Genomic DNA, 288,358 nt, shown 5'->3' with positions numbered 1-288,358 from the left:
GAAATAGTCAGGGGAGATGAAATGCCCAGGGGGGATGAAGGATGAAGTTTTAAGGAGGGATAAAGGGTTAATTTTCCAAGGGAGGATGAAATGCTCAGGGAGGATGAAATGTCCAGAGAGAGTTGAAATGCCCAGAGAGAGTTGAAATGCCCAGGTTGGATGCAGTGCCCGGAGGGGGTTGAAATGCAAAGGTTGGATGCAATGGCAAGGGGTAATGAAATGCGAAGAAGGAAGGAGAGATAAAGGATGAATTTTCCAGGGGGAATTAAATGCCCAGGGAGGATGAAATGCAATGGCCGGAGGGGGTTGAGATGCATGGGTTGGATGCAATGCTCGGAGGGGGTTGAAATGCAAAGGTTGGATGCAATGCCCAGAGGGGGTTGAAATGCATAGGTTGAACGAAATAGCCAGGGGGGATGAAATGCCCAGGGAGGATGAAATACAATGCCCGGAGGGGGTTGAAATGCATAGGTTGGATGCAATGCCCAGATGGAGTTGAAATGGTTGGTTGCAATGGCCAGGGGGGATGAAATGCCCAGGAGGGATGAAGGATTAAATTTCCAGGAGGGATAAAGGATGAACTCTCTAAGGGGGATGAAATGCCCAGGGAGGATGAAATGCCCGGAGGGAGTCTAAATGCCCAGAAAAAGTTGAAATGCCAGTTTGGATGCAATTCCTGGAGGGTGTTGAAATGCACAGGTTGGATGGAATTCCTAGGGGGGTTGAAATGCATAGGTTGGATGCAATGCCCAGGGAAGGTTGAAATGGTTGGATGCAATGCCCAGGGGAGATGAAATGCCCAGGAGGGATGAAGGATGAAATTTCCAGGAGGGATAAAGGATGAATTTTCCAAGGGGGATGAAATGCCCAGGGAGGATGAAATGCAATGGCCGGAGGGGGTTGAAATGCATAGGTCGGATAAAATGACAAGGGGGAATGAAATGCAAAGGGGGAAGGAAATGCATAGTTTGGATGGAATGCCCAGGGGGGTTGAAATGCATAGTTTGGATAAAATGACAAGGGGGAATGAAATGCAAAGGGAGAAGGAAATGCATAGTTTGGATACAATGCCCAGAGGGGGTTGAAATGGTTGGATGCAAAGCCCAGGGGGGATGAAATGCCCAGGAGGGATGAAGGATGAAATTTCCAGGAGGGATAAAGGATGAATTCTCTAAGGGGGAATAAATGCCCAGGGAGGATGAAATGCAATGCCCAGGGGGGTTGAAATGCATAGGTTGGATGCAATGCCCAGAGGGAGTTGAAATCGTTGAATGCAATGCCCAGGGGGGATGAATAGCCCAGGGGGGATGAATAATGAAATTTCCAGGAGGGATAAAGCATGAATTTTCCAGGGGGGATGAAATGCCCAGGGAGGATGAAATGCAATGCCCGGAGGGGGTTGAAATGCATAGGTTGGATGCAATGCCCGGAGGGGGTTGAAATGCATGTTGGATGCAATGCCCAGAGAGGGTTGAAATGCATAGGTTGGATGAAATAGCCAGGGGGTATGAAATGCTCAGTAAGGATGAAATGCCCAGAGAAAGTTGAAATGCCCAGTTTGGATGTAATGCCTGGAGGGTGTTGAAATGCAAAAGTTGGATGCAATGCCAAAGGGGAATGAAATGCCAAGGGGGAAGGAAATGCACAGGTTGGATGGAATAGCACGGGGGGTTGAAATGCCCAGAGAGGGTTGAAATGCACAGAGAGAGTTGAAATGCCCAGGTTTGATGAAATAGCACGGGGGGATGAAATGCCCAGGGGTTGATTGATTGATGAAGGATGAAGTTTCCAGGAGGGATAAAGGGTTGATTTTTCAGGGGGGATGAAATCCTCAGGGAGGATGAACTGCCCAGAGAGAGTTGAAATGCCCAAAGAGAGTTGAAATGCCCAGGTTGGATGCAATTCCCGGAGGGGGTTGAAATGCAAAGGTTGAATATAATGCCAAGGGGTAATGAATTGCAAAAAGGAGGAAGGAAATGCATAGGTTGGATGGAATGCCCAGGGGGATTAAAATACATAGGTTGGATGCAATAACCAGAAAGGGTTGAAATGCCAGGTTGGATGCAATTCCCAGAGGGGGTTGAAATACATAGGTTGGATAAAATGACAAGGGGGAATGAAATGCAAAGGGGGAAGGAAATGCATAGTTTGGATGGAATGCCCAGGGGGGTTGAAATACATAGGTTGGATAAAATGACAAGGGGGAATGAAATGCAAAGGGGGAAGGAAATGCATAGTTTGGATCGAATGCCCAGGGGGGTTGAAATGCATAGGTTGGAAGCAATGTCCGGAGGGGGTTGAGATGGTTTAATGCAATGCCCAGGGGGGATGAATAGCCCAGGGGGGATGAAGGATTAAATTTCCAGGAGGGATAAAGGATGAATATTCCAAAGGGGATTAAATGCCCAGGGAGGATGAAATGCAATGGCCGGAGGGGGTTGAGATGCAAAGGTTGGATGCAATACCCGGAGGGGGTTGAAATGAAAGGTTGGATGCAATGCCAAGGGGGAATGAAATGCCAAGGAGGAAGGAAATGCATAGATTGGATGGAATGCCCAGGGGGAGTTGAAATGGTTGAATGCAATGCCCAGCGGGGATGAATAGCCCAGGGGGGATTAAGGATGAAATTTCTAGAAGGGATAAAGGATGAATTTTCCAGGGGGGATTAAATGCCGGGGGAGGATGAAATGCAATGGCCAGAGGGGGTTGAGATGCAAAGGTTGGATGCAATGCCCGGAGGGGGTTGAAATGCAAAGGTTAGATGCAATGCCAAGGGGGAATGAAATGCCAAGGAGGAAGGAAATGTATAGGTTGGATGGAATGCCCAGGGGGAGTTGAAAATGTTGAATGCAATGCCCAGGGGGGATGAATAGCCCAGGGGGGATGAATAGCCCAGGGGGGGTGAAGGATAAAATTTCTAGAAGGGATAAAGGATGAATTTTCCAGGGGGGATTAAATGCCGGGGGAGGATGAAATGCAATGGCCGAGGGGGTTGAGATGCATAGGTTTGATGTAATGCCCGGAGGGGAATGAAATGCAAAGGTTGGATGAAATGCCTATAGAAGGTTGAAATGCCCAGGAGGGATGAAGGATGAAATTTCCAAGAGAGATAAAGGATGAATTTTCCAAGGGGATGAAATGCCCAGGGGGGATGAAATGCCCAGGGACGATAAATGCAATGCCCGGAGGGGGTTGAAATGCATATGTTGGATGTAATGCCCGGAGGAGGTTGAAATGCATGTTGGCTGCATTGCCCAGAGAGGTTTGAAATATCTAGGTTGGATGCAATTCCAAGAGGGGGTTTAAATGCCCACGCTGGAGGGTGTTGAAATTCAAAGGTTGGATGCAATGCCAAGGGGGAATGAAATGTATAGGTTGGATGAAATGCCAAGGGGGAATGAAATGCATAGGTTGGATGCAATGCCCAGAGGGGGTTGAAATGCCCAGGGAGGATGAAATGCAATGCCCAGGGGGGTTGAAATGCATAAGTTGGATGCAATGCCCAAAGGAAGTTGAAATTGTTGAATGCAATGCCCATGGGGGATGATTAGCCCAGGGGGGATGAAGGATGAAATTTCCAGGAGGGATAAAGGATGAATTTTCCAGGGGGGATTAAATGCCCAGGGAGGATGAAATGCAATGCCCGGAGGGGGTTGAAATATATTGGTTTGGTTACAATGCCCGCAGGGGGTTGAAATGCATGTTGGATGCAATGCCCAGAGAGGGTTAAAATGCCCAGGTTGTATGCAATGCCCAAGAGGGTTGAAATGTCCAGGTTGGATGCAATAACAAGGGTGAATGAAATGCAGAGGGGGAAGGAAATGCATAGGTTGGATGGAATAACCAGAGGGAGTTGAAATGGTTGAATGTAATGCCCAGGGGGGATGAATAGCCCAGGGGGGATGAAGGATGAAATTTCCAGGAGGGATAAAGGATGAAAATTCCAAAGGGGATTAAATGCCCAGGGAGGATGAAATGCAATGGCCGGAGGGGGTTGAGATGCAAAGGTTGGATGGAATGCCCGGAGGGGGTTGAAATGCAAAGGTTGGATGCAATGCCAAGGGGGAATGAAATGCCAAGGAGGAAGGCAATGTATAGATTGGATGGAATGCCCAGGGGGAGTTGAAATGGTTGAATGCAATGCCCAGGGGGGATGAATAGCCCAGGGGGGATGAAGGATGAAAATTCTAGAAGGGATAAAGGATGAATTTTCCAGGGGGGATTAAATGCCGGGGGAGGATGAAATGCAATGGCCGGAGGGGGTTGAGATGCAAAGGTTGGATGCAATTCCCGGAGGGGGTTGAAATGCAAAGGTTAGATGCAATGCCAAGGGGGAATGAAATGCCAAGGAGGAAGGAAATGTATAGGTTGGATGGAATGCCCAGGGGCAGTTGAATGCAATGCCCAGGGGGGATGAATAGCCCAGGGGGGATGAATAGCCCAGGGGGGATGAAGGATGAAATTTCTAGAAGGGATAAGGGATGAATTTTCCAGGGGGGATTAAATGCCGGGGGAGGATGAAATGCAATGGCCGGAGGGGGTTGAGATGCAAAGGTTGGATGCAATTCCCGGAGGGGGTTGAAATGCAAAGGTTAGATGCAATGCCAAGGGGGAATGAAATGCCAAGGAGGAAGGAAATGAATAGGTTGGATGGAATGCCCAGGGGCAGTTGAATGCAATGCCCAGGGGGGATGAATAGCCCAGGGGGGATGAATAGCCCAGGGGGGATGAAGGATGAAATTTCTAGAAGGGATTAGGGATGAATTTTCCAGGGGGGATTAAATGCCGGGGGAGGATGAAATGCAATGGCCGGAGGGGGTTGAGATGCAAAGGTTGGATGCAATTCCCGGAGGGGGTTGAAATGCAAAGGTTAGATGCAATGCCAAGGGGGAATGAAATGCCAAGGAGGAAGGAAATGTATAGGTTGGATGGAATGCCCAGGGGGAGTTGAAATGGTTGAATGCAATGCCCAGGGGGGATGAATAGCCCAGGGGGGATGAATAGCCCAGGGGGGGTGAAGGATGAAAATTCTAGAAGGGATAAAGGATGAATTTTCCAGGGGGGATTAAATGCCGGGGGAGGATGAAATGCAATGGCCGAGGGGGTTGAGATGCATAGGTTTGATGTAATGCCCGGAGGGGGATGAAATGCAAAGGTTGGATGAAATGCCTATGGGGGTTGAAATGCCCAGGAGGGATGAAGGATGAAATTTCCAGGAGAGATAAAGGATGAATTTTCCAAGGGGAATGAAATGCCCAGGGACGATGAAATGCAATGCCCGGAGGGGGTTGAAATGCATAGGTTGGATGTAATGCCCAGAGGGGGTTGAAACGCATGTTGGCTGCATTGCCCAGAGAGGTTTGAAATATCTAGGTTGGATGCAATGCCAAGAGGGGGTTTAAATGCCCAGGTTGGATGCAATGCCTGTAGGGGGTTGAAATGCATGGGTTGGATGAAATAGCCAGGGGTTATGAAATGCTCAGGGAGGATGAAATGCCCAGAGAGAGTTGAAATTCCCAGGGAAGTTGAAATGCCCGTGTTGGATGCAATGCCTTGAGGGTGTTCAAATGCAAAGATTGGATGCAATGCCAAGGGGGAAGGCAATGCATAAGTTGGATGGAATGCCTAGGGGGGTTGAAATGCATAGGTTGGATGAAATAGCCAGGGGGTATGAAATACCCAGGTTGGATGCAATGGCCGGAGGGGGTTAAATGTAAAAGTCTGATGCAATGCCAAGGGAGAATTAAATACCAAGGAGGAAGGAAATGCATCGGTTGGATGGAATGCCCAGGGGGGTTGAAATGGTTAGATGCAATGCCCAGGGGGGATGAAATGCCCAGGGAGGATGAAATGCAATGCCCGGAGGAGGTGGAAATGCCAGGTTGGATGCAATGCCCAGACAGGGTTGAAATGCCCAGGTGGGATGAATGATGAAATTTCCAGGAGGGATAAAGGATGAATATTCCAAGGGGGGATTAAATGCCCCTCCCGTGGGCCCACCACCCGCAGGAGGATCCATAAGGGGCCGGTGCAGAGAGATCTGGGCGGCAGTCGACGGCAGGGGCCTCGGCGACCAGATCTCCAGACACAGAGACTAACTCTGGGGACATGGAATGTCACCTCGCTGGGGGGGAAAGAGCCTGAGCTTGTGCGGGAGGTTGAGCGATACCGACTAGATATAGTCGGCCTCACCTCCACGCACAGTTTGGGCTCTGGAACCCATCTCCTCGAGAGGGGTTGGACGCTCCACTTCTCTGGTGTTGCCCGCGGGGAGAGGCGGCGGGCTGGTGTGGGCTTGCTTATAGCCCCTCAGCTCAGCCGCCACGTGTTGGAGTTTACCCCGGTGAACGAGAGGGTCGCGTCCCTCCGCCTTCGGGTGGGGGACAGGTCTCTCACTGTTGTGGCGGCCTACGGGCCGAACAGCAGTGCAGAGTACCCGGCCTTCTTGGAGTCCTTGGGAGGGGTACTGGACAGTGCACCGACCGGGGACTCCGTTGTTCTACTGGGGGACTTCAACGCCCACGTGGGCAATGACAGTGACACCTGGAGAGGGGTGATCGGGAAGAACGGCTTCCCCGATCTGAGCCCGAGTGGTGTTCAGTTATTGGACTTCTGTGCTAGCCACGGATTGTCCATAACGAACACCATGTTCAAGCACAAGGGTGTCCATCAGTGCACATGGCACGAGGACACCCTAGGCCGGAGGTCAATGATCGACTTTGTTGTCGTGTCATCAGACCTCCGGCCGCGTGTCTTGGACACTCGGGTGAAGAGAGGGGCAGAGTTGTCAACCGATCACCACCTGGTGGTGAGTTGGATCCGCTGGCGGAGGAGGAAGCCGGACAGACTTGGCAGACCCAAGAGCATTGTGAGGGTCTGTTGGGAACGTCTAGTGGAGCCCTCTGTCAGTAGGGTATTCAACTCGTACCTCCGGGAGAGCTTCTCCCATGTACCGGGGGAGGCTGGAGACATTGAGTCCGAGTGGACCATGTTCTCCGCCTCCATTGTTGATGCGGCTGCTCGGAGCTGTGGTCGCAAGGTCTCCGGTGCCTGTCGTGGCGGCAACCCCCGAACCCGGTGGTGGACACCGGAAGTAAGGGATGCCGTCAGACTGAAGAAGGAGGCCTATCAGGCCACTCTGGCTTGTAGGTCTCCGGAGGTCATCGACGGGTATCGGCAGGCCAAGCGAGCCGCGGCTCGTGCTGTCGCAGAGGCAAAAACCCGGGCCTGGGAGGAGTTCGGGGAGGCCATGGAGGAGGACTATCGGTCGGCACCAAAGAAATTCTGGCAAACCGTCCGGCGCCTCAGGAGGGGGAAGCAGTGTCTCATCAACACCGTTTACGGTGCGGGTGGAGGCCTGCTGACCTCGACTGGGGATGTCGTCGGACGGTGGAAGGAATACTTTGAGGATCTCCTTAATCCCTCAGTCACGTCTTCCGAAGAGGAAGTAGAGACCGGGGACTCGGAGGCTGGCTCATCCATCACCCAAGCTGAAGTCACTGAGGTTGTTCGCAAACTCCTCGGTGGCAGGGCTCCGGGGGTGGATGAGATCCGCCCTGAGTACCTAAAGTATCTGGATGTTGTAGGACTGTCTTGGTTGACACGTCTCTGCAACATCGCGTGGCGTTCGGGGACCGTGCCTCTGGACTGGCAGACCGGGGTGGTGGTCCCTCTGTTCAAGAAGGGGGACCGGAGGGTGTGTTCCAACTACAGAGGGATCACACTCCTCAGCCTCCCAGGTAAGGTCTATTCCAAGGTACTGGAGAGGAGAATCCGACCGATAGTCGAACCTCGGATTCAGGAGGAGCAGAGTGGTTATCGTCCCGGTCGTGGAACACTGGACCAGCTCTATACCCTCCATCGGGTGCTCGAGGTTTCATGGGAGTTTGCCCAACCGGTCCACATGTGCTTTGTGGATCTGGAGAAGGCTTTCGACCATGTCCCTCGGGGTGTCCTTTGGGGGGTGCTCCGGGAGTACGGGGTCCGGGGCCCTTTGCTCAGGGCTGTATGACCGGAGCAGGAGCTGTGTTCGCATTGCCGGCAGTAAGTCAGACCTGTTCCCAGTGCATGTTGGACTCCGCCAGGGCTGCCCTTTGTCACCGGTTCTGTTCATAATTTTTATGGACAGAATTTCTAGGCGCAGTCGGGGGTCGGAGGGTGTCCGGTTTGGGGACCACAGGATCTCATCTCTGCTGTTTGCAGACGATGTTGTCCTGATGGCTCCATCAAACCCGGACCTGCAACATGCACTGGGACGGTTTGCAGCCGAGTGTGAAGCGGCTGGGATGAGAATCAGCACCTCCAAATCCGAGGCCATGGTTCTCGACCGGAAAAAGGTGGCTTGCCCTCTCCAGGTGGGTGGGGTGTCCTTGCCCCAAGTGGAGGAGTTCAAGTATCTCGGGGTCTTGTTCACGAGTGAGGGAAGGATGGAACGTGAGATTGACAGGCGGATCGGTACAGCGGCTGCAGTGATGCAGTCGCCGCATCGGACCGTTGTGGTGAAGAGGGAGCTGAGCCGAAAGGCAAAGCTCTCTATTTACCGGTCGGTCTACGTTCCTACCCTCACCTATGGTCATGAGCTTTGGGTAGTGACCGAAAGAACAAGATCGCGGATACAAGCGGTCGAAATGAGTTTCCTCCGCCGTGTGGCTGGGCGCTCCCTTAGAGATAGGGTGAGGAGCTCGGCCACACGGGGGGAGCTCGGAGTAGAGCCGCTGCTCCTCCACGTCGAGAGGAGCCAGCTGAGGTGGCTCGGGCATCTGTTCCGGATGCCTCCTGGGCGCCTCCCTCGGGAGGTGTTTCAGGCATGTCCCACCGGGAAGAGGCCCCGGGGAAGACCCAAGACACGCTGGAGAGACTATGTCTCTCGGCTGGCCTGGGAACGCTGCGGGATCCCCCCGGAGGAGTTAGAGGAAGTGTCTGGGGAGAAGGAAGTCTGGGAGTCCCTGCTCAGACTGCTGCCCCCGCGACCCGGCCCCGGATAAAGCGGCAGAAGATGAATGGATGGATGGATGGGATTAAATGCCCAGGGAGGATGAAATGCAATGCCCAGAGACGGTTGAAATGTCCAAGTTGGATGCAATGCCCAGAGGCAGTTGAAATGCCTAGGTTGGATGCAATGCCAAGAGGGGGTTGAAATGGTTAGATGCAATGCCCAAGGGGTATGAAATGCCCAGGGAGGATGAAATGCAATGCCCGGAGGAGGTTGAAATTCCAGGTTGGATGCAATGCCCAGACAGGGCTGAAATGCCCAGGGGGGTTGAAGGATGAAATTTCCAGGAGGGATGAAGGATAAATTTCCCAAGGAGGATGAAATGCCGAGGGAGGATGAAATGCAATGCTCGGAGGGGGTTGAAATGCAAAGGTTGGATGCAATACCCGGAGGGGGTTTAAATGCCAGGTTGGATGCAATGCCAAGAGGTGGTTGAAATGCATAGGTTGAAAAAAATGACAAGGGGGAAGGAAATGCATAGTCTGGATGGAATTCCCGGAAGGTGTTGAAATGCATGTTGGATGCAATGCCCAGAGAGGGTTGAAATACCCAGGTTTGATGCAATGCCCAGAGAAAGTTGAAGTGCCCAGTTTGGATGCAATGCGTGGAGGGTGTTGAAATGCAAAGGTTGGATGCAATGCCAAAGGGGAATGAAATGCCAAGGGGGAAGGAAATGATGAGGTTGGGTGGAATGCCTAGGGGGGTTGAAATGCATAGGTTGGATGAAATAGCCAGGGGGTATGAAATGCTCAGGGAGGATGAAATGCCCAAAGAAGGTTGAAATTCCCAGAGAAAGTTGAAATGCCCAGAGACAGTTGAAATGCCCAGGTTGGATGCAATGCAAGGAGCGGGTTGAAATGCAAAGGTTGTATGCAATGCCAAGGGGGAATGAAATGCCAAGGAGGAAGGAAATGCATAGGTTGGATGGAATGCCCAGGGGGGTTGAAATGCATGTTGGCAGCAATGCCCAGAGGGGGTTTAAATACCCAGGGTGCATGCAATGCCCAGAGGGGGTTGAAATGTCCAGGTTGGATGCAATGCCCGTCGGGTTTTTAAATGCATAGGTTTGATGAAATAGCCAGGGGGGATGAAATGCCCAGGGAGGATGAAGGATGAAATTTCCAGGAGGGATAAAGGGTTAATTTTCTAGGAGGAATGAATGGCTCAGGGAGGATGAAATGTCCAGAGAGAAATGAAATGCCCAGAGAGAGTTGAAATGCCCCGGTTGGATGCAATGCCCGTAGGGGGTTGAAATGCCCAGTTTGTATGCAATGCCCACAGGGGGTTTAAATGCCCAGGTTGGATGCAATGCCCGTAGTGGGTTGAAATGCATAGGTTGGATGAAATAGCCAGGGGGTATGAAATTCTCAGGGAGGATGAAATGGCCAGAGAGAGTTGAAATGCCCAGAGAAAGTTGAAATGCCCAGGTTGGATGCAATGCCAAGGGGGAATGAAATGCCAAGGAAGAAGGAAATGCATAGGTTGGATGCAATGCCCAGGGGGGTTGAAATGCATAGGTTTGATGAAATAGCCAGCGGGTATGAAATGCTCAGAGAGGATGAAATGCCCAGAGAGAGTTGAAATGCCTAGAGACAGTTGAAATGCCATGGTTGGATGCAATGCCCAGGTTAGATGCAATGCCAAGGGGAAATGAAATGCATAGGTTGGATTTCCTAATTATATCAAAGTACAGTTTTAATACAATTAAGTAAAGTTAATATTTGGTATTTCCTTCAATCCCCCTTTTGATCTCTTTTAAGAGATCACCACTTAATGCGTAAACTCAATGGGCTGATAACTGAGATGTTCTGTTGTCTGCTGGGTTATATTTGTTTGATGTCTAATGTTTTCAGATGCTTTCCATAGAAGAGTGCCTATTACTACCATCATCTTATTAAATAATTACTCTCATTCTCTTGGACAGGGAATACCCAGTACTCCTGAAAAAAGTCACGTGTGTGTGTGTGTGTGTGTGTGTGTGTCTGTCTCTGTCTCTGTCTCTGTCTCTGTCTCTGTCTCTGTCTCTGTCTCTGTCTCTGTCTCTGTCTCTGTCTGTGTCTCCAATCCGGACCCAGGAGTTGTAACAGTTGTAAGCAGACCACAGCTAGGTGTCTCAGAGAACTATTGAGTTTTTAAGACCAGCACTCAAACAAGGTCTACAACGCAGAAATGATTAGCAAAAGCACAGAAAAATAATGAAATGTAAAATGTTATTTAGAAGAAATGTTCTTTAGAGAGTCTCTTGTGGCCGGGGTAATCAGAGATAGACCATTCTCCACTTATTTCAAGGGGGGTGAAATGCATAGGTTGGATGCAATGCCTGTAGGGGGTTGAAATGCCCAGGTTGGATGCAATGCCCGTGGGGGGTTGAAATGCATAGGTTGGATGAAATAGCCAGGGAGGATGCAAAGCCCAGGGGGGTTAAAATGCCCAGGGGGGATGAAGGATGAAATGCCCAGGGAGGATGAAGGATGAAATGCCCAGGGAGGATGAAATGCCCAGGGAGAATGAAATGCCCAGGGAGAATGAAATGCCCGGGGAGGGAGAAATGCCCAGGGAGGATGAAATGCATATGTTGGAAAGTGTTTCTATTACCAATATGACTAACAGCTCAAGAGGTAGTTCTGCTTCTAATTATTACTTTGTTTGGTGAGAGAGTCCTTGTGGTAAATATTAATCTGAGTTTTACATCAGTCAAGCTGCAGTTTGCGAACATTAATTCAACTAAATAAAGATGGGCTCCAAAATTGGCGAGCTGGGGAAAATTAGACAACATTCGAATAAAATATTGTTCACTTTGTTTTATTGAGTGAATGCCAAACAAGACCCAAAAACAGATATAAATGTGTTTTGGTTTTAGCATGTGTATTGCATTAAAAACACCACTGTGGCTTATCATTTTGCCCTTGCTCTCTTCCTCTTCAGCCTCTGGTAAAACTTTGCTCGAGGTGGATTTAATTCTGGCCTCGCTCGTCTAAGTGTATTGCCACGACACAGCAGCACAGACTCTAATGGGCCGATCCGACAGTTCGTCTGGGAGTTTGACGGATTTTCCTAGCTGTTTATGACCCAAAGTGACAATGTGGGAATAACTGGATGCAAACCTCAGCTTCCCGGTGCACACAGCAGCTCGGAGCAGCTGTAAATGTCAACTAGAAACATTCTGGGACAGTGGCTTTGATAAGGACAGCGTTGAGACACGGTTTTATTTATTGCTTACTGTTCTAAGGTATTCTGCAATATTATGCAAGTCAAAAAGGTTCCTTTCAATTTAATTTTCGGAAAGCCCAAAATCCTAAACAGCAGTTGCCTCGTCGAGCTTTGCCAAATGGTTAATTTTATTGGAAGAAAGTTAGAAAATCAAACAACGAAACAGTCATTGGCCAATAATAGACAAACTGATTAACAATGTTTAGCAGGAATTAAGCAAATGGATAACAGTCCCAGAGCGTCCCCTGTCCTTCTCAACAAAGAAGATCGACAAAACAAACAAGTGGGGAAAAATGGAAACCTTGAGGAAATATTTTGTTATATTTTAGGTTTAAAATTAAAACTATTTAATTAGAAAATACAACCTTGTAAATGGATAAATGCGTCAAATTATGAGAAGATAATTTGAAACACTGGCTACGGTTCCTTAGTAAACTATATATTAGACCGTTATTATGCACTTATAAGGCATTTACTCACAATTGCTGGCTTACAATAGCTTATGAACAATTGATATAGTACCACTTTATAGATAGTTTACTAAGGCACATTTTGATCATACTACTAACTACTACTGCAAAAAACATGACCAGGTTATGTACTGTTTGCCCCAAATGCAATTAATGACATGACTAAAAATGCAGAAAATAATTTAGTAAAAATGTATTTCCTATAAACAGCGTATTTGCCATAAACAAGTGATAAATGCTTGTAAATGCCTTATAATTAGAAACGAACAACTAGTGCTTATTACCACTTTATAAATAGTTTACTAAGGCACGTTTTGCACATACTATTTACTATAACTGCAAAAAATAATGAAACTTTATTGATCTTGATTGTTTCACAGTGACCAGGTTATGTACTGTTTGCCCCAAATGCAATTAATATTAATATTGATAAGACTAAAAATGCAGAAAACTGTTTATAAATGGTTAGTGTACACAGGGACATTCACGCAGACGCTAAATATAACCGTCTTCATTTCCTGTCAGCTTACAACCCTCCCACTCGTTAATGACTCACTATAATTTCAACAACGATCCTGCAGCGCGAGTTTCACTGGCCATTTTACGACTCTCGTTTGCCCGGCCTCTGTCTTAAATGTTAATACGGTGTGAATCCTCTAATGAGCAAATGGTCGAGCTCGATGTGCAGCTGACACGTTTTGCTTCATCCTTCATTCTTTATTTATATTTATAATTATACTTTGTTGACATAAATGTGAACCGGGATTATTATAAAACAAAACTTTCAGATGAGTCACGTTTTGCACAGCACAAACGCAGACTTACTGTAATGTCGCTATAAAACGCTCATGTCATTTTGCTTTATTTGTTCTTTTAAATGGGAACGTACAACAAATAATGCGCTCCACATTAAGAACAAAAACACAGATAGCCACTTGTGATTAACTGAAGAAATACTGTGAATGGCTAAAGTGTAGTGTTTGCAAAAAGGTAATTTAAAGTCACATTTCTTTCAGCTACTTTCACAAACCACATTGTAACAAACAATATTTTGCTTTATGTATGATTAACCAGTGAAAAAAACCTGAGTTAAACATTTATACTTTCTCAAATAAGCCTTTTTCTCTATAACTTTGAGGGTAAAAAGTTCAGAAATCAGGAGTATTTGCACAGAAGTAGAGAGAAAAGAATGAGCATGGCTGACCACACTTTAGGCCATTGTTTGAGGTGACAGCCCATGCATAATGTTGATTCAGCACAATCCATTACTGAGAACATCTATTTGCATTTTCCATTCATTTTAACTGTCCATAAATGCAGCACATTCAAGACAATTAACGGGTGAATGTAAGGGTGGCATTTTGACATTCTATTGCTATTCTTTTTCTGTATTTGTGAGAGCGTATCAATTTCAAATTGAGAGACAGAGGGAGTCAGGGGGGAGACAGAGGGAGCCAGGGGGAGCCAGATGGAGTCAGGGGGAGTCAGGTGGAGCCAGGGGGAGTCAGGTGGAGCCAGGGGGAGTCAGGTGGAGCCAGGGGGAGTCAGGTGGAGCCAGGGGGAGACAGGGGGAGTCAGGGGGAGCCAGGGAGGAGACAGGGGGAGGCAGCGGGAGCCAGGGGGTGCCAGGGGGGAGAGAGAGAGAGACAGGGAGAGACAAGGGGAGACAGGGGGAGACAGCGGGAGACAGGGGGGAGACAGAGGGGAGTCAGGGGGAGCCAGAAGGAGGTAGGGGGGAGCCAGGGGGAGCAGAGGGGAGCCAGGGGGGAGACAGAGGGAGACAGAGGCGATCCAAAGTTGAACTCTCCTCAGATCTGACTAAAAAGGTTACGCAGTGCACCTTTAAGTCTGGTTACAGATGTTGATGACAATCGTAAGACTTTTACAAACAACTATTAAACATAATTTGCATTTATCATTAACTAAATGGCTTTCTTGACACACACAGTAAAAGAACACAAACAAGTCCATTTATTACTCACATAAATTAAGAGAGAATGGATTTTATACATTTTTCATCGTGACAATTTGTTGTTTTTGTTGCCTTTATTTATCAAAGATAATGCTATACCTTTTGTAAATGTACTTATATTTGAGTAGACAGTACATTTTGAGAGGAAACTTGCGACAGTTTTTGTTGTTGTTTGTTAGTTTTTTTCCCCATTCGAATATATTGCACACACTTCTCACACTTTTCGCCCTGAACCAATAAGGTCTGGGCAAAGTTGGGACAATCTGAATCTTTCGCCTTGTCATTTGGAAAGCCCTGAATTACAAACCAAACAGCGCAGCAAGAAATGCAACAACAAGAAACGCCAACCCCGCGGATGGAGCAGAGATGAGCGACAGCCAGCCAGATCCCGGACGCAGGAGCGGGAGATGACGCTGGAGTCGAGGAGGAAGAAGAGGAGGAGAGAGAGAGAGAGAGGATGGAGAAAGGGTTCGGTGGAGGAGGAGGGGGTGTTAAAGGGGAGGCGGCTGGAGGCGCATTTGAATTCAGCCAGTGTGTCTAGTGCGCTAGCCTCCGTTACCTGCTCTGGCATGGCAACAGAGAGACAGTAGACGGCAACAACGAGCCTCGAATGCTGCGCTTTTCCCCCCATTCATCAAAATCAGCGAAAGGGGCGCGAAGTCCCCTGTCCCCACCCCCGTCCCCCCCTTTTCCCCTGGCAGCTCCAGGGTGGGGAGAGAGCCAATCCAAGGGGGGAGAGCAGAGCACCCCTTTGGGATTTGCCAGATTTGAAGCGGATACAAGCTGAAGCATAGAAAGGCAACACTACGATAAATGAAAGGATGCGCGCGAGATGTCAAATATGTTTCCAAACAGAGTCGCAGTGGGAGCTCGGCACGCTGTCGTGAGATCAGGCGGGTGTTTAATCAACTAGTCCTGCTCGGGAAACTTGTGCAAACTAAACGGCAGCTTCGGGAATAGTCTTGACATGGGACCACCGCTGTTGCCGCCGCCACGGAGACAAGCGGACCACCGGAGAGGGGCGGCGATGGGGAAGCTGGCCTGATCTGACCCCCACACCAGAGGCTCCCGGCGGCCGAACCCTCCCCGAACACCTGTGCTGGATGTCTTGATGTATTGCTGTGGGCTGGGACACTGGCGGAGAGTGCAGTCCACCTATGTGAGTAAAAAGGTAAGCGACGTGCTCTTATCTCGTGTCAAAGTGTGTGTGTGTGGGGGGGGTTCTAAAGCTGTGGTGCAAGTGGTCCGAACAATCAAGACCAAACAAGACCACATGGAAATATGAATAAAGTGCTATTATTTTGTGTTGAAAATGACATGTAGAGGTTTTCTTTCGTTGTGGTGTTGAAACCAGTATTGTATCGAGCCAGTATCGTGACAAGACTGTAGTTTATAGTCCTCATCCTGCTGTATTTTCTAAATGTTGAAAAGTGGTGATTCTAAAACTGTGGTGCAAGTTCCACCGGGTGGTTTTGGTCTTGGATTAGTCCTAAATTAGTCCAAATGGTCCCGTTTTAGACACTGATTGGATCTATTTAGTCGACATCTACTTCTAGATCAGTTTATCATCCTGGTTCAAAATTGTGATAATAAAACATGCAGAACCGAAACCTATAACTAGAAAAAACAGGACTAAAATGGGCTCAATTTAGGACCAAAATAACGACAAGGTTGAACGCACCCTTAAGCTTTTGTTATGTACCTGGCAATCTTGATTTTTCTCTTGTGGTTTAGTTCTAGTTTAATCCCAATTTTGGCGTGATATGTGTAATTATGTATAATTATGATGTTAATGTGGTTTAGCCATGTTGTTTGACAAGACTTGACATTTTTGTATTCTCTATATTTTAATCTATTTAGCCTTTTGCTGTCAATTTTGTCGTGCTGTTTTGTTTGAAAAGTTTGAACATCAGTCTCTACACGGCATTCCTGATCACATTTAGACACAATTCTCACGATGTGCTGCCTGCTTTGCGCTGTGCTGCAGTTTATCAGGACAGACGGTCGTGCTGTAAAACAACCTCCTGGTATCGATCTGATTAGGGGATGTGAGCGATGGGGACGTTACAGATAAACTCAGCCCAATGGCTTCACCTGTGGCTTAAGTAAAGCAGCACTTGACATTGTGAAAAGGATAAACTGCTTATGTCTACAAATGGATCCTAAAATACAACTATAAAACGACGAGCAGTGACACAGGCGGGATTTGGCCACACACACCCTTTGTCAAAGTCTGTGGCAGCCAAGGTCATTTTCTGATGGAGTGAGATAGATTATAGAGTATAGAAAAAGGGAGTTGGATACAGTGTGATTTAAAGACTAAACATAGAATATGCAGCTTTGATTACGTAGCAGTTGTACTAAAACAATGATACCGACTGTTGTTACATGTCAAAATCATGATCAGAGAAGGTTATTGGAGTTACAAGATCAATAACATTATATGTAAACAGCAACATCATGGGATTATGGTCTTTCTGATTTCTAATGTCAGATTTTGAAGTTTGCATGTCATTTAAATAATCTTCCAAGGTCCAGAAATCAGATACTTAGTACATTTTGGTGTGCGTGTAAACTAAAGGTAGCCACTGTTTGGATATAGGATGTCACCTTTTTCTATTTCATTATTTTACATTAATCCAAAGTTAGTAATATCAATTTTAAGATTAGCTATTTAAAATACAAAATAATACATTTCAATAGGGTCAACATTTTATTCTTCCATTGTACTTAACTATATATTCTCATTGTTTTTCTGCTTATAGACCATTAAATGTATTTGAATGGGAGGAAGAGAAAAGAAGCAACAGAACAAGAAAAGTACTGTATGTAAAATAGCGTTTTCACAATTGTAACATTTCAAAGTAGATTTCGACAAGGAATTTATTCGATTCACGATACCAATTTGGATACCGCAACAATAAATAAAGACGCTGTATGCTCAACATTGTACTCGTTCTGATAAGACTCCAAATCATTTAAAAACTGCTCACAACAAGGTAGCATGTTGTGCCTTTAATGTAATTTTTCTTTTTTGCATCAATACTTGGTGCGCGTCTAGTTTTGACACTAGTTTTAGTATCGATTAGTATCTGCTTTTTGACACATTTGACATCCCTAATCTAAAATATACATATCAATTTCATGATGGAATGTCTTCAGCAGAGAGGACAACAGTCCAGGCATGTGTCATTCCCACACAAAACATTAAGAATTCATATTAAAGTGGACCGAGAACCAATAGACAACAAAAATTAATGTATTTTATTGCTCAATTGAACTTCTGTGACCTACGTGTTCGTCTTAACTATAATAATCTAACTCTCATTGCTGTGGATGACTAAGCATTGATATATTCTCGACTTGTGACTTGCAACTTAACTTCATCCCCGAGACTTAAAGCTTAACGACTTTGGCCTAGTTTCAACACAGTGACACCAGCAAAGAACTACCAAGGAGGAACTGGGACCCTTTATGCCCTTTTATTCATATCAAAAATGTGGTTTGTTCAACTGTGACCGCAACCGAATCTGTATTGATCCGCTGCTGAATTACACCAGCGACGATTTGTGTTTGCGCGTGCCACGTTTTTCAGTAAATGAAGTGAAAATAACAGATGACTAATGCTCTCTGGGCATCGGCGACCGAGACGACAACAGTCATTTATCAGCCAGATTTTAGGCCTGAGCGCGTCCGAGATTTTACGCATGGGGGATGAAATACTGACGGCTTTATCTGTTCTTTGTGCGTCGTGTTGCTTCTGCCGTTGCGTTTTTAAACCTTCACAAATATGCTCAGTGGGTTTAAAGTCACACGAGTGCATTGTTAGTTTTGTGCGCCACCTGCTGGTCTTTTTGGAGGTGTTAGTGCCTTCCCCATATGTTCCACAGTATGGCTTTCAAGGCATCTATCTCCATGGAGACCGCTCTAGGCTGAGTGACGGGTCAAATCTGTGGCGAGAATGCATGTTTTTCACTGTATTTCTAAGCAATGTGTTAAATAAATACAAGATGGATCACATTTAATGCTTTATTGTGTAACATTCCAGGCAAATCTAGAGGTGGTTGATCAGGTCCTGCAAAGTGACAAAGTGCAGCTTTAACCTTCCGCTGTGTACAAATGTTTAAGAGATTTCTGCCTGAACACTGGTCATTATTTATCAATTATTCACGATTACCATACTCAGAAAGTGACCAAAGACATGTTTTAAATTTTCTTTCCCTCCTTTTGTCTGGTGCGTTACTATTTCTCAATTTTGTGACCAGCTTGACAAAATAAAACTTTATGAATGACAAAAGTAAGTGAATGTGACTTAAACCGCCAGATAAAAAAAGTACAATAAGTCTTTTTTTTTTTTGTGGACTACTGTTATGACCCCGAAGAGAGGTTTAACATATTTAAACGGACACGGAGACGAAGACAATTTTAAACAAGTTTATTAGGTTTTCACCAAAATAAATGCTAAATTCCGAACCCCCGTGCCCTAAAAATCACCCCAAAGTTATAAAAAGAAAGATGGACCTGGTGGGCCAGCCAAACAGAAACAAGGACACACCAAACCCCCTATCTAGCCCCAAACAAAAGCGAAAGTGGGACTACCGGTCCCACCAGGCCAAACAAAACAGGCTAGTGCTATTGCTACTGAGAGCCAGCTGGGAGCAGGCGAGCCGAGTGCGTCTACGAAGAGAGAGCGAGATGAGCCCATCCGGTCTCCATTTAAAGGCTCCAGGGCGCGCACCCGCGGCCGGGAGCCAATCTAATAAAAAAAACTAAACAGATCATTAGACAAAACTGAACAGACAAAATATTATTATAACCAATAGGGAGGAAAAGTGCCCAAACCTAACAACTACTACATTGATTTAAAAATATTTATCACAATTATTACTTTTTATCATTTAATTACTTGACACCCCTACTTGTACACACTAAAAACTTACAAACGTGGCTTATTGTAAATCACCCAAGAAGTGCGCAAGACTCCTGGGAGTCACAACACTATCATATTTAAAAATAAACGGGGACAGGTCAAATGTAGTTGCGTTTCATTGTAATGCAAGTCCACGGATCCGTCACTAAAACCAGCTCCAACGTTTGTGGAGTTTGCTTCCCCTTGATATTCCTTCAATCAATAGGGACGTGTCAAGATTCATTCTGTATTTCCTTCAGTATAAAACCTGTTGTTCCCGCGGCTCATAGACAAACGTGCTGTGATCTATACGAGGCGGCGGTGACGGCCTGTCGGAGCGGCTGACATTAAGACTCTTCCACGTGGTACAGAAGGGCTCCTCTGCAGTCGGCGCCGCAGCAGCCCATAATGCACACTCTGCACACTGTAAAGGCGCCGCGCAGGTACAGAGCAGAGAGGGGAGCACAGCGGGACGGTGGAACCAATCCTCACTGAAGAGACTGTAAACCGGGACCGTCTGTTTGAGTGGCAGTAAATAGAGAGGGTCTGTGAGCGTGTGATTGATTGAGCAAAGCTGTCTGAGGACGTATAATGTGTGGTGGGTAATGTAATCTCACTTTAAAATGGTATTACTCAAGTAGAAATACAAAGTTTTTTGGACTGACGAAACATTAATTAGAATAGGACAGATTCTGATGTTTCCAAAAGAATGGGCACAAAAAATGGCAATATTTGGAGGCAAGGTGTAAGTGAAACTGTTTTATATTGTCAATGTAAAGCTTTTTTCACTTGTGGACATCTTCAAAATGATCCTCGAGTAAATGTGACTGAGTACTACCCACCTTTGATTATAAATGACCAGACGCAGAGGAGCAACTTTTGTTCTGAGGGTTGTTACTCTCCTGTTGAGTTTTGTTTGAGTTATTCTATTATCACTATGCATTCTAATAGCTCAAAGTGCTCTATCTCCTCTGGGGTACATGATTAAATAATATAACTATATATAATGATTGATCGAAAATATTATTATACCAGTACAAACTGACACCAACCAGATTATGATGAATTTACTTTTAAAACATGTCACTTTTCTTGATGGTCTAGCACCCGCTTTTCTCCATGAATGTTTCACAGTATGACATTTAACCTGGCTATCTCCATGGAGACAAGCAACACCAGGCTGAGTGACAGGTCAGATCAGCGGAGAGGTGAACCCATTCACGAAGAATTCAGTTTTTTCAAGTTTGTTCTACACCTGTAATTGAAAAACTGCTAATTATTTCATTTTATTTGATAGCCAAACTATGGACAATTATAGCCAGAGCACAGCAATAACATCACCACGCTGACACAAATAATGCACCTTTAACTCACTACATAAAATACAAATGTTCTAATTAGTTTTGAAGCGATTGCCTGGTTGGTGCTGTGAAACGTAGCATGCCACAGTTGCGTTTGTCGATCCGTGATATGTGAACGATTGTTGGCTCGGCGCTGTGCTGTTTCTGTCAGGATAAATGTATACAGTGCAGATCTATACGGCTTTAGGGGCCTCATTGATCCAACAGTGAATCCAAACCCTGGGCTACAGTACAAACAGGCTGAGATTGACTGCCCTGTACCAACATCACTGACATTTCCTGCCGCACTCAGGGCCGCTACATGACAGCGGTTATCAGAGGTACGTGGAACTCAGGTGCATGTCATAGTACTTTTGTAGCAGCATGGTTTTGTGGCAGTAACAGTACTCTTACTTGAGTTAACAGTTTAAGTTCCTCTTCACACTGTGAGTAAATCTGCAAGTGACAAAAGCTATTCATTGTTCATTGTTTTATGTGTTTTGTGTTGCATCGAATCACCAAGACAAGTTCCTGTGCTTGTGAATTTTGTTCATTGACAATGGCAATAAACCTTTTCTGATTCTGAAGTTGAGAATATTTGATTTGAACATTTGTGGAGTTTTTTCACTGCTTCAAATGAAGTTTTTTCAGTTATTTGTGGTCCATCCTTTTAAAAATGTACATTATTTTATGTTTTCTCCTTCTAATGTCTTAACCTTCTATTTATACATCAGATTTACGTTTATTAGAGTAATTTCTTGGAGTAATACGTGGAGTACTATTTTTGAGAGCAGTGTCTACAATGTGTACACAACAGATCCACGGGGGCTTGTCTGTTTATGGTCCCAGAGAGGAGGAGCCTGAGCCAGATGTTGCATTATTACATATTCATATGGATCCAAATGCATAACTCCTTTTATAGCAAGGAGAGTTTATGGTCTATTTCTGCAACGCGGCTTCACTTTCACGTCTAGTTTTTTTTCTCGGTATCTTCGTACCTCCCACACATCCTACAGGAGTTACTTTTGTGCTTTGGTTCTGGATTTTTCAGTTGGGTTTTTGTGCACACGAGGACCACAGAGTCAGCATTTAGTATTGATGCGACGGACCAATGAGGACTAAACAGGACCCGGGATGGACACAGCAAAACTGTCCAGGAAGACGGTCTTGTGGGTAAGACTGTCTGAAAACTGGAGAAACGAATTCACTTTAAAGGCGCACGATGTAACTTTTCTGGAGGAGGGCACGCCACCATTTTGTCTCCATGGAGTTGTCTTTTGCTTGTTTGTTTGTTTGTTTCTTTATATGTATGCATCCTATAATAAGCTATAATATTCTTTCTGGAGTCCACATTTTAAAAACTCTGCATTATGGCTCCAAGATGTTGCTTTTCTACCCACTGGATTTGGCAAGAATTTAATTGATCAACTTTCTCCCCTCGTCGTTAAAGAATTTCAGCGGCTGCAGAATCCTATCTTTATCGTTGTTTCTCCGTTGATGGCTCTTATGGATGACCAAGTAAATGAGGCCGTAAACCTGGGGATTTCTGCTGCGAAGCTCAGCGATAACGATAGCCACGTCCTTCATGGAAAATGCCGTTAGTCTTCGGTCGCTCAGAGTCTTGGTTACGGAATACAGAGTGGAGGAACATGTTTGCATCTAAAGAGTATCAGGAAAAACAACTTGGAGTCGTCGTGGATGAAGTACATTTGACATACAAGTGGTAAGTAATCAATTTGGTTAAAAAAACAGGGCTGTATTATTCAAGACGCGATTCACCCGCAAATGACTGTTACCAAAACAGCAGCGGTCATTCGCCGACACGTTAACGTCTCTGTACATCCCATACATTCTCCCATACATTCCATTGTGAGCAGTAGTGACGCTTGTTGTTATATCCAACACGCACTTTGCATATGTCATTATGAGTCATTGCTGTGATTGGTGAAACCCAAATTACAATATTCTGGCTCTAAATTACATTTTGCCCAATCAGCGCCCACATTTTCCCAACGGCTTTCAGTGAGAGACTTTCTAGATTGATACAAGTGTAGAACTCATCTCTCAGTGCCACATATATCAAGTCGGCATGAGTTTAATGACATACTTTCCGACAAACCAACAGCAGCTCCATGGAGGCGAGCAGATGGTCCACCAGAAAAGTTACATAGTGCACTTTTAAGGTCATAAATCCTTTTTGAAACTCTGTTTGAAAACCTTAAATTACTTCTGCACATAAAATCCAATTTGCTCCTTAATTCCAAATCATGCCGATCGTTCTGTTTAGTAGTCGCACATGTTATTGTGAAATAAAATAGTTTTATATTGGAGGTTGAGCCTGCCAATGTACAATTAGGTTAAGGTTTCCATGTCCTCACTGTGCTATATCATTATTATCATCATTAAAATTACAGTCTACAGTTGGCAATCACACGTGTGACAAATGATGTTGGTTTGCTCTGGTGCCACTCACACACATTTAAACACAGAGGTTTGTGTAAGAGGCTTAGAGACAGCTGTTTGTTGATGTTTGTACTGAGCACATGTGCTGCTCTGAACACGTGAGAGGGGCAGGGCCTATGGCTAGGGGCGGGGCATTGAATTATCAAGTGGGATTTCATGAAGTGAGAGTGGAATGTGAGGAGGATGTTTACTTGAGATAGAGATCCAAGAAGTGCAATAAGACATTAAGTCAATTTAACTGTTTGGCTGTTTGATAAATGTCATTTTGTAATAGGCATATTTGGCTTATTTATAACTGACTTAACTGTCCAGCAACAGCAGAATATCAAGGTGCAGCAAGTGTGAATATGCATCATGACACATGCAAACGCACCAGACTGTTCACTGATGAAGAGATGAAGTCAGGACTGCAAAATCAGAGGCTTTTTTATTCTAGGAATGTTAAAGCCAAGATTGACTGTTTGTTGAAAGAGATTAATTTATGCAGCTCTGTTGGTCTAGGCAGGATTCATTTATGGGCCAACATTTAGTGTGTACTGCGACGAGTTGGCCACTGTCCAGGGTGTACCCCGCCCAAGGCCCAAAGTCACTGGGATAGGCTCCAGTCACCCGCGACCCCAAAAAGGAACAAGCGGTAGAAAATGGATGGATGGATGGATGGCATTTAGTGTGTACAAATAAGTGTAACAGCTCTTTTTGAGTAAAAAAAAAAAATCGCGGGAAAGCTTCATGTTGACTAAATTATTTGAACATTTTCTTTCAGTTTCCTCCAGTTCAGATTGTGTGCATTCTTTGAAGTTTTTTTTATTATTTTATTTTCTATTTCTTAGCCTCAATTTATAAATCAAAATTGAGTACACTTACCTTTCTTACCTAATACTTGCTTTACTCTTACTTGACTATTGTAGCCAATTGGACTTTGTACTTCTATATTATTTTAACCTTAGTCCGTTAAATGTACTACGTTCACAAAGACAACATAATGCGTGAATCTGGCTGAAATAAGATGTAGAAGATGTGGAGTCTCGTGATGCTTCCTCTGTGAGGTCACTGGAGGCGCGTGCCGACGCAACAGATGCCGCTGAGAGAAATAAGCCGTTAATACCTAACGGCCTCGCGGAGGGAGACTCCACTCAGCGGGACTCATCACCGTGGCTCCTCCGTGCGTCTGTGGCGCTGTCCTGCGAGGCTCCGCGGGACAAACACACCTTCCATCGCTGGCAGGACACTCCACGTGCACCGGTTCGGAGGCTTTATTGCAGCCGCGGGACTCGAGCGCGCGCCCTGGATGTGTCCCATGGCGGAACGGCCCGAGCTGGACTTACCGGAGTCAGGTGAATGAGGCTCGTGCCTGAGCCACGACGGGACACGGCTGAAGGAGCGCCCACACCGCCATGCCGCCCAAGAAAAAGGTAAAACATCTTGAGCAATTCACTTTAGAGCAGCACTTGACCCAGTTGGACCGAGGGCTGCGTGTGCGCGTAAAAGGAGAAGGAGAAACGCCACCATCTGTTGCACTGTGGGTAATCCTGGTGAGGAGGCCTTTTCCCTCACAGCGGTGCGTCCTGGACACACTCTCTTCTGCCGGTGTTACTGTCCAGTCTGGGGTATGGACTGTCCTGTCTGAGGGTCATCTGTCAAACACTGCTCACTGTGTAAGAGTCAAATACATTTTTTCAAACAAATCTGATTATCAGTCAATTTAAATCACTCTCATTATTAAGGACCTACTTCCTTTAAAATGAGAAGTTATAGGCAAAGGAATGCACATTTATTTGGAGACAAAACATTTCAAAGTGCCTAATAGGACAATAAAAGGGTTACATAAGAGTAGTAGCAACAGAATGTTATCATTGTTAATTATTAGATAATTGGCAGCTTATACCTAAATTATGAAGTATACTTCAAGTACTTCACAAGAAGTATTCATGTTATTGTACATTAGAACAAAGTAGAATTGTCATTTTCCAAAATGCCACTTTATTGTCAGTCTTGTTTTACAGACCTTTTACAGAAATAACTGTACATAAAGTATTCAAACTACTGTAACTACCATAAACGTGTATACTTTTCAATGAGCACACCAGCTCCTTCCTGTGACACAGCGTACTATTTCCAGACTCTTCTCCAATGATCCAATGTACTTTTGTAGTGCGTCCGCTCATATTTATTTTAGCGTTTGAGCGTAGGCTGCAGCATCATGAGTAAGACTTGTTGATAAAGTGGGAGTGAGGAAGCAGTCCGGCGACCTACTGTGTCTTGTGCTGTTTCTCGGAATAGGAAAAAGCCTCTTAGTCTCAGTTAGTAATACCTCCACCAGACCTGCTCTTTCCGGGGATGTGGGGCAATTAGCAATCAGAGCTGTCGGGATATGTTGCCAAACTAATGAATAAACCTGGGCATGATCCCACAATGATTCCTCTTCTGAATAAACATGTACAAATAACCACCTAAAATGAACAGAACAAATATAAATAACCACATTTTAAAGCAGTAAATTCTAACTTTCATGTGCAGTGCAACTCCTTTTATGTGAGAATGACCAGTTAGAGCAATTAGGAGCCATTTTGTGAGACTCAATTCTGCGTTCAGACTTTATTTGGTTCTAAATTGATTTCATTTTTACTTTGATCTTGATGTGGACTTGATTTGATCCTAGTCCAGGTTTAGTCCTGATCCTAGTCCAGGTTTAGTCCTGATCCTAGTCCAGGTTTGGTGTCGGGTTTAGTCCTAGTCTAGTCCCAATGTCTCTTTCTTAAACTTAGGGCTATAGACACTGTTAAAAGATCCAACTACTGGAAACAAGTTAAGGTACTACTCTCTGGTACAGAAATAAATATTTTTCTTTTCAGATATTAGTTTTATTGCCTTCTGAGCGTGAAGTAAAGAAAGGTATAGGTTATAGGTTATAGGTTTCACTTCACACAAACTATATAACTGTAAAAAACATATAATTTGAAACCGTATTTAATTGACTTAATGAACACTGTAGCTTTGCTTTGTCGTTTTATATATTTACTTACACAGGAACTGGTATGACAGAAAGTACTGTTCAGGTACCGAAGACCAGGTTCATTCAAGTACCTGAAAACTGAAGGGTACCGAGCCCTAACTGGACCCTTATGTCGCACTGCTGATTACTCAAACTCAGACTTGTGAAAAATATTCAGAAGTATTACCTTTTCATGTCATTCATTGTTTTTATTATATCGCTATGGCAACAATATTGCATAATCATTTTTCCTCACTTGAAACCCATGGGAGATGATTACTAAGCGGTTGTCTGCTTCACTTTGTAAACGTAGAGACCAGACTGAACAAAACTAGTCTCATTAATTGTTGTATTGTAAAACAGGGTTGAAGATAAGACAGTGATTCAACTCAGAACTCAAACTGGACGTTGCCCCAAAAAACATCCCTTGTGTCCTTCTGAAGCTCTTCTGTCCCAAGACTCTCATAATATTACTACACACGATTTATCTTGAATTCCAGGCCTAAATTTGAGACCTTTTACATGTTTGTCCTGCCAACAGATCAGATTTACCATATTTTATAATGGACTAAAAAAAGATTCCCAGGTAAAAGTTAAAGAAGCACCTTTTACTACTTAAAATGTACTTTCACAGTTTATAAATAATGTTTTTTTTTCTTTTTTTACACATATTTTTATCAAAGCCTCAATAGTGATTTGAATTAACAATTGTGTTGATTTCTGTTCAAACAGAAACACATTCATTGATTTTCTTGTTGTTTTTAGAGCTTATTTTCCCCAAAGTTAGGATGTTAATTCAAACTATAAACGTGCTGAAAATACCCGTCAGGAAAAAATACTCTGTCATTTTGAGTTCTGTTAAAAAATGCAGTTGTAGTAGTTGTATACATGTACTGTACCCACTGTAACAAAGTATCTATCTGTTTAGTTTCCTGTTATAACAAAGTAATAACGGATAACTGAAAACTGTACCAAACACAGTACTTTTACCGTTACATGTTTGTGACTTTCCACTGCTAAAGGCCCGCCGCATGTGTATTATATAACCCACTCTGTGTTTATTGTCGGTAGCGCGTGCCTTTATCCAGAGCAGGAGGAGCTGAGGACTTAAGACGCACTGATACGCTGAACGCAGTGAGTGTGATACCGTCGCCGAGAGGAGGGGGCAGCGTTTGTGTCTCTGCCGCTAAACCCTGGATTGACGCATGCCATCTTAATCTGCTTATGCTCACAGACAATCATGACCCATAGAACGAGGGAGATACACATTTGGCCTCTGCGGCGGATGATATTTTCCAATTTTAGATTCGTCCGCTTTGATACCGTCTTTATTTTGAGGCTTTCACGCGAGCGACAGATGCGGCACTTGACATGGGATTGTGTAATGTGTTCGTCATGTCTGACAAATAATCACAGTAAATATGAGAACTTAAACCCAGGAAGAGATTTGATACCTCTGGTCAAAGGTCAAACGCATTTATGCATGATGTCTTTTGGGCGTTATGTAATTTATTATATATATTGGCGAATCGAATACATTGGCCTGGGCTTGTATTCATTAGTTTTGTACTATACCAAATGTTTCTCTCTAAATGGCATCCGTTGACCACAATTTTATTTGCACTGTGTAACTTTTGTGGTGGAGAATTAACCAGCTTTTAGCCTGCTTTTCACCAGAAAGACAGACAAGTTTAATGCCATACTGTGGAACACCGTGGTACTTGTTACAGTTGTGGTACACAAGCTTCTTCAGGCGGTACACAGATTATTTTGCAGTTCAAATATTTGAACTTGAAGAATTTCAAGTCAAGTCAACCCGCTTTTGTCCTCTTCTGGGTTAGTCCTTGTTTAGTCCTGGTTTAGTCCTATTTTAGACCTGGTTTGAATTCAGATGGTACTCGTAAGGCCAAATACTCTATGTACATGGGATGAAAAGGTTGAGAACCACTGTAACATTTGCTTTTAGAGACAGAGCAGCTGTTTCGATATTTTATTCTCTCGGCAGTTCATAATTGGTCATCGTATTCACACTGGGCCAGTATTGTTGGCTTAATTATATTTTTCTGATTTGGACAAGCAAAATTGTTCGCGAAGTAAAAAGTGGCAGCAGATTTGTTGAACCGTCACCAAATTCTTTTCATAGACCCGCCATGTGCCGAGTGCACCTGTTCAGGCCGCGCTCTGAATGATGCATATGTCATGTTGAGCTCACACATGGCTGGTACAGACACTGCCAAACTTTAGAAAATACTCATTTTTTTGTTAGTAAAATCGATTTTATTTCACCAAAACACTGACGAGTAACTTCAAATGGCCACATGTCGTATTTCCCCGCACCGTAAAAATCGATTTAATCCCATAGTTTGCGCGTGAAGCTTAAAAACTGAGACGTTACCGACAGCTGGTGGCGCTCCAACATGGCCGCTGTGGAAGAGGGAACACACATTTGATCTCGCCATGAAAACAGTCCCAAAAAACCAATTGGACTCCCGATCCTCCAGACTGCAGGGCAACTCAGTGTCAGCCACCCACTCTGTACCAGCCCAGACGCTCGCTCGCTCGCGCTCAGGCTGTGGACTTCAGAGCGGAGACGCTGCGAACATGATCAGCTCGGACTCCAGGACAGGAATTGATGAAAGCCACGCACATACGACGCAGGGTAAGACGCAAGCGCGATACGTACATTGCAATTGTAGCTTCGGGTCTTAAAGATCGTGGAGTTGTTAAGTGTTTGGATTGTTTGACAGATCTGCCGTATTATTTTGATGAATCCGATTGTGGTTTGAGTAAGTCGAGCAGTTTGATGAGGTAAACTTGAGTTGTGAGGTTCTCCAGGGAAAAAACAGGACATATCTAGCCTGGTTCGGCCTGACAGAAGGTTGTGTTTGAATGAGTTTTATCTTGGTTGTGTGGCTGTATGTTGTCTATATTTAAAACGATTAAAAATGACCTCAAAAAGAGACAGAGGCATCTTCCAAACAAGAGTATAAAGTGATATTTCTGCTCTTTTATGCTTAGTTTATGTTCCATTCATGGTTTGTGCGATAATTGAACCTCAACCAGGACCTTTACTGGCACATTTAACACTTGTCTGAATATTGTTATCAAGAAAATTCAACCAAAAAAATCCATCTTGTCCAGTGAATTCTTAATTAACTTGTATATACTGTATTTTCCGGACTATAAGACTTTAAGTTTTTTCATAGTTCTGGCTATACTCCGGAGCAACTTATATGTGATATTATTTGTTATTTTCACACTTGCAACCGCATTTCATACTCCAGTGCAACTTATATATGTTTTTTTCTTCTCTATTATGCATTTTTTGGCTGGTGCGACTTATAGTCTGGAAAATACGGTACTGTGTTGACTGTGTTCTCCTCAATTTCTTTATAAATCTCATTGGAATGAACTATATTTCTCTCAAGCGTTTACATTTTTTGGTTTGTTTTACTTCAGACTTACAATTTAAAAACCCGGCAGTGGCTCAGTGGCTCAGTGGTCTAGCATATGCCAGAGATTTCCAAAGATTGGCAGCTTGATTCCCGCTCTGACCAGCTCACACTGTCCTGCACTGGTCCTTAAGTAAATCACTTCACCCGCCTCAGACTTTGGCATTGTGTCATCTCATCTCAAACAATTTCCACTTAGGCTAATGAGATTTTAAAATGCTAAATACTAAAGTTCATTCAAAAGTATTCCAACACCAGTGAGATCAATGTGTTTTTTCCCAGTGGTGATCCAGCAGTTTATTGGGTTGTTTCACTTTTATATATTGTTTTGGCCAATGCATCTCTATGTACTTTTTGCATGCTGGTACACAAGCTAATAACGGACGTTTTTTTGACATTGCCTTCAATCCAAAGCTCTTTAATGAATGTGGCGGTCAGAGAGTGAGTGAGGGATTGAATAAGTAGCATTTGAAGAGTCTCAGCCTGCAAAGCACATCATTATTAAACCTTCAACAATCCTGCAAAGTAGAACAGAGCTATATATCATATCACTGGTGTTGTATTGTGATATATTTGGGGATGATAAATGTGGAATATCGTGATACATTTGCACTGCAGCTGTCGTGAGGAGCAGCAGACAGAGATCGTGGCTAATTGCTTCTGCTAAAGCCCAGAGCAACTTAAATTTAAACGCTGACAATGAAGACTCTGCAGAAGCTCAAAAACTCTTATAACTAAAGAAATAAGACGTCAGGGGTGAAAACAGTACCTATAATTTATAAATGCCACCTTTAAGCAGCCTACTTTATATATTGACCATCGTGTACCATTATAACATCCAACTGTCCACCAACTTCTGTGCTGATTCGAATGTCTGTTATCTTCGCCTCGGGCACCTGTTTATTCCTCAAAACAGTTGCAGGAGTTGATGAGTCGAGGATATTTTGCTTTTTGCCGACTCTGCATTTCAGGTTTGGGAGTTGCCATGGAAACGTCTTGATGAGAAAGTGGGGAAATGACACGGCGGGAAAGCGCGCGGGCAACGGTGCAACGGACGAGCGCTCCGAGCTTTGAGTGAATTAGACTTTGTACAGGGCGAGCGATATGTCACCAAGCTCTTAAAGCCAGAGGGATAATAATGGTAAAACTGTTCTACAAAAGTGCCAAGAGAGTCAAAAGGTCAGATTATGGCTGAACAAAGGAAAGAAAAGCATATTTTTTTTAGTAGTAAATGGGATTTCAATGATTTAAGTGGAGGGTCTGAACCTCTTCTTCACGGAGTTGTGGTTTTTGCCAAGAATATCCCACAAAATGGCACAAAACTTGCAGCAATTTCCATGGATACGAGCAAATATCCAGTAAATTTCAGTCACAATCAGCTTTCGGTTCATAGTGCGCATTGTAAACACATCCACGAGCGTTCATTATTTCAATCAGATTTAATGATCTCACGTGTTTGTAGTGGAATAAACTTTGGTGCTGACACGTTGTACTGCATTTTATCTCCTAAAAACTAAGACTATGAAGTTTTGCTGTTTGCTAAGGACATTCTAACTGAAGAAATCCACAACAACAGTTTAAATTGTAATTAATTGTGCCGTCCCAAGTGTCATTCCGATTGTTCTTCCTATAAGTTATCTGTCCTTTTCCTCTGTATCTACTGCGTTGCAACAATGAAATTTCCCCATGTGTGGACCATAAAGGAATATCTTATCTTATCTTAATTCAAATTTTTATCGCCACATTTCCCGGCCAAATACTGCTTTTTGTGTCTCTCGGCAGCAGCATTTTGAGTTCAATTCTGACTCAGACAATTTGCTGAATGTCCTTCCCTCTCTCATCTCCATTTAACACTACACAGAGACTATTAACTTTAGTTCATTTGTTTAAACTCTCTCCATAAAAGGAATCAGTAAAAACTATGAACTTACATTTTGTCCATAAAGTTTTAATGGTTTAGGGTCAACATTAAGTTCACGGTTTGAGTCTGGATTTAAGTACTTGTTTTATTGGGGTTTTACATCTACTTAAATGTTTACTACGCGCTTTTATTCTGCTTAACAAATAACCATTAAGAAACACAAGGCCGTTGCCAAATATGTTATGAGGCTGCACTCTTTCAGGAAGTTTAACGCTCTCCGCTGCGGACAATTGGCCGCTCTGCTCCATTAGCTGTTGCAATGACTGTACTTTCCAAAAGAAAACCTCTGCGTAAAGTTAAAACGCAAAATGGGCAAATACAATGCTTTTAAGACCTGGACAAGAGTGGTCTGAACGTTTATCTGGAGATGTGAGACAAAAAAACGGGATAAAGAGTGATTCTCTGAGTAATCTGTGCATGTAAACGTGGTTGTTTTCTCCTGCTTCTGCTGCTTCTGCTGCTGCTGCTTCTGCTGCTTCTGCTGCTGCTGCTTCTGCTGCTTCTGCTGCTGCTGCTGCTGCTGCTTTTGCTGCTGCTGCTGCTGCTTCTGCTGCTGCTGCTGCTGCTTCTGCTGCTTCTGCTGCTGCTGCTGCTGCTTCTGCTGCTGCTTCTGCTGCTGCTGCTGCTGCTGCTTTTGCTGCTGCTGCTGCTGCTTCTGCTGCTGCTGCTGCTGCTGCTTCTGCTGCTGCTGCTGCTGCTGCTGCTACTGCTGCTTGCTGCTGCTGCTGCTGCTGCTGCTGCTTCTGCTGCTGCTGCTGCTGCTGCTGCTGCTGCTTCTGCTTCTGCTTCTGCTGCTGCTGCTGCTGCTGCTTCTGCTGCTTCTGCTGCTGCTGCTGCTGCTGCTGCTGCTTCTGCTTCTGCTGCTTCTGCTGCTGCTGCTTCTGCTGCTTCTGCTGCTGCTGCTGCTGCTGCTGCTTCTGCTGCTTCTGCTGCTTCTGCTGCTGCTTCTGCTGCTGCTGCTTCTGCTGCTGCTTTTGCTGCTGCTGCTGCTGCTGCTGCTGCTGCTTCTGCTGCTTCTGCTGCTGCTGCTTCTGCTGCTGCTTCTGCTGCTGCTTCTGCTGCTGCTGCTTCTGCTGCTGCTGCTGCTGCTGCTGCTGCTGCTGCTGCTACTGCTGCTTGCTGCTGCTGCTGCTGCTGCTTCTGCTGCTGCTGCTGCTGCTGCTTCTGCTGCTGCTTCTGCTGCTTCTGCTGCTGCTGCTGCTGCTTCTGCTGCTTCTGCTGCTGCTGCTGCTGCTGCTGCTTCTGCTGCTTCTGCTGCTGCTGCTGCTGCTGCTGCTTCTGCTGCTGCTGCTTCTGCTGCTGCTGCTGCTGCTGCTGCTTTTGCTGCTGCTGCTGCTGCTTCTGCTGCTGCTGCTGCTGCTTCTGCTGCTTCTGCTGCTGCTGCTTCTGCTGCTGCTTCTGCTGCTTCTGCTGCTGCTGCTGCTGCTGCTTCTGCTGCTGCTGCTGCTGCTGCTGCTACTGCTGCTTGCTGCTGCTGCTGCTGCTTCTGCTTCTGCTTCTGCTGCTGCTGCTGCTGCTGCTTCTGCTGCTGCTGCTGCTGCTTCTGCTTCTGCTGCTTCTGCTGCTGCTGCTTCTGCTGCTTCTGCTGCTGCTGCTGCTGCTGCTGCTGCTTCTGCTGCTGCTGCTTCTGCTGCTGCTGCTTCTGCTGCTGCTGCTGCTGCTTCTGCTGCTGCTGCTGCTGCTTCTGCTGCTGCTGCTGCTGCTGCTTCTGCTGCTGCTGCTTCTGCTGCTGCTGCTGCTGCTGCTGCTGCTTCTGCTGCTGCTGCTTCTGCTGCTGCTGCTGCTGCTGCTGGTGCTTCTGCTGCTGCTGCTGCTGCTGCGTGGACGCTTTTGAGGCAGAAGTCACCTTGAAGAAGCACAAGAGATAAGCACACGCCTCCCCACGCCCAACACGCCCTCGCATACAGTCATGATAATGGACTCTGGTTGATATTGAAGATGGAAGTGTCTAAAACTTATATTTCCTTCTTTTTTTTAGATTTACCGGGCTTTACAACAAATACACATATCGTTTTTTTCTTCACAGTGTCACCTGTTGTGTTAATGGATATATTAAGTGAAAAAGTGATTGTGATACAGTGTCAGAAGTGTATGTTTTGTGGGTGTTTTGGTCGTTTCCGGTCCAAAAAACACGTGGAAAACCTCAAACTCAGCTCAAAACAACTTAGCGCTTTAAAAGTTCAGCAACAGATTTTTAGATGCAATTACAGGTCTTATGCTCATTGCTTATACCTCAGAGCTGATTAGCCCCGAGCAGGCTTTTGAACATTTAAATTGTCTGAATTCTTATTGAAAAATTGAATGGAAAATCGACTTGCGTAACGAAGTATTGGGCGGTCACTGTTGAGATCCTTATGGTCCAAGAAATAAACCGACCCGTATATATGTTATTACTTTGCCTGGAATTTCCCTCAGCAATGTAATACAGATTTCTAGTGTTTTTATTGCTCAAAAATTCTTTATTCTTTTCACTGTGAGCGGGGTCGCCTCACCACAGACCTAACCTGTAACTTCACCTGCTTGACTTCACGGAGAAAGCCATGTTCAAAGCCATCCTGCGGGACGGACAAGTGGAGGATTATCCACCAGAAATGCAGTTTAAAAAGAAAATTGTGTTTTCGTGAGGGTGGTCTAGAGTATCAAAAATCGGATACGAAAGAAAATCACATAAACAGGACGAAATGTGACGTTTTAGAACAGGGGTGTCCAGCCGTTTTTTACAGAGGGCCGCATTTTGCAACTTGTATGGAGCAGAGGGCCACAAACCACCCGACAATGTCAAATTTGAAAATGAATCCTTCAAAATTTTGCATTTCACATATTTTTGATGAGCCTCCACACCTTTAATAATACTAGTAACATTAATAACAGGTTGCTATGACATCAAAATGCTTGAATTTGTCAAATTTTACATTACAAATTTTTCTACTTTTAGTTGTTTGGACCGACTTAGACGGTAGCTGAAGGGCCAACAAAAATTGGTCTGAGGACCGCATTTGGCTCCCGGGCCGTAGTTTGGACATGCCTGTTTTAGAATGATCTTGAGCTTTATCAGAACTTATATGAGAGAAATGATTGGCTTTTAGAAGAGCTCAAGAAGAAAATACTATTGTTTTCTGTTTTAAAATTACAGCCTTTTGATTCAAATAGAAGGTTTTCTAATATCAGTGGTATCGAACTCAGTATCGGAGTACCAAGCCTGTTTCCTCAGTATCGAAATCGAGTGCGAAAAGTTAGCATCGGCAGTGACAGCGACAGGAATGATATACACGAAGCATGATCAATAACAGCCTTCATATTTACATTGTTGAATGGTGAAACAATCAGGATTAGAATCGTGTAAAGAGCCTGATGTATTTGCAGGTTTTAGTTTCATTCTCTGACTTTGAGTGCATTTGTATGAGAACATTAATAATTCACATCTCAGCCGCCAGCCGTGCTTTTTATTACTGCGTGAGCCTTAAATTCATTCAGAACCGGAGGACACATTCTGCTTTGTTCTTGGACATCTCCTTCTTCTTCTTCTTCTTCTTTAAAGTCTCCATAGTGTGAGGTGATGAGGTGTTTTTTGGCTCTGTGACTTTGGGCTCGCGGTGAACAGATGTCTGGTGCGGTCAGTGTAAACACAAAGTCTTGCCTGAGCATAATTCACCCACAGGAGGTCCACTTCCTCCTCCCCCGACTGGAGATAACTCAATTTAATGATTAACAACAATTCACTGCACAATACTAACACGGCGTAAAGAATGGTTGATTTTTCTTGCCTCGTTTTGAAAGCAACGCAAGTTTGTGAATCGGATTTGTGTGGAGAAAGATCATAATGACAAAGTAGCATACAATTTTGGCATTTTGCACATTTATATTAGACATCAGGGGGTTTCAAGTGTCTTAAATGCCCCATTGAACCTTAAATGTATTACGGTACTAAGACTGTCACAATAACACATTTTGAATTAAGATAAACCAGACTTTTTCTTGATTTATTGCATTTTGTTCTCAAGCTGAAAAAAGGAAACTATTGAGCTGTTAAACATAAAAAGAAAGCTGTAACGCTCTTATTTCTGGTCAAATCAACCGCTTTGGGAAGAAAAAAAACTAAAATAATGTCATAATAAGCTCAGTCTCAGCTAAATAAATTATGGTGAAGAATAATTAAGTTAAATTCAACATATATACAGCAGGGGATATACTGTATTGCTGCAGAAAACGTCACAATAAACAATAAGATTGAAACTATTCTGTCTAGATAAGCATAAACTGCAATAGAAAATAGCTAGACCTTTTAGCTCTCACGTTTGCATGCACCGCTTATTCTATGTCACTTCTCAGTCTTGTCGCTTTGATGTATTTCGCGGCGCTGCCCAGATTAAGAGGCTCTTAATCCATCATTATCAGAGGAGGAGCGTCTGAGCCGGGCACTCGTTTTAAATAATGTCAAATAAAAGAGAGCAAAGAGCTGCTGAGGAGGGACTGGTCTATAAACATGATGGATCGTAATATTGGAGAGAGGGTTGTAGTTCTGTAGAAACAGGGGGGAATGCGTGTTTTTCTATGAAGGAGAAATAGTTCAAACAGCCTGATTTTAGATGTTCTGAAAGCAAAATGAACCAGGAGCTTGTGATTGAACATTCATGGTCCCGTTTGGGTGAGTGTGACTTACTGAAACGCAGTGGGTTAATGCTCGCGTTTGACATATTGATATTATTTGAGACTGAGCGACGTGTTTAACGGTACAAATTGCTGCGCCTAAGTCACTTCTTTGTGGTTAAACTGTGTTAAAACAAACAGAGCTCAGATTAGTGCTTCCTCAAACAAGTTTAATGCCATACTGTGGAACATTCCAGATAAAGCAGTAACATCTCCTTGGGGATAAGCAGGTGGTGGACCCTCCATCATCAGAAAAGTTACATGGTCTGGACTTTATCCCCCGCTGACCCTTTTAGCTGCTCAAGTTCTATTCTCAAACGTTCTGATTCTTGAGCACTTTTCAGCTTAATTACTAATATTTACAACTATTTTCTGATTCTACAGGAATTAATTTCATTGTACAATAATCAATACAGTTAATTTTGTATCTCAATATTGTCTGTCCATGATCGTCCCTTTTGCTAAGAAATGTCACTGGTGGAAAGCAACATAGTACAAAAGTAAAAGTACTTTATTTAACTAAAAAGGTAGGGAGGAGTTGCATTTAATACATTGAGACACTTTAATAGTTCTCAAAATCTGTGTGAATTACTTTTTTACACAGCACAATTTTAAAGATGTACTTTAATACTTTTACTTTATAACGTATATTTTTTATAGGATTATTTAGATTATTTACTCTTTTTTTCTTGTAACAGTATTTTTACTTCCATTATTATTAGTATTACAGTATTATTAGTATGACAGTATTATTACAACAAAATGCAGTGCTGCTGTAAACATGTTTGTCACATCTTACTCTGCATCCAGGACGTATAAAGTGTTATTATTCACGGCAGCGTGTGCGCGTGAAGCTGCTGGATACGTGCGCTTGTATCTCCAGAGCCAGGTTGACTCCTGGCTCTTACACAGAGGGCATTAATTAGCATGTCTTTGAGGGGACCGTCTAATCTCTGGGATAAAAGCCATATCAATCTTAAGAGGCGCAGGAGGGGACAAACTTCCTCCCAATTAAATAAACACTGTATTTATCAGCGTTTATGAGGAATCATCAGGGAGGTGTGAGTATATTAAAGGGATGGAGAAATGGAAGGTTTCTTACTGTAGAAGAAACGATTCTTTGCATTTTCAATAGTTGTCGTGTGTATTTTAAGAACTATTTACAGTGCGTAAATAGCTATGTTTATTAAGTGTTTATTATTGGGTCACAATGTCCTGCTTATTTTTCCCTTGAAGATGAATGTGGGTAAAATACTGCCAATAATTTGCAAGGAGATTGTGGCTTTCTTCGAGTGTCAGATTTGTTGGGCTTCAGTCGATGAGTCGATTAATCGGTTGATGGACTTTTTGCATTAGTTGACTCGTTTTATTGGGATTAGAAGGTCTTATTTGGGCCACCGCAGAAAGGACACGGCTTGTAGTGAATTAGTTTGAGATTTGGAAGTGAATTGTGTGATTTTCTGACCTTTTTTTTTACAGATAAATACAGCGTTTAATAGTTTTCTGTAGATAATTTGTCATTTATCTGCAACTTTGGGTCCGATACACTCTCCAATCAAAGGAGTACTAAAAGGTTTTTGCTCTCAACTCACTTTTAGTCGATTCATCAGTGCACAGAGCATGGTTTAGTCGAGCAAGTATTTCATTAGTCGCCCTACAAATGAGTATTGTGAGTGAATGCATTTTTGTTTGTAAACTCTGCGACTTGTCATTGTCGACTGTTTCTCCCAGAGAAGGCTGTTGTTGGGATATTCTTTTGTTATTGCATATATTATTACATTTTTTCTTAAAGTTTGACTAAATCGTTGCCATGATGAGTTACTTTATCAGTGAGAAACGGGCCTTTTCTTCTTTGTGTCCCACAGGGAGAGCGTCAGGACACGGACGGCGCTGAAGAAAGAAACGCTCAGGTGCAGCTCGAGAAGGCCAAGGTACTGTACTTCCTGTCTAACTCCTTGTTTCACTGTTGCATCATGGGAGCGCTCTGCGGGGATTACATCACACCGACACGGATTTGGATTAACGCCACACTATTCTGCTGCACTGAAACGAATGTAATCTTATCTTCTATTCGCTCGGCGCTTGGATTTAGTTCTAAAAAGTGTGTGTAAAGAGTCTAATGCAAAAATAAAAACAATATGCAGATGGTGTCAAAATATACAGTGAAGGTAAAAGGATTTATGCTAAATGTGGAGTATAATGTGCACCTGATGTAATATTAATAACCAAAATCAGTCATTCGGTCATTGCCTGTTCTGTATTAAACAATTTCCCGTTTTCTCGCATTGTTTTAGAGTATTTCTGTGTACTGTTTTAGAGTATTTCTGTGTACTGTTTTAGAGTATTTCTGTGTACTGTTTTAGAGTATTTCTGTGTAGAGTATTTCTGTGTACTGTTTTAGATTATTTCTGTGTACTGTTTTAGAGTATTTCTGTGTACTGTTTTAGAGTATTTCTGTGTAGAGTATTTCTGTGTACTGTTTTAGATTATTTCTGTGTACTGTTTTAGAGTATTTCTGTGGACTGTTTTAGAGTATTTCTGTGTAGAGTATTTCTGTGTACTGTTTTAGAGTATTTCTGTGTACTGTTTTAGAGTATTTCTGTGTACTGTTTTAGAGTATTTCTGTGTAGAGTATTTCTGTGTACTGTTTTAGATTATTTCTGTGTACTGTTTTAGAGTATTTCTGTGTACTGTTTTAGAGTATTTCTGTGTAGAGTATTTCTGTGTACTGTTTTAGATTATTTCTGTGTACTGTTTTAGAGTATTTCTGTGGACTGTTTTAGAGTATTTCTGTGTAGATTATTTCTGTGTACTGTTTTAGAGTATTTCTGTGTAGAGTATTTCTGTGTACTGTTTTAGAGTATTTCTGTGTAGAGTATTTCTGTGTACTGTTTTAGATTATTTCTGTGTACTGTTTTAGAGTATTTCTGTGTACTGTTTTAGAGTATTTCTGTATAGAGTATTTCTGTGTACTGTTTTAGATTATTTCTGTGTACTGTGTTAGAGTATTTCTGTGTACTGTTTTAGAGTATTTCTGTGTAGAGTATTTCTGTGTACTGTTTTAGATTATTTCTGTGTACTGTTTTATAGTATTTCTGTGTAGAGTATTTCTGTGTACTGTTTTAGATTATTTCTGTGTACTGTTTTAGAGTATTTCTGTGTAGAGTATTTCTGTGTACTGTTTTAGAGTATTTCTGTGTACTGGTTTAGAGTATTTCTGTGTAGAGTATTTCTGTGTACTGTTTTAGAGTATTTCTGTGGACTGTTTTAGAGTATTTCTGTGTACTGTTTTAGAGTATTTCTGTGTACTGTTTTAGAGTATTTCTGTGTAGAGTATTTCTGTGTACTGTTTTAGAGTATTTCTGTGTAGAGTATTTCTGTGTACTGTTTTAGAGTATTTCTGTGGACTGTTTTAGAGTATTTCTGTGTAGAGTATTTCTGTGTACTGTTTTAGAGTATTTCTGTGGACTGTTTTAGAGTATTTCTGTGTACTGTTTTAGAGTATTTCTGTGGACTGTTTTAGAGTATTTCTGTGTAGATTATTTCTGTGTACTGTTTTAGAGTATTTCTGTGTAGAGTATTTCTGTGTACTGTTTTAGATTATTTCTGTGTACTGTTTTAGAGTATTTCTGTGTAGAGTATTTCTGTGTACTGTTTTAGAGTATTTCTGTGTAGAGTATTTCTGTGTACTGTTTTAGATTATTTCTGTGTACTGTTTTAGAGTATTTCTGTGTAGAGTATTTCTGTGTACTGTTTTAGAGTATTTCTGTGTACTGTTTTAGAGTATTTCTGTGTAGAGTATTTCTGTGTACTGTTTTAGAGTATTTCTGTGGACTGTTTTAGAGTATTTCTGTGTAGAGTATTTCTGTGTACTGTTTTAGAGTATTTCTGTGTACTGTTTTAGAGTATTTCTGTGTAGAGTATTTCTGTGTACTGTTTTAGAGTATTTCTGTGTACTGTTTTAGAGTATTTCTGTGTAGAGTATTTCTGTGTACTGTTTTAGAGTATTTCTGTGGACTGTTTTAGAGTATTTCTGTGGACTGTTTTAGAGTATTTCTGTGTACTGTTTTAGAGTATTTCTGTGGACTGTTTTAGAGTATTTCTGTGTAGATTATTTCTGTGTACTGTTTTAGAGTATTTCTGTGTAGAGTATTTCTGTGTACTGTTTTAGAGTATTTCTGTGTACTGTTTTAGAGTATTTCTGTGTAGAGTATTTCTGTGTACTGTTTTAGATTATTTCTGTGTACTGTTTTAGAGTATTTCTGTGTACTGTTTTAGAGTATTTCTGTATAGAGTATTTCTGTGTACTGTTTTAGAGTATTTCTGTGTACTGTTTTAGAGTATTTCTGTGTAGATTATTTCTGTGTACTGTTTTAGAGTATTTCTGTGTAGAGTATTTCTGTGTACTGTTTTAGAGTATTTCTGTGTACTGTTTTAGAGTATTTCTGTGTAGAGTATTTCTGTGTACTGTTTTAGAGTATTTCTGTGTACTGTTTTAGATTATTTCTGTGTACTGTTTTAGAGTATTTCTGTGTAGAGTATTTCTGTGTACTGTTTTAGATTATTTCTGTGTACTGTTTTAGAGTATTTCTATGTAGATTATTTCTGTGTACTGTTTTAGAGTATTTCTGTGTAGAGTATTTCTGTGTACTGTTTTAGAGTATTTCTGTGTACTGTTTTAGAGTATTTCTGTGTAGAGTATTTCTGTGTACTGTTTTAGAGTATTTCTGTGTAGAGTATTTCTGTGTAGAGTATTTCTGTGTACTGTTTTAGAGTATTTCTGTGTAGAGTATTTCTGTGTACTGTTTTAGAGTATTTCTGTGGACTGTTTTAGAGTATTTCTGTGTAGAGTATTTCTGTGTACTGTTTTAGAGTATTTCTGTGGACTGTTTTAGAGTATTTCTGTGTAGAGTATTTCTGTGTACTGTTTTAGAGTATTTCTGTGGACTGTTTTAGAGTATTTCTGTGTAGAGTATTTCTGTGTACTGTTTTAGAGTATTTCTGTGGACTGTTTTAGAGTATTTCTGTGTAGAGTATTTCTGTGTACTGTTTTAGAGTATTTCTGTGTGCTTCTGTGTTTGCAGTACAAGCCTGTTGCGTTCGCCGTCCGTTGCAACTTCTCGTACACTCCGGCGGACGACGACAATGTCCCCGTCCCAGGACAAGCCGTCACGTTTGAGGCCAAAGACTTCCTCCACGTCAAAGAGGTTCAGAGACCGACTGTGTTGAAATTATCCCACATCCAGAGCCACAACATTCTAGATCTAATGTCTAAATGCTACAAATAAGATGATCAAAAATAAAATGATTATGTTGTAAACAAGGTGAAGAAGGTGATATTTCTCACAGACGTTTCCATTTGTCTGATAGTTAAACCTCAACTAATACTATTTTCAGTGAATATGTATACGTAAATTATTCAATCACTTATTGCATTGAACAAAATATAACCTGTAATCTTTTTTATTTATTTTTTTCGAGGTAGAAGTTTAGCAATGAGTGGTGGCTCGGGCGGCCGGTGAAGGAGGATGGCGTGGTGGGTTTTATTCCCAGTCCGGTGAATCTGGAGACCATCCTGATCCGACGAGAGGTGCAGGCCAGGAAGGCTGCCAAGGCCTTAGCCTCGTACGTATTTACTCTCACTTCGTGACTCTTTACTATGATTAGTATTATTAGTATTATCATTGTTTGTTTATTGGGTGGGACCATGTGCTGATGAGCCTTCTCAAGGGCGCAGTTTGTGGTTGAACGCAAAACTAAACTATGTAATTTGTATTATTATATTTATTATATTATTATCATTATTATTTCATTTATTTTTATTATTATTTATTATACAGAACTTAATTTAGTTTTGGTGAATTTTTTTTTTTGTATTAATCTTCTTGACTGTATTAACTGTTATTTACTCTGGTATAGTTGTTTGTCTATGAGAGTGGGACCAGCACTCTCAAAACCACAAAACACCATCATAACGAATAATAATGAATAATGCAACTGAATCTTTTTGCTACAAACTCCAAACATTCGGCGTCTAAGGTGCGTTCACAAACCAGAGGAAAATTGGAACAAAATTGGGACAAACAAACATCGCAAGTGAACCTCGACCGAACTGGAACAAACCAACACTACATTGGGACTAATCTAGGCTCAAATTTGAACAAAGCAAGTGTTATTATTTTTGTTATAAGTTTATTTGGTGGGGACATGGCGTGCAGATGAACATGCCGGATTGTTGCCATGGGCTAACGTGACGCACCCTAAGATTACTCAGTAGAAATCAGATGAGATTGCAGATTGACCCCAAACAAAACGCCTAGAAATTAGTATTTAATTAATAAACGGTAATAGTAAAATTGTTTATCATTTTAGTATTGTTGGTATGATCATTTTCAGATCGTATTCAAGTCAGGAATTTCTTCAATAATATATATACGGCTAAATAAAAATGCATTTGAATAATTCCCATTTCAGTAAAGCTGCATCTAAAGCAGATCAAGATTTGAATTCAAAGAAGTACACTCCTCCTTCACAAGGTCAGTGTAGCTTCTGATCATTTATACCTTTACATATTTGAAGGCCATCGAGGTCTAAAATGTGCTGATATTTTCTCTTTTCGTCAACAGCACAACAGCAAGTGAAAAAGAAACCCGTAAGTCTTTATCAAATACATATTATGACACTGTTGATGGGATGGTAACTAAGTGGTGATTAAAAAGAGACGTTTATACCTTTCTACAATGTGATTTTATATTGATCCTAACTTTCCAGCTATAAATGACCTCCTGTTACCCTGCGTTTTCCTTTCCTTCATGCCAGTGGTTCTAAAACAGTTTGCACGTCAATCCTTTGTTTAATTTTGGGTCAGTTCCATGAATGATTTGTCCTGCTTTGGGCTAAAAACAACGGTGTAGTCCTAATTTAGACCCACTTTCACCTTTGCTCGGACGTAGAACAGTCCTGTTACGCACTTGGTTTATTTCTGATGGTATTTGCTTGATGTGAACAGTTTCAAACCCACTGTATTATTGCTATTACTGTGCTGTAAAGTCTGACTCATTCTAAATATGAACTTCCTTCAATGTCCACAGGGGGAGCACGTGTCCATGTACGATGTAGTGCCTACAATGCGCCCCGTTATTCTTATGGGGCCCTCGCTGAAAGGCTTAGAGGTGGGTGTCTGTGAAGGAAATACACAAAGTCACACATTAAGACCGCCGAGAGATGCAGTGAATGGTATTAATTACTTCATCGTTATGGAACTATTGGAACGATCAATCCAGTTGTGTTATAAACTAGAAAACGGGCACATGTTTTCGCTTCACAGCTGGGTCAGAACGTCGCCAAAACTGCAGCTTTTGCGGGACGGTTTTAAGTCTGCTGTGGGAATTCTGATTAACAATAAGGCAGAGATTATTATTCAATTCATTCCCACGAGATTGGGGCCACGAAACTGAGACGGCACAAGATTTCAGCCTCACAATTTTGTATTTTCGTTCATATTTTTGCTGTCGTTGTAGCACAGCTTTGTGGAACTACGCTTTCTCTGGATCTTAGCCCATTCCTACACTTCCTATGAGATTGTTAGAACTAGAATTTGGATATTTTATGAGTACAAATACATACATACATTATTTGTGTGTCATTTTGGTTTGATAACAGCTGTCGTGCATGAACCATACCGTATTTTCCGCACTATAAGGCGCAACTGGATTATAAGGCTCACTATCTATGAATGGTCTATTTTCAATAATTTTTCATACATATGGTGCACCGGATTATAAGTGTCTAACTGTCATTTTTGTAGAAAATTAAAAACTTTTAAGTGTAACCTTGAAAGATACGGTTATAAAAGTGACCATAATTATTATTGCAGCAGATGTTGTTTGACGAGCTATTTGAGGTTTTGTCTCTTTGACCTTTGACCTCTGCATAGGTGACAGACATGATGCAAAAAGCACTGTTTGACTATCTAAAGCACCGGTTTGAAGGCAGGTACGTTCAGCGCCGCTCCTGTACGTTTACGTGTCACTAACTGCTCGCTGCGCATTAACGCTCTCTACCTTTTTTTCAGGATAACAATCACGCGAGTCACAGCGGACATTTCCCTGGCGAAAAGATCCATCCTCAACAATCCTGGGAAAAAGGCCTTAATGGACCGATCCAATACGCGCTCCAATTTAGGTACAGCGCCTCAAAGCCTGCCAGCTATTTGTAATCACTGCACTGCAAGTCTGACCTTGGTCTAAACGTCTCCTCCCAAAGTTTACTTTCAGGCAGAGTTGTAAAAGTAATAGCTTAGTAATAGCTTATTTCAACACAAGAATTCTTATGTATAGTTATTTGACTGTATTTGCTCTTATTTACTGCTATATTTGTAGTGATTTAATGGCAGCTATTGTCATATAAATACTAATATATATATATATATATATATATATATAATAGGAAATTGTTCTGATTTAGTCTTAATTTCCTTTTGTGATACATTTATTTTGTATCTCTGCCTTATTGTGGATGTGGCTTGAATATAAAGTGTAGATTGTCTCTTTTCTTCTGGTTTACACCTGTTTTTACTCCTTTTTGAGACTCAGTTTAGCCCCTTATTTAGTTTGATCATTTGTGCATTATTAAAGAAGCGCAGCTTGCATTTTACTTTGTGGAAATAAGATTAAATGTGTGAGAATTGACGTTTTCTCTGTCTTTTTCTTCTTTCTTTTTCTCGTGCCCTGTTAAGATGCTGCTGGTACGTACAAAATTTCTCTATGAACTGCACGTTTGGACTACTTTTAAGTGTTTATATCACGTTGTCTCCTCTGCAGCTCAGATCCAGGGCGAGGTGGAGCGGATCTTCGAGTTGGCCCGCAGTATGCAGCTTGTCGTCCTGGACGCAGATACTATCAACAACCCGCTTCAAGTGAACAAAACATCACTGGCCCCAATCCTCGTTTACGTTAAGATCTCATCTGCAAAGGTACTGCAGCCTGCACCAATAACACATCATTTTACATCACGACAATATGACTTCATTCTGTTTGGTTTGTGTCTGTTGTAGGTGTTAACCAGGCTGATCAAAACCAGGGGAAAGTCTCAAACCAAACACCTCAATGTACAGTTAGTGGCAGCAGACAAACTCGCCCAGTGCCCGTCTGTGAGTGCCCTCTAGTGGACACAGTTCACACTACACCCTAGCACGTTTTATAAAAAATAGTGGCTGTGAATTTAACTGTGTATTTAGGATCATGATGTAAAATTGAAGAGGTAATTTTCAAAAAGACAGATAAGTACCATGTCAAAAAGTAACTTGGGCATTGTAGTTTACTCTCTCTGTAATGTTGTCTGCACTTGACTTCATTTCCCTTTTATCTGTAGAAGATGGTAACAAAAAGAAAATATTTTGCAAATTAACTCTTCAATTGTGCTTGAATGTTTGTAGATTACTTATGCATCATAAATGGTTTGGTGTTTGGATCGGTTGGACTTTAAATCCACCTTCTTGGAGGAAGAAGTTCTCCTAATTGTACCTGAAATTATTTAGAAAGTCCTAAAATATTACAAAATTAGGTTCAAAAGTATATTTTTAATCAAGGTTTTTGGCAACCTTTGTAAATAGTTGTTATGGTTATAGACAGTATACGTGATAGTTTTCTATATATCTCCAATACAACAACTGTGGTATTGTCAACCAGTCTACTTTTACCTCCTCTTTTCTTTTCGTTTTTTAATTTTATAATAGATGTTCATTTTACTTTATATCCAATCCACTTTATTTGACTAACAAAAGCCATTTCCAGAGTGCCACACACAGTGAAATAAATATCTTTGTGGTAGGAATGGTTTGACGTGATCCTGGACGAGAACCAGCTGACAGACGCCTGTGAGCACATGGCAGAGTTCCTGGAGTCGTACTGGAGGGCCGCGCACCCGCCGGAGATGGAGCCGGCCAACGCTCTGGTGGCCACGCTGGCCGAGAACACGCTGCCCACCTGCCCCACGGCCGTGCCGGTACCAGCGCGCCTCTTGAGTGTGTTTGCATGCGCTGCAGTGTCCCGGTTATGAGCCTTACCCCGGTTATTGTGGACATGGCGTTTACATGCTGTTTACAGAGTATCCTGGATATTTGGAGTGGTAACTATGGCAACTATGTCAGAGATGATGGCAAAGAGCTAAACATGTCAGCAGCTTTCCTAAGTCATGGCTTTTTGGCACGTGTTTACACTGTCTAACAACAAAGGGACAAAATATATTCAAGTGTAAAGAGAAGAATGTAAAGCGTTTCTCAGAGTCCCACAGGAATCAGTTTGTTGTTAAAAGGCTGTCTTGTACAGTAGATGGCGTTATTGTTTTATAATGATACAATATTATGCATGCAAAATCCTCTGTAGAGGTTTGAGTCATTTGGGGTAATTAGCTGCTGCTCCCAAATGTCTTGAGTTGGCACGTGCTCAGTACAGCAACAGTGCGGGACATCAGGATACTGCGTGTACATGCCACAGTATTCTGGATACTAGCTGAACATAAGTATCCCACTTTCTCAGATTCAGGATACCATCATAACCGGGTTATTGAAATCAGGATATTGCGTTTACATGGACATGCCATTTTACTTTTCTTTTCTTTTTTTAAATCATAACCGGGATATTTGAGCACTTATAAATGCACTGTAGCTTTCGGGATGAGATGAGAGACAAAGTCCATGAGAAGATATGAAACACAAGTTAATTATTTTCAGTAAAAACTGTGGTTGCACCAAAACATTTTTATGATTATTACACTCTTCAGCAGTCGGATGGAAACCACAGTGGGGCAAACACCGCACGGACACTTCCTGTGGCATTTTGAGCTTGCAAGATCTCGTCTCATCCCTTTTTAACAACATTTATCATCTCATCTGTGTTTATGAAAATTTTTGAAAACTTTCATTGTGATTGTTCTACCCATTTTCATGTCATCTTTCCTCATATCACCTCCTAATGGACAGATGAAGAAGTGATGGAGTGGTGAGTGAGAGATAAATCCCTGTGACTAGAACAAAGTCAGCCCCTTTAGTTGTAGTAACCTGAGATGTAATAGTTTACCGTACTTTAGGGGTTGTAACACTAGATGTGAATTATCTGTTTATTCTACACATGAGTAAAGAGTCAGACTGTGCCAAGCTAAAGATGATGCTAAACACATCGGCCTACAGAGCATTAATTAACCACTTTAACGGAATTTGGAAAAAAAATATATATTTAAAAAATTAAAGAAATGTCAGTTAGTTTGGTAAGAACGGGGGGAAAAAATCTTGCCTAAATGTCTCACATAAGTTTAATTTGTTAGAGATAAGTTAGAGATATATCAGTAGATAAAATGAAAAACAATTGTGTGGTCAACATTTATGTAAGTATTTGTTAAGTAAAACAAAAATTAGGGTTTTGCCGCCATCTATAATGCTATTACTAAATCCAAAAGTCTTTAAACCAGGCTCTGATATCACTCGGATGTGTCAGAGGGATTTTCATTTGCCACACCCACCTTGATTATTCATAATTTGTAATATTCTGTGATTAATCCCAGTTTCTCCATTTAAATCACATTATGTTGCACTTCACTTTCACCTCCATTCAGGAATTTAGAACTTGTTTTATTCTCAAACTTTTAAAGGCCTATTTATGCCTTTTGAAACGTTGTCATTGACCACTTTCTGTCTTCCAGGACGAGCATAAGAACAAGAAACCGGTGGCCTCCAAGAGGAAAGGGTCCCGGGACCAGCACGTGGACCAGGACGCTGCTCCCTCAGCCTCCGCCGCTCCTCACCACAACCCGAAGCACGAGCCGGCCCGTCGCCCCAGCAACGACGAGGAGGTGCAGGAGGAGGAGCGACTACTGCGGTCCGAACCAAAGAGACCCTCGCACATGCACCACCACCACCACCACCACCACAAACGGACCGAACACGGCAACGGCCAACAAACGCAGCCGGGACGCTCTTCTCCCCCGCACGCTCCGGACCCCGCGCGGGAGCACACGCAAAGACTTCCGAGGAGGCAACTACCCGAAACTGGAGGCCCGGCGACGGAGGAAAGATCAGCCGAGGAGTCGCACCATCACCACCACCACCAGAGGAATCACACGCGGCATCAGCAAGCTCGAAACGCCCACGCCGCGCTGCAGCATCACGCCGCGCCGCAGCATCACGCCGCGCCGCAGCATCACGCCGCGCCGCAGCATCACGCCGCGCCGCAGCATCACGCCGCGCAGCATCACCCGGCGCAGCATCACCCGCATCACCCGGCGCCGCAGCATCACCCGCATCACGCCGCGCACCGAGGCGAGGAGTACGAGCACAACGAGCGCAACCGGAACCACAGGCACCACCACCAGCATCACTCAGGCCCGCCACGCAAGCAGCACGGCGCGGAAACGACGCACTACAGCGGCCACAACCACCACGGCTCTCACCACGGCTACCACAACCGCGAGCGGGACCACCAGCCGGACCGGGACAGAGACAGAGAGAGGGAGAGGTTTAAGGACAGAGAGAGGGAGGCGAGAGTGAGGGAGAGGGAGGCGCGGCAATGGCACAACTGACCATAACTTTGTCTTCTAAACAAACCAGGGATTTTTATATTCTGTTGCGTTCTGTGGCTGCGATCGTCTAAAAATATACTATAAAGTGGGAGAAGTTGTGCAATTTGGCGTTGAAAAGTTTAAAGTGCACTATGTCACTTATTTAGATACGGCTTGTTTCCATGGAGATGTCGTCGTCTTGCGTGTAATGTTCCACTGTACAGCATTAAACCAATAGCCAGAAAACATTATTAACATGATTTTTTTGTTGGTTCTCATATTGAACAATCTCAATCATATTTTTATTTGAATTTGTATTTATAATATTAAAACTGATGAAAACAACTTTTAATATTTATTTCCTGAACATAAACAAAACAAAAATTTAATCATGTTAATTTAACACAAAAAATAGTCACATTTCTTCCCCCAAAGTCAGAAGTCTGCTCCGAGTTTTGCTTTTACTGACTGTGGAACACTCGACTAAAAACACCCAATCTGATCATTGACCTTTTGGAAATGTCTCAATTCAAATAAAATTAACTGCACAACCCTAATTACAGTTTTATTTGCTAAAAAAAAGTGCACGCTGTGGAGCATTCAAGGCACGGCAATTAGGCCTCTCACGATAATAATAATAATCAACTTACTGTATACACCTTTTACATGATAAATGAAGGAAAATCTTTATCATGGTTTTCTTTCTTTGCAATTCTTTGGTTTTCTTTTGGTGGAGGTTATGTAAGTTACTTCTATGACTCATTATTGACACGGACCAACATTTTAGTGTTTAATTTTGCTCTATTTTTTATCAAAGTTCGAGTTATTTTTACCATATCGTACACATTTCAATAGCATTTACTGGGATTCTCGTGCTTTAAGGTTATTGCGTCAGTGGCATAAAGTGGTTTAAATTTGACTGTTTGTCCTGATACTTTCTGTAGCTACATATGGCACTTCAAAATGTGCTCTCCATGGAGACAAGCAGGTGTACTGTCCACCCGAAAAGTTACAACTAAAATGTACTGACTTACCGCGTTATAGGATTTTTTTTTCTCATTCTAGTTTCAGGCTTACGTTGAATGAGGACCAATAAGAAAGTGGTACATTCTCTACATTTATTAAGCGAGAACTAAACCATATGTTCACGACAACCATGAGAGGAAAGTAACCATAAAATGAACAATGGCATTTAAAAGCTCTGGTTTGTTTTTAAGAACGAATTGAGTAATAATATACGTGTGCTGCTGATTGTGTTCTCATGCACTGACAAAGCTTAACTTTCATTTGAATCTTTTTATCCCATTACATTATCCTTGTCCCTAATATTCATCCTAATAATGAAATATGCCACTGTTTTTTGGTTGCGTGAAATATTTGCACAAATTCTGTCACAGAAAATTCAGTATTTGTATTTTGTCTGCTTCTCGTTCATCAAAATAAGGAAAGAAACATTTACTTAAGATAGTAAATATATTATACAATTGTAACTTCCCTTAAGTTATAACTGACATCCAAACCAAGTCAATATTTTAGTAATATTTTAATGTTACTTTGTCTAATTTATACCAAAGCTACTTCTTACCGGTAATAATAAAAATTGGTTGTTAATTTTGGCAACTGTCAAAAAAGTGAAGGCATTTAATATTATATTTGGTCCTATTTCATCTTGTATAACATATTTTTCCTCAAATCACATAACACTGTTAATTTGATTTCTTTTACACATTGATGAAAGTATTTTTCTAGAGGGAGGTTCAAAGGTGCTTCCTATTTTTTATAATTGGTGTAACAGTATTTATTCTGAAGCATGAATACTTTTGATGACTCTTTTGGCTAAATGCTGGATATGCATTTTCTTGGTGGTAAAAATGTATTGCTTTATTACAATCTCTGCATCTGTACATACGTCATAAATGCCTTGTTAGTCAACACTGTATGCTCAAGTCGGACTTTATGTGTGACAGCATTGAAACATTGAAATGTTCTTTTAACATGTTCTTTTCAGTTTTTGTTTTGTATGGGGTTTAACTGAGAATGACAATTAAACTTTTGGCAATGCACGGTGTCTAAGAATGTTATGGGGACATATATTTAAAATGTACAGAGGTCCCCCGGCGACAGGGGGGGAAGTACTTCTAATTTGTGGCCTGTATTTTTTCCCACAATTTAGCCAAAACATTCCCACAAATACAAAAATTGGTGGTTAGATTGCATATGTTGTTTATACCGACATGTTAAAGTTGTAAATCTGCAGCAGGTAAACAATTGTTGGAGTAGCAATATTCAAAGTAATAGTGTGTTCTATGTAGTATTTGTAAAATCGCAACAATACATTTACTTACAACATTTGAAGTGCATGCGAACAAAAAGTACACAATGCACATTTAATAAAAGGGAGTGTCTACAGAGCCGCGGCGCGCATCCGAAACTGCTAGGCTATTTGGGTTAGGGTTAGGGTTAGGGTCAGGGTCAGGGTTAGGGTCTGGGTCAGGGTCAGGGTTAGGGTCTGGGTCAGGGTTAGGGCTCTTCACTGCAGTGTGTACTGCTGAGGGAGAAGTGCTGAGAGAGGTAAGACGCGCGTTTGCGCACTTTACAGCACTTACGCACCTCAGAGCAGAGGTCTGAGCGAGGACAGAGAAGTGTGTTTTGGGAAACGCGTGGAAGAAAGAAAGGAGACGGTTCTTTGGATGTTGGGTAATTTGTTGAGCTAATCTGGAGCTAACAAGAAAACAAACTTCTGTGATGATGCTCTGTGAGGAAAACATCCTCTACAAACATGGACAGATCAGCCGCAGGTAAAAACACAGGTCAGAGTGTGATAAAGTAAGAATATGACTGTGTCCACACTAATGTGACTGTGACCACACTAATGTGACTGTGTCCACACTAATGTGATTGTGAACACAAAAACGATGACCTCATTTGAGTCACTACATTAATCATTTTGTCGCTGAGATCAGCTTAAACTATGAAAATAGCGGGCTCAAATTGAGTTTGAGCAGAAACACGTCTGTGATATGAACATTTCACATCAGAAATCACATCAAAAGTCCATGTTCCTGTTCCTGCTGCTGCATGAATATGAACTCAGTCTTTCACCTGCTGCACATTTGTGCAACAGTCTCCACAACTAATACTAGGCTGTAAAAAAGCAATTTATTTCTTATAATTTTTATTGTTTATTTTGTACATATTTGGCCCACGATTTGACAAAAGAGTTTGGTTTGATGGAACACTGTGGCTCATGCACTTCTATATTCAATTCTATATTTTCAATGCCAGAGGCGTAACTTAACCTCCTTACTTAAACACTCCACGTGTTTGTTTTTTGGACTACAGATGACTACAGAGAACTACAGAGAACTACAGAGGACTACAGAGAACTACAGAGAACTACAGATGACTACAGAGGACTACAGAGAACTACAGATGACTACAGAAAACTACAGATGACTACAGAGAACTACAGAGAACTACAGAGGACTACAGAGAACTACAGAGAACTACAGATGACTACAGAGGACTACAGAGAACTACAGATGACTACAGAGAACTACAGATGACTACAGAGAACTACAGAGAACTACAGATGACTACAGAGAACTACAGAGGACTACAGATGACTAGAAATGACAACAGAGAACTACAGAGAACTACAGATGACTACAGATGACTACAGAGGACTACAGATGACTACAGAGAACTACAGAGGACTACGGAGAACTACAGAGGACTACAGAGAACTACAGATGACTACAGAGAACTACAGATGACTACAGAGAACTACAGATGACTACAGAGAACTACAGATGACTACAGAGAACTACAGATGACTACAGATTTAAATGAAAAAAGGAAAGATGACGTGGCCAAAATACAGAGCCAAGGTCATGCAGATTGTTTTGGTTGGAGACGGCACGATAAGTCACGTGACGCATGAAAAGATAAACACACATTCTTTTCCAAGCGCCACTGTTTCTGAGATAACGTCACTCTTTCCAAATATTATGGCTAAGCATGGAGGAGCTAAACAGCTGATTGTGCACGTGGGTGCAGTGGACATGCGGCGGGAACAGACTGAAGTTTTGAAAAAAGACTTCTTGAAGTTATTCGACGTGCTTGATAAAGTGGACCTCTTCCAAACATCGACAGGAGGATAAACAAGTTTAGCCGGCTTCTTCAGCTGAACACATGGCTGTCCAAAGAGTGTGCCCCGAGAGGACTACACTACATTGAGAACTTCTATCTATTCTGGAAACGAGAGGACCTGTTTAAGAGAAATGGCCCCCACCTATGCAGAGGTGGAGTGAGGGTGCTGACAGAGAACCTGCTCCACACTCTGAGGTATTGAACTGGGCCTGGACAGGGTCCTGAGCAGATAGTTAGAGAAGAGAGGAATGAGAGAAGAATTCCTGCTCCATCAGCCAGAGACCGAGCCAATGTTTCAACATCAAAAGCACCACAACCTCAGCCTCCACCAAAGGATTCATCAGCAGCTGCTCCATCACCACCAGCAAAGGATTCAGCTCCAGCTGCTCCACATTCACCTCCACCGCCTCCAGCAAAGGAACAATCTTCAAAGGCCTTGGACCCATCTGTGACAAGCCCAACAACATCCCTGTCATCGCCCCTGCCTTCACACCAGCCCTAGGTTCCCCCTGCAACATCTACTCCCACTAAAGATTCATCATTCTCCTTCTCATCTCCACTCTCACCCATGGGCCTTCTCAGCCATTTTGAAAGTCTGATCAAATCAGGCATTAAGATGGCTCCACTCACGCCCAATATAGCAAGGGCTATGTCAATACTTATCAACTCTTCCCTGCACAAGCCGACTACACCAACAAAAGCCCCACCACCCATCCCCCCTCGCCTCTCACCTGGTCCCAAACTCTCCTTGGCTACAAAAGCCCCACCACCCATCCAACCTCGCCTTTCACCTGGTATCTCCCATAGCTAGGATGCACTGGGTCTCAGCGTTGCCGGGACTTATTGTCATATTAAAAATCAAACCAACCCGGGGCCCTATGTAAAAAGAGCCCCCCCTAGTGCTATTTCTGTAGTCACATCATCACACAGATGGAAAAACAAAATGCGAGTCAGGCCCAATCTGAGAAATGTGATTCATATTCCCTGTGAAAAGATAAAGCCCAGTCTCACTGAAACTAGTCTGAAACTTGCTGTGCTAAATGTCAGATCCTTATGTAACAAATCTCTCTTAATTAATAATTGGATTTCTTCTTATAATCTTGATTTTATGTTTTTAACTGAAACATGGCTTGACAAAAACACAGGAAATGTAGTTCTGATAGAATCTGCTCCACCCAACTTTAAGTTTGAATCTGAAACACGAGAAAACAAAAAAGGGGATGGAGTCTGTGCTGTCTTTAGAGATGAAATAATTACCCGCAGGTTGTCTTTTGGGGTGTTTTCATCATTTGAGTATGTATCCTTTAAAATGGAGCTAAAACGGTCTCATCCATTCTCTTCATTGTTTCATACAAGCCTCCCCAGCACTGCCAAAGTTTTATTGATGATTTTACTGAGATGCTTTCAGTCGTATGCACAGACTTTGATGGTTTGGTCATTACAGGTGATTTCAATGTGCATGTTGATAATATTTGTGACAGAAACGCTAAAGAGCTTGATGCTGTCCTTGAAACCTTCAGTCTTACTCAGCATGTGAGAGGCCCCACCCACAGCGAAGGACACACTCTAGATCTCATAATTACAAAGGGGGTAAATATTTCAAATGTTAATGTGATCGATGCTGCTCTGTCTGATCATTTCTGTGTCTTCTTTGACCTGTCTGTTTTTCCCAGACCACCAGTTGGTCCTGCAGTTGTTCAGAGGAGACACATAAGTGATGGCACAGGTGCACTGTTTATGGAAATGATAAACTTTGAAAATGTCTCTAATGTAAATGATTTGTTGAACTCTGTTACATCTAGTGTTTTGAATGTTCTGGACACCATCGCCCCTATGAAGGCTAAAATGGTTAAAAATAAGCAGAAGGCGCCATGGAGAAATGATGATTCGGTCAGGGCACAGAAAAGGGAGTGCCGCAGGGCCGAACGGAAATGGCGCAAGTCAAAGCTTCAGGTTCAAAAAGAGATTTACAAAGAGAAGCTGAACATGTACAACCTAATCTTATGTAGAACTAGGGAAAGATATTTTTCTGAAATAATTGGAAGCTGCAGTAACAACTCGCATTTCCTGTTTGCCACAGTAAACAGATTAACAAACCCTCCAGCTCAGCTGCCGTTAGAACTCATTTCCACATCCAAGTGTAATGAGTTTGCATTATTCTTTAATGACAAAGTTCAGGGCATTAAAAATGCTATAAATCCCACAATACAAAAAATTACCCTAAAACCACCAAGACACTTAGAGCTAACTCACTTTGCACCAGTAACTGACAAAACTGTCCATGAGATCATCACCAGTCTGAGTTCATCTACATGCTGCCTCGATGTGTTACCCACCAGATTTCTAAAGTCTGTGCTGAACAGTTTGTTAGCACGACTCACTCACATAATCAACATGTCGCTTCAATCTGGAACATTCCCAATGTCTTTGAAAACTGCGGTCATAAAGCCTCTCCTAAAGAAGAGCAGTCTTGATGCCGCAGTACTGAGTCATTACCGGCCCATCTCTAATCTGCCATTTTGGGGCAAAGTCCTTGAAAAGGTTGTTTACCAACAGCTCACAGATTTCCTCTTAATAAACAACTCATTTGGTGTTTTTCAGTCAGGTTTTAGACCTCATCACAGCACTGAGACTGCTCTTGTCAAGGTGACAAATGACATCCGCCTGAACACTGACACGGGCAAAGCCTCAGTCTTAATTCTGTTAGATCTGAGTGCTGCTTTTGACACTGTCGATCATGGGATCCTCTTACAGAGACTAGAGGACTGGGTGGGCATCACTGGCACTGCCCTAAACTGGTTAAGGTCCTATCTGGAAGACAGGAAGTACTTTGTTGAAATTGGTAGCTGTGTCTCAGACCACATGACCCTGACCTGTGGAGTGCCCCAAGGGTCAGTTCCTGTTCAACCTCTACATGCTGCCGTTAGGTCAGTTGATACGCAGTGAAAATGTGTCCTATCACAATTATGCAGACGACACTCAGATCTATGTTTCACTGTCGGCAGGTGAATATGGACCAGTAGATTCACTCTGTCACTGCATCCAACAGATCAGTTTGTGGATGCAAAACAACTTTTTCCAGCTGAACTCAGACAAGACTGAAATAATCGTTTTTGGCCCACAGAAACAAAGAGAAAGTGTTAGCGGTCACCTCCAGAGTCTCGCTCTAAAACCTACAAACCAAGTTAAAAATCTGAGGGTAATAATGGACTCAGACTTGAACTTTAATAGCCACGTCAAATCAATAACATCAGCAGCTTTTTACCATCTAAAAAACATTGCCAAAATCAAAAATATAGTGTCAAAACCAGATTTAGTGTGACTTATCCATGCGTTTGTCTCCAGTAGATTAGACTACTGTAAAGGCCTGCACACTGGCCTCTCCAAACGAGTTGTAAAACAGCTGCAGTACATCCAGAACGCTGCTGCTCGGGTCCTGACAAGAACCAGGAAGTACCATCACATTAATCCTGTTCTCAGGTCTCTGCACTGCCCCCTGTGGCTCAGAGAAGAGACTTTAAAGCAGCTCTGCTTGTGTACAAGTCTCTGCATGGGCTAGCACCAACGTACATCTTGGATATGTTAGTGCCATATGAACCATCTCGGACTCTGGGACCGGCCTCCTGCTGGTGCCCAGAGTCAGGACAAAACATGGGGAATCTGCGTTTCAGTTTTATGCAGCTAAAATCTGGAACAGTCTTCCTGAAGATGTGAGACAGGCTTCTACTCTGACAATGTTCAAATCTAAGCTTTTTCTTTGCACTCTTCTCTTTTGTTTGTGATTTTATTAGTTTAGACAATCAGTTGGATTGATATTTTTTAATTTAGTTAATTTTATTGTATTTCTGTTTCTGTAATTTCTTTGTGATTTTAATGCATTTTTCCTGCTGTGTGAAGCACTTTGAATTGCCTTGTGTATGAAATGTGCTCTACAAATAAACTTGCCTTGCCTTGCCTTACAGATGACCACAGAGGACTACAGATGACTACAGAGAACTACAGAGGACTACAGAGGACTACAGATGACTACAGAGAACTACAGATGACTACAGAGAACTACAGATGACTACAGATGACTACAGAGAACTACAGATGACTACAGATGACTACAGAGAACTACAGAGGACTACAGTTGACTACAGAGAACTACAGATGACTACAGAGAACTACAGATGACTACAGATGACTACAGAGAACTACAGATGACTACAGAGAACTACAGATGACTACAGAGAACTACAGAGAACTACAGAGGACTACAGATGACTACAGATAACTACAGAGAACTACAGATGACTACAGATAACTACAGATGACGACAGAGAACTACAGAGAACTACAGAGAACTACAGATGACTACAGAGAACTACAGAGAACTACAGATAACTACAGATGACTACAGAGAACTACAGAGAACTACAGAGAACTACAGAGAACTACACAGACGTAGAAATGTTAGTTAGTACATTTAAAAGGTTTTTTTAGATATTGAGAAGTTTATTTTGTTAAGTCAGATACAATATTTTTCAGTTCCAAATACCTATTTAACAATATTTAACAATCTATTTAACAATAGAATGTTTATGTCTGAAGTTGTAATGCACATAAACTGATGCACAGTGTTGGTGAAATGACACTTGTTTTTCTAAATACATTTCAGTTTATGAGAACAAACGTGTTTGTAATTTATTTCAATCAATCCAGTAATTGCTTCAAAAACAGCATAGGCTATATAAAGCTATTTATTTCTTATATTTTTTATTGTTTTATGTTTTACGTTATGTTCGGCCCGTGACCCAGCCTGAGCATCGAAATTCGGCCCGCGGCCCAAAATGAGTTTGACACCCCTGATTTAATATGTATCAAACAAGACAAATTAGCACAGCATAATTCAAGTATAGACGCTACTGCATTACAGAGAAATGTATTTACAGTAAAGATTTAACTATATCAACAATTCTTTTAATTCTCTTGTAAAAATTGTAAATACACTTAATTGAATCAAATATGCAGGAAAACAATAAATCTAATATTTATTTTATTAATCTAATAAAGATAACATTTTGTAATATTTTGCAATTGACACAAATAAGTATTTCAGGAGGGGGAAAGTAAATATATTTGTTTTATATTCTTCAAGTTAAAGGTGTAATGGACGATTTTTTGGCCCAAATCTGAGTCTTATTTCCTCGTGGCGTGGACTGCCGATTAGTCCTGCCACGTATCAATCATAAAACTCACCTACTGCTCACCTGCAGCCGCGTGCGGCTCGTCCCCAGGAGAGCAGCATGTTTGTGTCCAAGCGCATTGATCTATCATAATATAGTTCTCTCAGTGTACAGGACAAAATTAAGACAGAAAGACAGTTCAAGCTGGCTCAGAAGAGACGGAAATCTACGGGAGACAAGAGATGCCATGCGATCCGTCGCGCTAATAAACAATTGCACTTGTAGCAACGAGGCTTTTGTGTGCGTCCACAGGGGGGAGTGCACATGCGCTTGAGTTCTCAAATCTTCGAAAAATCGTCCATTACGCCTTTAAGATTCAGCGTCTAACCCTAACCTCAATGTCAATCTTTTCATAAATTAGTTTATTAAATTTACCCTAACCCTAACCCAGAACATATATTGGATTTTGATTTTTGCAACAGAAATGTTTTTATAGCATTTATTTCACTACAGGTGTTTTTATGGGTCCACTCCAGTCCATTAAGCAAATCAAACATTGCATTCAAATCGACCACAATATAAAGTATGACAGTAACCAAAAGGACTGTATTGCATCTGTGAGCAGTTCTAAATCGTCACGTGTTAAACGTTGGCCTGTGTCCTGATGTGACCACCCAGGGAGGAGCCCCGGGCGCAGAGCAGCAGTGTAAGACCCTCCTCTGCCCCTGAACTCTCACTCGCTCTGTCACAAATGTGTTCAGATTCAAGCCAGATAGAGACTGTGTCTGTCCCTCGTCCAAATAATGCCAAAAAGTCAAATCTCAGGAAAACTAGACAGACGTCAGACCAAATAACTTAAGAAAAATAAAACTCACAAATGGCACAGATAAACAAATAAATAAGCATATAAAATGTGGACTGCTTCCTCCAAATCACTTTTAATGAATTAATTAGTGATTATAATATAGATCTTCTAGCTCTAACTGAAACTTGGCTTCAACAAGATGATTATGTCAGACTAAATGAGTCCACCCCACCCACCCATGTTCACTTTCAGACCTCCAGGAGCACAGGTCGAGTTGGTTGTGTGGCAGTAATCTCACACTCAAGCCGACTCACAAGTCCTGAAATTAACAATGCATTTAGCTCATTTGAAAACCTCATGCTGTCAATCACGAGTCCAAATATGAAAAACCAAAAAGGAGTTTTGTTCATAGTTATCTACCGACCTCCTGGTCCCTATTCAGAGTTTTAAACAGAGTTTTCTGACTTTATATTAAACTTGGTGTAAGCCTGGGATAAAGTAGTCATAGCTGGAGACTTCAATATCCACGTGAACATGAGTGATAACTCTCTCAGTAATGCCTTCAGCACCCTGTTTGACAGAATTAGTTTTGCTCAAAATGTAATTAAAATGGAGTCACACTTATAAGCACATTCTGGATCTTGTCCTTACGTATGGAATAGAGATTAGTGACCTCATATCATATCATATCATATCATATCATGTCTTATTTCCTAATTACCTTTCAGTTTATTCTTAAAGATTATCCAGCCTCACAGAATAAAGTTATAATGAAAAGGACAATATCTGAAAAATCAATCTCAAAGTTCAAAGAAATAATAGAGCCAATTTTCAGTGACATGTCATGTGATCCTGCTGAGAACAGCTTTAGTCTCCGGGTAAGTGACCAATTTGTCGACTTGACCATGAATTCCCTCAAGTCTGCACTTGATGTTGCAGCTCCTTAAAACAGAAGGTCGTTAGGCCAAAACGCCCTTCCCCATGGATTAACGAAGAACTGCGTTCATATTAACAAAGAGTTAGAAAATTAGAAAGACCATTTCGTCGCTCCCACACAGAAGAATCCCTAAAAGCTTGGAAAAGCTAAAAAACGTCACTAGAAAGTGGTTATGTTGCACAGTCCTTCAAACATGCAGTCATTAAACCACTTGTGAAAAAGCCTAACCTAGATCCTGTCCTATTGGTAGACTACAGACCTATTTAAAATCTTCCTTTAGTCTTAAACAGCTCTATTGACATCTAAGTTTTTCAGTCAGGATTCAGAGCCCACCACAGCACTGAAACTGCATTAGTAAAGTCTAAAATGATTTGTTATTAGCTGCTGACTATTGACTGGTCTCAAGCCTGGTTCCTTTGGGCCTCAGCGCAGTGTTTGATACAATTAACTACAACATTCTACTGGAGATTCGGGCTGGTGTAACTATGAGAACAATGACAGTCACTTTGGGCGGTGGAGTCGCACAAACACACGTGCAGGACAGAGCACGGTGAGGCGTCAGCTACTTGGAACTAAGACTGAAGCAAGATTCCAGTAACTGTTTGTCATTCATCGACTCCGCTGAGCACATCCTGTCTGTCCATATGAAATCATCTTTATTCAGAACAGCATTACATTTTACCGTCTCTCGTTTACAATATTTCTTGATTATATTATAATTCCCAAATCACATTTGTGGCTCAGTCCCTGTGTGATACATTGTACTGTGCAACAAAAAACATACAACAATAACCGTAGTATGCTTGCCTGACCAGCCATTCCCAACACGTTTTGGCAAACTACTTATCAAAACTGTGTGTGGGGCTCGACCGCTGCGTTTCAATTTCTAGGGCGGAGTTTAGAGAGCAGAGACAGAACCAATCACATAAACCCAGAAGTGACGCAAAAAACGCGACGCGCTTAACCGGATATTACGTAGCCCATGTCAACAAGGCGTGTTCCGCGTTATCCGTCCCTGAACGCAGAAAATATCTCCTGAATCGCGATGACGCCCTTCTTATAACCGCATCTAACGCACGTTCATCACGGCGAGTAGAGCGGACTTTCCTGATTGTTCAAACCGAAGCCAGAGCAGAAGTAAACACTCGATCACGAGCCGGGTCACGAGCCGGGTCACGAGCCGGGTCACGAGCCGGGTCACGAGCCGGGTTACGAGCCGGGTCCGCCATCTTGAATGTTTTGGAACGGGGGTGGAAAGCGCCACTTCCGTATCTCAGTGTGATGCGTTAAAACCTCCGACTGGGATTGGATAGGTAAATGGATTACCGACGACTTCATTGGCTCTGACTTGGATTCCAGACCCTCACGCATTTGAACAGAATGTGGGCGGAGCTGGCGTGTCAGGCAAGTAATATGCATAGTTCTCTGATTAAAGACAAGGAAGGGATTTTTATCAATTCCATGCAAAAATGTGCATTAAATCTTGGTCTTTACCTTGAAACTACAGAAGCTTATCGCCATGTTTCTTCCTCCAGGGTTTTATGCGAGTGTTCGCGAGCTGCCAGCGGCTGCAGAGATGTGCGCTTCTGGTGAGTCAATTTAAAACACTTAACATTAACTGTGCACATCCAAAGCCCCAGCAAAAAGACACCTGAGGGAATCTAGACTAACATACAACTATACAAACACATAAATACATATAGTATGAAATACCTTGATTATTCCCTAAAGTGTGGTCATACTGAGGCCCGTGCCATGGGGGATCCATGTTAAGTCCATTAATAAGCATCCAATTCACATCTGCACCGACCTCTGGAGCCCAGGTGCACAGTCCTGCATATTCAACACACAAACGTGCACCAAAAGTTAAATTCACTTTCAACACAAAATCAAAATTCAACAAGTGTCATTTCTCTTTTGACTAGTCCACTATAGGACATTAATAGAAAATGTAAAGACATTAGAAATTCAAAATCTATGTGAAATTGTATGCTTTGTAAAAGTGTATGCTTGCTCAAAACACGTCTGTCACGTGTAATGTGCACATATTTCCCCAAACGTCTCGCGCCTCCTTGTGCACCAAATGGGCGCACCCCCCACTTTGAGAAGCTCTGATCTAAGGTGTTTTTATTCATTAAAAATCTTTTTGAAAACAATATCTAATACTGTGCAGCGCCCTCCCTGGCACCAGGACACCCTAGGCTGGAGGTCGATGATCGACTTTGTTGTTGTGTCATCTGACCTCCGGCCGCGTGTCTTGGACACTCGGGTGAAGAGAGGGGCAGAGTTGTCAACCGATCACCACCTGGTGGTGAGTTGGATCCGCTGGCGGAGGAGGAAGCCGGACAGACTTGGCAGACCCAGGCGCATTGTGGGTGTCTGTTGGGAATGTCTTGCGGAGACCGCTGTCGGTAGGGAATTCAACTCACACCTCCGGGAGAGCTTCTCCCATGTCCCGGGGGAGGCTGGGGACATTGAGTCCGAGTGGACCATGTTCTCGGCCTCCATTGTTGATGCGGCTGCTCGGAGCTGTGGTCGCAAGATCTCTCTGAGAATCAGCACCTCCAAATCCGAGGCCATGGTTCTCAATCGGGAAAAGGTGGCTTGCCCTCTTCAGGTGAGTGGGGAGTCTTTGCCCCAAGTGGAGGAGTTCAAGTATCTCCGGGTCTGTTTCACGAGTGAGGGAAGGATGAAACGTGAGATCGACAGGAGGATCGGTGCAGCGGCTGCAGTGATGCAGTCGCCACATCGGACTGTTGTGGTAAAGAAGGAGCTGAGTCGAAAGGCAAAGCTCTCTATTTACCGGTCGGTCTACGTTCCTACCCTCACCTATGGTCATGAGCTTTGGGTAGTGACCGAAAGAACAAGATCGCGGATACAAGCGGTCGAAATGAGTTTCTTCCGCCGGGTGGCTGGGCGCACCCTTAGAGATAGGGTGAGGAGCTCGGCCACACGGGGGGAACTCGGAGTAGAGCCACTGCTCCTCCAAATCGAGAGGAGCCAGCTGAGGTGGCTCGGGCATCTGTTCCGGATGCCTCCTGGGCGCCTCCTTGGGGAGGTGTTCCGAGCATGTCCCACCGGGAAGAGGCCCCGGGGAAGACCCAGGACACGCTGGAAGGACTATGTCTCTCGGCTGGCCTAGGAACGCCTCGGGATCCCCCCAGAGGAGTTGGAGGAAGTGTCTGGGGAAAAGGAAGTCTGGGAGTCCCTGCTTAGACTGCTGCCCCCGCGACCCGGCCCCGGATAAAGCGGCAGAAGATGGATGGATGGATGATTGGAAGGAATATGTGTCATAAACATGAGTCATCTTACTGGAACACAAGTACGTTTCTTTTTCTTTTTTTACGTTAATTTTGCTTTGTCAACAACGCGCCCTGTGACTAAGTGTCTAATGACCAGATGAATGGTAAAATAGTTTGAGGAAGTGGCTTCAAGAACAATCTGCAGAAACCATGAATGTAAAAATTAATAAATGTGAAAATGTGGAATATAATGTGTAGGTATGTGTTTTACTTTGTGTTGTCCTAATGCGCTGTAATCGACTCTGCCATGAATCCAGGAGTTGTTCAGAAACCCATTTGTGCTCCACAGCGGTCGCAGGGAATCATTCTCACTGATCAGCACAGTCAAAATAAAGTCTGAGGGATCTGAAGAGAAAAAAACACCCAAAAACCACAACCTAGTAGAAAGTCACAGAAAATGCTACACAATACTAATACTAAACAACAAGTCATGTTTTTGGATCAGAAGTGTTATAACAGGTTGTTACGCAGTTTTTTACATTGTACCACAGTGTGTAAAAAGGATCCTCCAAAAAATCTCACCAACCTTTTGATACTGAGCAAAATATAACATATTTTCTAATCTAGACAATATTTTACACAAAGAAAACAAAAATGAAAATCCACTCATGGAAGTGTAATGAATCATATGTGGTTTCAATGCTCATTGACGCATGAAGCCAAATGTTTACTTCCTCAATGCGAGCCAGTGCTGCCCACTGTGTGATGACAGAAACATGCTCCATCGTGAATCTTACAAAGCTAACTTTCAGGTGCTTTGAGGGTTTAAAAATTCAAAAGGTTTATGTGAAAATAGATAAGAACCCCTCTAGGCCAGCTGCAGCACCAATCCATATAGTCACTTAACAAACTGGCTTCAGGACCTCAAACGGTACAGAATTCTCTGACAAGGTTCATTTTGTCCTCTTTTGTATGGGATAGTCTGCACGGTCCCAGCTACATAGACCATTTATATCATCTTTTCTACAGGTTTATGCATTTGGATTTGGTTCAAGGCCTCGAAATATTGTCTCCAGCCATAAAATGTACTATCTTTATAATAGAATATCAATCATCAGTACATTTTCCCCTTAGTTACTTAGTTTTTATCACATTCCCATATTTTTTTTGAAAGAGCAAACTACACATCACCATGTTTATTTATTTTAATTATCATTCACTTGTGCTACTCTGTCCGTGTTCTCATGCACTGACAAAGCTTAACTTTCATTTGAATCTTTTTATCCCATTACATTATCCTTGTCCCTAATATTCATTCTAATAATGGAGAAATAATGCCACTGTTTTTTGGTTGCATGAAATATTTGCACAAACTCTGTCACAGAAAATTCAGTATTTTGTATTTTGTCTGCTTCTCTTTCATCAAAATAAGGAAAGAAACATGTATTCATTATATTTGGTCCTATTTCCTCTTGTATAACATATTGTAGCAATATTCAAAGTAATAGTGTGTTCTATGTAGTATTTGTAAAATTGCAACAAAATATTTACTCAAAACGTTTAAAGTGTATGCAAACAAAAAGTACACAATGCACGTTTAATAAAAATATGCTTTAATATGTATCAAACAAGACAAATTAGCACAGCATAATTCAAGTATAGGCAGGGCCGGCCCCAGCACATTTGGTGCCCTAGGCGTGCTACTCCCCTGGCGTTTTTTTTTTTTTTTTTTTATCCAGAGGGGGGCGCCCCCCCCCGCAGTGCCGCCCCAGGCACCCGCCTATACGGCCTAGTGGAAGGGCCGGCCCTGAGTATAGGCACTGCAGCATTACAGAGAAATGTATTTACATTAAAGATTTAACTATATTAACAATTCTTTTAATTCTCTTATCCTACATGTTACTGTAAAAATTGTAAATACAGTTAATTCAATCAAATATGCAGAAAAACAATAAATCTAATATTTTCTTAATAATCTAATTAAAAATGCGATTTAGTAATATTTTGCAATTGACAAAAATAATTCTTTCAGAGGGGGGAAAGTAAATATATTTGTTTTATATTCTTCAAGTTAAGCTTCAGTGTCTAACCCTAACCTCAACGTCAATCTTTTCATAAATTAGTTTATTAAATTTACATTTAACAATTATATCAAGGTAACTACATCATATGATAATCTACTAATAATACCTTTGCAAGAACATCTTTTCATCACAGATTTATAATTGGTTCTGTGTTATTTTCTGCACTGTTTTCAGTTTCCTCTTCAGTCTCCCCTTTCTCTATGAGGGTTTTGGTGTCGACCACGTCCGGCTGCGAGCGCTCGGTGTACAGCGGGTTTACAAACGTGGGTAAGGAGTTTGGAGACCTCTTGTAGTAGAAAATGGCGGCCGCGACTAAACCAGAGACGACCAGGATCACCAGGACGACGGCCAAGGTGCGGTGGGTCCGACTCTTGGACTCCTGAGGGCCCAGTGGTTCTGTGCACAGGGAAAAAAGGCAAGAATTAAACTTCAATAGACCGTGTTGGAGATAGGGATGTATGGACACAAACAAATATCTCAAATTAGAGCTGGTCCATATGACAAAAAAAATGCATCTCCCACCTTTTTATAACTCACTAGCTTTTAACTCTCAGCTAAAATAAATACAATAAAATACAATAAAATAACATTAAAATAATAAAAAAATAAAATAAATGAATGAATGAATGAAAAAATACTAATAATAATAACAAAAAAGGAGGAAAATGTAAATGTGATCCTATTTTGTCAGTTTAGATCATGATTATTACAGTAATATGTCCCTTAGCCTGAAAGGAGTTGCTTCACCCTTCGGAGTTCCAGCTGAGTCCTTGTGCCCTCTAGTGGCCTTTTGTACAATCAACATTAAGGCGGCAGATATAATAACATATACCAAATATTCAACGTGATACAAGACAAAAGAAAATCATTGAAAAAGTCAAAAGTTGAATACAAAATAAATAACGCACCTGCTTTGCCATCAACACTGGGTATTACTGAAAAGAGAAGAAACAATGACATTTTTAGTACAACGTTCTACAGCCATCGACGTATTCATCATTTATCTGCCTTGATTGAACAGTTTAGTCACTGTACCTTTAGCGGCCTTGCAGATGAAGGCTCGGTCGTGCCATCTCCTTCCTGTGTTCCACTTTCCATCGGCCGACTGAATCTCTCCGTAGTCAGAGCGCGGCTGATCATCAGCCCAGTTTGTGTAATCCATCACTTTCTTGTCCAACCACTGCCACGTCCCTGAGACAACACCAGTCATTGTAGAAAAAGCTTCAGTTGTAGTCATCTGGACTCAGTTTGAAAAAATAGACGTTTCGACTCTCATCCAAGAGTCATTGTCAATAACAGAATTTAGGTCGAGAACTCCGATATTAATACTGTTCTGTGGTAAGACCCGCCCATTGGGAGGAGCCTTCCTGAAGTAGAAAGAGTTGTTTGTTTCAACAGAAACTCCCCCTTGTATCTACCGAGCTAGCCTATTCAGAATCTTAATGGGCTATTAGAAACCTCTTTGTCTTTGTGAGACCCTGGCTCAACCACCCTGAGTACCTGATTAGCATCTGAATGTCCTTTACCTTTCCAGGGGTTCAGAATCCCATTATAAATAACAGGAAGATGAAATCTAAGCCCTCCATTTCTGTTTAAAGAAGGTCTTTCTTTTTTAACAAAAATAGCTTCCTTGACTCCTCTTTCAAACCATCTTTTCTCCCTGCTTAAAACCTTCACCTCACCGTCTTCAAACGAGTGATTAGAGGCTTCAAGATGGAGATGCACGGCGCTCTGAGGTCCTGAACTAGTATTTCTTCTGTGCTGATAAAGCCTCTTGTGTAGAGGCTGTTTCGTCTCACCTATGTAACGTTCTTTACAACTTTCTTCACTGCATTGGATCGAATAAACTACATTGCTCTGTTTTTGAGTCGGCAACTTGTCCTTAGGGTGAACCAGTTTTTGTCTTAAAGTGTTTCCTGGTTTAAAATAAACAGGGACTTCGTGTTGTCTAAAAATTCTCTGCAGTTTTTCCGACAGGCCAGACACATAAGGGATAGAGACACCCTTCCTTCTCTGTTCAGTTTCCCTTTTGTCCTGCTTCTTGGTTCTCTTCACTCTGTTGAGAGCCCAAGCGGGGTAACCACAGGCTGAGAGGGCATTTCGGACATGTTTTTCCTCTTTCTTCTTGCCCTCTGAGCTGGTGGGCACACCTTGAGCTCTGTGTTGTAAGGGTCTGTGGTAAGACCCGCCCATTGGGAGGAGCCTTCCTGAAGTAGAAAGAGTTGTTTGTTTCAACAGAAACTCCCCCTTGTATCTACCGAGCTAGCCTATTCAGAATCTTAATAGGCTATTAGTCTCCCCTTTGTCTTTGTGAGACCCTGGCTCACCCACCCTGAGTACCTGATTAGCATCTAAATGTCCTGGTCCTGGTCCTCTACCTCTCCAGGGGTTCAGTATACCATTATAGATACCAGGAAGATTGAATCTTAACCCTCCATTTCTGTTTAAAGAAGGTCTTTCTTTTTTAACAAAAATAGCTTCCTTAACGCCTCTTTCAAACCATCTTTTCTCCCTGCTGCCAGTTTACACTCGTAACACTTTAAGACAAAAACTGGTTCATCCTAAGGACAAGTTGCCGACTCAAAAACAGAGCAATGTAGTTTATTCGATCCAATGCAGTGAAGAAAGTTGTAAAGAACGTTACATAGGTGAGACGAAACAGCCTCTGCACAAGAGGCTTTATCAGCACAGAAGAAACACAAGTTCAGGACCTCAGAGCGCCGTGCATCTCCATCTTGAAGCCTCTAATCACTCGTTTGAAGACGGTGATGTGAAGGTTTTAAGCAGGGAGAAAAGATGGTTTGAAAGAGGAGTTAAGGAAGCTATTTTTGTTAAAAAAGAAAGACCTTCTTTAAACAGAAATGGAGGGTTAAGATTCAATCTTCCTGGTATCTATAATGGTATACTGAACCCCTGGAAAGGTAGAGGACCAGGACCAGGACATTTAGATGCTAATCATGTACTCAGGGTGGGTGAGCCAGGGTCTCACAAAGACAAAGGGGAGACTAATAGCCCATTAAAAGTCTGAATAGGCTCAGTAGATACAAGCGGGGTGAGTTTCTGTTGAAACTCTTTCCACTTCAGGAAGGCTCCGCCCAATGGGCTGGACTTACTACAGAATAGTACAAATATTGGAGTTCTCGACCAAAATTCAATTATTGACAATGACTCTTGGATGAGAGTCGAAACGTCAATTTTTTTTTTCTAACTGAGTCCAGATGACTACAACTGAAGCTTTTTCTACAATGTACACAGGATTGAAAAACCAGATTAACAAATCAGTTATTTATATAATTGTCAACTAATTTAGTAATCAGATAATCTTGAACTGGAGTTTACACAGAAGAAAACATGCACTATGTCGAGATAAAAAGTTGACGAAGACAGACCAGTAACTACATCAAAATGAAACAAAACAAACATGTACGTCAGGGTTTTGGATAGAAACTGCAGAGGGTAAAAACTGAGTTAGCCCCGATGGCACATGTACCACAGTTTGAGAAATACACAAAAATGAATACAAAAATTGTTGTCAAAATGAAAACAGCAAATTACAACCCGATTTTCATTTCAAACTCTATGGAAAGTCAATGTAAATATCTAATAAATATCTTGTACCTTTGTGACTTTTGAAGAGGCCGACCCAGAAGGAGCTGTGCGCGTCCTTAAACACTTTCACATTTGTTTCGATAAATTCCTGCTCAGCCGGATCTTCAATACTCGCCAGCGTCCCACCTGCAGCACGGAAATATGTGGCCATAAATGATGATGAATAACACATGATCTGCACTATATTACATTTGATAGTGATAAGTTGAAACAAATTTAAATTGACTTAAAAGCATTAAATTCAACAGAAAAGTAAGTAATTTGAAATCTAGTCTTAAAGGTGGAATGGACGATTTTTTTCAGCAAATTTTTTTATCATATTTCCTCGTGGCGTGGATAAATCATTAGTCCTGCCAAGTATCAATCATAAAACGCACCTATGCGGTTCGTCCCCACGTTTCCGCGTGCCTAAGCGCATGGATCTATCATAATATAGTTCCCTCAGTGTACGGGGCAAAATAAAGACGGAGAAAGACAGTTCGAGCTGACGCAGAAGTGGACAGAAATCTACGGGAGACGAGAGATGCGATGCGCTCCGTTGCGCTAATAAACAAACGCACGTGTGTTGTATCAGTCCACACGGGGGAGTGCGCATGTGCACTTCCGCCTGCGTTCTCAAATCGCCGAAAAATCGCCCATTGCGCCTTTAAATGCTTGTAGTTTTTGTAGTAATTTACATTTATACATTTGTCAGAATACACATAATTTCAATGTTAGTGATCTTATTCTGCCCCGCCCACTTTTCCCTATTTTTCCCATGTATTGGCACTTTCGCTGTAATCGCACTTACGCTTTGGTTTAAATGGAGAACGAGGGAAAGGTCTTGCAGATAAAATATGCTATAAATTAGATAGATTTGTGTAAAATGTCCAATGTTCACGTGACCAACAAGTCATCAATGCGCCCATTTCCTGTGCGACCCGAAAACGGCTGTGTGTGTAGAATTTATTCCCTCTCTAAGTTGCAGCTTTAACTAATACAACCGGAAGAAGGATTATGTCAGATGGCGGCGCTCAGTCGGACTTCTGGAATAAGGAGAATAGCAACAAAAAACAAAAAAAAGTGTTTTGTTTTATTTTTCTTATGATAGCAGCATTACATTTTACAATAAATTATCTTTAATTTATATTTATCATATGCTGCATCGCTCCAGGTTTGTTAAAGTGAAATTTGAGACCTTTTAAAGACTTTTTTTATGCAGCCTAAAATGCATAAGACAGGTTGGACTATATATTTCATTAAAACAAACATGACAACAATGAGAACATGATTATGTTTAAGATCTAAGAAATGGTGTACATTTCTTTTTATCAGTTTGATAAATCTAAATTGATTAAGTTTATCATGTTGCTTTCTGGCTGGACATGAGCAGCAGATGTGACCTAGTATTTCCACAACTGTTACCCGGCAAGACAAGACACAATAGATTTCACAACTAACTATCTAACATTAAATTGTCAGATAAAGGTGCCAGTTGCGTGTAAACTAGGGCTGGGTATTGCCAAGACCCTCACGATACGATACGTATCCCGATACATTTTTTAAAAAGGGTCTTAAAAATGTACCAAATGGGTAATGTTTTTACTCTGAATAAGAAAATTTATGAAATTTCATGTTTTTCCACAAAACACTTAATTATAAATCCATTATACTCTAATAACTTCATACATCCAACCAACTGATCCAAATAGAAATATAAGGAACACATTCTAGTAAAGTATTGCATGTTTCTTGCCAAACAATTAGCATGGTCTGAACATGCTGCAGCAGCATCTTCTGCACAGATCAGCTTCTGATCAGGTCCACAGCTCCTTCTCCTCAAATCGGCCGAGAGGAGCGCAGCACAAACAGCAGATCAAAAGTACTATTTCACTTCGTTTAAAGCCTAAAGGCCACAAAAATCTAAAAACTCAGTATCGATACGGAGTCCGTGACGATATATTGCCGTATCAATATTTTGAACACAGCCCTAGTGTAAACTGTCCCTTTTCTTCACAGACTTCAACTTGACCGATGTAAAACTATAATAAATATTTAGCACAGGTTCAATCCCACCAAATTAAGTAATAATTAGAAAAAGACGAGAACCTGCCATATGCACTTTAGGCAGCACAGAAAAAAGCCTTTAAAAGGTCTTGAATTTGACTAGACCAAACCTGGAATGATGCATCAAACGATGAATATAATTGAAATATACTGTATTGGACTATAAGTTGTTGTTGTTCTCACCTTGTCTGGCGCAGTTGCTTGCGGCGTCGGCCCACTCTACCTCCGCAGACACAAACAGGTAACAGTGGCCTTTGTATGGGATCCAGGAGTGACTCTGTCTGTAATCCACCTCTGTCTCCTCAGGACAAACACCCGGGTATTCTGAGGAATGGGTCGGAGCCACATCTGGAAATAACAGGATTAAATCTAAATGTTTACTGCAGAGGTATTTGTAAATGCAATGAAAGGAATCTACATGTTCTCATTTACAAACAAGAGGAACATACCGTATTTTCCGGACTATAAGTCGCACCATAGTTTTGGCCGGGGTGCGACTTATACTTATATTTATACTTATATACTTATACTCCGGAGCGAGTTATATGTGATATTATTTGTTATTTTCACACTTGCAACCGCATTTCATACTCCAGTGCGACTTATATATGTTTTCTTCTTCTCTATTATGCATTTTTTGGCTGGTGCGACTTATACCCCGGTGCGACTTATAGTCCGGACAATACGGTACACATAACTGCACACACGTGAACAATCAAATGACAGGAGATAAGAAGGAAGTGTGTGTTCTGAAAATACCATAATGTGTACATGTATTTTGTCTGTCTGATAATATTGATGCTCAAGCACATATATAGTTTTTTCTGCTGGACTCTACCTGTGGTCTGTAGACACACACTCTTCATGGTTGTGTTGCAGAAAGCAGTCTTCCACTTTCCATCCACGTCCATGTAAACACAGGGTTTGTCCTGCTGAGGCTCGCCCTCCGCCCAAGTCGCAAACTTCATGTACCAGCCATCAATGTATCTGTAAAAGCCGTTTGTCTACAAGAAAGGGAAAACATTGTAAAATATGCAGTACTACACTGAATATACGGACCAGAACATGTTAGAAATGTTAGAAAAAATTACCGTATTTTCCGGACTATAAGTTGCACCTTTTTTCATAGTTTTGACTGGGGTGCGACTTATACTTTTATTTATACATATATATTTATACTTATACTACGGAGTGACTTATATGAGATATTATTTGTTATTTTCACACTTGCAACCTTATGTCATACTCCAGTGCAACTTATTTATGTTTTTTTCTTTTCTATTATTCTTCTCTATCAATTTTTACAGGTGCGACTTATACTCCGATGCGACCTATAGTCCGGAATGTACGGTAGAAAGAAATGCTTAAATGAGCCTTTGGAAATCTTGTTGCACGAATCTTTTTCTATCCAGAGTCATCCTAATACTTTGTACCTGTTTATATTGTACCTATCCTAATAAATTCACAGTAATGACATGAACATACTTCATTGTCACCACATTTACTGCCACTATTACTGTTTCTACACAAACAACAACTCTAGGAATAAGTGTTTAAAAAAAAAAGTTATACTGGTTATTATGTATAATTCAGACTTTTTAAATGACTTTGGACACCTTAGTCTAGAATGAAACAAAACACAACTCTAAGTCTGTTAATGATAAGGATGTGTAGTATAATATAACTAGACAATTCTAATTTGATTGAGATGAGGTCTAATGTACCTGTTTTTTGTTGAGTCCGATCCACAGAGGAGCTTTGACTGTCATGGCCATCAGCTCCACAAAGGACTGGGTCCACTCGTTGCGCAGACTGGCCAGATTCGCCTGTTGCTTCTCACAGTTGGCTCTGGCGTCGTCCCAGGTCCGGTTTTGGGTAATCAATTTGATGCTGTCGTTTGCCAAACTTATATAAGTGTCTGGGAGGATCGTGTAGGGCTGCGACGGGTGTTTTTTAACTATAAAAGAAAAAATAATTATGGTTAAACAACAAGTGTTTTAAGTCTCGTCTTTAAGTTCCCTTTTTGCTTTTAACACCATATAAATTATGTGGCCCTGTGTTTTTATTATTTTGACTTATTTATTGCTGTTTTATGGTTTTATTGTTTTAGGAAGAGTGAGATCAAATTGAGCATTTATTATACCGTTTGTTGTTCTTTTATGTTTTGTGTCTGTGCAGCACTTTGTAAACTGTGTTTTCGTGATTGTTGCCTGTGTTTAATTCATAAAATGTCATATTTCACTTTTTTGTTTGTTCTGATTTTGGAATATCTATAGTCTATATGTCTATACGACAGGTTGGACTACACATTTCACTAAAACGTAGTGAACACAATTGTATTTGAGATTTTACTACATTATGCTTATTTGTCCCCAGTTTGACCATTTTTGTAAAGTTTATAATTCTGCTTCCTGGTTGGACATGGGCAACAAATTGGACATAAGTTGAGGTAATTCCACAACTGTTACAATACTGTAAACAAGAGCCAAAATCTATATATATTACACAGTAGTTATGGTTTAACAAACAATAATACCACATAACACCTGTTTTGCCCTGTTCTGTGTAATTGTTTTGCTAAAGATTGGTTTTAGCGCTTTTCTCCGTCTTTTATTTTGAAGGCTCAGTTTGAGACCGGAAGTTTACACCGAAAGTTGGCCATTTTGATTTTGCTCGTAGCAAGCACATGTAACCTAACACAGCTTATCCACAGCCATCTATCATATTGTTCATGCCTTTGACATCACTGTCTTTATACTCTGTTTTGGAAACGACATTAAACCGGAGCTATGGACGCTACATCCTGACTCTGACACTGTTTATTTCAAAAGGGGTTTGGCTACTGCTATAATTGTGTTGGATACACACAACGAGAGCAGGATAACGCCTCTAATTTGTTTGTTTGATCGTTAAACTGTCAGAAAAGTTTGTCATTTAAGAGTAAACTGTCTCTGGCACGTCCCATACTGATGACATCACAGAGGGATTCTATTCAACCACTTTTATTTTTCAAACAGGAGCTATCCTGTGGTAAATATTTAACCACTTGACCAGCCATATTTCCACTATTCATTATTTCATTTAACAATGTAAAATATGTCTGTACAGTTACACAGTTTGTCTCGAAACATATCAAATGTATTAGGTTTGGCCGAGGCTGGAGAGCCGCGGCACGGTCAAATGGCCACGCAGTTTCAGGTACCGCGGCATTTCCCTTATAGCTCGTTATTGCCTCATGGCTAACCCTGACCTTAACCTTAACCTGGCGCGGTCTAAAATGGCGTTAAAACGCGGTCAAATAGCGGCGCAGTTTCAGGAGTCGAGGCGCGCGGCCGACACAAAAATAACATGGCTTTTTCGGCCGCGCGCTGCGGCTCTGCAGACACTCCCATTAGGTTTAGGACCATTGCCATAGAAATTACCACCACCCCACAAGTCCGAAGGTTCACAAGTCTGAACCGTAACCTTAGTCCTAACCCAACCCTAACCCCTGACCTTCGGACTAGTGAACCTTCGGACTAGTGAACCTTCAGACTTGTGGGCAGCCACCCAACTACATTTTATAATCCTTTGAATGGAAAATTGTGCTGAAACTGTTGCGTAAAACAGGAAGCTGAAACCCATATTTACAAATAAAATAAAGCATATTGCTGCATTGCCATTTCTTTTGGAGTATTTATCTTTGTGCACGTCTCTTCACTCACCAAGCCCTCGAAGACAGATATATCCATTGGTGTCGTTGCAGGACTTCATCACCCATTTGCCAAAGGACATCGGGTTGCTGCTCAGAGCGACGCAGTCCTCCTGTTCACCCAGACACACAGTGTAAGATGAGTGCGGCTCAAAGCGAACGATGCCATGAATCAATGGAGAAAAACATCTACCTCATTCCATCTCTGATAGAAGCTTCCGGGTCTGCGTTTATTTTTCTGAAAAGACATATTTATTACTATGGGTTATTTTCTACACTGACTGGGATCGAAAGTTGTAAATTCAACAGATGAATTGACAAACTCCGCCATCTTTGTTTGTATATTCATGCTAAACTTACTGCTGCCACGTTGATTAATATGCACTGTCCTAATTTCAAAACAAAAAAACTCGAGTTGGTGCACCACTACCAGTAAATACATTCATCGCATTTTAGTATCAGAATAGTTTCGAATGCACACAAACTCAATCAGTTTACATTTCCGTTTACGTGGAGTGATGTCATAGTTGAAGTATCTATTTGAAAATTGTAAAAAAAAAAAAAAAAAGAAAATTGTCCCTTGACAGTGAAAAGTGTTGCATTGTTCTATTGTTTGTGTCGATTTTGTTCATGCGCCACATTCTGATTCACAACTAGGACCAAATCAAGACAAGTGTGCACGGGGCCGTACCGGGTAGCCCCAGTTGGTGTATTTCCTTGACTTTCCATCGGTCCAGTAAAACTCATCTTGTTTTATGCTGTTCAAACCGATCCAAAGGTCAGTGGATGTGGCTTCAGTCATTCTGGTGGTTAGGAAAACTGTACAAAAAGATAAACATTAGATCTCCAGAGTTATGTCACACTATTGTTTGTTTATTATTGACACATATTGTAAGGCAGTAGATTAATCATGTGATGAATATAATTATTTATAATTGTGCGAAGAGGAATGTAATGTTAATTTCAATAGAAAAACTGCGATTAACCTCAGAATATCAGAAAGTCTGAAAAATCAGCCCAGTTTGTGGACATTAACAGTTGTGTTTTACATGATGTGTTTATTTACTAGATTAGATCAGGAGATTAGGTCAGACACTTAACATTTTTCATTGACTTCAGGTTTTACTGGACAAATACTGTGCAAAAATGATGACTCCACATTTACAGATACACACTGTACCACAAATTATGCTTTTTGTGATGCTTAAACACAGTCTTATTTTGTTTATCCTTTTGCAAAATTGTTACTTATTTTATGTTATAACGACATAACACTGTTCTAATTTTGATGGGGTGTCAGCTAAACATTGAAATTGTGGTACATTGTGGTTCACTTCATTTTGCCTCCAGTCGTCTCAATTACAGCATTTTGAACATCTTGATGACAGCATTATAAAGGGTTTATACTCTTGTCACACCTTGAATATTTCTTGACGGGATCGAGGCCAGGTTCCCTTCTATAGACATGCAATGTCTTCTCGCATCTTCCCAAGTGGATTTCTTGTTATTTATGATGCTGTAACACTGCACACAAGAGTTACTCATTGTCACTCGTCATTTGTTACATTCTTTATACTTAACTTGACACTAATTCCTGACCTTTGAGTTGAACTGTGTCCATGTGGGTGGACAGCCTCCGGCCGGAGCCATTGTCGGAGCAACAGTTGTGTTGACTGGAGCGGACGAGCTTCGTTTGCAAATGGATTTTAACTCCGCTCCACAGTTGCAGTTACTCCAGAAACCTTGAAGTATATCTTGTTTACACAGTGTATTTGATATCAGTTTAAAATGACAAAAGGTGCTCATCACTTACCCATGAAATAAGTCATAACGACACACCTTTCGTCGATAGCATTTTCATTTGGTTGTTTGTCATCCCAGCTCAGAAACTCCACAGGGGTGTTATCCTTCCACCTGCAAACGGTCAAATACGATGTGAATTTAAAGACAAAATTCCTTATGTTTACATAGAAAATTTAAATTACCAAAATGAGCCGTCATAATCGACCGAAAGCCCAATAAAATAACGTCCGTAGCTTCTGGAAATCTGTTGAAAAAAAATTAGTTTGTACTTTATTCAGGTCAATGACATGACAATATCAGTCTCAACCTTTACCCATTTAAATAACTTAAAATATGATGCATTATTCAAGCTTTGGAACTCATTTAAAATACATTGGCACAGGTATTTCACTTTTTACAGTTATAACAGATACTATATGGAAAATGTAATAAAACTAATCAAGTCCCTGCAAAAAAATCAGGAGCTGTAATAAATAAAGAGCAGAATGAAACACTCAAATAGTTAGCTAGGATAATTTATGAGTTGTATGTGTTAATGTTACAACCCTCCACTGCTGAAATTTGAATATGCTAACAAAAATAACACAAAGTTTCCAGTTGGTTCCATTTTTCATTTACTGATTGTTTTTTTTATTGTGTTCATGTTATTCTTGTGTCACTTTGGTGGTTGTTTTTAAAGCACGTTATAAATCAAGTTGCATTAGCAGCTCAAAATCAGACAGTAACATTTCAAAGTTAGAAGACATGCTGTGCGCTGCGGTGAGCGGATGAGTCTGGTGAAAGTGAATTGAGAGGAGCCATTTAACCATGGCATTGAGAGTAAGGATAAAAAGCAGTGACGATTCAAAACAAAATATTCTATAATTTGAATTGTTGCCAGGGTGTTCCTCTTCTGATCTGAAGGTCGGCGGTTCAAATCCCGCTCCCAACACAAACGTCATCGGTGCGTGAACGGGCGAGCGGTTTCTTGGTGTAAAGCGTTTTGAAGGTGTATGTAAAGTCTATTTACAAAATAAATCACCTGACTGAAACCCATGAATAGAATTACCGTATTTTCCGGACTATAAGTCAAACCTTTTTTCATAGTTTTGGCTGGGGTGAGACATATACTTAAATACTCCAGAGCGACTGATATTATTTGTTATTTTCACACTTATATATATATATATATATATATATATATATATATATATATATATATATATATATATATATATATATATATATATATATATATATATATATATATATATATATATATATATATATATATATATATATATATATATATATATATATGTTTTTTTCTTCTCAGTTATGCATTTTCTGGCTGGTGCGACTTATACTCCGGTGCGACTTGTAGTCCGGAAAATACGGTACCACCAATTGATATAAAAAAATTCAAAATATACTGGAATATTACTGAAACGCAAGCGCAAAAAACAAACAAACAAACACACAGATATAGAAAAGGTTTAGCCTTATTAATCACCTCAAATACCCCTCGTTCTTATGTCTATCGGTGACGTTTGCCTTAGTCGAGTTCTTTCTCACCTGTTTCCATATGAAGACGTTCTCGGCTCGGCTGGTGATCGTGACCAGCTCTCCGTGCCTCTGCTTACAGAAGTTACTCGCCTCCTCCATGGCCATCGTTGCGCTGTTTATGTAATACTGATTCCCTCTCCACTCCAGCCAACCGTCGGCCGTCTTGTTAAACTCTGAGACAGAACGTGCCGCTCAGTATTTCAAAAGCGCATTCACTTTTACTTAAACACATGTATGCACTGATATTTGTTATTGTACTGAAGATATAATGTACAGAACTGGGCTTGAATACATTTATCTTGAATCAAAGTTGCAGTACCTAATTACTTCAGTAGGTCATGCTGTAAAAATCCCTGTCTGAATCTAATTTTATCACTCTCAAACCCGTAATACAGAGCCTGATATGTTGCTGGAATATGTTTCCCTTCACTTTATAAGAATGAGTTAGATACCGAAAAGAGGATACCGATTTCCTCTTTTTACTGCTTGAAAATAAAGTCCCCCAGTTTTCAATGTTGCAGGTAAAGGTGAAGTTAACAGTATAAAACATATATTTTTATCTTTATAACCTCCATGTCCTCCTTCACGACATCTATAAACCCGCTCCTTGAAACTTGAGTAAACCTTTAGGTAAAAATAAACGTGTTCTTACCTGACACGGTATTATTTCGAGGTGGTTTTGGAGTGACGCCTAAAAGAAAAGGAACACATTTGGTCAGAGAAGATGTTGGCTACAGTGTAAAACAGTCCTGTGTGTCATGAGGAACATTGATAAATATAGATTGATAAATGCTTATCCCCCTCATCATCATAATAAACTATTGACATTTTTATATTTGTTCCTAAAAACTGCAATACACAGGGCTTAACCATCTACATAATCTTTTCATAGCTGTGTGCGATGTTGGCCTAATGCAATTTTAACACAAAAAATCTATTTGAGAGGCTTGATAGCGCGGTATAAATTCTAGATCAGTGTCGTGAAGTAATGCACGTATCAAAATACATATTCGCAATGGTCAATGTGAGTAACTGTATTCTGGTCCAGTTATTCTTTTAATTGACATTATCCAAAACACAGTTACTTTCCGGCACATTATTAGTAAGACAAAAAGAGTTTGCTGTTTCTGTCTTTCACTCTAAAATATAATGCAACTATTCAGAATACAGTGTTCTGAACGGACCATGGAATAGAGGATATTTCAAAATACATTTAATTGTAGGCATTCAGTATTCGCTAACCAAAATCCCAACACTGTCCAAGATACAATTATTATTATTATTATTATGGCAAATCAAGACCCTTCTAAAACTATTCGAGAAAGGTCAAAATGTGTCCAAGATTTGTCCTGCTAAAATGAGTTTCCAGAAGCACAGTGCGACTTCGACATTGTTACGTCCCCGTTGTCGTGTACCTGTGCGGATCTGACAGAACCAGTCGTTGTAGCTGTCACAGTGAGCGTCGTTCCAGGAGCCCCTCTCGTCCCAGTGGTAAACCTTATACTCCACGCACGACTCAACGTTATTAAAGTTGTTTGGCTCTCCCTCCTCCCAGTGCAGGAAGTTCACCTACGCACACAACGGAAACAATCATTTTAATCACGGTTTAATTATTCAAAATTCAATTATTTGACTTGTTTCTATGTATTTAAACGATCTGACGAACGAACCGGGCTCCCGTCGCTCCAGACGTATCCGCTGTTCGCGTCAGGGACATGGAGACCGATCCAAGCTTTTCCGTGACTTTGGAAACACAACGCAGTCTCAGTTGAATACGTGATTTGTGAATGAACTAAAGAAGCAAACTGTGATATGCTCTCAATAGTTACCGGGCGATCCGCAGCTCGTCAACGCTGTGAAAGCTGAGCAGGTCTCCTCCGATGTCTCTGCAGTACTCTCGGGCCTCAAACCAGGTCTTTTCAAACGCTCTGGGCCCTGTGAAAAACTATAAGACAGACGCAAAAGTAAGCATCAGTAACAAGACATTATAGCTACGTTAAAACACAAGAATAGCAAGGAATATGCCGAATAATAAATGCATTGGTTTCTACGGAACTACAGTTAATTTTGCTGCATGTTTTGGTTTCATTTGGCTACATATGGGCTCTTTCACACTTGCACATTCACCACATCAAAACAGGACTAAATCAGGACTAAATCAAAACCCCAAAACTAAACCTGGACAGAATCAGGACTAAATAAGGACTAGAACAGGACCACATCAGGACTAACATGGGCTTAATTTAGGACCATATAATGACAAATGTGAACACAACTTTGATACATATAAACCTTTAAACACACCACTGCCTGGCCGCCAATGTTTCTGTCAAATATACATCAAAATGTATGATTCATGTAATTTATTTATGCTATTTATGTTCATGTGAAAGCCTTTAGATAAAGCGTTAAAATGTCTAGAAACTAGATTATTTGACTGGTTTGAATACTTTGTTATTTTAAGATTAATTATTTGCCAGTGATATAAGAAACTTGTATAAAGCTTTACAATAACTACACTTAAATTAGCCCTAATAAGGCATCAAAAGATTTAATTTATGACAAACTAATAGTTTATTAAGAAGGATTCAGGCTTAGTAACTACATAATTAATACCCCAACAATAACTCCTCAGCCTGGAACATTCTTAATAAACCATTTGTTCATTATGAATTCAGTCTTGTTTTATTAAGGTTAATTAACGTGTAGTTGTAATAAATTGGTACCACAACTTGTATAGTGTGAACTTACATCAATGGCAGAAAACCTCTAATCTGATGAAACAATAATCACGATTCACATGTCACAAAACATCCGGATATTGATGACAGTAACAATTTATTGTGATTTTGTCTTTGACTTTGGCAGTTATAAGTCATAAAATAAAACACTATTACTATAGACACTTTCTGGTATCGATACTGAATGATTCTCAGTGAAAATATTAAAATCATTTGTGAAAGTATTGATACTTTAGTAACACAGGGCAAATCCAGTTTCCACAAGGAATAAACCACTTCAGTCACTTCCTACAACTACAATAATTTAAAGTGGCCATTTTTTTTAACACTTGACAGAATGGGTGCATAGAGGTTCAGTGCTGCCCTCTACTGTCTTGGCACAATGCAACCTCATTAATATGAACAACGTCATTAAAATACCAATATCGGAGTATCGACCAGAGTATTGTGATATTTAGGTGAATCGATTTTTCAACACTGTCATATCAACACTATGAATAAAGCAAAAAAAGACAATATAAACAATAGCTGTAGATCAAACCTTAGCGCAGTAGTTTCTGGACGAGATCTTAACCCAGCCATCGGGGCATTTGGGCGGGGGCAGAGTGGGCGACGGCTGGGTGACTATAGCGCCCTCTGCCAGATGTTTACAGATGTATTTCTCTTTGTTGGTGCAGGGCAACAGGTCCCAGAGTCCAGCCATAACTCCTGTGGTCATCGCTACACACCCCTGCTGGTATCCTGGTCAAAACATTAGAATTAAGTGTTTCATTCTTTAAGTTAGTCAATTTTCACATAGAATGGATCACAAACTATAGAAAAAAGCCAACGTTACTGTGATTGTTTTAAGACGGTCTCACTTTAGAGCTCATTTTGTCTTTTTAGGCTTGATCTTTTGAATATGACGAGAAATGTATTGGGTTTATCAAATCAAATCAAATCAATTTATTTTTGTAAGGCCCAAAATCACAACAACAGTTGACTCTGAGGGCCACAGGGAGAAATGAATCAACAATGTCTGTGGTGGCGACACCACAGACATTGGTGGTTTATACATTTATACACGTTTATACAGGTGGTTTATACATCATTTTAAATTTTGTTTTCCCTTCCAAAACAGTGGGGGAAAAAAAAGTGGCAAAACCTGATATTTTGTATCTTAAGTATTCAATTTCCCTTTTAGTTTTATTTTAGTGTGTGTTTTTGTGTCGTACCTGGCATGTTCCTGTTCCAGTGAGTGAATTGAACTTGCTCGGTGTTCCGCCAGACGAAGCGATCGACGTCGCCCGTGTTGGAGAGGCCGATCCAGAAGTACTTCTCGGGCCGCATTCCCACCAAACTCACGAGGAACGCGTTGTCCACCCTGTAAAGCGAACAGACGGACGTGAACGCACGTCTGCAAGCGGGACACGGCCGCACTCGAAGGTGTGACGTGCTCTCTCACCCGTTCGACACGTCCGCCAGGTAAGAGCCGGACCCCTTGCAGTCCTCGGTGGCCTCGTCGAACGTTTTGGTGGCTGTTCCCACAAAGTAACAGTACGAGCCGTGCCTCTTCCAGCCCTGAGCCACAGTTTAAAAGCATTAAAAAACATTAAAAAAACATTAAAAAAACAAACAGAGACATCTTTTCTAAAGCTGCAGGACTCGGTTACTCACAGGTTTGCAGCCCACGTCCAAATTGATCTCTTCCCCCGTTTGCTCGGTGCTGCTCTGTTTCGAACAAATAAAACCGTGCTTTTCTTCACAGCTACGATCCGCCCAGTTTCCATTCTGATCGAGAAGGAAAAAAAGGCCATGTTTATATGATTAAATATGCAAAGATTACACCAAAAAACTGTGTTGATACTGTTCTGTATGAACTGTATAGAACATTTGTGTCCAACTGTTTTTGATGTTCTTTTTGTTGTTAAGTAAAGAGCTCATTTCCAGCCGTAAGAGAGGTTTTTGTTGCTGTATCAATGTTTAAATTGAAAACAAAATGTATACATTACATTTTCCAAGTATCAATAAGTTTAAAAATAACATAAATTACCACTAAAATCCCTGTGAACGAATTTTATCCAATAAGTGTATGTACAATATAATACTTTACTTTCCTGGTTAAATAACGGTCATTAAACAACTGCACAATGTAAACAACTGTTCACAAAATAGTGCTGCCAAAATAGGTCAAATATCGAGGCGGAAGCCACCAAATACAGTGTTTTCCGGACTATAAGTCGCACCTTTTTTCATAGTTATGGCCGGGTTGCGACTTATACTTATATTTATACTTATATACTTATACTCCGGAGCGACTTATATGTGACATTATTTGATATTTTCACACTTGCAACCGCATTTCATACTCCAGCAACTTATATATGTTTTTTCTTCTGCGCCTTATGCTCCGGTGCGACTTCCAGAAAATATGGTACATTCTTTATCACGCACTTTGGTCAACTGGAGTTGTTTTAAATGTGCTATGAACAGGTGGAGTTTAACGTGTAAATATATTTTGTGGGGCCCGTATCTTAAAGCAGTGAGTGTCCGGAGCCTGCACCTCTCCGGTCATGAGGGCGCAGTCTTCTGAGTCTTCGAACACAGAAGGTTCTCCGTACGTCCAGCTGCTGAAGGTCACCGCGCTCTGGTCGACCCACTCAAAAAAGCCCTCGGTCCTCCGGTCGTTCAGGCCGATCCACAGCTCGTCCGTCGCAGCTGCACAATCACATTTATACATACAGTAAGTTATATTTGTACGTGATTTTAATGTTCTATCTATCCTGTTCATAGTCCTCTTTTTTACATTTTTATGACACTTTTCATGGATTCCTTAAAAAAGTGAGTAAAGTTATTAAAAAGACTCAAGTGCTAACAGTGTAACATGGCCTAATAATGAGATTGCTCAGCAGTAATTGTTGAAGTGTAATGTAATTTATGTGTTAAAGCTTGGTAGAAAATAAAAAACTCTTTTACAAAAATTCATGTACATTTTATTGACCTGTAGAGTTTATATATTTGGATGCCTCATCACTTACTAATAATAAATATCCAGGTGTGCAACATCTGTGAATTTTAATTGGGATATTACTAATTTAAAATATGATCTAGTCACAGGTTCACTGCCTTATGTTTCACATCTAAAATTCAACTTATTAGTTATTAATTGATATAATAATTGAAAAACGTCTTAGCCCTTAGTTTTTGGACACGTAAAATTGTATTTCTTTAGCCCATGTAACAGTAGTTAATGTTACGTAATGTTATTATTTGTACTGTGACATGACGTGCTCACAGTTTACATGTAAAGTCATACACTCAATCAAGCGTGAATACTTCTATGTGTTGGACTGGTATACTGTGCCCCGCTCACCGTATCCGAGCTGGGAGAGGACAAAGCTTTGGTCCTCCACGTGTCGAATGCTCAGCAGGTCTCCGGTCTCTTTACGACACTCTTTCACAGCGTCGGACCAGGTTTTGGGCTCGCGGTGAAGGTGGAAGCAGTGGCCGCTGTAGGGAATCCAGGGACTCGCACAAAACCCCTGCTCAACTGTGGAGTATAGACAAAGTCACAACTAATACTGCAACTGCATCCACCAGTGCTTTTACTGGTACTACCACTACTACTGCCATTGCTACTGGCCTAAACAAGAATATCAGATAACAACGGTCCGGAAAAAACATGATCGTCACAGTTACATGACACCATTATATACATTTTTGTTCAAATTACTGTGTTTTGTGGTGGAAAAAAAGCTCTTTTCAGTTGCCAGTAAATTTTCCAGACTATAAGTCGCGCCTTTTCATTTTTTTTCCGGGTTGTGACTTATACTTATATTTATACTTATATACTTATACTCCGGAGCGACTTATATGTGATTTGTTATTTTCACACTTGCAACCGCATTTTATACTCTTATGTGACTTATAGTCTGGAAAATACGGTATCTATACCACTCTGCTCCGTGTTCACGTGACTTTTATTATTTGTTCATCCCTTGACTTCCAATCCTTTTCAAACATATATATTTGTAATAAAGTAATAATGTTATTGATTTGGTGCCAAATGCCTGAGGGGGAGACCACCTGACTCAGATAAAATAAAAAATAATTATACCGGTAACTACTACTAGGCTTACAACTACGTCAAATAATACAACCAGATTCTATATATATATATATATATATATATATATATATATATATATATATATATATATATATATATATATATATATATATATATATATATATATATATATATATATATATATATATATATATATATATATATATATATATATATATATACATATATACATACATACATACATACATACATACATACATACATACATACATACATACATACATACATACATACATACATACATACATACATACATACATACATACATACATACATACATACATACATACATACATACATACATATATATATATATATATATATATATCTATCTATCTATCTATCTATCTATCTATCTATCTATCTATCTATATATATATATATATATATATATATATATTTATTTATTTATTTATTTATTTATTTATTTATTTATAGTTAGTTTAAATGTCTGCTGCTACTACTACTGACTAACTACTACTAACAGTGTAATAATATTACGCTACTACTACTTTCACTTCCACATCCTCCTGATTTTATATAATTTTACAGAAATGAAATTGAGCCCGAGACTGAACCAAGTCTAAACCAGGACTAATCCAGGACTTGCACAAAATAACAACAACAACAACACATTGCCTCGCAGTAATCGTTTACCATCGAATGTTGGAGGTGGCGCTCCGTTCTTATAGCAGATGTAACCCAGCTGTTTCTCGCACGTCATGCTCTCCCACTTTTGTTCTTCAGAAGTGTCCAAAACCGCACAGTTGTGTCCAGGGTTTGGCTTTGGATGTCCTGAAGAAGACACAGTAAAAACAGCTCAGTATCTTGCACAAAGGCACTAAAATAACAATGGAACAGAGTTGGTCATTTTATTTTACAAGGTCAATCTATTTCTGAAGATAATTAAGAACAAATAAAAATGTAAGTAAAAAGTAAAAAAATAAGAAAAGTAAAGTAAAAAATAAATAAGGATTTTTCAGTTCTAAAAAATCTGCCTATTTTTTTTTTTTGGGGGGGGGGGTATTTCTTGTTGTGCGGCTGGAACAAGTCAATCGATTAATGGCAACTATTGTAAACTTGTCAATACATGGGATCCAACACATGCCATGAGCTGAGAAAGGGTGTTTTATGACTAAAATTGAGCTGTAATTCCACAAAAAGTATGTGTAAAATGTGTAATTTTAGTGCATTTGATTAAAACACTTTAGTCCATAAATGTCCTTGACCAGGATTCTGAAACAGCTTCCCTTCAACTAACCAATTGATCGAAGGAATAATCACTACACCAATGGATTAGCACAATGCTCATTAATTGCAGCCCTAGAATGCTTTAAATGATGTAGCCTAAATAACTGAAATGTATTAATAATAATAGATCAAGCAGCGTCAGTCAAAGGTTTGTACAATAAAACACGTGAATGACTCATACGTAATTTAAAAAAAAGTAATGTAAAAATGCAATTTAGTAAGTAATGCAGTAAGAAAATTTGATTAGAAAATACTAAATAAGCGTCACTTCTCTAAATGGACAGCAGAGGGCGCTGTTTTTCAACTCCCTCCAGATCAACAGTACTTGCATCGGTTTAACTTCAATATTATGAGTGTACAAACTTTAAATTGACATTGTAAATAAACCCACACGCATTGGTAAGTGTATTTAGCAAGTATTGGTCATCGAAAAGCAGAGGTTTGGCAGTTTCAGTGCAATACACCACAAATCTACCAACAAAACCCTGATAAACTTTGGTTTAGTCGTGGTTGTTCAAACGCTGAACCGTGTCTCACCCGCGGACCACCGGAGGTATCTGAAGGGTTGTCCGTCCGTCCACTGCCACCCGTGTTCAGGATTCTGGACCAGACCGACCCAGACTTTGGCCCTTTTGGAGCCGAGAAGAACTGCGTGGAAGGAGATGAAGGAGAGGAAAGAAAATAGGTAAAATAACAGTTTTACACCTGCTTTTCTCCGACATTCAACACGCAAACCACACTTGACGTGAAAATGTCAACCTTGCCCTACTCTCAATGTCTAAGGCTCAAATGAAAGCTCGAAAGAAGCCGAATTAAATGGTGAAAACCGTTTTCCAATATCTTTAAAGAGTAAAATGGTGGAATAATTTGAAATGTCCTCATTATTCGGTATTTTCTGCCGACTATGTGCCGGTGATATCTGATAGTTCTGTCACGGAAATATATCTCTCCTCCATTTGCCACCGACAATTGGCTTTCCTTACCCTTCTTTAGCTAAAATATGGCTCTTTTTAGAACGATATTGGCTCTATTTTCAGTCATCTGGAGGCTACGTTTTCCCAATTAGCCAATAAAAACAGCACTTACAGCCAGGCTCATTTGAATATTCGCTTAGACCAATCAAAACGAGCGTACTTGTTGGGGTCAAGAAAACTTAAAACGGGATTCCAATATGGCGAAAACCTCATTAAAAGAGCGTGGTAGAGGACAAACATTTTATTCCTGTTAGTTAGTTTTGCCAAAAAACACACATTACATTCTTAAATTGCACTGGATTGTCTCCATGCTTATTTGGTCCAACCATATTGGAGACTTCCGTGAGCCACCTGGTGTCTGATCTAAACCCAACCAAAACCCAAGATGGCGGCGCCCTTGTCACATCGCTACTTTTATCGATGTATACACTGTATCGCAGTTTTTGAGTTATAGGATAATTAAAATTACATGTAAACAACAAAACATGTGATTTATTCCTGCTCATGGTCCCTTTGCTTACTCACATCAGAGTACTCTCATGTAAATCATGAAATCAGATAATGATCAGATTTTAGTGTGCATGTGAACTAGCCACAACAATACTCGCACAATAGTTCTCTCAGTAGGAATTTTCACATGTGGTAATTATTTAAAAAGGTGCATTTTAGTAGATTTCTTTGCTTTGTTCAGAATGTTTCACAGTATGGCATTAAACATAGTATTTCAAGCAGGTCAGATCTGTGGAGAGGTGACCTTATAAGAATTTAATAACTGGGTATTGTGCGCCTGTAATTGAATACATGCGTGTTAGTCGGGGTTAAACCCTAATTGTGTAACATTCCAAACAAAGCTGCTTTGTCTGGAATTTGTCTGGAACTGCTTAGCACTAACAGAATTAGTTCATCTTTAGTGGTTGAACCGCCGTAAATGTACCGGTTGTATTGCTCCAAAACAGATTTTAACAATGGAGAAGCGGAGTCTTTAGTTCCTCAACTGTCTGGATTACACAATCAGATCTGTTGATTTACTTTTTCAGGAAACAGAAGAACAAGAAGACGAGATGTGAAGGTTTTGTTGTTTTTATGTTAATAATAATAATAATAATAATAATAATAATAACTTTTATTTATATAGCGCTTTTCAGTTGTCTCAATTCAGTTCTTTCTTATTAGATATAAAAGCCATATCATACATTCATTATATCTTTAAACTCATGGGCCTGGACCAAATCTCTCATGGTAGAATAGTTTTGTTTTGAATGTGCAAACGGCATTATATACAGTATATAAGTTATTTTTAAAGGGACCAACAACACAAAAAAATATACATTAATTAATTATCAACAACAACAACAACAACAACAACTGCTTTTTAAAGTGATTGTGGCTCAAATGTGCTATAAATGGCAAAAATATGATTCTCGATTTTTTTATTTAATGTTATCTTACAATAAACATGACTTTCAATATTAATTTCTTGAACATTCACAAGATAGACTTTTAATCATTGTCATTTAACACAAAAATAGCACTATTTCTTCCTCCAAAATTTGAACGATTAAAAAGACCCTTCGACGATTAGCCACGACACTGAATCTCAAACTCGTTTAAAAATGTATAAATTGCCACGCCTGAATTGTATATTAGTGTAGTGCAGTGTAGGCCAGACAGTGAAATTGTAAAAATGTAAACACTTGTACATGACTGTCCGGCAGGGGCCTTACCTGACACAAACGCCTGCTCGTTGGGGTCCCTGATGCTGAGCAGAGACGCACTTTGTTGTGCGCAGCTGGTTTGAGCTTGGGCCCAGGTCAACGCAGACTCCAAGTTTATCTGGTAATACGCTCCTGATGCTATGTTCCTGGCCCAGTGCTCATTAGCTACAGCAAAACATCACAGAACAATAAGCCAGAGTTATAGTGACATAATAAGTACTAAATTGTGATACCAGAATAATAGTAAAACTAATCACATATAAAAATCTGCTTCAGTAAATGTATTGAAGTACATACTTTTACATCAACACATGTATAAAGTATTGTGTAAACTGTAAAGTATTGTGTAAAGAATTTCACGCAACTATTAAAGAGTGAATCCTCTGAAATACTGTAAGCGTCACTTCTCTAAATAAACAGAAGAGAGCGCCAATTTTCACCTCCCTGAAGATCAACAACACTTCAGCATCAGTTTAACTTTAATATTATGAGTGTGTAAACTTTAAATCGACTTTATAAATAAATCGACATGTATTGGCAAGTGTATTAAGAAAGTGTAGTCTTGAATCCTGAATGTTTTGTCATTTTCTCAACTATATAACTTTTAAAGCCAAAACTGTAACTTAAAAAACCCTCTCTCAAATGTAGTGAAGTAAAAGTATCCACTGTAAAATGTGGTGGCTGCCCACAAGTTCACTAGTCCGGACCTGAACCTTCGGACGTGTGAACCTTCAGACTTGTGGGGTGGAACCTAAAATGTAGCTAAGTCAAGTACAGATAACTAAACATGTACTTTAGCACTTTCCACCACTAGAATTGAATGATGTGAAGCTTAAACTCACACGTGGTTGGACAGAATCCCCACTGTTCGCGTTCATGTCTGGTCCTGATGGCACACCACGGCCTCTTGGTGGGCTGGTCGTACGCGGTGCAGTCTCCAAACCAGCGGTCTTTGTACTGGAAGGGGAACATGCAGGGTTTCCCAAATGCATTCCCCCCGATGGTGTACAGCACTGGAGCAGGGAAACAAAGAGTCTAAGGTCCAAGTGCAGTCACATTTCTAAAAACAGCTTGATGCTCAACTTTAACACCACAATGATGATTTAAAAAAAAACACTCTTAGACAATAGAATGTTATTTGGAATACACAGATTAATTGTCTTTTCTGGCATATTACCATGTTATTTTAAACCAGTTCAAATTTAAAAAAAAATCATTGAAGGCCCAATTTTGTCCTTTTCAATTGTTTTAAGTCACTATTGATACTATGCTCATAAAATAATCTAGTTTTGATAGTAGTTTTGGTATTGATTAGTATTTGGTTATTGATTAGTTTGGCAACCCTAGATTAGGTACATGGATCTTAAAGAAACAAATATTTTAATAATATTGCAAATGATATTTATTGATTAAATATAGGAATTGCAAGCTGGAAAATGCACTTGTTATACTGAATAATGTAGTTGTAATGTGTGCTCTGATATGGAGGTATGATCTTCAAACACTTTCAACTCTAGTGTTTAATTTCCAGTTTTTATTCACTCAATTATTTTTCTATATACAAACCATGTACAAATTAAAATTAGGTATAATTTTATTGTTTGATATTATAAACAAAGTGACAGGTAAGACATTTGAGGGCGTTGGGAGAGAAACAAAAAAGACAGATTTTATATGTATTTATCTATTTAGATTTTATTAAGACATTAAGCCTGCAAAGTATGTTGCAAAAATATAAAAATGCAATACTTGCTAATTCAAGAATATTGCAAGAAACTAAATTTACCCCTCTTATGCTTATTCTTGTGCATTTGAATGAAATGTGTCACAATTTTCCACATTAAGCCTTATTTTGATCTTGTTCAAAGATGTATATTGACACAGTATGACAAGTAAATTGGTGCAAGCACCGTTTGTTTGCATTTAAACAAAGGGAGTGCATAGCCAAAAAGCATATTACTATGCGATCAAACACATTTCCTCCGTGCAGCATCTTTTACTTCATACTATGGGTGTAACTAACAATTATTTCATCACACGACTAGTGAGTAAATAATATTTTTGATTAGTCGACTAGTGAAACAATTCTATTTTTTTAACCGGATAAAGGTAAAATAAGTTATCTGAAGGCTTCAAGACAGTCAATATGAAAAAATAAAGTATGTTATTGCTAAAAATCAGACAGTTTTTTCCACCTCGTTTTGATAATTCCTCTTTTCATGTTCATAATACATCTTTGTGCATGTGTTTCAACATCTGTATGGTCCAGATTAGTCCTAATTATCCCGATTAATGGTTGCAGTCCTCCTCTGTACCTCTTTCAGTCCTGGTGCAGGCTCCACTGCTGGTCCCGACGATGGTGAAGTGGTTGTTGGGCCCCACGTTGCGGGATAGGGCCACGCTTTCGTCCGCCTGCACCTCCACATACAGCCGCTGGCCTTTCAGAGCCAGCAGCGTGTTGTTGTGGCACTCCCACTTCTGCAGCTCGCTCCGATCGTCGCAGTCGTAGAAGTTGACCTCGCTGCCCGCGCTCTTGCCCTGGACCCCGAGGCACTTCTTGGTGGCAACCACGAAGAGCCGGTCCCCTGACGTCCAGCGCACCTCCAAGCACCTCGCGGACTTTTTGACCAGACAGAAACCGGTGGCTTTGTTGGTAAGTGTGAATGGAGAATCTTCAAGAGAACAATAGAAAACCAAAACTTTATTTGAATATCAAAGGTTTTTTATGGTTGATTAGTTCATTGACAGACAGCTATAATGAGCTGGGTTGATAAAACGAGGTGTGTTTATGCCATTAAGAAGATAACAAAAATACATTGCCACCTTAGAGTCTATGGATTTAAGTTCAAATAAACAGACTTAAGTAAATGTGTAGAAAAATATCAATGAATCAGCAAAGCCAATTCTTGTTATCGTTCTTGATTATTACTGGCCATTTAGAAACCTGATTAAAAATGTGTATCTAAAATAAACACACACACAGTATAACTATATCAACCAATAAGAGGAATATTTACATTTAGGGATGGGCGATGATGATGAGCTCAATGACTATATTCAGACCATGCTATTGCAGTCCATCAGAAATGTGTTTAGGGTTGAAGTATTGCATAAAACATGATAAAAAGTGCAGGAATATCACATTATTCTATTTATTTTAAAGCTTTTATGGTAAGTTTGTTATATGTTGTATTCTTAGACAGCTTTTTTGCAGCCTTTTAACCGTTCTTATTAGAGACAATTTGCTCAATATTCAAATGTTGCATATCTCCAAGACAACACTTTTGATATTATACTTTTTTCTATACATTTCCCAGTTTTTCTAACATACAGCCCTTGACAGAGTAGCACAACTGAATAATAATTAAAAAAAATCATGGTGATGTATAGTTTGCTCTGTATGTGAATGTGATAGAAAATGCTATAACTGAGGGAAAAATGTACTGATGATTGATATTCTATTATAAAGATAGAACATTCTATGGCTGGAGACAATATTTCGAGGCCTAGAACCAATCCAAATGCATGAACCTGTAGAAAAGATGATATAAATGGTCTATGTAGCTGGGACCGTGCAGACTATCCCATACAAAAGAGAAGAAAACAAATGTTATCGGAGCATACTGTACCGTTTGTGCACTCAGCGGATGGGATTAAAACCGTTAGAGCAGCCAGAGTTATCCACAGGTCCCGCGCTCTCTGGATAAGCCCCATGGTGGTCAGTGCACGTGGTCAGTGCATTGCAGGCAGAAGACTTATGAGGCCGATCATCTCAGAGGCACACGCTTAAAATGCTTTTCTCCCTTCCCGCCTTCATTGAGAAAGTGTCATGTTCCTGTTTACTTCCCATCCTCCACAGAAATGCTGATGTCTTTGGTAGACATGACGCGGCACATTTGTAAATTAGAGCTTGGCGTTAAAGACATTGAACGGATTAAATGCAGTTTAATTACCCACTGGTTTGCAAGCATTAGAAAACGGTGGAACTAAGGCAAATTAAAACCAAAAAAAGGGTTTGTATTGAATGATTTGTGATGAATTTTGATTGTGTTTAAATTATGCCCTTGAAAACTGGCTGGAGTTCAGAAGATCAAGTGCAAAAATGTTAAAAAATAACTTTACTCCAGAAGGCTTAGACTTAACAGATGTGTCAGGACCCAAAAGTGATGGGTTGTTTTTTTGTTTTATTCATCATCTTGAAGATTAAAAGGATTTATTTGCACAACAGCAGAAAAGAGACAATTTAATCTCACTTATGAATATGTCTTTTAGTACTTTTCCGTGTAGATTAGTTATTTTTGGAGAGATTCTTATCGTTTTGGGAGTTTTTAGTCAATTCCTTGACGCAAATGGCACGTCTTTAGTTGAGCAAGACTTTCAACCCTAATGTGTTGATAGTCACCCTTATGATAGATGTTTGTTGCCATAAAACGCAATGAAGATATATTGGCTTTCAATTTTTATAACAGAATTGTTTTTATGGGTCCACTCCAAGTAAATAAAACATTGCATTCAAATCGACCACCATAAAAGCTCAAGTGTGACAGTAACCAAAAGGACGGTATTGCATCTGTGAGAGTGGCAGTTCTAAATTGTGTTAAACGTCGGCCCGTGTCCTGATGTGGCAGAACATCCTGTGCTCTTAGTTACTCCTTTGAGTCACTTTAATCTGAGCATTTCAACTGTGTTTTCACGTCCTCTCGAGCTTTTCTCCTTTTCAGGATAAACAAACCAGTCTCAGACCCAATAACCTAACAGTGTCGAAACAAAATGGTATCTTTTGAATGGTTATAAGTCCTCAAAATGGTGCCCATAAGCAGGAAACTGAAATCCCTAGAATAATATAGTAATAAACCCCTGTCGGATTCGCTACAGTTTTTGCCTTTGCTTGAAGATTGACCTGGCATTGGAGCACATTACGATGTAGAAGAAGCATTGTAACATTAGTACAAAGTAAGTTACATTACTTAATACGTAAATGATCCAACTGTGGGTCAATAATGTAACAGTCTAAGAGTATGGGCTATCATCACTAGTCAAGTTGCCCCGGTGGCATTGGAGGATTGGTTATTAAGTACAAATGTCTCTATGGTGGAAATAAAATGTATCACTTACACACTTACCACAACTTAAACGGACTAGATTATAAACCACTTTGAACAGTTACTCTTTTTGGAGCTGAATCGAGCACACTCACAGTAAAAATGCATGTTCAGGGTATATTTGAGCAATAAAAACACCTTTAAATAAATGCAGGATGGACACATTTAATGGAAAAAAGCTGCTACAGGAAAGTTACATAGTGTACCTTTAATATAATTAAATTCATACCCAGTTTATTTGTCTTGTGCCCTAGTTTATTGTGTACGTGTATGTGTTATCGACTTGATTTACAGTCAGATAGACTTCTTGGCATTCACCTTACAAGTGAAAATGTCAGATAAGGTCAAGATAAAGTTTGTCTAAGGATATCTAATAGAATGAAAGTCAATTAAGGTGCTCGATCAGCAACATAAACATTAACAACTGTGTGGTTTATCAGGAGAATATGCACAATCTGCGATGCTTTGGAAGGAAAGGATTTAAATTAGGCAATAAAACATCTCATCCGCTGCTCTGTGGACTTTGGGATTCCAGATAAAGTTAGACTTCCTGTGCACTTTCACTGCTCTACAATAAAACGTGTGCAAAGCGACTGAGGAGGTTAGCTTGAGTTGAGCTCAACAGACTCATGCTAAACACTGGGATTTCACACTGGTTTTGGTAGAAATGTGGAGCTTTGTTATTGCACTGTCCGGTAAGAGCGCAATCATTCACTGACTAGTCAAGAATAGTTTGAAATGAATTAACTGAAGCTCCTTTTTGCGAAGGGAAAACATTCATTCTGTTGTGTTTTTTTCTGTTAGTTTTTCTGGTTGCAGCGTCTCCGTGTCCTGAGTTCAAATGTTTGACCGGAGATTGCGTGTCGTCCGGAGCTGCCTGCGATTTCAGGAATGACTGTCAAGACGGATCAGACGAGGAGTTTTGTGGTACTGCTGCTATTTTACCCACAATTCAGTTAATTTGCAGATAAAACAGACAATTGTTTAGAGTGGAGGTTCCCAAACTCACACTGACACGTAATATTATTGATATATTTGTGATATATAGTTTTATTATCGAAATATGTTTTCAATTGCAGAACAAATATGTAAGAATCATATTAATTGTTATTGAAATGTTAAATTATAAATAAGTAAACAGGGGAAATTGTGGGAAATTATTGTTTGTCAAATCAATCGAACTATTGTGTAATTTATATGGATTTTGGCTCTTGTTTACAATCTGGTTGCTAGGTAACAGTTGTGGAATTACCTCTACCTATGTCATACTTGCTGCCCTTGTCCAACCAGGAAGTGACATTTTAAACTTTACAAAAATGGTCAAACCGGGGACAAATTGGCAAAATGTTTATTAAAATCTGAAATATACTTGTGTTCGCTACGTTTTAGTGAAATGTTTAGTCCAACTTGTCATGTGGACTTTTAAGTCAATTGTTAAGTTGCAGTTACTTTACTTTTTTAGTTTATGGAAATATGTCGGTGTAATCCCTCATTCGTCCAGGCGTGTTCCATAGTAGAAAAAGCTTCAGTTGTAGTCATCTGAAAAAAAAAATAGACGTTTCGACTCTCATCCAAGAGTCATTGTCAATAAAAGAATTTAGATCGAGAACTCCGATATTAATAATGTTCTGTGGTAAGACCCGCCCATTGGGCGGAGCCTTCCTGAAGTAGAAGGAGTTGTTTCAGCAGAAACTCCCCCCTTGTATCTACAGAGCTAGCCTATTCAGAATCTTAATAGGCTATTAGTCTCCCCTTTGTCTTTGTGAGACCCTGGCTCAACCACCCTGAGTACCTGATTAGCATCTAAATGTCCTGGTCCTGGTCCTCTACCCTTCCAAGGGTTCAGTATACCATTATAGATACCAGGGTGATTGAATCTTAGCCCTCCATTTCTGTTTAAAGAAGGTCTTTCTTTTTTAACAAACCAGTTAAATAAAACATTGCTGATGAACCAGTTTTTGTCTTAAAGTGTCAACTTAAAGACAACACGAAGTCCCTGTTTATTTAAAACCAGGAAACACTTTAAGACAAAAACTGGTTTATCCTAAGGACAAGTTGCCGACTCAAAAACAGAGCAATGTAGTTTATTCGATCCAATGCAGTGAAGAAAGCTGTAAAGAACGTTACATAGGTGAGACGAAACAGCCTCTACACAAGAGGCTCTATCAGCACAGAAGAAATACAAGTTCAGGACCTCAGAGTGCCGTGCATCTCCATCTTGAAGCCTCTAATCACTCGTTTGAAGACGGTGAGGTGAAGGTTTTAAGCAGGGAGAAAAGATGGTTTGAAAGAGGAGTCAAGGAAGCTATTTTTGTTAAAAAAGAAAGACCTTCTTTAAACAGAAATGGAGGGCTAAGATTCAATCTTCCTGGTATCTATAATGGTATACTGAACCCTTGGAAAGGTAGAGGACCAGGACCAGGACATTTAGATGCTAATCAGGTACTCGGGGTGGTTGAGCCAGGGTCTCACAAAGACAAAGAGGATTCTAATAGCCCATTAAAATTCTGAATAGGCTCGGTAGATACAAGGGGGGAGTTTCTGTTGAAACAAACAACTCTTGCTACTTCAGGAAGGCTCCGCCCAATGGGCGGGTCTTACCACAGAACATTATTAATATCGGAGTTCTCGATCTAAATTCTTTTATTGACAATGACTCTTGGATGAGAGTCGAAACGTCTATTTTTTCTAACTGAGTCCAGATGACTACAACTGAAGCTTTCTCTACTATTTTTTAGTTTATGCATTGGACATTTACTTCACTACATTTAAGAGCAGGTTTCTGTATTTTCTACTCCACTACATTTTTTAATTGGACTGAAAACTAGATAGTACTTTACTTCTGATAACAACTTCAAGTCCCAGCTTTGAGCAAACAAAAATATATAAATAAATCTGTAAATCAGCACCATTTGTTGTCAAGATCACTGCATTTGACTCTTAAAGAAGTTTCAAAATGTATGTGAAAAATGTTTACTTATTCTAAAAGTATCAAACAGGTACATCAATACTTTTACTTAAAGCTCATACGACAGGTTCTCATGTTTTTCTAATTATGAGGTTGTTTGTTGAGATAGTAAATATTCATCATAGTTTTTCATCAGTCAAGTTGCAGTTTTTGAACAAAAGTTGAAAATTACAGGAAGTAGTGTTGAGTTCTACAACAGCATACCTCCACCTGTGTGATGTCATCAAAAAGCGCCGTTCCACTAAAAATGCAGAGAAAATGTGCATGCAACTTACAACTTATGTCAGTTTAAACAATATTTAACAAAATAAAGGTGTTGTCAGGGGTAATTATTTGTCAAACCATAACTATAACTATTATATGATTTAAATGGACTTTGGCCCTTGTTTACAATCTGGTTTCTAGGTAACACTTATGGAATTACCTCTGTCTATGTCATACTTGCTGGCCACGTCAAACCAGGAAGTGACATTATAAACGTCACCCAAATGGGCAAATTGGAGAAAAACAGGCAAAATGTTTGTTAAACTCTTAAATATAATGATATTCCTTTGTTTTTCTGAAAGGTGTAGTCTCATGTTTCATGTGGACTTTACGTTGAGTATTTAAATGTACCGTATGTGGTACTTTTGTTTTGCTTCTGTATCCATACTTTTAACTTAAGTAACAACATTGAGTAAATCCATCACTGAACAGAACAAAAAAACTCTGTTGAACTTTCTCAAAGTTAGTAATACAGAAGACTTTTTTAGATACATAACTGTGGTATCGATATCGGTATTGTGTATCGAGTCTATTCTTTGGTACCAAACTCAGTGTTTATTTTTAGTATCGTGACAACACTGCATCATTTCTCGCCTCTTTGGTTCCTCCAGGGTCATGTGACTTTGAGCGCCACTCGTGCGGCTGGAACGACACCGGAGGCGGGTCGTACAGCTGGACACGGCAAAGCGCCAACAGCAGCGCGGTGCCTGGATACGACCACACCACGGGAAGCTCGGCGGGTACATGTCCTGTCCCACCATAAGCAAAACACGATCACATTCATTTGCTGCATTTTAGATAAGATTCAATGATATAAATATGTTATTGCGTTACTTATTTATTTTTTATTTAGGATTTGTGATGCAGATCAAAGTCAAAGGAAGGCTGGACAGGTCTCAAAAGGCCACTCTAGAGTTCCCCTTGGACAGCGTGTTGGGTCTTGGCTGCTCTCTCATGTACTTATTATTATTATTATTATTATTATTATTATTATTATATATTTCACCAAGCACTCAATTTGTAGAGGATTCAAATCGTAAAATAACTTCGACAATCATGCAACATTTAATGCGCATTTAACCGTGTGGTATTGGTTTCATTAGCTTTACACTGAGCTCTATTATGTTTGATTCATGCTTTTTTGAGTAATCCTGCATTGTTCTAAATTTGAGGCTTTGATGGGTCAGAAAATTTCAGTCTTCCCCTACCCCATATCCCCACCTACAGCTCTGTAATTACCTGTGATTATTATAAAATCTGAAATTATTGGGTGAAAAAATGAATGCAAGTTTACAATGGACAGCGTGTAAAACAATAATCAATGTACGTTTTAGCGTAATATCTCTTCTTTCGTGTCAGGTTTTGGTACCACATATACGATACGCAGACCCATGCTTTATCAGACTTGAAAATAAAAATGGTGCGAGGCTCGAGGGAGAAAGAATTGATGTCCATTGTAAAGAGTAACACAAAAGGATGGGAAAAAGCTACAGTTTTCATCGGGAATCAACCAAAAGGATACAAGGTCAGTGTCGAAACTGTCTAAAAGTACTTGTTTCAAATGTTCCTTTTGTGGGGTTTTTCAGTGGTTTAAAGCTATAATACGGCAATGTAGGGTAAACTGCACTCTTGCCTCATTGCAAAACGGTCCAAGGGTCTGTTTGCTGAACTGGGTGGGCCTAAATGTGTGGGTGTTTGCCTCTTCTCCATGCTTACATTTCCACTTTAATAAAAAACATGGGACTTTACTGGTCGATAAAGAAATAACAATGATTCATTTATTGGAAATTGTGACTTCTTTCGGGCGTGTTCTGTTATTGTATATATATATTTTTACATCTCTCATTTAATTGCATGATCGTTTTTGGAAATCCCCCTTCTTTGATTGTGACGTCTCTCTTTTCCTCTCCTCAGCTGCAGTTTGTTTCCATGCGTTCCTTCATGGGCCACAGCGATATAAAGCTGGACGATATCTCCTTTAATAACTGCGCGGAGGACGACAAGCCGCCGGCGTCCGATCAGCTCTCCTGCGACTTTGAGAAAGACGCTTGTTCCTGGTATCACGACTACACGGCCAGCTTTTTGTGGGTCAGGAGTAAATATGAATTCGGGGAGAACCCTGAAGTCTCCGGTGTGCCTCTTTGCCTTCAAATATTACCATACTTTATTAAATTAGCCCTGCGTGGCGTTTGCTTGACTGTCATGCTTGTCATTTCTCAGGTTACCATATGATATTGATGACTGACAAAAAGGAAAATATCAATTCGACCGCCAGACTTGTCAGCTTTCCCCAGTTGGCACACGAAGCCCTCTGTGTCAGTTTTTGGTACCATATGTTCGGGAACAGCATAGGTATAACTCCAATAGACAATGATGAAAACATGAAATATCACATCGAATCTGAGTTAAATTCATATTCTTATCTCTACTTGTTTTCGTTGCATTTATTTTTTTTATGTTCTCAACTTTAGGTTCGTTGAAGTTTATCACCAAACATCCCGGTGAAGAAGAAACAGTTGTGTGGATGAGAAGTGGGACGCAGGGAAATAAATGGAGATTTGCCGATTTGACTTTTCAAAGTGACAAACCGATACAGGTATTTTTGGAAAGTTTTTTTTTTTTAGTTTCTTTCTGAAGTAGCCATAAAAACAAGTCCTTTACACCAAACTACAACAAACACTGTTAGCCCTGAACATGTGTCATTCAGCTTCATAATCATATACTGTGGCATAATGCAGTATTTTCTATTTATATAACAGCTATAAATAAGAGTGTTATTTTTATTAAGAGCATTAAGAGTAAGAGTTTTTTTATTAATATATTTCTGTACCTAATCTGTGTTGCAACAGTGGAATTTCCCCATGGTGGGACAAATAATGGTTATTTTATCTTATCAATAATGGCAATTACAGCAATATAGTGTCTTAGTGACTTTTATTTTAGGAAACTTAACAATTTCAAAAGTCTAAAAATACTAATAATATAAACACAAACACTTTAAATCAATGATATGTTTTTTATCTAAACGTGGATTCATATATTTTACTTAGCTTAGCGTTCCTTAACTTTATCTAGTGCTGGGATTGCTGCTTTGCAAGTTCTCTTACTACCTTTGGTTTATTTAAAGGTGCACTATGGAACTTTCCAAGATGTTATTGCTTTGCCTGAAATCTTCCACAATATGGTATTAAATGTTCAGGCCAAGTTACAAAACTGCGGCGTGGCAAACACAGGAAGAAATCGTGTTTTTCAAGGTTTTTTTGAGCGATAGATAAGTGAGAAAATGCAAGATGGATTTGTTTAGTGTAATATTCCAGGCAAAGCATTAATATCTCAGTGGAGACAAGAGTGTAGCAGACACTCCACCAGAAAAAGTGACTTTGTGCACCGTTAAATCATGTTTTGTTTCATTTATTTGACATTTTTGAATGCAAATATATGTTAGTCTTAATTGCTAATTATTCTCATCTCTTAATGTTTCAGTTTATAATAGAAGCTGTGGTGGGGGAGACAAGGGGGAGCATATCCATAGATGACATAGTGGTGTCCCGCGGCTCAAATGGCTCTTGTCCCGCGGAGAGAGAGTGCACTTTCCAGGGGTCTATGTGTGGTCTTCAACCGTTTGGAGGTTTAGGCTGGACCAGGACGAAAGGAAGCGCACTACCAGCTAATGCCACGGGACCAGAGGCGGACCACACCCTGGGGACGGGCCAAGGTCAAACCACCGCTCTAACAAGGATAATACTATTATTAAAAGAACAAAACAAGACTAGAGAGTGAAAGGATAACACCAAAAAGAAGACAGTCAGGCACATGTCCCCATAAAGTCATCAATTCCACCTTTCCCAGTGTTAAATCTGACCATGTTTAAGTTAAAAGTCATTTTTTCCAGTTTATAAATGTTGTCTCCGTCCAGTCCTTGACCGTCGGCTTAGATTTTGACTTTATGCAATGATTAATCTGAACAATCATGACAGAAATAGTCATTTGACCAGTCGTTGTCAAAAACACTCATTGCTGTCTATAAAACCCTCTTGTGCAGGTTATTACTTAAGCTCTCGGTTGTGGAGTCTCGCAGCGGCGTCTAAAGTCTCCGTGATCACAGCAGAGATGGGCCCCACTGCAGCAGGCGGAGAGTGTCTGATGTTCTGGTACCACATGGAGGGACTGGGTGGCGGTGAAATAAATGTTTATATTCAGACCCGGCAGAACACGGCAGAACTGGTCCGAGTGTGGCGCCGACGAGGGGATCAGGGAAGCCATTGGAGACATGGGAGAATCACACTGCACCGTCCAAATCACCGGTTTAAGGTAGGATCACATTTAAAGCTTCTAGAACACTCCTAGAACACTCTCATTTTGAACAGCTTTGCAGTTATTTCATGTTCACAATGAGTGGCATTATGTATTATTATTTTATTTGTATTTATTTATCTATTGATCTAGACTTTCACGTCCAGTAATTACACAGATAATTAACAATTAACCAGGAAAAAAACATCTACATCCAACAGCTAAAAGACTAATTGGTTAAAAAAAAAAGATGACTACACTTCTATTGGTATGAATAAAGCTTAGACAAAGTTCCATAATACATATATAGTTTAAGAATAATTCAGGCTAAGGAACTATTTCCCCCCTTTATTTAAGTAATACCAAGTGAAATACAATATTAATGTGTGTGTATTGTGTGTTTTGTGTTAGTGTCAAAGAATACAGTATAACTCAGAAATTATATGTTTAGTTTATTGTCCCTGTCATCTCTGCCATTCACCACTAAACCATAGTGTTGTTTTTATGTAGATTCAGTGATATTTTAGATGTTGATGAACTAAAAATACTACTTAATTAATACCCTAACTCTTAACCTTAAGTAGGTTTGTTAAGTAGTTGCTAATCTTGAATCATTCGTAATAAATTCTTTGTTCAACATGACTATAAACTCTTTGTTCATGCTTTATTAAGGCTAATTAAGGTTTAGTTATTATAAAGTGGTACTGACAAACGATATTCTATTCTACAATGCTGTGCTGTCACGTCAAATCATCCTATTTGCCAAATGTCTCTCTCTCTCCACCCTCATTTCACCTCTTTCAAGCCTGCGAGCCAGAAATTAAACGATTCATTGCCTTTTTCTGAACTGCAGGTGATATTTGAGGCTGTTGCGGGTCCTGAACCAAAAGGAAATATTGCCTTAGACGACCTGATCGTGTTGAATGATGCCTGTCCACCCCAAGGTCAGTAGATAATGTCCATGTTTTTCTATATATGATAAACTAAATGGTAAGTGTACTACATCTTGCAGGTTTTTGTGACTTTGAAATGGACTTCTGTGGATGGGTCAACAGCCCACCAGCCCAGTCTGGACTGCAGTGGGACTGGCTTTCTGGATCCAGTTCGGGAAAGGTCCGTTTCATTCCAGGACGAGATCATAGTCTTGGTTCAAGATTTGGTAAATTCTCACTATATATCATAACAAAATGCTCATCACTAATTTATTTATTTATGAAGACCAGATTTCTTTTACAATGTAGAATGTTATTGTAATAATTTGTAGTAGTTATGTTTACTGTATGTTTATTGCTTTCCTGTTCTGTGCCGTGTGCAATCCTGTGCACCATTCTTTATAGTTTATTATAACTTGTCTAATACATGAATCAAAATCACTATTGTTTTTTGTTGTTGTTGTTTTTTTTTTACATTTTTCTAGGCCATTTTGCCTTCTTCACGAATACTAACCCTAATGAAACGGCCCGGCTCGAGAGTGAAATGATGGATGCTGTGGACAAAGCCTGTTTGGAGCTCTGGCACTTCTCGTCAGCCTGGTCTGTGGGCCGTAAGTTAACCCTACTTTTTCACAACTACTCAAGTCTAACACTCTACAATGTTAAACTGTGTATCTATGGATCTGTAATATGAACTGTCCTGAAGCGAGTTTATTAAGTGACTATATGGATTGGTGCTGCAGCTTTTTAAACCCTCAAAGCACCTGAAAGTTAGCTTTGTAAGATTCACGAGCACATGGAGCAGGTTTCTGTCATCACACAGTGGGCGGCACTGGCTCACATTGAGGAAATAAACATCTTATTTGGCTTTGGCCAATGAGCATTGAAACCACATTTGATTCATTACACTTCCATGAGTGGATTTTCATTTTTGTGTTAAAAAAAAAAAGAGACCTGTTTACACACTGGTACAATATAAAACACTGCTCAACAACCTGTTATAACACTTCTGATCCAAAAACATTACTTGTTGTATTACTGTTTTACACATTGCACTGAATCAAGTCTGGATTAAGTATTGTGTAGCATTTTCTGTAATTTTCTACTGTGGTTTTTGGGTGTTTTTTTCTCTTCAGATCCCTCAGACTTTATTTTGACTGTGCTGATCAGTGAGAATGATTCCCTGCGACCGCTGTGGAGCACAAATGGGTTTCTGAACAACTCCTGGATCCATGGCATAGTCGATTACAGCGCATTAGGACCACACAAAGTAAAACACATACCTACACATTATATTCCACATTTTCACTTTTATTAATTTTTACATTCATGCTTGCTGCAGATTGTTCTTGAAGCCACTTGTCCGAAGTCAGATTGTGGCAGTATTTCTCTTGATGACGTGCATATTATTAGAGACTTAATCCCAACAACGACTGTTGCTCCTCCGACCACCGCTGCTCCTCCCTCTGCCATGGACTGCACTTTTGAACAAGGTCACAATCTTCCCCAAACTATTTTACCAAAAATCAGGTTCATCTGGTCATTAGACACTTAGTCACAGGGCGTATTGTTTACAAAGCAATATGAAGGTAAAAAAGGAAATGTACTTGTGTTCCAGTAAGATGACTCATGTTTATGATACATATTCCTTCCAATCACTGCATAGAATTAGATATTGTTTCCAAAGGATTTTTGAGAAATAAAAACACCTTAGATCAGAGCTTCTCAAAGTGGGGGGTGCGCCCATTTGGTGCACAAGGAGGCGCGAGACGTTTGGGGAAATATGTGCACATTACACGTAACAGACATGTTTTGAGCAAGCATACACTTTTACAAAGCATACAATTTCACATAGATTTTGAATTTCTAATGTCTTTAAATGTTCTCTTAATGTCCTATAGTGGACTGGTCAAAAGAGAAGTGACACTTGTTGATTTTTGATTTTGTGTTGAAAGTGAATTCAACTTTGTTTGTGTGTTGAATATGCAGGACTGTGCACCTGGGCTCCAGAGGTCGGTGCAGATGTGAATTGGATGCTTATTAATGGACTTAACATGGATCCCCCATGGCACGGGCCTCAGTATGACCACACTTTAGGGAATAATCAAGGTATTTCATACTATATGTATTTATGTGTTTGTATAGTTGTATTTTAGTCTAAAAAACCCTGATTTGATTCCCTCAGGTTTCTTTTTGCTGTTAAATGGATCTGGAGCTGCAGATGGCGAGGAGGCCTCTATCTCCGCTCCGGTGCCGGACGTTTTCTCAGAGTTTTGTGTTGAATTTTGGTTTTATATGTCGGGGCCTGGTGTGTCCTCATTGGATCTGCTCCTTCAGACTGTGAGTGTGGCTTTAATCATTCTTGTTCATGTTTTTTCACAGCAAGAAATCATATTACTAAATATCCATGTTTTGGGCTAAGAAAAGCAACATTTATTTTGAAACCATTTAAACTTTTCTCAACAGCAATGTTATTACTTCACTGGAAGCTTTCATGGCATTAAAAGGGACCTATACATTTATGAGCTTTTAAACACAATTATAGTGGTCTCCTCTCATCATTAGTGCGCTTGAATTTGTACTTTATTGATTTCTACATGTTTGAAAAATCATGTATCCCTTAGTTGGGATTATTTGAAAAATAAAGACTTAATTAATTCAGTCATTCATTCAGTATTGTGCTTCACAATTACAGTTGAATAAGTGTATTGATTGTACAGAATACCAAAGCTATGTAGTAACATCTCATGGAAACAAGCAGGCAGTGGACCCACACCAGAAAAGTTATGCACTGCACGTTCTTTTTCTAGAAATCTTCTGAACTGTTGGTTTGGACGCGACATGGAACCCAGGATCGAAAGTGGATCAAGGCCCAAGTCAATATTAGCAAAAATGACTTCAAGAAGGTAACCCATGTCTCTTGTAACCCATGTACATAAGCATTTATCCACAGCAAAAATGCGTAATATACATCATGATTTAATCCCCAGCTCACGTTCAGCGCTCATAGAAACACGGACAGTAAAGGCTTCATTGCTATGGATGACGTTTCAGTGAAGAGCGGCGTTTGTCCAAATCAGAGTAAGTTGTAAACGCGTACATTGTAAGTTGGGTTTTCTTCTCATCTGTTCTTCAATCGTTTTCAGACGTGTGTGGTTTCGATTCGGGCTGGTGTAACTATGAGAACGATGTCAGTTCCGTTGGGCGGTGGAGTCGCACAAAATCTACCAAGATGAGTCCTGACCACACGTACAGGACAGAGCACGGTGAGGCGTCATTTACTTGGAACTAAGACTGACGCAAGAATCCAGTAACTGTTTGCTATCAACTCATGCTGAGTACATCCTGTCTGTCCATATGAATCATCTTTATTCAGAACAGCATTACATTTTACCGTCTCTCGTTTACAATATAGCTTGATTGCATTATAATTCCCCAATCTCATAATTGTGACTCAGTTTCTGTGTGATACATTGTACTGTGCAACAAAAAACATACAGCAATAACCTTAATACGCACATTTCCAGCTCTCTGATTAAAGACAAGGAAGAGATTTTTATCAATTTCATGCAAAAATGTGCATTACATCTTGGTATTTACATTGAAACTACAGAAGCTTATCGCCATGTTTCTTCCTCCAGGGTTTTACGCGAGTGTTCTGTTGTCAAACCCTGATCAAACTGAAGTGGCACAGCTCCTGACGCACGAGCTGCCAGCGGCTGCAGAGATGTGCGTGCGCTTCTGGTGAGTCCATTTAAAACACTTAACATAGAACTGTGCACGTCCAAAGCCTCCGCGAGTGAAGACCACTTTCAGGAACAGCATCTGGCATAACAATGGGTCAATGTGTAACTCATCTTTTATTGCTCTCAGTGTATTTCCAGTTCAAATGTCCATGTTCAAAAGGAAATAAAATACTGTTTGAATCAGATTTGGATACTTGTTAGCTTTGAGTTGCACTGTTTAGATTTAGTCTTGATTTAGACAATGTTTAGTCCTATGTCTGTCCAAGATTATAGTGATTTTAATGCATGTTTCCTGTTCTGTAAAGCGCTTTCAATTACTTTGTGTACAAATTGTGCTCACCAAATTAACTTACTTTGCCATTAGTCCTGGTTAAGTCCCAACATAAACTTGGTGAGGTCCATGTTCATTGCAGTTGTTTTGTTCAGTAAGATCTGAAATGAAAAGATGTCCCCGAATGTTTTACTTTAACACTATAAAATGGCGATGTAACTGTACCCTAAACTCTTTGTAATCGTCTTACAGTAATATTTATTGGAATTATTGTATTTGATAACTGTAATTACTTCGGTTAGCAGTGATGAAATGGTGCATATATTCTTCTTCTTCTTTTGTAGGTACCAGTTGCCTGCAGAGTCCTCCAACACTCTGGCTGTTCATGTGCTCTGGGCTGGAGAAGTGCATGAGAAGCTTTGGGAATCTTCTAGCTCAGCGTCTCTGCACTGGGAGGTGGCCGAAGTCACTGTTTGGGCCCCTGCTAAGTACCATGTAAGACCTGTTTGTCAGAATGGTCCCCAGGCAACATTCTTAGTACCGGCATATCATGTCAAATCTATTATGTAAAAATGTTGTCAGGATGGATAGCGATTTATCCTTAAAGGTGGAATGGACGATTTTTTTCAGCAAATTTTTTATCAGATTTCCTCGTGGCGTGGATAAATCATTTGTCCTGCCACGTATCAATCATAAAACCCACCTACCGCTCATCTGCAGCCGCGTGCGGTTCGTCCCCACGTTTCCGCGTGCCTAAGCGCATGGATCTATCATAATATAGTTCCCTCAGTGTACGGGGCAAAATGAAGACGGAAAAAGACAGTTCGAGCTGACGCAGAAGTGGACAGAAATCTACGGGAGACGAGAGATGCGATGCGCTCCATTGCGCTAATAAACAAACGCACGTGTGTGTTGTATCAGTCCGCACGGGGGAGTGCGCATGCGCACTTCCGCCTGCGTTCTCAAATCGCCGAAAAATCGTCCATTGCGCCTTTAAGATTTAACTTGAATGCAACAGAAAGAGTGCAACAAAAAACACATTGTTACATTTATTTGCTTGTAATAAATCTGCTCATTAGTATTTAAGTTCATAGTCAATCTTTTTTGTACATTGCACTAAAATATTTATAAATTGCAATACTAAATTTGTTATTCAGTGTCGATATCATGGGCTGCTGTATTAAAATATTGTAGTATTTTTGGTCTATAATTTACGCAATTATTTTGTGACAGTGCTTCAATTTTGTTGCTTATTTGGAGAAAGAAAACTTGTTTTATTAAAATGGGTGTATTTCATGTTTTAGTTTGTGCAGGTCGTGGTTAAACAAAGAAATACTATTGTTAAAATGTATTTGGTTCTTCAAAAATAGTGAATTATAGCAGGATCATGTACATGTATCACAAAATCTTGGTATTATTGTATTTTGAAACCCACCGATGTGTTTTTCCTATATTTTTAGGTGGTATTCAAAGCGTTTGTGGGGCCTAAAATGACCTCTACGGTGAAGATAGATGATGTCTCTGTAGAAAAGGGAGCTTGCCGTCCTAGAGGCAGCTGCGATTTTGAGTCGGGACGTTGCACTTGGGTCAACCGTCGAACAGAAGGAGGACACGACTGGGTTTTATCCTCTGGAGGAATCACGGGCCCCGCAACCGACCACACCATTCAAACCTCAGACGGTACGACAATATAGATATGCAAGAACAGCAATATGATTACTGCAATGTGATTAAGCTGATTTTCCACACCTTATATTAATTGTATTTGCTTGTATTGTACCACATTATGGGATTAAACATATCTATTTAACACTCACTCTATTATATGCTAAAAAATACCTTGAAAAGTGTGTTAGTTGTGTCGTCTCTCCACTGATCTGACTCGTAAACTTGGCCTGGTAGCGCCACCTATTTGTCTCCATGGAGTTAGATAAGTTGAATGTCATTTTGTGGCTCATCACACGCAAACCAATAACATCTCCATCGAGACAAACCGTTAAAGGATCAGTATTAAAACATTAACAAACTACTAAAGTATATTTTATAGTTAGTTGTAAAATCTTTATTGTTTACAACATTTTTTGATCCTACAGCAGTCTCTTTCTCCTTGTAGTTGATTTATAACTTGTGGTGTTGATTAGTATATTGTTTGTTGCATTTGAATGAGGATGTAAAAGAAATGCCGCTGTTCAACTTTAAATTTGCAAGTACCAACTACACTGTTGTCGAAGATGTGCCAGTTTTCTTTATCATCCACTTCTGTTTTTCGTTCCACTTTCACTTCCTCTGTGCAATATTATATTCTGTTTTTTTTCTTTTTTTTTCTTGAATTAACAACTAAAATGTCAGTAGCAAATCGATTTTCCCTGATTCTTTTGCTTTGTAGGTGTGTTTTTGTTGAGCTCTGGACGACCCCTGTGCCTGAGCAGAGCACAGGTCGTGTCTGAATGGATTCTTCCACTCGAGACGCCTGCGTGCTTCTCCTTTTGGTCCTACATGCAGAGGTACATTCACTTTTGACATCAATTGGAGAGTATTTTTCACATTTACCGGTACTTGAACAATACATTTTACAGGGTATCAGTTATTTTATTTGAATACAGGTTTTGGTTACCCTTCCCAATGTGACCAAAACTTTATCTATCAACCAATCAACCAATCAAGTCACTTTATTTGTCCATGTGGGGAAATATAAAGGGCTGAAGTAGCTTTAAAAAACACTATTACATTTATAAAAAGCACACACAATACAGAATTAACAATAATAATAATAAGTAGGCTGTATAATATATTTGACCTGTGCAAACTGATAGAGTTTATGTCCACAATATAAAATGATTCCAAAAATGTGTGTTTCTTGCACCACCAATTGTTATTTTTTTCAGTTTTTTAAGGATCACTTTTATTGCCATTGTCAGTGAACAATTCAAACCAGGAACTTGCTTTGGCATGCAATGATAACTGTTATGTCCTTACGTTCAAGTGAGTAGATTCCCCAACTCCTTGTATTTCTAATTTCTTTATATAATTTTTGCCACCCTCTGCCTTTATGACAACCAGGTCAGCACAATCACCCTTAAACGTTTCACAAAACATACAGTAGGCCTATGCAATAACCCAGAGGATGCTGTCTATCCTGCTAGAGAGCCTCCGTTTCCTCATCCACTTCCTTCTGAAACTGTGCACTAAAGTCATTCGGCCGTGAATCACCTCTCTTTGTGCAACAGCGATCCGTGGTAAGGACCAGAGAAAAGCTTCTGAGAAACACTTTGCAACTTGTTTCTAGGCTTTCTAGACAAAGTTTTAGGCATTACTATTAGGCACAGCTAAAGTGTGTGGAAACTGTGCTTCTCTGAGGATTGTGAAATTAGACACTAAAACCTGAACAGTTTTAGCTTGATCTTGATCTTTTTTGTCTAAATTTTTGTCCAAAACAATAATAGTAATAATAGAATTTTTATATCAAGTTTGGGTCTAAATCGAGTTTGAAATTAAAATAAATTTGGTCACTGCACACATTTGTTCCTAAAGTTCTGCCTAATAAAATTCTATAAGTAATATTTTGTCTCTTTGACCATGTTTACTGAAGAGAAGGAAAACAAAAGGAGATTTTTGATTGACCTAAATACAGCACTAAATACTATTTACCCTGTTTAATAATCGTTTATACATTTATTTATTTTTTTGCTATTTCATTTTTATTAGAACATAGAACAAAAAACAACAGAAAAAACACACAGAAAAACAACAACAAAAAACACATTTAAAAAACCTAAAATTCTTTATACCAGTACATATAAACTATTATTATATTAAAGGTTGAATGGATGATTTTTTTGGCCAAAATCTGAGTCTTATTTCCTCGTGGCGTGGACTGCCGATTAGTCCTGCCACGTATCAATCATAAAACTCACCTACCGCTCACCTGCAGCCGCGTGCGGCTCGTCCGACAAGAGCAGCACGTTTCCGCGTGTCTAAGCGCATTGATCTATCATAATATAGTTCCCTCAGTGTATGGGACAAAATGAAAACGGAGAAAGACAGTTCGAGCTGTCTCTGAAGAGACGGAAATCTACGGGAGACGAGAGATGCGATGCGATCCGTCGGGCTAATAAACAAACGCACGTGTGTGTTGTATCAGTCCACACAGGGGAGTGCACATGTGCACTTCCACCTGCGTTCTCAAATCACCGAAAATCGTCTATAACGCCGCAGACTTGGGTTTTTGAATATTTCTTATTTCACAAATATTTTTGGCCACACCACCTTGAGAAGAGAGTGCGTGATCACACAATCATGTTTAGGTTCATTATCTGTCATTATTCACACAAGTACAAATCAATGACCTAGATCATATGGATGCTGCATGTATTTCAAGTACTTTCATTAACATGCACTGTCCAAACATCATGTAGCCAGTGCAATACGAGCGCAAAATAGCATCTCACGGTTTTACTCTTTTGTCCTTTTGTCAGAGATTCTGGGACGTTGCAGTTCCAAATTCATTCAGAACTTGTGCAGGAGAATCTGACGTTCAACATTAACACGAGTGGCGCAGAATGGACCAGGTTTTCTCACAATTTCACAATGACCAGCAAACCTTTTCGGGTAAACCACTAAAACATTCTTCTCTTTGTAAATCTTCTTGGATGTTTGACTCGCGCTTTGTTTTTCTGTAGTTCCTGATAGAAGCAGAAACTAAACCAAGAGGATTCATCGCCGTTGATGACGTCAGCATTAGTCCAGGTTTATGTCAAGGTACGAGCGGGAATGCGTGTGGAGTATATTATAAATAACTTGTATTTTTCTGTGTGAATTGTATTGTCTATTATGTTTGCAGTAAATGAAAGCACTCCAGAGTTTGTGGGCTGCTCCTTTGAAAACGATACATGTGGTTGGCAAGATAAAAGCAGCGGACGGTTAAAATGGGTCCGAGATGGAAATGGGACAATCGGCAATAAAAAAGGTAGAAATGCATGCTTTTTACTCACTTTTTATCAATAGGTTAAGCTTTACCTATTTATATTTTGTACTATATTTAGTGATAGAAGTAGGGGACCTATCTAATAATGTTGTAGGGGCAACACTTTGAAACAAACAATCGACAACAGTGCAGCTGTGATTGAAGGTCATTTTGAAAGTATTTCCACTGGACAAGTTCAGTAATTACCAAGATATTAATCATAAACCAGGTCTAAACATTTGCATTTTGACAGTCATCCTACCACATAAGAAGTCTGGCTTTCCCTCCAGCTCTTTTCCAAACTATAGGCTGGTTAGAACGTTATGATGTTATGTGAATTACAGTTGTCAAGAAAATATACCAATCATTGATACAGCACTAGTCTCAAAACCAGAAAAAGAATTGGATAAATTAATGAAGAATGGATCAATGTTCCTCCAGGCAGATGAGGAGCAGTTAATTTAGTGTAGAGAGTTCATCCAGGCAGATCAAGAGCTGTTCTTCTAGTGTAGAAAGAGTTCATCCAGGCAGATCAGGAACAGTCCTTCTAGTGTAGAGAGAGTTCATCCAGGCAGATCAAGAGCTGTTCTTCTAGTGTAGAAAGAGTTCATCCAGGCAGATCAGGAACAGTCCTTCTAGTGTAGAGAGAGTTCATCCAGGCAGATCAAGAGCTGTTCTTCTAGTGTAGAGAGAGTTCATCCAGGCAGATCAAGAGCTGTTCTTCTAGTGTAGAGAGAGTTCATCCAGGCAGATCAAGAGCTGTTCTTCTAGTGTAGAGAGAGTTCATCCAGGCAGATCAAGAGCTGTTCTTCTAGTGCAGAGAGAGTTCATCCATGGCAGATGTGGAGTAGTTCTTCTAGTGCAGAGAGAGTTCATCCAGGCAGATGTGGAGTAGTTCTTCTAGTGCAGAGAGAGTTCATCCAGGCAGATGTGGAGTAGTTCTTCTAGTGCAGAGAGAGTTCATCCAGGCAGATGTGGAGTAGTTCTTCTAGTGCAGAGAGAGTTCATCCAGGCAGATGTGGAGTAGTTCTTCTAGTGCAGAGAGAGTTCATCCAGGCAGATGTGGAGTAGTTCTTCTAGTGCAGAGAGAGTTCATCCAGGCAGATGTGGAGTAGTTCTTCTAGTGCAGAGAGAGTTCATCCAGGCAGATGTGGAGTAGTTCTTCTAGTGTAGGGAGAGTTCATCCAGGCAGATCACGAGGAGTTCATTCAGTGTATAGAGATTTCATCCAGATCGTTTTTTCAGGTTGGTACATGACAGTGAAGGAGTTGCGAGCAGAAAAGGAGAATCCGGCGGTGCTGCTCAGTCCTATAATGCAACAGGCCTCTGCCCAATGCACTTTACACTTCAGCTACAACATGTTGACACCGGGTAGGTTCATTTCAATGTTTACTTCATTTGACTGTGAGATACTGTAAGCAAGGACAGTAACGAGCTGGTTAGCACCAGCTCGTAAAATACTGGTAGATTTTTATTTTGGCTACATCATTTAAATGATATACATAGTTCTTGAACATCTCTTTTTTTCTAACTTAGGATCATTTTAAACATATTTTTTTATCTTATAGCTTATAGAAGTTTCAATGTTATTACAAATTATTCACGCGCTGTAGTTTTAGACTATGTATGGGTTTTGGAGTGATACAAATTTAGGACTGCAATTTTTATATTTCAAATATAAATATTCTATCTTTTGAAAAGTAAAAATAAGTGATGTTACTTAAATTGATGAGTAGTTTATCTCCTAATTGGGGATGTAACAATATCAAATTTTACTGGTGCTCTTATTGTGAAAGAAATACCACAATTTAACGATTATTAATGATTACTACGGTAACACTATGAAAACCAAATAACCTTTGGTGGTCTTTATGAAATCAAACTTTCAGAATAAGAATGTATGGCATATATCGGACTGAAATAACTTATTTTTTTCTTTTAACGTGGTTGTGATTATTATAATTTTTTGTTCTTCTATGAATTATTACGATTATCGATTAACCTAAAGATCTTGACTTCCTTGGATAGTAACTTTTGAAAAATACTAAAACCACCAGGGCCATTGAGCAAAACAAGTCATCAATCAATCAATCAATCAATCAATCAATCATTATTCATAAGTTATTTTAACATTTCTTTATTTGTAACAGAGATGGATGAGCTGAACATGTTTCTTCAATCCGATCCTGGGACATCAAGCCTTCTGTGGTGGAGCTCTGGTCACCATGGAGGCGAGTGGAGCGGCGCTGAGGTCGCGTTAGGTCGAGTCCCAGGCGACTTTGTGATCCGGTTTGAAGCCGGAACCTCTTCAGGACCTGGACCTGTCGCTATCGACGACGTAGGCTTCAGCATGTGTGCTCTGCCAGGTTCTCTCCAGTTTTACCTATTTGCACAGAACACACAAAACAGTATTTTTAGCATTAGGACAACTTTCTTTTTATAGAATAACTGAACTCATAGTGATGTTTCTTCAGAGCCACAGCCTTCTTGTCCAGAGATGATGTTTACGTGTAAAAACCAGGCGTGTGTCGAGATCAGCAGAGTTTGTGACTTCAGCGATGACTGTGGCGACCGTTCTGATGAGAGTCACTGTGGTGAGATATATTCATATAGTATGAAACCCATATACACATATTAAGGTGAATAGTCCACCATATAGAGATTCACACTAGAGATGTTTCATATTAGTATTTTTATGTCCTTATTTCCTGTCTGATAGAGAAGGAAGGTGTGACTGAGCGCTGCAGTTTTGAAAACGGCAAGTGCTTTTGGGACAACAACGTGGCCGACCTGGCTGTGGCTCAGTGGACTCTGCACACGGGACACGAGGGCTGGCCCGAGCTCGGACCCCCCCGGGACCACACCAAAAACTCTGCAGCAGGTCTGACGCCTACAGAGAGCTTTAACATCCGAGGAGTTGTTCAGTTACAAAGTTTATGTGATTACAGGACACTATTTAACCCCGAGTCAGAGGGAAGTTTCTGAGATTCTCTCCAGAACGCTTCTGCCCAGCACCAGTTGCACTGTAAGTTCAACAAAGACTTACATTGTACATTTGAACTTAAACAATAAACTAAAACACAACAGGCAAATCCCTAGCAATCAAGAAAGAAACAATCTGTGCGATGACGGTCAGGTTTGTGCAGCGGCTTACAATTTACCACTGAACTTCCTCCATCAATCAGGATTTTCAAAACAAAGTAGTAAACTAATCCAGACAGAGTTAAAAAGGCGTTTGAAAATTGATATTGAAACTACTGCATGCTACAATACAAAGGTTCTGCTGAGGTGCTATCATGAAGTAGTATTTGAAGTAGAGCTCAGAGAGTTTAATGAGGAAAAACCATATTGAAGTTGATTGTTTTATTGCTTCTCTTCCAGGTGCGGTTCTTTTACTACAGTCTGTATGATGCTGGAGGGAATCTCACAGTTCGGTCCAGGATTCAGACGAGCGGCGATGGCGACGTTCTGCTGTGGAGGGTAAAAAACAAGCATAGCTACAGTTGGCGACGAGCAGAGGCCACTTTCTCCCCCAAAAGCAAGAGCAAGGTCAGTAATGCTGTTCATCATTATGATCCTAACAAACAACAACAAAGAGCTGCTGTGTGGCTTTGAGGCTGAAGTGAATACGCCTCATTGTCAGTTCCTGCTCCATCTCCAATAGTTTGACAATCATCTTATCTACTCTTTTTATCATATTTTTTATTTTTCAAATCAAGATTCAATTCATAGTGCACTTTGTGATCATTTTCAAGGAGCATTTCTGTTTGGGAGAAGACTGAAATATTCGATTCTAAACTGATTGATTGATTCAAAAATAGCATGCATCTCAAAAAATTGAAATCTTATCTGTGGGTTGTTGTTTTTTTTTGTTTTTTTTACTGTGCGCATTTCATAGTAAAACTGTGTTAATATTAAGAATACAAAGGATAAGAAGAACTGTTTGGGTACAAAATGTATATTAAAAAAATGATTTTAAAATAGTAAGAAAAACAGGTGCTCAATTGGGTAAAACACTGCTTCTTCACAGAGGAAAAGGTTTTTTTTTATTACCACATGTCTTTTGACAAGTATGCACCAACACGTTTCGGCTCATCGTGACATTTTAACATTGTTCTGTCTATTTCATCTTTTAGATTATATTTCATTATGAACATTCTGAAGGACCCCGAGGCCTTGTGGCAGTGGACGATATTTCTTTCTCTGGATCGTGTGTGTTTGATCCAGTGAACTCTGACCTGCCCGACACGTTCACCACTTCAGCTCCTTCCTCCACCTCTCCTCCGCTCCCCTGCCAGGTAAACATCAGCACAGCTATACATTTCACCCCAGTAAACATGTATTCAATGCGTTTCCTTCTGTCGCAGGAGAATGAGTTTTTCTGTTGGCTGTCGGCCGGTGCAATTTGTGTTGAGGCGAGTGCAGTGTGCAACTATCACAATGACTGTCCACAGGGAGAAGATGAGCACGGCTGTGGTGAGAGCACAAATATGAATGACCTTTGTAATTTACCAGTTTAAGGTTCACACAATAAAACACAAAGCGGCCACGGAGCGCACTTAGGTTTAGTCCTATTCACTTAAGGCTCCTCATTCACCCCAAATGCCAAGACCACCTGTTTTAAGTGGGGTTTTTCGAGCAGTTGTTTAATGCGCTCTGATTGAAAGCTCTTTTACGTCGACCTAACTAGTAACAGTGTGAAAATGACCAGGCTCGAGTCAGTAACTTGAAGGTTGGCAGTCGGCAACATTAGCCAGGCTTTGCTCTGGACACCAGTTCTGAGACAATGTATGTGCAACTGTATGTGTTTGTCTTATTAATAGGCCCATGTACATTTGAACGTGACGCTTGCGGGTGGACAGACATTAGTGACGGACAAACGAAATGGAAAAGGCAAAAGTCCAGCAACAACACTGTGCCTTTGACTGATCACACAACTCAAAATGGTAAGAAGAAGGTTTTTTCCACCTCAAACCAAAACCATTTTTTATCAAATTCACTTGTTTGACTTGTATTTCTCCATTTCATCTCATGGAAATCTGCTTTCTCTCTTCTTCTTTGCCCAGGCTACTACATAAAAGTGGATTTCAGCGAGTCTCCATCACAAACAGAAGCCCGTCTACAAAGTCCAATTTTGTCTCCTGCGTCTTTATACTGTCAGCTGCAGTAAGTCAGAAAGTCTGTAACATTAATTGATCACGATTTATTTCCTCATGTTGATCAATCACAGTTTACTTTACTTACAATCTTTCTTAATCTAATAAAAAAAAATCCTGAACAGAAACAAGACAGATTTTTAATAATTGCATTTTTAAAAAAAGAAGGTCAAATTCCTAATTCTAAAGTCGGCACTCCACATGCTTAGGCCGTAGACCTTTCAATTAAAAAGACCCACCACAAATGTTATCCATGGTGTTTATATTATGTGGACGCTTGTATTTCTTGTCTTAAACTGTCAATTGCTCAATGCTCCGTTTTCTAAAACCTGCTTCCCAAACAACACACTCTCCAGCTCTTCCTTCCTCGTTTTTTCCTCGTCAGGTTTCACTTCTACATAAAGACAGAGGCTTCTGGGTCACTCAGAGTGCTTATGCAGCAAGAAGGAGGACGTGAAGCAATCCTGTGGTCACGCAGCCACAGCACCGGTGCACAGTGGACACCGGAGAACCTTATGCTCGGACCACAGCAGAACAACTATAAGGTGAATACGTTTGTGCGCACAGATAAAGACCGAATCGCCAAAAAACATGCAATAAAGTTTGGACTAGGTTCATCGGCAGTGATGACATTTTACAGAATGAAGTGGCAAGATTTTATATTCCTGTGGTGAACAATCAAAAAACATGTATTTGTAGAGCACAATTTGCACAAAAGGCAATTCAAAGTGCTTTAAGATCACAATACAAATGCATAAAAATCACAGTAAAACATTAACAAACATAAAAAAAAACAATCAACAATTTGCAACCAAGATGTGTTTTCCAGTAAAAGAATCAAGATCAATTTAAAAAAATGCACAATATTAGGGAAATGCATGAACAAAATGAGTTAGTTATGTCAAAATATCTTTCTTCTGGACCCAATCTTTGTTTTATTTGTGTTTTGTAAGTCCCAGCCCTAATAAACGTCCAATCAAGTCAGGATAAATGTAAAGGATTCTGTGTAACGTTTTTGTTTGTTTGTGGGAAAGCAGCAACAAAATCAAACAGTCATATTGAATCACACATCATTAGCCAAGATAAACCAGAAAAGTGTGAAGACAAGACATAGCGTACTTCCTCAGAAAAGTGGTGACACAGTTTGACACTCGTATTGTCGTGAAATAGAGCCTTTTTAAAGTCTATAAAGTCTCAGCTTTAGGTGTTTGTATTCTCCTTCCAACAGGACATTCTTAAAGTATCTTAACTTTCTTTTACAGATCTGGTTCAGCAGCATAAATAGTGGAACCACACTTCAACAAGATTTTATTGTGGCTTTGGATGACATTTCCTTCATCAACTGTGAAAAGTCCTCCACACCACCAGGTGCAATTAGTTTTTACAGTGTCCTAACCAAGAGTTATGTGCTGAATTCATTACAGGTATTTATTATTTATAATTTTTTATTCTGTTATTTATTCTTTATTTTTTTGCTTAGCCTTGTCGTCCTTTGGCTGCTCATTTGAAGACGGCCTTTGCAGCTGGTTACAAGGAGCTGAAGACGATCTGGACTGGACTTTTGGATCTGGTCCGACTGAAACTCCTAATACTGGGCCGACAGGGGACCACACCTCTGGAAAAGGTTTGTCATTTAAGAAATGCAGACAAAATACATGGTAACACACTTTTAGCAGCCTTAATAAAGCACGGAAAACAACTTACTCCATAATGAACATCTTTGACAGAACAATACACACAAAAAATGAATGAAAATGAGCAGAAAGAGCAATCTCATCTTATCTGCCCGTTTTTCAATTTATATTTAACACATTTAAAGAATATGCATTATTCATTGCAAACTTATATGAAATACGTTATTAAGACTGATTCAGGCTTATTAGCTGCTTACTTTATACCCTAACCTTATTTTAATTCTCTGAAAACTTTGTTAATTATGAAATGAATGAAGCCTTTGCTTATGCTTTAGTAATACTAATTATTGTTGTTGTTATTATTATATGTTATAGCCGCTAATGGCTTAAATCTTTACTTTTGTAACAGGGAAATACCTTTATTTGAATACATCCTCTGCCGGTGAAAAAGGGAGAAAAGCGCAGCTCAAATCGATGGTGCTGCCCCCTGCGGGTGAAGAAGGACACTGCCTCAGCTTCTGGTACCACATGTTTGGACCGACCGTGGGCTCTTTGAGGATGTTCTCACAAACGACAGATACTTTTGAGAAAGTATTGGTAATTCGATCAATTTATTACATCATCCTTCAAAGTGAGATAGAAATTATTTAGCTTGTTTGTTTGTTTAGAGCTCAGCAGCACATTTCTCTTGATTCATATTTGAGTTAGTGACAAACCTCTCAATTTTCTTACGGTTTGATAATGTTGCTCACTGCAGTTTATATTTCGCAATTTGATCGAAGTCTTGCCAAAAAAACGCACGGACTGGCACTTTTCAATAAGGATCAACTTCCCTTTGAGACTGTACAAAAATAAGATTGGGAAACATGTGGCCCAACTTTTAGCTCTCTCTGTGATTTTATAATTTTATAGTTGTGAAACACGCATTGCTAAAGACCCGTCTGACTCCTCACATCCTCATTGCGAAGAGCAAATTGACTTCCTGTGCTTCCTCTAGGTGTGGCAGAAGTCAGGTAACCATGGCGACCAGTGGCGGCTGATGCAAAACTATGTGACCGGAAAGACGGGGCGGCGGGTGATTTTGGAGGCGACGGTCGGAGGAGTGGCCGGGGACGTGGCCATAGACGATTTGTCAGTTACAGCCGGGCCGTGCGCCGTCTCCGGTAAAAAGGGTTTATAGAATGTTCCACATACGGCATTAAACTGATCTACTGCCGAACCAAGTTACAGATCAGATCCTGTGGCGGCGCTCACAGCAAAAATGCACAACTTTTTAAAGCCATTTGAATAAGTGCACAATATATGTCCTGTAATATGCTGTATGATGTTAATGCCACAGTGCCGCACATTCCAGGCAAAGCAATAGCTCCATAAGGACTGGAAACAGCCTTTTCATGATGTGTCGTGACAAGTTGGACCTGCTGTGGTCATGGAAACAGCCTTAGCAACAGAAGTGCCCAACTGCTCGACTGCTTTGTGCCCACAGACGATGGACCTGATGTTACTTTTGTACAATGTTTTTGAATGAATAAATTTTGAGAAATTTAAATAACCTGTCATGTCGAAGTCATAGAGAGACAGAGGGAGAGTGGTAAACAGAGAGATAGAGAGAGGTAGACAGAGAGATAGAGAGAGGTAAACAGAGAGATAGAGAGAGGTAGACAGAGAGATAGAGAGAGGTAAACAGAGAGATGGAGAGAGGTAGACAGAGAGATAGAGGTAAACAGAGAGATGGAGAGAGGTAGACAGAGAGATAGAGAGAGGTAAACAGAGAGATGGAGAGAGGTAGACAGAGAGATAGAGAGAGGTAGACAGAGAGATAGAGAGACAGATAGAGAGAGGTAGACAGAGAGATAGAGAGAGGTAGACAGACAGATAGAGCGAGGTATACAGACAGATATAGAGATTAATATATAGATAGACAGATAAATAGAAAAAGAGAGAGTGCATAAGATAAATGTCAGAGTTAGGCTTAAAACATTCCATAAGACAAGCTAAATGGACAGACTGATAGGTAGAGAGAGAGAGCTAGCTAGATAGATAGCGAAAGAGAGAGAGAGAGACAAATAGAAAGAGATAGAGATATATGGATAGATAAAGATAGATAACTAGAGCGAGATAAAGAGAGAGAGACAGTTAGAGAGCGATAGAGAGGTAAAAATAGATATAGATCTATAGATGGATACATAGATACATAGATGAGAGAGAGATGGAGAGAGACATATTTCTACACATTTCAGTATTGTGAGTTCAGTGAGACAATGTCAGTGTTTCGTGTCGCAGGCGTGTGTGACTTTGAGGAGGACAGCTGTGGCTGGACTCAGGACGGCACTGAAGACTTGGACTGGGTCAGACAAAACGGATCGTCCCAAAACCCAGGGCCCAGCAGCGACCACACGACCAACACTGCCCTGGGACACTACTACTACCTCCCCTCCACACGGGCCGGTCAGAGCCATCTGACCGCCGCCCTGTCGTCACCGCCATATCAACCTGGTGAGCGCGCCACGTTTCAGAATAATCACTCATGAGGATAGTTGCCATAGCATTTGACAGTATAAAAACAACATATTTTAACAGTAAAATGGTGAAAAGTTGTCGCCCTGTCCGCTTTTACTTCTGATTGACTTTATTTCATTGGAGAAGAGAACATTTCATTGTGTGAGATGGTCAATGTTCATGTGCACCAACAATAATGATTAACTGACCCTCTTACCCTAGGGTCACAACCTTCAGAGGCCAGAGCAGAGTTTTGCCATAATGCTAATCCCAAAAACAACAAGCATGCTCAAATATCCTTCTTTCTCCCTGTTGTCCCTGCAGACGTCGGCTCTTGTGTGCAGCTCTGGTACCACATGTGCGGAAAGGACGTCGGGACTCTTAACATTTACCAGAGGAGCGCGGGCGAGGCCGAAGACGCGCTGCTGTTCTCCCAGACCGGAGACCAAGGCCCGCTCTGGAGACTCGCTCGGGCCCCGCTGGTGCCTCAAGTCCAGCCCTACACGGTGAGGAAATAACCAATCGACTACCCAAAAATATGATGACAACATTGAGCGATTAATCAACTAAACAATTAAAGGACTGTAGTCTTACAAACCGCATGTTTTTAGCTGTGACCCTCTCGATTTTCCACATGAAAAGATGAAGGTTAGTCCAAAATTCGTCCACTCTTTGCTGGATTTTGCTGCTGTGTTTCAGATTGTGGTGGAGGGCGTGGCGGGGGGCGTGGCGTTTGACGACGTGCACTTGACAGAGGGTCACTGTCCTCCGGGTCCAGGACACTGTGATTTCGAGACCGGCCTGTGCAGCTGGACCAACGTGGGGCAGATGGACCAGACTGACTGGCTCAGGGGAAAAGGGGCGGGCCCGGAGTCTAACACCGGACCGCCCGTAGACCACACCACCAACTCCTCTAGTGGTCAGTGAATGTACTACACAGCCAAAATAAACAGAACTAGAAAATGCTTCTTGAAAGACCACAAAAATCACAGCAATCAGCAGTTTGCAATGGTTTGTAATATTTAGGAGATATAGTGACCACAAATGTAATATGATTTATCTATTGGCTCTTCTTGTGTGTTCTTGCAGAGCCTTTAGTTTTGACCACTACAATATTCTTGCAATGTTTATCAAAATTGTTCAGCCTCATTAAGTGCTTACACCACCATCTAAAAAACAAATTTAGAGTGGAGCTGCAATAACGATTATTTTGCTAATTGGTTAATCTAGTGATGAGTCTTTCTCTTAGTTAACCAATTAGTTGAGAACGCAAAATTCCTGTAAATATCAGATTTTTGCTAAATTTTACTGACATGAAGCAAAGGTGATGCCGCTTGAGGACGTCCTGGAGTAATTATTTTTTTTATCTGATCATGAAAACGCTCAGCACATGGCATGTTTTTGAGTCTGTGTATAGTCCAGATAACTAGTATTCAGTTACTATTATCTCAAAAGTAAATTTGTTGCATCAATTAAATCATTAAGTGGAAATAGAAATAAACAGGACATAGAAGCGATGGCATAAACTAGGCTTAAAGAAAGAATATTTGAACAGTTGAAATGATAAAGATCACAAAGGCAGCCGCTATTGCTGTCTAACAATTTTCCTCAAAGAGAGTAAAATCATTAGTCTCCTTTTTATAGAAGTAAATATCCACACACTGGATCTAAACTAAACTTGATCATATCGACAGCCATATCTACACATTGTTTTCTCTCTTTTTATTCACTCGCGTAGTAACTTGTTAACTAATCCCTGCTCCTAAAGGTTATTACGTATACGTGGACAGCTCCGTGGGGCAGTGGGGAGATCAGGCCTTTCTCATCAGTGACGTCCTGCAGCCGTCCACCAGAGGGCACTGCATCACTTTCTGGTACCACATGTACAGGGACCACGTGGGCACGCTCAAGCTTCACGTTAATGACAGGTAACGTTTGTCACATCCAAGCATCAGGCGTTAGTTTGAATAGTCCTTGGAGGAGGATGCACCACCTGCTTATCAACATGTTCTTATTTATTTCTTCATTTATTTTCTGAAATGTCCCACTGTATGGCATTAAACGTATATTTTTTTTCATGGACACAAGCAAGTGACGCACACAGGCCAGGTCACAGGTCAGATCTGTGGACCGGCTCACAGGAAGAATAATTCATGTTTTTCAAGGTATTTCTGAGCAATGAAAAGGTGTAATTGAATAAATAAAAGATAAATAGGTTTAATGCCATATTGTGGAACATTCTAGGCAAGGAACAATATCTCCGCGGAGACTAAGAAGTGGCAAACTCTCCTACAGAAAAGTGAAATAGTAATGCGCCCTCAAAATAATCTTCTTAGTGGTTTGGAAATACCTCGGAGCATTAGTTGTTTGTACGTAAAACAGCAGAAGGAGCTAGAACTGAAGAAGGAAGCAGTTTAGAATCTTTCGTGTTATAAACAATAATAGTTGCTTTTTAGTGGAGATAATTTGGCCACAATGAGAAAGAACCCGTCTGTTAAAGGTGTATGGTAAAGACGTGCTTGAACTGCAGCAAAGGACGGCGTTTATAACTAATTATAACATGGAAGAAATGACACAGATGACAGAAAAAACATCACAGACTGCTGCAGAATTAATCAGAATAATTAATAATCGGAGGTGAGAGAAGTTTAGCTTTAAAATATGACCAGTGAATCTGTCTGCGTCACTGAAATAAACATACCTGACTGCACGGCTCTGATCTGAAATGCGGGGTTACGAGTGGTAATTTTTGACATATTTTATACACTTAAATGATAGAAAACTACTTAAATTTTGATCCACTGCTGGGATAAGGCACTTGTGTAAAAACGCTTGGATTATTCCTTAAAAAAGCCAGTTTCAGGACAAGCCAAAAGCAAATATATACAAAAAGCTTGAGTGTTGCTGACTGACTGCATCGTAACATGCGACATTGACGAGACGTTTAAAATATCAAAATCAAATATGTGCATGATTCTTAATGTATAGAGCTAATGTGTCGTTAGGAGAACACACGATGCCGGGAATGTGGTGGGCTTGTTGAAGTGGGAAGAGAGTGGAGACAAAGGAGAAACATGGAACAAAGCCAGTGTGAACATAAAACACCAGGAGCCATTCTGGGTAAGTCATCTGAGGAGTAAGTCTTTATTTTTAAATGTAAATATAGAAATATACAGCCAAAAAATCAGAAAACGTTGTAAAAAAAAACAAAACAAAAAAAAACAAAATGGTATTAGGAGAGTAAACAGGTCAATGTAGTAGTTGTAGTAGCAATAGTTATTTATATTTATAGATATTTATATTAATTTTTGAGAGGGAGCAAAATACAACCCGCATTATATTTTTGATTGGTTACATTTAAGTTTTGATGAGAGATTAGTAATAACATCAAAAAGGAACATTTTGCGTAAGACACCTTTCAATAAAATGCTTATTAGATTGAATTAATTGTCAAAAAGCCGTGTGTAGTCGTAGGTGTAGCAGCAGCAGCAGCAGTAGTAGTAGTGCCGGTATTTCCATTAGTAGTAATTGTAGTAGTAGTAGTAGTTCAGTGCATTATATTAACTTTGCAGTATAACTTTAATTCATTGGTCTTTTTGCAGTTTGTGTTTGTCTATCAAAAAGGGAAAAGCTCGGAGGGAGACGTTGCCCTTGACGACATCCATATCGCTCCTTCTCCATGTTACTCTGAACCTCCGATTTACCCTCCAGAGGACAAGCATGGTAGTTTATCTGCTTCTATGTTATATCACTACACTTTTTACTAGAGTATTCAGCCTTTTCGGACACTTTTCCCCTTAAAGATGAGAAACAAAACACCCTTTGCCATTGTTGTGTCGACAGATGCGTTAACCGTGGGCCTTGCTGTTGGTTTCACGGTTCTAGCTGGCGTCATCCTCTCTGTTGTTCTTTTTACTTTCATCCGGAAACGATGTCACCAGTAAATCACTCTTTTAATACAATGGCTTAATTAATATTCTGTACATTGAAATGTCATCACCTCTCTCTATCTTCTTTTAAAGGGAAAAGGACTCGAGTAATTCCGAAGCTCTTGATCAATTGTTCACTATTGATCTTTCGGACGGCAACACAGATGTAAGTCAAGATGAAGACTGCAAAAACTATGAAATACTAGTATTTGGTGTTTGAATCGATGTGTCTCTTTTTAGGATACGCAGTCTTTTTCCAACATACTCTACGACCCATCGTCACCAGCTACAACCTCATCTTCAGCTTAGAAAACATTGATACAAGCTGATATTTACATTTGTATAAACAGTCATGGAGAGTAAAAGGAAAGTAAATATATCTTCATTAAGAAAATTTCCATTTATCAATTTTGTTACGTCTTGCCCCACCTTTGTTAGATGAACATAATCAAACCATAGAAATGACAACGTAAATGTGCAAAGTCATTTTGGAAATGTGCTTCATTAAAAAATAAATTAAACTTGGCACAATTGAGATAATTTGGCTAAACAAGGTACTTAGCTATAACTATAAATTGTCTTAACAAGTAATTGTACTTGTACTTGAGTAGTGAACATCAGTTCTTCTGAGTGCAGAATAGGCTTGTCCCAGTTGGTATAAGGTCGCCCATGTTGCAGGTTTGGTTGACCTCATGAATGAACATATGTAACAGTGTTTTGACATTTTAAATTTCGCAATTGAAATTTGAGATCATTATTTTCTTTTTGTAATTGAATCATTTTATATATTTTCTGTGTTTTGGTTGTAAGATTCGATTTACTGAGTATCTGTTTCTTGCAATGTCTTGGTGTATTTATTTTGTATGTTATATATGTTTTCATGTACATGTTCATGCCATTAAATAAGGCTCTGTTATTATTTTTTAATGTATTGTAATTGTTATAGCTATTATTATTATTATTATAATTATCTTCTTCTTCTTGGTTTTGTTTTATGGCGATTGGCACTCAGCGTTTAGGTGCATTCACCCAACTACTGAATTGGAATATGAACCAGAGGTCTTTAATTTCCAACCCAAAAATAAATAAAACAACCAAAATAAAATAAAAATAAATAAAATAAAGAGAAACAAAAAAATAACAATAACTAAATTCTATTGATTAGGCCTGATTCCTATTACTATTACTATTATTATCATTATTATACATTTTATTTCAATAGGTCTATTTCTATATGACAATTTACAAGCAGCTGTGCAAAGTGTGCGTCGGATGTTACGCACGCCCGTTTCCGGTGTGGAGGCGGTAAAGCGGAAGGAGGTGGGAGCAGCAGAGCGAGAAGCAGCAGCAGCAGAAGAAGAAGCAGAAGCGCACGGACGCCTACTGGAAAAATGGGAGTGCATAAAGAAGTGCTGAGACCTGGCGACGGTAAGCGGCGTTCTACGGGTACATTTTCCTCACACGCGGTTATATTTGACGTGTGGTCTTATTGTGTTTGAACCCAGGGAGGTCGTACCCGCAGCGTGGGCAGAAGGTGGCGGTGCACTACACCGGTGAGTACGACGCCGACACACGACGGCCTTCTGCGGCGCGTGGCCCGGTGCGCACACAAAAGAACCACCCAATCCTCCGCGCTCGCCGCTCATCGGGCGTTTAAACGCGTCTACAACTGTTATTTGACTTAATCGCGGTGTATTTTTTTTTGATAAGCCATTCATTTTTTGCGCCGTTTTGGCCCATTGAACCACTTTTGGGGCGTAAGTGAGCAATCAAATCCCGGTCTGTGCGTGTTCGCCCGGATGCGCAAATGTTTCGCTGCGCCATTTAATGCGCGACGCAAGAAGAATGCGGACGAAATGATTCCTCGGGAGTTATGGTGTCATTTAAAAAAACGTGCAATCGGATTTTCTTACATTTTAATCGTTAAGTTCTGTAAAACGCATGCCAAAAAGAGCATAATTTCAGATTTTACACCATAGGTTGAACTTAAATCGTAAGTATTGTCCAACAGTAGCCTTCAGTCAACATATTTGGTTAAAAATGTGTTCGAAAGATGGAATTTATAGTTTGACTAGTCGGCTCGTTGATTACGAAATTGATCTCACTATTCATCGCACTACTGCTTTTTAGATAGAGATGTATGTTTAGTTTATCACTAAGATGAGATGAATGAGTGATTACGTACAAGCACGTGTCGTGGTTAATTAAGACTTAAAGATGAATTAATCTGTCATTATCTAATGAGGAGGGGCTTGTCCAGAACGGGATTAAGATTGTAAAAATAGGACCGTGGGATTCAAGGTAAACCTGGAACTGGGCAGGGCCAGATCTCCATCTGAATTTTTAAAGGGCCTATGACAGGTTACAATTTTATAATTTTTGACTTTATTTGTTGTATTTATATTTGTTGTACTCATTATCACAATCTAGTAGGTGTCGTGGAGAGAACGTACAAATCTGTAGGTGACAGGAAGTGATGTCATACTAGGGACACTAATTCAACAAGTTTAAAACAAAATAAAGGTGACATTAGATGAGGTAGATGAGTTTTTTCTGGGTAATTTCCTAGTGGTGTCATCAATTACGAACAGAAGGTGAAATTAAAAACCTAAACAATTTGCTATTCCGTCAAACTTTAGTGAAATTGAAAATATATTTATCTTGACTGCAATTTTGTTCAATAAGTAGTCTAGCTCGTTGTAGGCACGTTAACAGAGACCAAATACAAGTGTTAAGTGCAGATTAGACTTTAAACGTGTAATGCTTGAACAGTTAAATCACTGAGTCGTCATTTGGTTGTAAATTGCACCCGAGTTACAATCCCGTTAACTGGTATAAATGTGGACCTTTCAGGCACTTTGACAAACGGGGTGAAGTTCGACTCGTCCCGGGACCGCGGCAGGCCTTTCGAGTTCACCATCGGGCAGGGCGATGTGATCAAAGGCTGGGATGAGGGCGTCGCTCAGGTGAGTGACGCACCGTGAACGCGGAGTTTACATCTTTGTCTGGAGCGTAACTAGATTTTAACCATCTGTAATATCTACTGCTTTGATCACATTTGGTATAAAACTTGAAGGTTTTTCAGTCGAGAGTCCAAAGACTTAAAGTAACCTCCAAATCCCATAATAATATTAATCCTATTATTCAGTGAGTTTCTGCAGGATGACCCGTGTATACCTGATGCTCGTTCATCAGAGTGAAACGTCCCAAAATGTTCCTTTTTATCAAAGTATTTTACTTTTTTTGGAATAATTCTTATTAAAGTAGAAACATTTTCCAAGTCAGGCTTTTGGACAGTGTTTTATTTGACATTTTTACATTTTGTTGAACAGTTATGACTGATACAAACTATAAAAACAGTAAATCATAAACCGTACTGAGCTGTAAAAGGGAGAAGCTTTCACTGAAGAAAATGTAGTTTTATTTGCCGACACTGGTTCATTTTGTGTCGTTCCGATGTAATAATTGCACGCTCTAATCGTCGCTCACGCTGTTTGTTCTCCAGATGACGCTGGGGGAGGTGTCCATACTGACCTGCCCACCTGAATACGCCTACGGGCCCCGGGGTTACCCTCCCAAGATCCCGCCCAACGCCACGCTGCTCTTTGAGGTGGAACTCCTCAGGTGCTAAATGCCCTCGTCCGCTCCTCATTCCATCCACCTTCTGCACCGACTTACTTAATATTGTGTTGTTAATTGTGTTATTTCAATCATAATCAAGTATTTCACAATTATAACGAAGTCCGAATCTCTCCCAGACGCTTTAGGAACGTGGTAGAACGTGGTTGAGTCGACTTCCTGAATTTATTAGACGGCTATTAGTGACGTTTTTGGCAACTTCTGTCTTTTTGTCGCCAGTTCATCTGAAATATTGTGGAAAAGACCATTGTTTTTAACTTTTTTTTTCTTTTTCTAAACGTTGCTAGATTCAGTACAATGATTTATATGCCATCCACGTTTGAAATATACTTAAGTACAAACTCAACTTGTCTAAACTGTCGCTGGTAAATGCATTTGTGACTTTGTACGTGCTAAATCTGTTTTGAGGTTGACTACTGAAAATGTCTCTTTTCCACAATAAAAACCTGTGCCTGTAGTAGATTCCTTGCCATCTATGATTTTTGTATGACCTTTTTGCATCCTCTCCCAGCTCCTTTTACTATGTGGGTATTGCACATTGGATACTACCACGCCTTGTTATTGTACAAAGAGTGAATGGCATTAGATTTGAGTGTTTCTGCCTTTTCGAAACCAGACTTGTATTCGTTAGAATCAAACCGATGTGCACGGATTTGTTTTTAGTCAAAGTAAGCTGGCTTTTATGACCTTTCGCCTGCTTTTTCATGTTTTGCGTTTCGTTTTCAGTTTATTGGTCTCAAATGCAGGCACTCTTCATCTGAGTGATTCGTTGTCGCACTTTCATGTTCTACAGCCTCTCAGTTCGCCCACAGAGATGAGTGAGATGGCAGACTCGGCTGTCAATCACGCCCACAGAAGAGGGCGATATAACAATCAATGGCTGTGTGTGTGTGTGTGTGTGTGTGTGTGTGTGGCAGGGCCTTTTCATTACCCTGACTCTTCGTGACAATTGCCGGAAGAGTGAACATTGCAGTGCGTCGCGCGTAGTCTAATAATCCGTGTTTGATTGACAAATGATTAAGTGGTTGCAGTGTTTTGGTTTGTTTTTGAAAAAAATTACGGACTCGACAGCGACATCTCATGGTGAAAAAGTGAGATGTCACGCAGGTAATTCTTTTCCTTTCTTTTCAAGCATTTGGATGAAGATTTGATCACTTAAATAAGTAAACCGATCATTAAAAAAAAAAAAATGCAAAAGCAGCATGTAGAGTTGCATTTCCTCATTTATAATCTGTACATTTTGTGAATTTTAAATAGGCTTTTTTTTTTTGATTACTCAATGTTTTACGTCAAAGCTACCTTTACGCACGCGCTTTATCACGGGCCGGACGCAGAGAACGGGTCACTCTAAACCACGCCTCTGTCTCTCCTGTGTTTTGTGTCCCACAGAAATTACATCCGAGCGCGAGGGATTTTTAATAAATACACTCAAAGAAGACACGGGACTTTTTATGCGCTTTTTTTTACACCAACCGCTGTTATGACGCGTTATAATTTTGTGGGATGTGTCATTTTCACTTTTTTTCAAATAAACTACGCTCAACCTATTTATAGTAAGTACACACTTTATTTATTTAAAACAAAAATAGTGATAAACGAGGTATTGTATGCTTTTGTCGTCAGGTTCGGTTGTGGATGATTTATATATTTTTTTTAAATTGATTTCATCTAAAATGGGAACGTAAAAGTTGCTCTCATTCCATGAAATGACACAGTTTTTGATTGCCTAAACGTCACTTTCAGCAGTGTAAGAAAGTGTATATTGACTAAGGGGACAATCTGATTTGCAGTTTAGTTTATTGCCTGGTAACTTTATCTGCACGTAACTGTACGCACAGACGCGCCAAAACAAAAATCGATCTCTGTTTTCTTTTGCAAACACCAAAAGCACATTTCACTTTCTCATGAAGTCATTGTGATCCGGTTCCTCGCGGTGCGGCTCGTGTCCTGGTGCTACACTTAACACCGCGGCACTGCCCAACGTGTTTGCGCCGTTTTGACGCACACACGGCGAGGAGCGGGGGTCAGCGCAGCCACCCCGGTGTGAGTCATGCCCCTGGCCCCCGGGCGGGCCCCCGGGCGAGCGCTGGGACTGGCCCGCCGCGGAGGTGCTTCCATGAGGAATGTCAAGCGCGCTCTGGCCCCTCGGTGCGAAGAGGAAAAAGGGCCGGTCCCCGTGAGGTCAGCGCGGAGCGGGGGGAGAGACCAGGAGCCGTGGAGCGCGCGCTCTGCCGCTCTGCCCTGCACCAGGGCGACCACCTCACACTGTGGAGAGGGGCACACGCTGTCGCTGTGGCGGGACGTTTAAAGACTCAGGGACTTAAGACCAGAGATGATAAACTATAATATGATATAAAGCACTTTACAGCTGATGAAAGTGCGACACACGAAACATAAAGCGTCATCACAATGCAGAATAAATAATAATAGGCCATTAAAACATAGGAACAATAAGACACAAGTCAGTGTTAAAAGCAATGTAAGATAAAGTACATCTTGTATATATATATATATATATATTTATTATTTTTTGATATATTTTTTAAGATTTACACAGACTCCATGGTATATATATTTTGTGTGGTAATAAAGAATACATTAAAGCGCTTTGAGTACCTTGAAGGTGGAAAAGCGCTATATAAATACACTGTAACAGATAGTTATTTTTAAGTGCCAATTCTTGTATTAAAACAGCTACATGAATAACACTGGTGCATGTCTTTTCTTGTACAGATGTAGCAGTGCCATCCTCTGAGAGCCCTAGACCCTGGACTCACGGTCGGACTGTCGGGAACCACCACAGGGACCAGACCAAGGACCAGACCAGGGACCAGACCAGGGACCAGACCAGGGACCTGCTGCTGGAGGAGAACCACAACACCAGCACACATATTATAGTAAGATACAGTTTGGGGCATTGTAGTAGCGGTCTATATCCCACGGACAATACACATATAAGTTTAATTGATGTATTTGTTCATTATTGGCTCGAGCCATTCCATGGAATGGAATGCGACGAGTCTTTGTTCTTGCCTGCATGGTTTCTAATTATCATTATTATTATTCATGGTCATTTTGCCACAACTCGGGCCTTTTTAACCCTCTGAACATTGATGAATGTCCCACATGGGGACAAAGACACTATCGGCTCGGCCCGAACTCCAATAAAATGGAGCTTGCGAGAACGCCTGTCACAACAGTGCCGACTATTTGACATTGAAATTGAATAAATATTCAATATATATTCAAAAACATGTTGATATTCTTTACGGTCTCTGCGTAACACGCCCTCAAAAAAGGCTTAATTTCCTGTTTTTTCAAGGACAAGTCACATCTAATGGAATTGATCTGCGGAGCTCATATTTCACCCATTGTGTGAAAAACTCCACATTGTTTAATTTGTTTGAAACTCATGGTTTATATTCTCCTCGAGACTCCATGAAAAAAGTGCATTGCAGATATTGTGTATTTTCACAATTGGCCAGCAGGGGCGCAATGAATGCCTTCACTTCCTCTTCCTCTTTTATTTTGATGGGACATTTCCTCTCGTGCCGTGGTCTTAGCTTTAGCATTAGCATCAGCGTTAGCATCAGCATTAGCAGCAGGTCTCTGTTGCTAGGTGACGGAGGAACAGGAAGGAGGGGATACAGTCTAAAGAATAAAGTCTGAAGAATAAAGAATTAAGAGAATGCCGTGTCGGGGCAATTGCGATCAAAACACGGTTGCACGCGGCTTTAATTCATTTTATTATTTTCTTTTAGTATGTTATAACATTAAAAAAACAACAGTAGATACAAAAATAGCTGTAAAAAAGGCTTATATTAAAGCTCATGAATAAAATGAACATATATTTAAAGACGTGAACAGTTAAACGAACAAAATTGACATTCCTGCTCTCCTTTCTGGATTAAATAGACCATTGCTTACTTATTTTATGGGCCAAAATCGTTACATTTCACGTTATTATTCATTCATTTGTTCCCTCAGAATGTTGATCACGTCTACTACACGTCAAAGATCTACGGTCGTGCAGACGCAGCGCGAGCAGAGCTGTGGGTGAACTTCACTGAGCTTCAGGAAACATGGAGGAACCGCGGCTCTTTGCCAAATCTGCACCGACATGCAGAGGTAAGAGACTGTACAAGCTTTTCATGGCATTTTTTAAGTACTGAAATCACAATAAGACATGCAAGTTACATCCCAGACACAGCATTAACGTTACCATAGAGACAGGTGCACAAGAAAAGCTACATAGTGCACTGTCAATGACTTAAGAATAGATGATTGTGTAGAAAACCCTCCAGTTGGGTTAGACTCTGATAGTTAAGTTGATCTGCTGAATTATATATTGCAAATAATGAAGTGTAAACAAGGTGTAAACAAGTATTTCGTTTTATGCAGCCTAATGTTAAGCTGATGGTCTTTTCAGAGAGTGCGTCTTTCCTTTGACTTCCCTTTCTACGGTCACCTCCTGAAGGACGTTACCGTGGCCACCGGCGGTAAGGCTTTTCCTGAAATCGTCGCGCGTTTTGTTTTTTCTTCCATCAAATCAATCGTTTTGCCAGGTTTCATCTACACCGGAGACGTGATGCACCAGCTGCTCACGGCCACACAGTACATCGCTCCTCTGATGGCGAACTTTGACCCCAGCCTCTCCCGAAACTCATCGGTGATTTACGTCGATAACGGTAAATGAGAGGAAGCTATTCAATTCAAAGTGAGGGAAAGAATGTGCCGGTATCTGACGTTTAGGGTCTTTGTGACTTACTATGCTTGCTCTGTAGCTATGACTGTATTGTCCCCGCCAAGTAAACAAACAAACAAACAACCCAGCGTGTGAATAATGGGCGTCTTCTCCCCAAAGGCACGGCTCTGGTGGTGCAGTGGAGCCAGGTTCACCTCCAGGACAACGCCGGACTCGGACCCTTCACGTTCCAGGCCGCTCTGCACAAAGACGGACGCATCGTGTTCGCGTACAAACAGGTATCGTCGCTCGAACTGGAGCGAAAAGAAGGACCAGAACTCATTTCATTACAATGACATCAGATCATAATGGTTTGAAGTGCCAGGGGCCACAGTGGGGCGACTAGAGGAAGGGTCATTGTGCCCTTTGCCATTGTGCAAGACTCTTCACCCACAGTGTTAGTCTCCATTTCTTCATTGAATCTGCATTTTGTTCCACTTGGATTAAAAAGATCTGAATACTGCTCCATAACATCCTCCAGGTTCCTTCAGGGCCTCTTATTGAACATTATTTGTTTTTCAAACTGACTTCACTGACTCTAAATCATGTAACATGGGCAAACGTTTGTTCTACTCATTCCTTTTCCATCGCTCAACCAAAAGCAGCGAGATGAATTCTCACGATTTTTGTGAGTTCATAAACTTTTGAGAATCCAGTGATTCATGTGTCGAACTCAATTCAGAGCGAGAAACAGATCAAGGTTAAAGGCGTGCACCAAAGGCACGTTCTCACAGACGCACATTCTCACATTCTCACATTCTCACGTTCTCACAGTCGCACATTCTCACGTTCTCACAATCGCACATTCTCACGTTCTCACAGACGCACACTCACGTTCTCACAATCGCACATTCTCACGTTCTCACAATCGCACATTCTCACGTTCTCACAGTCGCACATTCTCACATTCACACAGTCGCACATTCTCACAGTCGCACATTCTCACAGTCGCACATTCTCACAGTCGCACATTCACACAGTCGCACATTCTCACAGTCGCACATTCACACAGTCGCACATTCTCACAGTCGCACATTCTCACAGTCGCACATTCTCACAGTCGCACATTCACACAGTCGCACATTCACACAGTCGCACATTCACACAGTCGCACATTCACACACACGTTTACCCTGTGGTCACTAGATTCTGTTGTTGCTTTTAAGGGTCAGCTCCAAACCTTCTTATTCAGTCAGGTCTTTTTACTACACCTGCTTTAGGGACTGATTTAACTGTATATCATTGTATGCGTATTGCTCACTGTAAGTTTTTGTGTTTTACTATTTTATTCTGTGTTTTTGTGAGGCACGTTGTGACTTTTGTCTGTGAAAGGTGCTGTACAAATAACATTTATTCACTTACAATACAAACACACTTTTGCGTGTAGATCCCGGTGGACATCAGCCTCATCAGCACCGAGCAGCATCCTGTCCGAGTGGGTTTGTCCGACGCTTTTGTGGTGCTGCATCAGATTGAACACATTCCAAGTGAGTTACAGTTGTTCAAAAATATTCAAATACAGTTATATTCTTATAGGTCAAAAAATATATTCAGATTTCTGACATTTCTGACTTAAAGTACGGTGTTAACATTACTTGGTAGGATTTGTGTGGATAGTATTATTGAGGCTGAAGTCAGGACCCAGTGAAGTGACAGTATTTGGAGCAAAATCATTTTATTCTCTTTATAAAAGTGTAAAACGTTTCCGTGTGGAGGTTCTGCCATGGGCTCGTCTCCATAGAGATGGGGTTGCATTACCTGAAATGTTCCACAGTGTGAGATGAAGCTTGTCCGTGGAGTCAAGACAATACATGCATTAAATAATAGAACAAATGCAAGCTAAGTTTAATGCCATACTGTGGAACGTTCCAGGCAGTGCAATAACAGTTCCATGGAGAGCAGAAAGGTTTCATAGTGCATCTTTAAGTTCCTGTTGATTCTTCAGACGTTCGAAGGAAAACCATCTATGAATACCATAAAGTGGACATTCTCAAATCCTCCATCTCAAGTTGCTCTGGAGTCGAGATCGTTCCTCTTCCAAGTAAGTCCTAACCTTAAAGTGCTTTAAATAAATGCTCAACTATTATTAAATACATATATACAAATGAAACAAATGATGTTCCTCTAGCTTGCCTCCAGTTCTCCAGCTGTGGCCCGTGTGTCTCTTCTCAGATCGGATTCAACTGCAGCTGGTGCAGTCGACTTCAGAGGTAAACCGATAAAGGAAAATCAAAGTTATATTTTCAAATTCATGCCAGCGCAAAAAACACCCAAACACGAGCACAGACTTCTCATGGTCCTTGTTCACACAGTTTAACTATACGTTTTTCTCTTGCTTTTCCTTCTGGGTGTTTCTATTACAGTGTTATAGTTTTGATTAATTATTTAGCAAACATTTCAGATGTTTTAGTCTAGTTATTTGAGCAATATAATACTTAAATACAGTGAAATACATTGGTGCTCAAAAGGAGAAGGCAGAATATTGATGAACTTATAACAGCCACTTGTTGTGTGGTTGACGCACTTGTCCCTCTCACTAGTACGTTTATTTAGAGTGCTTACGTTCATTACAAATACCCGAGTGCATGCTGTTGTGTATAGAGAGACAAATCTTACCCACAATCCTTTTCACACACGTGTACTTTTCCCCCGTCAGATGTTCCAGTGGTTTTGACCGTAACCGCCAGGACTGGGTGGACCACGGCTGTCTGGACGAGGTTTGCACCTTTCACTGACTCTGCACTAAATCATTCAGCAGCAAACACAGCTCAGAGTTTAGACACCGGGCCAACGATGGGTCAGCACTGGGCCAACACTGGGCCAACACTGAGGCAAAACTGGGCCAGGACTGAACCAACACTGAGGCAAAACTGGGCCAACACTGGACCAACACTGAGGCAAAACTGGGCCAACACTGGACCAACACTGAGGCAAAACTGGGCCAACACTGAGGCAAAACTGGGCCAGGACTGAACCAACACTGAGGGAAAACTGGGCCAACACTGAACCAAAACTGGGCCAACACTGGGCCAGATCTGAAGGAGCACAACTGTGTTCGTATGGACGCAGTTCAAGCACATTTGACTATTCAAAAGGTTGTTTATTTCCATGAATTATGCTCCTAAATTTACATTGAACAGGTAAAATTAATGAAAGGTCCAGTTGTGTTCTATTTGTGATTTTTATTATTTTATTATCGATGCCTGCTTAAATGTGCACCTACCTTTTACAATCCTATTTCCATCCATCCATCTTCTGTCGCTTTATCCGGGGCCGGGTCACGGGGGCAGCAGTCTGAGCAGGGACTCCCAGACTTCCTTTTCCCCAGACACTTCCTCTAACTCCTCCGGGGGGGATCCCGAGGCGTTCCCAGGCCAGCCGAGAGACAGTCTCTCCAGCGTGTCCTGGGTCTTCCCCGGGGTGGGACATGCCTGAAACACCTCCCGAGGGAGGCGCCCAGGAGGCATCCGGAACAGATGCCCGAGCCACCTCAGCTGGAGGAGCAGCGGCTCTACTCCGAGCTCCCCCCGTGTGGCCGAGCTCCTCACCTTATCTCTAAGGGAGCGCCCAGCCACACGGCCGAGGAAACTCATTTCGACCGCTTGTATCCGCGATCTTGTTCTTTCGGTCACTACCCAAAGCTCATGACCATAGGTGAGGGTAGGAACGTAGACCGACCGGTAAATAGAGAGCTTTGCCTTTCGGCTCAGCTCCCTCTTTACCACAACGGTCCGATGCAGCGACTGCATCACTGCAGCCGCTGCACCGATCCACCTGTCGATCTCACGCTCCATCCTTCCCTCACTCGTGAACAAGACCCCGAGATACTTGAACTCCTCCACTTGGGGCCAGGACACCCCACCCACCTGGAGAGGGCAAGCCACCTTTTTCCGGTCGAGAACCATGGCCTCAGATTTGGAGGTGCTGATTCTCATCCCAGCCGCTTCACACTCGGCTGCAAACCGTCCCAGTGCATGTTGCAGGTCCGGGTTTGATGGAGCCATCAGGACAACATCGTCTGCAAACAGCAGAGATGTGATCCTGTGGTCCCCAAACCGGACACCCTCCGACCCCTGACTGCACCTAGAAATTCTGTCCATAAAAATTATGAACAGAACCGGTGACAAAGGGCAGCCCTGGCGGAGTCCAACATGCACTGGGAACAGGTCTGACTTACTGCCGGCAATGCGAACACAGCTCCTGCTCCGGTCATACAGGGACCGGACAGCCCTGAGCAAAGGGCCCCGGACCCCGTACTCCCGGAGCACCCCCCAAAGGACACCCCGAGGGACACGGTCGAAAGCCTTCTCCAGATCCACAAAGCACATGTGGACTGGTTGGGCAAACTCCCATGAACCCTCGAGCACCCGATGGAGGGTATAGAGCTGGTTCAGTGTTCCACGACCGGGACGAAAACCACTCTGCTCCTCCTGAATCCAAGGTTCGACTATCGGTCGGATTCTCCTCTCCAGTACCTTGGAATAGACCTTACCTGGGAGGCTGAGGAGTGTGATCCCTCTGTAGTTGGAACACACCCTCCGGTCCCCCTTCTTGAACAGAGGGACCACCACCCCGGTCTGCCAGTCCAGAGGCACGGTCCCCGAACGCCACGCGATGTTGCAGAGACGTGTCAACCAAGACAGTCCTACAACATCCAGATACTTTAGGTACTCAGGGCGGATCTCATCCACCCCCGGAGCCCTGCCACCGAGGAGTTTGCGAACAACCTCAGTTACTTCAGCTTGGGTGATGGATGAGCCAGCCTCCGAGTCCCCGGTCTCTACTTCCTCTTCGGAAGACGTGACTGAGGGATTAAGGAGATCCTTCCACCGTATTTCTTCCACCGTCCGACGACATCCCCAGTCGAGGTCAGCAGGCCTCCACCCGCACCATAAACGGTGTTGGTGAGACACTGCTTCCCCCTCCTGAGGCGCCGGACGGTTTGCCAGAATTTCTATGGTGCCGACCGATAGTCCTCCTCCTCCCAGGCCCGGGTTTTTGCCTCTGCGACAGCACGAGCCGCGGCTCGCTTGGCCTGCCGATACCCGTCGATGACCTCCGGAGACCTACAAGCCAGAGTGGCCTGATAGGCCTCCTTCTTCAGTCTGACGGCATCCCTTACTTCCGGTGTCCACCACCGGGTTCGGGGGTTGCCGCCACGACAGGCACCGGAGACCTTGCGACCACAGCTCCGAGCAGCCGCATCAACAATGGAGGCGGAGAACATGGTCCACTCGGACTCAATGTCCCCAACCTCCCCCGGGACATGGGAGAAGCTCTCCCGGAGGTGCGAGTTGAATACCCTACTGACAGAGGGCTCCACTAGACGTTCCCAACAGACCCTCACAATGCGCTTGGGTCTGCCAAGTCTGTCCGGCTTCCTCCTCTGCCAGCGGATCCAACTCACCACCAGGTGGTGATCGGTTGACAACTCTGCCCCTCTCTTCACCCGAGTGTCCAAGACACGCGGCCAGAGGTCTGATGACACGACAACAAAGTTGATCATTGACCTCCGGCCTAGGGTTTCCTGGTGCCATGTGCACTGATGGACACCCTTGTGCTTGAACATGGTGTTCGTTATGGACAATCCGTGGCTAGCACAGAAGTCAAATAACTGAACACTGCTCGGGTTCAGATCGGGGAAGCCGTTCTTCCCGATCACCCCTCTCCAGGTGTCACTGTCATTGCCCACGTGGGCGTTGAAGTCCCCCAGTAGAACAATAGAGTCCCCGGTCGGTGCACTGTCCAGTACCCCTCCCAAGGACTCCAAGAAGGCCGGGTACTCTGCACTGCTGTTCGGACCGTAGGCCGCCACAACAGTGAGAGACCTGTCCCCCACCTACTTACTATTGAAAAAAATAAGTAAAAATACAGTCAAATCAGTACAGAAAAATAGCCTCGTGACTCCCATATCCCATATTAGCCTGAACTGTATCACAACTCATAAGATTAGTAAATCATTTTCTGTCACAATGTTTTGTCATTTTACCTTGATAAAACTGTTCCTGTTTTCCTTGATTTGAATCACTTCTTCTGCTATAAACGTGATTATTAGAAAAGCCCCACAGTTTTCCCTCCTTTGTCGTCCAGAGGCGAGGCCCGCGGTGCGTCCAGGCTCCTTCAGACTCCTCCGGCTCGCTCGCCTCCACACAGACCACCACCTCCGCCCCGTCTGCGGCGGGACGGCACCGGGGGGCCACGGCCGACCCCCGAGACAACACACAGGGAACAAACAACGCCTCGCACAGTGACACGGGCCAGAGGATGAGCTCGACCAAACAAACTCCCACTGCAAACGCCCGTACGTACAAATATGTGTCAGATATCAGTATTAGATCAGTGGAGTATTTGTGTTTTATGTATTGTGACATCCCCCTTTATTTCTTTATCTTTCACCTTCTGTTTATTATCCTGTGTATTTTATTCGTGGGTTTCAGACTCTTGGACCGCTGCCTAAAGACCTAAACATTTTGGAAGCTGAAACCCACGAGTAAAGCTAAAAATAAATACCTTAAAAAGCATACATTCATACCATGAGCAGGGTCGCCTCTCCACAGATCTGACCTGTAACTTGGCCTTGTGGCGTCACCTGCTCATCTCCATGGAGAAAGATACATTTGATCCCGTACAGTGAGATATTCGGGGCAAAGCAATGTTGCACATTTAAAAAGGTATAATGTGCGTCATGTTTCAGATGTTTTTACCTGGTTTATGGTTAAAGATGGTGGTAATTACTGGGACGATCTGCACTGAAGAAAAAAAGAAAATGGGCTTGAAGTTCAGTGACTTCTCAAATGAACAAAGACAGTGTACAAACGTGACAGGAATGATTTTTGCCAGTTTAAAGGTGCTCAAGACATCGACACAGCCAGTTTGTGGAGCCAACCTCAGAGAAATAATTATGAGGTTATAATTTCAGATTTGGATGCATTTTGTTTGGGAAGTTGTAAATTGGCCATCATGTAATTTAGATGTAATTGCCAGGCCAATAATTGATATATTGACTCAATTATAGTGTCTTCTTGGTGTAAAACAATGGCTGAACAGCAGGGAGAGGCTGGTCTTGAAGTGTACAGGAGGTTTCATGTTTTACTAATCATTTCTTGGTTTGGGGAAATAGAACCTGTGAGGTTAATATTTAGCATAGTTTTGCATCAGTTAAGTGTCAGCTTGTGGAAGAAAAAATACAAAATTACAGTAAGTTTACAATCCAAATGGGACGTTTTACACACACAGGCATTTTTCTCCTGGCAATTTAGACATACATTTAGCAAAATAAATAACTAATTTGTCTTAGTCTAATCATAATTATTAGGTTTAGGCCCTTGTTAAGCTCATAGTTGCTAGGTAACAGGAATGGATTTACCTCTGTGTGTCACATGTCCAACCTGAAAGTACAATTATAAGCTTAAAAACATGTAAAAATGTGTAACAACGTTTTTAGTCAAAATGATGTTAATTATGCAGAATGAGTGGTCTAACCTGTCATATGCACTGAAAGTTCAAGACCCAGGTTTAACCCTCATTAAACCCCCTCTCTGGTCCAGGTCGTAGTGAGGTCCCGGATCAGGTCCAGGTGGGTCTGGTGGTGGGCGTCGCCATGGGGACCGTCGTCATAACATCAGCAGTTCTTCTGTCTCTGTACGTTTACATCCACCCGACCTCCAGCCTCAGCCTGTTCTTCATAGAGGTAAAACCTTCTGTCCAGCTTCTTTAATACACTTAAATATCACTTTATCTAATATTTATCTGCTAATCATCATTAGACCTCACATTTTAAGATAAACCTTTATTTGTCAATGGTGAAATCCAGTGTTGCAACACAGAAGAGGGACATAAGTATAATAATAAAAACAGAGCTTTGTTATTAAGATTATAAAAGTTATTTACAATCTTAATAACACTCTTATTTACAGCTGTTATATGGACAGAAAATATTGCACCGGGGATGATTGACATGTCACAGTATTGCACATGAATTATAAAAAGCTGAATGACACATGTTCAGGGCTAACAATGCTTGTTGAGGAGAAGCTAGATTTATTTTCTATTTAATTTAAGTTATCAAAAAAAAGTAAATTTAAAACATTTTAAAATGCTTGATTTATCTTTATTTGCCCCTGATTAAGTTTAGATGAGCTGCATCTTTTCTCTGATATGGCCTAATTATTTAGTCATTTTTAGATGACACACATATTTAATCAGTTAACACTCGCCAAAGCCCCAACATGTGAGATTGCAGACGAAAACAGACTGAAATAAAAGTATTTACTTCATTACTTCATGTGTTTTTATTGCACACAAAACCAAAACGTTCACCCTTGCTGTGAGCGGGCTTGCCTCTCCACAGACCCGACTCGTGCCCGCAGTGCTACTTTAGCCTGAAGTTCTTACATGACATTATTTGACCTTAACCCTGTATGCTCGGCCCCCTCAGCGTCGCCCGTCTCGCTGGCCCATCCTGCGTTTTCGCCGTGGCTCCGGTCGCCCGTCGTACGCCGAGGTGGAGCTCACGAGCCGAGACCCGGACAGCGGCGCCATCGACCCCAAACAGGCCTTCATCATTGCAGACCGGCGGGAGAGCGAGCAGAAGGAGGGATTTGTAGTCTCAGACCAACGGGAGCGCTTCCTCCTGTCTGACAGCTCCTGACAAAAAAAGAACTACAAATCCCAGCATGCTTTGAGAGGCTGAAGGATCCTTCTCTACGGAGTGCAGAGGCAGTGTGCACTAGACTGGAGCGTTCATCGAGTTTATAACCTCTGTGAGGGAAACATACATGCAACATAAGCTTTGTACATAAAGACAACAGTCCATCCATTTTCTACCGCTTGTTCCCTTTCGGGGTCACGGGTGACTGGAGCCTATCCCAGTGACTTTGGGCCTTAGCCGGGGTGCACTCTGGACAGTGGCCAACTCGTCGCAGATGCTTTGCTAAACTTGTTAGCACATTTCCCCTGAGACAACAGTGCTCAGGGGAAATGTGTGTGACGCAGTTAAAAAGTACAATATGGAACCTCTCTGGTGCAGGATCCACAAACTGCACAGATGTTATGTTTGCCTGGAATGTTTTACAGTTTAACATTAAACTAATGTCTCATGGATATAACAATCAGAAACCCATGATACCAGTATTTATTATTATTATTTTCAGCCAATTAAAATGTCTGTAATTGAACAAACGCGAGATAAAGTAAAGGGTGGAGTAAAAGTAAAAGTAAAGTAAATTTAAGTAAAAGGTAAAGTAAAAGTAAAGGGTAAAGTAAAGTAAAGGTAAATGGTAATGTAAATGGAAAAGTAAAAGTAAATTAAAGTAAAGTAAATGGTAAAGTGTAAAGTGTAAATGGTCAAGTTAAAGTAAAGTAACTGGTAAAGTAAAGGTAAATGGAAAAGTAAAGTCAATTAAAAGTCAAGTCAAGGTTAAAGGCAATTCAAGTGGTCGACCCACAGTACAACTTTAAATCAATTTAAAGTAAAAGATGCTTGTTAACTGACCCAAAAACTGATTTAATTTGAATGTAAAGTCAGTCATAATAACACTCAAGTAAACATTAGCAACTCAAAATGACGAGGGGAAACTTTAGGTAAATATTTTGTCTATAACCCGATTGAATTACTTCTGCTGCAAACTTAAATGAACCCTCTGTATTCTCATTAAGATACTTCATCTTGATTATTGGAGCAGTAGAAATGGTGGGTTGTTTGTTTAGAGGGCAGACGTCTCAAAGGAGTCTCAAAGGAATCCGTCATTTTCAGACTCAGGAATCAGGAATCTGGTGTTTGGGTGTCATTTCCTCGTCTCAAAAAAACTAGACTGAATTCCTCACTACACGCCCACATCCAGCTCCGGAGCAAAACACACCAACAATACAGGGTTTCACCCTTCAATTATATTACCATGTTGTATTTATGCTTTTCAAATGAACTTAAAGTGAGACAAATACAAACTTTACATCATAAGACAAGAGGACAGTACATTTTTCAGTAAGTATTTTTCAACGAGTGACAACAGTACTTGACCAGCCAAACAAATCATTTTAATTATGGCACAAATCATTCATTGTTGCTTTTTAAAGGATGACTGGCAGAGAGACCACGTGTGCTCTTACAGGATTATTGTCCGTCGTGTGGAGAGCGAAGGCACAGATGACCGAAGGTAAAACACTTCAGGTTTGTTTGGCATCTGAGAGAAAAGAAATGAGATTAGAATAATACAATAACACACACATAATCTGGGTTTTAGTGCTTGGAGCAGTTCGTGTTTGAAGGTTCTTTGTTTAGACTGGTTCTGGAAGCAAAATTCTCATTCATTTTCCAATAGACTGTTAAAGGTGGTATGGACGATTTTTTTTCATCAAATTTTTTATCATATTTCCTCGTGGCGTGGATAAATCATTTGTCCTGCCACGTATCAATCATAAAACCCACCTACCGCTCACCTGCAGCCGCGTGCTGTTCGTCCCCACGTTTCCGCGTGCCTAAGCGCATGGATCCATCATAATATAGTTCCCTCAGTGTACGGGGCAAAATGAAGACGGAGAAAGACAGTTCGAGCTGACGCAGAAGTGGACAGAAATCTACGGGAGATGAGCGATGCGATGCGCTCCGTTGCGCTAATAAACAAATGCACGTGTGTGTTGTATCGGTCCGCACGGAGGAGTGGCATGAGCACTTCCACCTGCGTTCTCAAATTGCCGAAAAATCGTCCATACCGCCTTTAAGGGAAAGACATAATCATTATATATCATTATAGCAGACATGCAAAATTAACCTTTATGAGCTTTTGATCGTGTTATAATGGTTTTGTTTTGATTGTGCGTTTGAGGCTTCAGTGCTGAGAGAATCCCCCCACTTCTCTCTACTTAGACTTGACGTTTGATTTTTCTAAATAATTGCAACCAATTCATATATTCAGGGTTCAAACATGTTGCATAATCATTGCTCAAAAATGAAAACATTTCAATTGCTTCAGTGAAAAGAAACCTTCTGTTCTGCCAGTCAATGGACCCCATCATGATTATGAACTATTATGAAGCCATTTTTGCGGTTTACAATTAACAAAAGGTAAAATGATGATCTACACATGTTAGAAAGTTCCCCAAAAAGCATTATATGTCTTTAAGAGTTTCAAAAAGGCATGATGGGAGTTGATTTCTTTCATAAACAAAAGAGAATCTTGCCCACTGTTCAGCTCCATAGAAAATCGTTTTAAAAGCCAAATTTAGTTTCCATTCGTAAAGTTTGAGCTTAAAAGAGTTTGTCGTCTCTGTACCTTTCGTGGGTGGAGTCGGTAAGAGCCGCCTCTGCTGCCTCGACACGTCCAGAGTGACGGACTGAAACACAAGCGTTTGTCACATGTCTTTCAGCTCCACAGGCCTGACCGAAACTGCAAACGCACAGAGTAATATCCAAAAGTAGTGTCTGTACCTTCGCTGCCGACGTCCTGGTTTTGGGGAAGCTCGACTGAGGGTCCACGTCGAGGCCTGCGCTTCTCAACGCAGCGATTCTGGACGAAATGTCTGAGATCTACGATAAGAAGAACGTTAAAGATGTAGATTTATAGGAGAGATACAGTCCAGTTATACATGTGAGTGCAAAACAATGAGACTGTGTTTAGGAGCAAACAAAGACGTAATGTAAAGAACACCAGGAGTAAATGCAAAAGGAGACACAGCTTCTACAAGTGTTACATAAAATAAAAAGGTGAATGACTTAGACAGGACTGATGATGAATAGGAATAATCAAAACGTAAGATAAACCAGGAAATGAATCAACTGTGACTAATCCAGGACTAAACACGATCATGAAGACCATCAGCCACCTGTAGCAGCTATCGTTCTTGCCTCATTTCCCCGTGCACCAGCAGCTCTGACGGCTTTTTAGACATTGACATAAGAAAACCACAAACTATAACCACAACGTGATGTGGTAAATGTTTTTATATCTTTGGGGTTTATAAAAGTTTCAGAAATATATCACATATTTACGGTAATCGTGTCTTATGGTCGAGATTTCAAACTTGTTTTTTATCATTTGTTTTATGTCTATGGTAACAAAACATAAATAAAATAGATTTTTCCTTCTTGCACAAAGATATTGTTTTCTTTATACATATTGTTCAAAGTGATACAATGTTAAATACCAAGACTAAAATGTCCCTAAAGTCCTATAATAACATAATACTGAAAATCTGATCTGATGAAACTGGTTTAGTTCTTTGTTGATTAAAGCTTTAGACTTCACAGTTTTTCTTTTTTGTTGTTGTAATCATTATGCTTGTATGTATATAAAAAATAATAAATGTATATAAAAGCACTGAATGACCTTCATGTCGGAGTGCTGGACTTGAGCTGCGGCTGTTGCCACTTGTTCCTCTAGGAAGTGGAGCTCTGAGTCGCTGGTGGAGCTGCTCACGGCTCGAACGCACTGCTCCAGATCCTCCAGCTCCACCTCCAGACCAAACACAGAACCAGCGGCTACGTAAACCTGAGACCAGACAATTCAACACTTTGTCATTTATTACTACTAGAGGCGGGAGACACTGACAAAAATGAGTATTCAGATAACGGAGTCAGACAATATTACATCGATCCAACAGAAATATCTCTAAATGTGTTAAAACTCTGTTAAAATATCTGTAAAGTGAATTGCAAATGTGACGCAATATCACTTTATACCCTTATTTTAAAGTTTACAACCAGAACATTGTTTAAATCCAGCTCTTTTTGTAGTATTTTATTTTAGTATAAACGATGAACATTCACAATATTATCTACATTTCAATACATTTCCGATCTCCAATTACACAATATATAGTTATATTTAGGCCACACTTGCTAGCAAAATATGAAACTATTAACTAGATTTCAATATTTGATCCAGTAGCTTATGTTTTATGTGGATGTTTTCCACATAAAACATCACATAAGCAGGAAACATAGAAATGAGGAGTGCAACAGTTAAACAGACAATGTGTGACTAGTCGACTAAAGATAATCATGGTCATTTTGATAATTGTAAGTGTTATCTGGAATATACAGACACTAAAACATACACAAAAAGACATGTTTATAACAAAAACAGTGGCATTATTAAATAAAAATGTGAAAAATAATAAACTACTTCAGATTTTCCTCAATAATACACATCATTTGTCATCATATTTCGACTTCATTTGGTTAAAAATGTATTTGAAAAGCCTAAATTTCCAATAAATATTATAGTTTGACAATCAAAATAAATAGTTGATGTAGACCGGTTGACTACTAAAATAACAGTTTGAAGCCCTAATAAATAAAAGCAACAAAATACCAGTGACAAATCCTTTAAGCATTGTTGAAGAGGTAACTTTTCATCAATAGAAGATCTCTTGTTTATTTGCTTTAAGAATTCACAGGAAGAATGACCACACACACTCGCACCATCAACAGACAGTTGAAAATGTCTTGCTCAAGGACACAGTGGCAGTTGCTTTCAAAATAAAGTAGACGTGTGATCCGATCTTACGTTTTCCTCAATCTGGCAGAGCTGCTGGTCCAGTTGTGTGTGGTTCTGGGATAGAGAGCTGGACAGGGCAGAGGGAGGGTCACGGGTCCCCTCCCCCTCCGTCTCCGTCTCCCGTAGCAACTGCTCTGTGGCGTTGAGCACCTTAAGGATCTCCGTCGTGATGCTGCACAGAGACTGAGCCGAGCGCCTCTGTGTGAGGGAAAAGGACGAGTTACAGGCTCAGTGAGAGTGAGAAGTGTTTTGCCTTTTCTTTTGACAAGAAAACTACTACGACGTAATTAGACATGTCACAATATCAAATTCAAGCAATTATTGTGAGAAAAAACAATTATTCAAAATTTTGACACAACAAAACAAAAGTGAAATTGGAATAGAATTAAACTAAATTAAGATCATTTAGTTTCATTCTATTCCAATAGTATGTGACTAGCTTTATGAAATCAAACTTTGTGAACGCAAAAGTGAAGTTTTTGTGCCACATAAAAAGGAAAACACATCTAGATGTTCCCTTTTGGAATAGAGTGAATTCAAATTATATATTGAATAATTTTCAGTGCCGCTTTTCAACATTTTGGTCAACTGCATATGTTTTTAAATGAACAGACATAAAGTTTGACTTGACTAAATGACTTAAAAGGCGCAATGGACGATTTTTCGGCGATTTGAGAACGCAGGTGGAAGTGCGCAGGCCACTCCCCCGTGTGGACTGATACAACACACACGTGCGTTTGTTTATTAGCGCGACAGATCGCATCGCATCTCTCGTCTCCCGTAGATTTCTGTCCACTTCTGAGTCAGCTTGAACTGTCTTTCTCCGTCTTCATTTTGCCCCGTACACTGAGGGAACTATATTATGATAGATCCATGCGCTTAGGCACGCGGAAACGTGGGGACGAACCGCACGCGGCTGCAGGTGAGCGGTAGGTGGGTTTTATGATTGATACGTGGCAGGACAAATGATTTATCCACGCCACGAGGAAATATGATAAAAAATTTGCTGAAAAAAAATCGTCCATACCACCTTTAACTTTGCTTAAAAAATTGTCACGATTACCGGAATTAGTTTTTTGTTCTTCCGATTATATTGTGAACTAAACAATCACGATTGTAGATTAACCCGAATTATCTTTACATCCTTATATGCAATTCTAGCTTTTGATTAATTAAATATGATTGGTGTAGTTTCATGTCCTGTTAATTCACGTTTTCACAGACTTATTGTCACATCTGCACTGCACTTCATTTAATCAGCTGGTGTTACTTCTTTAGCCACAGCTGCCCCGGGACAGACAGCCAACCATCCCTGAGACGAGCACCGTTCGCACATTCGCCCGAGGACACAACAACAATATGCACTCTGTGACGAGGAGAGAACACAGACGGACATTCAGCACTCACAGAACAGACACGTCCCCCTCCTCACCTGCTTTAGTCGCGTCAACACAAACTCACAGGCCTAAATAGTACGACCCGCAGACAAATGCAGCAGAACAAACCACGAGAGTAGAAAGAAACGTTAGTCAGAGGCGTGTGACAAGGACGAATGTCAAAAACTCAAATCAAATGAAGGTTAAAATTAAAAATTGACCTTTATTAACCAGGAAAGTGCTCCATGAACTTTTCATAGGGATGTGATTGATTTGCCTGAAAGTTCCCACAGCACGGCATTAAACTCTATGTGGGTTTCAATACGATGAGGAATTAAGACCGTTGCCATAGTGATGAACCATTGTAACTAAATATTGTATCTTTTGACTGGGGAAACGTTGCATAAAACATGAAGAAAAAAAAAACATGAATACTTTGAGCAGGCTCCAGTCTCCACAGATCTGACCTGTAACATGGCCTGTGGAGTCACCTGCTGCTCGTCTCCAAGGAGATGAGTAAGTTAAATGCTACGCAGCGGGACATCTCTATTTAGACAAGAAAAGTCACAAAGAGCACCTTTAACTTCATAAAGTTCTTAGTTGCTGAGCAGCTAAACCCACATATACAGACAGACTCAAATTGATGAATGTAATAAAGTTCAGAGTCGGAATCAAAAGGGCGTGAATGACTTTTTGGGTAAAAATGAGGGATATATTAATAAAAAACTCAAATGTTATGCACTGCAGTAGTTAAAACTTTCAGAGTAAATCATTTAGACAAAACATTGGCAGGAAAGGTCAGCGACAAAAGGGAATTTTCAGGTTTATTTTCAAACTAAAGTTGTTCATTGCTGTGTAATCTATAAACTTGATATGAAATCAGCTTTCAGGACAACATCGTTAAGTTCAGTTCAAATTGCGAGCTGTGCCTCTCTCAAGTTACACAAACATCACCAACACCCTTTCGATTCAGAGCCCTTCGTGTCATAGTTGCACGTTTACCTTTAGAATCTCCTCTGGGGACATCGAACCCTCTGGAGACGTGAAGATGTCGCTCTGCTGCAGCTTTGACTCAGGTCCTACATCTCGGTCTGTGTTTGAACTCGTCGTCCTCACATGCATCACTCCTTCCTCTAAAACGTGTGCATTTACGTGCATTTCTCCAAGTTTCTCCTCCGTCTCAACTACTTTGTTCGCTCCCATATGTGCCTTTTCTGTCGAATCTGAATCCATTTGACTCATTTTTCCACTTGAAACATTTCCCTCTCGTCTTTGCATCACATCAATCATTTCTCCCGATTCCTTGTCTGTCCGTCCATCCTCACATTCTCCTACGGCCACTGAATCACCCATCTCTCCTTGTTTTAAGTGCTCATTTGCTCCTCCCAAATGTTGCCCTCCCACCTGCATATCCTCTAACGTAATCATCAACATACCATTAATCATTCTGTCAAATTCAGCCTCATCGTCTTCACTATCCGATTGCCCGTCAACTAAAACCGTCTGCACGTTTGTCGACTCTTCGCTCACAATTTCGCCGTCGACGCCCGTGATCGTTTTGTAAACAGGAAAACCGGCGTCCCGTCTCGCGTCGAGCCCCGTAGGTCTTCCCTCTTCTTTAAGTTCAAACATACTAACATCGAAATCCCCTAAAGACTCCCGCCGGTCAAAACCGACGCTTCCTTCTGCGTCGCTCGCCACGGCCGCTCTCGTTTTGGACATTTCTAAATAGTTCAAGGGCTTAAAATGTTCCCTCAATTCAAGCACGTCGACGTCCAAATCGCCATCCGACTCCCGTCTGTCAAAATCGATACAGGTCGCGTCATTTTGGGCCGTTTCTTCCCGTCCTGCTCCGTCCAACTCGTCCTCGGTCGATGAAAACTGACAAATGCTCACCAAACCGGCTAAGTTTCTGACCCGCTCGCCTCTCTCCGCTTGCAATATCCACAGAGCTGCGTCGTCCGCGGCCTCCTCTGCACTTCCATCCTGATCCAGTTCGTCCTCGGTGGAAGAACACTGCGCGGCGCCGACTTGGCTGACCAGTTTGCAAACTTTAACGGCGAGTTCTTCATCCTTTCCTCCCCGCCCTAAGTCCTCATCTAGGCCTATACTATGAAGCTCGTCCTCCGTGGAAGAAAACCGAGTAGACTTGATTTCCTGCTCGAGACGGCAAAGTTTGAATTTAAGGTCTTCGTTCGGTCGTGCGTCTTCTTCCTCGCCGACGTCCGCTCTGTCCAAGTCATCGTCGGTAGAAGATGAATACCTCGATTGAGCCACTAATTTGTACAGTCGGTCTTTGGCTTCGTTGTCGAGCGCGACGTCTTCAGCTTTTCCATCGCTTTCTCCTTCGCCCAGGTCCATGTAATCTCCGCCGTTACGTTCAAAGACACCGTTTCGCGCCTCGGTCGAAGAGTCGGTTGAAGAGTCGGTCGAAGAGTCGCTGGAAGAGTCGCTGGTGCTCGCTTGTCCCGTGAGCCGTTGCAGTTTAATGGCGAGTTCCTGGTTGATCTGATTGGCACCGGGTCCGGCGATGTCGCTGTTGAGGTCAGGGGTCGTTGCTCCAGAGGTTACATTTTTGGGCGTGGCGGCGTCAGAGGAGCGAGGGGGTGTGTCTGTGTTTCTTTGATCCTGCAAAAAGACAAAACATTATGTCAAATGTCTACGTTATCTGCATGTTTTATGTCAAATTTGTACGTTATCTGTATGTTTTGTCAAATTTATACGTTATCTGTATGTTTTATGTCAAATTTATACGTTATCTGTATGTTTTATGTCAAATTTATACGTTATCTGTATGTTTTATGGCATCTGTCCTCGTTTGTCAGACATAACATAAATGTATGATAGAGGATTAACTGAACAGCACTAATCTTTGACCATATCCTAGTGTAAATAGTGTTTTTTGATTGCGGATGTAACTTGTACATGGTTTAAAAAGTGATAAAGTCATAAACGGGGCTCTATTTGCTTGACGATACTTTGACGATACTTTGACAATACTTTGACAATACTTTGACGATACTTTGATACTTTGACGATACTTTGATGATACTTTGACGATACTTTGAGATTGTTTTTGACACCATTTATGATCTGATTCAAGACCCTTGGCCGGTCAGGGAAGGGCTCTGCAGCGGTCAAGCCCAACCTGGAGGTCACTCAGAGTCCCCATAAAAGAGATGACAAATGAGGTGGTATTTTAAATGCTTCAGTACACTTTTATACAGTAATTACATCTGTATAAAGCCACACTATTTCATCCACTGCTCTGCACTGATGACGTGAAAGTCAAAAATGATTTGAGGAAAACTTTAAATAACTTTGAATAGAATATGCCAGGTTAACGAAACTTTAGTTTAAAAATGTCTCGAACCCACCTGTAAATATGAAGCATTGGCGTCTCTTTTACTCCTCCGTTTCTTCCTCGACCGCCGCACTCTTCTCTCCACCGGCGCCGCTCTCGTTTCCTCTTCCTCTTCCGTTCCTCCCTCCACATTAAAGTTCACGTCGATGATACTGGTCCTCCGGGACGACGACGGCTTCCGGATCTCCACTGGCACTTTGTTCATCAGCGCCTTGTTGTTAGCTTTCCAGTAGTTTCCCTCAGAATCTCGTCTCTCCTCTCCCGCGTAGTCCAGGCCCAGGTCTTCCAGCAGGTCCAAGTGGCCCATCTTCCTGTGGATCTCTTTGAGGACGGCGCCCCAGGAGCTCTCCGGCTCGCAGTCCGAGTCCATGGCCTCGTACGCCGACACGGCCCCGGACTCCCTCTCCAAAGCGCTGTACACCGGACTCTTCCTCTTGGTCAGCAGGTTGGGCCGGGACAGCTGGCCACTCTGAAGGACGAGCCAGTTTCCGTCAGGACTTTTGAGCACTGGGAAGGACACGGCAAGATTTTGAATAATACGACATTGAAACTATTGAATGCACGTTTCAGTCCACAACAAAACATGGACATAGTGTGACATGAAGCAGAAGATGGTGAAGTTTAACATGAAACTTTACATGTTCTCGTTTTAGTTCATTCAAACACATTATTATCATCAGTTGAAAGGACTTAATATTAATATCGCAACTTTGTGGAACCACTTGCAAACAAATGAATGTGGTTCAACATTTTTGGATCATAAGTTTGGATATTTCTTATTCCAAAAACTGTAAATCTCCCATGAAAGTTGTGCAAGCTCCTCCCAGCCATATGAAATCCTCAAATTCAACAACAGAACCGCGAGAAGAGACTTGTTTAACAGCATAAATCAGCTCATATTCTTTCTTCAGACAGAGCAGTGCCTCCAGTTCCATAAAAAATATATTAATATCAAAACTAGGGCTGCACAAAACATATCAATATTGCAATATATTTAGTTTGTTGCGACACACCAATGCTTTGTCTCGGTTAATGCTATATTATTTTCACATAGTTTGCCTGGTAAACTAGGTATTTATATTTGTGTGTTAATACACCTGAAATTATTGTGCCAAAATATGTTAAAAAATTTCAATAACTTTAATGTACCAGGAAACAGATGTTGTGCAGCTCTAATTGACAAAGCATGAGAGAAAGGTCCACACCAGAGTTGTCGAGTCGGTCCACGCTCTTCCAGGCCGACAGCGACGCTTCAGCGCCCTCTTTCTTCAGACTCTGGCGCGGACTCTTCACACTGTGAGAGTCGGTGTTCAACAGGGAGAGAGAGTGGGTCCTCTGTAGACACCATGAACTGTATTAGATTTTTTTGTTGAATTTATTAGAACGAACAGAGAACAGAACAAAAGACGACATACAAATGTCGATCATTGTTAAGAGGGAGATATTTGGCTGTACTAAGAGTTATTTTTTGGTGAGAGGAGTCAGTCTCCTGCTTGTCTCCATGGATATGTTATTAATTTGCCTGGAATGTTCCACAGTAAGTCATTACACTTAACACTTTTTGCATTAATTCAAAGATATTTTTATAACACAAAAATCCATTAAAAACATTGAATTATCACAGTCAGTGGTGTCTCCTCTCCACAGATCCCACCAGTAACTTGGCCTTGTGACATCACCTGCTTGTCTCCATGGAGTTAAAGTTTAAAGCCACACTTCAGAACATTCCAGGAAAATCAATAACCTCGCCTGAGAGACAAGCCTCCAAAACGTTATGAAGTACACCTCTAATTGTGATTGAGAAAGTACTTGAAAAGGTACTCCAGACCAGAGATATACATAACAAAATTTAAAGTAATTATGAATCTGTTGTAACCATCAGTTTACTTTTGACCACAGTAATAAAATAAGCTGTATTATAAAGCCTAGTGTTGTTGTGGGTGCGTTACCCAGAGTCCTTGCTGGTGCGGGGGCACAAAGTGGTCACAGTACGTGTGGGTTAAATCCTTGTCGTATTCCCTCTTGATCAGGTCCAAAGTTTTCCTGCGACTGATGATCTGAGGGCACAAGATTACGTGAGGTCTGAGGTTAATCCTGGACCGAGGCAATGACACAGGCTGCAATCTAGTACAGAGCAAGTGTTCAAGTGAAGCTAAACTGTGATAAACGTATGGCATTTCATTACTGACCAAGCCCAGGATAAAAACTATTACATATATCTATTCTACAGTATATATAGGCTATTTAAATGGCAAAACAATACTTTCCCTTGCTGATTAATAAAGTGTAAAGTTAAAGTGACATGTTATCAAAGTTGTGTTCCATTTTGCATTTCTTATTGATAAATGAGGAAGTACCTTTTCCACTATGGTTGTTGCCAGTTCCTCAATAAGTTCTCCTCGATGATCGCGCAGATAGTGAGCCTCATTCTGCCGTTCCTAAAACACCAAAAAAGAATGAATGCAAGTTATTATTATGTATCCAGTAGAAAAGTCCTAGTTATTTATGCGATTGCTGGTGACCTGGCAGGAAGTGTGGACTTCAGCTTTGGAAATGGCTTCATCGATCGTCTCTTCCGCCACTCGCCGCGCTACAGTCAGCGTCTCCGACATACTGTGCTCTAGACACACAATAAATACAACTTTATCTGACTCTGTAATGAAAAGCTCAACACTTGGGAGGCGCGTGCGTGTTTGCAACAGGCGACCAGGGGCATGTAAAGAGACAGATAAGGGAGGGTACGACACTAGAGATGGGTAATGTACCAACAACAACGTATGTTCTAATACTTTGAGTAAATCCTTTTCTGTTTAATGCAGCAGACACGTGCCAATTAATTATCAGGAATGTAGTAGTTTAATATATTGCAGTGGACATACGTTGAACATTAAATTACGGTTATTAACAAAATAGTTTGGACACGAACAATGCTCAGAAGAGTGCGTAAACCAAATGTGCTGAAAGTGTAAACATTTTAGTCATTTCTAATACAGATAATCAGTTAGTGCTTCAGCCTTTGGAGTAAGTAGTGTGTGTTATATTAAGTTTTTAACAAGTCATGACTTCTTCAACACTGGCGACAAAGTAAATTGGACGGTTGCACGTTGAATGCATTAAATCATCTCGCTGAAGCCGTTTGTGTCATTCACCTTGACTTTGCCTGTAGAAGGTGGAGTCGCTGCCACAGACGCTGCCATCGTTACAGACGCTCTCCTCGTATCCACTGCCATCTGCACAAAACAATGTTCACGTCAAAGCACACAGTATTGAGTGATTCAGAGTGAGGCATGTAAACACTATCAAATACAATCTAATATGAACGAAGGAGAGAGACATTCAGCATTCAGTAAATGATCTGATGACCCTGGGGCCAATGAGCTCTGACATATTGCTACAACATCATTTTGATGACGCATCAGCCGTAAGAACAGTACAGAAAAGTCAGGTCGCCCTGCCCCATCGCCCCGGCAACTGCAGCGGGTGATGGATTGATCAGTGTTTTTCAACCTTGTCACAGCCCAATCTTGATTGACAATATTCTGCAGCAAACACCAGCTACTAAAATACTCTCAAAATATTTAGGGAAAAAAGGGTGAGAATTAATTTAGCTTTTTTGCTGAAGAAATTTATCAGATCACTCCGAAAAGCATTATTTTAAAAATCCATGTCTGAATCCATTCACAGTACTTTTCCCCCCAAAGACACTACTGTTGGCTAGTCATTTTAACATGCAAATAGCGACTGGTTCAATAAATTGAGCAATATTTTTAGGGGCTCGATATTTTGTTGTGGTACTGTGATGTAATATGATAACATTTGAGCTGTGGAGGCATAGTTACAGTTTATAATCATATTTTCTGCTGTAATAATCGCATTGCATAACTAAATTGTGTACATTGTCCCGTCTAAATGACCTATGATGAAATATTTCCCTTTTCTGAAATAACCACGCAACAACAGTTTGTGGTTATGTAAGTGCATTAGTGCGGCCTCGTGTCTGGCATTACCGGCCTGATGTGAAGTACAGTAGGCCACTAGGGTCACTTTTAATCATTTTAGGGCCAAAGACGCGGCTCATGGATCTATTAAAAAGACGGCCCAGCTCCTCTGATTGGACGAGATTACGGAGATGTGCACTTAGTTTATGAGACACTTCAGCGATCGTAATCCCTCCAGGGGCCAGAGCAGAGTCGGACACAGGGCAGTGGAGTGTGGTTTTACCGTGGCTTCGACCCCTGGCAGATGGAGCTGCTAATACGCCGCGACAGTTGTGGCCCAAATTGGACATGTGACGACAGAAATGCTCACGCTACGAGCTAAACGGCTGTAGGTCAGAGCTTCACTGTGGGCGACGCGTGTGTGTGAAGGTGAATCAGCCTGTATCAAACCACTGCCATGATATAAGAGGGACAGACACACTGTATGATAAAAGCATTCATGGTAGAACTGAGACGAGAAACGATTACCTAGAGACAAGATGAAAGACGAGATTAGGTCCAGATCATTTATAATAAAAACCTGGTGATCACAATTTTAGCCTCAATTATTTTTAATTGTTGCACTGCTTTTTGAAACTACAACGTTCTTAAATGTGTTTAACTCACACACACGTAAAACTTTTCTGTCCAAGCCAAATGAAAAAGCATGAAAGAAATCTCAGGTGATAATCATTTTCTTTCTCTTGTGCCAATTTTATTTTGTGTCATTTTTTTGGCTCGAGATCTTGTCCCGTCCTTAAGTCATGGGTTTCAGCAGCAGCTTTTCCTGTTATGGTCTAATTTGGTAGAACTTTTGACCATTGAAAAGACAGATTTGTATTGTTTATTTAAATGGCAACAGTATGAATTTGTTTCATCAGTAAATCCCATGGAAATTCAAGTGATAGCCACAAATTCAATATCCGCCCCCAAATACATTTTGTTGTTAATACAGCGTAACATTGAAATCAAAATTGCAAATCATGATGTAGAGATCCATCCATCCATTTTCTACTGCTTGTTCCCTTTTGGGGTCGCGGGTGACTGGAGCCTATCCCAGTGACTTCGGGCCTTAGGCGGGGTACACCCTGGACAGTGGCCAACTTGTCGCAGGGCCAACACTGATGTAGAGATTTCTGTATTAAAACTATAAATTATTTAACAGTAACCAAGTGTAATATTTGTGTGTAGTTTTGCAGTAAATGGAAAAAGGCAGTAGTTTCTCTGTGTCCTGTAAACACTGTGCCCAGATCACTGCAGTCTGACCCAGATCTGTCACTGAGACGCAATATATTACCTTGACTGCCACTCAATAAACCCGTTACCCCCGTTTCCCTCGTTTGTTTTTTGTTTTTTTATGAACCTCGAGTCCGCAATAAAGACATTTAACAAAACCCAGTACGGCTGTGGAAGCATCTGGAGCCGCTCTGACCTACACAAAAGCAGATACTCCAAAATCCCTCATTTAAATCTAATCCGTCTCAATCATCGGCAGAAATGATCCACGAATATGAGCGAGCCCATGGAGCAGAGATCAGTCCAATACGAGCATTAATGCCATCAAAAAGACTGGAAAGAGTGGGAATTATGAACGAAACAACAACGTAGCAAAGATCTTCTACTGAAAGTGTTTTTCAGACTTCCTATAAGTGATCTGTTCTTTTCTTCTGTATCTACCTCTGTATCTTCCTGCGTTGCACCAATGAAATTTCCCCATGTGGGACAATAAAGGAATATCTTATCTTATCAGTTACAATGCTCTTAATTTGTGTGAACTTCTTGTTATAGTCACTGATGTAGTTTTAGACCACAGGTAACCAGTGAAAATGTTTACTAAACTGGAACTAAACCTGGTATTAAACCTAGATTAGGACTAGAACAGGACCACAACAAGAAGTCTACATCTGGACTACATTGTGCTCAAACAAAGACCAAACCAGACCCAGTTTAGTCTGTGCTCGTCTTAGTCTAGTTGGTATTTTACAAAGTACTACTTAAATTTAGACAACTGGTTCTGGTCATCAAATTGTTGTGAGAGGTTTTATTCCTTACTTGTCTTTGGCCAAACATTGTTCCAGTGTCGCGACTCTCATTTAAACTGAAATAAGTGAGGTTTAGGCTGTGGAGTGGAGTGTGTAGTGTGTTCGGTGCAGCACCTGTGAGCTCAGAGAGGATGCTGTGCTCCGTCAGGTGTTTCTTGTACAAAGTCTTTAAGACCTTAGCGCTGCCGAAACGTTTAAACCTGCTCTTCACATTAGTGTAGAACCACTCCAGGGACTGGGTCTTCAGCAGCCTGTGAAAGAGAGAGACTTCTGCTTATGCACACTTTTTGAAGCAGATCAAACTAATTACATGGCTTTTCCTTTCTTCGTTTTCTCCTGTAAGGCAAGACAATCCTGACAAATATGAGAAAACCATAGGACAGCCTAAAGGAGGTGTCCAAACAAGTCCAGGATGAACTATGACTTAAATTATCATTTAAAGCAAAATTATCAATCAGTTTTTGCTCCACTAGTTGATCAATTGGCTTGAAATAATAAATATTGAACCCAGTCAGAAAAATTAGACCTATCGATTAAACAAATGTAATCTTGTCAAAATAATCTTCAAAACTAGAGGCGTTTGTAACTTTTTTTCATTTTCAATCAGCTTTTTTTAAATAACTTTTTACTGTGAAGAATACAACTGATATTTAAATTGCATTCTGTATCTTCAAAACAACATTTCTAACATAACACGATACATTCAGAATTCAACAGTGTAAGTTTACATGACTAAAAGTGTGGAACGTCCCTCACCGGTGTTTCTGGCAGGAGAAGCAGAGCCAGCTCTTGCTCTTCTTGCTGTACTGTCGGCAGCTCCGGCACACGTTGAATCCACACTCTCCACACGGACGCTTCGGGTTCAGGAGGAACGTGAAAGGAGCGCAGCAGCGGATACAACAGCGCTGGTTAAAGCAGGACTGACGGGACAAGAGGTGACTGCGACTGCCCTCCTCTGCCAACTCCTGCTTCAGCTCACTGCAGAGGGAGGGAGGAGAGAGGAGAGAGAGGGAGGAGAGAGAGGGAGGAGAGAGGAGAGAGGAGAGGGATGGGGAGAGAGATGGGAGGAGAGAGATGGGAGGAGAGAGGAGAGAGATGGGAGGAGAGAGGAGAGAGAGGGAGGAGAGAGGAGAGGGATGGGGAGAGAGGAGAGAGATGGGGAGAGAGAGGGAGGAGAGAGGAGAGAGAGGGAGGAGAGAGGAGAGGGAAGGGGAGAGAGAGGAGAGAGATGGGAGGAGAGAGGAGAGAGGAGGAGAGAGGAGAGAGATGGGAGGAGAGAGGGAGAGAGAGATGGGAGGAGAGAGGAGAGAGAGGGAGGAGAGAGGAGAGGGGAGAGAGATGGGGAGAGAGATGGGGAGAGAGGGAGGAGAGAGGAGAGAGAGGGAGGAGAGAGGAGAGGGATGGGAGGAGAGAGGAGAGAGAGGGAGGAGAGAGGAGAGAGAGGGAGGTGAGAGGAGAGAGATGGGAGGAGAGAGGAGAGAGAGGGAGGAGAGAGGAGAGAGAGGGAGGAGAGAGGAGGAGAGAGGAGAGAGATGGGAGGAGAGAGGGAGAGAGAGATGGGAGGAGAGAGGGAGAGAGAGATGGGAGGAGAGAGGAGAGAGATGGGGAGAGAGGGAGGAAAGAGAGAGATGGGGAGAGGGAGGAGAGAGGAGAGCGATGGAGAGGAAAAAGGGCGAGGGGAGAGAGAGAGGAGGGATGGGGAGAGAGAGGAGAGAGATGAGAGAGAGGAGAGGGAGAGAGAGAGGAGAGGAGAGAGATGGGGAGACGGAGGGGAGAGAGGAGAGAGAGGAGAGGGAGAGAGAGAGGAGAGGAGAGGGATGGGGAGACGGAGGGGAGAGAGGAGAGAGAGGAGAGGAGAGAGAGAGGAGAGAGAGGAGAGGGAGAGAGATGAGAGGGAGAGAGATGAGAGAGAGGAGAGGGAGAGCGATGAGAGAGAGAGGAGAAGGAGGGGAGAGAGGGGAGAGGGAGAGAGAGAGGAGAGGGAGAGAGAGAGGAGAGGGAGAGAGAGAGGAGAGAGGGGGAGAGGAGAGAGAGGGGAGAGAGATGGGGAGAGAGACAGAAAACAGAGATGAGAAACAAACAGAAAGAAGAGAAACAGAAAGAGTAATGACGAGAAATAGAGAAAGACAGAAACCAATATAAAAGAGACAGATAGAGGGGATGGCGAGCAGTGAGAGGAATAGAGCGAGAGAGAAAGGATAGAGAAGGAGAGTTACAGTTACAATAGTTTGAGGCTGAAATTGAGTGGACTTTAAACTGAGCGAGGTGGTTTTTAGTGTTATAAATACTAATAAATACAGTGTCAGTTACTCAAGAATCACAACCATTTTCAGGTTGAGAGTAAAACAGAACAGCCTCGACTTGCACGGGGAAAGACAGTCCTTTAAGAAAGTATGTGAGACGGCCAAACTCCATTTTAAATATATTTTTGCAATTTTTCTGTCATATCATGTATGATTTTCAGACTTCAATGACAAAGATTCAGTTCAGAGTGCATATTTGAAACACTGAAATATCGCGCAAATCACACATTTATTGTTGTTCTTACAATATTAAAAAATACTTGCCCAGAATGTCAGGCTTTCTTTTCTGTTGGAATGCGTACAATATATATCCTTAAGAAGTTGGTAAAAGTGTGTGGGGTCAAATACACGTCCCTCCATCACAGACCATTGTAGTACTGTGTGAGTAAACGCCGCCTGAAGAATCTCCGTGTCTTTAAATACACTCTCTGTGATTCAATATTAACCGGGTGCATGTATGATTTATTTGGATCCTGCTGTGCTGCTCCAAAGGTTAAAAGGAGGAAACGCTGAATAAAACATGCCTCGACTGCAGTGGGACCTGGTCTGTATCCACTCACACACAGTCAAACCGCTTTCTAACCACAAGCTTGTTCTTCCAGGGACATAACATTTGTCATTTCAACCACCGTCTGCACCGTCTGTTTCTATAAACTATTCATTCTTCAGATTTACTCCACAAATATATTTTATAAAATACTCACATATGTATATTGTTTTTCCACTATCACCAAAATAAACTACAAAATGTAAGACAATAATGTAATGATCCTGCTTTTGCTTAAATAAAATAATCACTACTTTACAGTTTACGGTAGTTCATTCTAGGATTATCGTTTGCTTTCTTGTCCCACTTAAATGCTAATGTGGTTTAGTCATGGTTTAGTTCTTGTTTTGTCTCGTTTAGTTTTGTCTTAATTTGTTACCGTTATTTTCAAAATAATTCAGATGATCTACCAATAAAAACAATGACCTAGTTATAATTCATGTTGCCAGATTTTCCAAAAATAGACAGCCCTTGTACATAACTTCCACATGTCATATTATGTATGAAAAGTCGGAAATCACCCAGAGACACGCCAAGAGCAGTTTTCACAGTCCAAACGCACTCATGCACAAACTGAAAATAAACCAGTGATGCATTCTTAAGTATACATAAATTATCTATAAATAACCTGAGCATTTCCACAACTGTCAAATCCAAACAAACTGCCAGTTTGAAAATGTAAGTCCCGTTATTGTCTTATATTGCCCCCTCTTGGGCAATGTGTGTGCTGCGCTGTTAACTTGCATGCCGTTTATTGCCATTTTCAGGGGAAGTGGATACCAACACATAGTATATTCAGCTCGGCAACCATTATTGGATGGATTATGCTCATTAGGCAGCTTGTGTAACATTAATTGGTCTCTTAAAACTGTTAACGTATCCAGCTGGGCCCCCTAATACCTTCTAATGTGATTTAAGTAGATTATTCTTAATGTTACAAGCATTTCCGTGTATTATGTTTCACTGTTGTTTTTGGATGGAAATTAAAAAAAAAACAGTCTGCTCCCAATCAATGTCAGTCTCAGTCTGCGGAAGTTTGATTTCTAAACTAGTTTGGAGGATGTTTACATGACAAGTACCGGAAAGGGTTGTCACTTCCTGTCCAGAGTTTTAGACAATACAGGACTGGAGCACAGGGCATGATGGGAAATCTGTGCTGAAGTCCAAGAACCATTTATATTAGTGCGAACAAACAATGTTACTTTATCTAGTCCAAAAACACGAAAAGAATATTAATCGTCTTCTCACTTCAACAACTGAATTAAGCTTTTCTACATACAATTCAACACGTCTAACATCCAACTTTGAAGCTGACAGTGGAAATAGAGAAACACATTGGATTATACAGTTTATATTCACGCTTATATTCATTAAGCTGTTCAGATGTTCTTTCTGATAGAAGAAACTGGGTAATGATTGGTTCTACTTTATCTAGGTTTTATAAGGCACACTGTGAAAGCTCATCATACAATCCCTAATCTTTCTGAAATTGATAAAAAATAAATCAAAAATAAACTTTTACTACTCAAAAATGAACATGGATTTCTTCTCGTCTTTCATTTGGTCATTTGTGCTGTGTAACGTCTCTATAGAAGTCGCACCTTTTTTCATAGTTTTGGCCAGGGTGCAATCTACTATATTTATACTTATACTACTACTACTTATACTACTCCGGAGCAACTTATATGTGATATTATTTGTTATTTTCACACTTGCAACCACATTTCATACTCCAGTGCAACTTATATATGTTTTTTTTCTTCTCCATTATGCATTTTTGGCTGGTGCGACTTATACTCCGGTGCAACTTATAGTCCAGAAAATACGATATATATATATATATACAAAACTCCTCACAAATGACGACTTGGGAGAGACTTTCACGCGTCACTGACCTGAGTCGCTCCTCCTCTCTCTTCCGCAGCCTCATGTCTCTCTGAACCACCTGCAGAACATGCGCCGCCTCCAGGTCCGACAGTCCGGACAGGTCCAGCTTTCGACCCATGGTTCACACACTGTGCACATCAGGAAATAAACAACCATTTATTAACTTCCAACACAAATCTTTTGTTCCTTTTTCACACTCTTGAGCAGTGAGCAGCTTCATTATACTCACAAAGCTACTTTTCACATCCAGCAATCCACTTACAACAATCAGGCTCTCAGTATTCACCAGATTATCATTCCTCAACACTAAAGCTGTGAGACGAGAAGTACAATGGAAGTATTTTCAACACAAGCTACTGTTACATTTGAGTACAAGGGAGAAAAATGTGTTGTTTTAAAGCATAGAAACTGCAATTAATATGGAAATAACATGGCAATATGGACAAAATCAAAACTCTTACTAATTCGTTTTCTCCCACTTTTAACAATTACATAACACAAGCATACACAATTTTCAGCCACGTATCATTTGTAAAACGTTACCTGCAAAGACAAGTTTAAATCCCAGTGTGTGAGTTGGAGCTGCGTCCTGGAGTGGTTCTGTGCGATGGAGCCGTGTTTCCAGCAGCAGCAGCAGCAGCAGCAGCAGCAGCGCAGCAGCAGCAGCGCAGCAGCAGCAGCAGCAGCAGCAGCAGCAGCAGCAGCAGCAGCAGCAGCAGCAGCAGCAGCAGCAGCAGCAGCAGCAGCAGCAGCAGCAGCAGCAGCAGCAGCGGAGGAAGAGGAGGAAGAGGAGGAAGAGGAGGAAGAAGAAGAGCAGAGCCTGAACAGGTGGGACTCCTGAGCCAGGATTTTACTCAGCGACAGGAACCTGCACAACTTAAAGAGTACCATTTTATTACAAAAAGTTGAAAAGCTAAAAGAACAAAACTACCAATACATTCAGCTGCAGTGATGTTCTGCCACAGGAAAGACATGAGTTTTGGTATAGTTTCTGTTGGTTTACACGCGGCTGGTGAGAGTGTTGTTGGACTTTAGTCAAACAATTTATGTACTATAATAATGCACCTTAAGTTATTTAAGAATGAAGTAATTCTATATATTCTATGCTTTTAAATACAAAGTTATTGTTATAGCATAATGGTTTTTAATGTATGCAGATTATTATTTGAATTATTGTCCATGGTTGTTTGTGTGTACATATAAAGTTGGTGATAAATGAGTTTTGTTTATAAGAGTGTTTTTTAAACTTCCTATAAGTTATCTGTCCTTTTCCTCAGTATCTACCTGCATTGCAACAATGAAATTTCCCCATGTATGGACAATAAAGGAATATCTTATCTTAAAGAGCAGTAAATGTGACAGTTTATTTAATAGGAGAACCACATTCACACAAGTTCTTAAATCACTGCACACACCGTCAGTTTGAGGCAACAGAGCAACTCCCAAATCACAATGTTGGATTTCCTAGTTATAATTCTATCCTCGGACCATAAGATGGCGCCAGTGAGCAAGGATTTTACATTTTGTTTAGCTAAAAAGGACGATACTTTTCAGAAGAGTGCATTTGTTAGATACCATCACTGCTCCTGAGAAAACAGTCAGGGAGGCAATCTCATAATCATGTTGTTTAGACATTGTGTATCTGATCTAACCCCACCCATTTAAAATGTTCATAATGGTCCAAATACATATTAGTACAGGCACGTAGTCCCGAAAGTTGTTCATTTCCAAAACCATCATCAACATGAAGAGCCCTACATTGATTTTGTTTTTTAGTCTACAAGTTGTACTCATCCTCACGGCGCCAACGGACCACAAACTCCAGGTATTTTAACGCTGTTGCTTGCCCTCATTTAAAGTCTTTGTGAGATATTGATTGCATGGAAAATAATATATATATTTTTGTAGGCAGATGAGGTGAAGGAGCAGGACCAGACCGTCTCAAAATGGATGGGGACAAGATCTGATTCCTCAAACTGTATTTGGCTGAACGGAGCATGCAGACGAATCAAATCAGTAAGATTTTAGGACAACTTTATTTTGAAATTGTACCATTAGTAATTACAATAATGTCTTTATTTTTTAGTACACATAAGTAATTCATATTAGCTTTTATGTGTGCAGACTGAAACTTCACTATCATATATACACACACACACCCACAAACAAATGATTCCTTTTTACAACATTAAAAAGCCAAATTACGATTATTAAAAGTTTGTGCTGTTTTAAGTTTAGGATATTTATATTGTTGTTAAGACAAAATAAAATCAATCAACGGCTGACAGCGATTATTGAGGAAAATATAGCAAAACCGTAAACTTTTGTAAGAAAAAAAAAAGCTAAAGATTGAAATTAATTGTATTACTTTATTTTATTTACTTAACTTTGCGATTTCCAAACGTCTCTCTTACTCTAAAAATACAATAATGGACTGACGCATGAAGCAGACTCATGAACTCTCAGATTTGTGATGTAAAAATCAGGCAAAATGATGATTTTTTTCTTGTCTTGTAAAAAATGTGAGCGACTTAAGAGTAAAAGAATGAACATTTTTCTTTTAGTCGCCACAAACTAAGAAGCAGACGACTTCAAAAATGCATCCAAGGTACATATCTTTATTTTTTATTTTTATCCTAAAAAAGCTAATGTGCTAAAATGTGTTTTATTTTATGAAAAGGTACCGCTTAGGAAGCCATGGTCTTATCACAATTTAAAACCAAGTAAGAACCAACATTGTATACAATCCGAGTTTTGTATGACTCCCATGATATGTTTTTATCTATTCACAGACATGGCATATGGAGCCTCCACAAAGATGAATGAAGGATTACAGAAAGCAAAGGATAATGCATTTAGGAGGCACTCTATTGTGTTCATGTAATGTTTATATTATTAACAAGCACACTAAATTCAAATATATCATGTATTGCTTCCAAGTGCTCACTGTCAGTGTCAATGATGTATTGATGATGATTGCTAACTAATAAAAGTACTATTATTTAAACTTGTGTCGTGATTTGTTTGGACTCTCCTGCCTCCTCCCTCTGACTCACTCCTTCCACAGCTCTTGCCCAGGCTTCACTTTAGAAGAGCTCTGGATCTCACACAAGCCACATCTTTCTGCTTTCTGGGCGCTTACCAACGGTAAGACTCAAAACAATTCTCTATCCTACAAACAATTACTGCTGTAAGCTTCTGCTGCATCATTTCCCTCAATTTAGTTTCAAGTGAAGTATGAAGTTTTAAATTCACTTTATTCTCTGCGTTGGGTCCAGAGACAATTGTACCAAACATTCACAACATGTACTATTTTGATAAAGGAAAGATTATAATCTGCACAATATTATAAAAGAATTAAGTACTTTGAGGTTCACACGTGTTCATGGGATTGATACTAAATGAGAACTTTTTACAAGACTAAATTAGACTTTTTGTTTCCAATTTTATTTCAATACAATTTACCATCTAAAAAGCAGTTATTTTTTCAATTAACTATATTTATTCAAAAGACAAGGACCATCTACATAAAAATCATAATTTGTTCTGGTACCACAGAAGACCAAAACACACACATTGATGTAATTAGCCTAAATAGTAAAGACTTTGTGTGGGGATCCTTTTAACTCTATTCCTTAATTTGAAGCAGACAATCTTGCATCAAGGAAATGCTTTTGGGCTAAGACAGTTTATCCACTGTCTGACAATAATATTTAAACAAAGGAAGAGCTGAGTTTAGACAGCTGTTGACATGGATCTAAACTCAAAACAAAACGAGAGACTGAGGAGCCCTTGATGATAGAAGGAAAACTTTTGAGTGAGCCAAACTTCAAGTCAATAGCGGTCTTAATATTGATTCAAGGACAAACTGTTACAAGGAAATAAAAATACTGCTAAGAAATTAAATATGCAATTCAAATGGGTTCACAAAGCTTTCTGAAATGTAAAAAAATTAAAAAAAACCTTCATCCTTGCATTGCATTTCTGAATCAAAGAAAAAAGTAGGCAAGACAAAATCCCCCAACTGTATTAAAAATATATATACTATATTATGTACCTTTACTTAAATACTAATCCTAATTAGCAAAACCCAAAGCTTTAGATTAGCCAAGGTGACACCAGTGAGAAATTAATTGTTTATAGTGTTCCACCAGTTGCCTCTGCGCTACCCACAAAAAACACTTTCTTTACTTACCATTTATTTTCTTTAAAACATAAAACAACAAAAGACAAACATAAAGATAAATGGTTTGATGTTGTGGAGGGAGGGGAGAGACATTCTACTACAGACGCCTGTGGGTCATCAGGACACAAAGATAGCATGGGGGCTAATAGTACGTTCTGAAAATACCTTGCATATAAAATAAATGCATGGGTCTCAAAACTATATGGAACTCAATTCTTGCGCATAATGGGGGGTATTATCAGGGAAGCAAACAACGTTCAATAGATATTACTATACAAGGCTCCATCAAATAGGTAAGAACAGAAATGTATAGAAAAATACGTTGGGAATGTCAAAAATTACTTCGATACGTGTTTTATGAGACTGCCCACTGGTCTCTGAGATTTTGGAGGACCAGACAGGGTTGGTTACCATGTGACCTGCCAAGAATTAAAAAGAAAACAAATGAACATGAATGATTGTTATGGCCGGTGCTTCTGAAATAATGCACGACCTTTTCTAATAAAAGTCTCATCATCAGCTAACCCATCCTTCTCATCCTTCCAGACCCAAGATGGAGGATTTTTACGACGACTACAACTACGAAAACTCCACCTTCAACTTCAGCTACGACGACTACCCTTCAGTATGTGAGAAATCAGACGTGCGCTCGTTCGCGGCCCTCTTCCTCCCCGTGGTCTACTCCTTGTGCCTCGTCATTGGCCTGGCCGGTAACGCCTTGGTGGTGGCGGTCTACATTTACTACAAACGTCTCAAGACTATGACCGATGTCTTTTTGACCCATCTGGCCGTCGCAGACCTATTGCTCCTTTCCACGCTCCCGTTTTGGGCTTTGGACGCGGCCCGAGGATGGATACTAGGAGAGGCGCTGTGCAAGATTGTGTCGTCTTGCTACACGTTTAACTTTGCGTGCTGCATGCTGCTGTTAGCTTGCATTAGCATCGACAGGTATCTGGCGTTGACAAAGATGCGAGGTGGCAACGGCGCCAGATGCTTTCAAAAGATCTTCACTAGGAAAAACTGCTGGAAGGTTTGCATTGTAATCTGGGCAAGCGCTTTTCTCCTTGGACTTCCAGATTTTCTAGTCTCTGAAGTGAGGCATTCTGGGAATCGTAGTTTTTGCCTGGCAGTGTATGCCTCGTCGATGGGGAAAACGGGTAAAGCGACGATAGAGATGCTGGAGGTCGTGCTAGGATTTCTGATTCCACTTTCAATCATGACGGTCTGTTACTGCAAAGTGGGATTCGCGCTGGGGAAACTTCCGACTCAAAGTAAGAGCAAACGGTGGAAGGCCATCCGTGTTCTCTTGATAACAGTAGCAGCGTTCGTCATAACCCAGCTGCCTTACAACGTCCTGAAAGTCTATCAGACGATGGACAGCGTGTACAATATAGTGACTCATTGTGAGACCAGTAAGCTTATGGACCAAGCGTCCCACGTGAGCGAAAGCCTTGCCCTCACGCACTGCTGCATCAACCCGCTCCTCTACACGTTTGCGGGATCGTCGTTCAGAAAATACTTAATGAAAGCGGCGAAACGGGTCGGCGAAAACAACAGGAGGAGACGCCCGAGGACTTACGATGTGGAGATGTCCTTCAACTCCCACAGCGAGTCGCAAAAGACTGATTCATTTTCAATTTGAGGGTAAAAAGGGAGAGTATCTGACAAAGGCCCACGGTGGCAGAGCGTTCAAACTATCGATACATATTTTTAAGTAAAAAAAGTCTGTTCCAAAAATATCACAACTTATTATCAAAACTAAAGTATGACAGGTTTTTCAATTGTGGTAATGTAGATGTTGTGCATGTGCCGCATAAAAGCAAACTGTGAATAAGTACTCAGTTTCAATAGTGGGAGTTGGATTACAAACTGAACGTTATCACTGACAGCACTAACCTTAAGGGAGTGTTGTGGCCCAGCTTCCACTCAACTGGAACAAAGCGCTTTTGTTACACATTTGTACACTTCATAAACATGTTGTGAAGAATGAAAGAAATAAACTTACATTGTAAAACTTGCGGTGAAGAAATGCTGTCCAGAAATGTTTTGTTGGTTAAGCACATTCCGTCAGGGTTGCAGGTGGTACTAATCATTAGACCACAAACACATGGGTCTACTCACACATGAAATCCACACATTGGGTTTATTACGTTCTTAGTTTTGTAGTTTTGTGCCTTGAAGTCTTCAGAGTAGATCAGCTGCATCCTATGATTCTCTGTTTAAATGACAAATGCTGGAGGCTGAGGACTGAAGAGTAACGCGGATAAAATATTAACATTTTATTAGAAAACTCTTCACAGTGTGCAAAACAGAAACATAAAAAAAAAAAGTAATCTTGAACAATCAAAGAAAACATAAACAAACCGTTTATTTGCCGTTTGGCACAAACATCATCAAACTAAAAATTTAAATTAGGCAGTCAACCAGCTTTAGTTTAACATAACTAGAACAAAGATATGATTCCTCTTAATTACAAAATATATTTCAAAATTAGTACAAAAAAGAATGCCTATTTGGCAGTGTAGCAATAATTTAGAAATAATTTAGAAATTAAAGCTTTTGGGCAGTTTCATAACTTCTTTTGTCCCTTTTCTCAAACATAAATGCTGAATATATTACTTATATTTGAAAAAGATTAATGTTATTTGAAAATATTTAGAGTACCCTGGACCTTATTTAACAACTAAAATGCCAATACTGAACATTTATAGATTCTTGCAATCTTAATTCAAGGACAACACTGTTCATAAACTCTAGCAATCAAACAGAAGTCTCCGATTTTCCACAAAACCAAAAGTGGAAAAAAAGATCCAAGATACATGTGAAAGTGCAGCAGGAAGAACACCTCTGTCTGAGCTCATTTTTGAGAAGCAGCTCTCTGGAATGTTGTGAATCAAACAAAAACAACAAGCTTGATCTCCACAAACTTAAGTCTGTAAAATCTGCAAGGGTCAAACTGGGGTCATGGGGCAAAGAGAGCGAGTCCTGAGTACGCAAATTATTTGACGTGTTTGTTCGAGTGGCCAAATTGCTTCCCTAAGGCGACAGTACCGGTGTGTAGGAACAGTACTTCAGTGTAGTGGCAGTCAGTAGTAGTGGTACTTCAGTAGTTGAGGATCTGCACGTCAAACAGGTCACACACTCCCTCGTGTTCGTCCAGGTTAAAGCTGTAGTCGATGCCTTTGTGCAGAAGAGAGCAGGAGGTTTAGGACAGACCTCCATGAGCTACGAGATTTCTTCAGAAACAATGTAGTCACTCCCCAAAAACTCTGTCTGCGCACACACATCTTCACCAACTACAATTTACAATAACAGAATTGAATAATTAGTAATCTTGTGCCTACCACAGCTACATTTTTGACATTTGATTTATAAAAAGGACACATTTGTACCATTATGGGCCTTTTAAACATTCGCTTGAGTAGTTTACTTTGGCAGCGTGTGTTTTAGAACTTAAAATAATGTATGTACTGAAACCCAGACACAACTTTCTATAATCCCTGGTGTTCCTTTGGTGTTAGCTCTCCATCTAACAGAGGTACCGTACATTTGTTTGTGTAATCTCTGCATGTTAAGCTTCAAAATACTGCGTTATTACAATTACAATTACTCATATTCACTAAGAAAATAGTGTAATGAGGAACTGAATATAGATGCGTCAAGATGCAGTGGAGCGCGGACATGTGATATTTTATTCTTCCCGAATGTCTTGTCTCGACCTGCAGGTAAACCGTGAGATCATGTCACTATCATGCACCATCTTTCTTCCAGCTTATCGACAGGATAAGTACATTTCATGTACTTTGTGTGAGACCTTCGGATCTTTACCAATACGTCTTAAATCATGGAAATTAAGTGTTTCTCGGAGAAAGAGCAGGGAAGACAACATGATGAATGAAACAAGTGTGAATGAATGAAACAAGCGTGAATAAATGAAACAAGCGTGAATAAATGAAACAAGCGAGAATAAATGAAACAAGCGTGAATGATTGAAACAAGCGTGAATAAATGAAACAAGCGTGACAAGCATGAATTAATGAAACAAGCGTGAATGATTGAAACAAGCGTGAATGATTGAAACAAGCGTGAATGATTGAACCAAGCGTGAATAAATGAAACAAGCGTGACAAGCGTGAATAAATGAAACAAGGGTGAATAAATGAAACAAGCGTGAATGAATGAAATAAGGGTGAATAATTGAAACAAGCGTGAATGAATGAAACAAGCGTGAATAAATGAAACAAGCGTGAATGAATGAAACAAGCGTGAATGAATGAAACAAGATGACTGAACCACATTTTGCATGGCCCTATATTTCACTTTGCAAACGGGGAACACGGTCTATAAACCCATTAGAATTTCCATTAAGAGGAATTGAAGTAGAATAAGTCTTATCCTTACCATCCGATGACATTAGTTCTTCAATTAGATCCACAGCTTCTACAGAAAAGCGTAAGATTAGACCAAACTGGCCCACACGATGCGATTCAGAATGCTCTTTAGGGTCTTCTCTCGTACCCGAGCGCTCGTCCTTGAGGTGGTCTGTGGCTCCGCTCAGCTTCAGTAAGTTGCTCATGTCCATCACAGGCTGAAACTCGGGTCCCACCAGGTCCATGTGCTGCTGTGCCAGGCTCATGGCGGCATCACTGTGGCACTCTGCACAGGGAGCAGTCCAGAATGGAAGAGGAACTAATAGGGCTGCATGATTATTTCAGTAATGTACTCCGTGAATATTTTTTTATTTGTCAACTAGACATGCAATTATGTCTAGTGCACAGACTTTTAATATGCCATATTTCAAACTTTATTTGGATGATAATGTGACTGAAGGCTTCTAGATTGATCTTTTTGTATGCGTTTTAGAAAAATACAATTACGATATTTTTTTCTAGTCACGATTAGTCGATTAAAGGCTGCAGGAGCTAAACATATATAAGGTTTTTGGCCATTAAAGTCTATACGAAAGGTTCTCGTGTTTATTGCAAGTATGAAAGTACTTAGTTTGGTGGTATAGAACCTGTGGTAATATTCATCAAACTACAACTTCACAGGTGTAAAACAAAACTTTAAAATGACAGGAAGTAGAGTTGAGTTCTAAAACAGAATTCCTCTGTGATGTCATCAGTATGGGACATACCATTGAAGACACAGAGACAATTTATTATTTTTAACCGATATACTTTACTGACTGTAATATTTATTGTCAAATCATAACTATTGTGTAATTTATATGGATTTTGGCTCTTGTTTACAGTATTGTTGCTAGGTAAAAGTTATGGAATTACCTCTACCTATGCCATATTTGCTGCCCATGTCCAACCAGGAAGTGACATTGTAAACGTATTATAAATAAAAATGGTCAAACTGGGGACAAATAAGCAAAATGTTTTAAGAAAATGTGAAATGTAATTGTAGTCTAACCTGTCATATAGACTTAGTTTTTATTTATCACATTATCTACATCATATTTATTCAACATCTCCCAAACATCTAAGTCTAATAGCTTTACCACTAGATATGTTCAAAGTTTTCTTCAAATAATTACAGATATTAAAAATATTTAATGCCAAGCTGTAGACAAGCAAAAAACAAAGCTTAAAATTCTATTCACAATATCAGTGTTTACATTTTTTGTGTTGTCAAAACTCTGGTAACCCTGCAAATTGCCACCGCAAGAATGTGGCAGATACACAGGAGCCTCTAACTGTCTACGGTTGTGTTAATGAGTCATTTTCTGTTACTCATGAGTAAACTAAACTAAAGAAGAAGAAAATCTGTTGGTGTCGCAATTTTGTCTGCTTAAAATCTGAACAAAAACACACTGTAGTCTTTAAAACTCATCTTATTCACTGCAAAAACAGCTAAAAACATTAGGAAACGCTCTCGGGTTTGACTTGGGGCTTGGATTGGGACCATGAGAATATTCAAACAGAAGTTAAAGACTCAGAACAAGTTAAGGCAAGTAAGAAGTTGAGTCAGAAGCATCGAGTCACAAGATACGTATCATTTATGGGAAAAGTTCATTTATTTTTATTTGAGTTCCTGTTTTTCATCACTTGTCATTATGATCCTTTCCTCCAACTGACAGTTCTTTATTTTCCGACACATAAACAGTGCAATAAAGTCAAGTATACAAAATATGACTGCAAGCGACTATTCAATTATTATAGAAGCCGATTAGTCAAAAACGTATTTTTATTTTATAGATTTTTTTTTTTTAACCAACTAAAAGGTTGAATTATGAAGAATTTTTTTATAAATTATGTGTATTATTGATCATATCAGAAGTTGATTTTTTGTTATAAATGGTGTTTTGGCATGTGATTCAGAGTTTGTATAACACACATACAAGTAAAATAAATTGTTGCAGCCCTAAACTAAAATAATACATTACCTCAAAAAATGGCAAAAGAAAAGTGGTTAAGATGACGACATTGACTACCAACTCAGAGAAATACAAACATGTTGTTCATTTACCCGTTTAGAGCGTCTTAAATCATTTTTGGAGCCGTTTCCCTGGGATGTATTATTATTCATGGAATTCAGCTTCCTGTTAGATGCAACATTTCTAGGACTTTTTGCCACATTTGCTTTCACATTTGCATACATATTTTAAAATCATTAATTGTTGTAGCAGTGGCCCCTATTTCTCATTATTCTGAAAGCCTCAGGATAGCCTCAGAGTTACGAGGGACGTTTCTACAAGTGTGCTCCCACTGAACGACAGGAAAGCAGTGTGAGCCCTGCACTCACCCATGTGCAGCTCTGGAGGGGTGGACGAGGGCGTGAGCATCTCTTCATGGTCCGTGAGCGCCATCTGGTGGTCTGAGCAGAGCGAGTCCTGGCTGCAGTAGGTGAAGGAGGCCTGAGAGGAGGAGAGGGGGAAGCGCTGCAGGCTGGCGGGCGTGTGGGGGGGCGTGGGCATGGGGCACAGCTCGTCTGTGGGCGGTACAGAGAAGGCCACCGGAGCCGAGCCGTCGCCGTCTCCGTTGATGAGCATCACTTGGATGGGAGCCGAGTTAGAGCGCAGATTCACCTGGTACTTCTTCTGACCACCCAGGCTCTGGACAACAGGAGCATGTTTATTTACAAATGTACACACACCAGATGTAATGCTATATACACTCTATTACTTATCTAAAATATATTTGTTTAGCCCACCATTTATTCAATGATTAGCAATCAATAACCAGCTTGTCCCATTTTTATTTAAACCACCACAAGTAAAATTATAATGTAGTCAGGCTTAGACTACCTGGGAAGCTCTGAGTTTTATGAAGTAAAACTTAAGAATTTAAGTGAAATTTAATGCCAGGCAAAATAACAAGTTTGTCTTTTTTTTTATTTTTTAAACTCTTAGAATATGAATGCCATATTATTAATCCTAGTCTATAATAAGTGATTATTGCACATCCCAAAGAGACATCTAACATCTAAAAAAATAAGAACATGTAAGACCATTATATTGGAATTTTAATATATTACTATTAAATTAATATTAGAATTTAATACTTATGAAAGACCTTAAATCTGGCACTATAAACTTTAATACTTGCTTAGCGCTTTTAGACCAAATGGTTGCCGTTTGTAGCCAGACATTTCACACACAAACTAGAACTGCATTCTGTAAAAGTGACAAACCATTTCAGGTAGAGGAACCTCGAGCTGAGTTCCTGCAGGCGCCATGACGGCGAGGAGCGTGTCCCCACGGAAGGCGTTACAGATGTCTTCATGTGTCACAAACTTATAAGTGAAGTCGAGTTAAGGTCCTGCTTTAAACAGCTCACAATACTGGAAAAACTGCCTGGGATTAGCCTGGCCGCCATATCCCCGCTTTCATTCAACAATATAATTATAGTGCAATATTACATGTACAAATCACACAAATGTTAAGTGAATGAGGTATTAATTCTCAGTAACGCATTACGAAGGGTAGAATTACAAACTGTAGAAGTGGGCTGATTTGTAGCGAACAAAGGGAGAGTAAACAATAGCAAGAGTTTGAGTTCTAAGAGGAGGAAGAAGATATTTTAAAAAGACATTTATGGTGTGTGTCATGTTGTGTTGTGAGAATGCGTCGTAGAGGATATGTGCTGGTGCTGGGGTCATTGTTGAGCTGGTGGATGCTCTCCTCGATCCAGGCCTTCTGTCGGTCCAGCTCCTGCTCCTGCTCCTCCAGCTCAGACACGTGACACTTCAGCAGCTTCATCTGCTCCACCACCTCTGGAGTCTGAGTGCGGCAGTTCTCTCCCCTGTAACACAACCAGACACACAACATGCACAACCACACCACACGCACACAACCACATGCACAACACGCACAAACACACAACCACATGCACAACACGCACAAACACACAACCACATGCACCACACGCACAAACACACAACCACCACAACCACACGCACAAACACACAACCACCACAACCACACGCACAAACAAACGTGCAGAACCACACACACACACACACACACACACACACACACTATTTTGAGTCATGATTTTATTTTATTTTTTCCTTTTTGACCTTAAAAAGGTTGAATGGACAATTTTTTTGGGCATAAATCTAAGTCTTATTTCCTCGTGGCGTGGACGGCCGATTAGTCCTGCCACGTATCAATCATAAAACGCACCTACCGCTCACCTGCAGCCGCGTGCGGTTTGTCCCCACGTTTCCGCGTGCCTAAGCGCATGGATCTATCATAATATAGTTCCCTCAGTGTACGGGGCAAAATGAAGACGGAGAAAGACAGTTCGAGCTGACTCAGAAGTGGACGGAAATCTACGGGAGATGCGATGCGATCCGTTGCACTAATAAACAAACGCACGTGTGTTGTATCAGTCTGCACGGGGGAGTGCACATGTGCACTTCCACCTGTGTTCTCAAATCGCCGAAAAATCGTCCATTGCGCCTTTAAACATGCCAAGATGTTGTTGACAGAATAATGCAACGTGTTTTCCTTTGTCAGTTTTGATTCAAGCTGAACTGAAAAAAGGAGAAAATAAAAACAGTTGATGCCCAGTAAAAAAGGAATCTTGGGATGGAGTTCAAAGAGTTCTCGTTCAGGTGTAAAACACATCTTGTGATATTCTTATTTTTTAAAATTGCCACCAATGTAAGTTACATTAGGTTGCTGAAGGGTGCGACAAATACTTTTACTGAAAATAATGTTCAATAAAAATGAAACACATTATTGATTGAGATATTACTAAATAAATCTTGTCCCACCCCTTCTCAGTAACATTTGAACATTCTGGTTGTATAGCAAACCATATCTTGTTTGTGCAAGAACAGTGTGTGGATTAGAGATGTTCAGTACAATGTTTCAGGTCTGAGAAAAACGATTTTGTGGCTGACCTCCACTGAATGATGTTCTTGTTTTTCTTCTCGATGAGCCCGACTCCTTCCAGCACATTTGTAATGTCGTAGATCCTCCTCTTCTGCCTCACTGCTAAAAAGTCTGCAGCCTGGTCACACAATCACACATTGATTACACATCAGGAGTAAAAAACATGGAGCGCTTGTGTCGACTTTCAGCTTTCTGTAATTACTGGGCCAATTCACAAGATAGAAAAACAGACACAGTTCAACCTCTTCTCTGATGGCATCAATAATAATAATAAGATAAGATAATCCTTTATTGTCCACACATGGGGAAATTTCATTGTTGCAACACAGGTAGATACAGAGGAAAAGGACAGATAACTTATAGGAAGTTTAAAAAATAGTCTTTAAAAGACAATAATAATATTAATAGCTTCAAAAAATGATGCCATTTATCAGCGCCAAAAAATTGATGTCAATTAAAAGGGATTTCATGAGATTAATACAGAAAGTTTATGGAACAAATCTACAAATTACAAATATTAGTAGCAAAATTCAACACGTGGATCATAAATGCAGATATTTCCTTCAAAGACGTATAATAGACTTCAGTGTTTCCCACAGATTCCTGGGAGACTACAGTGGCATAAATAAGTTTGATTTGAATCATTTAAATCTTATTTGTAGAGCTGAAGTGAAGTAATTCTGTCGACTCAAGACCTGCCCTCATCGACTAAAATGTACAATCGTAGAATATTAGGATCTTGCGCAAAAACAGTATGCAGCAGAGTGCAAAGAGTGAAAGTGAAAAGGCATCTAAACTGTCCAGTCACTCCCAAACCTCCATATATTCTCCATTATGTTGTAATCGACTAAATCGACATCACACTCAAAGCTTATCCAATCACAGTGGACTTTAACTCTCAGTAATATTGACACTTATCTGCACCGTTACATTTATAGTTTTTTTCTGCTTTCGTATTGCCTTGATTTTTTGTATTGTAAAGCACTTAAACTGAACTATTAAGCTTATCTACATTTAATCTTTAGACCGTCCATTTAGCACAGCATAGTCGCTTTCAAAAACGTTCACAAGTGTGATCGTCTGACATAATTAAAGTCTAGCACATGAATGTAACAATGTGTGATCTTTTGTGGTCACTGGAGGCAGGTGTGGAGGGACAGACTTGAGGATTGCAAACAAATGAGGGTTTTGGTGCATTAAGCAGCTCAAACAGCAGATCAGCAGAGCACAGTTGTACAAAGGAGAGGAGGAGGAGGAGGAGGAGGAGGAGGAGGAGACCTGCTGTGTAAACATTAGCCGGCTTTGGCGCCAAACAGGAGAGGGAAAAGCACGGGGTAAAGGCACTCAATTAAAATCAAATAAATGTGTGGCCGTAAAACCCACACTTGAGAGAGGCATTGTTAAAAGAGGCCCAGGGTCAGTCAATAACGTTTAGCCTCGTTTGGTGATAATCTCAGTGTGATCCAGCTGACAAGACTGAGGAACTAGAACCTTAAAATAGGGCTGATGCAAGAAAGAAAAGAGACATACATGCATAAAGCTGAATGTTATTGTATGTTTTATGTTTTATTTATGTTCAGCGTCTTTGGGTCACTGAAAAGCGCTATATAAATAAAAGTTATTATTATTATTATTATGTTGATGCAAAACGACACTGAAGAGGGAAACATAAAGGTGTTGACTTTTCTATTGTGTGCAAATGAATGCTTATCTAAAAAGACTGGCCACATCATCTCAGTAATTAAATACACTGGAGGGTTTGAAAGACAAAGCAGTGGAGGAACGTGTCAGTTTTAGGGAAACGCAGGCGAGTTGTGGTATAAATCTGGTTGTGCACTGCAAAGGCAAACATGAAAATCGTCACAGACTTCATTATAATTTACCGTTATAAATGAGGTTATTTAGAGCAAAGAATACATCTTAATTTAAGTTAAATCAGTTTGGTCTATTCTAATTTATAACAGAATGGCAGTAGAGTAATCAATTAATTTGGTTATTCTTGTTTGAATAATTTACTAGTTGTTTTGTCTACAAGTTGAAGCAAAAGAGTTGCCATTTGAACACATTTTTGCACATTTTCTTGAATATTTTACTGCTCAGTCTCTTCTCTCAGAACATGGCATGATTTGTTCCAGATCAAAATATTAGATTATTGAATATTCTGACGATTACATCAATAATCTACTAGTTGCGATTAAATCGATTAGTTTGTTTCAGCCCCATTTTATACCATTGTTTGGGTGATCAATACACTAGATATTTTTCTGTCCAAGTTTGCAGTAGTTTTAAATCATTTCTACTGATTGCAGACTGACGAAAAAGTTAGAACCGTTGCCATAGAAATGAACAATGAACAGATTTTCAAATTTTACATTCCTCAAAAACTAACTGGAATATTTATTTAAACGCATACACCTTCCACCTCTATCAGAAACATAATTAATCGCATTATGCCCCTCAAAAAGCAACACTTCCACTACATTTGGTCTGATAAACCATACATAAATAGTTTACAGTATTAGCCAACATTAATTAACACATTGAACTTAATTAAAAATCCTGCAAATACGCAAAAAAAGTCATGTCACAGTCAACACTCTTGCTAACATTTCACTTTATTTAGAAAAAGAAAATTAGCATTAGCTTTAGCAGACTATGACTTGTGTTTATCGTGTCAAGATTGGTTCAAGTATTCACAACTTAATGAATTCCTAAACTTGCTGTTAAATTCAGAGCCTCTTTTATTGAACACTTTCACACTTTTTCTGATTTTCTAATGGCTAATGCTAATGGCGGCGGCTAATCCACCTGCCGCTCGCTCTGCCCCGCACCACCTGACGCGCCCCACGGCGGAGTCCCACTGAGTCCCCGCGGCTCTTTGTTCACATCTGCCGCTCACAACAGCGTCCACCTTGACTAAAACTCGGGGACATTCCGCGTCTTTTTGTCTCACTGACCACTTTCAGGTCCAGCACGCCGTCCTTCGCCTCCTGCAGCAGACTCACAAACCGCATCGTGAGAACTCCCAAACTTTTCTCGTGTCGGCTCGGAGTGGCGCGCGCCGCGTCCGTGGGCTCGAGCTCCATCTTTTCCCCCACTACGAAAACAACTCGGTTTGAGATTTCCCGCGCCTTTTTTTTAAACTAGTTTTCGCCGCACATTTTCTCCGTGTTTACCTCGGGCTGAAAGTGTACCTGATTTGTTTAAAAGGACGCACGTTACGTTAGGCTAGTGCGGTTGCCAGGGAAACCGGAGTCCAGAAAAAGGAGCGCGTCCAAGTTAAGCTCACTTGCCTCCTCGAAACCTCACATTCTCGCTTCCTCGACAGTCGGTCACGCCCACTGAGAGGAAAGAGCCAAAGACAAAAGAGGGAAGTCACTTTCTATTGGTTCGCACTCTTCAATGGGCGGGATTAACACCTGAGGACAAGCTGGAGGTTTGAGGAAGCAAGTGCACAGAAATGGGACGAACCAAGCCCCGCGACCCCGCCCCCTCGGGCCCCACACATGAGTGACAGGTCCCTCTTATTTTAATTGGCGCAGTGGGACCATGAGTGGGACAGAATTACAGGCTGCAAAGGATTATGGGGACCAGATATGGCCACTAATGTCAGAACAACTAACTGACAACCAGGAGATGTTTCTGTCAGCGATTGGCACGCTTATATGACACAAACAGAAGTGGCGTTTCCAACATTTATTATTATTATTATCATTATTATACAATTGACAATTATTTTGGCAGTCTAGTTTATAGTTTATTTGTCTGATCAGTTGACCGTTCAAACGATTATTTCTTTTGTACGCTGAGATTTTCCAGCCCTAATATAAGATAAGATAAGATAATCCTTTGTCCACACTTGGGGGAAATTTCATTGTTGCAACGCAGGTAGATACAGAGGTAGATACAGAGGAAAAGAACAGATCACTTATAGGAAGTTTGAAAAACACTCTCAATAGAAGATCTCCTATAAACAAAACCTCCTATAGACAAAACCTCCCATTTCCCAACAAGGGATGGAGGGGAAAAATAATAAAGATAAAATAAATAAATGAATACCATTGCATGTGATCACGACAGTATACCGTACTGTATTTAAAATAACATGGCACACGTACGGTTTAACTAGAGTTTTAGAGTTTTGACTGAACACGCACAGAGCAGCATTACAAGTTCTACAATAATACTGAAGCGTGCATTATAAGCCGGGTTCTGGTTTACAGAGATATTTTGTTCATGTTGTTTTCCTTTGTTCAAACCCTGTTGCAAGAGTAGTACACAGAAGTATTCATTTTAAAAAATCAAGACATGGTGCACCAGTCACATTTTCAGTATTTTTCATTTAATAGATAAATATATATGTACAGTCACAAAATATGAATACATTGTGATAAAAAGGTTAGTTTGTTGCATAGCATCAACTAAACTCTCTCAGCACACTGTTGAGTCGTTTCATTTTCTCCTCCATGACTGTCTTCTGAGCGCTGGTCTCCTCCAGCAGCTGACGCATCTCCTCCTCCACCTCATAAACCTGAAAAACACACACACTCAGGGTCAAAATGTATAATCATTTGTTGTCTTTGCATCAGGTGCCTCTTCTCGTGAACGCATCGTTCTCGCCATTGACCCAAACCTGTAGTACAAATACAGTGACTTGTGCGATCCCCCGTGGAGCTCAGTGACATGGGTGAGCCCCCCGTGGAGCTCAGTGACATGTGTGAGCCCCCTGTGGAGCTCAGTGACTCGTGCGACCCCCCGTGGTGCTGGAGGCATTGTCCATTGTGTACCTTATCATAAACCTAAACCTCTACAGTGCAATGAGAGGCCCAACATTGTCTTAATCAAGGCCAAAGCCACAACTACTACTCTTATTTTCACCAGTTGCTTCAGTAGACAGTAATGGATTTTGTGCGTGTCTAATAATCACCAAAACAATCACATTTTTCGGATCAGTAGCAGCTGAAAATGAGTGTACTCAATCTGCCAGTTTGAACAAATTAATTAATCATTACTGAGGAATAAATCAGTGAGGGCATTCGGCTTTAATCGGCGTGTAAATAATAACTTCAGGCAAGGATGTAGATAATTTAAAACGGCAAAACATAAAGTTAAAAGCAAAAAAAGTGGCTGAACATAGTATGAAATCTAATGTGTAGGGCTGTAGTCAGCTAATGATATACTAATAAAAGACCTGTCCTGTACATTGTTTGTCGACTTAAAAAGGGCCCGGCAAAAGCTCTCAAAACTATCAAGTATCTCTATGATCTGACATGTATCTTAATCCAAAACTGCACTCGCAAACAATGTATAAAGAAAAGCAAGAGGAAACAATGCATTTATTTGTAAAAAGGCAGCCAAACCTCATGATTTACTCCCAAATCTCCGTCTAACGCACATAATACTTTCTCCTTTCTGCCGTTTCTCCAAGTAAATACAATAATGACTTGACTGTTACAACCACACAAGTATCTACCTTGTGATTGGCTCGTTCGATCTGCGTCTGCTTGTCGGAGGCCAGTCGCAGCAGCTCGGTCTGGTGCTCGACCTGAAGCGACTCCAGCTGCCGTCTGAACGCGTCGTCGATGCTCCGCAGCTTCTCCACGGCGGCTCTGCGAAAACGACAAGACGCGTGACTCATTTACAGCGCATCGTCGCTTTGTTTTAGCGAGCACATCTCTAATATACATGAGCGTCAGTCATACTTTTGTGCTTCGGCGGCTTTATCGCGTTCTCCGAGCAGCAGTTTCTCTTTCGCGTCAAAGTTCTCTTTCATTCGTTTCACTTGAGTCTCCAGAAGAGTGAGAAGTTCTGCTTTGTCCCTCCACTTTTTCCTGGATTCACTGGGAAAAGAAAAGGCAATTTAATGAGCTGGAACTCTGATGTGTGCAAAATGAAAGATTGTTTGGACAAAAAATGTCTTCAGCGAATCTAGTTTGTAAAAAAAATTATTCAACACCTTAAATAGTCTCAAAAATCAAGCCATATTGCTCAGGAAGAAAACTAGATGAGTAACTGCACACAAGGCACAAGACAGATTTGTGACACATTTACATTTATGAGGCAGAGAATTATCATTATCTTTTTGCATTGATTTGTTTGTTTGTTTTTTAATTTCGGGATCGATTCAACCAGCGTTTCAGAATAATTAGAACAACGGTAAAGCTGACAAAATTAAACCCTTAAAGCTAAACCACTGCCGTCATGTCTAAGTTTTCTTCTGTCTAAGTTTACGGGAACATTAAATACCTTCCGGACTATAAGTTGCACCTTTTTTCATAGTTTTGGTGCGACTTATACTTATATTTATACTTATATACTTATACTCTGAAGCGACTTATATGTGGCAGAGCGGGCTTATTTCCGGTACCTGTCGGCCTCGGGGTAACTGAGATAAACAGTAAATTATTTGTTATTTTCACACTCGCAACCACATTTCAAACTCCAATGCAACTTAAATATGTTTTTTTCTTCTCTATTATGCATTTTTTGGCTGGTGCGACTTATACTCTTATACTTATACTTACTCTTATAGTCCAAAAAATACGTTAATTACCCTAAAGACCTTTGGTATTTTAACCCAGTGCCTTCCCTCCATCTCCCACCAGCCCTTCATTTGGTTTCTTTCTTGCCTGTAAACCCTCTTGACCTCCTCCAGCTCCGCGTCCTTATCCTCCAGCTGCTGCTTTAGCTCGTCTTTGCGCAGCGCGAGTCGGTCGGCGTGTTCTCTGAGCTCCGTCTCCGTGTGTTTGAAGGAGGTTTGGGCCTGGGCAGCCTCCTCGCTCAGCCTCCGGTTCTGCTCGTCGCACTTCTGCAAAGACTACGCCAAAAGAGAGAATAAAAAACACGTCAGGCCAGTGCAAAGTGAGGCTTGGAACTTTCATAGCTTTTTATCTGAATTGCTCGACTACTTTTGTCATGCATAAGGTCCAGGGTCAAACTGCAATTATGTATGTTTTTAAGGGATTCATATGAATTTGCTTATACTTAAATTAAAAGAAATGGGAGAGATTTTATGCAGTCAGATAAAAATATGAATATCTATTGACAGTGAAGTTCAAAGGATGGTTTAAAGCTCTGATTGCTACCGTATTTTCAAGACTATAAGTTGCACCTTTTTTCTTAGTTTTGGCCGGGGTGCGACTTATACTTACATACTTTTACTTATACTCCGGAGCGACTTATGTGATATTATTTGTTATTTTCACACTTGCAACTGCATTTCATACTCCAGTGCAACTTATGTATGTTTTTTTTCTTCTCTATTATGCATTTTTTGGCTGGTGTGACTTTTATAGTCCAAAAAATACGGTATTATTTTAACTATTTTATATTAACTATTTTCCCGTACGTTTATTTTCCTTTATTTTATCATTTTTGTATTGACTGAATAAGAGTAATATTGATTCTGTGCCGCGTGAATACACACAATAATACCTACTGCACAGGACATTTCGCACAAAGTACCTCCTTAAGTTTGCGTATGCTCTCCGTTTGGTCATCAATGATTTTGGCTTTGATTCTGAGCGCGTCGTTGTCTCGCTCGTTCAGTTTCTTCTGCGTCTCCAGCTCTATCGACAGGACCTCGATCTTGGCCTCTAGGCGCCCGCGGTCCTGGGCCAAAGACGCTCCTGGAGACGTAGAAGAGGTTAGTCATAAGTACAAAAACTATATGTATGAAGAATGAAGAACAGTTAGGAGTGGACTAAAATGCCAAAAATAAATATATACATTTCTTTTTCCGTATCTTGTCGATAACATTCTGAACCGTATCAAAACTGTGGTACGTTGGCACTATCTGCAGTTACCTGGTCTGTATTATTTACCATTTTATTCAGGTTTTCTCCTTGGTTTACCATAGATTAGGGGTGCTTCAGGCCTGGTTTAACCCCGTTTCGAGCAGGTGCAATTCAGGAAGTCAAATTGTTTCAAATTTGTTTTACTGCCTCATTTCCCCCAGGTGCAGTTAGGGCTTTGGCTTAGAGTCTTGTGTTAAATGTGTTAGAATAAAGATTTTGAGACCCATTGCTTTGAGTAGAACAAGGCACAAAAACACAAATAGATTGGTGGAGTTGTCAAAAAGCCTCGTCTTAAGAGAGGAAAAGCTCCTCTCTTGAACTCCTCCTTCCTCCACCGCTCAGTGCTTTAGTGTCGTGTCCTCCTCACCTTGTTGAGCGAGTTCCTGTCCCCAGATCCTCCTCTCAGCCCGGAGCCCGTCGATCACAGACTCCTGCGCCGTGAGCTGAGACAACAGCCTGGACTTGTCCTTCTTCAGTAGCTCCAGCTGCACAGACAGACGCCGGTCCTGCCCCAGCTCCGACTCCAGCGACTGCACGTGGCTCTGGACACGCCAGCAAACACATGACGGAACTCTGAGACACTTTTATGGATGAACACAACCGAAGAGACCTTGTAATATCTTTACGTATTTTTAGATATACCAGAAATGTATGGTTTAAACTAGCCTTTGTCATAGGTGTAATGTGATGGTGTATACTTGTAATTACGGCTGGGCTTTATAACCAAAAAAATAATTATACATGTTTTTCTTGTATTAATAGAGCTCGATTTTTGATATTTACTCTTTTTCCTTTTCAAAAACACACAAAAATGGCCTTCAGTAATGACAGAATTAACGTAAACGAAACAGACTTTTAAAAATGTCCATTTAAAACCAAAAAATAGACTAATTTCCTCACAAAATACATGCTTTTACCGATAGGACTGACAAACCATAAGCATATCATTGACAATTAGATATTGCTAAATCTCGATCTCAATTAAAACTAAATTAATTGTCCAGCCTTAATTATAATGTAGTAACAGCGGTTGTAATCTTAAGACGTTTCAATCACTCCTGGTGGATGAATGAGAAATTACAATGATATATAATTTGTAGTAAGATATGCACTTTGGGTTCTAAGCTCTAAATATCTAAGACAAAAGATGTTAATATACAGAACAATAAGTCAACGTTTGGCGGACTATGCATAAACTTCAAAGCAGCAATATTATTCAAGACAAAAAAGGGGCTAAACTCGTCTGGAAATCTCAATTGCCACGTTTAGATGGAAGCGTACAGACAGTTGTACCTTAAGCTCAGTGACAGTCTCTCGTTTGGTTTTGATGAGGTCGGCGATGCGGCTCTTCTGCTCTTTGACCATTGCCGTGAGCTCCTGGACCAGCGCGGCGGACTTCCTCTCCCTCTGCTGCGACTGGGACAGGGACGACCTCACATCTGTCAACTCTCCACTCATCTGATCACACGCCTCCTTCACCTGCACGTGCATTTTATACATCCCAGTTACCTTTCCACTTTCTGCAGTCATGATACGATTACGCAAACTAAAGCTACAGGAGAAAGTAGACATTTAAATCTTTGGATTACATCTATCCAACTTAATCCTAACAGTTCCTTTTTAGACAGAGAAGTAAAACAGGTGCAGACCGCCAACTGCAAGTAGATGGCGACAGTGCACAATTCTGATTATGTCTCAAAGTGCTGCTTTTATAATTAATCTATTAGTTAAATACAATAAAAATAAATTAAATCAAAGAAATATATAATCTACTAGTTAGATTAAATGAAAGAAATAAATTAAATGAAAGAAATGCAAAGAGAATACTCTTTTATGGTTTGCATAGCAAAATAGCAAATATAATTGATCCTCATAGCTCATCACAGGCGCTCAGAGAGAGAGAGGGGGAACCATTTTTAAGCACATTTTTTATCCATCTATTATTCTATCAAAAACAATATTTATTACGCTTATTCCATGAATCGATATTTGCATTTGTTGATTTGGCTTTATTCTAAAAAATCCATTAAACTTTAGCACGGCACCCCTAAACTTTGAGAAAACCGGATTGAGTGGAAAAAGAAAAAAAAGTATTAGACTGCACACACTTTATTAATTCTTAGAATGAAGTGAGAAGTTCAGAGGCAGCTTTCTGTAACACTTCCGGCAATTTCTTCACCATCTCCTCCTCTAGCGCTGTACACATCTGCTCCAGCAGGTGGCGCTCTTCTGCACACTGTTTCAAAGCATCGGCCTTCTCCGCCTCCAGTTCAGTCTCACTCGTTTGTCCCCGTCTTTAATATCAGAAAACTGTTTCGTCGGGAATCCTTTCTCCTTCTGTGTTTCTTAGGCCCGTTTGAAGGGTCAGGGTTAGGGTTAGTTCAATCTTATGAATGTCTATTATCCGACGATTGTTTTCCTCTTTCTCTTTGTCCAGTTCAGTTTGGACCTCCTGTTTTTCTCTGGCCCGTTGAGCGGCTATTATTTTCCTTTGGTCCGCTGACTTCCACTTCTTCTCTTTGTACCCATTGACGTAGAGCTCATTTTCAAGTTTCAGACGATTGTTTTTGTCTTTCTCTTTGTCCAGTTCAGTTTGGACCTCCTGTTTTTCTCTGGCTCGTTGGTTATAAGCGGCTATTATCTTCCTTTGGTCCGATAACTTCTACTTCTTCTCTTTGTATCCATTGACATAGAGCTCATTTTCAAGTTTCAGACGGTTGTTTTCTTCTTTCGCTTTGTCCAGTTGGGTTTGGACCTCCTGTGTTTCGATGACCCGTTTGTCCAGTTCCGTCTTCTGAGTGTCCATTATCTGCTTAATTTTGTGCAGTAACATCGACTTCTCCTTGTGCTGTTTGGAGAACAGCTCATTTTCATGTTTGAACCAGGTGATCTTCTTTTATTCTTTATTCTTTTATTCTTCTTTAATTTTTGAGGGCTGTAGAAAACTCCTTCCTCTCAGTTTCTCGGAGCTTCTTCACCTCCTCTAGCTCTTTCAAAAGATTTTGTCCTTTGTTTGGGCCTCTGAAGCTTTAGACGCCATTTCCAGTCGTAACATCAGTAGTTTCATGTTCCGCTGGTCCTCTTCCAAAAGCCTTTGTTGGTGTTCAGACTCCTCTGTTTCATCCTCTTTCACGGTAAAGCCCAATAGCTGAAACTGCTCCTTCTCCAGCTGGTCTACAGTCAGACAAGTTTCAGAGGTTTGGTCCACCTCCTTGGGCTTTAAACCAAGCGCCTCCATCAGGTCGAAGTCCCCATTGTAAAGTCCTTCATCGTCTTCATGAGTATATTCGTACCAGCTTTTTGCCATTGTTCAATGCTCTGGTTTGGTCGCTGCTTTTCTGTTCGATCGCTGAATTGTAATGAAGTTGAACTGGCCCTCGCTTGTATTTATAAGAAAAGAGTGGTGATGTCATAAAGCCAAAGAGTGGTGATGTCATAAAGCCAAAGAGTGGTGATGTCATAAAGCCAAAGAGTGCCAATGTTGCTATGGATACACAATACCTACTAAAATTGTAATAGTGATTTACTTAATCCTAAGCAGGGAGAAAAGATGGTTAGACAGAGGAGTCAAGGAAGCTATTTTTGTTAAAAAAGAAAGACCTTCTTTAAACAGAAATGGAGGGTTAAGATTCAACCTGCCAATAGTCTATAATGGAATACTGAACCCCTGGAGAGGTAGAGGACCAGGACATTTGGATGCTAATCAGGTACACAGGGTGGGTGAGCCAGGGTCTCACAAAGACAAAGGGGATACTAATAGCCCATTAAAGGACTGAATAGGCATCTCAGTAGATACAAGGGGGGAAGTTTCGGTTGAAACAAACAACAAACTCGTTCCACTTCAGGAAGGCTCCGCCCAATGGGCTGGACTTATCACAGAATAGTATAAATATCCTATCCTAGACCTAAATTCCCTATTGACAATGACTCTTGGATGAGAGTCGAAACATCTAATTTTTTCTAACCGAGTCCAGATGACTACAACTGAAGCTTTTTCTAAATTAATCCTAAACATAACTAAATGTGAATGAAATGCAGTGTAACCGATTATGTTTTAATCATGAATGAAAAACTTTCAGAATTAACTGTTTGTCGCCGTCATTCCCGAATTTGAGTCAATCATGCTAGTTTTTAGCTTGACTATATTTTCATTCCTTAAAACGCTAGAAACTGGTCAAATGTTACATTACATCTGTTATAGCTTTAGTTCGCCAGTTTAAGATTTAAATTTATTTTTTTGAGAATGTTTCATTCGCCCCGAGCGCCACAAGCTGGCGAGAGGCGTGCGAAGCACGACTGCGAAAGTGCGCACGAACATGAGCGCAAAGCGCTTGCTTCCAAACACTCACTAACGCACTCCTCCACTCACGTCCCGTGCACACTCACTAGTAGTGGGAAAATTCACCATTATCGTTGCAAATGGGCGAAGCGTGTGCAAAAGTGCGCACTAAACGGGCGCTTTACATGGTCGTCATCGCCATACAATATTAATAACTATTCTATTTTATATAATTTTAATGATTTGTGAAAGGAGCCAGACTTATAAAATTGATTTTCTTCCTGTTCCTTTCGTTCATACCAGTAACAAAGATGAATGTTTTCTTTGTTGAGTGTTTTGTTGCTGGCGCTGTTCTCTGTGGAGTGGTGCTGGCATGAACAAAAATAAATAGTACAAATAGTACAAACAAACAAATAGGGGGTGGTTTAATTTTACTAATTTCCAAGAATAAACATGGGCATCCAAGCTTTAATGTGCCTCAAGATTTGAAACTAAGCCGTGGATTCACACATGTTTTGGAGTGTAGTGAAATTACATGTAAACAGCAAATTCTAATGCGAGTAATCTGATTTCTTTCAGATCATGTTCCCTCAGATTACTCGCATCAGATTTTGCAGTTACATGTCATTTAAATAATCTTACAGGTGCAACAATCAGATTTTGCAGTTGCATGCAAACAGCCACTGAGGGACACAAGCAACATAAATATTACTAAATGTAAATATTACTAAATGTAAGTTCATAAGCATTGAACAAAAAAGTACTGTAATAGCAAGTACTTCGTGATCACTCTATAAAAAAGGTGGATACAGGCTTTCTTAAAGATTTGGAACAAGAACTTATTTTCACTTCACTTTAGTTCATTATAAATATGAAAGGAAACTGCTGGATTAAAACTCTAACTTTGACACAGTTTCCAATTACAATATCTGCTCTCAAAGATGTAAAATTGTGAAGTGAGTGAATCAAAGTGAAGCTGGTACATTTTGTATTAGCTAAAAAACAGAACGTACAAAGGTCGATTCAATTACAATTCTCTCCTGCAAGGCTGGACATAAAAATCAAATCAAACCAATTCAAAATCAACTTTCACGGTGAAAAAGAAAGGATCACGTCGGGCGAGCGGAGGGACATCTTTTCTGTTTTAAATTAACTTTACAAAACTCGTTTAAACTGCTGCAGGGTTTTGAGATTTCTATTCATCTTGACACAAACCTCAGAAAACCTTGCGGCTTCGATAGTCAGAGCCATTCGAAACTCGTCCTCCAGCGCGGCGTACAGTCTCCTTCCTTCTGCGATTCTCTCCTGCAGCTCGCGCTCCTTTTGCCCGTGTTTTTGTTCGACCGATGCCACTTCTTTAGCCACCGCCTCGCGAAAATCTGCTCCGCCGGGCTGGAGCCGCAAATCCAGCTGTTTCCTGTGACAGTAAAGCTCGAGTCAAGCACGACAAAGACTGACAAAGACATTCTGCAAAACATCACATAAAGAACTTGCGAGATGAATGGAATCGAAATTGCAATTCACATTTTCTGCACACATTTTGAGGGTATAATATACAACGTATCCTCAATGAACAAAAAAATATCCTGTGCCCACATGTTCTTTATGTATTTGTTCTGGAGTTGAAACCTCAAACTCAATATTTATTTGAAAAAAAGCAAATCTAATCATTTACAGTAAGACACAGCAGTCAAAAAATGCACATGCTTTTTGCTTATTAATAATTCCTAATATTGTAAAGTAGACAAAATTAGCATTCCTAACAAACCCGCTAGAAAAACAAAAATATGATTAACTACTGTGCCATTCTACTGTTCATGATAACAATGGGATAATGGGATGTAGATGAGAGACAGTATTCAAAAACCATAATGATAAATGGGGCAAACGTGCTGATGGAACAAATGTATTGTTTTGCGATTTTAGACCAATTAATTAAAGTGCTTGCGTGTCCCAGAGCGAAGAGTTTTCAGACATTTATGAATCGTTGAAGATAAGCAAACCAAAAGCTTCTATTACGGCAGTTAAAATAAGAAGGGCCCCTGAAATAATTCGGCAAGAGCTAAAAGTTCAATGGTTTGAAATAATCACAACAAAAGCCTTGGATTGTGTTCCTTGTAAAATAAAAAAGTGATTGTTACTTGAGGATGCACTTATAAAGCTACTGGTACTGCACTTTTAAAGATACTGATATGACTCAAATGCAGGGGTGTCCACACTTTGCACTGAGGGCCACATATTGAAATGTGGCCCCGTACTGACGGTCAAAGCAGTGAATCATTCGGATGGCCGTGTTTACCAGAGGTTTGATCGCGCTCACACACCTTTTATCAGGCTGAGAAGCTTAATGCTGGGTCTGATTTACGCCATCATGTTTGGTATTGAGCTCATGGTGACAGTGAATCTTCCAAAATGTGATAAAAAGTACTATACTAAGGCAATCAGAGTCATTTCATCGGGAAGCTTGAGGGCCTCATTAGTGTTTACACCCCTGTGCTAATGTCTAATGAGTCATAGAGGACAAAAACATAACTTCATCTCAGGAAAATGGTCGTGAAAGTTCAGAAACTCCAGAATTCAGGCGTACATTTCTGAACTGTGCAGCTTTCATCACTACCGTAGTTTCCGGACTATAAGGCGCACTTAAAAGCCTCTAATTTTCTCCAAAAATAACAGTATGCTTTATAATCCAGTGCACCTTATATATGGATTAATTAATTAATATCTCGCAGCAACTGCCAAAAGATTATGAAGGAAAACTGGCCACTTTCTGCGCATACTACATTAATAAAGTTCAGCTGATTGACTTATCTGACTGCTTTGTTTTGCTTAATGCGCCTTATGGTCCGGTGCGCTTTATATATGAAAAATTATCGAAAATAGACAATTAATTGACTTATAGTGCAGAAAATATGGTAATATTAACAGTAGAGCGTTAGACTTGTATAGCGATAATCATTGCACTCACAGGCGCTTTACAAATTTGAGTGTATTAGTCATTCACTGCACAAGCATTAACGCTGGCAAACCTTTTTGTGTTTGCATGAATGGATTTCCTGTGATCCTGTACCTGTGCTCTTGTTCCCTTGAAGCCAGTAGTTCGTGGAGCTGCTGCAGTTTGTTTTTGTGCTGATGGACAGAAGCTCTTTGAATGTCCAGCTCTCTCTTCAGCACCGCGACCTTGTTCTCCAACTCCTGCGTGCGTTTCACCTGAACACACCATTTAGAACTTAATGTGTCCCCCAGTACCACAGACACCGTAGGAAACATGAAGGTAGTAGCCACAGTAGCGCAATATTTAGTGTAGTCAAAGCTATGTTTAGTACCATGCAAAACCAAGACAGAAAAAGAGAAGGACACTATATTTTGCGTAGTAAAGAGAACAGAATTCTCAAAAATGTACAAAGACTTTGCAGTTTAGAGTAGTTCCATTTCACAAAACCCACAATATCTAAAGCATCTTTGAAAATCTATGGCCTCACAAACTTTTGATCTAGACAAAAGTGTATGATTATGATTTTAAATATATATAAAATTGAAAAATAGGCCAAAAAATTATGTAAAAAAGAAAAAAATAAGTATTTACAATCACACGTTATAGTTATACTGTATTGCTTCAGACCAATCAAATAAATCAAGTGTTTTTCACCTCCTCCGCCCTCTGCAGAGCTCTGTGACTGTCGGCCTGGGCGATGCTCTCCTCCAGTTTGCTCAGTCCGGTCTTGTGCAGTTGTTCTGTGCTCCGGCTCTGCTCCAGCTGCAGCGTGAGAGACTGACAGCGGCCCTCCAGCTCCTCCACGCGCCGCTGCAGCTCAGAGCGACCCGAGCGCTCCTTCAACAACATCTCCTTCAGCCTGGAGCGGAGGGGAGAAAAGTTTATGTGAGTGAGACAGCGGGGAATAGAGTTTGCGATCATCGAAAAGTGGACTTTAATAGTCAAATCTGGCATGTTGTCTGCACTGTCGGTAAAACGTTGACAGCTACATGATTAAAAACTATGTTAAAAAGTAAACTAAAGAGCTGTGGGCCAATCAAACGGGTCACGACTGGCAAATACATTTATGTTTAGCATTTAACATCTTAAAATCTCCATGGCTTTAATCAGAATCGGAAAAGGTTTTATTGCCATTGTCAATGAACCAAAGTCAGAAACTAGGAACATAGCCTGATCCTGAGTTCTTTTTCTTCTTCTATACATTTTTGCTTTAATTTTTTACCTTTATATACAAGATTAAAGAACACAATACTGATACAATTTGACACATTGTCCTAAAGATGTAGTCCTGCGTAATTGTCCCATTTGGTCAGTCAAGTTTGTCCATTGTCAAATTAAGTCTGAAGGTGAAGTTTTCCATTTTTCGAAGTACGTCTAATAATACATTTAGTTTCTTTACTGACCCCCTGTGGCTGGAATTTGTATCATCAGTCTCATTTAACCCTCTTTTAACCCTAGTCCTTTTTTATGTTTTCTTGCAAACAGAGAAAAAACAACACACATTTCCTGAGAACAATAAAACAAAACATCACTGAGACACAAACGTTTCATAAACAATAAAACGACAAATCTTAGTCATCCCGGGATATTAAAAAACAAACAAAATGCATCCTGAATTCAGTCCAAAACTGTAGTCTCACGCCGTGCCCTGTTTGGATTGTCGACAATAAGACATTTCTAACTAATCTGCCTCCTGATGAGAGAAACCCGACCGTCGCAGCATCATTACGAAGACTGATTCACATAACGCCGCTGACATATGCCTGACAGCGTGGCTCTAATTACAAACATAACACACATTTATCCAAACCGAACATGCAAGCCAGCCGGTGGGAGTCAAACTGCGGCAAAGTGTTGTGTCTTTTCATGCATAAACTCTCTGCAGGCATGAGCTTAACTGCGTGTGATGAGCAGTTCATATTTCCGCCGTCTCGCTCATGTTAACGCTGCTCATTTTGCAGAATGAATCTTGATTGGAGAACATAAATAACAAATATAATCACAATGCTCCATTTTTATGTTAATTTTAACACAGATTTATCTCACGTGTATTTAAATCTACACTTGTTTAGTCTTGGTTTAGTCCTGCTTTAGACCTTGTCCTTGTCCAGCCTTTATTACTATCACTGTAGGTTTAGAGAAGATGTACACCTAAAATAGTCCTGGTTTAGTTTTGATCTTTTTGGTTGTGGTTTCAAACTCGATTTTTGGTCCTGAATTAGTCCTGATGAATAGACCTACCGTATTTTCCGCACTATAAGGCGCACTTAAAAGCCTTATAGAGCGCCTTATATATGGATTAATTATGGTTGTGTTTACTGACCTCGAAGCGATTTTGTGTGGTACACGCTTTGTTTCACTTATATATGAAAAATTATTGAAAATAGATCATTCATTGACAATGCGCCTTATAGTGCGGAAAATACGGTATATGGTACGTTCACACTAAACTAGTTTGGTCCTGTGGTTTGAGTCTAGTTCAGATCGGGTTTAGTCCTGGTCCTGAAACGTTTGAGAGCCACAAACGCAGCAGAGCCCAATTCTTCCAGCCAAAAAGCTCTGTAAAATGCAGTGATGCAGATATGAATATTTAATTAGAGATGATAGTGGACACTGTGCATTTGGATAATACACATAATGAAGGCTCTGGGTTAATGGTCCTTCCACTAAATGACTATTTAATAATTGTAGAATGCTTCAGGCGATTCAATGACACTGGGAACTTTTAATGGCGGGTCAGTAGTTTAACGACACACTAATGTGGGCTGCATTTCTGAGATAGGAGGGTGTTTTTTCCTTTTCTTTTTGTTAAGACACTCTGGTCCGAAGGCTGTGTTTGAGCATGAAATGGGAAGAGAGACGGTAGGGACATTCAGCATACAGTCAGGAAGTCGAGCCCACGACACTAAATGATTAAGCAGTACTATAATTCAGTCAGTGGGTTGTGTAACAAACCTTATTTAGGAAGGATTCGCCCCACAAAATAAATCTGAAACTCCTGGTCATATGTGTCAGTTAGTTTGTGGACTTTTAGAGCAACTGATACATTTATGTCAATATATAACACTTTCGCTTTCATGTATGCTTCCTTTTCAATTAGAAAGAAATCAGATTATAAATGTAAACATAGCTTGCATGTCACTTTTATGTTTAAAGATGTGTCATTAGTCTACATTACACTGTACTTTTAGGCTCTCTACTGAGATTTAATTACTACACACATTTCTGCAAGGCACGTAGGTCTTCTCCGGGTTGTAGTGCCCTATAGATAGTGCCCTTTGATTGACAGTTTGAACGATGCGCAGGACGTGAACATGGCTGAGCTCTCATTACCTGTCGGTGGTGTGCACTGCCAGACTCTGCAGGTCCTGCTCCTCGCTGACTCTGCTCTGGAGACACTTCAGCTCCTCCGTCAGTTTCCTCACAGCTTGCTCGGCCTTCCAGCGCCGCTCCCTCTCCTGGTCGCGCTCCTCCACTATAGTCTGTGCGTATAATACATCATGTCAAAATGAAGAGAAAGAACACGAGAACACATCTAACTGTGGAACACTGGCAATTTTGCTGGAACTGTAGTTTGTGTTATGGTTTTATTATATGATGAGTTACAAACAAATTAACTTGTGTTTTTGGATTCACTTTTTGTGGTATACTTAAACCGCAACCATGACATGTTTTAGCACATTTCTGTAGGATTGTCTTAGTATTGTCTGTCCAGAAGTCTGATCTAGGAAGTACTTACGAAGCTGATCCCTTTATAGTATAACATTTGAAAATCAAGTAGAGGATTGCTGATACATTTCAAATCCTCAAAACATTATTTAAATACAAATATACACTGGCATTTTTACATTAATACAACTAGGGATGTCAAAATGTATAAGTTAATAATAATATAATGGATAATATAGATTATTTGGGTCACAATATATAATGCAAACTCATTTCAATTTAAAGCATACCCTAAAACGGTAAATCTCTTTTAAAGAGTTCTTTATCTGGTTATTTATGTCAAATTTACTATTCAGACCATCCAGAAAGTTTGATTTTATATAGCTGGTCACATACTAGAGCTGTATCCTGATGTGAATGCAAGAAAATGTAAGGATTTCATGGAAATTATCATTGAATAATTATAAAATTGTGACGTTTCTTCTCATATTCTTCGTCCCACTACAGTTCAATCTCGTGACATTGCCTAGGGACAAGCCGTTCTTCTTTACCCTGTAGGTCTCCTCCTCGTTGGTGGACCTGGCCTTCACAAGCCCAGAAGTGTTAGCAGGTTTCAAAAGGTGCCTCCTGGTGGTCCCTGCTGCCTGCACTCCTGATGCACCTCCAGACTTCTTCTCGGGGGCCACAGACGACTTTGAAGATGTAGTTTTACGATTCTCCTGATCACTGCACATAAAACAATGGCACAAGCTGTAAAACCTGATCATTACCAAACCCGGGAGCTAATGCTGCAATGAAGGTCAAAGGCGGTGGATGTAATTCTTGGTTTTATGGGTAAACAAACTCTGAAACAGTGGAGAAAGGAAATATGGAAACTATATTTGGGTCACCTTGTTTTCCAAGAGGACTGTGAGGTACTTAAATATAGGTTATATAATGCTATAATTGGATGAACAAGTCAGACAGTAAAAAGTCTTCTCTATTGTAACCCTGAAGAATAGAATTTTCAAGACACTGTTTAGGAAGATCGGTGCCTCTTGTAATTATTTTCACAAACTATATAATAAACGATAAAAAACAGCTTCCCTTTTCATTCCTTAAATTGTTTTTCAGAAAAATCTCACCATCTCAGGAACAAAAGAGCGGCATTGATAGATTGAGAAACAGTGTAGAGCATTTATAAGTGTTATTTAGTCAACAGAGTAAACCCCCCAAACAATACAACATATTAAAACATTAAAAATGTATATATTTAGCATTCTTCATGAAATGGAACTATTGTAGTAATTGTACCTGTCAGATCTCCTGCCTTTTGTGTCTTTTTTCCTCGTTCCTGAGCTGCTCCTGTGTTTGGGGATCCGTGAGAGCTTCTTGTTTTCTTTCCCGCTGTCACACTCACTCTCTGACGTACGATCAGTGTCCCTCTTGGGCATCCGTACCATCACCACAGGTGGAGTGCTGATGCTCCTGGGTTTGTCTCGTGTGGGACCCTGTCCACAAACATGTGGTTGAAATGTACTGAATGTTGTGATAGCTTCCCGTTTGCCATTTTGACCATTTAAAAGGAATAACCTGTCCATGGCACATTACGCATAGTCCATTTACCAATATTATCTCGATAATCAGCCCTATGTCAATCAAATGAGCATTTTTTAGTATAATAAACTATATTAAAATAAGATAATTCAAGTATCAGTCGTTTGTTTGTTTGTTAGCATTAGATAAAGCTCGCCTTGGCATTCTATGTTTGGGCAAAATGTATGTTAGTATGTTGATAAATATTTCCATGTCCATACTAGTCTTCCTTTCTTCTAAGAGCACAGTCAAATGTAATAACCTTCTGAATGAGCAGAGACACCTGGCGCTCGAGTTTCCGGAGGCGTTCTTCATTATGTTGGTCAGGAGGCTCGACCGCGCTGGAAACGGCAGGAGCCGTGTCATTTTGATCCAACTGTGGGGCGGTGTCTGCTAAAACCTCTGATGCAATCCGCTGACGAAACTGGTCCAACACCTCATCAATGCGGGGAGTGTTAATATTGCTTCCTTTGACCTGAAATAGAACATCTTAAGTACTCTGAATGTATTCTTAAAGGCTTATGAAATAAATAATTAAATTACAGCTTCAGGGTGACTGGTGTCAGATGAGAGAAATAGGTCCACATAGTCATCCAAACCAGGAATGTCCAGTTTATGCACACGAGGTTCTCGTGGGTTTCCCAATTGGTCCAGGCCATCTAGGACATGAATCTGAGGCAATGACTGTAAGACAATCTCCCTGTAACCTGCAATAAAGGGAAATTCACATTTTCTTGTGTTACCAAAAAAATACATACTGTACAACTGATAAGTAAAGACAAGCGGAGAATAATAATCAATACAGCCGTTAGGATACCTTGAAAGTGCAGACAAGAATTTATTTATAACTAGGACTTGTTTTTAGCAAGTCAAAACTAAAATTTGATCAAAAATGTTATTATTATTATATTCTTATTATTATTAGTATTAAGAAGAGATGTGTTGTCATATCATCCAGTCCTAAATATTTAATTAACATTTTCCATATCATTAACTTCCCGACACCTATTTTTCAGCTTTACCTGGGGACCTGCAGAGTGGATTGTCTGTTCCATCTTTGTACAAAACAACTTCTTTTAAACTGTGCAGTCCCAGCAGGCATTGCAAAAGGTGATCGATGCTGTCCAGCCGGTTGCTATGGAGGCTAAGGTGGTTAAGCTTGTGCTGCGGTCCGTGGAGATACAACAAACCTATTACAAAAGGACAATAAGATCCATCAACTTCAGCGTGTTACCAGTGGCAGTATCAGAAATACACAAGTCTTACCTGTGAGGTTATTAATCTGATTATAGGACAGGTTTAATCTTGTTAGGTTCACAAGGCCATTCAGTCCTGAGAGAGGCAGGACAAAAGAGGGATTTTACAGCTCATAAAGCACTCGTAGGACTTTAGACCAAATGAAAGACAGAGATAAATGACTTGAGTAACTCCCCCCGTACAAGAACATCCATCATACGACTGAGAAGGTAATTAAAACACACACCTTCGACCTTGGTGATTAAGTTGCAGGATAAATTCAAAGTTCTCAGAGAAGTGAGAGAGCTCAAGCCCTCGATGTGGGAGATGGAGTTGGAGGAGAGATCCAGATGGCGAAGGTGCCGAGCGTTGGTGAGGCCCTCAATCTTCGGGATGTTGTTACAGTGAAGATTCAGGGAAGTTATAGTAGAGACCAACTGGACTTCTAGTAAACTTTGTGTGAAAGAAAGAAAAATAACAGAATGTCAAATAACAAGAACCTAATTAGGCCAATTCAAATATTAATGTTGATAGGAATACAACTAATGATCAATTAATTTGGAATGTCAGATGACAAATTAGAGATATTAAATTATTAATAATTAGAGACAATATTTTTATTTAACATTGTATCCAGGTAGGTCTATTGAGAACGAATTCTCATTTACGACGACCTGATCACAAAGCACTATTGTACTTTAAGACTTAAAATATATTGTCAAAAAAATTTAGTTTGGAGTCCAAATTGTCCTAGTCACAATTAATCGTTGCAGCCTTAACTGAATGGTCAAGAGGGACTTTTAACAGACACAACAAGTGAATTTTGTCTAAAAGAAATAAGAAGCCAATATTGAGAAGCAACAGAACATAATATAATTATAGACTTGGTAAGTTTTTGTACAACTCAATCAATCAAACGTCAATCAATTACATTAACTTGAGTAACTTTTGAAGAAATTGTACTTTTGTAAACCAAAACTTTATGCGAACACATTTGTGCTTACCTTAGCTTCAGATATTTGTTTTTGTAATTTGTGTGTCCATTCCAGAAAATGCGCATTATTATGTTTTGTCTGTTCAATTATAAACCATATTATCATAAACCATATTTCAGATTTTAATCCACTTTCTGACCAAATTGTTAATCAATATTTGGGTAATTCACTATTTTAATTGTTACTTTACTTTGAATACAAGGTTTGGCCACTTTACTCACCTCTGATTCTAGGGTGTTTTAATAGAATGCTAAAAAAAAGCATAAATAAATGTGTGTGTTTTTCTACTACACTGTACAAGAAGTTAAGAGTAAGACTACATGAAGAAGTGTAAAAACACTACAACGTTTACATATTATAATTATTGGCTTTGCCCTGTTACACGAATGAAAACACAGCGTCACAACATAGTTATAAAATGAGAGCACTTTACCTTTTAATCTTCTTGTCAATGAGGCACAGCTCAGTGTCTCCCATAGTTTGACAACATAGAGATGTCTCCAAGTATCAGTCAAGTTTCAATAAAGTCCCTGACATATTTAGCTATAAGCTGTACTCGCCACAGTGAGACCATCTGCTCTGCTAACTGACAAATAAACGCATTCTATGGAATAGTAACTCGTTACTACAAGAAGCAAAGAGGTTAGCCTTTATCTCGCTTCGACAACGAAACACTGCTCATTCCGAAAACGAAAAACATCAAACTAAGTAAATGCGAGCATATAGTAAAATAGATTATGTATACATCAATCTAGTTTTGAAAAGCCTTATCATACATGGTTTATTTTTAGTTGTATAACTTATTTATCGATTAGCTTCTTGAAAACACCGCTTCGGGAGTTGTACTTCCTGTTTACACTACGTCACAATGCCAACTTCCGCCCAATACTCGACATAGCCCCGCCCACTTCTCTTGGGTTTGGAACTTTTAGAAATAAGTGTGTTCTTCTCTTCTTTTGGTTATATTATACTCATTAATACATTATATACTCGACTGAAAGTTTAGGTGAATGAAAGTTTAAACACCATAAGATAGTTTAGGAAATGTATATCATCTCTTCTTTGTATGGTGCTAATGAAAATGTACTTTTGTATTGAATCCAAGTAAAAAAATGTGAAACGTGCCCATTCAAGTTTAGGCTTGGTTATGAAAGTATTAGTACTAATAGTAAGTGTCAGTAAGTGTCATTAAAGAGATTAATGCAATATAAAACGTTTATTTTTGTGGAAGTTTATTATTATTGTTCATGCTGGTAAAATGTCTTTTTTTTTGCTTAAGATGCTATAATGTGTTGAATTATACATTAATACACCAGTTATTTATTTTTGGTTTGGTACTGGTAATTTCACGATATTTATTGAGATCTTGAGAGACTATCGAGCCACAGGGGGCTTCATACGCCCTCACATGCTCAAGAGGAGAGGCATCTTACAAGGGCTTGCTAACGAGATGCATAAGGTACTTGTACTGTGCATGTGTAAGAACTTTGTGAATGTTTGTTGTGCTAATTACACAGTATGTTGTACACAGCTAGAAAATGCACAAATTGAATGATTCATGCGAAGTGTCAGGCGGCCATGAGGTAGCTGGCCTTAATCTATTTTGCCCTTGTGTATTAGAAAAAACTATACGGCGTGTCTAATTGTGATGTGTTCACAGCGTTTCATGTCATTTGAGAGGGCTAATTAATGCACCCGTACTCGAGAAACCGTGTGCAGAGTTGTCATTGAGTATGTTGAGGTAGGATATTCCCTAGTATTTCCTCTGTAAGGTTTTCTGCAGCATTTGGTGTAAAAAGGCTGTATTTCAGAGCTGTAGTTAACTGTAGGGTCTCATAGTAGTAGTAGGCCTAATGTGCATAAAATGAAGCATGTAATCCCAGGTATTTAACACTACTAATGCTTCCCGTGGTTGCAACAGGCTCTTTGATTGATTCTGCTCTACTCACACTGAACATTGTCCACATTAGAAGTGTCAGTTGACTGATCATAGTACCCATTGGCCACTATCCAGCCGTGATAAACCCAATTATCCCTGTAATCCAGCCAGTGGCCCTCCTTAGCCTAAGAAAATGATGATCTAGTGCAAATGGAGTCAGTGAATTAGTAAGGCCATCTGTTGCTGCAGCGGTGTAACACGTGCATTTTTCATTGCCAGCACTTAGATTTTCAAGGGCACAGTGATGAATATTCTTGTACCAGTAATAACAAAAGGTGTATGTGGTAATTAAATACAAGAGAAAGGGTGTTTCAAAGGGCGGGTTCTCCCCCACCCAACTCCCTTCAGTTGGTAATAAATGTGTAGAAGAAAGTCAAGAAAAAGAAAAGTTCTAGTTTGTTGTACTGTCACTGCTTCTAATGTTATAAAACACTATATACTGCTTTTTCTGCAATACCTAAATTCACCCAAGGATATTCATGTGACAAAATGATCATTTTTAACCATTTTACCATTATGAATAACTTGTTTTCAAATGAAATATATAATATATAACTACAAAGAAATATTACAGTTGACAGGAAACCAGTTTAATTGAAAAACTCTGTACATTAGATGCAGTGAATAGTAATGAAACTACAGGAAAATTCCCACATGCCTGTTTTAAAAATCATTTTCATAAATAAAAAAATTAAAAATGCATTGACGATTTATAAGAGAGATACAATCTAAAGGCACACATCAATTTAATATTCAACAGTGTGGAAATGTAAACTTGCGTTTGATCCAAAGACTGTACTATTGAATACTGTAGCTGAAATATTTAGAGCATTTATAGCAGTCATAATATTTAATATTTGCTATGAACTTTGTATTTGTAGTTCAACAGATTAAGTCACATCAGGATTCTAATTCATTGTTGTGTGCCTTAAACTCAATATATGATAACACACATTTTGAATAAATTACATTTTGCAAAATAAATAAACAAGCAAAAGAAAGGGAAACACCTACTTAAGTTTAAATAAACCTTCCAGTCTTTAACACACGAAAATAATCAAATACATTTACAATGACAAATGTCATGGCTGGCTTACATTTTCATCACAAATGTATACTTTACAGATCATCATAGATTATAATAAGCACACAAAATAAAGTCCTTGTTTTTCTGAGAGGCAATAACTCTGGGGATTATTGATTGCTTTCTGCAGTTACTGTGAATATTCATCGGCCAGTGTTTTCAGACAGTCCACATCAGAACAAGACTTCTCTGCTGCCGGCTCCAAACGGCTGTTTCCGTCACATCCAGAGGCTTTGCTGGTGTCTTTATTTAGACGTCTTCTCTTCTTTCTCTGAAAAGAAAAACATGTCATTCTTGAGAGAATATTCATCATTGTTACCGGCTACATTCACTGCATCTGAGGTTGGCAGGTGGAATCTTGTAGAAAAATAAGCGATACATATGATATTATTGCAAAATTAACTATATATTGGAAATAAGGGGGCTATGCAATTATTAGGATTCAGTCATTTTTAATCGTCAATGATCAGCGTGGATGTTTTCAACCTGTTAAAGAGATTTGCAGGAAATCCATGTCGTTTTTGAGTTTAGACTCTTTAGGAAAAATACATTTTGTACTGATTTTACTGAGGAAATCAATACAAACCATTTGCTTTGCATTTACATTTAAATTAGATATTTTTTTTAGGTGATCTATAAAAAAAAACAAAAAAACTAATACATCACCATTTTACAGAAACAAACACATTATGTTTATGAGAAGAGAAGCTGATTTTTTACGAGTTAAATACAGCTTCAAGCATTGATCCACAGCCCTGTATTATTATTATTTGCGTTATATCAGTATCAGCGAGACAGTGAGGAGATGTCAGCAAAAAGGCAAATGAAATCTCAAAGCTATTTGTTCAAAACGCAGTCGAAGGAGATTTGGAAGTGGTTAGATGAGATGTTCCAATCCGGGCTCAGACAAGCATCACGGAAAACCAACGATAATACGGTAATCATACGCTTTTTAGTCCATCTTCTTACACTTTTACAGTATCACAGTAGAACAAGATGTATTGAAAAGAGTTGGCAGGTACTACCTAGTATACCCAAAAAGACATACATAAAACCAAATGTGATATCTGGACAATTTGGTATAATTTAGTAATTTAATGACTAAGAGGATTTTATCTCTTTTATCTCTGCTGTACAGTTTATAATGAATATTTCCGCATTTGTATGTAGATTTGAATACACATTTTCCTGTTCTGTAAAGCACATTTACACACAATCACTTTGCGTACAAATGATACTCTACAAATAAACTTGCCTGGCCAATTTTCCATAAAATCGAGCGAAGGAAGAACACTGACCTCTCTCAGTTGTCGATGTCTGACGTGTGGTTTTCAATCTGCCGACAAACAAAATGCACAAATAAAACGTTCAATCAACAATCTTGACATCGAGCGGCACCTTTTACACACTCAAGGTTGTATTTAGTGATTCATGATTTGAGTTGTCTTTATTCTCCTACATTCCTCCCAAAACACGCCCGCAGCGCTTTACTTATTTGGTGCACAGTTATATATAGTCGCTTATCGTGAACTGCAGCGCTGGACAGTCAGCATGGTCCAGCAGTAAAGCACTTTGTCAATATTGCAATTTAAAATGTCCAAAACATAAAATGATGATCAAAGGGTGTCGCGTATGTCCAGTGCAGGGAAGAAGCGGAATACATTATTTACTTTTGAGGTGTTTTTTTTTCTAAAGAGGAATATATTATGGTGTTTGAGCACGCAGTGTAGACTGAGAATAATCTCAAATACAACTCTTATAGTGAGAGCTTGTGCCATTTTTCTTTCTCTAATATTGATAAAGGTTATTTTAAAAAGCAAAAGTTGCTGGTGCAGTTTTATCCTTATGCCGTGTTTTTACTCTAATATTAATGCAACTATACATGAAAGTATTCTAGTTACCATAAAATTGGACTATAACCCGCTACTTTTTTCACACGCTGTGAACCCTGCGGCCGATACAACGATGCAGGTAATGTATAGATTTATACAGGCCAGCGGCCTCTAGGGGCGCTCTAGCAGGAAGCTCGCTCGCTCTTGCTCACTCGCCAAGTACAAGAGCAGATGTGGAAGAAGAGAAATTCAGGAGAGATCGATTTTTCCTTATTTTATCTTTTTTTCAACTCAAAATGTTGAAGTGAATAGCATGGTCCCTTTGGGTCACAATGTTCATTAAAGGAGTAAAATATGTCATTTTCCCTTTTACAGTGTTTAATTTGACATGACTGATTTCAAAGCAGTCAGTGCTGGTTCTTCCTTCAGGTTTCTCCGCAGCACAAACACGCAAAGGAGGCGTGTCACTTCTAAAACTCTGGTGCCTGTGACTGCACTGAACAGCCTTTCTTGCTTTTTCAGCGAGTTCTCCCATAATCTTGTCCTTGTCTGAGCTTTTCACACGGAATACTGTTTGTTTTTGCATTAGCCTAACGCTTTAGTAATCCTTTACCGATTCTCCTTCGATCGCCCGACTGACGCGCTGCTGCTGTAAGTTTAGCACGCTCATAAAAGTGTAATACTGTGACTGACATTGCAAATGAAATCCAATTTGTGGAAAGACCCTCTTTGCGCGGCAGCAGTTTAAACCTAATAGATCCATGGTTTACACGCGCACGAGGCTGAGCTACGGAAGCCCAGAGGAGCACGCTGTGGGGAGGTGGATTAAATTGATTTATCGCCCAGCTCTACATGGAGCGTGTACATGTGATATGTGGCGATCAGCATTTTACAACCCGCCCAGCAATAAAAAATAATTTCTTGGCCCGCCCCAACCTGACCCGCGCAGCACTACCATGTACCAGCTTTCTGTGTAAATATCTCATGTTACAATGTGGACACTTGTGGCTTATAGACAGATAGGGCCTATTTATGTAAAAAATAATTTAAAATGTCTTTAAATTTAGTTGCTGCGGCTTATATTCAGGTGCACTCAATAGTCCAACGATTTACGATATTCAGAATACAGTGCACTGATTAGACCATGTAAAAGAATATGTTACAAAATACGTTTTATTCCAAGTATTCAGTATTCTGTAACTCAATATATAATCTAAGTATTCTTTCCCTCGCTGTATATGTCTTTTTAAAAGTAAACTACATTAAGATATGTAAATGTCTGGAGCGGTGACATTAGTTTTGGAGGGTGCAGTGTTTTGGGACCACCAGCATTCACTGTTTTTGCTGAAGGTCCACTATTCCTCTGATCTTAACAAACCCACACAGTCAAATCTGCATAATATTCAGAATACTTAGTCCCCAGTGTCTTGTGCTTCCTCCCACTCTCCCCTCAGGTTTTGTGATGCCTCTCACCATGTCTCTGTTGCCTTCATCATCATCGTAGTCGTCCTCTGCTCCGTCCGTCATGTCCCCCACCTCCCCCTGCCCCTCTCCAACCCCCTCGTCCTCTGCTCCCGAATGGTCTGCTGCGTCGCCATGGAGACACTCGCACACTTCCTTCTGCTTCCTCTGCACCATCTCTGCAAACAACATGATGTGTTGATATATGTACTATTATAATGAACGTGTGATTAGGATTTAGATTTACAGTCAGACTAACTCTAATACAATCACACAAATAATAGTAAATCTATCAAATCATATAATTTAAAAAGTTTCTACACTACACAAACCTAGACATATCAACTTCCATCTGAAAGTCACTTTCAATCTGAGGAGCTGGTCTGAGAAACTCCACTTTATACTACTCTGAGCTGACTGAGCACATCCCTCAGGGAGGGGTTTAGACCCGTAATGGAACATTACAGTCCTATTGTGATCCCTTAACCGCTCATTTAGCATTGGATTGGCTTGTTTTCTCATTTGAACAAGGTGAAAAGACAATGCTGCAAACAGCTGGAAAATTATAGCTTAAGCTACCATTTCTGTTCAAAGAGATTCTCTTTTCTTCTCCAAAATGGCCTCCTTCACTCTTATTTTATACCATAATTCTCCTGACTTATAATTGTCAGCTCACTGTCTTAGAATGGCTGAAAGATGAAGATCTCAGAGTTTGAGTGACTTCTGTGTTGATACAGTCTTTTGTGCAGTGCTTACATATTGTATGGTGTAAAGTCCAGTTTGTCAGACCAGCTCTTCAGATTGAAAATGACTTTAGGATAATAGAAGTCGTGATTTTTACAACATTGTCCATATGACGACCTTTGAAATCAGGTGTTACACAGACATCTGAAAATCTCCACTAACTTGGAATTTGTAGTAAAATGATGTCAAACCTTTGAGCAAAGCAGTAATAAACCAGACGAGAGTTTCCCCACTAAACGTGACACCTCCGCAAATTATTCCAGTTTTGCCAGATATTTTACTAAATGAATAATGTGTATGTGTAGTCCTCACTCATTAGTTTCACAATGTGAGTTAGGTTAGTATTTTCTGCTCTTAAGACAATGTTGCTTCATTTAACAGCAGAAAGCAAACACATTATAACTGGGCAATTACAGTTATACAATTATGTAACTACCGCCAACTGAGCATGATTGACTGGTAAGATGGGCTTTATGCATAGAACTTAGACATGCATTGAAATGTGTGAATGTACATTCAGATAATCATGCACGCAGTAAATCAAATATACTGACCAACTTCAGGTCGCTGCTGCCTCTCGATCTTGTCCAGTCGGCCCAGCAAAGAGTCGATCCTGGTTTTGATTTGAGAGAGCTCCTTCTTTATTGTGACGAGTTGGTTGGACTTCACTGGAGAAAAGGAAAAAAAGACAGAAGTATGTGTGTGATTCTTGTGAGAGAAGATGGGACAATGGTTGTTTGAAGAGAGGTGTTTATGAAAAAGTGCTCAGGGGAAATGTTTGCTTCAAGTGTCTCCAACAAATGTGGCAGTTACAGTAATATTCCACGGTGCACATTTGAACACGTCCAGGGTCATTTCCATTTGAGAGGAAATTGAAATAGGTACTACTTAAATAAAATAAGAACATGTTTGTAAAGAGGTCATTGTACTCCCCAGTAACACATAATGAATGAAGAATAGCATTATGTCAAATTAAAAACCACTCAAGCATTCAAGTGTTTATCTAAAAATTAAGATATTGTTATATTCAAAGATGAAAGTACCATTGAATCCATCCCTAATGCACAAAAATGCTGTAGTTTAATATCATGCAATATTGCTCATACTGATGTTTGAATTACAACATATTATTATCATTTTTGTGTCAATAAAGGTTTTCAATAAATTACTTATGTGTTTTAGAAAATGTGAATTAGGCCTGCATGATAAATCGAAGCTGTCCCTCTTTTAGTTATTAATAATAACGGATTTATATTATATTGCCCTTTACATTTGATAAACACATTTCTATCAGTTAAAATCACGCACAGTATGACACACAACACAGCAACAAAACTCCACAATTTCAGTAACAAAAAAATCTGTCTCGTCCCACTTCTTTAGAGATTGTCTGATTTTTTTTAATTGCTGTCACACCAATTATATAAGAAGTGAGATTTACATAAAAAACATTATATTTTTCATGCAAAGAAATTGGTATTTTTGCGGTTGTGAAATGTCTGTTCTGCTCTCCCTCTGTGCAACACGACTGATAAAAACTAAAAATCACACAGTGTTTTTGCAGTTATTATCTATGAGTCAGTGTCCCTCTTTTTCTATAATTTGGAATGGTCAAATCTCGTCGTGCAATTATGAAACCACAAAGGCTGCAATTAAATAATATAATGTTCTCTGCAGCAGAAAATCCTGTCTTTGGGTCTTAATCTTATAGTACCTCCAGTTCAGACCTTCACAAACACAAGTCTCTCAGAGGAAAACGCTCCTGAAGTTTTCACTCTGAACAGAATCCTACTTTCCAAACATAGATCGTGAATCTAATCATGCAGCGCGGATGTTAATATTCCATAGAGTCCGTGTGGCAGGCTGTGCAGAAAGTTCTCTAAGTAACTGCGAGTGACGTGGCCCGTGTCTCACTCTCATCTCACACATATCTATCTGTGAACTCCACTTTCCACGTGTGAGTTCAGAAGATCTTTCATTTTGAAGGAAATTAAAGATCGTACATACATCTCCAAGCAATGCTCCTTCTTGTGGCTGCTACTGTTTAACACAAATATATTGCCGCTAAAATCAGTATAAGCATATAAAATCTACTGGAAATATAAGATAAAATTAGCTTTATTTGTCCCACAATGGAGAACGTCCAGAGGAGAAATTTAGCCAAAGATGTGGCTGTACGTTTACATAATCATCAAATTGTGTATGCTTTAAATTTGACAAAAGAATGATTATTCTTGTGTATTTTGGGACCGATCCTATAACATAATTTGAAACATTTTTATATAATTACAGCTGAAGCCGAGCTATAGAGTGTAACCTACGCCTGGGTCCGTGGGCAGAGGAGACGTTGTTGAGCTGTCGTGATGAGGAGCAGGAGGAGGAAGAGGAGGAGGAGCAGGCTCTGATGGAGAAAGAGGACTTGGGTCTGCGGGACGGGACGATGACTCGAGAGCGTTTGATTGGGATCACGGCTCTGGAGGGAGGCCCCACTCGACCGTGGTACTCGAACAGTCTGAGGAGAGGAATACACACTTAGGAAACACATTATGTTGTGCATTATACATTCATACTTTAATGGAAACAGCCACAGAATGCACTAGAACCAATGCTTCACCAACAAGGTATGTAACGATATGCTAATCTCACAGAACTATATATCACAGTAATCATTTCATGGTACATACATCTATTGCAATATTGTGGAAAGGCAAACAGAATTGTGCTTAAAGCTGTTATTTCTTCATGTTGTCAATGAATGAACAGAGGAGCTTATAAATTGATATATTGTGACAGCCCATGATATTACTGAGATCATTTTGACAATATGATTTCATGAGATTTCGGTATTCGGAGACGTTGTTACAGCTTGTGGACCAATACAGAAAAATAGTAGGTGTATTCAATTTATTTAATTTGGTCAATTTATTTCATTTATTTAGAAAAGGGACAGTGCATATTAATGAACATATGACACATATGTAAATATGCCCCATTTTAGCCACAGGCTCGTTTCCATCTGTCCCGAGACGAGAAGTTTAATAAAGGTTTATTGCATATCACACTTTGCCCACAGCATTTTATGACTAATTCTGCTATTTCATATTTGCAAAACCAAATCTAGTTTTGAAATAAAGAAATATAGAACTTCATACAATTTAATTCATTGTAAATATTATAAATGGGAAAGACCATATGGTATACATATATTATACATTATTATACATTATATGTTATACATTATATTAAAGCTTCTGTATTTGAGCATAGCAAGTTAGTTTAATTTCTTATTATTTAAAAAAACGATGAGGAAAAAAACCTTCATTTTAGCAAATCTCATTGAATCACATGCATACTATAATTATACATCTCAAAATTCCAAACGACACCCATTGAAAGCTGAGTGATTTATTTAAAAGAGAAAGTAAACAAACCAATGAAACTGTCACGAGGCAGAACATTCACTGTGGATCGTTCCCAAATGACCAACCGCAGAACAATGTGACATTACCACAAAGATAAGAACGTCATTAGAGCGCGCGATGGAGAAGAAGAACGCCTCCCGAATATGACGTTTATTACACCTGTGATAATGTGTTTGAAGATGAGGTCGTTCTGCACGGCTTTATCTAAATGGCTGCTCTCAGAAACAGCAGAAGTCAGGAGATAGGAGGAAATGCATTTTACATGGCGCATAATGTTTTATAATTAGTCCCTAACCTGTAAAATGATGTGATATAGAGGTGAATTATGGAGAATAAATCAGTATCATCTTAAGAAGTGTGAAAATGTGTCTCAATCTGGCTGCTTACTTGACATTAAAATGACTTTATTGTTCAGAAAGTCACAGAGCAACATTCATCTATTAGACAATGTGAGAATGAACGTAAATAGATTCCATTGTAACGACCGGTAATCTTAAAACAGGGATGTAATTATATTTATTGTGGTATTTTGAAAAGTCTTACAGAATTGTTCAAGGCATGTTGTTTCCACTGTTTTTTTTAGCTGTTACTGCCATAAAACAACATATTCAAGTGAAGAAGCTTGTAATTATACTGTGACAGCCACCGATGTTATTCTGAGACTTGATGGAACGATGTCACAATATTTTGGTTATTTTTTTCATTTCTTCTAACAATAATGGTAACACTAACATTTGAAATGTACTATGACTTGTCTAAAGGAGACACAGAGGCTCCACATACAGTACCTGCTGTAGAAGTCATCCCTGTAGTAGTCGTAGTCAAACTCGTAACCACTGGAGGAAAAAAAAGACACATTCAGAGAACACACACATGTACACAAATATACATGATTTTGTGAATAAGAATGCGCTACAAATATCAGTACTTATTCAAATCTGTCTCCATGTAGATTGTATTGCTTTGCCTGGAATATTCCGCAGTATGCTAAGAGTGGGCAATATTGACAAAAATGAATACTTCTATATTTGATTGTGTTAATGAGCAGTCAATCCAACAGTAATGTGTGAAAAACATGTCTTTAAACACATTAGCTGAGGTTTAATTATCAGACAAATGTGAAATGTCTGGAAATTAACAATATATCAGCGTATTCCCTTATTTGAACATTCACAAAAAAACATTTTTCATTTTCCTTTTGCAGCATTGTTCACTATCGACAATTTCTCAATATTTAAACATATTTAAAACAGAAACAAACAACACAACATTTCCATCTATTGCCCACGTCTACAGTGTGGCATTAAACGTATCTATGGAAACAAGCAGTAGATGCCACTGGGTCAAGTTACAGGAGAGGCCGCCCATCTCCCAGTAAAAATGTATGTTTATTCAAGCCATGAAGACAAATACAATTAAATAGATGTCAAATGTAAATGTTTATTGCCACACAGTTTGATCGCGCGCCTTAACATTGCTCCTAACTGTTATTTGACTCATTAACAAGAGTTGTAGGTGATTCCTGTGACTGGTGGTGACTATGTAGTACAGGGGTGTCCAAACCTTTTTCACAAAGGGTGGCATATTGAAACTTATACGGAGCAAAGGGCACAAACAACCCGAAAATGTTGATTTTTTGCATTTGACATAGTTCTGATGCCTCCACACCTTTAATCAGACTTGGAACATTAATATTATGTTGTTATAACATCAAAATGCTTCAATCTCTCCAATTTTACAGTAAAAACTACTACTTTTTGTTGTTTGGACCAACTCAGGAGGAAGCCTGAGGGCCGACAAAAATTGGTCTGAGGGCCGCATTTGGCCCCCGGGCCTTAGATTGGACATGCCTGATGTAGTACAACCTAATTTGGATGGATTTGTTGTTTGCCGAAAGACATTGTGTCGATGTTGTGTTGTTTCTCGAGTGCATTCAGTGGTGAAACTTGTTGTTTTGCCCTATTTCCTGTGTAAGGTTTGTTGTGCAACCTACAAAACCCCAGGCCTGGACAAACAGCTTTCACAACAGTCAATATAATGGGACGACAAATTGGAATCAAGCGGTGGAAAGTTGCTCAAAGTTCACTCCCAACGATGAGGATTTTAAATGAGCAACCGAAACCGCTACGGCGACAAAAGTGGGTCAGAAAACCAATCTCCAGCACTTAAAGTTGAGCACAGACCTGTAGAGGGACGACAGGGGTCTTTTCGAGCCCAGCTTCGGTCGGTACGGCTTGGGCTCCCCCGCCATGTTGATGTCTGCGGAACAAGAAGATCCAGTCACCATCAGGAACTTTTGCACATTTTCTTGTTGTTTGTTTTTTTTGTCTGTTTTATGTTTTGAAGCTGCCCGTTCTCCGCGTGCCCATGCGTTATTCAGTCTGTCCTCAGCATCCAATGTGTCTTTTTAAACTAGACTGCAGGAAACGGAAGTGTAATGAAAACTACAGAAGTGACTGTATGTTTATGGCCTTGGATGAGGGGACGTTTAAATGGCTTTTACACCATTTTATATACATTTCTGAAACAATAGCACAACAGCAAATATTAGTCGGTGACACTAACTTCTGCTCCTAACCAGTGACAATGTTTAGATGACAGTAAATTGTGAGCTTGTTTGCCTTGCAAAGCTTTAAACGTATTGATTTTGGCATTGGCAAATATCAGTTCTTGACCGCAACAGCAAGATTAATAGTAGAAAAAGCTTCAGTTGTAGTCATCTGGACTCAGTTTGAAAAATTAGACGTTTCGACTCTCATCCAAGAGTCATTGTCAATAAAAGAATTTAGATTGAGAACTCCGCTATTAATACTGTTCTGTGGTAAGACCCGCCCATTGGGAGGAGCCTTCCTGAAGTAGCAAGAGTTGTTTGTTTCAACAGAAACTCCCCCCTTGTATTTACCGAGCTAGCCTATTCAGAATCTTAATGGGCTATTAGAATCCTCTTTGTCTTTGTGAGACCCTGGCTCAACCACCCTGAGTACCTGATTAGCATCTAAATGTCCTTGTCCTGGTCCTCTACCTTTCCAGGGGTTCAGTATTCCATTATAGATACCAGGAAGATTGAATCTTAGCCCTCCATTTCTGTTTAAAGAAGGTCTTTATTTTTTAACAAAAATAGCTTCCTTGACTCCTCTTTCAAACCATCTTTTCTCCCTGCTTAAAACCTTCACCTCACCGTCTTCAAACGAGTGATTAGAGGCTTCAAGGTGGAGATGCACGGCGCTCTGAGGTCCTGAACTTGTATTTCTTCTGTGCTGATAGAGCCTCTTGTGTAGAGGCTGTTTCGTCTCACCTATGTAACGTTCTTTACAGCTTTCTTCACTGCATTGGATCGAATAAACTACATTGCTCTGTTTTTGAGTCGGCAACTTGTCCTTAGGGTGAACCAGTTTTTGTCTTAAAGTGTTTCCTGGTTTAAAATAAACAGGGACTTCGTGTTGTCTAAAAATTCTCTGCAGTTTTTCCGACAGGCCAGACACATAAGGGATAGAAACACCCTTCCTTCTCTGTTCAGTTTCCCTTTTGTCCTGCTTCTTGGTTCTCTTCACTCTGTTGAGAGCCCAAGCGGGGTAACCACAGGCTGAGAGGGCATTACGGACATGTTTTTCCTCTTTCTTCTTGCCCTCTGAGCTGGTGGGCACACCTTGAGCTCTGTGTTGTAAGGTTCTGATCACCCCCAGCTTGTGCTGTAGTGGGTGGTTGGAACCAAAGAGCAGATACTGGTCCGTGTGTGTAGGTTTCCTATATACTTCTATTTGGAGTTTCCCGTCCTCTCCTCTGATCGTGGAACAATCAAGAAAGGCCAAGCGATTCTCCTTAGCGTCTTCTCTTGTAAACCTGATATGTGGGTCCACAGCATTGATGTGATCAGAGAAGGTTTCCAGCTCTTGTTTCTTGATTGTTACAAAAGTATCATCGACATAGCGAAGCCACAGTTTTGGGGCAGATGTCCAACAGTTTACATATGTGTTCAGGTGTCATTTTGGTCCTTTCCTGTAGGGTGGTGTCTTCCTGCAGTCTGATCCTCACCGCTGCTACTGCATCAGAGGTCGGGATGCAGGTGAACAGGGACACAACATCATATGAAACCATGAGGTCATCTGGGTCAAGTTGGAGATGTTTCACTTTATCCACAAAGTTGTGCGTGTTTTCCACATGATGTTCCGAATTCCCCACAGGCATAGCCCCAAAACTGTGGCTTCGCTATGTCGATGATACTTTTGTAACAATCAAGAAACAAGAGCTGGAAACCTTCTCTGATCACATCAATGCTGTGGACCCACATATCAGGTTTACAAGAGAAGACGCTAAGGAGAATCGCTTGGCCTTTCTTGATTGTTCCACGATCAGAGGAGAGGACGGGAAACTCCAAATAGAAGTATATAGGAAACCTACACACACGGACCAGTATCTGCTCTTTGGTTCCAACCACCCACTACAGCACAAGCTGGGGGTGATCAGAACCTTACAACACAGAGCTCAAGGTGTGCCCACCAGCTCAGAGGGCAAGAAGAAAGAGGAAAAACATGTCCGTAATGCCCTCTCAGCCTGTGGTTACCCCGCTTGGGCTCTCAACAGAGTGAAGAGAACCAAGAAGCAGGACAAAAGGGAAACTGAACAGAGAAGGAAGGGTGTTTCTATCCCTTATGTGTCTGGCCTGTCGGAAAAACTGCAGAGAATTTTTAGACAACACGAAGTCCCTGTTTATTTTAAACCAGGAAACACTTTAAGACAAAAACTGGTTCACCCTAAGGACAAGTTGCCGACTCAAAAACAGAGCAATGTAGTTTATTCGATCCAATGCAGTGAAGAAAGCTGTAAAGAACGTTACATAGGTGAGACGAAACAGCCTCTACACAAGAGGCTTTATCAGCACAGAAGAAACACAAGTTCAGGACCTCAGAGTGCCGTGCATCTCCATCTTGAAGCCTCTAATCACTCGTTTAAAGACGGTGAGGTGAAGGTTTTAAGCAGGGAGAAAAGATGGTTTGAAAGAGGAGTCAAGGAAGCTATTTTTGTTAAAAAAGAAAGACCTTCTTTAAACAGAAATGGAGGGCTAGGATTCAATCTTCCTGGTATCTATAATGGAATACTGAACCCTTGGAAGGGTAGAGGACCAGGACCAGGACATTTAGATGCTAATCAGGTACTCAGGGTGGTTGAGCCAGGGTCCCACAAAGACAAAGAGGATTCTAATAGCCCATTAAGATTCTGAATAGGCTAGCTCGGTAGATACAAGGGGGGAGTTTCTGTTGAAACAAACAACTCTTGCTACTTCAGGAAGGCTCCTCCCAATGGGCGGGTCTTACCACAGAACAGTATTAATATCGGAGTTCTCGATCTAAATTCTTTTATTGACAATGACTCTTGGATGAGAGTCGAAACGTCTAATTTTTCAAACTGAGTCCAGATGACTACAACTGAAGCTTTTTCTACTATGGAACACTCCTGGACGAATGAGGAATTACACCGACAGCAAGATTAATAGTGGATATCGGTTTTGTCAAGGGGAAAAAATGGGATTAATACTTGTCAAAACAATTCAATTCTAATAATTAAAGCTTTGCACTAAATTTAAACTTAATAAATTATAGTTTTGACTGTTAAATATTCTTTCCCTTATCTGCTTTCATTACATCCTCTCTATTTATTCAGATTAAGAGACAAATAGTGTATGTGCTTTAGACATATTTGCATCAACTAACAATGTATATGACTAGCATTGTAGAACACTATGTATTAAATCAAGTTTGTATTTTTTGCCTCTTTTGTCTCCCAAAATGTGATGATGTTTTTTGTTCTTTTTTTGGCAACACGGGGAACTGAGCAGAACAGAATTTGTCAAAAAAAAAAAAAAAGTACAGCACATTCGCCTCAAGGCTAAACACAGCGTGCGCGAAAATGCCCCGAGTGGATTTTTGAAGAGTCTTTTACGTTCCGCTAAACCTTTTCTCCCCGATCTGCATTAGTGACAGAGTGAGTCATCCCGACGCGCATCTCGACTGCTCTGATTGACAGCTCCATCCACCTGCCAAAAGCCTCTGAGCTAAAGCCCCAAACCACAGCGTTATCTCTGCATTAGGTCTGCCTATCGTCTGCAGCCGGTGAAGTTTGTGCCATCCAAGGTCAAACGGGAAGGTAGCGCAAACTAATGGTAAACAACTCCTGGAGGGGCATCAAAATGAGAGCTATGAGACATAAGCGGGATGTTTCATATTTGAAGCCAAAGTGCATCGGGAAACACAACATATACAAATGTTATAGAAGTTAGAGTGAGTTATAAAACAGTACAGTGAAAAGCAACGTTAATTCCGATCTTTTCATTTTGCTCAGCGATTAGTCTAGCGATTATTCTTAGTTAATTTGAACGAACAAAAGTCACGCGGTGAAAGGGATTTTGACTCAATTTGACCCAGAAGAAGCTGAAATGAAGCCGTTTGAGGATCTTGGTGGAGGTCATTTATGGACAAAAGAGTGTATTTGCATAATTTTCATGCAATTGTGGCTCAATTTGATTTAAAAAAAGTCTCATGACAGGTGTTGAAATCTATGTACAAACCAGTTAACTATTATTTGATTACCAAATTAGTTGATGATTCTTTCAATAATCATTTAGATGCGATTGATCTACATTATTTGGGTTAGATTTGAGAGATCTGAAAACAGTAGAAAGCACTGTAACACTATGACACGAACATTACATCATTATAACACTGTAACACTATAACACAGACATCACATCATTATAACATTGTAACACTATAACACGAACATTACATCATTATAACACTGTAACACTGTAACACACATCACATCATTATAACAATGTAACACTATAACACGAACATTACATCATTGTAACACTGTAACACAGACATCACATGATTATAACACTGTAACACTATAACACGAACATTACATCTTTATAACACTGTAACACTATAACACAGACATCACATCATTATAACATTGTAACACTATAACACGAACATTACATCATTATAACACTGTAACACTGTAACACACATCACATCATTATAACAATGTAACACTATAACACGAACATTACATCATTGTAACACTGTAACACAGACATCACATGATTATAACACTGTAACACTATAACACGAACATTACATCATTATAACACTGTAACACTATAACACAGACATCACATCATTATAACACTGTAACACTATAACAGACATTACATCATTATAGCACTGTAACACTATAACACAGACATTACATCATTATAGCACTGTAACACTATAACACAGACATTACATCATTATAACACTGTAACACTATAAAAACAGACATTACATCATTATAACACTGTAACACTATAACACAGACATCACATCATTATAACACTGTAACACAGACATTACATCATTATAACACTGTAACACTATAACACAGACATTACATCATAACACTGTAAGACTCTAACACAGACATCACATCATTATAACACTGTAACACTATAACACAGACATCACATCATTATAACACTGTAACACTATAACACAGACATCACATCATTATAACACTGTAACACTATAACACAGACATCACATCATTATAACACTGTAACACTATAACACAGACATTACATCATTATAGCACTGTAACACTATAACAGACATCACATCATTATAACACTGTAACACTATAACACAGACATTACATCATTATAGCACTGTAACACTATAACACAGACATTACATCATTATAGCACTGTAACACTATAATACAGACATTACATCATTATAGCACTGTAACACTATAACACACACATTACATCATTATAGCACTGCAACACTATAATACAGACATTAGATTATTATAACACTGTAACACTATAACACTAGTCCAATGCACCTACATGGTCAGTTGCTCACACATCCGTCCATTCTATATGCATTACTTTTTGATATATTGTAAGACACTATAGTTAAGTCCTTGTGTCTCATTCTTGGGGTCCTTGGGGGGTTTCTGAGAGGAGAAGTCTGGGCTCCGACTTGTTTGTGTTCATGTGCTTTTCTTTGGTTAAAACTGGACTTTGATGTCTTCTCTTTTAACTTTGTATAATAGAGTGAACAGTAAGATTTGATGTTGTTTGCCTTCTCAAAATCCTACGTTTAATGTCATTTGTTGAGAGGAAAAAATCTTACATACATTACATTGCATATAATAAACAATAGTGCCAGGTCTTTCTTGCTCAAATCTGCTCTTATGATATGAACAACAAACCCATAAATGTAGTAAAGCTTAAGTAAAGTAAAGTCAAAGGCCTCAAACGTTCATGTGATTTTGTCCGTCTCCACACAGCAGGTGACGTCAGGGTGGAGTTATTGCGAACAGAACTTTTCCTTGAAATATCTGATGTTTTTATTTATAGAAACATGACAGAGGTCTGTCATCTACGTAAGATCTGTGTAAACATTACCAGCTGCAGACCCTGCCGTAGTGACTTTACACTTTACACAAAACCACCTCCAAAATTAACAAAATAAAGACTCTTCTACATCCACTCGTCTCACTCGCTCCTGCGCTCTGTCCTCTCCCTGTTGCACTAATGGGCCACTGGTGCTGTGATGGTGTGTTCAGGTGCCCTGGGAGAGATGTATCATTATCATTAAGAAACAGGAAGGACATGACGAATGGCCCCTCACTGCGGTCTCCTGGTACCATCATTAACAAGCGCCGCCACACAAACCTGACAAAACACACTCACTGCATGATTCATTATAGATATTACACCAATCATTAGAGGAGGGGGAATACATTGTCTACAAGATAATTGGACCCGGCCAGCTACTGTCTTGTAAAGAAACATTGTATAGATGATAAAGATGTGACATAATAGAAATCAATGTTGAAATATTTTATAGACACAGAAACATGCCGAGTTCCAATCAAAAGAGGAAAAATCTCTACTTTCCTGTTTCATTTCAGAGTCCTTTCTGATACGTAAACTGACTCTTACAGACAATTTGACCTTATTTCCGATAGACTGCATGACAAGAATTGGAATAGCGGGAAAATACTGAGAAGTGAATTTGGGTGACGATCATTCACTCCACTAATCATGAAGTGGAACAAAAGAGTTAGGGCGGTGACATAAGGGGAGAGCTGCAGGAGACAGTGTTGCTAAGCAGCGACCACTTTGGTGCTTGATTGATACAATAAAGTGTGTAGTATCACATTTATCTACATCTTCTCCGCTCTCTCCACTGGCTCCCCATCAAGCAGCGCATAAACTTTAAAATACTCCTCCTCACCTTCAAAGCTCTTCACCATCTTGCCCCCCCCTACCTGTCTGACCTCCTCATCCCCCACCGCCCCTCCCGAGCTCTCCGATCCTCCTCCTCTCTCACCCTGACTGCACCAACATCCCGACTCAAAACTTTTGGCGACAGAGCATTCTCCCGAACAGCACCCCGACTCTGGAACTCCCTCCCCCAACCTGTCCGCCACTCTCCCTCACTCACAACATTCAAATCCCGCCTAAAAACATACCTCTTCACCCAAGCCTATGACCTCCCCTACCCCTAGCCTCCTCTACCCCATTGCCTACTCTTCTACCCCCTGTTACATCCCCATCTTTTTCTCTCTACTTCTTCTGTCTTGTTCAATTTATCTGTATATTAATGTGTATTGTACGTGTTGTCCCCCCCTGTCTGTAAATACAGATATATATAATATAATAAAAATATATAATTTTTTTTATTATGTTCAGCGTCTTTGGGTCACTGAAAAGCGCTATATAAATAAAAGTTATTATTATTATTAATATTATTTAGAGAGGCTTCAGAAGAGACACTCGATGCAGGAGATGTAATAAGAGACAAAGCCACAGAAATGAACAACAAAGGAAGGAATGGTGTGTGTCTTCCTTAAGCGGGGTTCACTTTTATTTTAGTCATGAATAAGTTTATCAAGTTGCGTGTACTTAACTCAGAAAAATCCCTCATCTTGTACATAGCCTTGTACATATATTCATTTTTACTTCAATCGAAAAATATTGATATTTTTGCTAGTTTAATTGTTTTAATTTTGGTTAATATATTGCAGTGTGTGAGCCACTTTCTCTTGCAGATCAATAAAGTTTGTCTATGTCACATTTTGAGAGGCTGTAGAAGATCCTGTGCACAGAGGAATGAGCCAGAGATGGGGAAATAAGCTTGACCATGATGATAATAGCGGATACTTCATGGTGCTACTCTGCAGTCCTTGTAGTCCTGCAGGACACTCTCTCCGCTCTGGAGAGCAGCTTCAGTGAGAGACTGATCCACCCTCGATGTGTGAAGGAAAGGTTCCGTAGGTCTTTCCTTCCTGCTGCTGTCAGACTTTATAACAAAAACTGTTAGTACTGAACACTCGCAATACTGACCTAACCTAATACTGATGTGCAATTCTGTCATATGTGCAATTGCTGTTGGAATTCATGTGCAATTCTTGTGCAATTACTGTGAAATTCATGTGCAATCTATGTGCTGTCGTGACACATATTCATGTGCAATTACTGTCGGGATCACATGCAATGGTATTTATGTATTTATTTATTTGTCTATGGGAGTTTTTGTTTATTTGTAGGAGATCTTCTACTGAAAGTGTTTTTCAGACTTCCTATAAGTGATCTGTTCTTCTGTATCTGCCTCTGTATCTACCTGCGTTGCACCAATGAAATTTCCCCATGTGGGACAATAAAGGAATATCTTATCTTATCTTGTATGAGTCCTGGTATAGACCTCTTTTACGGCCACTCAGGACAAAAGAGATTTCTGGGGTGGGCGCTGGCAGAGGGTCTGGCGCAGTCGGCCATGAACACATCCCTGAACGCTGAAGGACACAGTTCCATGTCGGAGAGTCGACGTGGCGTGTTGGTGGAGCTCGCCGTTGTTGCGTTCAATGTTTCTCACGGTCGCTCTGCATATAGATTGCTCTGGTCTGGAGTGGCGTTGAGTATTAATTAAGTCTATGTTTCCACTTGTTTTTTCCCCTCGACTTTGTTCAGATTGCGTATGTTTCATCTATAAAAGCTCACTCGATTATGACATCGTGAGATGACTAATTCCAGATGTGTCACCCAGCCGTAAACATCCTTCTTGCTTAGAGGCATGTGTCCTAACTGCTTAGCAACAACTATTTTGTCATTAGTCTACAGTATATATAACTAACAGTAAATAACAAAAACTTGACTGGAAATTGCGATCAACACTAAATATGGCTGTTCTTTTCTCCCTCCGTCTCGATTTAGTATTATAATCCTTCATTAAACTGCAAAACATATTGAAGTCCTCCATTATTCTTTTTATTAAATAGATTTTGCACAACTTTATCAAAGACCAATAAAACAAACAGGATGCAAAAAACAGCCATTTGATTTGCTAATGAGACAATTAATGCAGCAATGTTAATCTCAAAATCTCTAAAATGATGAAACAAGACATTTATCGATCTTATTTATCTTTATGTGGAACTACGCCTAAAGTTAAGCCCTCTATCTCTTCTTCTCGCAGATTAATGCATCAATCATGCTCTGTAGAAGACCTCATTTTGTCGGACCACCTCCCACAGTTCGGATGTGTTCAATAACCGCTTCATCCCTTGACATCGGGTCGTACAAAAATCCAATCACTCGTTCCCGCGGGCTCCTCTCTCCTCGGAGTTCATCCATATTAAATAGGCAGCTCCAAATGGCCTGCCGAGGACCGTGGAAGTGTGAGCGGCGTTAGTTGGACCTCATCTCGCTGACGAGCAGTGGACGAGTCATTAAAGGAGACGATGAGAATCAAAGCTGAGGGAATTGGGCCCGAGGGAACGCCTGGTTTAGAGGTAAGAATAGATTAAATAGAGATCGTTGGAGTCAGTTGTTAGGGCACGTTTTATAATAGGTTGGTAAATAGTCTATGCATTATTCAGGCTTTGTAAATAACTTTATTGTAGCTTAAAGGTGCACTATGTAGTCTTTGTGGCTGTGCACTTGCTGCCTGGGACGTTCCACAGTATGACATTTCAATCCAAACAAGATTTATTTGTAAAGTGCAATTAATAAAGATAATGTGTGTGATAAAATTTATGCACATAGAACAGAAGCAATATAAAACAAACATGGCATTTATTCAATACAGCAGTAGTTTTTATTCCTGAAAAAATGCATTCTTACCTCTCCATAGATCAGACTTGTTACTGTTCTATGACTGCCCCGAGCTTCTCTCAGTGGATACATCTAATGCAATACAGTGGAACATTCCAAGTAATGCAATTGTATCTCCATGGAGACAAGAAGGTGGCGTGTCCAGGTTAAATATGATGTGTCCTGGAAATGTCTTAGTTGACGTGAAGTTTGTCGACAGTTTCCGTTCATGTTCCTGATCTCAGCAGGTGGGCCTGTGTAACTCTGTGGGAGATTTACTGTTTTTGAAAGAAATATCCAAAATAGAAATCCACAAATGTTGAACCGTATCGTTATTTATTAGTGACAAACTTGTCATATTAATTGAATGGCTTGAAGTCCTTTCAATTGACAACAAACACTTCTTTTGAGTGGAATAATGGCACCACTTTCTGAAGCCATTATGAATACTTGCAGAGAAGTTTCCAGCTCAATTTTAAACTATAGGAGGAGAATGTTGTGATGACACAACCTATACAAAATGCTCGAAGAAGTGGAACTACATCTGGTGGTGAACTAAAAGCTAAAACTAATGCCTGTTTTCATCAAAAATGCCTAGCAGTGCAGTGAAGGCGTTTTGAGTGACATAATAAGAACAAGTCTGGTGTGTAGGACTTTAAAAACATGGTGAATCTTCATGATCTTCAAATGTGCAAGTGTTGAGAAACAATTGTCCTCTGTAAATATGCACACACATGTGCATTTACTTGTACCGGTATGTCTTTGAGGAATGAGGATTTATTATAATAACATGGTTAAAATCTAGAAAATAGAAAACTAGAGTTAAGCCAATAAGGCCTGTTCAGTAGACTGGAAGTATATTCTTAAAATGAAAACTTAAAGATAACAAACAAGTGACCCAAGGGTACAATGTGAGATGCACAAATAAATCAATAATAATGGTCCAGGATTCTTTAAAAGGTGATTTTTTTAAAAGGTGTATGTCTATTGTGCAAATTCTAAATCAGAGTAAAATTAGCCTGGGGATTTATTTTTACAAAAACAACTCTCTAATGCGCCGTTCCCAATGACAACTGTACGTGATGTTTTATACACAGACTATTGCATTTCTTTAATTATGTTGTATTCTTCTGTATCTTCAGACAATGTACCTGATGGAAAAAACGTTTCTTGGTTTGTAGCCAGCACTTTCTACCTAAAACAATGTTATAATGTCGCTTGCACAGTTACGTTTGTTTCCTAACCATGACTGGGACCAGAAGTGAAGCGGCAAAATTAGGGATAAACTTGGTCTAAAAACAAACGAAAACCCAGATATGAGGTTTAAAGTCACCTAACATTGACTGTGATACTGCAGAATCAGAACAGACACATACAAATGGACAGACACACAAGCGTGAGCCTAAAAGTATTGTGTTGCATCAACGTGCCAAAAACAGGGATGGGCCCATGATCCTATTGCCTTGTTAAATCCAGACTGACATCTTCTAATTTGCAAATTGGTCAACACTCACGTCACTTAATTCATCTTGAAATCACCAGCTCTGCGTCATTATTATTTACATGTACACAGCTATGGACACAGTGTTTCTCAGATTTCTTCAACAATCTGAACTCTGGGAGGTGAAATAGAAGTCCAGACAACCTACAGTATATTTGTACAATGAAAAGACCAGCCAGTCATCAAGCACAACAAACCTGAAGAAAGTATATCCACATTCCAATCAAAAGTATGGAGTATATTGACTTTTTTTGAGCTATTTTTAACTCTAAAAATAGCATGTGGTGTAACTACTGTGTTTCTATTGTGCTGTAACCGCGTTGTTGCTGCAATTACCTGCGCTACAAAGTCAGAACCTCTTTTAACACCCATACACAACACACTAGACTACCGCGTGACACCCACTCGCCCACGTTCTTGTTTGTGGCTTGTAAATCTGACGCACAGAGCGAAACCCCATCAGATCCGACTCAAGGGCAAAGGCTGTTCCCGCTTCATCACAGCGACAGACTTCTAAAGCGCTGAGGACGGCCAATATACAGCCGCGAAGATACAGCCGAGGCACGTTTGAAGCGGTCCTGTCTCATGAAGAAGACTCTTGTATCGATGAAGAGTAGTGAAGAGGATTGTATGTGTGTGGTATTGACAAGGAGACGAAAAGCTTGTATGTTTTGGACATTTCAAATCGCACTGATTTGAAATAATAAAAGAAATGGATTGGCTGTGTTGATTTACCTACAGTAAATGACGGCAGTGGGTGTGTCATTGTTTCAGAAAAAAACAATATGTAAGTAATAAAGTAAGTACAAAGCAGTGGGCGTAAATCGGGAGTTTGTGAAACAGATTTTTGGAGTAACTGTGTCTTGAATGCAGGAGAATAAAGATTACTCGAACAAGAATCACTTTAAATACAACTTTGAGTTAAGAGCCCCAATGAATACGATTGTTTGTTTAGTGATGTTCTGTTTTTTCAGCAGAAGAAACTATCAATCTAAAGCAGGCATGTCCAAACTAGGGCCCGGGGGCCAAATGCGGCCCTCAGACCAATTTTTTTTGGCCCTCCGGCTTCCTGCTATGTTGGCCCAAACAACAGGTAGTACTTTTTACTGTGAAATTGGGAAAATTCAGGCATATTGATGTTACACCAACTTAATATTAATGTTCCAGGTCTAATTAAAGGTGTGGAGGCTCATCGCAATTACATCAAATGCAAAATTTCGAATTATTCACTTTGTCATTCAACAAATTCGACATTGTCAAGTTGTTTGTGGCCCTCTGCCCCGTTTAAGTTTCAAAATGCGGCCCTTGGTGAAAAAAGTTTGGACACGCCTGATCTAAAGTATACGATTCACACAGTTTGAAAACACCATTCCTTCCAAGGAGAGACTATAGTAAGACGATAGTTACTTCATGAGTTAAACCCAAACCCCATTTGATCCGGGACATTTCTGGTCCAAACAACTGCGAGCGGATACGATTATGAGATGGAGAGTTTGAGGCGGCTGATGGTGGGTAAGAAATATTCAGAAGTTATAATTTTACCAACCAGTGAGAGGCATTTATATTCATAACAGCATCACAGCAGAAATCTCCATTCCGTCCACAGGGAAGGGTTCTGGGGTCAGGGTTACTTATATGATTATTTGGGTTAAAGTAAGAGTTGGGGCGTTTGATTTTGTCCACATTTACACTTTATGCACACTGTGTGGTTAAACGAGGCCACGGAGACTCACTGCACGTCCTTTTCTTAATCTTAATCATGCGCTTCGGTCCTGAAAGAAAACTTGGCAGCACGAACGGTTGGCTGCCCTTGCCTTTTCTTCAAAATGTGTAATAACATTATTGTCATTAGACCACATGGTGATCCATCAGGAGAAAACGATGCACCGATCAGTTAACCGTGACAACTCACCCCGCCTACTTTCTCTCCTCACAGCCAATCATTCTGCTCCCTCAAGACAAGCTCATCTCAAATAACAAACCTAGAATTCTTCAGCACAGGCATTATACCTTATTTTGAATGAACAGGAAGAGAATGCAGGAGTCAGCGTTGTTTGTCAGTTTTTTTATTTGTTAATTTTCATTACATTAAATACCTCGTGTTGGCTGCTGTTTTGATACAACAGAAAAGGGAGTTGAGACGGGAACCAAACTTTTTTAGAGGATTAGGAAGAGTGCATGTCCTCCCTTCTCTCTCATCCCCCATTTCACACCGTCCTTTCCTGTCTTATAAAGCCTTCGGGCCTATTAAAAAAAGAAATAGGATAAGATAATATTCTTATAGGAACAGTTTCTTCCCGTTGGACTCATGAACACTTAATAACACCTTAAATAACACTTTGCACTTTTATTCTGGCCATACTGTATATTTTATTGTATTTTAAAGTATTGTTTCATTCTAAAACCATTATTTTATACATGGCTTTTATTTTATCTGTGTATATTTTAATATTAAATGTTTTATGTCACAAAAGCAAAGTCAGAGTTTGTGAGTTATTTTTCTGATTCTGATTACAAATTATCTTAAATCCAAAAACTGTGGAGAACTCCTGGTCTGCAGTTGTCAAAATCTATCAAAAGTCTTTCAAAGGAAGGAGTAAAGGTGGTGAACAGGAGTGAATGCCGACTTAGTGCAAGGACTACAACATTTTATAAAGAAATCTTATTGCATTTTTTCTGAACTATTGTAGTTGTTAATACATTTGTTTTCTAATCAGGCATAAGTTCACGTTGCACATTTAAAGCACATCCAGGAGATCTAACATTTGACAGGACACACACTAATGGCTCCCTGTGGCTCAGAGAATAGACTTTAAAGCAGCTCTGCTTGTGTACAAGTCTCTCCATGGCCTAGCACCAAAGTACATCTTGGATATGTTAGTGCCATATGAACCATCTCGGACTCTGAGGACCTCAGGGACCGGCCTCCTGCTGGTGCCCAGAGTCAGGACAAAACATGGGGAATCTGCGTTTCAGTTTTATGCAGCTAAAATCTGGAACAGTCTTCCTGAAGATGTGAGACAGACTTTTACTCTGACAATATTCAAATCTAAGCTAAAAACAGTTTTGTTTAGCTGCGCATATGACTGAAAGGATTTTTTCTTTGCACTCTTCTCTTTTGTTTGTGATTTTATTAGTTTAGAAAATCAGTTGGATTGATAATTTTTAATTTAGTCAATTTTATTGTATTTCTGTTTCTGTAATTTCTTTGTGATTTGAATGCATTTTTCCTGCTGTGTGAAGCACTTTGAATTGCCTTGTGTATGAAATGTGCTCTACAAATAAACTTGCCTTGCCTTGCCTTGCCTTGCCTAATAGAGCCTTTAAAATACTATGTTATTAGATTCTGCAATGGAAAATTCTGGAATGAGCCAAAAGTGAAATTGGCATAGCCCATTTTCAACATTTAACCGACTTGAGATCAAAACACTAATGGTTTTCGGTATTCTTAACAAAAAATAAAATATCAAATTAGATATCTGTAGATAGTATTTATCAAGTAAAACATACAGTAAATACGGAGATTTTGCCTTCATCAAAAAAGTGTGTACAAGAACCACCTATTAAATAAAAAAAGATTGTAAAAATGTCTTTTAACAAGGCTGTGATATCCCTTACATGCAGCAGAGTGACTTTTATTCCCCAAAACGACCTTCATTTTTTACAATTTATGATATTTTGTGGCTAATCACAATTTGCCCATTGGACTTCTGTTGTATTCCACCTCACATTTAAAGGTCTATAAGAATCCCATGAATTTTAGAACACCTATTTTTCCATCCAAAGACAGTATATTGCCTTTTTTCATAGTAGCCAAATAATCGCAGCACTTTTGATTTGATTTTGACACATTGTACAGCCCTGATAAGTTACACAAAACACAAAGCATTATGGGTATTTGACAGGTCGTCCTAAACGGCGTGTGTGTTGTTTACAATTTTGCGCTTGGTTGGCTCGCGACAGTTCGAAGCAGTGTCAGTATATTTACGTGTTTGTTTTGTCAAATTTTGTGCACAAAGCTGTAATTAGCATAGCGCTGCAGCCGGAGGACACTCTGCAGCCTTCAGCCGCTAATGGACTTTTCCCTCCTTTTTACCGCGCGACTGCTGTTTGTGCTCATGATGAAACCAGGTCTGTGCTAAGTGCAACGCTTTGAATCGTCTGAACCTCACGCTGTTACCAAGCTCAGCGGTTCATGTAGAAACCAAATACTTTTATGAGTAGATTTGTCATTTAGTACAACAAAAGAGTGTGAAACGGGGATGAGAGAGAAGGGAGGACATGCAGTGAACTATCAGAGTCGGCATGTTTGGGATAATAAGGGAAATGCTTCATCGCAGGATTTTGATACCACAATGATGATTAAAAACATCTAATATTACCATGTGGTCTTATACAAACAGAGGCATTCAAAAAGTATTCAGGAGAGGTCCAACTATGTCTTATTTATGTATTTTGAACTGTTCAAATTAGTATCTAGGTTTGATAGTAGTAGTAGTGGTAGTAGTAGTAGAAGTAGTAGTAGATCAGCATCAATTCGTATCTGGATATTGATTACCGTATTTTCCGGACTATAAGTCGCACCCGAGTATAAGTCGCACCAGCCAAAAAATGCTTATAATTGAGAAGAAAAAAAGTTATAGTTACATATATAAGTTGCACTGGAGTATGAAATGCGGTTGCAAGTGTGAAAATAACAAATAATATCACATATAAGTCGCTCCGGAGTATAAGTATAAGTAAATAAGTATATATATAAGTATAAGTCGCACCCCGGCAAAAACTGTGAAAAAAGGTGCGACTCATAGTCCGGAAAATACGGTATTTTGAAAACAAAGTACAATATTCTCTTGAAGTAAGTACTCCAACTCTACTTTTCTATACAGTCTATACATGACAATACAAAGCTTTATGTTGACAATGTGAGAAGAAAAAACATTTGAACAATTAAAAGGACATTATCAACAAACAAGAGGTTGTATTATACTTTTCATCATTTAAACTTGTTAGTCATTCGCTTTCTCGTTTTAACAATCAAGAACTGCTCAGCTTGTCTCATGTGGATCTGGGTCTTCGTGAAAACCACAGCTTAATAAGAGTCAGAGTAAAGTTCTTCTGCATCACAGCCCCAACTAATGAGACACACTGTCCGAAGTTTTAGAGAACGCCCGACCTTTAGAAAGCTGTCCGCGCTTTTCAACAAAGTCAGCAAAAAACTTATTCTTACGGCATCCAGAGACCTCCAGAGCATCAAATATTCACAACTACCACCACTGCATTTACCAGAGAGGCTCCAAAGTCCAACAAGTTAAAATGTCTTAGGTTTAGTGAGAACAGAAATACAATCTTTACACAAAATTTAACATGACAATTTGGAACCAGACTGAGGTCCACACTACACGACTGGACTGAGTGTGATTATAGAGTCTGAGGTCCACACTACACGACTGGACTGAGTGTGATTATAGAGTCTGAGGTCCACACTACACGACTGGACTGAGTGTGATTATAGAGAGTCTGAGGTCCACACTACACGACTGGACTGAGTGTGTTTATAGAGTCTGAGGTCCACACTACACGACTGGACTGAGTGTGATTATAGAGAGTCTGAGGTCCACACTACACGACTGGACTGAGTGTGATTATAGAGTCTGAGGTCCACACTACACGACTGGACTGAGTGTGATTATAGAGACTCTGAGGTCCACACTGCACGACTGGACTGAGTGTGATTATAGAGAGTCTGAGGTCCACACTACACGACTGGACTGAGTGTGATTATAGAGTCTGAGGTCCACACTACACGACTGGACTGAGTGTGATTATAGAGTCTGAGGTCCACACTACACGACTGGACTGAGTGTGATTATAGAGTCTGAGGTCCACACTACACGACTGGACTGAGTGTGATTACAGAGTCTGAGGTCCACACTACAAGACTGGACTGAGTGTGATTATAGAGTCTGAGGTCCACACTACACGACTGTACTGAGTGTGATTATAGAGTCTGAGGTCCACACTACACGACTGGACTGAGTGTGATTGTAGAGTCTGAGGTCCACACTACACGACTGGACTGAGTGTGATTATAGAGAGTCTGAGGTCCACACTACACGACTGGACGGAGTGTGATTATAGAGTCTGAGGTCCACACTACACGACTGGACTGAGTGTGATTATAGAGTCTGAGGTCCACACTACACGACTGGACTGAGTGTGATTGTAGAGTCTGAGGTCCACACTACACGACTGGACTGAGTGTGTTTATAGAGAGTCTGAGGTCCACACTACACGACTGGACTGAGTGTGATTGTAGAGTCTGAGGTCCACACTACACGACTGGACTGAGTGTGATTATAGAGAGTCTGAGGTCCACACTACACGACTGGACTGAGTGTGATTATAGAGAGTCTGAGGTCCACACTACACGACTGGACTGAGTGTGATTATAGAGTCTGAGGTCCACACTACACGACTGGACTGAGTGTGATTATAGAGACTCTGAGGTCCACACTACACGACTGGACTGAGTGTGTTTATAGAGTCTGAGGTCCACACTACACGACTGGACTGAGTGTGATTATAGAGTCTGAGGTCCACACTACACGACTGGACTGAGTGTGATTATAGAGAGTCTGAGGTCCACACTACACGACTGGACTGAGTGTGATTATAGAGTCTGAGGTCCACACTACACGACTGGACTGAGTGTGATTATAGAGACTCTGAGGTCCACACTACACGACTGGACTGAGTGTGATTATAGAGTCTGAGGTCCACACTACACGACTGGACTGAGTGTGTTTATAGAGTCTGAGGTCCACACTACACGACTGGACTGAGTGTGATTACAGAGTCTGAGGTCCACACTACACGACTGGACTGAGTGTGATTATAGAGAGTCTGAGGTCCACACTACACGACTGGACTGAGTGTGATTATAGAGTCTGAGGTCCACACTACACGACTGGACTGAGTGTGATTATAGAGTCTGAGGTCCACACTACACGACTGGACTGAGTGTGATTATAGAGTCTGAGGTCCACACTACACGACTGGACTGAGTGTGATTATAGAGTCTGAGGTCCACACTACACGACTGGACTGAGTGTGATTATAGAGAGTCTGAGGTCCACACTACACGACTGGACTGAGTGTGTTTATAGAGTCTGAGGTCCACACTACACGACTGGACTGAGTGTGATTATAGAGAGTCTGAGGTCCACACTACACGACTGGACTGAGTGTGATTATAGAGTCTGAGGTCCACACTACACGACTGGACTGAGTGTGTTTATAGAGTCTGAGGTCCACACTACACGACTGGACTGAGTGTGATTATAGAGAGTCTGAGGTCCACACTACACGACTGGACTGAGTGTGATTATAGAGTCTGAGGTCCACACTACACGACTGGACTGAGTGTGATTATAGAGAGTCTGAGGTCCACACTACACGACTGGACTGAGTGTGATTATAGAGTCTGAGGTCCACACTACACGACTGGACTGAGTGTGATTATAGAGTCTGAGGTCCACACTACACGACTGGACTGAGTGTGATTATAGAGAGTCTGAGGTCCACACTACACGACTGGACTGAGTGTGTTTATAGAGTCTGAGGTCCACACTACACGACTGGACTGAGTGTGATTATAGAGTCTGAGGTCCACACTACACGACTGGACTGAGTGTGTTTATAGAGTCTGAGGTCCACACTACACGACTGGACTGAGTGTGATTATAGAGAGTCTGAGGTCCACACTACACGACTGGACTGAGTGTGATTATAGAGTCTGAGGTCCACACTACACGACTGGACTGAGTGTGTTTATAGAGTCTGAGGTCCACACTACACGACTGGACTAAGTGTGATTACAGAGTCTGAGGTCCACACTACACGACTGGACTGAGTGTGATTATAGAGTCTGAGGTCCACACTACACGACTGGACTGAGTGTGATTATAGAGTCTGAGGTCCACACTACACGACTGGACTGAGTGTGATTATAGAGTCTGAGGTCCACACTACACGACTGGACTGAGTGTGATTACAGAGTCTGAGGTCCACACTACACGACTGGACTGAGTGTGATTATAGAGTCTGAGGTCCACACTACACGACTGGACTGAGTGTGATTATAGAGAGTCTGAGGTCCACACTACACGACTGGACTGAGTGTGATTATATAGAGTCTGAGGTCCACACTACACGACTGGACTGAGTGTGATTATAGAGTCTGAGGTCCACACTACACGACTGTACTGAGTGTGATTATAGAGTCTGAGGTCCACACTACACGACTGGACTGAGTGTGATTATAGAGAGTCTGAGGTCCACACTACACGACTGGACTGAGTGTGATTATAGAGACTCTGAGGTCCACACTACACGACTGGACTGAGTGTGATTTTAGAGTCTGAGCATCATGTGACCCGCTGGCCAATCAAAACAGCTGTAATGATAAAGAACTGAGTGTTATTTGGATCATTTATGAGGCGGGCGTGGCCAGAGGAGGAGGTGAGGCGTGTGAGAGTTTCTTCATCAGCTCAGCTCTGATCTTAAGCGTAAAAATAGTGCGCGTGCCCTTTCTGTATTATTCATGTGATGTTTAGGCAGGATTGTTCTCACTGTAAAGACAAGCCCAGACAAGGCTGTTTCTACTGTCTCCTCCGCTGCCTTTCATTGGCCGCTGTGAGGAAGTGTCAGTAAACATCCAGCTACACCGGAGCACGGCCAAAATCCTGCTCATAACTCTGCTCAAGAGTCTCGACGCGTCTTCCACACTTTGTGATTCGAACATGAGTCCAGTCATAACGGGTCCACACTATGAGACTGACTCCAACTAGAGATGAGTGACTGGGAGGGACTAAGCGCAACTGAATCTGCCAACATTTTGTATAGTGGGTCCTCAGGTTTATAGTATTTATTGCCCCAAACCTCAATACAATAGTTTAGGGCATTACAAAAGAATTATATAATAGTTTTTTTTTTATTTAAAATATATCTATGCATGGTTTTTAGAGCAATCAAACTAAATATCACACCTTTTGAAAGGACAGAACTCCCCAAAATATCAAAGAAAACTAAAACCTGTGAATATTTATATATTTTTTTAATCTTGCTATTAATTTGAATTCTTGTATTATTTATGTCTGATTTCTAATTCAAACAATGTTAGAACTTGTTTTCAGTCTTTTTCTTGCTGTATTTTTAAACATAAGTTTCACATGATTGATTTTGTATTTTTTTGTTCTGCGAAAGTAATACTTATTTTTTTTTTATCACTAGTGTACTTTAAAGTTATGCAACTCCCCCTCCACCATTAGTAAAGCTGACCTTGGTCTTCAACTGAACTGCCTTCAAAGAGGGATAATTTAAAAAGAAACTGATCCAGCACCTAAATCATTCATGTAAATATAAAGTATTGGCCAAGCGTCGATCCCTGTGGAATTCCACAAGTCACTTTTAACATTTCAGAATTTCCATTATCTAACTGGACAATTTGAATAGTTACTGGACTATTTTAAATGTTTATTGTTAGGATGTTCCAAGTTTAGATGATTATGACTTTTTATGAAACAAAGTTAACAGAGTTCTTGAGGGGTGTTTTTAGGTGAACGGTATATTAAATTATATTAAAACTATATTTTGTCACAGTTCTAGTTGCAGTTGTATATAGGCAGTTGGTCATAATGATATGCCTGGTGTTATGTAAGAGAACATAAATCTTGGATAAATGTTCCTTGATAGCTCTTAATGTATGCTAATATCCCCGCGGTGATGCTAGCCGTGGTTCACAGGTCAATCAGTCTCATGTGGAGAGCTTTATCAGAGCTCTGACCTTGGATACATCTTGAATTTCCCTGATCAGTGAAGCAAGAAATTACAAATGGTCGGCTGAAAAAACACATCAAAGGCCGGTGTCTATATAGAAGCACTTATGGATTCAATTTATTATCAAGTTGATATTTTATGCCTCAAATATTTCCTGAATAATATGATGGATACACACATGCAAGCACAACATCAACTCTTATATATAACTTATATCTCTTTTATACACCTCATTATTGTCAACCTAAACACAATTCTGAAATTAGTGTTTTTAATTGGTTACTATAATCATATTGGTAGTAATTCAACTCATTCATAAATGTCTATGTTATTCAATGATGATGATGATGATGATGATGATGATGATGATGAGGATGATGATAATGATGATAAATGATTTTCTTAACCTAATATCAATTTCTGTATTTTTCACTTCACTATAAAAAATCCACACCAATACAAACACATTTAGCACACAATTATTTTAACTTTAGTTAGACAAAATTGCAAATTCCAGCAACCATCTGCTGCACTTACAAGACAGAACCGGGATCATATACATAATGTTTCAGTGACCACAGTGTTTGCAGGACCGAAATGCACACATTCAAGATTAAATTACAAGTTAAAGAGCAACAAAGAAGTAGTTGTTAACTGTCCAATAAAGTCTTTCTTGCATTACTGTATTTATTATACTTTGATCACTTCTAATTCACAAACTCGCAGCGCAGCATCTAGTAATTTTTACAGTCCCCAAACACGGAAAAGCTAGAATATTAACTTGATAAGATGTTGTTTGACTCACATCTGTAGTTGCGGTTTCTCCTGCCCTTGTACATGGTGGTATCCTGATCAAACACAGCTCTGTTCTCCTCTTCTCTGCACTCGTCTCCTCTCTCCTCGTCTCCTCTCTCCAAAATTCAGCAGCGCCAGAGCATTTCAGCCTCTTCAGACCGTACCATCTATCACTCGACTCCAGGGGGAACCAGCCTCTAAAAACTCTGCTCCTTACACTTCAACTAGACAACGTGATTTAAGTTTGTGTTAGGAGGCTGCTGATAAAGCCAGAATGTATAAGCTGCTATGCTTCTATTTAGATGTTATAGGAAATTCATATTGGCTTTCATCTGTGATTGTGATTAAGCACTATAAGATACAAAAAACAAACCTTTATTGTATGATACAGAATATAATGTGTAATTTATTTCACTTCAGAGGTTTTACCAGCTTCTTAGTGTTGTAGTTTGTATCTTGTTTTGGCAAAGGTTTAAAGGACAATGGCCATGATGATGTTGAGATTGAAAATAAATAAAATACATATATATATATATATATATATATATATATATATATTTATGCATTGTTTGGTATTTAAATAAAAGCTGAAATAGGTCAACACTATGATGTTTTAATTAAATATGTAGTTTTAGTGTGTAATTTAACCATTAGAGAGCAGTAACAAACTATTATAAAGAAAAATTGTCAACATTTTCTAAAATCATCAATTATGTATTATTAACAAACCACAAGATCCTAAAAGATTGTTATTATTTATTATTTAATTTCTTAGATCTTGTTTTTTATTAGTGGGGAGCTACAAAATCATAATAGGCTTTTTCTCACATGGAACAAGAATATTATTAATCATCAGAGGTTTTACCAGTTGCAATGGTACACAACTGTGTAACCGATTTACACCTAAACTACTGCAGCTTGGGACGGGACCAGATCACGAGATAAAATTGTCACGAGATGTGAGAAGCCGAGGACCACGTTGTGATCAACATGAAAGGGTAGAGCGCTGGAAAGATTTGGGGCCCAACAATTGTGAAACAGTAAACATCCCACTTTCTATTTTGTAGTGATGGGATCAATATTGATATAAATAATCAGCGCAAAATTTAAAAACTTAAACATTAAGAAGGGGGGATAAGGTAAAATAAATCACCTTAATAATTAAAAGTGTTGTGTAATAAACAGCTGTGATGCATGTGGAGCTTTACATATAATCATCAGACAAAAACACTAAATCATACATACAAATATTTTTTTAATGCTCAAAATGTATACAACAGAAGCAAAGAAGTCCCAGCTAAAATTGTACCACTATGTAAAATAATGCTATACCTTGCTGTTAAATCACTATTGACTGAAAACAGCCCAAATGAATATTTAAATGGTTTCTCGGCTGAACACAAAACAAAAAGCCCCATTTGACCTCATAACCCAAAGCCATTTACACCACAAACATGTCCTTTATTGAGTCTCTTAAACGTTTTTCCTTTATACGCAGTGATGAGGGGTCTGAGCTGCAGAGAGGCTGATGGGATACCACCCACTGAGCTCCAGCTGTCGGAGCGTTTACACAGTATTCAACATGAAGACACATAATTGTACAGTCTAATTACACTGACACAGCTGCCTCACACACAAACTGCCTGTCGACCGCTCTGTTCACTCCCTTTGGAAAATACAGCCGTTAATAGCTTTTGAATGTAAATATGTATATCGCTATTATAAGTGCGTGTATTAATTCCAAGCAACACAAGTGCAAAATATAACAGTGTAGTATTAGCATTGTGTGTAAAAGTTGTAGCATTTTCATTGGCAGTGTTTTGATGGTGGCGACCTCTAGTGTTTTCACAGCAAATTACTTGGATCATTAAAGGCTTTCAAAATAAGATTACACTTCAGGCTGAAACCCAAGTATATAAAAAAATTAGTTTGTAACTATTTTCATTTATTTTTATTTTATTCAACACCTTATTTTTGGAATGCATTGTTTGATCATTGTTCATATTTTACTATTATTAGTCAATGTTTTATGTTGTATCTATTGTGAATTGTGTTTACTGACAATGGCAATACAATATTTTCCTGATTTCTGATTCTGATTCTTTTTTTTAAAACTTATTATTACTTTGAATAACAAATGGATACTTGGCAACGAAGAGATAAGATAAGATAAGATATTCCTTTATTGTCCCACATGGGGAAATTTCATTGGTGCAACGCAGTTGATACAGAGGCAGATACAGAAGAACCTGAAAAACACTTTCAGTAGAAGATCTCTTATAAACAAAAACTCCCATAGACAAATAAATAAATACATAAATACCATTGCGTGTGATCCCGACAGTAATTGCACATGAATATGAGTCACGACGGCACATAGATTGCACATGAATTTCACAGTAATTGCACATGAATTCCAACAGTAATTGCACATATAACGGAATCGCACATCAGTATTAGGTTAGGTCAGTATTTCGAGTGTTCAGGACTAACAGTGTTTGTTATAAAGTGAGTTATCACTTGCACACAACCCATTTATATTAAAATTGAGTAACTAAACATGAACTGGACCCAAACCAAGCCGGGATTTAAATCGGGAAAAGTGTGAACACAATTTTTAAACAAATATTGGGGAATTGTACTTAAGGAATTTAAGTTTTCATTTGCACAAACAGATATATCCGTTTTGAAATTTTGTCACGATGTTTTTATTTCCGTTTGACTTTTTGATACATCTTCTACACATATTATTACCAACACTATAGTTGAGGGGATTTGCTAAGGAAAGGATGGAATAATATATTTATTGCTCCAAAATAAATGTGGCTTTTGAAAATGCTTCTAGACAAAGATTATATTGTAATTTTTTAAAAAAAGAAACAAAAATCAAACGGTACGTTTTGCTAATCATCTGTTAATTATACAATGGTTAACTCTAACTCACTGAAAACACTTAATTCCCACACATCTTGTACATCGCTTTATTGCAGCAGTACTTTGGGAATTAGTCCGTTTCCCCACAAGGAGGAGCTCTGACACAGAACACCAGCTCCAATGGCACTAGATGAAGATATAGGAGATGATGGAGGCTCTGTAAATTAATCTAAAATAATATCTAAGAGCCCATAAAACTCAGAGCGGAGGATATCACCGGCAAAGAGACGATGACTCACAGAAAAAAAAGACAGGCCTGTTTTTATGAAGAGTCACCTCTGTCTCAGGACAACTGCCAAATACAATCCGCATCACCACATTTACATAAAGCTCCTACAGACGACAAAGGCTGCAGGCGTCAGGTTCAATTTAGCAGCTTGTAAGCATCAGATACGGACTAAACTAGCACAGGCTTTTCACAGGAGTTTCATTTCAACTTGATTTGGTTGAATTTAAAACAAATAAAAACCTCTTTCAATAACTTAACAAAAGAATAGTCCAATTTCCTCCACCGAAATATGAAATCACATGCTTTTACTGGCAGAGGATTGGTTTGGTGAAGATTCAAGATGACTGAATCTCAATTTCAATTAAGAATCAGAATCAGAAAAGGTTTGTTGCCATTGTCAATGAACAGAATTCACAAACATAGGAACTTGCGTTGGTGCAAGATATGATAAAACAACCTATATAAGTCAAGAAGAAAAACATTTTAAATCTGCTATAGGATTAAAAATAACAAAAATAGGCTATAAGATAATAAATAGGCTTACTATGTACACAAATTTACAGTTGAATATACATGTTGTGTAGAAAGTGAACAGTGCAGTGGTGATTAAATTATTGTTAAAGATAATTTATTAAAAACGAGTTAAATTATATAGTTATGTATGATATGTCAACATTTTAAAATTGTGCAAAATTATTATTGTATTCCAAAACAATAATCTGCAGATATTTGGGCACAGACAGGGCAGAAATCTCTTTTGTCTCTTTTTTCAATGCATTTTAATTGTTTTTTCTCAGCTCTTTCAGACACGTTTAGAATGTATTCTTATTAATACAAAGATCGTAAAATGAATTATATCCTAATCATTTGTTATCATGCCCAATAGTACAGCATTTTCTTTAGTTTACATTTTTATATTTGCCCTTAAAATAAGCATCACCAATTATTGTCACAAAAGTGGAGCTCAAAATGCAGAAGCAGTTTTACCCATAGTAGAAGTATTTATAGTAAGTAGTAGTAGTTGTACTAATGCAAATAACAATGGTTATTGCAACTGCAGCAGTAGAAGTCGCATAACCCATATTAGCAGCAGAGTTAGTATCAGAATGTGCAGTGGCAACAAAAGTAGTGGCATGAATAGTAATTATTGCAGTGGCAGCAACAGTATTTGTATTTATAAAACTGTCATAATAGTACTAGTAGTGGTGGTAGCAGCAGTAGTCGCCATAGTAGACGTGTCATTTTAATAGGACCAGAATAGATTAAGATGATTTTCATTGATCATATGAGAAACTGCATTTTAATTTAGCCATTTCAAAACACTATACTAAACTTTAAAATACATAAAACATGCTCTTACTTTCCCTTCAGACCTGGGCACATTGCACACACCTCTGACCTTGGCCACTTACTGCATTTTCAAACACGGTATATTCTTAAACCTTAACAAACTCAGTCCTCTGTAGCTCTGCGCTGCCTCCCACCGTCAGCCCGTGCGCCACACGATTGAATAAAAAAGAAAAAAAGATATCAGAAATGCACATCTCGCACCCTCCTCTGGCAATATACCCACTAATGAAATCTAAAGTTCATGTTTAAAAGATAAGGCGTGACGGGCGCATGGGTTAAACCTGACAGGAGAAAGGCAGGGGAGAAATGATTTTACTGGGACTGCCATGCTATAGAAAGCCCTCGCCCGTAGATTTGATGAAGGCAATCGAGTGTGGCTTAAGAAGAGGCTGGAAAATAGTATGTAATGAGGGGATTGTTGAGGCGGAGGTGGAAACACAAGTTGAGGCGGAGGTGGAAACACAAGTGTCATTGTGTGTGACCCCATGTGTGTAGAGGGCAGCAATTCTCTTATTATATTTATTATATAGTTATTCTATATAAAGGATAAACGTACATCGCAGTGAAAACATTTGAAATACGAGTGGCGTCCAAGCTGTAATTTCATAAAACTGCTGTAGCGTTTACGAGAAACGCAGACAGGAAGAGGTGGGGAACAAATCGAAATATACCGTATTTTCCGGACTATAAGTCGCACCGGAGTATAAGTCGCACCAACCGAAAAATGCATAATAGAAAAAAATAAATAAACACATATAGGTCACTCCGGAGTGTAAGTATAAATATAAGTATAAGTCGCACCCCGGCCAAAACTATGAAAAAATATAGTCCGGAAAATACGGTAGATAATATTGTGCAGAGTTCAGAATAAGCGGTATTGCATCGCAAAATGCGACGCAGTTTCTCTCAAATGCGATGCATTCGTCAGAAAAAAAGTGCTTTTGTATCGCAGCTTTTGCAATACAAAAATGTGTGTTCAATTGTGTAACCAAAGCGCCTAAAAGTACTGATCACTCGTCAATAACGGCATGACACATGTAGGACGTGTTGTCATGACGAGTCCCGCTGCTGTCACAGACCGCGAGTCTGAAAGTGGGAGGAGCCACGCGCGGTAAAGTTTGCGTCACAGATTCGGACTTCTGAGGTGAATAACACATAAAATACACCATGATGGAAACACCACAGCAACCTTTATTTTTCCATCAGAAGCTTAACACATATGTTTTGTGAGTGTAATGACAATTACTATGTAAATGAGACTCCTGCAAATAGTCATCTGATTGATGATGATATGGAAGAAAGTTGTAAATAAGGCCATCTGACTTTGTGTTGATTAATTTGTTCAACAACTAATTTTATTTGCAAGTTTTCTGTTTTATTTAAAGATATATATATTTTTTAAAGTGTTTAAAAGTTAATTAGTTAAGAGTTTTTATTAATAGAATGTTTACAAATACATTTTAAATAAATAATCGTATTATATCAATGGAAAATATTGATTGTTAGTCACTTTCGTGTTTTGCTATGCAATTATGAAATTGCTACACAAATTTGGAAAAATTAACGGATTGTTTAGCAGCTGCTGCTGCACAAGAGAAAATCCTTAATCTGAACCCTGTTGTGTGTTGTTTTGAAGATGTGCAAAATGTGACTATCGTGTGTGTCATTTATAGTAAAACCGAATACAAAAAAGTGAAATAAAAACAAAACTCAGCATTGTAGCATGTGATTGGCTTGTTTTCTCACTTGACTGACGTTTAGCCTCAGTCAAGTGGGTCAAATACTGGTCGGGTCTAAACAGTGGCGAGGGGCTTTCACAAAAGGACCGTAATGGCCCTTAACGGTTGTAACGGGAAAACAAAGGGAGGAAGTTAGTTACAGGTGAGACTCCTCCCCCAGGGCGGACCTCGGACCAGCTCCTCAGATTGATCTTGATTCATAAAACGCTGTCCAGATTATTACGTTTTCTACGCTGGATCAGTCCTGGGCGAAAGAGGGATTACATAAGTATTTAATAAGTATTTAGTCTACCACCATGGCATGTACTGTATACCAATGATTATTCTGTTATGGCACATTATGTATTTTATGTGACGATATCAATTTCAGACCATTTCCCTGCCCTCATTGCTTATAAATGGATTTTTTGGTGTGGTTGGCTAAATATAGCAGCATAATTAGCCTTGTCACTATTGGGTATTTTATAGAAATATATTGATACGCGTTCTACTATCGCAAAACAACCAGTACATCACCATTGCTTAAACATTTTTATTTTGTTCTGTATCAATTCAAACTACATGTGCTTTGGATTGGCTTTGTTTTCGCTGGCAAGTCTGTCTCAGAAAACAATTTGAAAACAGCTGTGGTGTTTTTGCTCACAGCAGGGACCGAGTCAGCACCTATTGTGTAAAACTGTGAAGTGAGGTGTCCAGAGAAAATGTGAAGAGCGAAAACATCAATTAACCGAGTTGTGCTTCAGCCCCGGACAATGATCTCGAGTGTTGGAAGAGGAGATTGAACTGCCGACCTTTTAATAATATACAGAGATGAGTGACAGTGTGACCATAATTACACAACGATGCAGTCTTATAACGTCACCTGAGAAAGTGATGGGATAAATGTCAATTAGAATTAGCAAATGTGGGATATTTCTTATGAAAATACTAGTTTATTGATTGGTCAGAAGTGGCACCATCACATACACAGATAGAACTTTGATTGTGTAATATGTTATGTGTATTGACCTATGGCTGATGTTGCCTGCTGTATGTAAACATATTACAGTAGCACTTTATAATATCTACACTTATTCCTGCCTAGTTTATAATAGCAGTTCCTGAACCTGAATCATGCTTCATAAACTACCGTATTTTCCGGACTATAAGTCGCACCTTTTTTCATAGTTTTGGCCGTGGTACGACTTATACTTATATTTATATACTTATAATATATACTCCGTAGCGACGTATATGTGATATTATTTGTTATTTTCACTCTTGCAACCTTATTTCATACTCCAGTGCGACTTATATATGTTTTTTTCTTCTTTATTATGCATTTTTGGGTGACTTATAGTCCGGAAAATACGGTATATGTTCATTATGAAAAGTCTTTGTTCATGCTTTGTTTAGGCAAAGTAATGTGTATCTATTATAAAGTGGTACCCATATGACATACATATTCCCCATAACATGTGTTTTATGATGTATAATCCCAATCTCTTCACTGAATTATATAAATACTGTACAAACTGCAAAAAACTAGTTCTTCCATAACACCGCTTCCCAATTTACTTGTCACACACAATCAGCCGTTCTGAACAACACATGCATTTTAGGGCTGTAAATATTAAAGTTGCACTAGATTGAACTGAATCTTACTGTAACAGTTTTGGATCGATCAGATTGAACACAGTGATGCTTTTTCTCCAGTAACGTGTCATGGCACAGACTTTCATGCATGAAGCGTAGTCTGGACTTACAGATGTGACCAGCAGAGCTCTGATTCATAATTAATGAGAGACTGAGGCTCAGGGAGGACCGTGTTTTTCTATGGAGGAGGCTGAAGTGATCAATAAGTAATATAAGGGGATTTACTCAGCTTCCCCGAGAGCCCAAGTCCCAATGTTTTCTATGTGTCCTAGTTTTTATCTTTTTTCCTCCTCACACTGCAGTTCCCTGATGAAATATGAGCCTATTGTTGACAAAAAAATAAAACTTTCCAGTGCAGCCGATGGTGAAAATGTTTACTTGAAAATAAAAATCTGAACTCTCTACGCAAATCAACTAAATATTTATTAAACCCTTTTGTAACTCCACTTCTGTACATTTGAGAAAAGCGTTCAGACGATCTCTTCAAACTAAAAGCGACAATAACATGAAAGTGAATAAAATGTCTTCCTTTTGTTTGAGGACAAGGCGTCTTTTTTCCCACCCACCACTAGAGCCTGTGTAAAGGTTTAACTCACCTTTTTAAAGCTTTGAAGACGCGAGATATTTTACGATGACGCAATTGTACAAAGAAAATAAATCAGCCCATTGTCTGCATGAAGCACAAAATGATTTGAATTGTCAGAAGAGGGTGCGGGGCAGATTTAAGTGGCACTGCACAATACAACCTCGAACTGCTTTTTCAGGACAGGGCAGTGAAGCAGGGGTCAAAGGTTGGGGTTTGCACTTGATGAAATAATCAGGTGCATGAGAGCTTGCGGTGGGTGATGTTTGAATGTACATTTACAAGAATCAAATCAGGAAGCCCAGTTAATTCTTTCATAGATGTACTTACTTTCTTCCTGTATTTATTGAACCTACTCAAAAAAACATGTTGGCACGCCATCTACTGGCAGTAGAGGGAATTACCATGAGGAAACAAACAAAAGCTAGCTTGCCCCGACATGATAATACAAGCACACAGTTGTAATGAACCGGATTTGAGACGATGACGCTCAGAACGAGTCTGCCAATGATTTATGGACATAAAAACAGCAATGGAAACCTCAAGAGTTCTACCTTTGATCTAATAATAATCTAAAAACAATAATAACATTTTGGGAAATTTGTGTTTTCTGAAACTGAGAGGGAAAGGACCTCATAAACAGGTTTAATGAAACAGACTCCAGGTATGTTTTTGATGATAACGTTTGCATCATGAAAAAGGTGTGTCATGTTGTCTGTATCTGCATCTGCTACTCCCCTGAGCAGATCAATAAAGTATGTAGGTATTTATCTTGTTATCCTTCTATATACGTATCCATCTAGCTCTCTATCTCCTCATCGATGACAGAAAACCACGTTATTAAATTAAATGTTTTGAATAAGAATAACCAGTGCACACACTTACCTAGCGACTGCCCGGCGATGACCCTGGCGTACTCCCCGGACACGGCCGCCCTGGCGTTCCTCTCGCTGGAGTACTGCACAAACGCGTAGCCCTTGTGGACGGAGCAGCCCACGATCTTCCCGTATTTACAGAAAATCACCTCGATGTCGGCCTTGGTCACCACCGCCGTGTTCAGGTTTCCGATGAAGACTCGAGAGTTGAGCGAGCGGGGGTCATTCTTGTTGGTCACGTTGCTCGTCTGGGTCTTTCCGGTCATTCTACACACCACAGGCCCCGCCGCAAAGCCTGGTGGGAAAATACACGGACATTGGGTTAGAGAGGATTATAGTTTCCATATATTGATCACATAATACAGCAGAGTGACTAGAGATGTCACAATGTCAAATTATTTACACTGCAATTAAGCAATAAGAAAATCCTTCATTTTCTTTCATTCACATGTCTAATGCAGTGGTTCTAAACCTGGGGGTCACGAAAGGATTTCTGGGGGTCCCGAGATGATAGAATTGATTGACACCTTCCAATGCAGTGCTAAATGTGGATGATTACGGTAATTGTTGGCCGACAAAAGTAATTTATCAAGGTCTATATCTTCAAAATAAAACCAAACATTAGACCTGAGATTATTTTGGGGGTAGCAGCCTTTTTATGACGGGGGTCGCGACCTTTGAGAACCACTGGTCTAATACATTACTCTAAAATATGGCAGCAACAAACTATTTTTCTTTCAATTAATCAGTTAGTTATTTAGACGGCAAAGGCCCATGAATACATTTTTTTTACCAAATTTGACCCAGATAAAGCAGATAAAAGCTAAATATTTGAGGATACTTACACACAAATACATTTTAGACATGTTCAGTGTAAGTTTGATATAATGACGCTTTGTCTGAGTCATAAAACATCATTGAAGTCTGTTTTAGACCAGCGATTATTCAATTACAAAATTAGTTGACAATTATTTCAATAATTGATAAGCTGTGATTAATTGATTAACTTATTTCAGCCCTCTAAACTTTAAAACAGTTTGTAATGAACTAGTTCTGTTTTTCATGTTTTAAGGGATTAAAATCAGGTAGAGCAGGCAGTAACATGCACGTGGTTTGGAGCAGAGTTCAGACTGTGGAGGAATACATTTGACTCTTTGTTGTGTTAATAAGATTAAATAAAAACTTGTGTTGTGTGTTGTTGCCATATCGCCCAGCCATAAATAGCCCTAATGCTGAGAGAAGCAGATTGCTGTCGGCAGGAGGTGAGATAAGCTACTGACAGGGAGAAAGGAATGTGTGAATCTGACAAATTGAGCCACAAATCACGCCTGAATCATAAGGATGTCACCTCCACTTCAAACTGCCCCTGGTGGACACAGATATTTTAAAAATAGAGAAAGAGAGACTAAATAAAAGACTCAGGTTGACAATTGAAATTCCACTCTCTTAAAATATTGTTCTACTAAGCTTTATCCAAGTACTTTAGCAGGTGCACTATTGAGTGTGATATTGGGGGTGATGGAGATGTTGGACGTAATATCTCGAAACTGCTCATAAAGGAGGAACAGAAACAGAAAAGACTGGTTACTGGAGCCTCCAGTCACAGGAGTCTGTCATGATGATGGATATATATATTTTATTAACTAGAGGCAGGTTGAAGTGGAAAACTTCTGAATGTAGTAGTGTTGTTCAACAAGAATAAAACCGGATCAGCGAAGTCTGAACTGAAGAGTTCAACTAAGAACCGTGTAACTCACTATGTAACTATCTGTTAATTTTATTTATGCAGCACAATTCGTACAAAGTGCAATTTAAAGTGTGAGTCACAACAAATATATAAAAACATAAAAGCACATTATGGTATTTAAAATATTAAAAACCAGATAAAAGTGTTTCAGTCATAGGCGCGGCTAAACAAAACAGTGTTTTAGCTTTAGATTTAAATACAGCCGGTCCCTGAAGTCCAAGATGTATTTTGGTGCTAGGCCATGGAGAGACTTATACACAAGTAGAGCTGTTTTAAAGTCTATTCTCTGAACCACAGGGAGCCAGAGACCTGCGCACAGGACTACTGCCATACTGTTGATTATTACAGGTAAGGAAATAATCGAGAGCTGAAATGTTGCTTTAGTTTGGACTCAACTTGAACTCTACAAAGCCTAAACCAGGAGAAAATAGATGAACCATATAAGCCAACACTAACGCAGAAGAAGACTGAATAACTATGGACAAAATGAGTGTAAAGCTGGAGCAAACGTGTTGTGAACAGTAAACACAAGAATACATCTCCACACGGTTTGATTGCCATGGGATCAAATGTCAACAAGCATCTTCCAGTAAAACCTCCCAATCCATACAGCTATTAAAGTCAAGTTTACGATCAGTTTTGTGTGGGCGTACCGTTCCCTTCATTATGATATTTTTTTAAAGCAAGTGTCATTGGGCAAAGCAAGCAGTTCCTTAGCTTACTGTAATTGAGACAATAAAATGCCTCAGAGTACTTGTAAAATAGTACACAAAATACTCATAGCTTATTGTAAATTCAATTGTCCATAACGCTGCAGCTAAAGAACTGTGCCAAAATGCTATCAAACTTGGCACAGAGCATTTTGGGCAAAAGCCAGTTGTTTAATGCACAACAAAATGTAAACGAAACTGTGAGTCAGTCCAATAAATACATTAGGTCAGTAAAATACAGCTGAGGTCAATTAAAATAGGGCATATATTTAAGGTTATGAGTAGTTGCATCATAAACACACTGCATAAAGCTATTTTACTGTGTCAAAGTTTCAATGCACATTCCATCCACCTTGATCAGGAAGTTGCCATCGGAGCAGACATTAATTGTGCCCCTTGCTATTGGTTGTAATGATTTCACAAAGAGCTGCAGGCAGCAAATACCTTCTATACAGAGTTGACCACAGAGATGTTTTCAAGACGCCTGGAGAAATGGTGCATTGTTGAAATAAATATCATGGATCACAATTTTGAACTTATCTTCGTTCTTCAGGTTCTTCTGAAAGTTCACACTTGGTGAAACCCACCAGAGCATTTCTGAGACTGATTAAAAGGTTATTAAAAGCAGGTTTGGGTGTTAGAATAAAGCTGCATTCATGAGAAAATGATTAATGCTTAATGAACATTTCAATCAGAAGATTTTATTGTCAGCGTTGCTTTGTTTCATTTCTTGGTTATAATAACTCTTTATTTGTCAATACTTATAAAAGTCCTAATTCCAAAGATTTTAACGAGATTTTCCTTTTACAATATGGTAATATATAAATACAAATACAAACCTCCAGATTATTTTCTCTCATTTATCAAATAAATAGTTGGGGTTAGAAATTGGGAGAGTCTGAACTAGATAAAGGGAACAAATCTGGGAAAAACATTCATTTTTCTGGTTTCAATCCTTTGACTTAAGTATAGGATTTGAGTCAATTTTCAAGGTCTTTTTTAATCTTTGCTAAGATAGGAGTGTAGTCTTTATGGAGAACTGCACCTAAACGTTTAAGAGATTCTGTCTGCCATTGAAATGGTCTTTCTAAAAGTCCTTTTTTCATATTTGTCTATCACAGTATATAAATAATAACCCTGTGAACTCCCAGAAGAGGCATGACACAGGCTTACAGCACCGTCTTGTGAAATATAAATGTACAGTCAAGTGTCACTAGTGAGTTGAGCAGGAGAGTGTGTGGGTCAAGAGTGAAGTGAAATTATGGATGACAGGAGCAGAGCGCGGTCTTAAGTTCCTCCAAAACTGCAGCTCTCTGACCTTGAGGCTGAGTTACTGAATACATTCTACAGAGAATAGAAATGTACTGCAAGAGCACTGGCACAATAGGATCTATAATGTCTGAATCAGCTGAAGCCTGTGGTTCAGAAATCACTGCCATTTACTGTCACTGCCATTATAAGCCATCTAAAAGGCATTGTAATCAGTTTAATTAATAAACTACTGTGGCGGAAGAAGTTCTCAGTGTCGTTACTTAAGTGAAAATACAGATTACAGTATATGAATTATATTGGAATTATTTACGATGTGTTTTATTGCGATATTTGAATTCACTATTTGATTTCAGTTAAAATAAATATATTCATGCCTTAATGTATTTGTTCGTCTCAAAATAAACACTGAAAGGAGTCAAAGCTGAGACGAAATAAAGAAGGAAAATCAAATATTTTTCAACATTTTCAGTCAGATGGAGGATTTCAGAGTAATTGCAATATATTTATAGTAGAAAAAGCTTCAGTTGTAGTCATCTGGACTCAGTTAGAAAAATATATATATATATATATATATATATATATATATATATATATATATATATATATATATATATATATATATTTAGTTTGTTGTTGTACTGATTATTGCGTTCACCAATACTGCAGTATCAATACTTTTGCGAGATATCGTGCAGCCCTTAAACAAGACATGCCCAAGACTAAACCAGGACTAAGCAATTAAAAGTGCCTAAACATGACCACAAACCTGGACTAAACCAATAATAAACTGGGTAAAATGCTAGCTAAAAATGCAACCTACACTTAAACTAAAACCGGACGAAACACAAGCAAGACTTCTTAATAATATGAGGTTTTAAATGTGCATACTGTACACTGCTCTTCTATCTGACCGTCCTTTTCATAATAAACACCGTCAAAAAACAATTAAGTGTACCAGAATATCCCACAATGCCCCGCTGCGCTAATTTTTCCCATTTGAAATGTAATTATAAAATACAGTGGTCACGATCAGATCCCATAGATTTCTTAATAGCGGCGAGAGTTTTAAAGCGAGAGGAGATTGAGTGTAATAATAGAGAAGGGGAACGCAGACTCGCTCAATACAAGCCAACCGCACGTCGTCCCAAATCTGAAAGAAGAGAAAAATTGTGGTAATTCTGCCGGGCAGGTACAGCGGGAGGATAACAACAATTTAATTTTATTGTTGAGCGAACATATGACCATTAACACGGTTATGAAAATGCCACTGAGCGAGCCTTTTTATAAGACAGACAACAACAACAACAACAACAACAACAACAACAGCAGCGATTGGAGAATGTGGAAAAGTGTCGGTGGAAATGTTCTTTTTATTATGTATCGGTGTAATCCCTCATTCGTCCAGGCGTGTTCCATAGTAGAAAAAGCTTCAGTTGTAGTCATCTGGACTCTGTTTGCAAAAATAGACGTTTCGACTCTCATCCAAGAGTCATTGTCAATAACAGAATTTAGGTCGAGAACTCCGATATTAATACTGTTCTGTGGTAAGACCCGCCCATTTGGAGGAGACTTCCTGAAGTAGAAAGAGTTGTTTGTTTCAACAGAAACTCCCCCCTTGTATCTACCGAGCTAGCCTATTCAGAATCTTAATGGGCTATTAGAAACCTCTTTGTCTTTGTGAGACCCTGGCTCAACCACCCTGAGTACCTGATTAGCATCTGAATGTCCTCTACCTTTCCAGGGGTTCAGTAACCCATTATAAATAACAGGAAGATTAAACCTTAGCCCTCCATTTCTGTTTAAAGAAGGTCTTTCTTTTTTAACAAAAATAGCTTCCTTAACTCCTCTTTCAAACCATCTTTTCTCCCTGCTTAAAACCTTCACATCACCGTCTTCAAACGAGTGATTAGAGGCTTCAAGATGGAGATGCACGGCACTCTGTGGTCCTGAACTAGTATTTCTTCTGTGCTGATAAAGCCTCTTGTGTAGAGGCTGTTTTGTCTCACCTATGTAACGTTCTTTACAACTTTCTTCACTGCATTGGATCGAATAAACTACATTGCTCTGTTTTTGAGTCGGCAACTTGTCCTTTGGGTGAACCAGTTTTTGTCTTAAAGTGTTTCCTGGTTTAAAATAAACAGGGACTTTGTGTTGTCTAAAAATTCTCTGCAGTTTTTCCGAGAGGCCAGACACATAAGGGATAGAGACACCCTTCCTTCTCTGTTCAGTTTCCCTTTTCACCTGCTTCTTGGTTCTCTTCACTCTGTTGAGAGCCCAAGCGGGGTAACCACAGGCTGAGAGGGCATTACGGACATGTTTTTCCTCTTTCTTCTTGCCCTCTGAGCTGGTGGGCACACCTTGAGCTCTGTGTTGTAAGGTTCTGATCACCCCCAGCTTGTGCTGTAGTGGGTGGTTGGAACCAAAGAGCAGATACTGGTCCGTGTGTGTAGGTTTCCTATATACTTCTATTTGGAGTTTCCCGTCCTCTCCTCTGATCGTGGAACAATCAAGAAAGGCCAAGCGATTCTCCTTAGCGTCTTCTCTTGTAAACCTGATATGTGGGTCCACAGCATTGATGTGATCAGAGAAGGTTTCCAGCTCTTGTTTCTTGATTGTTACAAAAGTATCATCGACATAGCGGAGCCACAGTTTTGGGGCTATGCCTGAGAATGAGGACAGTGCCTTCTTCTCAAAGTGCTCCATGTACAGGTTGGCCACTATGGGAGAGACGGGCGAGCCCATGGCACAGCCATGAATCTGTCTGTAAAATTGTCCCCGGAATTGAAAGTAAGTGGTGTTCAGACAGATGTCCAACAGTTTACATATGTGTTCAGGTGTCAGTTTGGTCCTTTCCTGTAGGGTGGAGTCTTCCTGCAGTCTGATCCTCACTGCTGCTACTGCCTCAGAGGTCGGGATGCAGGTGAACAGGGACACCACATCATATGAAACCATGAGGTCATCTGGGTCCAGTTGGAGATGTTTCACTTTATCCACAAAGTTGTGCGTGTTTTCCACATGATGTACCGAATTCCCCACAAGCGGAGCCAATATAGTTGTTAAATGCTTGGCCACATTGTAAGTGATGGAATCTGTGCTGCACACTATGGGTCTGAGTGGAACCTCCTTTTTGTGTATTTTTGGAAGGCCATAAATGCAAGGCATGGCTTCACCAGGATACAGTCTGTAATACAGAGGCCGGTCTATCACTTCCTCTTTTTCCAGCCTTTGTAAGCAGTCTATCACTTTCTTCTTGTAGCCACTGGTCGGATCTCTTTTCAAGCGCTCGTATGTGGTCGTGTCCTCGAGGAGGGTGTGGACTTTGGCTTCGTAATCAGCTGCGTTGAGAATCACAGTGCAACGTCCCTTGTCTGCTGGGAGGATGTTGATGCTATGATCTTTTTCCAGTGCTGAAAGTGCTTTTCTCTCTTCAGATGTGATATTTGAAGGAGGTGGTTTGGCACTCTTCAGGGTCGCTGTGACACGTAGCCTCAGGTCTGCAGCCTCCGATTCAGTCATTTTGTTGTTTCTAATTGCCGTTTCAGTGGCTGTGATGTAGTCCTCTGTAGGGATGTGTTTAGAGGTGACAGAAAAGTTGAGACCTTTAGAAAGTACCTCCTTTTCTGCCTGTGTCAGAACACGATCTGATAGGTTCTTAATCCAATTGTTTTTGCTGGTCTCTAATTTGTCTGTCTCAGTCCTAATGTCTAGCTCGACCTCACCTGCATTCTTTTTGTTCAAAAGAATGTTGAACTTCTTGATTTGGCGTTCTTTGCTCTTCCTGTGCTGTGCTTCTTGTGCTGTCTGTGTAAACTCCAGCACTCTTTTGAAAGCTTCTTCAGGGAGTATGCTGGTTAATTTCTCCTGTAAAGTTCCTGTTCTGCCTTTCAATTTATCAATTCTGACGTTGTTTTCCTGGATCCTTTCACTGAGCATCTGCATAAGGCTCCTTCTCCAAATCTTCTCTGCTCTGTGTCCTCTGACCGGTGATTTGATCTGCAGGCTCTTCGGGATCATGTTGTTCTCTCTGCATCTAAGATTGAACCTCAAGTGGTTCCTGTTGTCTGCTAGTTTCCTGGCTACAGATTCGAGTTCCCGAACTAAATCCAAGGTTTTAGGCCCAAAATTCTTGGAAATATGTCGGTGTAATCCCTCATTCGTCCAGGCGTGTTCCATAGTAGAAAAAGCTTCAGTTGTAGTCATCTGGACTCTGTTTGCAAAAATAGACGTTTCGACTCTCATCCAAGAGTCATTGTCAATAACAGAATTTAGGTCGAGAACTCCGATATTAATACTGTTCTGTGGTAAGACCCGCCCATTTGGAGGAGACTTCCTGAAGTAGAAAGAGTTGTTTGTTTCAACAGAAACTCCCCCCTTGTATCTACCGAGCTAGCCTATTCAGAATCTTAATGGGCTATTAGAAACCTCTTTGTCTTTGTGAGACCCTGGCTCAACCACCCTGAGTACCTGATTAGCATCTGAATGTCCTCTACCTTTCCAGGGGTTCAGTAACCCATTATAAATAACAGGAAGATTAAACCTTAGCCCTCCATTTCTGTTTAAAGAAGGTCTTTCTTTTTTAACAAAAATAGCTTCCTTAACTCCTCTTTCAAACCATCTTTTCTCCCTGCTTAAAACCTTCACATCACCGTCTTCAAACGAGTGATTAGAGGCTTCAAGATGGAGATGCACGGCACTCTGTGGTCCTGAACTAGTATTTCTTCTGTGCTGATAAAGCCTCTTGTGTAGAGGCTGTTTTGTCTCACCTATGTAACGTTCTTTACAACTTTCTTCACTGCATTGGATCGAATAAACTACATTGCTCTGTTTTTGAGTCGGCAACTTGTCCTTTGGGTGAACCAGTTTTTGTCTTAAAGTGTTTCCTGGTTTAAAATAAACAGGGACTTTGTGTTGTCTAAAAATTCTCTGCAGTTTTTCCGAGAGGCCAGACACATAAGGGATAGAGACACCCTTCCTTCTCTGTTCAGTTTCCCTTTTCTCCTGCTTCTTGGTTCTCTTCACTCTGTTGAGAGCCCAAGCGGGGTAACCACAGGCTGAGAGGGCATTACGGACATGTTTTTCCTCTTTCTTCTTGCCCTCTGAGCTGGTGGGCACACCTTGAGCTCTGTGTTGTAAGGTTCTGATCACCCCCAGCTTGTGCTGTAGTGGGTGGTTGGAACCAAAGAGCAGATACTGGTCCGTGTGTGTAGGTTTCCTATATACTTCTATTTGGAGTTTCCCGTCCTCTCCTCTGATCGTGGAACAATCAAGAAAGGCCAAGCGATTCTCCTTAGCGTCTTCTCTTGTAAACCTGATATGTGGGTCCACAGCATTGATGTGATCAGAGAAGGTTTCCAGCTCTTGTTTCTTGATTGTTACAAAAGTATCATCGACATAGCGGAGCCACAGTTTTGGGGCTATGCCTGAGAATGAGGACAGTGCCTTCTTCTCAAAGTGCTCCATGTACAGGTTGGCCACTATGGGAGAGACGGGCGAGCCCATGGCACAGCCATGAATCTGTCTGTAAAATTGTCCCCGGAATTGAAAGTAAGTGGTGTTCAGACAGATGTCCAACAGTTTACATATGTGTTCAGGTGTCAGTTTGGTCCTTTCCTGTAGGGTGGAGTCTTCCTGCAGTCTGATCCTCACTGCTGCTACTGCCTCAGAGGTCGGGATGCAGGTGAACAGGGACACCACATCATATGAAACCATGAGGTCATCTGGGTCCAGTTGGAGATGTTTCACTTTATCCACAAAGTTGTGCGTGTTTTCCACATGATGTACCGAATTCCCCACAAGCGGAGCCAATATAGTTGTTAAATGCTTGGCCACATTGTAAGTGATGGAATCTGTGCTGCACACTATGGGTCTGAGTGGAACCTCCTTTTTGTGTATTTTTGGAAGGCCATAAATGCAAGGCATGGCTTCACCAGGATACAGTCTGTAATACAGAGGCCGGTCTATCACTTCCTCTTTTTCCAGCCTTTGTAAGCAGTCTATCACTTTCTTCTTGTAGCCACTGGTCGGATCTCTTTTCAAGCGCTCGTATGTGGTCGTGTCCTCGAGGAGGGTGTGGACTTTGGCTTCGTAATCAGCTGCGTTGAGAATCACAGTGCAACGTCCCTTGTCTGCTGGGAGGATGTTGATGCTATGATCTTTTTCCAGTGCTGAAAGTGCTTTTCTCTCTTCAGATGTGATATTTGAAGGAGGTGGTTTGGCACTCTTCAGGGTCGCTGTGACACGTAGCCTCAGGTCTGCAGCCTCCGATTCAGTCATTTTGTTGTTTCTAATTGCCGTTTCAGTGGCTGTGATGTAGTCCTCTGTAGGGATGTGTTTAGAGGTGACAGAAAAGTTGAGACCTTTAGAAAGTACCTCCTTTTCTGCCTGTGTCAGAACACGATCTGATAGGTTCTTAATCCAATTGTTTTTGCTGGTCTCTAATTTGTCTGTCTCAGTCCTAATGTCTAGCTCGACCTCACCTGCATTCTTTTTGTTCAAAAGAATGTTGAACTTCTTGATTTGGCGTTCTTTGCTCTTCCTGTGCTGTGCTTCTTGTGCTGTCTGTGTAAACTCCAGCACTCTTTTGAAAGCTTCTTCAGGGAGTATGCTGGTTAATTTCTCCTGTAAAGTTCCTGTTCTGCCTTTCAATTTATCAATTCTGACGTTGTTTTCCTGGATCCTTTCACTGAGCATCTGCATAAGGCTCCTTCTCCAAATCTTCTCTGCTCTGTGTCCTCTGACCGGTGATTTGATCTGCAGGCTCTTCGGGATCATGTTGTTCTCTCTGCATCTAAGATTGAACCTCAAGTGGTTCCTGTTGTCTGCTAGTTTCCTGGCTACAGATTCGAGTTCCCGAACTAAATCCAAGGTTTTAGGCCCAAAATTCTTGGAAATATGTCGGTGTAATCCCTCATTCGTCCAGGCGTGTTCCATAGTAGAAAAAGCTTCAGTTGTAGTCATCTGGACTCTGTTTGCAAAAATAGACGTTTCGACTCTCATCCAAGAGTCATTGTCAATAACAGAATTTAGGTCGAGAACTCCGATATTAATACTGTTCTGTGGTAAGACCCGCCCATTTGGAGGAGACTTCCTGAAGTAGAAAGAGTTGTTTGTTTCAACAGAAACTCCCCCCTTGTATCTACCGAGCTAGCCTATTCAGAATCTTAATGGGCTATTAGAAACCTCTTTGTCTTTGTGAGACCCTGGCTCAACCACCCTGAGTACCTGATTAGCATCTGAATGTCCTCTACCTTTCCAGGGGTTCAGTAACCCATTATAAATAACAGGAAGATTAAACCTTAGCCCTCCATTTCTGTTTAAAGAAGGTCTTTCTTTTTTAACAAAAATAGCTTCCTTAACTCCTCTTTCAAACCATCTTTTCTCCCTGCTTAAAACCTTCACATCACCGTCTTCAAACGAGTGATTAGAGGCTTCAAGATGGAGATGCACGGCACTCTGTGGTCCTGAACTAGTATTTCTTCTGTGCTGATAAAGCCTCTTGTGTAGAGGCTGTTTTGTCTCACCTATGTAACGTTCTTTACAACTTTCTTCACTGCATTGGATCGAATAAACTACATTGCTCTGTTTTTGAGTCGGCAACTTGTCCTTTGGGTGAACCAGTTTTTGTCTTAAAGTGTTTCCTGGTTTAAAATAAACAGGGACTTTGTGTTGTCTAAAAATTCTCTGCAGTTTTTCCGAGAGGCCAGACACATAAGGGATAGAGACACCCTTCCTTCTCTGTTCAGTTTCCCTTTTCTCCTGCTTCTTGGTTCTCTTCACTCTGTTGAGAGCCCAAGCGGGGTAACCACAGGCTGAGAGGGCATTACGGACATGTTTTTCCTCTTTCTTCTTGCCCTCTGAGCTGGTGGGCACACCTTGAGCTCTGTGTTGTAAGGTTCTGATCACCCCCAGCTTGTGCTGTAGTGGGTGGTTGGAACCAAAGAGCAGATACTGGTCCGTGTGTGTAGGTTTCCTATATACTTCTATTTGGAGTTTCCCGTCCTCTCCTCTGATCGTGGAACAATCAAGAAAGGCCAAGCGATTCTCCTTAGCGTCTTCTCTTGTAAACCTGATATGTGGGTCCACAGCATTGATGTGATCAGAGAAGGTTTCCAGCTCTTGTTTCTTGATTGTTACAAAAGTATCATCGACATAGCGGAGCCACAGTTTTGGGGCTATGCCTGAGAATGAGGACAGTGCCTTCTTCTCAAAGTGCTCCATGTACAGGTTGGCCACTATGGGAGAGACGGGCGAGCCCATGGCACAGCCATGAATCTGTCTGTAAAATTGTCCCCGGAATTGAAAGTAAGTGGTGTTCAGACAGATGTCCAACAGTTTACATATGTGTTCAGGTGTCAGTTTGGTCCTTTCCTGTAGGGTGGAGTCTTCCTGCAGTCTGATCCTCACTGCTGCTACTGCCTCAGAGGTCGGGATGCAGGTGAACAGGGACACCACATCATATGAAACCATGAGGTCATCTGGGTCCAGTTGGAGATGTTTCACTTTATCCACAAAGTTGTGCGTGTTTTCCACATGATGTACCGAATTCCCCACAAGCGGAGCCAATATAGTTGTTAAATGCTTGGCCACATTGTAAGTGATGGAATCTGTGCTGCACACTATGGGTCTGAGTGGAACCTCCTTTTTGTGTATTTTTGGAAGGCCATAAATGCAAGGCATGGCTTCACCAGGATACAGTCTGTAATACAGAGGCCGGTCTATCACTTCCTCTTTTTCCAGCCTTTGTAAGCAGTCTATCACTTTCTTCTTGTAGCCACTGGTCGGATCTCTTTTCAAGCGCTCGTATGTGGTCGTGTCCTCGAGGAGGGTGTGGACTTTGGCTTCGTAATCAGCTGCGTTGAGAATCACAGTGCAACGTCCCTTGTCTGCTGGGAGGATGTTGATGCTATGATCTTTTTCCAGTGCTGAAAGTGCTTTTCTCTCTTCAGATGTGATATTTGAAGGAGGTGGTTTGGCACTCTTCAGGGTCGCTGTGACACGTAGCCTCAGGTCTGCAGCCTCCGATTCAGTCATTTTGTTGTTTCTAATTGCCGTTTCAGTGGCTGTGATGTAGTCCTCTGTAGGGATGTGTTTAGAGGTGACAGAAAAGTTGAGACCTTTAGAAAGTACCTCCTTTTCTGCCTGTGTCAGAACACGATCTGATAGGTTCTTAATCCAATTGTTTTTGCTGGTCTCTAATTTGTCTGTCTCAGTCCTAATGTCTAGCTCGACCTCACCTGCATTCTTTTTGTTCAAAAGAATGTTGAACTTCTTGATTTGGCGTTCTTTGCTCTTCCTGTGCTGTGCTTCTTGTGCTGTCTGTGTAAACTCCAGCACTCTTTTGAAAGCTTCTTCAGGGAGTATGCTGGTTAATTTCTCCTGTAAAGTTCCTGTTCTGCCTTTCAATTTATCAATTCTGACGTTGTTTTCCTGGATCCTTTCACTGAGCATCTGCATAAGGCTCCTTCTCCAAATCTTCTCTGCTCTGTGTCCTCTGACCGGTGATTTGATCTGCAGGCTCTTCGGGATCATGTTGTTCTCTCTGCATCTAAGATTGAACCTCAAGTGGTTCCTGTTGTCTGCTAGTTTCCTGGCTACAGATTCGAGTTCCCGAACTAAATCCAAGGTTTTAGGCCCAAAATTCTTGGAAATATGTCGGTGTAATCCCTCATTCGTCCAGGCGTGTTCCATAGTAGAAAAAGCTTCAGTTGTAGTCATCTGGACTCTGTTTGCAAAAATAGACGTTTCGACTCTCATCCAAGAGTCATTGTCAATAACAGAATTTAGGTCGAGAACTCCGATATTAATACTGTTCTGTGGTAAGACCCGCCCATTTGGAGGAGACTTCCTGAAGTAGAAAGAGTTGTTTGTTTCAACAGAAACTCCCCCCTTGTATCTACCGAGCTAGCCTATTCAGAATCTTAATGGGCTATTAGAAACCTCTTTGTCTTTGTGAGACCCTGGCTCAACCACCCTGAGTACCTGATTAGCATCTGAATGTCCTCTACCTTTCCAGGGGTTCAGTAACCCATTATAAATAACAGGAAGATTAAACCTTAGCCCTCCATTTCTGTTTAAAGAAGGTCTTTCTTTTTTAACAAAAATAGCTTCCTTAACTCCTCTTTCAAACCATCTTTTCTCCCTGCTTAAAACCTTCACATCACCGTCTTCAAACGAGTGATTAGAGGCTTCAAGATGGAGATGCACGGCACTCTGTGGTCCTGAACTAGTATTTCTTCTGTGCTGATAAAGCCTCTTGTGTAGAGGCTGTTTTGTCTCACCTATGTAACGTTCTTTACAACTTTCTTCACTGCATTGGATCGAATAAACTACATTGCTCTGTTTTTGAGTCGGCAACTTGTCCTTTGGGTGAACCAGTTTTTGTCTTAAAGTGTTTCCTGGTTTAAAATAAACAGGGACTTTGTGTTGTCTAAAAATTCTCTGCAGTTTTTCCGAGAGGCCAGACACATAAGGGATAGAGACACCCTTCCTTCTCTGTTCAGTTTCCCTTTTCTCCTGCTTCTTGGTTCTCTTCACTCTGTTGAGAGCCCAAGCGGGGTAACCACAGGCTGAGAGGGCATTACGGACATGTTTTTCCTCTTTCTTCTTGCCCTCTGAGCTGGTGGGCACACCTTGAGCTCTGTGTTGTAAGGTTCTGATCACCCCCAGCTTGTGCTGTAGTGGGTGGTTGGAACCAAAGAGCAGATACTGGTCCGTGTGTGTAGGTTTCCTATATACTTCTATTTGGAGTTTCCCGTCCTCTCCTCTGATCGTGGAACAATCAAGAAAGGCCAAGCGATTCTCCTTAGCGTCTTCTCTTGTAAACCTGATATGTGGGTCCACAGCATTGATGTGATCAGAGAAGGTTTCCAGCTCTTGTTTCTTGATTGTTACAAAAGTATCATCGACATAGCGGGGCCACAGTTTTGGGGCTATGCCTGAGAATGAGGACAGTGCCTTCTTCTCAAAGTGCTCCATGTACAGGTTGGCCACTATGGGAGAGACGGGCGAGCCCATGGCACAGCCATGAATCTGTCTGTAAAATTGTCCCCGGAATTGAAAGTAAGTGGTGTTCAGACAGATGTCCAACAGTTTACATATGTGTTCAGGTGTCAGTTTGGTCCTTTCCTGTAGGGTGGAGTCTTCCTGCAGTCTGATCCTCACTGCTGCTACTGCCTCAGAGGTCGGGATGCAGGTGAACAGGGACACCACATCATATGAAACCATGAGGTCATCTGGGTCCAGTTGGAGATGTTTCACTTTATCCACAAAGTTGTGCGTGTTTTCCACATGATGTACCGAATTCCCCACAAGCGGAGCCAATATAGTTGTTAAATGCTTGGCCACATTGTAAGTGATGGAATCTGTGCTGCACACTATGGGTCTGAGTGGAACCTCCTTTTTGTGTATTTTTGGAAGGCCATAAATGCAAGGCATGGCTTCACCAGGATACAGTCTGTAATACAGAGGCCGGTCTATCACTTCCTCTTTTTCCAGCCTTTGTAAGCAGTCTATCACTTTCTTCTTGTAGCCACTGGTCGGATCTCTTTTCAAGCGCTCGTATGTGGTCGTGTCCTCGAGGAGGGTGTGGACTTTGGCTTCGTAATCAGCTGCGTTGAGAATCACAGTGCAACGTCCCTTGTCTGCTGGGAGGATGTTGATGCTATGATCTTTTTCCAGTGCTGAAAGTGCTTTTCTCTCTTCAGATGTGATATTTGAAGGAGGTGGTTTGGCACTCTTCAGGGTCGCTGTGACACGTAGCCTCAGGTCTGCAGCCTCCGATTCAGTCATTTTGTTGTTTCTAATTGCCGTTTCAGTGGCTGTGATGTAGTCCTCTGTAGGGATGTGTTTAGAGGTGACAGAAAAGTTGAGACCTTTAGAAAGTACCTCCTTTTCTGCCTGTGTCAGAACACGATCTGATAGGTTCTTAATCCAATTGTTTTTGCTGGTCTCTAATTTGTCTGTCTCAGTCCTAATGTCTAGCTCGACCTCACCTGCATTCTTTTTGTTCAAAAGAATGTTGAACTTCTTGATTTGGCGTTCTTTGCTCTTCCTGTGCTGTGCTTCTTGTGCTGTCTGTGTAAACTCCAGCACTCTTTTGAAAGCTTCTTCAGGGAGTATGCTGGTTAATTTCTCCTGTAAAGTTCCTGTTCTGCCTTTCAATTTATCAATTCTGACGTTGTTTTCCTGGATCCTTTCACTGAGCATCTGCATAAGGCTCCTTCTCCAAATCTTCTCTGCTCTGTGTCCTCTGACCGGTGATTTGATCTGCAGGCTCTTCGGGATCATGTTGTTCTCTCTGCATCTAAGATTGAACCTCAAGTGGTTCCTGTTGTCTGCTAGTTTCCTGGCTACAGATTCGAGTTCCCGAACTAAATCCAAGGTTTTAGGCCCAAAATTCTTGGAAATATGTCGGTGTAATCCCTCATTCGTCCAGGCGTGTTCCATAGTAGAAAAAGCTTCAGTTGTAGTCATCTGGACTCTGTTTGCAAAAATAGACGTTTCGACTCTCATCCAAGAGTCATTGTCAATAACAGAATTTAGGTCGAGAACTCCGATATTAATACTGTTCTGTGGTAAGACCCGCCCATTTGGAGGAGACTTCCTGAAGTAGAAAGAGTTGTTTGTTTCAACAGAAACTCCCCCCTTGTATCTACCGAGCTAGCCTATTCAGAATCTTAATGGGCTATTAGAAACCTCTTTGTCTTTGTGAGACCCTGGCTCAACCACCCTGAGTACCTGATTAGCATCTGAATGTCCTCTACCTTTCCAGGGGTTCAGTAACCCATTATAAATAACAGGAAGATTAAACCTTAGCCCTCCATTTCTGTTTAAAGAAGGTCTTTCTTTTTTAACAAAAATAGCTTCCTTAACTCCTCTTTCAAACCATCTTTTCTCCCTGCTTAAAACCTTCACATCACCGTCTTCAAACGAGTGATTAGAGGCTTCAAGATGGAGATGCACGGCACTCTGTGGTCCTGAACTAGTATTTCTTCTGTGCTGATAAAGCCTCTTGTGTAGAGGCTGTTTTGTCTCACCTATGTAACGTTCTTTACAACTTTCTTCACTGCATTGGATCGAATAAACTACATTGCTCTGTTTTTGAGTCGGCAACTTGTCCTTTGGGTGAACCAGTTTTTGTCTTAAAGTGTTTCCTGGTTTAAAATAAACAGGGACTTTGTGTTGTCTAAAAATTCTCTGCAGTTTTTCCGAGAGGCCAGACACATAAGGGATAGAGACACCCTTCCTTCTCTGTTCAGTTTCCCTTTTCTCCTGCTTCTTGGTTCTCTTCACTCTGTTGAGAGCCCAAGCGGGGTAACCACAGGCTGAGAAGACGGTGATGTGAAGGTTTTAAGCAGGGAGAAAAGATGGTTTGAAAGAGGAGTTAAGGAAGCTATTTTTGTTAAAAAAGAAAGACCTTCTTTAAACAGAAATGGAGGGCTAAGGTTTAATCTTCCTGTTATTTATAATGGGTTACTGAACCCCTGGAAAGGTAGAGGACATTCAGATGCTAATCAGGTACTCAGGGTGGTTGAGCCAGGGTCTCACAAAGACAAAGAGGTTTCTAATAGCCCATTAAGATTCTGAATAGGCTAGCTCGGTAGATACAAGGGGGGAGTTTCTGTTGAAACAAACAACTCTTTCTACTTCAGGAAGTCTCCTCCAAATGGGCGGGTCTTACCACAGAACAGTATTAATATCGGAGTTCTCGACCTAAATTCTGTTATTGACAATGACTCTTGGATGAGAGTCGAAACGTCTATTTTTGCAAACAGAGTCCAGATGACTACAACTGAAGCTTTTTCTACTATTTTTATTATGTACAATAATAAACAACATTTCAAAGAGTGTAATAGTGGCAGAAGCGGTAGTGGAAGTGGACGGTCTATTTTTGAAAAGTGATACTCTCTCAATGCTCAATACTCTAGTTTTGCACATCTACAAAACAATCATTAGCATTTTCAACCATGTTTTATAAGATAAGATAAGATAATCCTTTATTGTCCACACATGGGGAAATGTCATTGTTGCAACGCAGGTAGATACAGAGGAAAAGAACAGATCACTTATAGGAAGTTTAAAAAACACTCTTAATAGAAGAACTCTTATGAACAAAACTCTTATAGACAAAACCTCCCATTTCCCAACAAGGGATGGAAGGGAAAAAGAAATAAAGATAAAGATAAAAATTTAAATAAAAATAATAAATAAATAATAATAAATAATAATTATAGCCAACAACATGAAAAAGTAGTGGCAAAGTGTGTAAAAATAGGAAAAAATAGTGAAACATTTTTTGCAACTGTCACAGCTAAATGCCACAGTATAATTTAAAAGCATCAAAAATATGATATCTGCAATAGATAATAAATCAGGTCATGATCACACTCGGATTGTGTTATATTTATCAAATTTATTTTTCCACAACATTTGCACTCCTACCAAACACTGGCCATCATTCAATATGTGTTCCCCTGACAGTAGATATTAATATTCTTCATTATTTTGCAATGCTTTTCACAATAACAGCTAAAAAGAAGACGTAGTAACTGTGAAGAACTCCCAAGGCCTTTTCAAATAAGTCGTTTGTGTTGTAGAAGATGAATTGTCCAAGATAGAAGTACTTTTTGACACTTTAGCCTTGGTCTTTCATGTAGTGGAATGTATAAGAAGTAAGAAAATAAGTTTATTTAAGGATTCATGTTTGTCTGTAAAACAAACATCAGCAGGGGGCGCTCAGCATTTTTGAATAATTAAAATAAACTGAAATATAAATAGGAGGTGGCTAATGTTGACGTTTTTTCACGCAATTAGAATCAAACCGTAATATTTCTAGATCATTATTTTACATTTTGTTCATTTCAACCTAAAATGGCTTGATAACATGAATGAATAAATAATAATGCATTGGATTTATACAGCGCCTTTCAAGAGGCCCAACAGCTTTACAGCTTTACATTGCATTATTCATTCACCCCAATTAAAAACTAAATTATATATAATATTATGATAACATCTAAAACGCAGCTTCAATCAACAAACCGTGGCGTGATGTGAACACTACAAACTGTATGAACCAACTTTGACTCATTTAGATGATAACAAATCCATCACATTTCTGAACAGTATATTCTCTGATACTTCGAGGTTGGGCAGAGCAATCGAAAGTGATGTTTGATTGTTATTGAGATGTTTGGGGTTTTTGAATGGAGCGGTCTATAGTCTGTAAGTAAAAACAGGAATCAGAGTTTAGAGGAAGAAACTTGGTACGGTTTTGAATTAAATGGCACAGATTAAAAGTAGGAACGCAACAATAATCAATTTACTGTGACTAATTGATAATCATAGTCTTATTTTGATTATTATAATCGTTATCTGGACTTTACAGACTCTAAAACACACGCGAAAAGACCTTTGATAACAAAGACTGTCCAAAATGAATAAACTATTTCTGATTTCCTCCATAATTCACTTTTTTTGGTCAATATTCTTAATCTAGACGCCTTCAATTGATATAGTTCATCTTTTATTTGGTTAAAAATGTATTTCATAGGAGTCAATGTACAATAGAAATAATTGTTTGACTAGTCGATTAATAGAAAGAAAGAAAATAACTGCTGAATAAAAAATAATCCTCCAATTAAAACTATGGTGAATGATTGTGAAATCATTACTAAAAGCCGTTTTTATTTTGGGTTTGAAAAGACCACATAAATTGAATAAAAAAATCAATCAATATGAGGAAGAAAATCATTATATATATTTTTTTTTTCTCAGCTCAGCTCTACTTTGAGAATGTCCCGTCTCATCACCACCCGAAACAACAAAGTGAAGTAAAAGTGAGAAGAGAGTTTTCCTGCGGTATCGCCAGCATCTTTTGTCCTGAGGGTTCTTACTCCCCTCAAACTGCACTGAGACCTTTCACTGAGACGCAAAGATTACCAGGAAGTGCAGCGAAAACGTTTCTGCAGCTGAATTTTCTTAGGGATCAATAAACTACCCATCCATCTGTCCATCCATGTGGTTAAAGTATTCAAGGTGGTCTATGACTCAGACTCTCTAACTCCTCTATGTACTTCAGATTTCCTTGTCAAAAAGCGTTGCTGACACCGTTCAAAAGAAAAGGGAAGACTAAACTTAATCAAGATTTAAAAAAATGACTTCAAAAGGCGCTCTGGTAAAATATTTAGCGAGTACGAAAGTTTTGGAGCCTTTGAAGAAATGTGAGGTGAACAAATGCTGCAGGAGATCAAGGTTGTCTCTTCATTTAGATCCAAAGAAAACAAACGTCCAGTAACTTTACCTTTAATTTTAAAGTCAACACGAGGCAAGACATTGGTCAAAAGTATTCAAATGTAATGATTGTCCTCCAAACGCAAAGGTGGCACCGCCAGGTCAGGTTACAGGTCAGATCTGTGGAGAGGCGATGCCGCTCAACGTAAGAACGCATGTTTTTCAAGGTATTTTTGAGCAATGAAACTACCTGTAATGAATTAAATGCACATTAGATATGTTCAAAGGCATACTATCGCACATTAGACAAAGCAGTAACATCTCCATGGAGACAAGCAGGTGGCAAAACGTAATATAATGCTCCTTTAAGTAAACAAAATGGCGGTGGTGGAAAAATAACAAAGTACAAGTGATTACAGCAAGTGCATTTTAGAGTGGATAGTTTTCTACTTTTACTACATTTGTGAGCTGGTATCTGTACTTCACTACATTCTGGAACTGGACTGGAATGACTGAGTGGGTATTTGTGAGCACATTCATAGCAATGTCCTGACTTTGAACAAACAAAAATACACACAGGGAGTATCTCAGTAAAGATGGTCAAACAACATTATGTCAATCCAACAGAAATGTGTTAAAACATCTCTTTAAAAATGGTTAAGGTTTGATTATCTGACAGTAACATTTTAAAAAGTGCATAAATATTACTACAAATTTTACATTTGACATTTTAAAAGTTCTCTTAGTATGTACAGTTTTTAAATCTAAAAGTACATTTTAAATCGGTAGTTCAATAGTTACTTGAGTAGAGTTGTTGATGTTTTCATGTGATTATTTAACTTGATAATATATAATTTTTTGGGGGACCTGTATCTGCACTTGTATTTAAGTAACAATAATAGTAGTAGTGAAGAGTAGTTCTTCATCACCGCAAAACATCTAACGTCATAATTGTTTCATAAATCTTTGAAACATCCATTTCATGTAGCCTCCAGCATAGGTAAAATGTAGAATTGTAATTTCTCCAAAATGCAAAGCTGCAAAATACTCATCCATCTCCTTAAACCCACACAAAGGTTTTCTTTGCCTCCTAACGCTCTCCACCATCGCTCCATCTCCTCTTAGTAATATTATATTTGTGTTGATGTATGTGACAGGGCTTCGCTTCGCTGCTGAGTCACAAACGGCCTGTCACTGACGGAACTCTCCGGAGATCATGGAGTCATCACTCTACTTCCCCCTTCTACCCATGATCCTTCACTCCACACTATATGAAGAGAGATGGGCGCATTGATCCGATCTGACAAATGGACTGGACTTTGATTCAGTGCAGTGTGTTTGAACGCTGAGAGAAGTCGGCCGGAAGTGCCATTTAAAATATTTAATCTGGCAGTTGAAAGGTCTTGAAAAGGCATCCATGAATGAATTTGATTTTGGAGCTTTTGACTCAACTTGAACATTGGTCGCAAAAAGGCATTTCTGAAGGATATTTACAGTATAGGAGAATATCTGTAAGTGTTTGCGGCAAAATCAATTTCTATAATGTTTGTTCAAAAAAATACCCAGATACTAATCAAATAAATCATCACTAAAACTAGTATTGAAATGAAACACTGAATGAAAATCACATAAACAGGACAGAATTGGACCTTTTCGGACTATTATATATATCCAAACTAGTACAAGAGAATATAGTATTGAAGAAATTAAAAACATATTGAGATAGTACTTTTTGTAAATATTGCCCACCCCAGTGTTTTGTTTGTGTGTCTACATTTTGACTTTCTGTATTGCAGTGTCATTTCTGCTTCACAAAATCACGTCCCATGCCCATTTTCTTTGGTCTATCTGCACACACTATACACAAACTTCAACTAAAAAACTCTAGAAGTGACATATCACCCCTGTCTTATGCTATTGACTCCCAGTGAAAGAAGAATTTATCTCGAAATACTGCGTACAGTATAAAACAGAGTCACTGTGGACTAGAACTGTAGAACTCGCTCCCACTTGAGCTACAGACTGCACCCACTATTGGCACGTTGCTTTCTTTAAACATATTTATTTTCAGGTTTTTCATATCTAAATTATAATGTCATTGTAATGTAATTTTCACTTTCCACTCAAGCATTTGCTGTTATTGTTTTCTTCTGAGATTTTTAGAAAGTTAATGCAGCAGGTGAGAATGAAGTCTGTTGTTTTGGATTTTATTTGCCTTTTTATAGCTGACATTTCTGTTTATTTTTTACTTTAATATGATAGATAAACAGGCCACTTATGACTCTAATGTTAAAAGCATCTTCAGGTCAATGCCAGAGCCACGGGTATTATTATTGTAAGCACACCAGGCTTTAACATGTGGTTTGTGGAACTGTGAGGACAATTATACTGTGGCATTTGTTAAACTTGGACCATGATGTGTGTTCTCAGTTCATGTCACCTCTTCCAATGTGATAATAAGATAATAGAATTTCACACACACACGCGCGGCCATTTTAGTGAAAGAACTGAGGAAAACACATATCCAACCATCAAAACAGCAATAAATGGACAAATGAGGCTAAATGGTCTCGGAAACTAATCAAATGAATCAAATCAAGATCAAATTGTATCAAATTGTCAATGATAAAATGGAATGAAATGGAAAATTGGGATGAATAAACACAAAAAATTATATTATTTCTCGCTATGTCACAAAACCCTTCTGCTACCAGTGTGAAGAATATCAAATGTAGCAGAAATTATTACATGCAAAGTCTGAACATGGGCAGAATTTACAAAAAGTCTCTAAGCCGTTCCCATGATGGAATTTTTCTCCTCTCAGGAAAGAAGATACGAATGAACCCTCAATCCTCCCTCTTTATCTCCTTCAGCCTGGTGAAGTTCCCTCCAAGAAGAGAGCGGGAGCTTACACGTCCCAGAAGAGGCTGATAGCTTTGTGGTGAGTGTGTAATGAGCTGTATCAACTGATATAAGACAAATGTTAAACAAAGGCCATTTTAAAACAGCTCCGGGATAATGTGTCACTCACTTACAAGTGGATTCTGTCCAGGGGAACTAATGTCATTCAGAGCAGAACAGATTAGACCGTTATCTGTCTGTTCAAGGATAAAACAGGCCCACTCCAATCTAGGGATGTCAAAAGTATTCAGTGAATCGATAATTGTGACTATTCTGGTCACAATACAATCGTAAGAATAAAAAAAACATAATTGTGACAGTTTAAGAAGCTAAATTAAGTCTTTTTTGTGCAATATTAAGTCCAAAAACTAGACTTAAATGTAAATAACTGTTTTATCTAGCTGGTATTGTGAAATGTAACCTTATTTTGTCTGTCAGAAAGTACAAATGTGTAAAGCCGGTCACAAACTGGAGGAATAGTGACGTGTTAGAACAGAGGAATGAAAGAAAATTAAAGATTTTACTGTTGCTTGGTCACAATCTCAATAATCGTTAAATCGTGATGTTTTTCTCACAATAATCGCAACACTAATATTTGCTATGTCTCCTTTGATAATGTCTCCTTTCACGTTTCCTTCTAAGACCCTTTCCCTCTTAGAAGGACACATTAAAGGAGACATTGTGTACAATCTACTTCTTACCAGGAATGTCACCATATCGAATTTCAGCGTCATGATTGTCGTGAGAAGAAACACCTCGACATGACAATTGTTCAAGATTATTAACCATAGTCGATCGTTAGAAGTTATCATTGTTTCCCCTCATCATCAGTGTTGTTTTTGAGCAGTCCTGTATCGTCCTGCAGTAGAGAGTTGAGCGCATTGACCCTCTGTGCCCACCAGCGCACGTTCCTTGACCAATTACACTCTACACTAACCATGTCACTTCAGTACTACCGTTTACAATCTTATGACACGATTAAACTATTAGAGCTTATTTTCAGTATTGTGGCGACAGAGCATAAGGCGGCTGTGTAATGTGGCAGAGTAGAATCCGTACAGTATCCGTTTGAAATAACAGCAGCTCTTCTTGTTCATTTGGCTGAGTCCATGGCCATAAATTACTGCTAATGCTTCAACAGAGGAGGTGATAGTGCTGAATCACTCACCGAGCTCCAGTGGTAATTAAACATAATGAAAAGTAGTTCACCGGCTGCACGCGGAGGCACCAGGGCAGCTGACCAGGAGCAGTGATCTGCAAGTCAACTCCTGTTTAGACTGAATTACGGAGGTTAATAACCATTTTGAAATGCATTTTTGTGTATTTGTAATAAAAGGTAAAAGGATAATAGTTTTTTGCTGTTGTTGTTGTTATTGAGTGTCTGCGTGATGTCACGCAGGCACTATATGTTCTTGTATTTCACGTATTTTTTATTATTTTCCATGATTTTCCATTTAGCCAGTTTCAACTCCTTAAGGCTTCAACCGATTTCAACATGTTATGCCTCATTATGATCGCTTTCACAGTAGTACGTGTGCTATTACTTTTGACATTTGAACAACTTGAATTTTCAAAAGTATTAGTACTTTTTCCCCATTTAAATGAATTTGGGCATTATGAGTGTCTGCGGAATTCTTTAGCCTTTATTCTTTAGAATTTTGTGACGGAGCCAGTCGAGCGAGAGAGAGAGATAGATAGAGATAGAGATAGAGAGAGAGAGAGAGAGGAGAGGGGGAGAGGGAGAGAGAGAGAGAGAGAGAGAGAGAGAGGGGGAGAGGGAGAGAGAGAGAGAGAGAGAGAGAGAGAGAGAGGGGGAGAGGAGAGAGAGAGAGAGAGAGAGAGAGAGAGAGAGAGAGAGAGAGAGAGAGAGAGAGAGAGAGAGAGAGAGAGAGAGAGAGAGAGAGAGAGAGGGGGAGAGGGAGAGAGGGGGAGAGGGGGAGAGAGAGAGAGAGAGAGAGAGGGGGAGAGGGAGAGAGAGGGAGAGACGCAGATTTTCTAGTTGTTATTGTTGTATTAAGAGTAGCAGTTGTTGTTGTTGTTGTTGTATTAAGAGTAGCAGTTGTTGTTGTTGTTGTTGTTGTATTAAGAGTAGCAGTTGTTGTTGTTGTTGTTGTTGTTGTATTAAGAGTAGCAGTTGTTGTTGTTGTTGTTGTTGTTGTTGTATTAAGAGTAGCAGTTGTTGTTGTTGTTGTTGTTGTTGTATTAAGAGTAGCAGTTGTTGTTGTTGTTGTTGTTGTTGTTGTATTAAGAGTAGCAGTTGTTGTTGTTGTTGTTGTTGTTGTTGTATTAAGAGTAGCAGTTGTTGTTGTTGTTGTTGTTGTTGTATTAAGAGTAGCAGTTGTTGTTGTTGTTGTTGTTGTTGTATTAAGAGTAGCAGTTGTTGTTGTTGTTGTTGTTGTTGTATTAAGAGTAGCAGTTGTTGTTGTTGTTGTTGTTGTTGTATTAAGAGTAGCAGTTGTTGTTGTTGTTGTTGTTGTTGTTGTTGTTGTTGTTGTTGTTGTTGTTGTTGTTGTTGTTGTTGTTGTTGTTGTTGTTGTTGTTGTTGTTGTTGTTGTTGTTGTCGTTGTTCTAGTTGTCGTTGATGTTGTCGTTGTCGTCATCATCGTCATAGTAATAGTTGCAGAAGGAGTAGCAGCAGTTGTAGTAGCAGTTGTAGTAGTAGCTTTAGTGGTTATATTTGAATTAATTCTTTCTTCTTTTTAGTTTATGGTAAAATGTTAATGAGCTAATAGCTTTAATGTTGTATTAGAAGAAAACACAATTTGAGCTGTCATCGTAGTAGCTGTAGTAACTACTACTGAGTTAACAATCTCCTTATGCAAATTGGTCAAATGATTTGAGCTGATTCTAACCCATTCAAAGGAACTAAATCTTTTGAAGAATCCAAGGACCGTTTCTCTTCACAATTCAAGCAAAATGACTATACTTTGCATAATACCGGTCTTGGGTTGAAAGGAAGAGGAAAAAAGGTGAACGTGGCAACAAAAGAGCAGAGTAAGAGATCCAGCCACGGCGAGGGGGAAGGAGGCTCCAGAAAAGAGCTTTAGCTTTGCCAATCATCTTCAAGCAGCTTAAGACCAGAAGGAACCGCTAAAGGCTAATATCAAAGCACTGTATTCACTCTCTATCTGTGCCAGGGATATACCGTACACAGACCAGTGATGTCATGAATTAATGAGCCGCTATTGCGATAAATGCCTTTCCTTTCAACATTTATCTAGTTATGAGGTAAAAGAATGTGATTTGAGAAAGGTCTACACATACATCATCCGATATTAGGTGAAGGAAATATGATCAAGTTCCTGTTTTTATTAAATTTTTGACGCTATTAAAACTTCCCAATGTCAGATTTTTGTGTTGCTGTGATTGTGAGAAGTATTTTACAAGTCACATTCATGTCATATCTATAAAGTTGCATATATTAAGTTTTAAGATGAGATATTATTGCATATTATTTCAATCAACGTGGGCCTGAATGATTGTGATTTGTGAAGATTCTGTTCAAAGTTCACATTTTCATCCAGCATCAACATTGTAAAAAGAGATTGAATTAAGTAGTATTTACATTGATTTGACTTTATCTTGACTTCCTTAAAATATGATTTACCAATAGAAGTTTTGGTCTTATTCCAAGTGCAGTGGCATTTATTTAGTTTGTTCTTAAGTAAAACAAAATATTTGATTTGTTTGTAACATTAGCAACCTTCCTTCCTGTGAATTACTATACATACTACTAATTAAAAGCTTGTATTAACTTGTTATCTTATTTCAGGTATTTTTTTTCTGATGAATATTTGAGAAAAGACATAACTGCTAAACTAATAAAATAATCACAAGAATCATGCTGTTCAGAACATGTTTGTAGAGGTCTAAAGTAGCAGGTTTTATCCATAATTAGACAGGATACGTTGTTGTTTGCTAAGATTTTAAATAGTTGCTGTTTTTGATATCGATTCGACTGTGACTTGCCCTATCTCGCAATGGAACATCTTTATTGAATTCACAGCAAAGGGACGCAAAAAGCTCAAACAATCTCCTTTTGCCAAACAACATCCTCGCCCCGGACCTCGGTGTGAACGCACATTGGCTTTACGAAGCGTATCAGCGCGTACCACACGGCTCAAAAATGAGACGTACAATAATCTGATCTTCATACAACCCCTGTCGGCCAATGACACGGGAGTAAGATAAACCGCGGGGTGACCTACGGGCGCGCTTCATATCTGAGAACGGCGCTATCTCGCAATCTGGCAATAAAAGGCAGAGAGCTGATAACCCACAAAGCAACTTCATTTTGCAAAGGTAAGAACAAGCTTTTATTATTGAATCTGAGCGAGTTCACAACGCGTTTGCCGTGTTGTTGTCCTTTGCAGCTTAAACAGATGAAATGAACAAATATAAACTGGTCCTGCTTAAGTATTAAAAGAACACTGCTTAGACCTGGTTTTGATTTGGTTTTAGGTCCAGGCTTAGTACAGTTTTGATCCTGGTTTAGCCCTATTTTATTTTTAAATAATGCTTCTGTTTTAGACCTTTTTAAGATGATGCAATGTTATTTTCAACACTAAATAATGGTAGTTCTTTAGTTTAGTCTAATCTAGTTTTTGACCTGGTTTAGATCTAGTTTTCTAGGTTTAGACCTAGTTAAGTCCTGGTTTAGAAGTAGTTTAGACCTTGTTGGGACCTATTTTAGAACTGGATTAGACCTGGATTAGACCTAGTTTAGTCCTGATTTAGAGTTTGGACCTGGTATAGACCTGGTTTAGACCTGGTATAGACCTGGTTTAGACCTAGTTCAGTCCTTGTTTAGAGTTTGGACCTGGTATAGACCTGGTTTAGACCTGGTTTAGTCCTGGTTTAGAGTTTGGACCTGGTATAGACCTGGTTTAGACCTGGTATAGACCTGGTTTAGACCTAGTTTAGTCCTTGTTTAGAGTTTGGACCTGGTATAGACCTGGTTTAGACCTATTTTAGTCCTATAATTCCAGGTTTAGTCCAGTAACTTTAAAATCCAAATATATCTGTGATACTAAACCTTTTGCCTTAGTCTTGGGGCCTCGCACCTAATGTATATTTCAATGGATGTGGATCTCTTTATTCATTGATTCATTTTCTCAGTGTCCTGTGGGTCTCAGGTCCAGAAGGTAGCAGAGTGCACTTTCACATTTATTTACTATGCGCAATTCAGATTCATATTTTCTCCTGTACAACGAGACAGTGGGAGGCCAGAGGGCAGAGATCAGTCACAGAACACGGCCAGTGAGCGAGCCCGGAACAGCCAAGCTTTTCAATAGAAGACTAAGACTGCCCGGTGGTCCTCTGGTCCAGTTTCCGCCTCCGACAGTGTGCTCAATGTTTGATTTTGTTTTTTTGTGTTTATTGCAATTGAGACTTATGTTTTAATATTCGGATTCCATTAACTGTGAATTCCGATTGAAATTAGACTGATGTTTTAATTATACGATTCTGTTACGATTTCACATTTTAAAGGTATTCAGGAGAATTGACAAAAAGACTGACAAACTATGTATTTCAGAACATGTTTGAGGAGACCTAAACTACAGGGTTAGCAGTTTTTATGCAGAATAAGGGTTTGGGTTAGCTTAAGGATGTACTTCAAAAATGGCAGCCTTTGTGATTTGATGATTGCATCTAATCAAATTGCAATTTCAGCCCTATTTTGTGTATCTAAAAGTACAAAGATGATGCATTATTTGTATTGTTAGCTGCCTTTAAACATGCTCTTGAGTATCTTTATTATGTGTGAGTATTACTGTGTTTACAGAGCTGGCGATTATTTATCAGAATCAGAAGAGGTTTATTGTCAATGAATAGAATTCACAAATTTTGGTGATTCGGTGCAAGAGAAAACAATGAACAATGATAAAACAACATATATAAAGTCAAAAAGAAAAACAATTAAAATCTGCTATATGATAAAAATAAAAATAGACTTACTATGTACACAAAATGTACAGTTGAATTATGGACTTAAAGGAATAATAGAGGATTTTTCGCCGAGTTGAGAACTCAAGCGACTGTTAGTCCCTTTTAAAAAAATGCACACACTCACTACACTCACCCCCCACCCTCCTGTTGTTTCCAAGACGCCACCTACCATCAAACCTCATGCGGAAGCACGGAACAGTCCCGCTGCTACACGTGCGTTTGTTTATTAGCGCGACGGATCGCATCTCTCGACTCCGCAGATTTCCGTCTCTTCTGAGCTCAAACACAGCTCATCATTTTTGTACTGTACACTGAAAGAATTCGCTAAACACACACCAGCATATCAACCACGCATGCGCAGCCAGGGAAACGTGCTGCTATCCTGGGAACGAGGCTGCAGGTGTGCAGTAGCACACAGGGAATGATTGACATGTGGGAGAACTACTCGTCTGTCCACGCCAAGAGGAAATGAGACTCAGATTGCTCGCCAAAAGTCCTCTATTATTCTTTTAACAATAGCAGAGATTCTCTGAGCAGGGTCACAGATCGAGGAAACATCACAGATCGTCACAGATCGAGGAAACGTCACAGATCGAGGAAACGTCACGGATCGAGGAAACGTCCATGTATGTTTTTGATGAGGGAACAATGTTCTAACATGGTTAAAAGTGAGAACAAGTAAATTTGGCTTAAAATGTTTCCTTTACTTAAAAGTATCTATAGAGGAAATGACTGGCACCTCAAAGCCAGAGGGTCCTGCATTTGAGATGGGACCAAAGGGTGGAGTTTGCATGTGCTTCCTGTGTATGACCTTGCACAGGTTAAATCCTACAGCATCGTACTCTTGATCAAGACTAGCTCAAAATAGCAATGTTTTTAAATAAAAATGTAATCACCAACAAAGGATCTATGAAAAGTACACTTATCTATTGAAATGCCTCTCTCACCTCCAAATGACTGCATCACCTTCAACAAAATCTATAGGGACTCCACCTGTTCTGCACCACAGGAATCCATTTGGAGAGGGTAAACAGATGCCATGCTTACAGCTTCTGCCTCCACAATATTTCTATATTTCCACAGTTCTGTGCTAATACCAAATATAGTTTTTCCTCCACAAATAGGTCCGTCAGTGCTGAGAGTAATTGGCAGATAACAAAAAATGTGTTTGCGTCGCGGAGAGTTTGAGAGAGAGGCAGAACGCTCATGATTTTAATGGGAGATCAAAGTTCAGCACAGTGGGTGTAAATTCTGGCACACTCTTTTGTTCAGTCACAGTAGATGAGTAGATGATAATGGTAAAGCCCTTAATAATGTCCTGGTTTTGTCCTGGCCCAGGTTTTAGTCCTACAGACCCATCCAGTGTATGTAAACAGAAAACCTGCTTTCTAAAGGGTGGTACCGTTCCATATGTTGGCTCCAGAGCACTGGGAGAGTTAGCGTGAGCCTGACACTAAAAAAATCAAGAGCTGCTTTGGCATCAACCCCACAACCACACGTGCGCTACACCAGAGAAAACAATACCGCGTGCTGAAGTGTTTTGCTTAGTTTATTGAAGATTGTCATTAAAGCTTAAACCATGTAATAAACTTTTCTTGAATGTGACGTTACACTGGACAATAATGCACAGAAAATATAGCGAACATTTGCTGCCTAATTAAAATGAATGGGATAGAGCGTTTACATTAGTACCAGACTGTGTGCGCGACAAATCTATCAACACAGTAAAACATCCTGAAACTGTCCTGGAAGGCACGATTTGTCTAAGTGTGGTATTTATTTACTACTGTGTTGGGTTAATGCAGGTTTAGTATATATAATATAATAGCTTTAACTCTAAGATAATTGTATTCAATTTTAGTCAAGTACAGTTCTAATCTTCCGAACCATTCTTTATTTAGAACAGATTTCATCCCGGGTATGTTCTGTAGTACTGATTTGTAATCCTGTTTTAGTCCTGGTTTAATTTAGTCTTGTTGTTGTGGTGTCAGTTCACTCCAAGGACAGTGTTGTGTTTATTTTTCGCACATTTTGATTGACATCTTTTGCTTGTCTTCAAGGAGATTGCGTTGTCTGGAATATTCTGCAGTATGACATTTAACTTATCTCCATGGAGACAAGCAAGTAACTGCCAACTTACAAGTCAGAAAAAAATGCCAGTTAGATACATTTAATGCTATACTGTGGAACATTCTAGGCAACGCAATAGACAAGAACAAGACAAGGTATAGCCTCCGCCCAAAACGTCATGAAGTGCACCTCCAATGCTCACAAACCAATCCAACACTGCTAATAAATATGAAATAATATGGTTGTATTTTTATTTTAGAGGCATTTGCATTTTAGATGCCAAATGCTCTTAAAAAACATTTGTTTGAAAGTTCCTGTACGACAGAGAAGGGCAGATTTTGTAGACGCTGCAATATTTAAAAAAAAATGGTAAACAGTCCCCAGTCGTTTAAGCTCATCTGAATGCAAATAAATATGGAGTGTGGGAAGGATGAAGGGCTAAACCTCACTTTGCCTGTGATTTAGAACCAGCATTTGGGAAGATTTGGAGCAGTGCGGAAACATTCAACATCTACTGGGCAGTGACTTGGTGATGCAAATTGTAAAATAGTAAACACTTCTGCTGCCAAACCTTCCTCTCAATTCTATCATGGTGGAAATACTTTACATCTAGGAACTCATTTTGGGCCGCGGATCAAATTTGGACACTCAGGCTGGGTCGCGGGCCCAACATAACGTAAAGATGATAATACAAATATATAAAAAATGATTAGCCTTATACAACCCTCTGGTAGTTGTTGTCAGTTAGTTGTTTGTGGACACTGTTGTGCAAATCTGCAGCATTTGTAAGACTCTGAGTCCATTTTCATGCATCAGCAGCAGGAACAGGAATGATTGCTGCTATGAAATATTGATACCACATGTTGCTGTTACTGCTCAAACTCAATATGAGTTTACTATTTTTTTTTATAGTGTAAGCTTATTGAGAATAAAATATTCATGTTGTGAATCAAATGAATGCATTTTGTTCGTATTCACACAGTGTCACATTAGTGTGGACACAGTCAGAGCTCACAGCAGCATTACACTCTGCCCTGTGTTTTTACCTGTCTGTCCAGGTTTGCACTGGTTTGGCAGTTTGTTTTCTTGTTGTTAGCTCCACATTAGCACCACATTTAGCACAACTCTAACGTCCACAAAACCGTCTTCTTTCTCCCCCCTCGTCCCAGTTTATAGCAGTGTTCATTTTGTCAACTAAAATATTTTTGTCATAGTTTTCAATGTTGTTTGCTGACTAAAATTAAATAAAAATATATTTATTTTACTCATAGAGACTAAAATTATGACTACATTTTATTTATCTATTTTGCATTATGATCCAAAAAATATAATTTTTTGTCAACTAAAGTACTACTATTTTTGACAAATAAAAAAAATAAAAATGAAACATAAAAAAATAAAAAGGACCAGTGGAGCCTAGATCCAAGTTCTACTTTTCAGTTCCAGAGCCTCGAACCAGAATCAAACTCAACGTCCAAGAAACTCATCTGAACATATTCATCATATTCATGAAGCGATGCAGTACAATTGATCATAGTTAAGACATATCTTTTCTGATTAAGAAGTATTTTGTAGTCTTGTGGGCACATTTCCTAATGTCAATTGCCTCCTTAATCTTGGAAACCCTATTGCCATTATGTGACTAACTCTATTTTCTGACAGTTCCCACTTCACTGTGATTGGTTAAGTTGGCCCGTTACTCACTCAGAGCATGACAAAGGCAGAACATTAGGAGGAAAGTACGATCGCTGTGAATGAATTTTACTCTGGGTCTAATTTTATCCATGTAACAATTTGGCTCTGAATATTAAAATAAATGTAGGGTACCAGTGCTCCAGTGTTTGTCTTGATTCCTGGATGTATCCTGGTTGAATCCAAAACTTACTGAGGATATAGGTGTAAAAAGAGGAAGGTGTCCCAACCATGGTAAAAATATATCCAATATTTTTTTTAGTAAGCTTAAGTTTAAATAAAATATCAATATTATTTGCATTTTACAATTGCTTACATCAGTACAACTTTTTCCAGTTTATTTCAGTGCAGAAGTTCTAATCTTTAAGATCAGTGCATCCTCAAGTCTGCCTGAATAAATAATGTACAATTCAATAAAACAAAAAACTTTGCTTGATAACCCAAGGCCAATATTTTATCTACCCAACAACTTTTTTTTATTTTTATCTTAAATTGCCGGGATGCTGTTTCTTATCGCCCAAACCAATTCTTTCCACCACTATTTACAAACAGTTTATAAACAGTTTCTTCAAAATTGTGAATGTAGTCCAAAGTATAATTAATCTAATTGTAATTAATACAATTAAATCAAATCTGTTAGTGGCACATGAGGAGGAGAAAAAAGGTTACAGACTTTCAAATCTGCAGCAGTTCAAGAACAAACTGCATCTGGCAGCTGTCCATGGTGCTGAAGAGAATCAATAAAGCCTAATGCACAAAGTCTTTTTCTTTTCTTTTTTTTTTAAAGAAGAACAAAATGAAAAAAAATAAAAGTGCATTATATTTCTGTACATTTTTATTTTTAAACATGTACAGAAATGTTTGATCATTTTTCATTTCAAAATATCTATATTCTCAGACTGACATAACTGACGTGCGCACAATGGGGGGGAATCACTTTTGGACTCTCAAAATAGACAAATTTGACAGACAATGGAGAAAATGGGACTTTGATTTACTTATCTTGAGTTCTCTCCGGTCTTGCCCAGTTCTGTTTTTTTTTTTTTATGTAATAATAAAAATAATATATCATGCTCTGCGCGCGGCCCCGGGAAGAGCATGAGAAGACGTGCGCGCCCGTTTCCTTGTCTGCTAGGCGCAGCGCTAACTAATTTATATCGCAAATACTCATTTTAAACCCGTTTACCACATTTTCTCCAGCGCGTTTTGCCGTGACTAAGGCTGCACACTTAGAAGCGTCTGTTCTACTGACGCAAAACACGCTAAATCTACTTTTACACGCTCCTGCGCGTCGCGTCTCCCCACCCCCTCCCCTTACCCCCCCTCCCCTTCCCTCACCCCCTCCCCCTCCTCTTGTGGTGTGTTTTGGGTAAACAAGGAAGAAAAAATCTTTTGAAATTGAAATTATATTTATAATTCGCCCGCCTGTACAATATATTTCATATAAAAATCCGTAAACCAAGTAATAAAATAACTGCCGCCTAAAGAGATATTGTAAAAGCCTCTAATTGGATGAAAATGAAACCAGTTAGTTTATTTATTTGAGAACCTCAGAACTTTCTCAGCATCTAATTATTGATTATGGAGGAAGATGTTTGCTAACAATGCTAATGTGTGGTAGCTTTGAGCTTAGAGTGGTGAAAATCGCTTTTAGACTCATCACAGTGAATAGTTAGAAGGCATTGGTTAAGTGAGCGATATACAGTATGTGGGCAAAGAGTTTAAAAAAACTAGAAGATTTGGAGCAGTGCGGAAACATTCAACATCTACTGGGCAGTGACTTGGTGATGCAAATTGTAAAATAGTAAACACTTCTGCTGCCAAACCTTCCTCTCAATTCTATCATGGTGGAAATACTTTACATCTAGGAACCAGTTAGTTTATTTATTTGAGAACCTCAGAACTTTCTCAGCATCTAATTATTGATTATGGAGGAAGATGTTTGCTAACAATGCTAATGTGTGTTAGCTTTGAGCTTAGAGTGGTGAAAATCGCTTTTAGACTCATCACGGTGAATAGTTAGAAGGCATTGGTTAAGTGAGCGATATACAGTATGTGGGCAAAGAGTTTAAAATGAACTAGTGCTGTATTTTAACGTTTTAAGACAGTAAAAATCAGGTACAGCCACATTACTAAGAGCAGCATTACACAGAAAACACTGCTTCACAATATAACAGCATCACCAAAACAGCATTGGTTTGTTCCAGCGATCATGCTTCGATTTTTCATCAACATAATTAACCTTAAATTAATATTCCCCAGACTTAGGCGCAACAATTTATCGCAAAATCAATGGCTGCAGCATTTCTCATTATAGAATTAAAACAGCAATACGAATGGTGATAATTAGCTAATCTTATTCGTATAAACCCGGATCGATGTTCTTAAATGTACGAGGTTCTTGAATTAGTTGAGCAGATGTATATTTCATTCTTCAATCGAATGACTTTTTTTTTTTACTGTGCACTGTTGAAACAAAAATAGCAAATCAGATCGCATCGTCCTGTAGGTTATTTGACAAAAGAATCAATTGTATTAAACATATTACAGTGTGTTGTGCCGGTGAACACTAGCACAGCGTGTTTAGGGTCAGTGCTTTCCTGACCCTCACGTTCAGGACGGACTCAGATTAGCGTTGGCTCCGGACGCGTCTGTCTAAACTTTATCCGTCCCGCGGGGCTCATAGCGATGCAGAGGAAGCATGGGCTATTCCAGAGAGCGCTCCTTAGAGAGATAAGTACAGTTTACGCGGCAGAGCATTTCACACTCGGCTTCCTCCACCTGTTTCTTCCCCGCTCAGTACAAAAGAGAAGGAGGAGGAGGAGGAGGAGGAGGAGGAGGAGGAGGAGGAGGAGGAGGAGGAGGAGATGTACAAGGACCACGGATGGAAAATACTGGGGGCTCAAATCACAAACAGAATGAAACGTCTATTATTTCGAGACAAATTTTAATCAATTTGAATCACGCAAAGGCCAAAGAAAAAAGAAAAAACAGCCGACGTGAAACAATATTCAAAAAAGGAAACTGTTTTTCAATGTAGTCGATGCTCATGTTTGTGCGCACAATTACTCCGCTTAAGAGAGGATTTAAGTGAAGGATATATACACGCGAAGTACAGCCAAGTACAATTAAAACAAGTATAGTAGCTTAGTGAAAATAAAATAAAAAGGAACAATATAGATATTTAAGTCATTCGTTTGAAAAGCAGCTACAGTAAGTGCCCATTGTGAACTGTCATCACTGATTATAATTGTGCACGTTGTTAACTTTCTGGTGAGGGTGAGCTGGTTGCCATGGAAAATCAATTACAGCAGTTATTGTTGGTAAAAAATACATGGATTCTTACGGTAAATTGCTGTCACATGCTCGGTTGCCATACTGTGAAACGTTAGAGATCAAGTAACAAAGAAACCAGCAGAAAAGTTGCATAGTAAAAAAAATATTGAGAGTGTATGAAAAAAAGAGAGAAATTATGCTAAATAAATCTAAATTAGCTTCATCAGCAAGTGTTCCGTCAACAAACAATACATACAATCATGTATTTCGATTGATTCATGTTTGAGTCATCTTGTGTGTCCAGCATTTGACGTCAATCCAACAGAAAACAAGTCTTTAAATGTATTAGCTGAGGTTCAATTATCAGTGTGAAATGTCAGTCAAAATTATCACAAAATTGTAGGAATATCACTCTATATTTATACCCTACTTTTTCCTTTTTATCTACGATTTTGATAGCATTTTGACACAAAATCTTCAATACAACATGCGTAATACTGTCTACATTTTGATAAATTGTCCACCTCTATGTAGGACTAAACTAAACCAGGACTAAACTAATAGTAAACCAGGACTAAACCAAGATTAAAGGACCAGGATTAAACTGTGACTACGACCTTATGTAGTAATCTACATGCTCAAAAACCTGACAAAAGTACATATACTAACAGTAAAACCCTGAGTACCACAGCTGGCCCTTACACCACAGATATAAAGAACCTTTGCTCTCCTGCTCTGTCTGTGAGTCTCCGAGAAGTGGGTAAAGCAACAGACTTAAGCCGTGGTGGTTAGAGCGGGTAAAGAGTGCGGCCTGCAGCGTGTTCAGGCTTCAACACAAGGTCAAACTGTTAATCAAATCTATCAACTCCATTTGCATAATGAACCAAAGCTCATTAAGTCGACTGTTAAAAGTGATGGTCCAGTGTCTGTGGTAGTTAGTTGTAACGAGGGTGGAAACCAGGGGTGTTTGTGGTTAACCAATTAACCGTTTAACCATCACTGAGCGCTGAGTGAGACCTTTTACCTGGTTAACTGGCATGTTACACTGTGCCGTGTTTTGCATTAACTTAACCGGTTAACCGAATATTGACCACAAAGGGCTCCTTCTACCGATGACCTCTCTGAGAGAGAAAACATTCGAACGTGCCTCTCTTGTGGATGAAAGTCTTTCTACATGTGGAGACAATGACACAATGCACTTTAAACTGAAGAACATCTCAATGGAAACAGCTGAATACAACTGTCTCACGATGTGTGTTCTTGTGAAAACAATGCCAGCTGGGCTTTTGCCAATACAACCTGCCAATGTCTCGTCCTGAATGGAGGAGGGACTATTTTTAATGGTGCTTTGTCTCACTTTTGACCACATGCCTGCAGTATAACTGCCCATTCACAGTATGAGTCATAACATGTGAATCTGTGATAAAATGTGAATATATGATTATATTTCTGTGATGTATTTTATCTGCATAATAGTGATATTTTATCTGCATCATTAGACTAAGAGAAGAACGGGTGTGTGACAGCATTTGTTTGTGAAGGGGTCGTAAAGATGGGCCAAAGGATGTTTACCCTAGGGGGGGTGATAACCCAGAGGAGTCTGGGTAATGTTTACCCAAAGCTTTATCTCTACGGAAAAATACCAAGTGCCTTGATGTGAGGCTGACCAATGAGAAATGTGACCCGCCTATTCCAGAATATCTAATAAAACCAACCAGCATGGGAAAAAACGGTGTGAGACGCGGGGGTGAGACGCAGGAGGGTCAGCCAGGCTCCTTACAACGGCCTGGCTGACACAGTCCCCGCGTTTTCTCCCATGCATGCCACACAAATGTCTGATGTTTCTGTGTCGTTTCATATTCTAAGTTGAATTGTGTTCTCTATGTGTTAAGGAATAGCATCGGGTGTATGTCTAATTCCATGACATTTTCTGGTCCTTCGAGCCGGATGGCAAGCTGCCTTCGCGGAGATTGACGGGTGAATCGGTGAAGTCTGTGCACAGCTGAAAGAAGTCCACTTTTCCCGTGGCCGCCCATCGCACCTCATTCTCCGCGAGGAGAGCGCGTCGTTTCGAAGCAGCAGGAGAACACAGGCGACAAAGAAGGTCAGACAAAAATTTTGTGTGTGAAAAAGAGTTAGCCATAAAACGTTTTTATGCATTAGTTTGATATTTACTGGAAAAATATTGTAGACTTATGGACGAGATAAGTTTCTCACATAAGCAAGGCAGTTTAGGTATTACTGAGGAAATACCCAGTTTCATATTACTGAGGAAATACGCAGTTAGGTATTACTGAGGAAATACCCAGTTTAATATTACTGAGGAAATATGTGTGAATGTAAGCGCTGTGCACGAGCGAAGTAAGTAAGAGAGAAGTGTGAATGTGTGAATGAGGATTAATAAGTGATTCACTAACGAGTGTGAGAATCACAATTAATCATACAAGGGTCACAAGGCGTTATTCTGAGAGATCTAAAATTTGCAGTCACGGGTGAATCTTTAAACACCTAGCATTATCTCCGGTGGAAAATCAATAAGAAATTCTACTAGAAGCTTGAGATTTGACGTGACTGTAAAGCAAGTAGCATTTCTCTCAGACGACCGAGACCACATAATGCCATAATTATCACCCCAAACTGTAAAAAGACAAAGGAAAAGTCATAAGAGGATTTTGGAGGGAGACTTCCAGTATGCTCAGATGACGTGGCAGAGAGGGGGAGATAAGGGGGGTCAACAAGGCAGGAGAGGGGAAAGCAGCTCAGAGGACGCTCTGAACTGATGAAATAAGTAAAGCTAAACTCAGCTGGTTTTAAATTTTAGTTAATGAGAGCTCTGTAGAACAAATTTAAGGGTTTTGTTTGATTGACAACAATCAATTATAAAGATTTCATTAAATTTGGAAATGGGTGTTTCCTCCGTTACGAGAGGAAGACAGAGAAGAAGATAGAGAGAGACAGAGAGGAAGACAGATAAAGAGAGAGGGGAAGACAGAGAGGAAGATGTGACGTGACAAAGAAAAGACAAAGAAAGTAGGCAGCAAGGGGAAAACAGGTTGATAAAAGAGATGTGCCTTATGGACAAGGGGAAGGTTTAGGATAATTTTGATTGTTATACACATATAGACTTGCTAGAACAAACTAATACACAATGTTTGTAAAGCACCACATGAGCAGGTGTGAGAGATTGAGTTTGAAACTCACCTGAAGCACATATAGAAGATTAGCACATATTACATTAGATGGGTGACTTTATTCAGGCCACACCCACAGAGGAGATGTGAAATTGTTAATTATGATGAAGAATTCTAAGTTGTGAACTGACCCTTATGGCCAGCTCAACGGGGGAATTATTGAGACAATTATTATTGTTTGATGTATTTGTATTGCACACACACACACACACACACACACACATACGCGCGCACACGTGGAGCCCAAACATTTAGAGTTTGAGACATTTAGAGTTTGAGGATACAAAACATTTAGAGTTTGAAACATTTGGAGTTTGAAACAAATGGTGGTAAAACAGATTTACAAGTTACAGATCGCAGAGGCAGTGTCGGATTACAGACACACAGGATGGGGGCCCAGCGCCGTGGAAGGGGGGCTCAGACAGGGATGTGACCACTGAACTGTGAAAGGTCAAGAGGTGACATTGCGGAGTGGAGTGACAGACGCAATTCCATCTCTTCCTTGATTACATCCTGGATTAGTGAACGTTGTAAACTATCTGGATTATTTAATTTTGTTTAAATGTAGTAGTTTGAGAAATGGGAATTCAATATCTCAAAAAGGAGGGATATGTACGTGTAAACAAATATTCCGAATCAATAATTACTAAAAAAAAAATTGTAAACAGGAAAACTGTTTGAAATACACTGAACTGTCGAAAAGACTTTGTTTATCACCGCAGAGAACGTGTTGGAGATGTGGTGTTTACAGAGACGGAGCCAAGTGGACAGCCAGTGGACGGAGCCACACCGTGTCGTCCTCACACCGACCATTGGAGGGACGAGAACATGGGTGCTCTCATGGGAAAGTGAGAGAAATGTCTGGACAACACAGCACCAGATCCATAACATCGCAGACGCAGGACTTCGTTTGTATTCTTCGTTTTTGTATGCAGAGACAACAGACAGAGATTCTACAGTACGCAAAGTACTATACTCTGCTACAATGAACGAGAGACAGAGGCTACGGTGCGCAGAGTACCATACTCTGTGAAAAAGAATCAACGAGTTATCATCATCAAGTGATGACGGTAATATGGGTGCTGAACACCTGTATTATACAATTGGGACAATCGGGACAAGAGGAACAATCGATCAACATACACAACTGTGTATACCGGTTAATGGAATATAGAGGGAAGAAAATAAGTGATCAACTTGAAAGGTTATGAAATGCATGATGTGTAATGTATAATGTACAATGTATAATTGACATGACAGAAGCTGAAGAAACACAATGGCATATTATACAGCCACAGTTGTTTGCACTAACTAAGAGAGTTCTTTTTTATCTGCTACAACATAACTACATGTAATGTTAATGAGATTATGAATTGAGATGGGAAATGTACCAGTTCATATGTGTAACCTAACTGTGCAGATAGCGGGAGGAGGTCTCTTAAGAAACCAAGAGAGGACTTATGGTGGTGTGGGGACACTTGTGGGACGTTGTGCCTATGTATCCCTTTTGTGGCCAGCCATGGTCATAACAAAGACCAGCATCATCCAGAACCATACCGCAGGGTCAAGGTCGAGAGGTTAGAGGACAGTCTGGTCCCAGTAGCACCTGATACTACGTATTTGATTCTATTGGGGTGTCCAGAGTGGTCCCTGACGAGTCAAACTGACTGACCAGAGCGCAGCGGGTTTAAGGGCTTTCCGCTTGTACTTCTATATTTCCCATCACACCGCACAAATTATAAGACAAGATAAATTGTCTGTTTGTCAAATTACAGAGATTGACCAATCTGACTCAAAATTTAGGACAGTAATGCAGTAGACATGTTGTGGGCCGAGAGAAAAGAAATGTGTTCAATGTTGAGAACCGTGCATAAACTTTTTGAGTGTAAAAGTGTCATTTTAACACCAATATGAAAGACATGTTGAAAACTGAAAAGAATGATATGTTTGGCATATGAGACAGTAGACTAATGCTTTGATAAACAGGAGGGAAATGTGATAAAATGTGAATATATGATTATATTTCTGTGATGTATTTTATCTGCATAATAGTGATATTTTATCTGCATCATTAGTCTAAGAGAAGAACGGGTGTGTGACAGCATTTGTTTGTGAAGGGGTCGTAAAGATGGGCCAAAGGATGTTTACCCTAGGGGGGGGTGATAACCCAGAGGAGTCTGGGTAATGTTTACCCAAGGCTTTATCTCTACGGAAAAATACCAAGTGCCTTGATGTGAGGCTGACCAATGAGAAATGTGACCCGCCTATTCCAGAATATCTAATAAAACCAACCAGCATGGGAAAAAACGGTGTGAGACGCGGGGGTGAGACGCAGGAGGGTCAGCCAGGCTCCTTACAACGGCCTGGCTGACACAGTCCCCGCGTTTTCTCCCATGCATGCCACACAAATGTCTGATGTTTCTGTGTCGTTTCATATTCTAAGTTGAATTGTGTTCTCTATGTGTTAAGGAATAGCATCGGGTGTATGTCTAATTCCATGACAGAATCTTATCCAATTCATCTCAGACTATGTGTGAATACACATTGTTCATGTATTAAAGTAAAATATGTTTTGCCCCAGTACAAATATATTGTAAAAGGAGACCACTCTGGGCTGTCTGCATCTAATTATAAAGAGTGGTAGTGCCCGCAAACCAGGAAGTAATGCTGCTGCGCTGTTAGCATGCTTGTTGTTAGCATGCTGTTTTTGACTTTAAGACAGTAAAAATTAAGGATCTAACGATATGCAATTTTAATGTTACGATATTACCACAACATTAATTTTACGGTGCAATATTTATTACAAAATTTTGATGAGGCGAACAGAATTGTAGAAATAATACATATTCCTTTTAAAATGCCTTGACAAGACGATACCACAAGATTTCAGTTATTGTTGCATCCCTCTTACAAATCAGGCACAGCGCTTTTAATACATTCTTTAAGCATTTTATGCATTTTCTTCCATAATAAGCTAGTTCCTTTATTTTTAAAAAAGTACTCCAAAAGAAGGCTGTTAGAAACCCCCTCACTATGACAGACTTCCCCATCACCACCGTGGACTCCTTCTGCTTCCACAGCACCACCATCACCCGGGACCTCAAGTGGGGGCCCACCATCAGCTCCTCATCAAGAAGTCCCAGCAGAGGATGTACTTCCTGCTGGAGCTGAAGAAAGCCAAGCTGCCAGCGGAGATGATGATGCAGTTCTACACGGCCATCATTGAGTCCATCCTCACCTCCTCCATCATCTCCTCCATCACCTCCTCCATCACCTCCTCCATCACCTCCTCCATCACCGTGTGGTACACTGGAGCCACAGCCAGGCACAAACAGAGACTACAGAGCATTGTGCCTCTGCTGAGAAGGTGATCGGCTGCAGACTTCCATCTCTGCAGGACCTGTACGTCTGCAGGACTCTGGGACGTGCATGTCAGTTGACAGCTGACCCTTCTCACCCTGGACATGGTCTATTTGAGACACTCCCCTCAGGCAGGAGGCCACTCCCCTCAGGCAGGAGGCCACTCCCCTCAGGCAGGAGGCCACTTCCCTCAGGCAGGAGGCTACGGTCCATCCGGACCAGAACCTCCCGCCATAAGAACAGTTTCTTTCCCTCTGCCGTTGGACTCATGAACACTTAACATAACATGTTTATCCTATAATTAATGTTTTTTTAATGTATGCCCTTTTTGATAATATATGTTGTTTTATCATTGTTCATTATTTCATGTTTGCACCGAATCACCAAAGCAAGTTCCTATGTTTGTGAATTATGTTCATTGATAATGGCAATAAACCTTCTCCGCTTCTGTCAAACTGTGAAAGGAGGAGAACATTATGAAATATCAATTTTATAAAACAATGCATTGCACTAAACTAAAATAGGTCCAGCTTGTACGAAATGCATTTTCAACCAAAACCCTGAATGCAACAGGGACCAATCGATCCAGTGTAATAGCTTTCTGTAGCTCATTGCATCTGTCTATAAAGTGAAGACCTAATCTTGTCCTGTCAACCTTCACCCAGTCATGTTGCTGTCCAATTAAACTCAAATCCATGAGCTTTCCTTGAGCAGAAGGCTTTATAAATTAAACATTCAGATCTTTCAGTGAGCAATATTTTCCAGGATCAGATTCCTCCCTTTAAAATGTATCTAATCCGTCTTAAGAAACCATCAATCTAAATGACTTTTCTCAGCGCCTTTGTATACAGCATCTGTAATATTTATTCAGCATTTCCCCCACACAACTCCAGTCTCAAAGCCACGTTCTCGCTCTGATTCAGCGCTCCCTGCCGCGCTCGGCTCATTTGCATTTTCAGACTAGTAATTCTGATTATGGCTCATTAGAAGCCACTGAGAGCTGGTGTTGGCAGGGTTTGGGGGAATTGTGCTAACAGTGTAAAATGCTAAACAAATAGGCCTGTACATAAAAGACTTGGATCGATGCGGAAAAGGACCTTGTAAAGCAGCAGTCTTTATGTTTCTTGCTCTGCTGAATTGTGAGTATTGTGTTTTTTTTAGGTCAGTTTGACTTATGGGCCAAGTGTTCATTTCCCATAGACTTTCAAAAGAAAAAAAACAAATATTCAAAAGGGAACGCTTGCTCGGGGCCGACTAATGAGCTCAAGGCCTTTAATATTATTGAAAATCTGCTGCTGAACGTCATAAACCGCTAAGTTTTTTAAGAAATGTAATGATTTGAAGTTGTAAATTGTAAAACAACCACATTCTGGACAAACACAAATAACCACGCAACTGACTCAGAACCACAGATATCGACAGCAGTGATCATGTAAAAGGCGATTCAACATGTTTCATGTTCAATGTTGTCCCGACAAACATTATAATTACATTTATTGTTATTGGAATTTACACACAGATGTTTAGACTCTCAATATTTGACATGTTCAAAAAGTCGATGGTAAAACTGAACGGCTCCATAGTAGTAGTAACGAAACAGTGAATTATTCAGTTCTCAATAAACATTTACTCCTGAAGTAGTCAAATAGTTCAGGCGACACATTGTTCTCATTGCGAGATAGGGCCAGCGCCTCGGTTAGAGGTCTAGAACTGGCAATATGGCAAATCCCTGGTAATATGGACACAGCAAAACTTAAACACAGCGGGACATGATCATCATCTCATCCACAGGTTTGCAACGAACCATAAAAGAACGTGATCTGTCCAACGTGAACGCGGCAAAAAAAAAAAAACGACGCGTCCTTGTCCGCGGCACTTGCGAAAGAAGTGATCAAAAACATAGCAAACGCGCAACTTCCAATAACGCCGACAGCTCCACAATAACCCCCAACCGAGCAGCCAAAAGCGGGGAGACACGGGCACGGGAGCGCGGAGGGACGAGACCTAGAGACCAAGAGACCGAGAGACCGAGAGATGGAGAAACGCGAGAACCGTCCGCTCCGCTCGCGCTTCAACGAGACACGAGAGAGCGAGCGCGGGGGGGGGGGGGGACACTCAGCGGAGACATTCGGCAAAGTGTCACGGCGCAAGTGTACTCACCGCGAAAGAGGCGAAAGCGTTCGGTGGAGTCGCACACGGGGCTGGATCTCGGCGGAGGGGACGTCGCTCTCTCTCGCCGCGCGCGCGCTCTTTCCGCCGCTGATGCTGCTGCGGATCACGTGACGCGCGAGTTTGACACAAGTCCGATTATTTATTCATTTTCTTCTTCTTCTTCTTCTTCTTCTTCTTCTTCTTCTTCTTCTTCTTCTTCTTCTTCTTCTTCTTCTTCTTCTTCTTCTTCTTCTTCTTCTTCTTCTTCTTCTTCTTCTTCTTCTTCTTCTTCTTCTTCTTCTTCTTCTTCTTCTTCTTCTTCTTCTTCTTCTTCTTCTTCTTCTTCTTCTTCTTCTTCTTCTTCTTCTTCTTCTTCTTCTTCTTCTTCTTCTTCTTCTTCTTCTTCTTCTTCTTCTTCTTCTTCTTCTTCTTCTTCTTCTTCTTCTTCTTCTTCTTCTTCTTCTTCTTCTTCTTCTTCTTCTTCTTCTTCTTCTTCTTCTTCTTCTTCTTCTTCTTCTTCTTCTTCTTCTTCTTCTTCCGCTGCTGCTGCTGCTGCTGCTGCCGCGGACACCGGCTCATCCAGATGCCCGCGGCGGGGGGCGGGTAACGCAGAATGAAGTAGTTGATTCTTCTCTTGTCCCTGATGTTGGGCTGTAACGGTGCTCCAAAGACACGGGGCGGATTGGATTGGAGGATTGCAGGGGTTTTACAGCCAGAGGTGGGTCGTGCTCTGTCACATTTACGTGAGTGACTTTTGAAGATGTTGCAGGCCTTTTTACTTCTCTGAGTAGTTTTCAGACACTGTATGCTTTTGTCTTATGTGGGTTTTTTTCCCCCTTCTAATTAGATTAACATAAAAATAAAAAGCAACAGATTTTCAATAATAATACACTTCATTTTGTTGTAATTCATTTGATTTAACAGTGCCTTAAACACTCAAGGACACTTTAGAAAGGATTAGGAGACGTAAACAAAGACTAATGGTAACACATAAACACAGCAATAGGCTGCCCAAAATAAACTGTGAAATCAGAGCGAAAAGATCCTGAACAGATGAGTTTTGAGTCAGGTTTTGGACATGGTCAGAGTTCATAAAGTTAGGTTCTTTTTTAAGACAATTCATTTAGGAAATGTTTTTACGTCGTTGACATGTATCAACTGCTTAAATGCGAGCTACAGCTAAATGTGATGCTACTGCCTGAGGCGTGGTCAAGCCTGACGGACCTGGCAGGGCATCCAGCCTAAAGTCAGATTCTTCAATTTTCCAATTATGTGTAGTTAATCTTTCTTTAAAAGCTTTCAATGATTCCTCATTCATCAGTCTTTTGAATTTTGGTCAGAAAAATCTTTCAACCATATTTTTAACAAAAACAGAAAGTGATCACTTATGTCCCTTACATCACTATATATATGTATATAGATATATATATATATATATATATATATATATATATATATATATATATATAGATAGATAGATAGATATAGATATAGATATAGATATAGATATAGATATAGATAGATAGATAGATAGATAGATAGATATATAGATATAGATATAGATATAGATATAGAGATATAGATATAGAGATATAGATATAGATATGTGTCATGGAATTAGACATACACCGATGCTATTCCGTAACACATCGAGAACACAATTCAACCTAG

At 40.2% G+C, this 288,358-nt stretch overlaps 10 protein-coding genes and 2 long non-coding RNA genes across 16 annotated transcripts; 7 read left to right on the top strand and 5 right to left on the bottom strand.

Moving 5' to 3' along the window:
- The first annotated feature begins 15,570 nt into the window (after positions 1-15,570).
- On the top strand, positions 15,571-48,986 carry cacnb2b (calcium channel, voltage-dependent, beta 2b). Its single transcript, XM_072440815.1, has 14 exons — positions 15,571-15,815; positions 38,234-38,299; positions 41,453-41,575; positions 41,854-41,993; positions 42,843-42,904; positions 42,995-43,020; positions 43,460-43,540; positions 44,305-44,363; positions 44,443-44,552; positions 45,191-45,342; positions 45,424-45,519; positions 46,200-46,373; positions 48,066-48,515; positions 48,654-48,986. The coding sequence occupies exons 1-14, from the start codon at positions 15,756-15,758 to the stop codon at positions 48,939-48,941; spliced, it is 1,887 nt and encodes a 628-aa protein (XP_072296916.1). The 5' UTR covers positions 15,571-15,755; the 3' UTR covers positions 48,942-48,986.
- A 13,866-nt stretch (positions 48,987-62,852) lies between these two features.
- On the top strand, positions 62,853-63,268 carry LOC140355668 (uncharacterized). Its single transcript, XR_011926011.1, has 2 exons — positions 62,853-62,991; positions 63,068-63,268. It is a non-coding gene; the product is annotated as an uncharacterized lncRNA (long non-coding RNA).
- Positions 63,269-64,820: 1,552 nt separating this feature from the next.
- Positions 64,821-92,606, bottom strand: mrc1b (mannose receptor, C type 1b). The gene is made up of 31 exons (XM_072440814.1): positions 92,442-92,606; positions 91,128-91,484; positions 89,655-89,825; positions 88,822-88,977; positions 86,661-86,771; positions 85,530-85,667; positions 84,096-84,272; positions 83,286-83,440; positions 82,400-82,513; positions 82,188-82,303; positions 81,958-82,106; positions 81,285-81,484; positions 79,832-79,947; positions 79,673-79,745; positions 79,418-79,571; positions 78,655-78,693; positions 78,012-78,175; positions 76,640-76,701; positions 76,468-76,568; positions 76,254-76,396; positions 76,073-76,178; positions 75,346-75,473; positions 74,848-74,892; positions 74,668-74,767; positions 72,688-72,920; positions 71,802-71,967; positions 71,147-71,311; positions 68,927-69,043; positions 66,344-66,499; positions 66,217-66,243; positions 64,821-65,704 (listed from the first exon to the last, which is right to left on the bottom strand). The coding sequence occupies exons 1-31, from the start codon at positions 92,524-92,526 to the stop codon at positions 65,436-65,438; spliced, it is 4,293 nt and encodes a 1,430-aa protein (XP_072296915.1). The 5' UTR covers positions 92,527-92,606; the 3' UTR covers positions 64,821-65,435.
- A 1,854-nt stretch (positions 92,607-94,460) lies between these two features.
- LOC140356082 (MAM and LDL-receptor class A domain-containing protein 2) lies at positions 94,461-124,638 on the top strand. Its single transcript, XM_072440813.1, has 49 exons — positions 94,461-94,609; positions 94,719-94,841; positions 97,758-97,886; positions 98,000-98,102; positions 98,506-98,671; positions 99,061-99,277; positions 99,367-99,498; positions 99,618-99,742; positions 100,630-100,861; positions 101,189-101,457; positions 102,293-102,383; positions 102,452-102,598; positions 102,857-102,982; positions 103,508-103,641; positions 103,714-103,864; positions 104,361-104,480; positions 104,557-104,711; positions 105,182-105,277; positions 105,362-105,452; positions 105,518-105,637; positions 106,013-106,115; positions 106,733-106,883; positions 107,849-108,068; positions 108,775-108,892; positions 110,864-110,996; positions 111,068-111,146; positions 111,229-111,354; positions 112,597-112,722; positions 113,502-113,717; positions 113,826-113,945; positions 114,071-114,232; positions 114,300-114,376; positions 114,733-114,900; positions 115,488-115,649; positions 115,719-115,827; positions 116,175-116,297; positions 116,418-116,517; positions 116,893-117,052; positions 117,770-117,875; positions 117,988-118,131; positions 118,551-118,738; positions 119,139-119,304; positions 120,425-120,637; positions 120,965-121,146; positions 121,340-121,559; positions 122,409-122,568; positions 123,646-123,760; positions 124,243-124,363; positions 124,484-124,638. The coding sequence occupies exons 1-49, from the start codon at positions 94,582-94,584 to the stop codon at positions 124,582-124,584; spliced, it is 6,924 nt and encodes a 2,307-aa protein (XP_072296914.1). The 5' UTR covers positions 94,461-94,581; the 3' UTR covers positions 124,585-124,638.
- A 1,226-nt stretch (positions 124,639-125,864) lies between these two features.
- On the top strand, positions 125,865-128,670 carry LOC140356081 (peptidyl-prolyl cis-trans isomerase Fkbp12-like). Its single transcript, XM_072440812.1, has 4 exons — positions 125,865-125,997; positions 126,075-126,122; positions 127,423-127,535; positions 128,075-128,670. The coding sequence occupies exons 1-4, from the start codon at positions 125,961-125,963 to the stop codon at positions 128,198-128,200; spliced, it is 324 nt and encodes a 107-aa protein (XP_072296913.1). The 5' UTR covers positions 125,865-125,960; the 3' UTR covers positions 128,201-128,670.
- Positions 128,671-130,258: 1,588 nt separating this feature from the next.
- On the top strand, positions 130,259-141,849 carry plxdc2a (plexin domain containing 2a). Its single transcript, XM_072440456.1, has 13 exons — positions 130,259-130,475; positions 130,942-131,105; positions 132,196-132,336; positions 132,638-132,707; positions 132,774-132,896; positions 133,073-133,191; positions 134,340-134,439; positions 134,898-134,993; positions 135,081-135,162; positions 135,609-135,669; positions 139,043-139,253; positions 140,500-140,642; positions 141,390-141,849. The coding sequence occupies exons 1-13, from the start codon at positions 130,259-130,261 to the stop codon at positions 141,600-141,602; spliced, it is 1,740 nt and encodes a 579-aa protein (XP_072296557.1). The 3' UTR covers positions 141,603-141,849.
- A 776-nt stretch (positions 141,850-142,625) lies between these two features.
- myripa (myosin VIIA and Rab interacting protein a) lies at positions 142,626-162,079 on the bottom strand. Of its 2 annotated transcripts, XM_072440810.1 has the most exons (16): positions 161,953-162,079; positions 157,964-158,185; positions 157,322-157,458; positions 154,338-154,418; positions 153,711-153,808; positions 153,546-153,626; positions 153,138-153,245; positions 152,394-152,523; positions 151,202-151,695; positions 148,827-150,452; positions 147,881-147,913; positions 146,458-146,646; positions 145,276-145,437; positions 144,378-144,476; positions 144,223-144,283; positions 142,626-143,133 (listed from the first exon to the last, which is right to left on the bottom strand). In XM_072440810.1, the coding sequence occupies exons 1-16, from the start codon at positions 162,060-162,062 to the stop codon at positions 143,117-143,119; spliced, it is 3,648 nt and encodes a 1,215-aa protein (XP_072296911.1). In that variant the 5' UTR covers positions 162,063-162,079; the 3' UTR covers positions 142,626-143,116. The 2 variants fall into 2 exon arrangements, with proteins under 2 accessions (XP_072296911.1, XP_072296912.1); XM_072440811.1 differs by lacking the exon at positions 147,881-147,913.
- Positions 162,080-163,885: 1,806 nt separating this feature from the next.
- Positions 163,886-164,691, top strand: LOC140355805 (uncharacterized). Its single transcript, XR_011926032.1, has 3 exons — positions 163,886-163,960; positions 164,509-164,552; positions 164,625-164,691. It is a non-coding gene; the product is annotated as an uncharacterized lncRNA (long non-coding RNA).
- Positions 164,692-165,031: 340 nt separating this feature from the next.
- ackr4a (atypical chemokine receptor 4a) lies at positions 165,032-168,060 on the top strand. Its single transcript, XM_072440808.1, has 2 exons — positions 165,032-165,091; positions 166,677-168,060. Exon 2 carries the CDS (start codon positions 166,684-166,686, stop codon positions 167,770-167,772), a length of 1,089 nt encoding a protein of 362 aa, XP_072296909.1. The 5' UTR covers positions 165,032-165,091; positions 166,677-166,683; the 3' UTR covers positions 167,773-168,060.
- Positions 168,061-169,152: 1,092 nt separating this feature from the next.
- Positions 169,153-178,586, bottom strand: e2f5 (E2F transcription factor 5). The gene is made up of 8 exons (XM_072440809.1): positions 178,440-178,586; positions 175,491-175,600; positions 174,221-174,382; positions 173,772-173,880; positions 172,884-173,193; positions 170,649-170,786; positions 170,532-170,570; positions 169,153-169,310 (listed from the first exon to the last, which is right to left on the bottom strand). The coding sequence occupies exons 1-8, from the start codon at positions 178,566-178,568 to the stop codon at positions 169,234-169,236; spliced, it is 1,074 nt and encodes a 357-aa protein (XP_072296910.1). The 5' UTR covers positions 178,569-178,586; the 3' UTR covers positions 169,153-169,233.
- A 1,290-nt stretch (positions 178,587-179,876) lies between these two features.
- On the bottom strand, positions 179,877-198,821 carry lrrcc1 (leucine rich repeat and coiled-coil centrosomal protein 1). The gene is made up of 19 exons (XM_072440807.1): positions 198,461-198,821; positions 197,280-197,485; positions 197,063-197,128; positions 196,819-196,986; positions 196,340-196,503; positions 196,059-196,271; positions 195,515-195,711; positions 194,773-194,947; positions 193,886-194,034; positions 191,207-191,411; positions 190,628-190,767; positions 188,773-188,974; positions 184,572-184,757; positions 183,646-183,820; positions 182,947-183,110; positions 182,112-182,299; positions 181,185-181,322; positions 180,956-181,091; positions 179,877-180,013 (listed from the first exon to the last, which is right to left on the bottom strand). Exons 1-19 carry the CDS (start codon positions 198,502-198,504, stop codon positions 179,900-179,902), a joined length of 3,030 nt encoding a protein of 1,009 aa, XP_072296908.1. The 5' UTR covers positions 198,505-198,821; the 3' UTR covers positions 179,877-179,899.
- Positions 198,822-200,534: 1,713 nt separating this feature from the next.
- Positions 200,535-242,428, bottom strand: ralyl (RALY RNA binding protein like). Of its 4 annotated transcripts, XM_072440805.1 has the most exons (9): positions 242,149-242,428; positions 210,693-210,768; positions 209,298-209,345; positions 207,409-207,599; positions 205,642-205,755; positions 204,476-204,522; positions 204,356-204,412; positions 202,349-202,386; positions 200,535-201,321 (listed from the first exon to the last, which is right to left on the bottom strand). In XM_072440805.1, the coding sequence occupies exons 1-8, from the start codon at positions 242,402-242,404 to the stop codon at positions 202,354-202,356; spliced, it is 822 nt and encodes a 273-aa protein (XP_072296906.1). In that variant the 5' UTR covers positions 242,405-242,428; the 3' UTR covers positions 200,535-201,321; positions 202,349-202,353. The 4 variants fall into 4 exon arrangements, with proteins under 4 accessions (XP_072296906.1, XP_072296903.1, XP_072296905.1 ...); XM_072440802.1 differs by having other exon boundaries at positions 204,356-204,522; XM_072440804.1 differs by having other exon boundaries at positions 200,535-201,317; positions 204,356-204,522.
- Positions 242,429-288,358: the final 45,930 nt, after the last annotated feature.

Source organism: Eucyclogobius newberryi, unplaced genomic scaffold, assembly GCF_026437365.1.
Source record: "Eucyclogobius newberryi isolate DKJ021-1_F unplaced genomic scaffold, fEucNew1.0.hap1 SCAF_12, whole genome shotgun sequence".
In the NCBI taxonomy this organism is placed as follows: domain Eukaryota; kingdom Metazoa; phylum Chordata; class Actinopteri; order Gobiiformes; family Gobiidae; genus Eucyclogobius; species Eucyclogobius newberryi.
The sequence above is the reverse complement of the archived record's forward strand: the minus strand, read 5'-3'. Positions and strand labels throughout refer to the sequence as shown.

Coding starts and splice junctions, on each gene's coding strand:
- cacnb2b (XM_072440815.1), top strand. CDS start 15,756: ATGTATTGCTGTGGGCTGGGACACTGGCGGAGAGTGCAGTCCACCTAT. Junction 41,576..41,853: donor ACTTCCTCCACGTCAAAGAG/GTTCAGAGACCG, acceptor TTTTCGAGGTAG/AAGTTTAGCAATGAGTGGTG. Junction 43,541..44,304: donor CCTCGCTGAAAGGCTTAGAG/GTGGGTGTCTGT, acceptor ACCTCTGCATAG/GTGACAGACATGATGCAAAA.
- mrc1b (XM_072440814.1), bottom strand. CDS start 92,526: ATGGGGCTTATCCAGAGAGCGCGGGACCTGTGGATAACTCTGGCTGCT. Junction 79,572..79,672: donor TCTGGAGCGACGGGAGCCCG/GTTCGTTCGTCA, acceptor TTGTGTGCGTAG/GTGAACTTCCTGCACTGGGA. Junction 76,179..76,253: donor GGACACAGTTCAACTCAAAG/GTCAGGAATTAG, acceptor TCTTGTGTGCAG/TGTTACAGCATCATAAATAA.
- LOC140356082 (XM_072440813.1), top strand. CDS start 94,582: ATGTGGAGCTTTGTTATTGCACTGTCCG. Junction 114,901..115,487: donor CCCCCAAAAGCAAGAGCAAG/GTCAGTAATGCT, acceptor TTCATCTTTTAG/ATTATATTTCATTATGAACA. Junction 123,761..124,242: donor AACACCAGGAGCCATTCTGG/GTAAGTCATCTG, acceptor GTCTTTTTGCAG/TTTGTGTTTGTCTATCAAAA.
- LOC140356081 (XM_072440812.1), top strand. CDS start 125,961: ATGGGAGTGCATAAAGAAGTGCTGAGACCTGGCGACG. Junction 125,998..126,074: donor AGTGCTGAGACCTGGCGACG/GTAAGCGGCGTT, acceptor GTTTGAACCCAG/GGAGGTCGTACCCGCAGCGT. Junction 127,536..128,074: donor GGGATGAGGGCGTCGCTCAG/GTGAGTGACGCA, acceptor TTTGTTCTCCAG/ATGACGCTGGGGGAGGTGTC.
- plxdc2a (XM_072440456.1), top strand. CDS start 130,259: ATGCCCCTGGCCCCCGGGCGGGCCCCCGGGCGAGCGCTGGGACTGGCC. Junction 130,476..130,941: donor CAGGGCGACCACCTCACACT/GTGGAGAGGGGC, acceptor TTTCTTGTACAG/ATGTAGCAGTGCCATCCTCT. Junction 132,708..132,773: donor CGTTACCGTGGCCACCGGCG/GTAAGGCTTTTC, acceptor TCGTTTTGCCAG/GTTTCATCTACACCGGAGAC.
- myripa (XM_072440810.1), bottom strand. CDS start 162,062: ATGGGTCGAAAGCTGGACCTGTCCGGACTGTCGGACCTGGAGGCGGCG. Junction 150,453..151,201: donor CCAATGCTTCATATTTACAG/GTGGGTTCGAGA, acceptor GTCTTTTTGCAG/GATCAAAGAAACACAGACAC. Junction 144,284..144,377: donor CCAGGACGTCGGCAGCGAAG/GTACAGACACTA, acceptor CTTGTGTTTCAG/TCCGTCACTCTGGACGTGTC.
- ackr4a (XM_072440808.1), top strand. CDS start 166,684: ATGGAGGATTTTTACGACGACTACAACTACGAAAACTCCACCTTCAAC.
- e2f5 (XM_072440809.1), bottom strand. CDS start 178,568: ATGGAGCTCGAGCCCACGGACGCGGCGCGCGCCACTCCGAGCCGACAC. Junction 173,194..173,771: donor AGGTTCCTCTACCTGAAATG/GTTTGTCACTTT, acceptor CCTGTTGTCCAG/AGCCTGGGTGGTCAGAAGAA. Junction 169,311..170,531: donor AGAACTAATGTCATCGGATG/GTAAGGATAAGA, acceptor TTCTGCACAAAG/GCATCGACTACAGCTTTAAC.
- lrrcc1 (XM_072440807.1), bottom strand. CDS start 198,504: ATGGGAGACACTGAGCTGTGCCTCATTGACAAGAAGATTAAAAG. Junction 184,758..188,772: donor AAGCCGCAAGGTTTTCTGAG/GTTTGTGTCAAG, acceptor ATGCACGTGCAG/GTGAAGGAGGCGTGTGATCA. Junction 181,323..182,111: donor GAGGTCAAGAGGGTTTACAG/GCAAGAAAGAAA, acceptor TTCTTTTCCCAG/TGAATCCAGGAAAAAGTGGA.
- ralyl (XM_072440802.1), bottom strand. CDS start 242,404: ATGACCGGAAAGACCCAGACGAGCAACGTGACCAACAAGAATGACCCC. Junction 209,346..210,692: donor CCCCTGTCGTCCCTCTACAG/GTCTGTGCTCAA, acceptor TTTTTCCTCCAG/TGGTTACGAGTTTGACTACG. Junction 207,600..209,297: donor AGGGATGACTTCTACAGCAG/GTACTGTATGTG, acceptor TCCTCTCCTCAG/ACTGTTCGAGTACCACGGTC.